The sequence below is a fragment of the Mytilus edulis genome, chromosome 5 (genome assembly GCF_963676685.1).
Source record: "Mytilus edulis chromosome 5, xbMytEdul2.2, whole genome shotgun sequence".
Lineage (NCBI taxonomy): Eukaryota > Metazoa > Mollusca > Bivalvia > Mytilida > Mytilidae > Mytilus > Mytilus edulis.
The window spans coordinates 81,523,531-81,786,368 of record NC_092348.1 but is presented as its reverse complement, the minus strand read 5'-3'; the positions used below and the strand labels follow the sequence as shown (position 1 = coordinate 81,786,368).

At 31.3% G+C, this 262,838-nt stretch overlaps 2 protein-coding genes and 1 long non-coding RNA gene across 53 annotated transcripts; 1 reads left to right on the top strand and 2 right to left on the bottom strand.

Annotated features, from left to right (window-relative positions):
* Nucleotides 1-5,939: 5,939 nt before the first annotated feature.
* On the bottom strand, nucleotides 5,940-34,527 carry LOC139524587 (nicastrin-like). Of its 2 annotated transcripts, XM_071319502.1 has the most exons (16): nucleotides 34,421-34,527; nucleotides 32,537-32,632; nucleotides 31,687-31,810; nucleotides 30,505-30,641; nucleotides 27,052-27,197; nucleotides 26,486-26,740; nucleotides 26,031-26,192; nucleotides 25,429-25,647; nucleotides 23,728-23,897; nucleotides 21,789-21,966; nucleotides 20,364-20,451; nucleotides 19,744-19,892; nucleotides 14,809-14,929; nucleotides 13,987-14,090; nucleotides 11,402-11,516; nucleotides 5,940-9,047 (listed from the first exon to the last, which is right to left on the bottom strand). In XM_071319502.1, exons 1-15 carry the CDS (start codon nucleotides 34,479-34,481, stop codon nucleotides 11,403-11,405), a joined length of 2,124 nt encoding a protein of 707 aa, XP_071175603.1. In that variant the 5' UTR covers nucleotides 34,482-34,527; the 3' UTR covers nucleotides 5,940-9,047; nucleotide 11,402. The 2 variants fall into 2 exon arrangements, with proteins under 2 accessions (XP_071175603.1, XP_071175604.1); XM_071319503.1 differs by lacking the exon at nucleotides 11,402-11,516.
* Nucleotides 34,528-44,939: 10,412 nt separating this feature from the next.
* On the bottom strand, nucleotides 44,940-55,433 carry LOC139524586 (uncharacterized). The gene is made up of 2 exons (XR_011664819.1): nucleotides 55,293-55,433; nucleotides 44,940-45,458 (listed from the first exon to the last, which is right to left on the bottom strand). It is a non-coding gene; the product is annotated as an uncharacterized lncRNA (long non-coding RNA).
* Nucleotides 45,030-171,394, top strand: LOC139524583 (rho guanine nucleotide exchange factor 11-like). Of its 50 annotated transcripts, none has more exons than XM_071319471.1 (40): nucleotides 45,034-45,375; nucleotides 62,004-62,089; nucleotides 65,224-65,325; nucleotides 66,568-66,617; nucleotides 74,573-74,630; nucleotides 105,424-105,545; nucleotides 112,633-112,713; nucleotides 113,354-113,452; nucleotides 118,101-118,163; nucleotides 121,982-122,134; nucleotides 123,421-123,522; nucleotides 124,532-124,600; nucleotides 126,497-126,604; nucleotides 129,261-129,368; nucleotides 130,014-130,182; nucleotides 131,640-131,745; nucleotides 132,333-132,510; nucleotides 135,134-135,239; nucleotides 135,788-135,895; nucleotides 136,416-136,472; nucleotides 139,783-139,881; nucleotides 140,180-140,270; nucleotides 144,470-144,553; nucleotides 149,864-149,932; nucleotides 150,290-150,465; nucleotides 151,057-151,200; nucleotides 152,163-152,242; nucleotides 152,889-153,014; nucleotides 153,617-153,734; nucleotides 154,485-154,666; nucleotides 155,094-155,343; nucleotides 156,522-156,597; nucleotides 157,273-157,362; nucleotides 158,329-158,480; nucleotides 160,098-160,204; nucleotides 160,683-160,779; nucleotides 161,513-161,607; nucleotides 162,872-162,925; nucleotides 165,404-165,632; nucleotides 167,296-171,394. In XM_071319471.1, exons 1-40 carry the CDS (start codon nucleotides 45,359-45,361, stop codon nucleotides 168,123-168,125), a joined length of 5,091 nt encoding a protein of 1,696 aa, XP_071175572.1. In that variant the 5' UTR covers nucleotides 45,034-45,358; the 3' UTR covers nucleotides 168,126-171,394. The 50 variants fall into 50 exon arrangements, with proteins under 50 accessions (XP_071175575.1, XP_071175582.1, XP_071175572.1 ...); XM_071319451.1 differs by lacking the exon at nucleotides 45,034-45,375 and adding an exon at nucleotides 55,587-56,014; XM_071319448.1 differs by lacking the exons at nucleotides 45,034-45,375; nucleotides 124,532-124,600 and adding exons at nucleotides 55,587-56,014; nucleotides 118,544-118,711.
* Nucleotides 171,395-262,838: the final 91,444 nt, after the last annotated feature.

Genomic DNA, 262,838 nt, shown 5'->3' with positions numbered 1-262,838 from the left:
AAATTCTGACACTGAATGTTGAGAAACCATTAATTTTACTGTTTGAATTTATTGATTATGAAATAAACAATGACACTTTAATTGATTTAACTTGCTGAAAATACATTCAAGTTGAAAAAGCAATCATTTGTAAGCAAGTAGCTCTTTATGACTTTTGTAGATTGTTGATCATGATCAGGTTGATGGTCATACTTTATTCATTTGATCTAAATGCAAAAAAACATGCATTTATTTGCATGTATTGCAATCTTTGGTGATATTTTTTTGATATAATCCACCACATTCAAGTATTTCCTGAAAATTTACATGATTAAAAAAGTGTTAAGGTCTACTGTTAGAAAGACATTCTGATGTTAAGACATTTTTTGAAGTTTTAAAGGACTTCAGGTTGTGCTAGTTGGGTTTCAATAATTTGTACATAATTTTACAGTTATTTTATTTCATTCAATAAAGTAATTTATTGTTCACATTTTGTCTATGTATTTATCTCCTTGATTATTTCAAATTCCATTTCAATAGAAAATAAAATGATAGACATTGGTTTATTAGATATTCGAGGAGAACATATTTTATTCATATAAAGATACTGAAAATGAAAAAGAGAGATGATTGACATTTTTGTCTCTCCTGAAAAAGTAGCAGTATACAAGACATAGGTATTCAGTCTGAACAATAAACTTCTGAATCCACAAGCCCAAAGCTCAATTTTACAAAAATTTTAGTTGGATTTTGTTGGCTTGTAAGGGAGAATTTTACAAGCCCCCCAATTATGCAAGCCACAACATGGTGTATCAAATGATTGTATGGTCTATTTGGCAAGTTTCATCTGACCTTGACCTCATTTTCATTGTTCAATGGTTAATGTAAAGTTTTTGGGTTTTGGTCTATTTTTCAGGTACAGTAACAGGTCAACTATATATGATGTATTTAATGATTGCATGGTGTACATGTCAGTCTGGCAGGTATCATCTGACCTTGACCTCATTTTCATGGTTCACTTGTCAATGTTAAGATTTTGTGTTTTGGTCTGTTTTTCAAGCACTATAAGCAATTTGTCAACTATATTTGGTAAATATAATTGAGAATGAAAATGGAGAATATGTCAAAGAGACAACAACCTGACCAAAGAGCAGACAACAGCTGAAGGCCACCAATGGGTTTTCAACAAATTGATGATCGAATGACTGGAATGGGTACATGTAAGTCTGGCAGGTTTCATCTTACCTTTTTCATGGTTCAGTGTCTACTTGAAAAAAAGTTAAGAATTTTTGTAATGTTGATTTCTCTCTTATGAGTAATAGGATAACTATATTTGGTATGTGTGTAGCTTGCAAGGTCCTCATGCCTGTCAGGCAGTTTTCACATGACCTAGACCTCATTTCATGGATCAGTGAACAAGGTTAAGTTTTGATGGTCAAGTCCATATCTCAAATACTATAAGCAATATGTCTAGTATATTCGGTGTATGGAAGGACTAAGGTATACATGTCCAACTGGCAAGTGTCATCTGACCTTGACATCATTTTCATGGTTCAGTGGTTAAAGATAATTTTTTGTGTTTCGAGTATGGAATGATTGTAAGGTATATATGTCTACCTGGCAGGTGTAATCTGACCTTGACCTCATTTTCATGGTTCAGTGGTTAAAAATAATTTTTTGTGATTCAGTATGTTTTTCAAGTACTACATGTATAAGCAACAGGTCTACTATATTTGGTGTATGGAATGGTTGTTAGGTGCATGTATCTGTCTGAATGCAATTATACTAGTCTTGGGCATTGAACCGGTGGGTTATGTCCAAGGTATAGGCCGTAATTATTGAAAAATTGGACAGAAAAGAGGCTTCCTTCTTGTTGCTAAATCCTGTACTATTACAGATTTGTGCAAGAAAGAAATTATAACATAGAATCATACCTGGAAGAAGAAACAAAAGATCCAATGCCATCAGGTCATTAATATTTTTCCCTTGTATATATAAATAAAGAAATTTAGTATGTCACATATGACAAAAACAGATTTTGGAAATGGCGTACCAGGGGATATATGTCCAACTGTCAGGGTTCAATAGACCTTGACCTTATTTGATACATGGCTAATTGATAAACTTTTTGTGGTATCATCAGATTCTCAGTTACTTGAAGTCTTAGGTTCACTATATTTGTGGTCTAGATCCATTGTATGTAAGAAATACTTTCTGCCCGACGGGTTTCATATGACCTTCACATTATTTTCTTGAATTGCTGTCCCTGTAAATATTGTAATAAAAGGAATTTGAACAGAAAGGGGATCTTGACAGGAATAAAAGTGAAGCCTAAAGATTTTTCAGAACAGGGGATATGATTATCTTTGTAGTTTAGAAAGAAGACCTTGTAAAAAATTCAACAAAATGAATGAATAGTATTTGGCAAATAGGAATAATACCAATTTGAATCCTATTATGTCCTTTAAGCTTATTTAATGTACGTTTGTATGTATTTAAACTTTACTACGTTGTTAAGGTAAAAATTTCAAAGAGATGACTTTAACTTTACCATTAATTATGAAAAGTTAGTTGTCTAGTAACTATACACCTGGAAAAAAGTATTGCAACACTTCCATTGAAAACTGTAAAATGACATGACTGTAGAAAGTGAATAATTTGGGTTTCACCAAATACTTGTTTACTTACTACCAGGGCTCCCCTTTCGTGGGAAAAATTTGTTGAGTATATAGGGAATCACTGAAGCATGACTGGAGCGGGCCCCCCTTATGAAAAGTTCTGGATCCGCCACTGTAATATACCTTTCCTTGTCAGTAGAATCTAGAGTTGTAACACAATACATGATACATTGGGCAAAAGATAAGTATCTATTGTAAAGAATTGTAAGATACAGTCACAGTACTTGATAAGTATGTCTAAGTAAGTGACAACTCTATTACGGATCCATTCATTGGATCACCAACTGGTGAAAGTGATACATGGCAGAAAGCACATTTTTTATTCATAACTGACGTCATCTATTTGTTAAAAAAATTACACAAGAAAGTTGTAAATTAATCATTATTTTATTTAGTCCTCATAATATACATTCATACAAGAAATATGTAGCACTTAATAACAAGTAATCATAAATCATAATACTTCTTGACACTTAAATAAACCCTACTCAAATATCTCTATGCAAACCAATCAAACTTGTGGAGACTATTTTTTGTATTAAATTTCAGCAAATTATTACCTTGCCTCAGACAAGACAAACAATAAAAAACATCAAACCAATAGGTATATCTATAGACTTTGGCTTTAAAAAGCTGGTGTCATTGTACAAGTATCTCGAAGATGTAAGAAAGAGCATGTACCTGAAAACGGACCTTAATAATGTACACAAAAAATACCTTTTAAATTCATTTTCAGAAACACTTTGGAAGCAATATTTTTTTTCTCTTGAAGTTATTCATGATTGTGGCCAAGTTTGGTTTTAATTTAGCTAATGTTTTAGATAGCAAGATTTAAACAATTTTATTGACAACAGATGTCACACGTCAAGTGATGGCTTTTTATTGACCAGTGATATTTCATATAAATTTAATATATGGCTGACCAGTAGAACAAGGAAAAAGCATAAAAAGAAATGTATAATGCACTAGCCTCTAATCTATCATTGAAAGTAATTATGTGAAAGCACAGTGATATCTACCTAATAAAGCTGTTTAAGTGTACATCAAAAACTTTACGTTTGGACATAATAGCAAAGTAAATACAACTATATACTTAGGCCAGAACACAGAAAATGTTTTTAAAGCAATAATCAATTACAATTCCTCACATTCATTCTTCTGGTCCCTTATAAGTCAAATTAATAATTAAATGTTTAGCATTTCACTTTATTCTCTTATTTTCCTTCTTTTTTTCACAAAAAATTCATAAGGGTTCCCTGGAACCCAGTGTCTCGCCTACTTTTGCTGTTAATCGCAGACTCAACAAAAATGAGGAAAAACATCAATAAAAATTTCCCTCTCGATACTGTCTTTTGATTGAAAGAAGCTTCCAAGTTTGGTAAAAAATCCAGGATAGTTTATGAATCTAATAAATGTTTTATAAACTTTAACTGCAGACTGTATGTAATGTTAACTGGAAGAAAAACTAAGTCCATACATTTATAAGTAAAATACGGAAAAAGTGAATTTTTGTTTTACAAAATTTACTTCTGAATAATATTTTATGATCAGAAACAAGCTTTTGTCTAAGTTTGGTAGAAATCCAGGATAGTTAAAGAACATTATAAAAATTTTAAAAACTTAAACCACAGAGTGAATGTTTTGTTTCTGGCAAAAAAACTAAGTCCATTTATAAGTAAAATATGGAAAAGTGGAAATTTATTTTTACAAAATTTTCTTCTTGAAACTATCTTATGATCATAAACAAGCTTCTGTCCAAGTTTGGTACAAATCAAGGATAGTTTATGAAAGTTATTAAAATTTTTAAAACTTTAACCACAGAGTGAATGTAATGTTTCCTCGCAGAAAAACTAAGTCCTTTTATAAGTAAAATACGGAAAAGTGGAAATTCATTTTTACAAAATTTTCTTCTTGATACTATCTTATGATCATAAACAAGCTTCTATCCAAGTTTAGTACAAATCAAGGATAGTTTATGAAAGTTATTAAAATTTTAAAAACTTTAACCACAGAGTGAATGTAATGTTTCCTCGCAGAAAAACTAAGTCCATTTATAAGTAAAATACGGAAAAAATGGAATTTTATTTTTACAAAATTTACTTCTGGATACTTTCTTATGATCATAAACAAGCTTCTGTCCACGTTTGGTAGAAATACAGTATAGTTTAAGAAAGTTATTAAAATTTCAAAAACTTTAACCACAGAGTGAATATTTGTGGACGCCGCCGCCGACGACGGAATGTAGGCTCGCTTAGTCTCGCTTTTTCGACTAAAGTCGAAGGCTTGACAATAATAGATATAAGAAGGTGTGGTATTAGAAGATAAACTTGTTGTACAACAATTTGAACATATACATTACATAGGATCAGAATTACAGATTTCTTGAAAGAGAGTAAACTCATGAAGCAAATTATCTATCATTTCCTTATGACCTTATTACTACAAATTAAGTCTTCAGCATACACAATATTACAAATAATTAGTGAAATATAAAATTCTCACACATACCAACAATGATTTCATTAAAAATAAATAACATTGAATTTACATAAATTTCAAATAAATGGAATATAAAAATAATCTCAAGACGTCATGATATATAATCTTTTATAATAAAATTAAAATCATATGTTAATTATGATTACTCTGAATTCGTTTATTTTCGTGGGTCCAATTTTCGTGGATCCAAGAAAACTTACATGTTCGTGGATATTTTATTTCATGGTTTTGCTGAAGTCTACATGCAAGCCTACATAAAATTTGTTTTTCGTTGTACATATAGTTTCAGGGTTTACCATCTTCGCTAGCCAAGGGTTACAATCCACTCCCGCTCTCTTGAAGAGAGCATGAGTGGATCATAACCCTTGGCTAGCAAAGATGATGGTTTACCTGCACTCATGAAATCCACGAAAATTGGTATCCAACGAATAATAAACAAATCCACAGTATTTATTTGTTCTTTACATATGGTTCACTAACATTAAAATGTACACGTTTGGTCAATATTCAATCAATTTTTATCTGCCAGGCAAATACCTACTTTTCTTCATGATCCATGCATAATACAAAAGACGATGATATATTGTACATTAACATGAGACAATAACTCAATTATATACAGTAAAAATAAAAGTCTACTGCAGGGTTGTAATCAACTTGTTTGTAAGCACTGAAGGGTAAAGATTGGCATTTGCTTTCATTTTGCACTGTGACATTGCATTGTATCTTGCATTGTATCAAACAATAGAACACATTTAGACTACATGTTGAATAATTCCCTTCTTTTTGTCAAAATTGTAGTTGACCATGCACTATGGTGTATGTGTTCTCAAATTAAGAAATAGGGGCTGGAAAGTATAGCTAATACGCTAACAAAAGTACAGTTTAATTTCATGCATAATTTACCATCAAAATAAAGGTTGCAGACAGACCTCTATTTTCAAGCAAGTTTTCCAGTTTATGTTTCTTACATCATTCCCAGTATGAACATTTATTTGAATGTTTAAAATAATGTTAACAAAGACTTCAAAATAGACATGTATAATGAATATTTACAACATTAAAACCTTTGTATGAATAATATTTACATCGTGATAAGAGGTTTATATGAAACAAAAAATCTACAACAAAGCATACATTCATGTAGGACTTCATACAAGGTCAGCACAGTAAAACAACATTACAATATACTCAGAATACACTTACAGCCGATTTCATTGAGTGTGTAGGCAAAGGTAATATCTTTGGTTAGCTAGCTTGCTAGCTGAACCGTGAGATCATTATAAGGTAAGGTATACTACCCTCCTTTAAGAGTAGACTAGTCCACAGATAACCAATATATGTCTGTAGGACTAAGCTACTTCGAAAGGAGGGTAGTATACCTTACCTAATAATGACTTCACGGTTCAGCTAGAAAGCTAGCTAACCAAAGATATTACCCTTTCCTACACACTCATTGAAATCGGCTGTAAATTCTAAATACAAACAAGATTGCACAAAGTGTCATTCTTAGCATACCTCCACTCATATTTCAAAGTACTTTAAACTCAGAAGAAGCTATCAGACATCTAAAAAGCATTCACACATTTACACATTACAACTCACCAATGCAAAGCTTCTGATTAAATAGAAAGTCATTCAGCTCAGTACATGTAGTACCTGAGAAAAAATTTCATGGGATTTCTGAACTCCTATATTTCAGACTCTGCACATAATGAATCAAGTTCAACCAACAGAATTTTTATTGGAAAGTTGTCATTTGGATGTGGAAAAATCACAAAAAAATATAAATGCTTTGAATGAAATTAAATTTAAGATAAGAGAAAATGGATTTTTCACTTTTTCTGTAAGGTATACCGAAGTCTCTTGTAGGTCATAAAAGAGTAGGAAAACACCTATTAGGTGTATTTCATACATTTGGTCACTAGTCATATTTCATATGTTAAAAAATATATTCAATACCTTAAATTTAGAAATCAATATCTGTATTTATTTGTGCATTTTTTTATAACATAAAAACAAGAATGCACATGTTGCTGTGCAAAGCATACCCCCACTCATTATACAAAATAGTGCAAAGCAGGAAGTAGGCATCTGACAGATTAGAAAAGTGATTACACATTACAACAATCAATGCTGAGCTGCTGACCAAATATTAATTCATTCTGGTTTAATAGCTTTTGAGATAAGCATGACAAATTATGTGTAGGACCAACAGACCAACAAATAGATAGACTAGCAGCTGGATGGACAGACAAGATGATAGCAATTTAGCCTACTTTTAGAGTGGAGGTATAATAAATGTGATTTATTTACATTTTTAGTATAACATTTATAATGCATGTAAGCAATGAATTATCGTATCTTTTAATTCACACAAATTAAATATCACAGTAATTAATGAACTTACAATATCTTATATTTACATGTAAAACAATAATGGAATAAGAGTAATTTTGTGAAAAAAAGCTTTTCCAAGAAATATCTTATTACAGAAATGAACATCTTAATGTTAGTGTATGGCACTCAACGTCCATTTTGATGATTTTCCACAATAAGCATCTTGTTAATAGCATACTAAGGAACTCCATCTCTAAGACTGGTTAAAAATCTTCCATGAAAAAGATAGTAATCCCTGTTTCTAAATCTTATGACGGTGACACAGCTAATCGTCACAGAGAAGTTCTCCTTTGCAAATAGCAGCATTTCTTCACTTCATCATTTTATTATTCCAAAAATGTGTATATAAATTTGTTCAATAGAATATGATGATGAGAATAGTCTATTTGTCAATTTTGAATTTAGAGATCCATTGTACAAGTTGTTTCCTTTATAGGAGGGGTTTTAATTTTCATTGTCAATGATGAGCAAACAGAAAGAGCAAATTTACATGTGCATAATGTATGTTATTTGTAGCTTTTTTCAAAACTTTATGATTTAAAAAATCTTTAGGTAGCTATGAAAAAATTGGTTTAAAAAAAATGTATTACTTTCAATTGGCATCCTACCATTTTGTTAAAGGAACACTAGCTACACGATCTTTTTTCGTGTTAAATCTTGAGTAAAAGTGCAATAGTGAAATGAAAATTCCTTTTTAACAGGTTCAATTTTGTCAAAATAAGCTAAGAAACACCAATGATGAGTTATTCACTTGCAATAGAATAATTCGAACTAATTGAATCTGTATTCATGCGACTTTCAATTCAACCCCTTACTAGAAATATTTTTATACAGGTATGATTAATAACGTATTTTTTTAGATACGTTATTTGAAATCAAACTGACCTAATAAAAATCCAATTGCATTTGTGTGCTATCATTTATATCAGGATTTATGATCTTCAGCAGTCTTTGGAGGTATACTGGATGCTTTATTAAATGATGTCTAGATAATATTAACACGAAATGCTGATACATATTATTGAGTCCATGAATTGTAAATTGTTTATTTTAGACTTTTTATAATTTGGATATATATTTTAGTATGTTATGGATCAAATTTGAGAATTTGAGTCAAATCAGTGAACAAGATTTTAATTCCCCTTTAAGTTTGGAACAAGTATGCAATTGGTGAAGGAAAAACAACCTGTGAAAAAAATTGTAATTACAGCAAGTTATTGGTAATTGGCATATAGACTATTGATATCATTGTTAGTCAATAACAAGTATGATGATCAGAGATGCTACCTTATGAAAACTACTCTTGTGACAAATATGATTTGATCATATGAATCAATGAAAGACAATGAAATTAAATTTTTAAAAACTGTTATTGTTCTAATATCTCCTTGTCCTCCTCTGCATAAATAAAACATCAGCCTTCTTATTGACAAAGTAGGTCAAGGTCATGAAGACAACAGTTAGGATAAGGCCTACTACCAATGTCACTGTCTGAAAGTAAAAAAGATCAATGGTAAATACAAGCTACATTAAAACACATTATTTAAGGGCAATAACTCCTACAAGGAATCAATTTTGGTCATATTGTGCTGAACATATTTGCCATTTACATTGTCTCTTTATCTCTTTTAGTTTCTAAAAATTTTAATTAAAGGAGAATTAGCAATGTAAATTAGCATCTTCAAAGGACAATTACTTCTTTAATTGGCAATTTATGCCATAGTCACACATTTTTTATTTCATTTATAGTACTGAACATTTTTGCTATTTAAGGTTTTCTATTCCAATCCAAGCTCCTGCAAAAGAGACAGAATCTTGTAAAAATTGTCCCAGGTCATCTGAAAAGACTACATAATTGGTTATAGCTGAAGACATGCATATTTCGTGTGAACTTTTTTTATTTGTATACATATCAAGTTATAATCAGACTAAATTTTAATTTAAAGAATTCATGCAGCCACACAATACAGAGAAGCAATGCTAGATTGATGAAGATTTTAGAACCATAGACAGTTTGTAAGATCATGCAGTTATACATTGTATACTGAGCAACATAATCTGATCAAATCTATTACAAATCATCTGATCAAATCTATTACAAAATAATCTGATCAAATCTTTTACAAATAATCGGATCAAATCTATTACAAATAATCGGATCAAATCTATTACAAATAATCGGATCAAATCTATTACAAATAATCGGATCAAATCTATTACAAATAATCAGATCAAATCTATTACAAATCATCTGATCAAATCTATTACAAATAATCTGATCAAATCTATTACAAATAATCTGATCAAATCTATTACAAATAATCTAATCAAATCTATTACAAACAATCTGATCAAATCTATTACAAATAATCTGATCAAATCTATTACAAATAATCTGATCAAATCTATTGTAAATAATCTGATCAAATCTATTACAAATAATCTGATCAAATCTATTACAAATAATCTGATCAAATCTATTACAAATAATCTGATCAAATCTATTACAAATCATTGTTTAATATTCTATAAAAATAATTTATTCAAAATTCCACTTATTTTTTACTAAAAGAAATTGTTGATGAGAATAAATATGTGCTTAAAGAATAGCGAAACAGATTAGATACAACATCTTAATGAATATTCAACAAAAAATGTGTTATGTTACAAATAATCTACTCTACTGATAAATATATAACTTTATAAACATTAACTTGGTAAACTATTAGATTTAAGAGATAACACATAAATATATAATCGGTAAACAATCAAACACATGTCAGTTCAAGTTTCACTTGTTTAAAACCCTTTCCTCCATAGTGACACCTTTTGACGCCACCCCCTTTACTCCATAATGACGCCTTTTGACGCCTGTGTAGTACCTCAGTTGAAATGCTTTGACAAGAAGGTGTCTGCAGTAGACTTAATAAAATTTGTATCCAATATGAAAAGGAATATCATAGGAATATCCGACTTAAATTTATTTGATGAAATATTTGTTTTTCTCAATGCATTAATACTTGAAAGCATATTTTTCAGAGTTTTATTAAAAAGTCCTATGCGAATCAAGTATTAAAAAAAAAAATTCAATGGAGGAAAGGGTTTTAAAAGATTATTTCCTTTTTTGTTCTTTTCATTTTAAGCTCTTTCATATATACTGTCAACTTATTTTTGAATATACAGTAAAACCTGCAACACATTTCAATTCATTCACAAAAATTAGGGTATATATGTAACCAACCTGATTCCATAATACTTGTGTATTTTTTCATGCAAATTAATAATACTAGCATGCATAAGTGGTAGCTAAACCTGAATGCAAGCTAAATTTAGAACACACCCTAAATACAAATGTTCTAATCCATCCAAGGAAAACTGGAATTTTCTTATTGAATTATGTTTAGTTCTTGTAATTTTTACCCACATCTTTTACTGTAAACCAGCTTTTTTAGCAAGCGATTAATTTCCCCCCACTTTCATGAACAGATAAATAACGTGAAAATAAGTTGTTGTGTAAAACATGGATCTTTTCTTATTAAACTACATCAGGCAAATTAGAAAATAGTCAAATTATATAGCTGCAAAGTGGACTAGAAAGGGTTAAATGTGAAATAAAGTATCCGTGAAAAAATAAGTTGGTTTACAATATACAGCAGAAATAAAAAGTGTGTGGACAATCGTTCAAGCAATGGTCAGTTTAATTTATATTGAATAATTGTTAGATGTTAAAATCATTATTGTTAAATTAGCCTGATTCATTTATGTGCCATAATCTTAAATATATACAAATGGTAAATATTTCAACCAGTTTTCCTTAAATAGATATTGTTAATTACAATGCAGACCTTATGTAGTTTGTGAACTGTTAATACTGAACAAAATGGATGCCTTCAGGTTGATAAAATATGCAGCGACCAAGGAAATTAGGAGGAGGGCCAGTCCTGAACACAACAGGGCTACCTGTCAACAAAATCAATTTCATCTAAGTTACAATTTTGTACAAAAATTTTAAGCATATAAACTATGCTGCAAACATTTATGAATTTTTTATTACATCTAAACAAAAGCTGAATAATATAAATTTCATTTAGAATACTGTAACAATAGACAATTTCAAATTAAAGACTTTTGACTCAGTAATTTATATTTTTTTTGAAAGGTTACCTTCTCTGTGGCAAGACATCATGGTACTTGGACAAACAAGAGAAATGTAAATAAGTAAATTCAAGCTTTTAATCAGTGAAATTTTGAGGGAAAATTAAATGTTTAATGCTTTCTATACATGACTAATCATCAGAAAACAGTAAACTTTTCCCCAAAATTGCACTGATAATATATTTGATTTTACTTCTTTTGGTTGCTCATAATTGACTGAGTAATAGGAAGTTCTACATGGTAACCTGTCGAAAAAATTATGGAGTCAAAAGTAATATGAAAATGGTCTATTGGTATTGAATTTTAACAAGAATTCAAATGATGCAATTAATAAACAGAAGATTAAAAATCACAAATGGGAGTAAAATTTCCAGCTTTTGAAATTAAAAGTGGATCGACTGTAAAATGCATTCAAATTAATCTTTGTATGAGTGACATCTCCTGATACCATACATTCACATAACATTAGTATCAAAGTTATATATTAATCTCCAGATGTTATTGCTTCAAACCCCTTATTTCTTATAAACTAATTGCTACATATCTACCAGTCTAGCGCAATGACAAAGGCTCTGGTTATTATGACATAACTACTACAAGACTAACAGTTATAGAATGTTTTTCTTAGTTGTTTTGTTATGTTATATATATTTTTCACTTTCAGTCATATAGTTTTTTGTAATAAGATGATAAATTATTGTGTGTAAGAATATTAAGATAGCATATATAAAAATAACAAGATACATTTCTGTAAGCCATCTACAAGAAAACGGAGTCTTCCTTCAAAGTAGAAAGACCCTCTCACACAAGGATCCGGAAATTTTTTCACCTAATTTAGGTCATTTTGAGATAACTTAAAAGTTGGTGCTCTTTTTCAAACAAGGATTGTGTGTATGCTCATACAGTCGTACTGGAAGCATCAACGAACTTGTTTAACTGTTGCATTTATTTATTTCATAAATTTCCCTACCATTTTCCTAAATATCGATCTTGAGCAATTAAGGGAATTTAGTTATCAGGAATATAACACTATACTGGAGTGGCAGTTTTATTACAAGAAAAGGATAACAAAAAAATTAAATTCAAAATGGAGATTCAGAAACTCGATCTCAACAAAATGACCGAAATTATTTCTGTAAAAAAATAAAATTTGTCCTAAATCCCAATTACTCATTTAGGACAAAATACTCTCAGTTTAGGACAAGACTGGCATATATGACCATTTCTAGACGCTTGCTCTCACACCTTCAGAAACAAAACAAGTATTCTGATAGGAAGAATTTCAATGAACCTTTTAAGTAGCACACTGGGATAGTAATTGTTTACCCTTAAATGAATGGTTTCAAAATTCTTATAAATAGAAATTTAATATAAATCAAATTCTTGTGAATTCAAAATTAATCAGTAAAAACAAGAAATTCAAACAGTTTGGATATTCTTTTCATTTTTGTCAATAATTTGTATTTTTTTCCAAGACAGTCTAATATTTTTGTGAAAGAATTTTTTTTTTTAAAGAGATTGGTATCATAGCAATTGGTCTTATAGGCAATTTCACCGAATGAAAAAAAAATATGAAAAGGTTACCATCAATAACCCACATTGCATTTGTATAAAGAATCCTATTTATATATATGCTTGAAGTCATTTCATTATTAAAAACAGTCTACCTGGGTATTTGATGAAATGAACATGTAAATAGGGAAACAGAGATGTGACAACAAGTATAAGGATTCAGTGGTGATAAGTTTATAAAATAATAGAAGTGTGCTTACAGATTTCTCTGTGTATTAAATATATCACTTTGCCCTTGTGCATGTGTATTCAGAGAAAATTTATATTTTAATGGTTGGTCAATATTGAAACACAATTATAATAGAAGCCCTTAAAATGAAACTGTAAAATTAAGTGCACATTTCTTGCAAATAGAAAAGTAATTAACATACAAACATGTAAATTTTACATGTACAACATTTTCTAATGCACTCAATCCTGTATTCAAGGATGTAAAGTTTTGCAATCAACCAATAAGAATTGATGTTCAAAAGATATAAGCATCAAAATAACTAACAGTGAATGCAAAGGTGAACACTTTGGACATTCTGTGTTCCAAACATCAAAAGCAAACATGAGCCTTATTTTCATTCTATTAGTGCAGCAAGTTTGGAAGAGTCACTTTTCAGATTTCAGGTAGTAACTGTAATTCAAACTAAGACAGACTGGTGTTTAGTGCAAGATACAAAACCTAATCTCTTTATTCTAATTATTTAGTACATACTTCTAAATGTTTACTAGGGACTAAGAAAATTCTCATTTGTATGGAATCAGTCTGCCAGCTGCTCTCTGTCCAGGCTGAGTATTCATCTATATTCCAATTATAATCTACAAAATAACAAAACACAATAAATTATAAAAGAAATTTGTTGAATATCTTTTTTTATACTGCATATTTATCAATAATAGTGATATAATATTAATCTATTAGAGTACATTTACCTTACCTATCGTTGTCTGCATATAAAAGCTATCGAGAGCCAAAACTTGCCAAAGAGTTATCTCCCATATGTGCATGTAGGAATTCTTCCACTTTAGATTATTTAATTAAAGCCCATAACACTGACCAACTCTTCATTTACAGAGTTTGAGTCTATTTTGACGTATTGCAATGGTTAGCTTATGCCCCCTTTAAGATAAGCTTCTACTTCAAGTAATTCTAAATCTTAACATCATAAATAATCATTGAAAATGAAGTCAAGGTCAGATGAACCCTGCCAAACAGACATGTACCCCTTAAAGGTCATTCAATACATAAAATAAAGTTTAATACTCCATTGCTTACAGCATTTATAATCTGACCTTGACCATGAAAACTTTAATTTGATCACTGGTCTATGAAACGAGGCCAAGATCACATGAAACTCTTAGATGTATTCTTTTGAAAAACTGTATGTTTCAATAATGAATCTTGCATGATTTTGATGTTCCTATAGAAAATATAGACTTTTCATTTTTTTTATTTTGCCTTTCATAGACTTTGAGGAAGTAAGGGTATCTCTAGTTGTGAGCTTTGTACATGATATGTCTGGTTTAAAATAAATACCATCTTGATCAAACAGAGGAGATTGAGCTAAGGTGTACACTGCTGTACTTCTGCTACAGAATCCTTGTCTCTTGTCTGTTGTTGTATTCTTCTCTCCCTGCATCCACATATACTGGTTAACCTGTAAAACAAATATAGCCAATGAGGAATTGTTATTTAAGTCACTTGATCATACTACCGGTAATATTGGTTAAACTGTACAACAAATATAGGTTACAATAAACCATTAGATTTTATGGGCACCACAGCCATTTTATGAGCATAACATGGTGTTAGAATTAAGAGTATGAATAATCCTGATTGGTCGATATTTGTTCACGTTATTTTTTATTATTAGAGACTTTGTGCACTCTGCTTTATACAAAAGGCAAAATGAATTGTTTTCCTTAGCCCCTACAGAACTGATATGACTTTTCGGCGCTAGAACGAGACACATATTTTTAAGTGCAAAATTGATAGGCATGGGACATAAGTACAAATTACACTAAGAAAAGAAACACTAACCTATATTTAATTTTGGACCAAAAAATACTGTCCTAATAACTTTTGTTTAATTCTAGCCAGGTTTCGTTAAAAAAATCAACTTTCTAAAGTCTGTATCTCGAAAAAGACTACCGTTGTCACCTATGGGGAAGTTAATTGTTCAATCTATAACCAATGAGGAATTTTTATTTAAGTCACATGACCATACTTCCAGTAATATTGGTTAACCTGTAAAACATATATAACCAATGAGGAATTGTTATTAAAGTCACATGATCATACTTCTGGTAATATTGGTTAACATGTAAAACTAATATAGCCAATGAGGAATTATCATTTAAGTCACATGATCATACATCCAGTTAAATTGGTTAACATGTATAACTAATATAGCCAATGAGGAATTGTTATTTATGTCACATGATCATTCTTCCAGTAATACTGGCTCTCATATTTGTTTTCTACTTTTCAATACTAAGTTTACTAAGTTCAAATGTTCTGTTATTTCTATGTGATTCATATATATATGCCCAGTGTTCTCCCCAGGCCATTTTAGCACAGCGCTTTTCAGCGCTATTGCAATTCCCCACTGTCCTATTGCACTGATCGCAGCGCTATCCAACGCAACCGCATCGCTATATTTTTTTTCCGTATTTTTCAAATTTTTCAAATTTCCCGCTTATTTTTAACTTTGAATCACATGATCGACTGGTTTACGATTTTTGAATGAATGTATTAAAGTAACTCTGCGGGACCAGTCTAATAAATTTTACAAGATGGCGTCATTGAAGGATCAAAATAAACAAAGATTTCAATATTGACATCTATTTTTTTTAATTCAAAGAAAATATAGAGGCATATATGAATGAAATGAGATGAAATGAATTGACCGCATTTCCCGACGTCACTCACAAACTTGTTTTACGAACTTTGAACTAACGATGATTTTAAAAACGATCAAACACAGGGCCAGGGATTTGTTACAAATTATTTGCCGGGTTTACTATCCATACAAACCCCGTAAATGAGCAAGTCTTTTAAGTATTAATTATCCCTTATTCGAACTGATAATTGTTTAGTCAGAAATTCTACCATTTGATAACAATTTGAGAGGATATGATTAGAAAAACAAACCCAAAGCTCATACGACTTGAGAAATTTTACTTTCTCGATGTCCAGCTTGATGAGGCCATTTAAATATTATAAAACGCTTAGGTCATAAAAATGAGAAATCTTTATGCTAAAAAATGTCAATTCCTGTCAAACGTTGTAAAGTTAGCAGTACACTGCTACAGTTGGTTACAAAACCAAACAGAAGCTGACAATGACTTTATTGAATATTGTTGGTCCTACATGTTCTGCAACATTACCTGATGGTGCTAAGAAATCTTGGCACAGGCAGTCTGGTGTAGATCCATCATGGAAAAAGACTTCTGCTTCAGTTTTATACATAGATAGTATGAGGATTTAATATATTATGATTTTACAATGGAGAAAAAAAGACTCTTCTTCTATATCCAGACAATAACATTAACAAACAAAGCCTCATTAAGGGGTACACTGTAACTTCCATGAGCATGACAAGCACATCATAACAAGAGGAAACATCAACAGCATGATACATGTATAATAAAAACACATAACAAAGCAATTACAAACAAACTGCGCGCCGCGCTAAAGTTGGTTTCCTAAAGTTACTGAGAATTGTCGAAAATTACGCGCTTACCACAGCGCTATCCAAAAATCCTAGGGATAACACTGTATGCCATCTATAGAATGAATGAAGTAGCCTCCATATTTTTGTGGCGCACCACAAGCAAACAAAGCTATAAAGAGGGATGATTTATCAAAAGTACAGAACAATCTCGCTCTCACTTTGTTACAAATTTATTTCTTAAAAAATGATTGATTCATATCAGATAAGAAACTCTGCTAGTAAATGGTCAAAGAGATCAATGAATAAATTTATAAAAGATTTGTATGTTTTTTTAATTTGAGTTCATTCATATGTTTAAGAGTTTAGTATGACTTCTACTTTCACTGAACTAGTACACAATTTTGTTAAGGAGCAAGCTGAGGTCCACTTCCAGGTGCGTGATTTCTTTGCTGTGTTGAATACCAATTGAATGCCTTTGTTTGTTTTTTTACTCTTTGGTAGGGTTGTTGTCTCTTTGACACATTCCCCATTTCCATTCTACCTTTTTACCTTTAACAGGAAAAGTGTAAAACAGGTAAAATACAAAAAGGGGAGTAATGTCTTTACAAGATATTGCTACGTCTTTGATTTACCAAAGAAAAGTTGATGCATGATTTTGACTTGGGCTATTTATAGAAATGTATCTTGTATAACTAAGGCCACACCAATTTGATTCCTTGTTCGACGGACCCGCCCGCACCTATTTTTTTCAAAACAGAATTTTTTTACTTTTTTTATATTCCCGCTTCCCGCATCCGGAAATGTAATCATGTCCATTTCCCGCACCGTTTTTTTTGTTGTAAATATTATAAAAATATCAACATTTGTTTTTAAAATCACAGTCTAACCTGTATATAACGATGTTAAACATAAAAGCACCCCACCACACTTTGTAGATAACTGTGAGAATATTTGTTTCAGCATGAATAAAATTGAGAATGGAAATGGGGAATGTGCCAAAGAGACAACAACCCGACTATAGAAAAAAACAGCAGCAGAAGGTCACCAACAGGTCTTCAATGTAGCGAGAAATTCCCACACCCGGAGGCGTCCTTCAACTGGCCCCTAAACAAATATATACTAGTTCAGTGATAATGAACGCCATACTAATTTCCAAATTGTACACAAGAAACTAAAATTAAAATAATACAAGACTAACAAAGGCCAGAGGCTCCTGACTTGAGACAGGCGCAAAAATGCGGCGGGGTTAAACATGTTTGTGAGATCTCAACCCTCCCCCTATACCTCTAGCCAATGTAGAAAAGTAAACGCATAACAATACGCACATTAAAATTCAGTTCAAGAGAAGTCCGAGTCTGATGTCAGAAGATGCAACCAAAGAAAATAAACAAAATGACAATAATACATAAATAACAACAGACTACTAACAGTTAACTGACATGCCAGCTCCAGACTTCAATTAAACTGACTGAAAGATTATGATTTCATCATATGAACATCAGGCACAATCCTTCCCGCTAGGGGTTTAGTATCATACCATCATAACATATATGAGAAGAACATAACCCGTGTCATGCCAACAACTGGTTTTTGAATAAATGTGAAACCTATTTATCCAAAGCGGGAGTGCTCCGATATAAATTTATAACCGCGGAAATAACTGTAAAGAACAAAAAATTGGTTACTTTCCCCCTTACTGATATTCCCTATCAAAAATGTTCGTTGTTAGAATAAAGTACAAAGAACTTCTGAAGGATTTGCCTTCAACTGCAATTATATTGTATGCTGGCGAAACAAAACTATCCATAGCTGTTGCATGTTTATGCACCTGTCCTGATTGATTGAGGGGCCTGTCGTTCAGCAGTTATCGTTTGTTGATGTTGTTCATTGGTATTTTCCCGTTTGGATATACATGATATATAAATTAGATCGTTGGTTTTCCTCTTCGAATTGTGTACGCTAATAATTTTGGGGTCCTTTATAGCCTGCTGTTTGGTCTGTATCAAAGCCCTGTGTAAAAGGCCATACTTTGACCTGTGTTTGTTATTATCATGTTGAGAACAACCCTCCCTCAGACAAGGGGTCATTTTACTGATGTAGAAAAGAAAATAGAAATACCAAGGATTTGTATAGTTCTTCTATACAAAACCTTTAAAAACTTAGAATTTTGTACTCAAAAAGAGGAGAGTTACATCATATTTTAAACAACTTTTTCTAAAAAAGGGGTCCACTTTTTTTGAATAATATTAAACTGTTAAATTAAATGTGTTAACATGGTTAAAGTCCAGGAATATTACAAAATTCTTGAACATGTTTTGACAATTTAATACCAGATAGATATATAGTTCTTTGAGAAAATATGAGCCCTTTTGTACAAACAAATATATTATAACTTATATTGATCCCTCATAAAACATGTAAAAGGGATATTTATAACATTAAGGGGTTGTCCCCAAAGTTAAACTGATTATGACATGGATGGAGAATTGTCTCATTGTCAGTCACACATACATAGACCAGATTTAATTATTTCTTGGTGAACAGGGAAAAAATACTTCAGAAATTAAAGAAATGTTAAAGTACAAGTGATAAATCAAGCTTTAATATTGTCAAAACCTACTATGTTATGTTTACAAAAAAAAAATATAATCGCTCGCCTTTACTTTTTAAGCTTCGCCTCAAAAATTTGCAAATTAAATATTTTTTTATTAAAATTTTCAAATCGCTCGCTCGCCCCAAATTTTGGAGTCCAAAAATCCGTAGAACAAGAAATTAAATTGGTGTGGCCTAACTACCTTGTTGTTTCCAGATTGTTTACAGTTGGCTTTTGTATTGTTGACTCTATCTCCAATAAAGTAACTCAGCAGTCTCTTGGTTAAATAGGTCACCTGGTTATTAGTACTTGTAACACTTACATAGAATGGGTAAGGGAGACTACTCTCATCTGAAATGAAAAATGCATAATGTAATTGACACAAATATATAAATGACAAAACAGAAAAACAGGATAACTGAATAAACCTATAAATGAAAAATAAGATGCTTCTCCTTTGTGTGAGAGTTGATTTCTTTAAAGAAAGTTTGTGACCTACTGAATAAGACTTATTACAGGGTTTGTACTTACCTGAGCAACAAGACGAGTGCTACATATGAGACAGGATTAACTGCACCTGAAATAATCTCCCTTTTTTATGAGGATCTTGTTGCTTAGTCTATAGTTTACTATGTTATGTTATGTTTTTGTGAATTGTTGATTGTTTATGTTTTTACTGTTTTTGATTTTTGTTTTTTTACTTATGACTTTGAGTATCACTTTGGTATCTTTCGCCTCTCATAAAGAAATGACCCCAATCCATCATTAAAACAAGGCCCCATTCTATGTGAAGAAAATGCTGCAATTGTTAACATTACCTACCCAGATTTTTGTTATCAGTATCATCTAAAACTCTTCTGAACATTTCACACTGTCTTGATATCAGATAACAAAACAACAAGTCATTCACCTAAAAATACAATAACATCATAAAAAATCTCTTGTTATCAGATAACAAAACAACAAGTCATTCACCGAAAAATGCAATAACATCATTAAAATATCTTGTTATCAGATAACAAAACAACAAGTCGTTCACCTAAAAATACAAGAACATTATTAAAATCTCTTGTTATCAGATAACAAAACAACAAGTCATTCACCTAAAAATACAAGAACATTATTAAAATATCTTGTTATCAGATAACAAAACAACAAGTCATTCACCTAAAACTACAATGACATTATTAAAATCTCTGGTTATCAGATAACAAAACAACAAGTCATTCACCTAAAAATACAATGACATTATTAAAATCTCTTGTTATCAGATAACAAAACCAGAAGTCGTTGACCTAAAAATACAAGAACATTATTAAAATCTATGGTTATCAGATAACAAAAAAACAAGTCATTCACCTAAAAATACAGATAACATCATTAAAATCTCTGGTTATCAGATAACAAAACAATAAGTCATTCACCTAAAAATACAATAACATCATTAAAATCTCTTGTTATCAGATAACAAATTAACAAGTCATTCACCTAAAAATACAATAACATCATTAAAATCTCTGGTTATCAGATAACAAAACAACAAGTCATTCACCTAAAAATACAATAACATCATTAAAATCTCTTGTTATCAGATAACAAAAACAACAAGTCACTCACCTAAAAATACAATAACATCATTAAAATCATCTAATTTTTCAGAAAATAATACCACATAACATTCACTTACAAATACAATCAAATAGTTAAGTCTTCTCACCCCCATTGAAATTCACCCCTGTTGATAACTAAAATCAATAAATAGACCTGATAAATCTATTCTTTATGAATTGAACGTGACAGCAACTGGTCAAGTCACTGGTCACTGGCGGATCTAGAAATTTCATAAGTGGGGGCCCACCGACTGCCTAAGAGGGGGCCCGCTCCAGTCATGCTTCAGTGATTCCCTATATAAGCAACCAAAAAAACCCAGGCCCCCTGCCTCCTCCTAAATCCGCCTTTGCAAGTGTTTATTTATCAACAATTCTAATCCATATTATTTAATTATGAATGGAGATCATATAAGTTAGTAGCCTTCTTCTGTATTTAATTGTAGGGCACTGCTAATGATAACTGAATGGCTGTTGTGGTCATTGACAGTACCTCCCACTGTAAAGGTTGGATTGTGAAAATCACATTTACTTTACAGACCTAAATGACAAACTTTAAATTTATTGACAAAAAGTTCTAGCAAATATTCATGTAATATCCACTAGATCACATGCATAATTTTTTTTACAATAAACTTACTATAGATTCAGAACTTGTCATATCCTGAGGAGCATCCTTCCTTGTAGACAAGGTATATAAGGTCCTTGCTAACATGGTAGATATCCTGGTTAAGTTCTTGGCTTGCTCTGTGATTATATTTGAGTCGTTGGTATTTGCTTCTATTGCTTTGGCGATGTCAAATCTACTGTTGTAATATCTACAAATGAAAATTATATGATAAAATAGAATAATGCAATAAAATATTATTTGTATACCATATCTTTACTTTGTAAACAAAGCAGAGTTTTATCAATATAAATTAGATCTAAAATCAGGGTTTAAGCTAGGATTTTGAGGGCTTTAGTCACTTTTGCGCGCTATTAAAATCAACCTTATTTTGTGTAAAAGCAATGGACCAATTCATCATGATGTATATTACTAGCTTCATCTTTTGACTTAGTCAGATTTTAAGGGATTGAGGCACCAGCATGATTGGCAGTTATTGTATGATTTGACTGTATTGGTCATTATTATGAAAGATTCGGACATGGAATCCAGAAATTTAGTTCACAATTTCTCTTCAGTTTGTTCCAGGGGTCATCCTGATCAACAACAGTTGCATGGATTCTATATTTTTTAAACAAGGAATCACAGCAGAAATTAATTTGCAATGATTATTTCACTGCATAATCATTATCCTTATAAAACATCTAAGTCGATATTTGGAAATGATTTCTATCAAGTTGGAGATGTATAAAATCCTTTTTAGAACGATTATAATGACTGAAAGGAGGTTATAAACAAATCTACAATAGATCACGTTTACTACTTTCGGGTTTAAAATGAACGAAAACGGGGTGACACGTGGATAATAAATATAAAACGAGTCCGGATTCATCAGGAAATTATAATTTTTCGATTTAAATTCCTTACGTAAGAGATATATATTTGTCTCTCTCGTTTAATTGATTCTAAATGATTTCGTATTTTACGTTTTTAATGTCTATAAATAGTCAAAGGAATACTTTCACGCATGCGTAGAACACAATACAGGAAGCACCTGTTTAACATTTCTCGTGAACTTTTTGAATAAACACATTAAAGTTCTTTATATTAAATGGAAATTGCCGAAAGTTAAATTGATGAAAATTTAAATAAAATATGACGAAAATGCCTTCGAATGACAAATCTACGACAAACTAACTTCAGATTGTGATCGTTTGGGAAATATTGAAATTCAAATGCGAATTTACTGTCCGGGTTGTTACATTTTTGATTTTAAAATGAAGAAATTATTCTCCTGGTTGTTGAACTGCCGACCGACTAATTTTCCTGGGGAAATAATTATGATGGTCATTCAATTATGGGGTTAATTTATAAATTACGGATAAGTGACCCATCTGATGGCGATAAGCGGATTAGTTGTAATCACAACTTGTAACACCTGTTGAAAATGTTAATTACCTGGAGGTCATAAACTTGTCAAAAACATGAAGACAGGTAGATTTATAGTTTTTATTGCGAAATTTTTTTTACACTTTCAAAATTAAAGTGACGAAATTGATTTGAAATACTTTCAATGAAAAAACCCTTTCGTAAAATACGAAAGTGACGAGCGCTAGCAAAATCACTGTCTAAAATATATAATGAAATCAACGTAAAATTCAATTATAAATTGGATGTCATAAATATGATTTCCATTGTTATTTAAAAACAAGTAATGGAAGATGGAAGGGTATATGGAGGGCACATAGTATGGAATTTTTCATGATTTCCTCCACACTTTCTATGAATCCTTCGTTAATTTTTCTTACTAATTTCCTGCACTTAAAATAAAGTTTGTTTTATGCTAATGCAGGATATCTCAAAAATAATCTAAAAATTTTACTTGACCTAAACATGAAAAGTTGTCTCACTTACATCACATCTTTTTATTTATATAAAATATTTGCCATAGAAATGAACCATATGTACTTACTTATTAGTATAACTGTGTTGGTGGTCACTGAAAACAACTGCTGGAATCTTGTCCTTTCTAAGGAACCTCTGTACAGAGGCTGGAGGTAGTGGCTGGGACTTACTGTTCTCTCCTATACCTAAACTCATATTGTTAGCCACATTCTTTATCAGTTGTATCATCTTGTCAATCTGTAATGGTAGTATTGTAATGATAGGTTTTTACTTGAATCATATTATTACATGGTATATAAGACTTTCTCTCAATGTTTTGATTTGAAAAATTTAAAGTAAGATCACCATCAATCAGTACAGTACTTTTTGTTCATTTTTTCATGTGTAATTGTTTCTTTATTTTCCATTCAGACCCTCAGTTCACTCTTTCAGTACCAAGCATAGAGTTAGTTGTTTTTAATTGTTTAACAACAGACTTTGAAGGTTGGTTTTCTTGTTGTACAACAGAGTACTAAAAATATGAATATAAACATTTTTGTTGTTCTAACAGTTTTCTCGAAATTAAATACAATCATCTTCATTTCTCTTAATCTTTAAAATTACTGTACTCATGCTTTCCGTAATTACATATTGAAGGGAAAGTTACAAGAATTCTGATCATCATAGAAACATTTTAAAATCATGTGAATACTCAAAATATATTGTATTGTTTTGTATGAATTGTTCTTTAAAGGGGCACTAGCTACGATATATATAAAAAAAATAAAGTATGATTTTTTTTAGATCAATCATTAATCAAATTGGAATAATGAAATAATAATTTGCTTTTAGCAATCAATTTCCTTTAATTTTGTTGAAATAAGCGATTAAACATAATTTTTGACTGATTCACTTGCAAGTGAAAACGTCATCATCATTCTAACCGGTATTCATGTGAACTTCAAGTTAACCCCTACCTAGAGATTGACAACGCATGCATTGTACGTGTACTGGTTATTTAAAGAAAAAGAATGTCAACAATGAAAGTGAAACTACGGTAAATCATTTGATTACTAATTCGATGCACATAAAATCATTCTTATATGGTTAAAAACAATGAGAAACATCTATTTTTAATCTATAAAATAAAATCAAACAGACCTATAAAAATGCAATTGCACGTGTTGGTTTAATCTATTCGTATCTTTATTTTTGTTTACATCGCTTATATGGTCATCTGAGGTCAAATCGATAGTTAATTAGATGGCGTCTGGACTAAAATACACACGAAACGAACCTATATAGTATCTACCCCATGCTCTGTAAACTGTTTATTTTAGACTTTTGATAGTTTGGATAAATGTTTTACATTGTTATAAACCACATATGAGAATTTGAGTCAAATCGGTTACAATGAATTTGACAGCTAGTGCCCCTTTAAATATTCTAAAGATATATATGTTTACATTAGAAAACTTAACTGTGTCTCATTTATTTACCATAGTTTTTCAAGCAATAAATCTGTTGAAACTTAAACTATAGTTAAATCCTGTTGTAAATAAGTTATTTTGATGCAAAAAATTATGAACTAAACTATTGAAACCATTGCGGGAAATGAAACGAAAATTTCCGACAAATGGTGAGATTTAAATTGACTTCAACTATACAGTATAGACACTTGGTTCCTGGTTTTAGTTTCTTAAGTTCTTAACTACTGATATACCAGTATGATTTATATAGAAGATATGGGAAAAGTAGAGAAAAATACTTAAAATTAAGCTATGGTTACCTCTTGAGATGTTTGTGTATTATTTTGACTGAGAGGATCTGTATGGAGCCAGACTTTACCATCATCTCGATATCCAAGCTGGTTGACCTCTACAAAGTGTGATATATGACTAAAGTTGACCAAGTGTAAAGTAGATTTTCCTGTCTCCTCAACCATAGGAAAAACATTACGTTGCATGTCATAAACTGTTCTAGATGATCCAATGTAATCAAAGGCTTCCTAAAATATATAAACTCAATTTTACAAGCTCAATACACAAGTGTTCCAATGAAATCAAAGGCTTCCCAAAATATATAATCTCAATCTTACAAGCTTTTATAGTTTACTTTTTACATTGTACACATATTCTATTTTCAGAAAATCTGAAATGTCATTATGTTTGGTTTGATTTAACATTTTCCCACGGAAGACAGTATCATAAATAGAACACAGCTTTTAGTGAATATGTCTTGTACTGAAGTGTTAAACAAAGTTAAAATGTTAAATTTGTAAAACCAAAAGTCAGCATTGCATTATATTTGTTGTCTATTCAAAGGGAAAATATCATAATTTCGAATTGCTTCGTAACTATTCAAATAACTTTGTAAATATAATATACTTACACCTTGAAAGAAAGCAAAAAGGATGTCTCTGGTATCATTATTATTGATGATGTCATCTTTGTATTTAGATAGAGCTTCTGCAGCTGCTAGCAATCCCACAATTCCAGTTACATGGTTGTCTGCACTTGGGTAGATATTTTCAAACATAGAAAATGAATCAAGCTGGAAAAAATAATTAAGAACTAAATATTTAAAGAGTAGCAGGTGTCCCCACATTGATATACTGAAATTACCAAATTCTATATATTTTGTACTTTGCAGCTGAGGATAAAAATGAAACTTCAGTAAAATTTGCAAATTATGATGACATAACTGCGACATCATCATTAGCAATTTCACTTGTAAACTTGGGTAAAACTTAATTTTGAGAGAGTTTAAGATTTTTTTTAAATCTTTTTGGGATTGATGAATAACACTTTTAGTTTTGGATTTATTAAATCATGAAAAAAGCTCACCCTTGCAGCAGCCACTATAACAGATTTGTTAGGGTAAACCTCCTGGTTCGGAACAGCTTTTATTGTAGCTATGACATTATGGTCTCCCAGAGGATCACAGTAGGTGTCAGGGTTGAGATTGGTAGGGACTTGTGTTCTACGGTAACAGGTTTTAGCATCTTTAGCACCAGACATTGTATCTTTCAGCTGTACAGCACACAGAGGATATTCTCTGACAGAACCATCTGGTAAAGGTTTGTTATACTTCTCATAACACTGGAAATAAAAATGGTAAAAATATGTACCTGAATTTATCATATGATATACTTAATTTCTGTAAGAGTTAAAGTTTTCCTTTGAGAATTTGATGTTTGAAGTAAATCTGTGGTAATCTTTGATAAATTTATTATGATAAACTTTTTTTCTGAACTTGATAAAGAGCTTGTATAGACACTGGTCTATTGTTTCATATCATTTGTTGACCTCACAATGTCTTTTTTATTTTATTTTGGTTGTTTAGTCTCATTGATGTATGCTCACAAAGAAAGGAAACTTGTCAATTTATATGTCATAACCTTTTAACTTACATCCTGTATGAGAATGTCCACCTCAGTCTGGTTAATGACCACAAAGATAGGGAACTTGTCAAAGTCCTCAAACATCATACCATGGCCTACAGGATTCCAGGTTACATTCTGACAGTTTCCATAATTTTTATCCTCATGGTATAAACCTGAAATAATATATATATATTGACATACTTATATAATTATCATTCATTGGAAGAGAAATAAAGATAATTAAAGTAGAGTTTTTTATGTACAGTAATTTGAGAAAACGGTCCAGAATTTATGGACCATTACCACAAAAAATGAAAGCATTTTTGACTGACATTTTTTTTTTTTATGCAATTAAAATTCTGAAGAAAACAGATTAAATGCTTATATGTTCTTTTCTATCCTTACAGGTTAAATATGACCCTACTGTCAAGTTTTTAAAAATTAACAAAACCATAAGCAACAATTTTTGAACTTCTACTTATGACGTAAAAATTGTGCAAAAGAAAACAAGAAATTGCAAGCATTGCCCTACAAATTATAGCCAACTTTTTTTTTTTAAATAATGATGAAAAATTCCATGCTAATTTCATATAATAATCAAAATCCATCAAATTAGAAGCAACTGCCAAACAGATCAGAAAATTATTTACTTGGTACAATTCATAAAACAAAGTAACTGGTAAAATCATTATCATTTCTAAATACTGAAGTCACAAATAAAATTCATGCTTAGGTAAAATAACTATTCAAAGTATCACTAAAGAGGAAGAACTTGCCAGGCAGATTTAAAATTGCTTATTAGACCTGTGCAAACTCATCTTAATAAAGTTCCAGCCCACTAACCTAAGTATTCCTTAACACTGAAGCAGAGTTATATCTAATGAATAAATTCCTTGTTCAGTGGGTATGATAAAAAAAAATTGAAGTATAAAAAAAACTGCAAGTGAATGCCTATCAGATCTGATTGATGGTTGCTTAATTAAAACAACCAGTAGCAAATATTTCATGCATGTGCAGGATGACTGTCCGATCTGAAAATCACATCACGTATATTTCATCTTAAAGTTCAGGACTGAATATCTACACGTTCCATAACTAAAAAAAAGCTGAATGAATATTGATGTACAAGGCGATTGCAGTTTTTAACTCACTCAATGAAATGAGGTATAACTATCACTACAAAATAAAAAGTAGGTCATACACAACAAAATTTTACAGAATATTTCCCTATAAGAAGAAAAAGAAGATATCCAATATTCCCAATAAAACACAATGAAGTCTTATGAAATGAACATGTTGCTGTATATCATATATTTTTTAAGTTTATTGTTTTATATTTGTTATAATGGGCCTATATACTGGTAGATTGTTGTGCAGTATAGGTTTTGCTTTTTGTTGAAGGCAAAATAGCGAACTATAGTTGTTAACCCTATATCTCTTGGTCTCTTGTCGCTTGGTGGCAGAGTGGTCTAAGTTGTTACTACTGTAATCACTTGCAAGTCAACACTGAGGTTGTGAGTTCGAACCCAGCTCGTGTGGGTGCATTCAACTCCAATCTTAATTGACTAGGATTGTCAGTTTTCCTATCGAAGGTCTGTGTTTTTCTCCGTGCACTCCAGCTTCCTCCACCAAAAATAACTGGCCGCCCAAAAGTGGTGTTAAAACACCACAAATCAATCTTTGTCTCTTGTGGATAGTTGTCTCATGGGCAATTTATTTGGAGGGAATCTTGTCAATGTCTACTATGTACAGTACAGCAGTACCTTGATCTCAATGTGTATTTTGTGACAGTAAATTGGAAATATTTATGAATTTATCTATGGACTTTATTAATTACTTCGTAATAAAAATACTGGTAAATTCTGTAACCATGGACATTTTAAACTACCGTATATTTTCGAATTTAAAGCGCATCGTTTTATAAGCCGCACGGCCGTTTTTTGGGGGGAAGATTGTTTTTGTCCTTACATAAAACGCACCTGAATATTAAGCGCACACTGAAGAAAACGTATATTTATTCTACTGACCTGATAGTGTCATGAATATTTTCTCCTTTTGTAACTCACACCGTAATTTGTTTCATTTCTATTTTCAGATTGGTGAGAAAGTTGAGAGTATTTTTGAATATATTTATTTGTGTCATATTAAAATAAAAAATCGTAATAAAATAATTATACTTTTCTCATTGTTTTAATTATGCCAGTTTCGTTTGATGTTTTTTGTCAACAATGGCCATGTGTTGACAGCTTGGGTGTCCATTGAACCTTGTTGTTTTGATTAAAATTAGTATGGTATTGATTGCTTGTTTATTGTTTGAATTGGCATTAAGGATTTAAATTAATCTTAAAAATGTATGCATGAAAGGTCACCCAAGCCATAAAACTGCCATTGTTTACCTTGATTATGACCTATAGACTTACCTGTACCCACGTGTGAAAACTGTTCACCCAAAAGTCAAGATTTTTTTTTAATTAAATCAATCTTAAGAATTTTATTGTTGTCTATAAAATAAAAGTTGAAGTTTTGAACGTAACAAACATTTTTCAATTTTAATTTGGATGAATACAAGAAACAAAACAATTTACTTTTTGCAAGTCATTGTTTAAATGAAAGTGTTATGAGCAATGACAAGGGGGATTAAAAGAAGACGGCAATAAATAAATGTTTTAACAGATTAAATTATAAAAATTAGTATTCTTTTTTTTTTAGTTAAACATCCAATAATATTTCGTAAAGATATTTCGTTTTGAAACACAATAAAACGACAAACAGTTACTCTTCAGTATTTTATCCTGTTTGGTACCTCTTCTCAAACACGATTATCTCTCTTTGTTTATGAAGCACTTTAAAGTGTCGATTTAAGCACATGCATCACCATCGTCATTTAAAGAAACTTGTAATATTGGCAAGACACACAATCACTTTCTTTATTATTTCATTAGAAAATTTTATATTAAAACACATTAAATCAACTAACAACTACATATTTATGATAAATACACAATTAATATCCTGTATGGACACAGTTATCTTTCTTTGTTTACGAAATGAACACTAAACACATGGTTATCGACTTCCTGTAAACCAACAATGATTGAATGAAATAAAAACAAACGATTTAGTTAATATATTTATTTATTCATAACAAAATATGCAACATTAACAATTTATCAAGTCACTGCAAGCACTTGACAATCTGACTGTCTCCAGAAAACAAATCCAGATATTTTTTTCTTTCACCGTCGTCCTGAAAACAGAAAATAATACTTACATAACACGCACCCGAGTATAACACGCAGGGACAAAGACAGAGAAAAAAACCTGCGGCTTATTTAACGATTTATACGGTAGTAATTTGTATCTGCCTGGACACCTTTAACCAGGACTGATTAATCTCTTGCATTTTTACCTACCATACCTATGTGTTATACTGCTGTGTTAAGTACAATACTACCTGGATCTTAATGAGTTTTTACCTACCATATCTATCATTAGGACAGGAACTGTCAGGAGAGAATCCCTCTGGTGGGAATGGTGTCAATGTTTCATTCTGCAGAACATGTATAACAATTATACCGTTTACCTTCCCTGAGCTCTTTAACTTTTTTACAAAATCTCTGTAATAAAATAATTCATTATATATAATTTTATTTATGCTTATGCAAATTGTTACTGTTAAATGAATGTAAAAATTCAAAGGTTGCTTTTCTAATGATAACAAGAAAATAATAATACCACACATGCAAATATATGTTATGAAGTCAGGATGGTTGGCCAGGTTTTTCCTTGTTTTTTGAAGGAAGTAAATTATGCAGATTATACAAATACAAATATTTGTTCCTTTTTTTCTTAAACCATTAGAAATTAATCAATTTCTGTTTGATTCAGACATAGATCTCCATTATGGCATAGATATATATTGTTGCTGAATAAAAAGCCATTTTTTAACATTTTAAAGTTAATGCCACTGTTAGACTATAAACACATATAGTCACTTAAAAAAAATAACCAACATTGTATACACCAGCTATATGGAATTTACATTTTCATAAGGTCACAGTGAGCAGTTCATATACCATATAGCATGAGCACTATTAAATTGGCAAAAATAAGCAAAAATGTTCACCCCGCAAAAATAAACCCCTATTCAGTATTTCCACTCAACCAAGTTTTTTACTATTTTCTGAAAATGTTTAATAAAGAAAGTACAAATGCTTAAATATCTTGCCTTCATCACTTATTACATGAAAAAATAAACTGTTGATAAGGCCTTAAAGTAGTTGTCAAACTGATATGTTCTGGAAATGATGCAACTTTATAGAGAATATCATTGATCTTTCACAAGTAGTTTTTATTGAACTAACTTAATACATGTATAAGCAGAAAACCTAACAATTGTTGATGTTGTCACAGACGTCGCAGCAGAAAAAAGCAACAATTTTGTCTTGTCATCAATGATTTTTGTCCAAAGCAAGACAATTTTGTTTGGTTTTAAAGCAGTCACTGAATCTTGAAAATGAGGTCAAGAACAATCAACATATAACAAACAGATAATTTAGAACATAAGGTATCTATATAAAAGATATGAAGTACATGTATACTGGTCTTCTACGTTTTGATCTAGCACTGCCACTGGGTTAGCAATTTATGTCTGGAACTTACAATTTGAACTGTAGAGAATTAAGTAGCACAATGTATGGTTTATTAGGGCCTTTCTTCAGTAGCCATTCTGTATCATTATCACCAGTGATGTGATATAAAATGCCAACATTCCCCTTGGTTTCAGCTGAAAAAGAAACAAAACATAAAGAAATCTAATACAAAGAAAATAAAAGAAATACATGTAGTTAAACGTGATTTATCTATAATTTAGGATACATAAAATCGCCATATGGTCTTGATGGTAAGATAAAGTGAACTGTTTGAAAGTTTTATAGGTTCCACATAGGACCACAGATTTACTCCACATGTTGCAGTTCCAATTTTTTTTCAATCCCTTCTACTTTTACCTGTTTGGAATTTTTGTAATACAGTACTTGCCATAGGTGACACAGAACTAGTTTAGTTTAAACATATTTATTTATAGTGGATTGGGAAACAAGTTTTGCAACTTATATTAATCCCTTTCTACTTTGGGGGTACGAGTGCTGCCTTGTAGTGGCATTAGCCAAACTCTTTTTCGAAAATCTACAAGGGTGTCTTTTACGTGCAAGAGATATGGCTCTCTCCTTACACGGGTCAGCCATTTATCATCCCCTTCCGACGAACTATCAGAACTAGCTTACCCTTAAAAAGCACCCTAGCTCACATCTAGTTTGTGTTGCTCAATCTTTAGTTTTCAGTGTCAGTAGCATTTTGTCCCTTTCTTTATTGTGTTCTTGACTCTTTGACTTATATTTTTGTATTATTTTTTTCACTAATATACATGTATCGAACAATTCATTTATTGTCTTTTAATAAAAGCTCTTCATGTAATATTTCCCCCTACTGGTAATGAAAAAAGTTAACTTACATGAACATCCAATCTGATGTGTTCCATTCATGCGTCTAAAACATGCTTTTCCCTGGATTTCAATATAAGTCTTGTTACTTATTCTGAGACTATGCACTGAAAAACAATAAAAATAAAATGAAAATACACCATAAAACACAATAACATCAAATTGCACCAATTGCATTCATAACCATTGTAATAATAAATAACTGATACATGTAACTGTTCATTAGTTGGTCATTAAATGTCATAAAGGATTTCCATTACAAAAAAAATCTGACAAACAAATATTTTATAATGCAAATTAGCCTACATGTATATGTAATATGGGGACGAAGTCCCTAATTACGGTAGAAAAATCATTAAAAAAAAAAAAAAAAAAAAAAATCGGGAAAATTTCCAGAATTTTTCATTCTACTAATGAACTCAAAATCGTTTACTTTTTTTTTCAGATCTACTTCCTGTTCCGGTTTTCTCCGCTTTTGCGCAGATAACTGTCTTGTTTGCATGAGACTTTGAAAAAATTTATATTTATCAGTCTAGTAAAATATAAGATTGGATCTCAATACAAATTCAATTTTAATAATTGTTTGATATGAAAAAACGTTACCTGATGAAAGCGTTTCTTTTGTTTACATCGAATATGACGTCATAACTTAAAGAACGTCACAGTTAATTCCCTAACAACAGAATCAAAATCGGGAATGTTACGTACAGTATTTCGGTTTCTTTTATCAACGTGATTGAATTAAAAAAATAATACATACAGACTTCTTCCCCATTCACAGGTTATGCCTGCCTCATATTATAAATCATATTCCTTTTTTGGGTTAAATTTGAATGATCATACATGTACACTGTATATACATGAATGTTCAATTTGAAAGATATATATTTTTTTTTAAAACAAGGCATGAAAACAAACAGTCTGAATATATTTTATGGTAATTGTTAAAGGTACTTCATGTAGTTGAATTTAAGTCAAACAGGTTTATAATTGTATATTATAAGTTAACTTGCTTCTGAAAAAAAATGGCTTGTCATGTAGAATATTAATCAGCCCTTTCATTTTCTCCTTTTTAACATTCGCCCAGAGTATTTTATTTTATTATTGTGTTCTACACAAATGATAATTCGTGGAGATCAATCACCTTATATACAAGTAAGCATTCACATTGTACGATATACATATCACCTGTCATTAAAAATTTATTCTTATCAAAAACCACTATACATTTAAAAGAAGTAGGTCCAGATCAATGATAATTTACATGTATTTTCTTTCATAAACTAACTATTTATTCACATTTACTTAATGAACTGTGACTCATGCCGAGAAAAACCAACAGACCTTCAGCTTACCAACTCTGAGGGCGAATTGAACCTGGGTAAACAGTCTAGAACGAACATGTTTTTTTGGGCGATTTGACCTGCACATGTACATTTAGTTAACCTAGAGGAGAGGACATCATTGTAACACCTATGAATATAGGATGCTGCAGATTGCAGGGCTGTCAAATGTCAGGCAATAAACACGAGGCTTGCACACTTTCATGTCCCTTTGGCACCATTTTCGTTTGATTTATGGACATTTTTTTTCCTCTTTGATCTTCACAATTTTTACCAAATCTCAGACTTTTGCTTCATGAAAACTATGTTTAGAGTTCATACAAAAAAGAGTTCATCTATCAATCTTTCGGATTAACTTTCTCACAGTTCTATGAATTTACTTCCGGATATTCATGTAGATTATCATTATGACACATACAAATGAATGATATTTTTTGGTAACCGGTTTAATTTCAAAGATAAATAAATGTCGGCAAGGGTTTTGAAGCTTAGAATAAGTTGCTTCTTCATTCAAAATTGAAGATACAACTGAATATGTCATTCATCCTATACCTAATGAAGTGAAAGCTGACAAAATAACTGTAATGTAAATGAAAACATTTCCCACTTCCATTGCATTCAAGATCAACTTCCGGTTTAAAAGGGGAGGCTACTTTACATCTTTCACAACTACATTTTATCAAGAGGCCAACTGTATCAGGATCTATCAGGAGTGGGTCTTTTCACCACCGAACACCCAAAAAAAAAACCAGCAACCACTAAGACAATCAGTGATTTTATACAATAAAACGATAAAATCAATCAAATTACGTATAATTGAACAATTTTTTTAAATTTTTATTTTTTTCGGATTACATTGTGTGTGAAGAATCATTTGACATCTATTGCCTCAGACTTTTATACTAATATATTAAATATTTAAATTTTGTTCATGATTTTAACATTGTCTCTTTTCTTATTATTGGTAAAACTATTTTATAAAAGAAGAAGTAAAATGAAGAAAACAAATATTTGAGGTGTCCAGTGGTCAGTGGACGTTTGAGTTAATATTATAAACTCTCTTTGTCTGTTCGATGTTGATATTTGGTCTCTTAATCTTAAAATTTGTAGAATTGATAACTCAGTTAAATATTATATATAGGTCACATTTACAACAACAAAAAGAGGATGTAAAAATTAATTTTTGAGTTGTTCGGTGTTGTTCTGTGGTGAAAAGACCTACCGCTGTACTATGATCAGTGCAGTGATATTTGCGGCGAGCGGAAAAACAGAAGAGTAAATCTCAGATTGATTTGGAGTAAAAAGAAACTATTTTATTAAAACACAAATGTTTCATAAATCAAATAATTTATTATAAATCAAATAATGTGGTTATTAAAACACAAATGTTTCATAAATCAAATAATTTATTATAAATCAAATAATGTGGTTTTCAAACTTTGCTTTATACATTGCCATTGTAAGCTTGAAGTGAGATATAAGTGAGTGTAAAAAAAACGTTATGTTTTTTTTTCGGTTCAGTCATTTATGAAAGTCAAAAATTGAAACCATATTTCGCACTTTACAGCTAGTTTATTTAAATTTTATCAAAATAAGGCTTAGAAACCGCATCCAACTGATGAATATTCATTTGTAAGTGAATAATTCGACCTCATCCAGTAAACTCAGATAGTTTGCCGATGACACTATCATCTTCAAAACCATCAAATCTCAAAGTGACTTAATGCACTACACTTAGATTTAGATGCAGCTACTAGGTTGGAGCAAGCTTGTCGCTGCACGGTTGAACTTGATGGCTTCCCATTTAGAGACAAATGCACAGTCCTTTTGTAAGCGTAATTTTATTCTACCGTGTTCTTATTCCGGGTAACTGTTTTTCACTAGAGAGTATTTGATGTTAATAGTGTGAAAGCGTTGATCTCGATATCGTTGTTTTGTTTATATTAGACCCGTTAATTGTTTACATAAATTGACAGATTAAAATTAGAATAGTTTTCAAGGAACCAATTTGATTAATAAATATTGACATAGAAGATATGATTTTGAATTGAAGTCTACCAAAACGCAAATGCACAGAAAACTTCGGTGATCTAGTATATATATAAATTATAACTAGTGACAATCTAAAGCATATGGTTTAATGGATTTGATTATCAAAATTATCAAAATTTAATTCGTAAATAAAGTATTATATTTTGTTATCATGTTTTCAAAGTGAAAACAAAAAGACTTCGTTCAAAGTAACTAGTAACATTCCGTGGATGAAAAAAAACAAGTTCACTTTATCATTATTTTTTACGTAAATCATCTATGCAGGTTTTAGTTAATTCAAATACCCCCTCCAAATACCAAACCCCATTTTTTTCATATATTTTCCCTTAAAAGAACTCTCTTTAGAATCATATCAAGAGTGGTGGATTCATTACACTGGACCCGGATCAAAAACCCTAGTGAATTTTTGTTAGTGGATAGATTAGCAAACATGCACTAGGAATTTTCATCATCCAGATAACCGCGGTTACACTTACAGTCCACAGGCACTTGTCTCAGAATTTGTTTTCCTATAAAGGTATATAGGGGAAATAAATTCTGAGACGAGTGCCTGCGTTACAGTATCACAAAAAAACAACAGTTTAAACATTCATGTATCCTCCTTAATAACAAACTTGAACTGGTCTCTTCAGCAAAATATCTGGGCATTACACTAGTTTACCAGCAAACATACAAACAACGTCGTTGCTAAAGGCAACAAATATTTGTGCTTCCGAAAAGAAACTGTTAAAAAGTCGAAGTTAAACAAGTTAAAAACATCATGTCAGAACATCAAAACTCAGGCATATCTGGTGCTATAGTTCGACCAAAACTGGAATATTCATTTTCAGTATGGGACCATCGCTGTGCACACAGGCCTACATACTCAATAAACTGGAAAGAAGACTGTGCAAAAGATTGATAATGTTCTACAAAATAGTAAATCAAAACGTATAGCAATCCCATCTGCTATTTTTATACCATCAGATAGTTTCATAGTTTCATAGTTTATTAAAGAAAACTCAGCCGCAGAAGACTGCGTAACAGGAGCATATTATGCACAATATAGATCACAACATATTTCATAATACATACAGTATACATTTTTAAATTATACATCTTCAGAGATAAATCTTTGTTTATTGCAGTTTTAAATCAGACAAGCATCTTTTCTACCTTTTGAATAAAAATTGACAGCTTAGACAGCACATTATTATTACAATATTTAAGCATGCCCAGTACTTTTTTAACATTTGGATATTTTAAATAATATGGAGGTATGAACTTCCCCCTTAAATCTTTAACTTTATAATTGGTACATATACATATATAGTGGTACACATCCCCAAGACCAGCTTTACAAAGTGGGCAAATTCTCTCATTTCGTGGTATATTTCTCCATCTTCCTGTTTCAATGGGAAACTTTGTATTACATACCCTTAATTTACATATATTTACTCTATGACCCCGCCTTAATTTAGTAGAACCCTTTCAGACACCTTTCAACCAATCTATCGCATTAATTAAAGGGACACTAGCTACGAGATATATATATATAAAAAAAAATGATATTTTTTGTTCAATCATCAATGAAAGTGAAATAGTGAATTAATATATCACTTTTAGCAGCCAGTATGGTTCAATTTCGTCAAAATAAGCTAAAAACATTAATGATAAATTATCCACTTGCAAGCGTATAATTCAACCTCATTGCGTCCGTATTTATTTGAACTTCAATTTAATCCCTTAGCTAGAGATGGATTCCGCAGGCTTTGTGCGTGTTTAATTATTTAAAGGAAAAGAATGTCAACATTGAAAGTGAAACAAACTGAAGGTAAATCATTTGACTACCTAGAAAAATCCAAATGTGCGAGTCTACTTTAGATTTTATTTTTTCTTTATCATTTGCATGACCAAAATATTTGTTATCACCAAAAACAGAACTCCTCACTTGCATATGTTCTGTTTTGACTTTCACCCGGTTACTTTTTTCTGATCAATCCATACGACTCAACACAGGCACATAAGTGAAGTGAAGACAAGTGAATAAAAGGAGAGTTACTTTTACAAAACTTTGAATTTTCCGAAAAACTATAAGGATTTTCTTATCCCAGGAATAGATTACCTTAGCCGTATTTGGCACAACTTTTGGGAATTTTGAGTCCTCAATTCTCTTCAACTTTGTACTTGTTTGGCTATATAACTATTTTGATCTGAGCGTCACTGATGAGTCTTATGTAGACCGTAAACGAATGTCTGACGTATTAAATTATAATCCTGGTACCTTTGATGCCTAATTAGAGTCTTTTGTTTTCATTGTTGGGTTTTTAAACTTTTTTGTCTTTCACGGCTGGTAATCTACACACGCAGAACATTTGGTTCTGCAATGAAAACCGTGAGAGGATTTTCCGGTTGTGCTTAAGTGGAGTAATTGTCACCGCTTCAAAAGGTATGTACATTTCTAAATCTCAATTTTCTTATTCAACTGATCAAAATATTGAAAATCGGAGAATGCTATGCTGTGGTGAATACTTTAACGAAGAGATACATGTATCATTTACTGTTGTACGTAGAGTTGAACTCCTACAAAATCAGTTGTCCCACGAGAAATTGCCTAAAAAAGTGACATTTCAATTTTGAATGGTTCTATTTACAGACCTAAAAGTTCAAATTTAGTATTTTTTTCGGGCAATGGGTATGAATGTTGCTTTTGGCGGCGTGTGCGCTGTCCGGTGTTCATAGACGTCTTTATAATTCCAAAAACAACATTTTTCCATGAAGTCATGCGTGAGGGGATCGGTTCGGATTGAGGACATCGTGAATGCGTGAGGGGAGGTGAAAGTCATATCTTTATATTCAAGCTATGAGTCGTTGAAACTTACCTAAATTTGGCTATATTGTTCATGAAAAAACACATATGGGAGTGTGCTTAAAAAAGTTTATGAGATTGGATTTTGAAATAATTGTAGGAACCTAGGTGTAATAATATGTTTCACGAAGAATAAAGTTAAAAAATGTTGTCAACGATTTTGTTTTCTTGCTACAAGTAAAAACTAGATCGATTATTTGCCCACATCTGCAAATATGGAGACAGATTTGCAATTCAATAGTTAGACTTTATTCATATAAAGAATATTTGGTGATTTATTGTATAAATCAAAATAAACAATATCAAATTTTGTGTTTTTAGAATCATCTGTATATCTGCCTGTGTTGTTTCGAACATTTCGTGATTTTGGGCGAACAGATTTCGTCTAATAGGTGTCGAAGTTTTCATCGGCGATATAATTTTCTTAGATATATGTGGTGATCTCTGTGACGTATATTTGACGACAGGACTACTCACAGGGGGTTTAGTTCGCTTCGAGGGCGGGGATAACTTGTATCTCCATGGTTTTTTGTAGAGAGTCAATTTCAGTCCTCTTTTCCTTTTTCCTTTGAATAATGGCATTTTCTGAAATTGAACAAACAATTAATAGTTTGATTTCATTAAATCAGTGATCAGTTAACATCTATTAAAGTATAAGGATAAATCTGTGCTTTTTAATCAGCATTGATTTGATAACATTTATTGAGTCAACAAAAGTCACAAAGCCAAATATTAAAAAAAATGTTTGTACTTCCCCTCACGCATTCACGATGTCCTCAATCAGAACCGATCCCCTCACGCATGACTTCATGGAAAAATGTTGTTTTTGGAATTATAAAGACGTCTATGAACACCGGACAGCGCACACGCCGCCAAAAGCAACATTCATACCCATTGCCCGAAAAAAATACTAAATTTGAACTTTTAGGTCTGTAAATAGAACCATTCAAAATTGAAATGTCACTTTTTTAGGCAATTTCTCGTGGGACAACTGATTTTGTAGGAGTTCAACTCTACGTACAACAGTAAATGATACATGTATCTCTTCGTTAAAGTATTCACCACAGCATAGCATTCTCCGATTTTCAATATTTTGATCAGTTGAATAAGAAAATTGAGATTTAGAAATGTACATACCTTTTGAAGCGGTGACAATTACTCCACTCACAGTGTCAAGCACAACCGGAAAATCCTCTCACGGTTTTCATTGCAGAACCAAATGTTCTGCGTGTGTAGATTACCAGCCGTGTCTTTATGATTTTATTTTTTGCCGTGGCGTTGTCAGTATTTCTTCAACTTATCCATGTCATTTTGGTGTCTTTCCCTTACACATTTATAGTACCATAGGCGTAGCTTGATCTCTGATTCTACTTAGGCAGGTAGTTTTTTGGCATCAGCCCTTTCTAACCTATTGATATTTTACAAATTGAATACATGTAGTGTGCTTTGCATTTTTTAAACAGGAGGAGCGTACTAAAACTGTTACAGATGTTTAATGTGGAAAATCGTTATATATGGGGCATCATTATGACATATATATATCAATTACTGTTCAGTCCAATTTATCATATGGATAAGAGCAAGAACACGAAGAGGTTAAATTAGAAAGAAATATATACACACACCCAAAAACGAATAAATAAATAATTCGAAAAACAAATATGTAGAAACAGGTCCAAAGCACTGAGCGAAGGTCTGATATCTTTATACTGGCCTCTCAAAAATACCTCCAATTTTAATTGAATTTTATTTTGAGACTTCGTGGAACTTTTATGAGCGTTTTTTCAGATTTCATTATTTTATTAGCGACGGTATTCAACCAACAACTGTGATTCCCTTGGCTAAAGAGCCCCTGTATAGTAACGATCACAGTTTGACCATGCTTTGAAGGTATTTGCCGTCATTTATTTTCTTGTTAAGATAGTGGTCGTCCTGTGGCATGAGAGATACATTGTCGTTTGTTGATGTGATTCATAAGTGTTTCTCGTTTCTCGTTTTTTTTATATAGATCATTAGACCGTTGGTTTTCCTGTTTGAATGGTTTTACAATAGCCATTTTTGAAACCCTTTATAGCTTGCCGTTCAAGGCTCCATGTTGAAGACCGTACTTTGACCTTTCATGATTTACTTTTACAAATTGTGACTTGGATGGAGAGTTGTCTCATTTGCACTCATGCACACCTTCTTATATCAATATATCACCAGTTCTATATTATTATTAGACTGAGAAATAAGAACATTCATCCTACAACAGTTGCCCCCTTTTCTTGATAAACTTACCGTAACACATCTTAAAATGATATATTTTTCTTATGTAATTTACTTCATTATGTTCCTTTGATCTTGCCGACTGATTGTTCCTTTCTCAGCGAAACCGAGTGATATGAAAATAATCGCTAGAAACTAAGGGGCTTGTGGCGTTGCTAATGAAATTGACATGAAATTGACAACGTCGTCATAGGTAAAATAACGATTAACAAATTATAATTAGTCATCTCAACTCGATTGCTTTTCTCACTTTCGCCGTGGCAGCTCATGCGAGAAAATCAATCTCGTTGAGATGATCAAATGCGAGAACATCAATCTCGCTGAGATGATCAAATGCGAGAAAATCAATCTCGTTGAGATGATCAACGACAATCTATAAATATTATATATAATTAATCAGTTTTAATCAAATATAATCATATCATACTTTATTGAATGATTATGTAGTTGACTTTTGCATCATGTTTAAAAAATTAAGATTGCAACTATTCTGCTCGTTGTGGGCGCCGTGATTTTCAAATAATAAAGTTAATGTTTTTTCTTCTTCGGCAGTTTTCACGAAGAACTTTTACTTTATCTTTAATAGTATAAAAATAAGGAGAAGTGTAATGATGTCTTTAGTGAGTATTTTCCAATGTTTGACTTTTCGTCCGTTGTTTTTTTTGCCATGTCATTGCCGAATTTAATCGTCTTATTATACGAGTTTGAATGTCCATTGGTATCTCCCGCCATTTTTTTAAAATAATTTCCCCTTAACCAATCTAAAAGAACAGAAAACCCGTTACCGGTACCAACAGAAGTTCATTAATAACCCATAGTAATGGAATACTGATACTAATAGTATTAAACCAAATTTACTGAAAGCAACCTCATGGATGAATGAAATATTTCATTAACAAAAGTATTAAAGGCAAACCCCCCTTTTTTGGGACGATTAATGCATTTGAATGGGGACATGTGTTTTTTTTAAATGGCTGGATCCGCCCCTGAAAGGAAACAAAGAGCAGCAGAACTTCAATGTAGAAAAACAAAAAATTCGTAAGGGTTCCGCGGAACCCAGTGTCTCGCCTACGTTTGCTGTAAATCGCATGCTCAACAAAAACAAGGGAAATCAATAAAAAATATTCCTCTCGATACTATCTTTTGATTGTAAGAAGCTTCTGTCCAAGTTTGGTAAAAATCCAGGATAGTTTATGAATCTAATAAATGTTTTAAAAACTTTAACAGCAGACTGTATGTAATGTTTACTAGAAGAAAAACTAAGTCCATTTATAAATAAAATACAGATACACAGGAACAAAATTTTAACAAAATTTCCTTCTAGATACAAGCTTCTGTCCAAGTTTGGTACAAATAAAAAATAGTATAAGAAAGTTATAAACATCCTAAACCTTTAACCACAGACAGAGTGAATGTGTTTTCCTGGCAGAAAATCTAAGTCCATTTAAAAGTAAAATACGGAAAAAATGGATTACTTTTTTTTTTACAAAATTTACTTCAGGATACTATCTTATAATCGTAAAGAAGCAACTGTCCAAGTTTGGTACAAACCCAGGATAGTTTAAGAAAGTTATTTAAATTTTAAAAACTTTAAGGCAGAAAAACTAATTCCATTTATAAGTAAAATACGAAAAAATAGAATTTTATTTTTACAAAATTTACTTCTGGATACTATCTTATGATCATAAACAAGCTTCTGTCATTGTTTGGTAGAAATCCAGTATAGTTTAAGAAAGTTATTAAAATTTCCAAAACTTTAACCACAGAGTGAATATTTGTGGACACCGCCGACGACGACGCCGACGGAATGTAGGATCGCTATGTCTCGCTTTTTCGACTAAAGTCAAAAAGGCTCGACAAAAAGGCATTCTTGTCTTACTTCGAGCTATAGATACAGGCGCGGATCCAGGGGGGGGGGGTGTTCCGGGGGTTGTAACCCCCCTTTTTTTGGACGATCAATGCATTTGAATGGGGACATGTAGTTAGAACCCCCCCCCCCCCCCCCTTGTCCTGGGTTAGAAACCCCCCTTTTTAAAATGGCTGGATCCTCCCCTGAGATATTAAGCCGTTTCAGCACATGTTCAACCCTCAAAATATAACCTGAGACTACTATAACTAGTCTCAGATATAACTATAAGATTAGTTAATTTTTTTTTATTATGTTTATGATATATACTAGTATGCGCCTGTTGTAAAACTTTCACTGATTCAGTTTAGTTATACAAATTTTATGTTAAGTGAAATTCGAGACATCACGGTCATAAAAGATCATAATCAAGAAATGGAATATTAACGATATGAAAGACTGAACTGAGTCGTCCCATTTATCAATCTTATTAAAAACCGATCTCTCATCGCTCCTGTTTCTGATATGTCGCGTGGGAGATCTAACGAAACCCGCTTTGAGGCCACATGTGAGTGACCTCGTAGGTGTGTCTTTTTCGACCAATGAAATTGAGTCTTCCACGATCTTGGAAGTTTAACGTAAGGCAAAGGGATGTAACTCATTTTATTTACGACGAAATTGTCAGTCAAAATAATTCATAAACTTTTTTGATTGGCTTATTAATAGGTCGTCAACTCATTTGCATATCTTTATAAATTCATAACTTTTAGTTCACTCACATGTGACCTCAAAGCCGGTTTCGTTAGATCTCCCACGCGACATATCAGAAACAGGAGCGATGAGAGATCGGTTTTTAATTAGATTGCCCATTTATCAGTATGTTAGCGGGATATTATTGTGAAGATTACCATGATAAATAGGCTACAATTAAAAACAAATTCTTCAGAGAACAATTGAAGGTCTTTCCACCTCGATAATAAGAATGAAATTTAAAAAACGATGATTGAAAATGTCACTCCGTGTTGATGTTGTGTGTTAAATCAAACTGATATAAAAAAAAATAATATTAATAGGTTTATGCAGAAGACTTAATTGTTTTATAATGAACCAGAAAGATATTTTAGCAAAGGTCAAAATCTAGAACGTAAAATTGACCTTGACCTCAATTTTGTGGTCGTAGGTCGGTGATCTCAAATCAAAAGACCCCAGGTCAATCACTTGTATGGTTGTGGAGAAATACTGATTTCAAATACATAAGGGGAGAAAACTCCTATAAGGGTTAACCAAAACACTTCGACTGAAATAGGTTGAAGTTGCGCTTAATATGATCCCTTATTGCAAACAGTAATTTAGCAAACACATCATATCATTAACTGTAACAGTTTCTTTTAGATAACGATGACAAGCAAAATTCAAAATTTATAACATGACCTTGACCTCAATTTCTAGGTCATAGGTCAGTGATCACAAATCGGAAGACCCGAGGTCAATCACTTGTATGGTTATGGAGAAATACTGATTTCAAATACAAAAGGGGAGAAAACTCCTATATGGGTTAACCAAACTTGACTCTTCAACTTTTAAAAATAGGTTGAAGTTGCGCCTTTTTGTAAACAGTTATTCAGTTATTTGGCAAACACATCATATCATTTACTGTCACAATTTTTTTTTAGAATAACCACAGGCACTCGTCTCAGAATTTATTTCCCCTATATACCTTTATATATTTTTGAGACAAGTGCCTGTGATGTGAAAGGCAATAGTTATATTTTATATTTTATTCTTGAGAAAAAAAAAATATTCTTCGGATTTTTTTTGCTTTAATCATTATTCATACTTGTCAATAAACATTGACACTCCAATACTCCTCAAAGATAAAAAATAAATATTAAGCAAACAAAAAAATAAACAAAATGTTTTCTTTTCCATTTTGTGCGAAACTGTTATTGTAGTTCTCAAATACCAATAATCATAAATCAGTCCGCGAAAGCCATGTTGATTTTGTGTTTTAACTCGCAACATATTAAAATATCATAATTGTTTTAATGATTGAACTATTTTTCAACAAATAACATATATTTATTTGAATTCATACGTTTAAAACCTGGAAAATGTGAAATCTTCTATGCGAACTTTTTTTACGCGTACTTCAAACAGGTACCTGTTGTGTTGTAAGGCTCAAAAGAAGAAGTGAAAATCTCAAGCTTCTCAGCGATAATCGAAGTTTTTAACACGTTATCCCAAGAATTTGGCGTTTAATGAAACATCGCAAATCTTATAAACATCAAACATTCAATCTGTATGATTTGACATTATGTGCAATTAAATTACAAACACACAATTATTGGCAAACGTCTTACTCTACAGTATCTTGCAAAATCCTTGGATTAACATCCTCAGCATCCAGAATATTGGTGAAGATTGGTGCAAGTTAAAGGTCATCGATACAGTCTTGATGCTGTAACAGCTTCAGAGCATGTCCTTTTCAGACAGGTTTGTCATTGTGAAAACTTTTATTTGTACATTCATGAAGCGGGTACTTCAGGTAGACCGTACACAGCAGGAAGTTAGGGGTTCTAAAAAAGTAAACACACCTTCATTTCAGGTAAAATTGAGAATACTTATAATCAGTTATCTTATGTCTTGTGTTTTCTTGACAGAAAAATAAAGATCTACAGTATCTTTCTAAATCCTTCGAGTAAAAGGTAGAGACCAATGTTCTAATACAAAAATAAAGTATACATTGGTATTTCCTAATTAGACTTAATACAAAATAGGACATTTTAGAATACAGTTTCATACCAAATACCATCAAAGACTGGAACCAATTACCACATGATCAGGGCTTTCCATTGAAGCCGGTAGCCGGCGGAAATCCGCCGTTTGCGGTGGCTTCAAGTGCCGGCTACTTCACTGACAAAAATATAATTCAAAAAGAAAATAATATCTTTTTCAAATGTTTACAGGCAGCCGAGAGACGTATTTTCGCAAAGTCGCGGTCACGATAGATCACGATAAACAAGGATGAAAAGTCAGTGTTTACCTTGGGCTAAATATAGTTCACATGAATTCAGGTCACTGATTGGTTGTCTATTTAAAGTCAGAATGCTTCGTTTCTTTTCAAAGATAACAAGAGAGACGTTCCGGTGGTCATTGAATGATAACAATAGAGACGTTCCGAGGGTCATTAACTCGTTGGCTTTTTTTACTTTTAAAACGTGAAGACAGTCAGATAGGATGACAATCTTATGTTATGCAATTGTCAAATTAAAGAAAGTGTAGTAGATCATATTGTTCAGAATCTGGAAAACAGTATCTTTTGAAGTTCATTTTTCAAAGCCCACGTGGTGTACAGAGAATCAAGGTCAAAAACGAAAGTAGAATATTGTCGACTCGACCTCAAATAAATAACATTTCCAAATGATTTATGTATCCGACTTATTGAACAGTTTACAAAAAAAGAGAAAATCAGAGGATATATCAATTTTCTGTCAATGCTTGAAAAATAATTGTATGATTTTAGTTACGCGTACCAGTCTTTAGAGAGAAAAGGGGGGTCATTTGTTTACAAATGCACGTAGTTCTGCAAAATAAATCGATCAAGATTTTTAACAAACCGGATTATTATATAAATAAATCTCTTTAAAAAGTAAATGAATTTTAAGCATAAATAAATGAAAATAAAAAACTATAACATAAAAAAAAAAAAATTCTTTGAGACTTTTTTTTTCTTTAATTTCATACATAAAAAATGGTCATTTGAAAGATGAAATTAGGTGCCAGGAGATTGCGAGAATGCAGGATTTTGCTCTATTTATGGCAGAGCTTCTGGGGGCCTTGAGCGGCCCCCAGACCCCCTGCCGTAAGGCACCAAGCTTACAGCTTGGTGGACGTCCGGCTTCGCCGAACGCATGTTACAGCCGCCTATAATTTTAATTCAGCCTTCTACTTCAATTTCAATGGAAAGCCCTGCATGATATTTTCATCAAGATTCAGACAGTAAAAGAAGGTAAAACCTTTAGCGAAATTGTAAGGGGGGCCCACTTGAGTAAAATACTTGATGCACACATAGTGTATTAATATCCTTGGATGTATCACTATATTCCTATCTGTATCATATGAAGATCAAGATTATACTAATAGTACATTTTGCAGTAATAATCCTGGTTGTTTTGCACACTGTCACTGATTTGTTTTGCTCAAATTTTCATTATCACCTGGCTCTTTCAAGCTGATGTTTTTAAGATTTACTTGGTGTAGAATACATACACCTTATCGCTATTCCTGACTGACCAGAGAATCTTTCACGCTTGAACTATTGACATTATACAATAATCACTTTTCCATTTTGGCGTCAGACATTTTTTATTATGATGTCAAAATTGTACGGGAACCTGTGTGATGTCCAGTAATGGCGGACAAATAGCGATAAGGTGTATTGTACAATGTTATACATGTACATGTACTTTGTACAATGACCAAGAATATTTAGATTTTTTAAACCATACATATACAAAATTCAGGTGTCAATTAAAATGAGGGCCCGCTAGGTGCAACAACCCCTCAATATACAAATTAACATTAAATCCTGGATCTGCGTCAGCATACAGATTGATTCTTTAATCTTTAATTATCCTCTCTATCAACTTTGGTTGATCTAGGGGCACAAGAAGTGCTACACACATATGGCACCTGTCATGATGCTCATCATGGTAAAGACAAATTGAGTTGGTAAATAAGAACAGGATAATAAAACATTTCCATGGTCATCTACAGAGATGGGCAAAAAGTATTTCGCTCACAATGGCAAGTGGCTGACTTAGGGTGCAGATTCTGGGGGTTGGAACCCCTTCTAGTTTAGAGACGATCAATTCATTTGAATGTTGACATACAATGTATGGCTGGAATGTTGACATATCGTAACATGTTCATAAGGGTTTGAAGGATCTAAATATACGGTGCAGGAAATGCTTACCCTTCCGGAGCACCTGATTTCACTCCCAGTTTTAGTGGAGTTCGTGTTATTTTTTATTTCTTATTTATAACTGTTGATGTAAATGTCTTTTGGTTTTGTGAGTCTTTGTTTACTCATTGGTTTTGATTGTTATTGTCCTCTTACCATGCAGGATTAATGCTATTTGTGCATCTTTAGACTGCTTTACCTAGACCAGTTTCACTCTAACATAAAAACTATTGTTGTTAATGTGTTCACTGGGCACTCTACATGCAGACTACAGTTAGATACAACTTGCACCATCCCTTGGTGTGTCTGGTCAAGAAATAGGATGAAAATGATCAAAATTGATGGTTTTTGCTCCTGATGACCAACTTTGGATCAAACTAATTCCCATCCATCCACAACCTGCTCACCCAAACAAGCTCCTCTACACACATTGTATAATTAATATGGATAAGGTAAAATTATTAGTTTTGAAAATGATGAGAGCTCTAGATGAAGATATCTACAATTTCAATATCAAACATGGTGGAGCATAGTCAAACCTCACTAAATCAAATTTTTCTCTTATTTATTTGTGCATCTGTAGCCAAGTGGTCTGAGTAGTAGTTCTACTACTGTAATCATTAGCCAGTCAACACTGAGGTTGTTAGCAAACTCCTGCTAGTGTGGGTGCACTTCACTCTAATCTTTATTGACTAGGATTGTCAGTTTTCCTATCGAAGGGTTTTCTTCTGACACTCCAGCTTCCTCCACCAATAAAATCTGGAGGCCAAGATATAGCCCTTAGTGGGGCTTATAAGTGGCTTTAAAACACCAACAATAAATCAATCAATCTCCTATTTCTTGCTTATTGTACTCAGACCAAACCCCTCTCTGGCCGGTTCAATTTTGAAGAATAAAACTGAGGACTATACAAGTTCGAATTCAGTTCTTATTAATTAAAATTTAAATATATAAACAGTTGACTCAATCAAGGAATTATTGCCCTTAAAATATGAATTTTTACACATTTGTTTTTCTAAGGAATCTATAGCAGATAGGAAAATCTGTAAACAGAAAAAAAAAAGAACAGCAAATTAAGACCAACTAAACACTGACATGCCAAAATTAGCATTTGACTCTTGATAAAAGTTATTTCCCTTGAACATGGAAATATTTTTAGTTACACTTTTATCTCCTGATTTAAGGCAATATTGTAAACAAACAAGTCACAAGATAGGAAATATGTGTTTGAATTTCTTCATAGATCGATGATCAAGTTTAAGTTTTTCTCCACTGTACATGTTAGCAGGGGGTCAACTTTATTTGTTGTATGGAATGATTGCATGGTGAAAATATTTGTCTGATTGGTTCATCTGACCTGGACCCAATTTTCACAGTTCACAGGTCAATGTTTTGATATTTTTTGCGGTTTGGTCTCTTTTCATCTTCATTGGTTTAAAGTGAAGTTTTATTGGTTAACCGTTAGGTTTGTTTCTTTGATACTTAACATAAATTACACAGTCCTACAGCATTGGCTTGCTTTCGAACCTCTAAAATTCTTCTCTATAATATAATTAGCCAACAGAATCCAACATAAAATTTCTTAAAATTGAGCTTCTGGCTTGTGGACTCCAAAGTTAAGACATGGACAGTACAGCAGCTTGAATTTTCAGTGTGTGCACCCTATTTATAGTTAATTGATGTTGGTGTTAAAGAAAGAAATAAAAGACACTTGATTTTTGTACTGATCTTGACATTTGAAATGATTTTTGTCTAATTTGTTTTGCAATGTGGATTATGAAATATGATACACATAAAATGTAATTACATTCACTGACAAGTGTTGTGTAAACAAGATTGAATTGTCTCCCTTCAGCCAAAATAAATCCATATTAAACACAATAAGTTGTAGAAAGGCAGAAAATATTATTTTAAATCTTTTTGATATCAAATTGATTACACTAGCAACTTATAAATAAAAAAGCCCCCTTGTCAAACCTCTTCCAGTGTAATCTTTTCATCTAGTTTTTCATGGTAGGTAAAACAATACAGGGGTGGAATCAGATTACAAACAATCAACAGATTGAAAAGATTGTCTGCCAATTAGTGCTTGAAACTTTAAACAAATTCCATTTTACACCCTCTTCTTTGTTTTTCTGTATATTTTGCAGATTTTTATATTTCTGTACATTCGTGTACATGTATGTTTATATTTCCTATTCACTAACACAGTCCTGCAGTGAATGAAACTGAGTAAACTGGGTCATATTTTGAATTAGAATGAAAACTATTAATAAAGAGAATATGATCCAGTATTGTTGCTTGGAATTATTTAGGTCATAATTAAGTATAGTCTGCAGTTTATGATGACCTTCAGATGTCATTGAAATAAATACACATCTTGGTTATGTAATATTATTGTTGTTGTAAATCATGATTTGGTTCTTATTTACATTGTAAACTTGGATTGTACAAAAATATGAGTTTAAAGCTTATTGATTTTTGTTTATGTAACAAAGGGGCTGCTGGCTCAGCCGCTAAGCCTTGTTACGGGGTCATAATTTTATGCGAAAAATCATTAGAAAAACGTTTAAACCAATAACAGGAACTGGTTGTTGCAGTTATCAAAGATCAAACAGATTCACTTTTGTTTTCATTTAATTCCAAGTCCAAGAAATAAACATAGGACAATGTCAATATCAAATGTACGACTCCTAACTGTAACTATCTCGACTCTCTGTTCTTACTCCTAATCCACACTATTTCTATTCTCTACTCTACTACTCTACTACTCTACTACTCTTTTACATTTATTTTCACACACTATTTATACTATTAATCAGACAATACTTCATTTGAAACAATACTCAAATTAATTTGACATTTCATAACACCTAGCAATAAGTAACAGTTTTCACATAATTAATATAAAAGATAATTATAATTCCTCATATAATCTCATTAACACATATTCTCCTATATGCTTAATTCTCTCACATTAATTCTCAATCTGTCACAAATCCTTAAATATCAAATGTCCCTAATTAACTCACATTTTGTTTTGACATGTAAATTATTAAATTTGTAAAAACAGTATTTCTGTAAAAGTCCAATTTTTGAATAAAATAATCAATTAAAATATAAGTCCAAATTAGCCTTATGACATATGGCTCCTCCTCCACTAAACACGTCCTCGTGTTCATAAAAGTTAGTAAAATCTTCCTCCATGTTCTTTTCTATCATGTCTATTGTTTCGCCGATGGTTAAAATGTCCTTGATGATACTCATCTTGTTGTTGAGTCCATCGTTGTGGTTGTGGATTCCAATGTTGTGGTTGTTGATTCCATTGTTGCGGTTGTTGAATCAACTTTTGCTGGTTTTGGAGCTGTTGTTGCTGGTACCGTTTTATCATTAAATCTTGTTGTTCATTTTTCTTTTTCAATTGCTCTATTTCTTCTTTCAAATTTTTCAGTGATTCTGTATATTGCTGGCCTATTGTTCTTTGCAATTGCTCATAATCAAATGCTAAATTCACATACTTTGGATGGTTTGCAACAATTTCCTCATAGTCTTCATCAAATTTACACTTAACTAAGTGATGCTGTCTTCTTTCCTAATTGCACGCTTCCATGATCCTCAAATTTTCACTTTTTAAAAATTCATTCCTCCAATGCAGGTTAAACATATCTAGATCTTCTGGTGTGGCTTTAAACTTTTCTAATTCCTCTTGTAATTCCTTAATTTGTATAACATGTGAATCTAAACTTGTCTTGATTGATTTTAGCTCTTCTTTCAGATCACTTATTTCTTCATCTTTCTTGCTATGTTGAAATTTAAATTTTCCACTGTTAATATTTTTCTCTTTTAATTTTTCTTTAATTCTTTTCAATTCGACTTTAACTGAATATGTTGTGTCCAAAGCACTTACAAAAGCTGTATTTCTGGTGTTTGTAAATGGTAATTCCAGCATTTGTCGTTTTCTGTCAAAATGTTCATTGAATCTGGATCGGTCCCTGTCTGCTCTCTTCTTACTTTTCACTTTGATGTCATTACACTTCTGATGTCCTTTTACTTCCACTGATGGTTTATGAATGTTACACATTCTTGCATAATGTCCCTTTTCTCCACATTTATAACAATTTTTGAAAGTAGCAAAACATAATCTGCTATGCCCAATTCCACATTTACCACATACTGGTCTTTGACTTCGAAAGTTCGATAATCTCCATTGTGGTCTTAAATTAAATTCCATATTGTCAGTTGTTGCTTTTAAAGGGGAAACACTCACTTGTTGCAGTAAAAGGTATCTGGTATCTTTGTTGAGATGATAAGTCAACTTGCCCGGGTCCTCCACCATATCTGTCACCAAGGTTCCTCCAGAGCACTGTTTGATAAGGGGGAGCTAACTCGTTTGTGCTTGAACCAAGGGACAGGGGGTCAGTCTATCGCTAGACTTAATGTTCTGATAGGCATAGCTAAAACGCAAGGAAGGTTTTCATAATTTAATTACTGTAACAATTTAAACGAATGATGATAACAAATCAATAAGTAAACAATTCCAAATAATAATAGTAATCTAATTAAAGTACAAAGTATCAATTCAAAATATCAATTTCCAAAGTAAAAACTATTTCTCCTTAAAATGTAAAATATAAAATAAATGCCAAAATTACTAAATCATAAAATATACTTAATCTCAAATTCAAAATGTAAAGTCTTAAAATAAAAGATTCTCAAAAGTATTTCCAAAGTTAAATTATGAGTCCGAGATAAATTTTGTCTCACACTACACAGTCAACTGGTAGACTGGTAGACAGTCTTATAGGGCCAGTATAATGACATGAGTAGTGTGAGGTCACGCTTCCGAAACACTGACTGTTATCTTAAAAATTATCAAAAATAAAAGGTGAGTCAAAAATACATTTTTGTCTAAACACTACAAAGTCAACTAGTAGACTGATCGACAGTCTTATAGATCCAGTATAATAGACTAGTAGTGAAAGGTTAGGTTTCCGAAAGGTGACTGATTTTCCTAAATTTCACAACGCTATTTATATTAAAACCAAATATAAATCAATATGACTCGACATGTAAATATTACTCTCATTAACAAAAAATAGACATTAATTAACAAAGCCTAATCCTATAATGTTTTGATAAAAACATAAACTTTCCAAGTGACATATGCTAATTACAATTAATATTTCAAAATAAGTGCTTTGAGCAAACTGTGACATTTCGAGTACTAATGCCACAGCATGTGTTTGAAGCTTTGCGTTCTTTCTTTCCTCCTTGCTTTCTTTTTTTTCATTGGAAAATCTTTTGCATACAAACTACTACAATAAACCCCTGTCCCCAGGAGTGCTCAGTCTGTCCCATGACATGTTTATAGCATTTAACTCAGGAAAATACAAATCAGATCTTCATGAAATTTTGTTTCATGCTTGAAGTGAGTATGCATTACTTTTATTGCATTTTTAATTGGTCTGTGCATCCCTTGTGCATCCTTCCGTCTGCACAGTTTCAGGTTAAAGTGTTTTGGTTAAAACTTTTGGTCAAGTTAGTTTTTGATGAAGTTGAAGTCCATTCAGTTTAAATTTAGTACACATGTTCCTAGGACTTATGATATGATCTTTCTAATGTTAATGCCAAATTAGAATTTGTACCCATTGTCATGGTCCACTTAACAAAGAAAAAGATAGTGGAGTAGGGCATCCATGTACTATGGATCCAGACACATTCTTGTTAGTTTTCTCCCTCAACAAATAATTGTAAACTAAATCATGGCATGTATGAAATTACACTACATTTTTCCAAGGAACTAAATATTAAGTCCTTGCAATTGTGTATTTTAAAATACATCAAGTAAAATTTAGAGAACAAGGCTTTCGAAAAAAAATGGCTACAAAATGAATGTAAGGAATTTGGAATATAATAGTTGGGAATTCTGATTGACTTTCACTGACATAAGACTCTCCTGTGCTTGTATTTCGATGTAAAATTAAGACCAAGGTAGGCAGTATTTGACGCTGGGTCAATAAGACAGTGTTGAAAATTGTTTGTCATGGAGGCATATGTGTGAAGCTAAACAATGAAGGCAACATCCCAGCATGTACCAGTGTCAGATCCAGGAGAAGGGTTCTGGGGTTGGAACCCCCCTTTTTTTGGACGATGAATGCATTTGAAGGGGGACATATGGTTAGAACCTTTTTCCTGGGTTGGGAACCCCCTTAAAAATGGATAGATCCTCCCCTGCATACTGTGCATATTCTGCAGTATGTTGTAAGTCAGATTTATGAATATCACTAACCACCTCTTGGGTAAATGTCCTGTAATAAATAATGATAATAATAAAAAACAAGGACATAATATAAGCTGTGGTTTGCTGTTAAACTGACATAAAACCCCTATGAAAACCAAAATTATGATGTATAATTAAATTTTTGTTGTCATATTGGTCATACAGTATTGAGCAATAAATTGGTAATAACCAGTTACAAATGTACCTTTCTCAATTGAAGCATGATACCTAGGCTATTGAATTATTTAATTTTAGAAAGGATTTGTAACACAACATTGAATTTTAATTTAAGGAAAGCAGCACAACATTTTATACAGGAATGTGTTTACGTCATTTTTTTATGGCCTATTTTTCAATCTTAGTAACTCTACCTATAAATGATATTTTACAAGCAATACATGTATCTGCAATGCACATTATTATAATAGCCTCATTTCATAAAAAAACATTCATTTCATTAAAATGAATTAACCATTTTCAACTGATTTTTCAATTACTTCACCCCATTGGATGTTATTCATCAAAGACATTTTACACCTTTAACATTGGATAAAGTTAAGGTTAAATGTCAGATCAGGTCATTGGACATATTCTCTATGCTTGACTGATGAAATGTAACATTACATCTGTATTAAACTATATTCGGTAAAAACTGAAATATCCTATTTTTCTTCATATTTTGTCGAGAAATAGAAAACACCTGAAGGCTACAAATTTTTACACAAGATATATTTATGTCAGGTGACATTGTTTCTCAATGTGACAGTCCTCTTGTGTATTTGTTTTTATGTCAGTCATTCACAGGCAATATTGATTTCGATTATTATTATTGGATTAGTCAATATACCTTTGTAAAACGGATTAAAATATGTGTAATCAACAATTTGATATTACAATATATTTGTGACTAGGATGATAGATCATGATAAGTATATGTAACAATAAACCATCAGTTAATGATGTTGTTAGGTCTAGTGGATGTTGAACGCTTTTTCCAGAGGATTATCAATTATTGAGGAAACTTGTATCCAATTTGAATTTGAAATTTGCTGAAAACCAATCATATTGCGACTAGAAAATAATTACATAAAACATGTAATCAAGTGCATGATGATTGCATATGATAAACTATAAGATTTAATGTGTACACCTTTCTAATTAGTTTACCTGATGTATGATAAACAGTAGAGGTCAGAGGTCAATATTAATCTCAGCATGGAATAGAGGATGTGAAATTTTGAAGGTCAATTGTTGTTGAATATTCATCTACATGTAGTTAATTGAAGATTCAATCATACATCACAGCTGTTACATCAAAAGAAGATGCATCTGTCCTCCATTAAATAAGAAGGAATCTATTTTGCAACAAGTGCCTGAATGTTTCTATTCTAGTTGATTGATGTGATATTCTAGACGTACAGAATGTGTGCTGAACCATCGTTCATGTGTTTGTTTTTAGCTTCTTTTCACCTTGTATATCTTGTGTAGTTCTGTTCAGATTTTTTATGTGTATTTTCATATCAGTTATAATATGCATTTCCTGAAGGAAATTATTCTAAGTAATGTTTGAATGGTTTTATAGTGTGGCGTTAAAAGGAATACAATTTTGAAGATAAATATTGCAATTGCTTGACAGTATTTTGAAATTACGTTAAAATGTCTCTTAAAAAAGGAATGAAAAAGAAATGGCGGTCTATGGATGTACTTTTCCGTTCAGGATCAAAAGAAAATTTGAGTGGATTGTTACGAGGATCTAGGGAAAATCTTAGTTCTATAAGTGGATCACGGGAGAAAATAGATAAAATAGGTCGTCCAAGTTCTATAGAAAAATTAACGGATTTAGATTACAACCATAACAGTCCAAGAAGTAATAGAAGCTTTAAGTTCAGGTTGGTAAATAAATCACTGGTGCTTGGGGGAAGTCCTTATGATATAGGTCATTCTCCTTGTAGTAGATTGACTTCATAGGTGTATAGTGCAGGGTGAAGCCAGAATGACGTCAGACATTAGCAAAGAAACACGACATATACATGTATAATGTACAATAATGTTACCATGAATATTTGACAAAACTCATAAAAACTTTTAAGAAAATTTACTATTGACAGCACCCAATTACAAAATATGTTTATAAAGTTTTAAAGATAAAAAATTGATTTTTTTTGAGGGAAGGAATATTTCAGTTAAAGTTTCCTTTTTTGACCGTCAATATTGGTTCACCCATATTGAGTAAAAGTTGAACCAGTCCAATGACTAAGCAGTATTTTCTAGGAATTGTTGACTTTGTTATAGTTTGTAATCAATCACTTTAAAGATGAACATGCATGTACTAATGTTACAGAAGCCTGTCTTTTATCATTAGATCCTTCAAATGTCTTTTCTTAAATGTGCAGTTTAACTTCTTGTCTCAGGCCATAAAGAAGAATAGGTTTGCTTGCCCAAACGCTACCTACCCAGAAAAAAGCTGCCTACTCAAATTCTTTTATTGTCCTGATTTGAAGAAGTTTTTTTTTAATCAGATAGGCATGAAGACTAATAAACATCCGATACTTCAATTTCTCTTTTTGAAAAAAAAAAGAAAATGCCTACCTACCTACCCACTGTCTCAACCTTATGGGTAGGGTTTGGGCAAACCAAAATATTTTTAATTGTGGCCTCATTCATGTTATTTAGGTCTATACAAAATGTATGTATCTTATATATATATTTTTTTGTAGTATTTTTTTTTAGTATGAGTACATGTTGACAATGAATTCAAATTTTGTTGTGGTTGGGTTTTATGGTTGGGTGTGCGGGAGGGGGTGATAATTTTCTAAAAAATAATATTTGGAGTAGTGAACTAGTCTATATCCGCAGATTTCCGTGTAATGATTATTGATTTCGTGGGGAATAGTGCATACTTCACAAATTTGAACTGGACCTGACATTTGTTGAATTGTGCTAAAATTGTAACATCCATTTGACAGTTTATGATTTTTTTAAAAAACTTTTTTAAGGAAATACATGTATGTTAAAGTCGTCTGGTACAAACTTATCATCTTTACAAGCAATAATCATTCTTAGATTTGTATGAGTTTAAGAATTCTTTAAATGTTTTATTTCTTATAGGTATTTTCTATATTTAATTTAGGGCCTCAGTCACTGGCCAAGTGGTCATAGTACATGTAGTCTAACTACTATAACATTAAGGTTGTGAGTTTAAATCCAGCACCTGTCAGGTGTGTCTTAATTGACTTGTATTGTCAGTTTTTCTACCTAAGCTTTTGGACTTCAACTTCCCCAAAACTGGACAGAACGACATACTCTGAAAAATAGATATCCTCACAGAGACTAACAACGCATGGTTTAGATACATGTAGCCCAAGTTATCATTTTGTACTTTTACCTGTACACACCTACATGTAGATATTCTTAGAAATATCCTTTTGGTTTTTCCAAAATTGATAGCCTTTTTTCAGTTGACCACTATTTGTTTTGAGATTTACCGTATCAATATCTTATCAGCTGTTACAATATATCCCTAAACATCTTTATCAGCAGTTGCAACCTTGTTGCCATGGTATTTTGACTTAAACATAATAAAATATGCATTTAATATGCATTTTCTGGCATTACATAATTTTTAACTTGTAGAGTAAATACCTATGACAACAACCCAGCAAATTAAATTAGCAAGAAAGAGAAAAATCTGAAATGTTTATATATATTAAATACTTACATGTTTTACCTATATATTTTCAATCTTGCTAATAGTACTGATAAGTTAGATGTACTTTAAAAGTATCTGTAACCAGATATTGATCTGCCTAGGTATTTATGTGAATTAAAATGTAAATAAAAGGAAATACCTCTGATAATTAGCATTAGACAGCAGTTTGGTCTGTTTTGATTAATTTTTTCGTTGAATTGACATTCTGTTGTTACTTTTATGTTCTTACTTTTACCATTTTGATTATATTAATACATGCAATTTATTATAATATTCATACCATTTTACATAATTATTTTACTATCATTTCAACATGTCTATCAATAGATTTTAAGTAGTGATTACAAGCTGTCTTAAGGAGTTAGCAAATGACTAGTTATTGCATACTAGATATATATAAGTAGTTGACAGTTGGATGGTGGAAGCAAGGGGAGATCCCTTTATACTTCCTGGAACTTTGCAAGGCCTGTTGCCAACAATTTAGTAGTGGACAAGCGCCTGGTATACCAGTTAATCCTATCACGGCTGCTTCTTAGTAACCTTCAATTCAAAGGGGCCTCGGTTGCTGAGTTGTGTATGTAGTAACTACTGTAATCACTAGCCATTCAATGGAGGTTGTGGGTTCAAACCCAGCTCGTGCGGATGCACTCAACTCCCAATATTAATTGATTAAGATTGTCATTTCTTCTATCGAAGGTCAGTGGTTTTCTCTGGGCAGTGACTCTGTCTTCCTCCACCATTAAAAACTGCCCTCAAGGAAAAAGCCCCAAAGCTTTGCTTAAAAGTGACGTAGAAAATGAAATGAAATATACAATTCAAAGACAATACTGGTATATATTTATGGAACTCGTATATACAACTGCTACATGTCAATTGAATCAATTAGAAAATATTTAGAATGTTTCTTAGAGTACAAAACATGTTAAAGGTGCAATAAGACAAAAAATAAAATATGTTTGAAACATTTTTAAGGGGAATATTGAACCAGTATTTAGCTATGATCACAAGATTGGTTTGGTCTAAATAACTTAAAAAACATTTCTTGTGTATAATTTACTTGCAGGATGTGTGGGATGTACAAATTTGTGCCACATCCTTAAATCTGATTGATGCATATAATATCCTGTAGAGAAAGTGCCATGAACTCTGTACACTATTAATCTTTGCAACAACTCTTTGAGGGGTCTGTGGTTAATGTTTGCAATACCAATTTTCTGTCCCTTTTTAAGTTACCCTCATTTTCCTGTGGTAGTCCAAATTCTTCCCTCCAGACCACTGGATGAAAGGCAACCATCCATCAATCCAATGATCACAAAACAAATGTTAGCTGGAAAATTTTGTATAGGGCAGTAGCATGAAGGCCGATTTCTGTGACCCGCTTAAAAACCAGTCATATGCTAGTTATGTGTTATGTAACTGATTTACATTTGATTAATATGTTGTTATCTATATATAAAATAACATCAAACAGAACTTAGAAAATGGACCTTACGCTGTTGCACAAGTGCTAATAAATATTTATCTGTCTGTTTATATTTATTATTATGAAGTGATTGCATAACAATCAACAGTTTTTCTGGGTTATTTTCTGGGTCATATTCGTTTATTCATATTAGAGTAGATGCATGGTGTCCAGTTAATAATACACATGAAATTCTATAAGGATTCCATATATAGTGTAATTTTTGTTCCATGGAATTTTGTAGTTTTAAATAACATTTTAAATACATATAAACATGATATGTATAAAATCAAATTTTAAAGTTGAATAAGTTTCAGTGGGCTTAAATTTGGCAGCTAAAATGTTCCTTCAAACATTTCGGAGAAATATATTAGTGAACTTGTAGACATTTATTCAAATGATTTATGCAGAAACAACATATGCACTCAGACAAACAAGATGATATATATATACATGTATAATATATCTAAAGAGAGAAAGTAAAATATTACAGATTTTGAACATGGTAATTGAAAGTGTACAATGTATATATAAATGTCATGTGTGAATCATTCTTTTGATAAATGGAAAGTGACAGTATGTCTCACTGTCAGAAAATGTGTATTGTGTTCATAATCAATTTCCTGGATGTGCTTATCTACACATTTCAAAATAATAATTGATAAATGTAGGTCAGAAAAAATACCCTGAATTATCACATTTAACATAATTTTCACAGAAGGCAATACACATTTTGTTTTCATCCAGCCAACAGAAAAGTGGGGGGAGAGCATTATGTTTTGCAGTCTATTTATTCAGAATTAAGTTTTAGTTTAAGGTAGTTTACTATGAACATGATGAAGTATTGGTTATATTAACTTCAAACTTAGTAAGAACAAAGTTTTTCAATCATAAGCCAAATTGGGGTTTTCACCCAATTTTTGATTCTCACTTAACATGGAAATTTGTCCAGTTAAAGTTTTTTTGTGGTCACATCAACTAAAGTTAGAGCACTTGTTTATTGTCCCCTGCCCAACGATTTGTGGGTGGCATAGAAATTACTGGGTGAACTTCAGGTCTTATTAGCTCACTCATGTGTACAATTGTTGTCTATCCACGTCCACTTGTATTTTTGTCCATCTGATGAGTTAAGCCTTTTTCAACTGATTTTTATAGTTCGTTCTTATGTTGTACTGTTATACCACTGTCCCAGGTTAGGGGAGGGTTGGGATCCCGCTAAAATGTTTAGCCCCGCCACATTATTAATGTATGTGCCTGTCCCAAGTCAGGAGCCTGTAATTCAGTGGTTGTCGTTTGTTTATATGTTACATATTTGTTTTTCGTTCATTTTTTTTACAAAAATAAGGCCGTTAGTTTTCTCGTTTTAATTGTTTACATTGTCTTATCGGGGCCTTTTATAGCTGACTATGCTGTATGGGCTTTGCTTATTGTTGAAGACCGTACGGTGACCTATAGTTAAAGTCTGTGTCATTTTGGTCTTTTGTGGATAGTTGTCTCATTGTCAATCATACCACATCTTCTTTTTTATATTATTTATATGAAACTTAGTTATACCATAGGTTTAAAAATTTATATTAGCATCTTGGGAGTTAAAAAATCAATGTGGATCAATTATTTTAAAAAGAGTTATGGCCCTTTGAAATATTGATTTTATAGAAAATTGGAGTGTTACAATGTGTTAGCACTCTCATGTGTACAATTCTTGCCAGATTTTTATGAAATTAATATTGTATGTACATGTATATCAGTTAATATCATCAATGACACCTAACAAATTCCCTAATCATCAAGCCATGTTTTCGACACTTGAAAATAAGTGCTGATAAAATTATTACAGTTTCAAGCCCATTAAAATGGAGCACATTGCATTTGCGCTTAGATATTTATAAAAAGATTTTAAAGAACAAAAAACTTGAATTGGTATGTACATGTATGAGAGAGACATATGTTGAATTATGAAAATTCAAGGAATAAAGACTTACTCATTAGTTGTTCTGTGCATCGTCACCCAATGGTTTCAACCTAATTTGACAAAGGTTACCATTTGCTCACTCTTCAGTGTATTTTCTGATGTTTGGTTTCTGATTTGATACATTTAGAGTGCATTTGTTTCTAACCCGAAATTTTGTTATCGATGACTATCGTTTAGTAAACGTTAAGCTGCTAGAAACAAATACATCGTTTAATAAACTTCATCGACCCCACGTAGTCGGACAGAAATAGATTACACTCACGCACTGTAAACAAACAGGTAAAAGTGTGGGAAATAAATAACCAGGACTTTGCGAAACAACACGTGCTCGTTATTATTTAAACGACAGATGCAGAAACAAATTTATCGTTTACACGTCTCAACGATAAACGATCAACGACTACGCGACTATTTTGCGCGTACATCCTTTATGTGAACGATGTCAACGTTGACCAAAAAATGTAAGAAACAAATGGATTAAACGACTACGCGCGTAATCGTTTACATCGTTTAGGTTAGAAACAAATGCGCTCTTAGTGTGACAAATTTACTGCCTAACCCAATAGTCTTGCTTTAAATTTTATGCTGAGCAACAGCTTGCCCTGTTTTGCCTTAGACAAGTATAATTAGAAAAATTCTACGAAATGTACTATTATCATATATTTTATTGTAAGTAAAATGTCTTCTTTAGAAAAGGATATAATTATTTACCCTTGATTTTATTGTATATTTCAGACTTGGTAGTCTAAGTAATGTAAAAGAAGACCCAGGATCACAGAAAAGGGATGAAGGTGGAGGCAGTGACAAAGACCTTAGTAATGGTTGGTATCAAAATAAAATGGGACTAGATTTATAAAAGGTCCAGACTTGGGAAGAAATTATTATTTGAGTTAATTGATAGATCTATGAGGGTCTTCATGGGGAAACCTTTATAACGATTAACAGTAAAAATTCTTGCCAAATAAAGTAAACAGTAATTTTTGGTGCATGACAATAAAATGTACAATTCTTTTAGACAATAATTTTGACGAATCATGATCTATTTTTCTCTTCAAAAGTAACGGTATTGAAAATAATATGAGACCTCTGAAGAATCACTTTAAGGATATATTGAAGAATCATAGTACAAAAAAATGTAACATGTTAACCAATTTGAAGCTAAAATGAAAATGACCATTTGACACCTGACAGTAAAGGGTATTTCTACCCTCATCTATTGTTAGTAAGTTGAATCTTGTATGATTGTAATGGAATATAGCAAATTCAACACAAACAGTGTAAGGGTCACTATCCTTGTTGTCATGAGTATGCTTGATATCATTGCATTTTGCCAACACAAATCTTCATTGGTTTTGTTTCAATCATACGCTGGTTGAGAAAACTATATTGGTATACCAATGTCCTTCTGCCCATCAACCAATAAATCAAATTTTATTTCCTCAATGTTAATGTAATTTTATAACTCAATATTCGATTTTACAAAAGGCAGCTGCTTTTTGATTTTGAACATTGTTGGCGTTGTCCTTTCAGAGTTTAGGGATTTCAACTGTTTAAATTAAGGTAATTTTTCACATGTCTGAAAATAACTAAATGACTTGATTGGTTTGTTTGATTTCCTTGAAGGTTTATATTTTTGTTCAGATTGAAGCTCCAGTTATTTTTTCAACTTTCTGGTTGGGTGTTTCTGAATGAGAGTTACAAGACATTATATTACATTGTTATACAATGATTCATCTTGAATATTTTTTCTTGTGCTAAACTTGCACATTTGGATGAAAGGAGATGCGAAGTATGTATATTTGTATATGTCTATGTGATAGGAACACAATGACACTAATAACTTAACAGACTGTTCTACACAAAAAGATCATGTCACCTCTTATTTATGATCACACAGATTTCATGGTTTGCCCATTGTCAAAGAGGAGTTATCAAAGTGTTTTTCTAGATTGGAGTTTATTATTAAGCGAACACATGTGACAGGTACAAGATGTGTTTTATAACATACTGTGGATCATTTATATTTGTGGATACAAGTTTTCGTGGATTTACCCCTGATTTAGGAAAATTTGCATGTTCGTGGGTATTTAATTTCGTGGTTTTGCCAAAATTCTGCATACAATCCTACAGAAAATTTGTTATTCGTTGAACATTTAACTTCCTGATTCACCTGTAGCATAGATGCCAACCATTACGATTTTTGCGTAGTTTTTCCGATTTTGCTATAAAAACTACGCTGTTACGGTCAAAGTCGAATAGTTACGGATTACCAATCATTGCCGTTCAATTTTGTAAAACGCGGATTTGTATCATTACTTTTCCGTCCTGGTCCGGTATTTAGAAAACGCCAATGTAATGCTTCCGGTTTCTCGGGAGTTATCAACCTATTGTTGAGTAACTAACTGACTTCCGAAGATTCAAACTTGCATTTTATGAAGGAGCTTTCCCCCTTTCTCTACTTCTCCTTGACAAAACGAAAATGTACGAGTCGAGAACATCTGAACAATTAATGAATGGAATACATACTACAGACAACATGTTAAACGACAAATTTTAGTGCACATCACTTTGCAACCACTCGTCAGTAATTTTTATTGGTAAATGCACGTTTATAAATGATTACTGAAAACTTTTCAAAAATACGGAAAATTTGATAGTTTGTTACTGATTGTGTCAAAAGGGGGTTGGCATCTATGCTGTAGCTTACCCACGAAATCCACTAAAAGTGGTATCCTACGAATAATAATGAAGCCCCAGTAGAAACTCCAAAATTACAAATTTAAGTAGTTTGAAATTAAGTGTTTAGGGGCCAGCATTAAGACCTGTTGGTGACCTTCTGCTGTTGTTTTTTCTATGTCACCGGTTGTTGTCTCTTTGACACATTCCCCATTTCCATTCTCAATTTTATTTTTGTACAAATTTTTGTTAACAACAAAATTTTAATGTTCTGATGTGTGCCTTGGTGATATGAATCTCAGATCATAAACAGTCTATGTTACACTGATTGTTTAACTTGGCAGCACACAAAAGCATGCTGATTACAGTACCTAAACCACAAAGTTACAGGAGAATTATTATAGGTGTAATTATTATTGTTAATCAGGGATAATTATCTAAGTCGTTACTGGCAGGTGATTGTCTTTGTATAAATGTAGTTACTAGAACTTCATTGTACAAACAAGAGGGATCTTCTTGATGATTACAAGAAGGATCATTTGCAAAACTTGTAAAGTGATGTAGACTTGAGATAATGGGTTAAATTTTTGTTTCGTTCCTTGAATCATGAACAAAAGTTTCATAAAAGATATTCAGTATATATTTTTTCCAAGAGGTATCCATATGTTGGATAATTGTACATGAAGGTATTGCTTATGAAAGAAGTGGGTACAAATGCTATACATGATTAAAAGTTAGTACAATAATTTATAACCTGTTCAGGACATTCATTTGGGTTTTCTCATTTGATAGATCACTACAGGCGGTTGTGTAATTTAGAAGTACTATGGATTCATTTATTTTCGTTGGTACTAATTTTTGTGAATTGAGGAAAACTTGCATTTTTGTTGATGTTTGATTTCGTGGTTTTCCAAAATTGTGCATATAACCATACAGCAAATTTTTAATTTGTTGAACATTAAAATTCCTGGTTTTCTTGTTCTGACCAAATCTACGAAAAATTGGTATACAACAAATAATAATGAATCCACAGTATTTATAATAAAATATTGTTGGTACAGAAATTTTCGAGCATATGGCAATGTAGTCAAAACAGCACCACTTATTAAATTATGCATTAATAAATTTTTAAAGTGATAATTAACAGAAAATCAGGTTAATAGAACAGTAAAGTATGTGTGAAACTGTAAATAGTGATAACAAGTAAAGAATACGCTTGAGGTTGACTCTTTTATAACTATATATCAGTCTCATAACTACAAATACATATTTGTTTCAGGTGGTTATATACAGAGGTGTGTTATAATACAGCGTGACGATAAAGGATATGGTCTGACAGTTAGGGGAGATAACCCTGTCTATGTGGAATCTGTTAAAGCAGGTAAGTTAAAAAAATATTTTTGCATAATTCAAAAATTAAAGTTGTAATTCTGACACTGTTCCTATGCTTTTTGCTGTACCTGTACTGATTTGGTGTCATAGATGGATTCCCTATATCTTCCTTTTTTTATTACACTTGTTATGGGACCCAATTTACATCTTGGTCTCCATATTATCACTGAAAATGGACGTCAAATGGCAAATAATTCATACATGTACAGGAGGAACACTTAGGAGATAACTGTATTGTATTTTAAGCTCTGACAGCATCAATTGGGGATTTGATGGTCACAAATTAAGTTAAGACTATTGAAAAAGCTGACTTCTACAGCAGAATGTGGTTTCCAATTGAAAATGTTTACAGAATAATAAAAAAGCAAACAACTGCTTAAATATTCTTTGAACTGAGATAATTATTTTATTATAAAAGATTCTAACAGTTAGCCTTACAGTTTGATATTTTATTCCCTGTATGTGAAATTATTGATCCATTCGAATAAGAATGAATTGCCTCCCCTTGAATGTAGACTTATAAGTTATAACAAATTGTGGTGCACCTCTAACTTGGCAAACATCAAGGAATTTATAAAAAAAAAAACCCAAGTTTTATGTAAATGAGATTTTCTTCATGTTATACAATAGAAGATACTACAATGCAAAAGTAAGCAATGTATAATTTAAAAATCAAATAAGGAAAGGTTGAAATACTTACATATCACAGACATGTATATTTATAAAATGTTAGTTCATTATTCTGTCATAGGGCAATACATGAATTACATAATATGGTAAAATATAAAGGTGTTTTTCAGTCAGGCATGAATGTGCATCAAAACAACAATTTATAATCATTATTAAACATGTATGTCTTCTTATTTTTAATTGTTTCGTTCAGGTGTGGTTCAAAAATATTGAAATTTATCTTTCCAGTTTTACTTGTAATTAAATAATACTTATAACTGTTGTGTGTCTTTACCCTCATTGTACTGATGAAAAACACCTGTAAACTCAAGTCATCAAAAAGAGTGTATAAACATATTTCTTGCAACTTGTTTTATAAACTTCCCTAGGCTTATATCCTGTACTTTAAAGTATTAAAAGCTTTAGTTTGAACATCACAGGATAAAAAATATTGCTGTTAGTTTGTAAACTTCATTTTGCTATACATGTATATGTTACAAAATATTACAAATTTTGTGTCTCATTTATTCAAAGATAAATTAAAACGTCTGTTTATTTACAGATGGCGCTGCTGCAAGAGCTGGGGTTCAACAAGGGGACAGAATTGTGAAGGTTTGTGTACATTGGATTATTATTTTTTTTGCTTTGCGTCCAATGGCTAATAGTTGTGCATAGTAACTAAGGATGACAAGAACAAAAAATGAACAACAATTTCATAAGAGAAACAAACTTGATCTAGTTCCTGGCTTGGTACAGACACTTATTTATTGTGAAATATAATGTAATTTTGAGAAGCAAAACATTGTAGTTGCTGGTACAAATAAACAAAGGTTAGGGGGGTTGTATGGAAAGGCTTGTCAGTGATTTAGACATCAACACAAACGTAGAATCTGTTATTGTTGTCTGTTGAAAGTTCAGTTGAGAACTTTATTTTTTTTTAATTGGAGGACTTGCAAATGAATATTCACTTTGAGAGGTGACCATTCATTGAGGTTTAAAATGAATAGGTTTTACTTCAACAGGAAAACAAGATGGTGACTTGACAAGAAAGGGATTTGGTTTATATAAGTCATGATTTAAACAGGTTTGATTGTACTTTATTTGATTGAGACATGTTAAATTTCATTGGAAATTGTTCAATAAAACCAACAGTGTACAGTACCATATACATAGATACAAGAAGATGTGGCATGAGTGCCAATGAGACAACTCTCCATCCAAGTCACAATTTGTAAAAGTAAACCATGTATTATTTATGTTTATAACAAATTATATTGTAGTCAACATGGTTACACTTTATTAAGTGTTTTACAAATACTGGTCAAAAGTGAAATCATTCCTGTATCTGAGGAATCGTTCAGTCGTAATTCCGGAAGGAATTAATTTCTGATCAAACTAATCCACCACCCAAATTGCACAACTGTTATATATAATAAATCATTATCAGAAAGTGATTGTTGTTGTTTGGATAACAGTTATCTTTTTTCAATCACATGATAATATTTACAATTAATGATATAAACAACTGTGTAAGATTGATCAGAGATCTCATTGGTTGTTGTTGTTTAGGGGAGTGGTCAGACATGCTCATGCTGCAACATAAGATAAAAGAACTTGACGAATTTATAGAATGATCATGATCATAAACATATCTTACATTAAAGTTTAAACAAAAACCTGGATGCATGTCAGATATTTTGTTTTAAAGAATTTAATCTCTGTTTTCCATCGATATCAGTTCACATAAGAAGCAAGATTTCATGTCCAGTTTTACTCCCACATGCATGCGTTGCTCTCGAAATGGAATAACAGTCTTATACTTAAATCTTGTATGAGGACATACTGATATAAGGAATATTTTTTTTTATGAGTAAATCTACAGTACTGCAGGTGTTGAGTTTATGCAGGTTTCACTGTATTGTATTAGATCAGCCTCTCTCATCAGATCGTTATAACATCTGTGAATTTGAAGTGATTGGCTTCCATTCAACAACTGCAATAAACTGTCAGTTCTGGGTTAATTTTCTCACCTGGTCTGGTTAATTCATTTTCATGTAAATCTTTCAAATTTTCTGTTTTGTTTCAGTAGCACTTGCTGATGAATTGTTCACAAAAAAATCAGAAATATCCTTTACAATCCTTTGTAAGGTAGTTTATTCTTTATCAAAACTTAAAACTTAGTCAATTAATTCAAGGAAACATGCTACCCAGTTCTACATAAACCTTTTACTTTTTTGCCAATTGAATTTGCAGAGCATAAGATTTCGTTTAATTACCACCGACATGCAGACGCAGTGACATGATCATGTAGCACTAAATGTGACATTATTCTTACTACAAATAAGTTCAAACTTATTTCCGGGCCATTTTTATAACATTCATCAATTTCTACGTTAAAAAATAGGTTAACCTGTTTGTGAATTGATGACAACGTTTAACAAGTGCAATTGTCCTTTGAAATCAGCTCACATTCCGTTAAATTTCATACCATGCGCATGCAAGAAACAAAAAATATTTTTCATCCTAAAGTATTCAAAAAGTACAAGTTTTTATACGACCGCAAATTTTGAAAAAATTTTCGTCGTATATTGCTATCACGTTGGCGTCGGCGTCGTCGTCGTCGTCGTCGTCGTCGTCGTCCGGCGTCCGAATACTTTTAGTTTTCGCACTCTAACTTTAGTAAAAGTGAATGGAAATCTATGAAATTTTAACACAAGGTTTATGACCACAAAAGGAAGGTTGGTATTGATTTTGGGAGTTTTGGTCCCAACATTTTAGGAATTAGGGGCCAAAAAGGGCCCAAATAAGCATTTTCTTGGTTTTCGCACTCTAACTTTAGTTTAAGTTAATAGAAATCTATGAAATTTTGACACAAGGTTTATGACCACAAAAGAACGGTTGGGATTGATTTTGGGAGTTTTGGTCTCAACAGTTTAGGAATTAGGGGCCAAAAAAGGGCCCAAATAAGCATTATTCTTGGTTTTCGCACAATAACATTAGTTTAAGTAAATAGAAATCAATGAAATTTAAACACAATGTTAATGACTACAAAAGGAAGGTTGGTATTGATTTTGGGAGTTTAGGTCCCAACAGTTTAGGAATTAGGGGCCAAAAAGGGACCCAAATAAGCATTTTTCTTGGTTTTCGCACCATAACGTTAGTACAAAAATGTATAAGTAAATAGAAATCTATGAAATTTAAACACAAGGTTTATGACCATAAAAGAAAGGTTGGGTTTGATTTTGGGAGTTTTGGTCCCAACATAATAAGGGGCCCAAAGGGTCCAAAATTAAACTTTTGTTTGATTTCATCAAAATTGAATAATTGGGGTTCTTTGATATGCTGAATCTAACTGTCATGACTGTGTATGTAGATTCTTAACTTTTGGTCCCGTTTTCAAATTGGTCTACATTAAGGTCCAAAGGGTCAAAAATTAAACTTAGTTTGATTTTGACAAAAAATGAATCAGTTAGGTTCTTTGATATGCTGAATCTAAAAATGTACTTAGATTCTTGATTATTGGCCCAGTTTTCAAGTTGGTCCAAATCAGGGTCCAAAATTAAACTTTGTTTGATTTCATCAAAAATTGAATAAATGGGGTTCTTTGATATACCAAATCTAACTGTGTATGTAGATTCTTCATTTTTGGTCCTGTTTTCAAATTGGTCTACACTAAAGTCCAAAGGGTCCAAAATTAAACTTAGTCTGATTTTAACAAAAATTGAAATCTTGAAGTTCTTTGATATGCTGAATCCAAAAATGTACTTAGATTTTTTATTATGGGCCCAGTTTTCAAGTTGGTCCAAATCAGGATCTAAAATTATTATATTAAGTATTGTGCAATAGCAAGTCTTTTCAATTGCACAGTATTGCGCAATGGCAAGAAATATCTAATTGCACAATATTGTGAAATATCAAATTTTTTTTTAATTAGAGTTATCTTTCTTTGTCCAGAATAGTAAGCAAGAAATATCTAATTGCAAAATATTGTGCAATAGCAAGATTTTTTTTTAATTGGAGTTATCTTTCTTTGTCCAGAATCAACTTAAATCTTTGTTATATACAATATACAATGTATATTCACTTTTTACTATCAACTGATAAATTAAAATAATCTTTACCATTCAGTGATAACAAGCAGTTTTTTTACATCTTAATATTTTATGATGTATTTAAATGAGTAGTTATTGTTGCAAACTCCATTAGAAATTTTAATTGAGATTAGTTTTGGAATAAGGGAAAGGGGGATGTGATTAAAAAAATTGGGTTCAATTTTTCTCATTTGAAATTTCATAAATAAAAAAGAAAATTTCTTCAAACATTTTTTTGAGAGGATTAATATTCAACAGCATAGTGAATTGCTCTAAAAGAAACAAAAATTTTAAGTTCATTAGAACACATTCATTCTGTGTCAGAAACCTATGCTGTGTCAACTATTTAATCACAATCCAAATTTAGGCCAGACTTTTTTTATTATCTGTTTAACGAGATCCGCCGACTCCACCTTTCCCGATTTTAGAATAAAAATAAAAGTAGTGCTTCTTACTTTTATTATTATTTTTCCCGCCGACTGTTACGAAATCCTCAGAAAAAAATAAAATGTGTTGTTAACGATACTTGCTTTCAGTCAATTTCGTTATCGGTAATATTTAATTTTTACCAAGTCAATGAAACAGCAATTTTCATTTAAAAGTAAAGAAATTCAAGGCATAAACGATATATTTTCTTCTAAAAGATTTTTAAGCTGGTGGCATGCTTTTCATACTTGTTACACGAGAGCGTACATCAAATCATTCTAACTTTTGGCAAAATCAGTTATTACTTCATCAGAACTTGATGAAATTAGCCTAAAGTAAACTTGTCATCCATGTATTGCATTAGAAACGTCATATTCCTTTCCAAATAGCGTATCAAACATCGTTTATTTTTGTAAATTTTTCTTCGTCCGACATTTAAATTTGTAGAACTACGGATCGGAATCGGGATTTCATCGGAAACGGACCCGCTATGACCGAAATCCGGATTCTTGCGATAATGACTACAGACGCATGAATGGCACTGCTGACAGACAAAAAATGATCCCAAAGGGGAAAATTACGCATTCCACACGCTTTAACATACTTTTGGTTAGATCTTCTTGATTAATGTATATATTTCCATGTATAAGCATTGTTTCAATTTATAGGTTATACTTTAGAGAACAGCCCGGATTTTCCCTGATATTCAACATTGAAACCATGTAATTAATTGTTTATACAAGCAATTAAATGATTAGGTTAAGTGCTTCTCTCACAGTTGGTGTCCACTGATGTTATCAAATGAACACAGATGGTCAGCTGGTCAAGATTATTCAATTTCCATATCCTCTACACTGAATACATTTTATATTCTTGTCTACAAAATATTCTTATATTGTTATTGTTTTACTTTTCTACATTGGCTAGAGGTATAGGGGGAGGGTTGAGATCTCATAAACATGTTTAACCCCGCCGCAATTTTGCGCCTGTCCCAAGTCAGGAGCCTCTGGCCTTTGTTAGTCTTGTATGATTTTAAATTTTAGTTTCTTGTGTATAATTCGGAGTTTAGTATGACGTCCATTATCACTGTACTATTATGCATATTTTAGGGGCCAGCTGAAGGACACCTACGGGTGCAGGAATTCTCGCTACATTGAAGACCCATTGGTTGCCTTCGGCTGTTGTTTGCTCTATGGTCGGGTGGTTGTCGCTTTGACATATTCACCATTTCCTTTCTCAATTTTATTATAGTCAAGACATTTTTTTATCGAAAAAAATCAAATTTTTGCAATGTTTTCATCAAAAATTCAATAAAAAAATATTTAAATTTAATTTTTCTTTAGGATTTCTGCAGCTAATTGGAATAGCTATGATGAATATTTTAAATTTAATTGATATGTTTTAATAAAACATGTCAATGTTACAATAATATTATCAATCAGCTCCAGGACCAATCCAGTCTATCTTATTGTCATCCTTCGTAATTAATTCCATTTTTCATGTGCATGAAGCTGGTATATTCAGTGAAGGATACTTATTTCTTGTTAAAAAAAGTTGTTATGGAATACATTTTTTTAGCATTTATGTAAAGATTTTTTTTTAAATTCCCACTTGCAAGCTTGTAGTGTATTTATTGTGTGTGTATTTTTTTAATTGAAATCATTATCTGGTCCGTGTATCTAATACTATTTTAAAGGAGGTGTTTCAGTAATGGTCACGTAGACCTAGACCTATCCTCATCAGGCATCCCTAACCTATATGTAGTACTTCAAAATGGTTCGACTTTGGCTTCACTTATTGGGACTATATTGCTATATTGAAATCAATCCGGTCCAGGACCAATCCATATATGCTTACTGTATATATATTCTGCATTTGAAGGTTAAAATATTACCTAATTCTATTCACCCCCCCCCCCCTATTTTCCACTGAATAGAGGGGCAATATGTATATAAACCGCTTTTACTGGTATATCTCACTGAAAAGAGTGAGATCAAACGCTTCAAATAAGAGAAAATAAGTTGAAATATGAAATAAAATTGAGAATGAAAATGGGGAATGTGTCAAAGAGACAACCCGACAAAAGAGCAGAAAAACGGATGAAGGCCACCAATGGATCTTCAACACAGCGAAAAAATCCAGCACTTGGAGACGCTTTAAAATGAAAACTAACCACAAGAATGTGTCCACAGTACAGGGGTGCCCCGCTAACACTACCATTTTCTATGTTCATTGGACCATAAAATTGGGGTAAAATTCGAATTTGGCATCAAAATTAGAACGATCATATCATAGGGAACATGTGTACTAAGTTTCAAATTGATCGGACTCCAACTTCATCAAAAACTATCTTGACCTAAAACTTTAACCTGAAGCGGGACGAACGGTCGAACGAGCGCATAGACCAGAAAACATAAAGTCCCTCTACTATCGCAGGTGGGGCATAACATTAATAAACAGCTGCACCATGATTGTAGTGCATGGTACGCCTTACAGTTTTCAAGAATACAGTTCAATAACTTCTCAATGTCAAATCAGAAATTTAGGAAAAAAGGGGGGTTATCTCAATAGATATAATAACAAAGTTTAATAAAAACTGGTCAATGCACTTTAAGGTTATTGTCTGAAAACTGGAGAATCACCCCTTTTTATGAATAAAATCCCATAACTCAGAAATGTGAAATATAAAATTTATAAAAAGCAAAAGGGAGCTTAAATAAATAGATATAAACAATTCACCAAAGTTTCATGAGAACTGCTGAAAGCATTTTTGAGCTTTTGACCAAATACTAGAAAATCATCCTTTTTTAATGAATAAACTCCATGACTCAAAAATGTAAAATCTGAAATTCATAAAAAAACCGAAAGGGAGCTCATGTCAATAGATATTAACAATTCATCAAATTTTTGGTTGTCAAAATCTTATGAAGAATATTCATACATAGATAATGTAACATGTAGTAGAAATATTTATTTTTCAAGTAAAGACAGAAAATGTCAAAATGCTGACTTTCTTATCAGATAAGCTATGCTAACATCTGTGGTCAGTTTATAGGGAAGAGTGATATATAAATTACAAGGACTTCAAACTGTGAAGGTAATCAGTTGTGAAATTTGAGATTCCCTCAAATCTGAGGGCATTCTTCGGGCTGTACTATAAAGTAGTTAAAGTTGCTTAACTCTGGGACTATTACACCAGAGACATATACACATGTGTATATATATATGTCTCTGCATACACTAAGAGGTTCCTGACTGGGTGACTGGTATATACATATATAGTGTATATGCAGCGAGGTTGATATATTTGAGTGGTGCCATGGATCTATATTAGTGGAAATACAGAATCAAAACATAGTTTTTATGTTTATATTAATGTCATTAATAGAAGGGTTAACCAGAGACATATATATATAAACTGTATGTATTTATATTTCTCTGGGTTAATATACTGTTCTGTTCCCACTTCATTGTTCTTGTATTTTGATAAATTCAAAAAAAAAAAAAAAAAAAAAAAAAGTCACTTGTAATGGTTTTATTTTTATTTTTAGTGACGACTGGACCAATTTTGCACTTTTTTTTTTATTTTTATTTCGCCCCCTCGACCCTAATTTTTTTCAAATTTTCTCGTTAAACAGATAAAATAAAAAGTCTGGCCTTAGAGCTGAATCCAGCTTGAATGTTGTGTCCATACTTGCCCTAACCGTTCAGGGTTCAACCTCTGCGGTCGTATAAAGCTACGCCCTGCGGAGCATCTGGTTAATTTTTCATGTGTTTTAAAATTTCCCCCCAAAAAAAATTGGCCAAAAAGGGGTCTTAATGTTCCTACTCCTTTTTGTTATCTTTTTAAGGTACAGGAGAAGTATATGACAAAGTTGAACATCTCCCTGTGGAATAAATTACAGTGAATATTTATAGAAATTGCTTGTCACAGATATAGTTTTTTGGAAAAACCTGCTTCCTTGTACATGTCTGTTTTAAGAACTTTGTTATTATATTTTGGCAAGAGAAGAGTGATTTTTTTATTATGACTGACAATTTCTATTTTAGGTGAATGGGACACTTGTGACAAACTCCAATCATATAGATGTGGTGAAGCTGATTAAATGTAAGTTCACAAAATTGTTTATTTTCAGCAAGTTTGGAAGCAAATTTAATCTTACTTTCTGTGTTTTGAAATAGCAAATGTATTTTATTACCAGTGATAGTGTATTAATGCATAATTTATATATAAACAGGTGCAGGTAAGTTTTAGTGAAAACAATGATGACCTTGGCATTGTCTCTTAATATGTTGGCTGTATACTGTTTGTCTAGTTAAACTCATAAGGATATTGTTGACGGTCTTGGATGTGGGTAAATCTCAACATTTAACTTCAATTTGACCAGTGTGAGCTTAAGGGATAAACTTTTAATTTTGTGAAAGGTGAGCAGTGATGGAATTTAAAGAAGTAGAAACCAGGTGCTGAACATAAACAAGGATGCAGAAAAATTGGAATAAAATTATTTGTCTTTAATCATAAATGCTACCTGAACATAATCAAGCATAAATAGGTAGGTATTCAGGCTAATAAGACTGACTGCATTGCTACCATGATTTCTGTAGATTCCATTTACAACGTTTACTTGGGGTGTTGGTTAACATGATTGACTGTATATCATGTATAACCTAGCATTAAAGAGTTGAGGCTATCCTGATTTACTGTAAATTGTGTGTCTAACAGTCTGTGCAAAACTGTTTTGGGGTTTGTTTGACAGAAATGAACTTTGGTGTTTTTCTACACAATTTTCAAATAAAAAAAATTGAAAATTTCAATTAGACTGAATGACTTTTGTCTGACATTTTGTTGGTTAGACAGAGTTTGGGATACACTGGTCTATTAGTCTAATAACATTTAAGGTTTCATATATATAAAACATAACAAGCCAAACTTGATATTACCATGGAAGTACAATGGTATGTTAGTTTGTAAGTAAATGATCACCTCTATAACTCATCCATTACTTTCTAGAATACTGTTGGCATCGTTGAAGCTTCAGCAAAAATAATAGAATTGTATTAGAGAAAGAAGATGTATAGTTATTAGCCTTATAATTCAAGCAGTACATTTTTAGTGTTAGCTGAAAATCCACTCTGCCAAAGAATCAAGGCCATATCACTTGTTCAATAGTCTATAATTCATCTGTTTACTCATTTTGGCTCTCCTCTGTGAAAACCACTTTCTGTATGTGTCCTTCAGGTATGAAGCAAACAAGGTAGGGAGATATGAAAGTTGAAGTTAGAAAATGGCAATGAGATGTAACATTTTGATCTCATTCTTCCTTTGACCTTTGCAGTAAATTATTCTTAGATTTCGGTTCATTTAATGGTTAATGTAAGGTTAGGTTTAAACCAAAAGTGTTTTACAATCTATTTTATAAGGTATAGTCCATCTGAAATAAAAGGTATATTTGTTAGTTCATGGCATAAAATAACATAAAGAGAAGCGATTAATTGGGATTTGCAGAATGAAGACTCTTAGGCTTTCATGAACTCATTCATCATCAATGTTTCGGACTCCCTGGCATTTCATAAAATTTGCAAAAAACATGCAATGAGATGACTGCTGACTAAAGCCTGACTTTGTAACAGATACCAATCTGGGGTTGATAGCTAAGTAGGTTGTGGTCAACATGGAGGTTGGTAGATAGGCAGGAACCTACAAGTATAAAAAATGGACAATATCAGTTTATTTGACCTTGAGAGTTGAACATTGTAACTATATTTCTTTGTCTTCATATGGTTTCTAGTACAAATTTAGTAGGAGTAGTGCTAGTCTACAAAATTGACTGACAGTGTATTAGAAGTCAAAGTCTTGCTTGGAATCATTTATGGCAGACCATATCAGCCAAAATGTCTGAATTTAAATGACCAGATTGTCCTATTTGGTCATATAATACCTATAATACCTGTTTTGGTAATATATCTTCCAACGGATGCATTTAAAATTTTGGACTTCCAGCTGTCAACCCAGCTCTGTAAGACTAATATAGGGCAGCAAAAAAAAGTAATTATGGCCATATGGGAAAACGATTGGCTGTTTAAATCACGAATATAGTTCTGATCAGCCACAAGTTCATTTGTTAATTGTTCTATTTACAGATATAGATCAGTATTTTATTGAATAGAGACCGTATTTTTTGTACATACATGGTAAATACTTTGAACAAAGCTGGTTGAAATAGTCTCTTGTGTGTACCGATTCCTATTTTGGCTCTAATTTGGCATAACAAATTTAAATCTCCCGAAGAATATTGAGCATCACTGAACATTTAACTGGTATGAATTAATGTTTATTCACTTTACAGGCATTATTGATGTGTACTGTGCTTTGATTGAAGGGATCTTCGGACATAAAACTCTTGATCTATTGCTGGAATATTGATGGATTATTTGAAATAGTATTTTCATACTACCAACGAACAATTTATAAATTGAGATGAATTGATAACAACTTTTTCTACACTAAACAATATGATGAGTTATACAGATACATATTCTTTCGTCTTCGATGGATGTGTTTATCTGATATACACACAGTAGAAGCTATATCTCATGTGATTTATAGTGTTGTGTAATTGTGTTTGATCTATAGATGGGCCCTTATGTAATCATTCTGTTAAACCTATTTTACAACTGCATTTAAACTTGAGAAATCTTTTCATCCTTGTAGTTTATGATTTCGAAGTCAGCTGTTCAAAAGTAGGGCAGGTTTTAATGTTTGTATATAAAGTTTTCACAGTATAGTTGAGTTATGTCTGGGGATGTTAGCTCTGGAATAAAGATGCTCAAATCTTTGTGAAATTTGTATTATTTATAATCAAGAAATAGTTATGTCAGGTGTTATTTTGCAGAAAAGAATTATTTTATAACAAAGTTTCTACAGTTTCTATATTTTGCATAAGAAGCATATAGCCATTGCTTTGTTTGTCCTTCCTTCCATTAATGTTCATCCATAGTCCTACTGTGGGTCTGTTGGTCTATCTTTCCTTCCGTTAATGTTCATCCATAGTCCTACTGTGGGTCTGTTGGTCTATCTTTCCTTCCGTTAATGTTCATCCATAGTCCTACTGTGGGTCTGTTGGTCTGTCCTTCCTTCCGCTAATGTGCATCCATAGTCCTACTGTGGGTCTGTTGGTCTGTCTTTCCTTCTGTTAATGTTCATCCATAGTCCTACTGTGGGTCTGTTGGTCTGTCCTTCCTTCCGTTAATGTTCATCCATAGTCCTACTGTGGGTCTGTTGGTCTGTCTTTCCTTCTGTTAATGTTCATCCATAGTCCTACTGTGGGTCTGTTGGTCTGTCCTTCCTTCCGTTAATGTTCATCCATAGTCCTACTGTGGGTCTGTTGGTCTGTCTTTCCTTCTGTTAATGTTCATCCATAGTCCTACTGTGGGTCTGTTGGTCTGTCCTTCCCTCCAACAGTCTGAAAGAAATGAAGGGTCTGGTGATGGTAACTTTAATTTTCTTTACTTGATTTGTTTGAAATTTATACAGATGAAAGACACAAGGAAGAAACAAAAGCAAATGTTCTTTGAAGTAAAAAGGTTGAAGTGCAGGGTTCCTCAGTTTCAAAAGTAGTAATAATGGATAAACATTAGTTTCCATGACATTGTCTTCCTACACATGGCATATTAGCCAGGACAAGGAAAACTCCTGTAAATTTGTTTAAAATGCATGCTCCAAAAAGTTTTTCTGCACTTTGGGCTCTGGGGATAGTATTTATGAGACAGCATCTGCTCACAGTGCCAAATATTCACTTGTTGGTTTTGTGATTGCTGTGCTCTGATTTGTATAGTACAACTGACCAATACATTAGAAACGAGAACACCATGTAATTTTCAGAAAGGAAATTACCCTTGTCACCCTTTCTTTAAATCAAAGTTGATTTGATTTTCCATGCTTCTATTATGAACTTGAAAGCTTTCCTAAGGTCAACATAAACATTGATTTCAGGATTTTAGATCAGTATGTAATTTTATGTCACTTATGCCTAAATGTCACCCAACAAAAAACTTAATGAAAATCCTATCAATTTGTTAATAAAAAGGGATCATCTTATTCATTGGGAACTCCAAACTGTTAATAGTGTCTTTATATGATTGGAAACAAACTAATAACAAACACTATTTTATTGTTATAGAAAACATGTAATTAGAGGTACAATATCAGAAAACATTGACAAAAACATTTCTAACAATTGGAACATCAGGTGTAATTCTCATTACCCATCATGCACTAATTGACACAGTGGTGGTGCTTGTCTATTGCCAAACTGCAGCAGTAAAAATAAGTTCAATTATTTTCTACTTGGATGTTGTTTAGATGCCAGCTTCCGCTGATTAAAGTCAACTTTTTGTATAAAATGGATTTATAAACAGTTCAATATGGAGTGTAAGTCATATTATTTTTTTTTTATCATTTTTGGAACACTATACATTTGCTGATTTAATTAGATAATCATATAAATTTTAATTTTTATCTTTTTTGGATCCACAGTACTGCAATTTATTATTGGACCTGGCATACAAGAATTCTTTCAAAATAAAAACTGAAGAAATTTAAGTTTAAATTTCCTAATTTGTATGAGTATAACAAGATTTATTATTCAAAACTCAAAATTTAAAGAAATACTGGAAAATAGAAAAAAAGGTATATAAATGAATAAAGAAGCTTAAGATTCATTGAAGTCAGAAGGAATGTATTCTTAGGTTTTGTTTATGTTGATTTCCTTAGATATGTTAACTGAATGAGTTTGAAAAATGACTATTATGTACACAAAAATATACCCTAATGGTGTATATGTAAAAGTTATTGTCTAATAAGATGGATGATTTTTGGGTTGTTTTGGTAAATACATTTAGATGATGCCAATAATGAATTTAACATCTATTGCGTTATGACGTTCGAAGGGGTATATTTTTGTAAAATAATCAGCCATTTTCTCTAGCTGTGCCAGTTGTTTGTATCAATGTTGAATTCCTGGTTACAAGCATATCACTTTGATCACTTGTGTTAGTCTTGTGACTACCCTAATGAGACACTTGGTCAATACAGGATGCTTCATACTTTGTATGTACTGATGCCTCATTTTATGAAATTTTTGTCTGTCATGTGTCCATTGTCCATGTATCCATGACCTCAATAGCACTGTTCTGTGACTGATTGAATTTTTTTTTGTGATGTAAATTTCAAACTTATTACAAGTAATAATATAACAATAGTTGGTATATATATGGGTTCCTTGTAAGGTTTACTTGTCTGTCAGACAGGGTTCACCTCAGCTTGGCCTTATTTAATGGATTAGTGATCAAGGTTTAAGTTTATGTGGCCAAGTCCATATCTCAGCTACTATATGATCAACTCTATTTGATGTATGGAATGATTGTAAGGTGTTTAAGACTGTTTGGTAGAGTTCATCATCTTTGTTCATCTGATCTTGACCTCATTTTCATGGTTCATTAGTATAATTTTAAAGTTTTCAGTGAGTGCACTTTTATCTTGACCTTTTGTGACAATTGCAATCTTTAGTAATACTTGATTTTATGTTATTTCTGGGCATTTGTAGTTTGCCTTGCAGTATGGCTTTTGGTGATTGTTGAAGGGCTTAAGGCAACCTATAGGTGCTAATATCTTTGTTATTTGGTCTCTGGTGGAAATTTGTCTCATTGGCATTATAACTTTTGTTGCCTTTAGACCTATGATGGTTATTCATAGTGTTGTCAGAACTTCAGATGTTATGGCTTTTAGTTTAAACATATTTATTAATAGTGGATTGGGAAACCAGTTATTGTAACTTATATTTATCCCTTTCCACTTTGCGGGTGCGAGTGCTTCCTTGTAACAGCATAAGCCTGCTTATTTTTGAAAATCTACAAGGGTGCCTTTAACGTGCAAGAGATATGGCTCTCTCTTAACACGGGTCAGCAATTTATTGTCCCCTACGGACAGTCTATCATTGTTTCTCAAGACCATACTCGCAAATGGTGTCAAAGGAGTTATGGCTTTTATCTAGGTTGCCCACAGTAAGAATTCATATTGAAATTTCCTTAAAAAAATATCCTATTTTAAAAAGATAGATTTGTCCAAAAGTTGGAACTTTGGTGTCTAGGAATACTGGAAAATTACATAAGATAAATAAGGAAGAATATCTTTCACACAGTTAAACATCACATGCTTAATTTTAAAAAGAACCATGCATAATAAACATCACATGCTTCAGTTAAAAGGACCATGCATAATAAGATGGTTTAAAATTCAAATTAAATTTTGACATGCTTGATGAACAGTTATTTTACTACTATTCATGTACCTTTTTAAAAGCTGTATAATTTTTTCCCTATTATTAAAGAATTTTTAAAATGAAAAAGATATGAATTTTATTTATAGGTCTGAGTATTTTATTCAGTCTATATCAAATGGTTCTTGTATCAATGGGGCTCCTAAGGGATTGAAAGAAAAATTTCTTTGATAAAGATAAGGAAAAATAAATTTAAAAGTTTTAATTTTATTTTGTTTAGTAGGTCAGTGTATTGCTTAAATTTTAATCTTTCAATTGAAGTAAACAGATTATATAGTTGTTTTGAAGACATAGTTTCACCAGGTAAGAAGGCAAACACCTTTGAGATTTGTTACCTGTATGTGTTTTGCATTTGTACAAAATAACATTCTGTGACGAAAAATGATAGATTAATTTTTTTTATTATCTCCTGCTTGTTGACAAGAGAAGAGGTAAATATCTAATAGAAATTTACAATTTGAACATACATGTATTAAAAAACACTTTTGCTTAGTTTTATCATCTATCTTAATATGAAATCATAAATTAACAGGTGCTCTAATTATGTCTTGTAAATAGGATTTAATGTCTTGTGGGTCAGTGCATGTGCATTTATATGACCTTGTCAATTAAACACAGAGGACTGAACTACTTGTCACTGTCAGTGTTGTCATTTAAATTGTTTATCATTTAAAAATGAACTTTACTTGAATATGCATGCCAAAATATATATACATAAAGTATAAACATAAAGGTATAAGGGTTGAATGTCAGCGAGTCAGTACAACTATATCCAAAAGGTTACCTTTGATAAATTCAAAATTAAAATGAAAATTCACAAGACCAAAAGTTTCGAACACCAATTCAAAATCCTTATATAATCAATGTAACTTTACAACGTTCTTAACCATTACCATTTGGGGACCGTAATATTATACTGGTACCAAAAAACACTTTGTTTTGGCTCCAATGGCGCTCTATACATTTGTAGGTCAATGTTATGCCATTTATTTCAAAGTGTATACATGTTTCCTCAATCTTACACTATTTATTTTCATGTTTCTCAGTTTTAATGTTCTTTTTGTGCTCAAATACAAACTTCAAAAATTGAAATCAGTTGAAATTGTTTTTTTTTGTGGATAGGTTTGGACCCTTCAAGGTCTAACACAAAGTTCTGAGGCCTACAACTTTTGCAAATAGTGTAAACCCGAGTTTATATTACTACTGATTGTGTTAATTATTGAAATTCCCATAGGCAAAGACTAATTCCAGTTGCTGGTCCAGTTTAAGACAAAAATCAGAAAAAAAACAAATGCTTTTTGTACCTGAGGACCAACTTTGGGGCAAATTTAAACTTGCATAGTGAAAAATTAGTAAAATAATAACAAACTGTCATGGATTCTTTTGGTTCTCAAATTGAATAAAAATACAATTATTGCTAAAAAAAATAACCCAAAACCGTTTTTTCAATGGAGGACAAATTTAATTATTTGTTTGTAGTGTTGAAGGACAAAGTTATCAGACCCTCTTGTCTAGTACTTTGACATGATATGATTTGTCATTGTATGTTAAAACTTTATACAAGTAATTTGTACTTATGAATACATAAAAAACAATAAATAAAAAGAAAGTTTTATGTAATAAAATTGAGAATGGAAATGGGGAATGTGTCAAAGAGACAACAACCCGACCACAGAGCAGACAACAGCAGAAGGTCACCAACAGGTCTTCAATGGTTGTTTCTGATGACTTTTGGCAATATTATGATTTTCTATGATCATTTTGAGAAAAAGTATAGCATAATGCTTTGCTAGGTCTTGTCTTGAAATATAAGAATATGTATTAGAATCACAAGTGTATTTCCTCATGAAAGAATCTACTTCTTAATTGATTGATTGATTGATTGATTGATTGATTGATTTCTGCTTTATCCATTGGCACATTTCCACATGTTTAGGAAAGTTATTTGCATAAATGTAGGACTGTGATTAACCTTATGACAGAGATTGAGTTTTAAGAATGGAATCACATCTTTTAATAATTAAACTGGATTTGCAAAACAAATAGGAAAATACCCAAAACCATAATGTATGAAGCAAGGTAGATAGCATAATGATTAGAAGAAAAAAAGAAAACATAGAAAACATAAAACTGAAGATTGTCCTGAGGTTCAAAGTAAAAAAAAGTGATATTTGAATTCCTGGTTTGATAACCCTTATTTGTCATGGAAAAGTGCTTGTGAGGAACTTTTCATTTAAATAAAAATATATATATGCATTAAATATTTCATAAACAAATGATTATTCTAAGCCCTTCAGCATTCTTCATGTACAAGTATTAAACAATACTTTCAGCTGCCAATACTACAACTCTCACATCAGTACAACAAAGTACTCCATTGATCAATACTTTTTATTGTTGTCCATCTGCTGGATTACTATCGATTTGTTTAGCTGGACAACTTGTTTATTTCTGTTTTACGATATAATTTTGATTAAAATCCCTTTTCAATTAGAACTATGGCAACAATTATATTCCTGTAAACCACATGGTTTGGTTAATTCGTCTGTTTAGAGAAGTTTTGACTTAGTCTTACAGCATTGTGTGCATGGTATAGTTCATTTATTTACCATGTTACATGTAGAAAAGTCATTCACCCATGCACCCATGAGGGCGTTAGCAATTATGTCTAAGAAAAAAAGATAAGTTAAGAGTATATACAATTACATTTAATGACATCTTGGTGCAAATTGGTTTAATTGCAATATTGTACAATATAACTTCTCTCTGACTTCTTTGAATCGCAGACATCTTGTGTATCATAATTTGTTGTCACAATAGACTGTATTAGTAAAGAGGTACTTCTAAAATATATGCTACACTTCTAATAAAACAGTCAGTGTTTAGCCTCAGTTTGGTCAGAATCATGCAATCAAGTGTGAGATGTAAAAGAAATTCTGCACTTTGAACATTCTAAGAACTTGTAATGGGTTTACAAAGCACTTTGAGTGGTCATTTTGATAAATCAAACCTGTTTTTATGTGTAGATACTTAGTTTTGGTGAAAGGAAACTGTAACCATTAGACTTGTAATAATAGTGAAAATTAGTATTTTTTATTGTTTTTGACAGCATGACTTCCAAAACAGTCATATATTCTGGACAAATTAAATATGTCAGGACATGGTCCATCTTGCCATTTTAACATAATTCACTAAAAAAAATTGAAGTTTTTGTGATCTTTTTTACCCGACCTTTTGCTAACAGCAAGACATTTCAGGCAAACAGACCCGTTCTATAAGTCTATGTTTTTCCAACATTGATCCAATTCCATTCCAATTTTTGGTAACTGATTGTCTAAAGTCTAAAAATGGTATTGCAAAGGCCCCCCCCCCCCAAAAAAAAAAAAAAAAATTAATGATTACAGTTCAGGTTTTTCCTGTCAAGTACAGGGGCTTCTTTCCTTAAAATTGTAATGACAAAATGGAAGAAAAACTTTTCATCAGTTAAAAAAAAAGAATTGTCTACATCTCAAATCAAGTATATTAAACAAGTTTCCTTGCAATTAAAACATTGAAGAATATGCTTCTTCAAATTTGGCAAAAAGCCTAATCGCTATTGGAATGAAAACACCCTTTACTGCAAAAGCAATAAAATCGTCAAATTAGAAAATAACAGCTATCATCAAACTTACCTGATGTTTACACCTATAAATAGATAATCTTTTACCTGTAATATACTGTAGAATATTTACTGTTCCCTTGAATGGTACTGATATTAGGCTAAAAAGAGATAGTTTATTTTATCAAAGTTCAAATATTGACTTGCCTCTCCAATAACAAACCCTATCAAATTTCACCTATCCATAGATTAGGGAAGATATTAGTAAGAAGTTCATACCTTCACTTCCCCTAAGACTGGAACTACAGGTGACAGGTATACTAGTTTGGGAAATTATTTGGGACTTCTTTAGAATTACACAAGATTGCCCAGTAATCTTTGTACCATAACAGTGAAAATTATTCTTACTTCAAAGTGGGCAGTAACCATTTGTGGATACTTTTACAGAACCAGTCTAAATAAGGTTTGAATATAAAAAAATATGTGCCATGTTTTGCAATTAGGGTGTGTTGTCAGTTGTGAAAACTTAAAGGAAATGTACATGTATCATGAAAAGTTCATGAACATGCAAGACTTGGAAAAGAAAGATAGACATGTAAATATGCATTATGCATTAATTGTTTATGACCTAATGAATGTGACCTTTAAAATCAATTTTTAATTGTACTTAATTACATTTTGACCCAAAATGATAGGAAAAAATATTAATTGTCATTTTAACAGGAAACAGACAGTTTTTTTCCAGTTTTTTCAAGAATATTTTCAGAAATGCTTGTCTAAATTTTAAGGCGTAAACATGTGGATATGAATGTTTGTTGTATTTATCTTGTATAGTACAGTTTGTATTGTGTGTGTACTGATAGCAGATTGATAACTTGGTCAATAACAAGTCAGTAGGTGGTACAAGGGACTAGGTACATAGTAGATTGTATAATAAAATTCCTTTTCATTAAAGAATACATTAACTTTTTTGCTTTGAAATATAAAAATTGACAATCCAACATGGAAGAACTTTTAAATCAGCATGGACAATATAAAAAAAAAGTAGATGTGGTATGATTGCCAATGAGACTATCCAACAAATAAGTTTCAGCTCAATAATTTGTGTTTTGACTTCATTTATAAACATATATTTGTTTGTTAAGTGAGCCATGAATTCTTTATAAGTTATCAATACATACATCAACCCAAACACATTATAAATAATAATAAATAAGCTTACTACAGTCAAATCTGTATGTAAAGGTCACTATCAGATTCAGAAAGAAACTCACATTATAAGAGAGATGACCTTTGAATAGAAGTTCAAAAAACAATGTTATTACTCCAATGGGACAAGAAGAGGGTGGTCTGACAATACAAATTCACGCTTAAAAGAGGTTGCCATTAAAGCAGGTTTGGTCAGTAATAGTACGTTCTGTTTATTTCCATCTGTTTAGTAGTTCAAAACATTTTCTATAAAATAGTAATAAGTTGGATGATATTAAGTTCCCTCCCTTGTTCTCTTACAATGCATTCTCTACATTTAATGTACCAAGTTACTTTGACATTATTACTGTTGCTGTGGTCTGGTTGTAGCATGTTTTGTGTAGCTGACGGGTCAAACTAAATATATGAAAATTGGACTAGATCATAATTGAAGAAGTGATGATATGTATTACTGATTTTCTTAGGAATCAAGTTTAGGAAATCACAAAAGAGGTACAGAGACTTGATTGTTTGTTAAGGTTTAGAAATATGTACAATGTAGTTCATAAATTTATTGCAAAATTAAAGTGTCATCTTGTCTCTGCTGTTTATCTGAGTAATATTATTATTTGTAAAGCTCTTCAGAAAGAGCAGTTAAATTATAATGTATACATTTAAGTAAATAATCAATTATATTTAAACATCCGGTTTGAACTGAAATATTTGAATTGCCTAAGTATAATATAGACCCAGATTCTTTTTGAATTTCTCTTATTTTATATTTAGAATTCATGATAATTTTAAATAACAGGTTGATAAATGATATCTTCAAATGACAATATAAGATCCTAGTCAAACTTCTTCTGAACTTTTAGTTTTTATACGACCGCAAAATTTGAAAAATTTTTCGTCGTATATTGCTATCACGTTGGCGTCGGCGTCGTCGTCGTCGTCGTCGTCGTCGTCTGGCGTCCGAATACTTTTAGTTTTCGCACTCTAACTTTAGTAAAAGTGAATGGAAATCTATGAAATTTTAACACAAGGTTTATGACCACAAAAGGAAGGTTGGTATTGATTTTGGGAGTTTTGGTCCCAACATTTTAGGAATTAGGGGCCAAAAAGGGCCCAAATAAGCATTTTCTTGGTTTTCGCACTATAACTTTAGTTTAAGTTAATAGAAATCTATGAAATTTTGACACAAGGTTTATGACCACAAAAGAACGGTTGGGATTGATTTTGGGAGTTTAGGTTTCAACAGTTTAGGAATTAGGGGCCAAAAAAGGGCCCAAATAAGCATTATTCTTGGTTTTCGCACAATAACTTTAGTTTAAGTAAATAGAAATCAATGAAATTTAAACACAATGTAAATGACTACAAAAGGAAGGTTGGTATTGATTTTGGGAGTTTAGGTCCCAACAGTTTAGGAATTAGGGGCCAAAAAGGGACTCAAATAAGCATTTTTCTTGGTTTTCGCACCATAACGTTAGTATAAGTAAATAGAAATCTATGAAATTTAAACACAAGGTTTATGACCATAAAAGGAAGGTTGGTATTGATTTTGGGAGTTTTGGTCCCAACAGAATAAGGGGCCCAAAGGGTCCAAAATTAAACTTTGTTTGATTTCATCAAAATTGAATAATTGGGGTTCTTTGATATGCCGAATCTAACTGTCATGACTGTGTATGTAGATTCTTAACTTTTGGTCCCGTTTTCAAATTGGTCTACATTAAGGTCCAAAGGGTCCAAAATTAAACTTAGTTTGATTTTGACAAAAAATGAATCAGTTAGGTTCTTTGATATGCTGAATCTAAAAATGTACTTAGATTCTTGATTATTGGCCCAGTTTTCAAGTTGGTCCAAATCGGGGTCCAAAATTAAACTTGTTTGATTTCATCAAAAATTGAATAAATGGGGTTCTTTGATATACCAAATCTAACTGTGTATGTAGATTCTTCATTTTTGGTCCTGTTTTCAAATTGGTCTACACTAAAGTCCAAAGGGTCCAAAATTAAACTTAGTCTGATTTCAACAAAAATTGAAATCTTGGGGTTCTTTGATATGCTGAATCCAAAAATGTACTTAGATTTTTTATTTTGGGCCCAGTTTTCAAGTTGGTCCAAATCAGGATCTAAAATTATTATATTAAGTGTTGTGCAAAAGCAAGTCTTTTCAATTGCACAGTATTGCGCAATGGCAAGAAATATCTAATTGCACAATATTGTGAAATAGCAAATTTTTTTTTAATTAGAGTTATCTTTCTTTGTCCAGAATAGTAAGCAAGAAATATCTAATTGCAAAATATTGTGCAATAGCAAGATTTTTTTTTAATTGGAGTTATCTTTCTTTGTCCAGAATCAACTTAAATCTTTGTTATATACAATATACAATGTATATTCACTTTTTACTACCAACTGATAAATTATAATAAATAACATTCAGTGATAACAAGCAGTTTTTTTTACATCTTAATATTTTATGATGTATTTAAATGAGTAGTTATTGTTGCAAACTCCATTAGAAATTTTAATTGAGATTAGTTTTGGAATAAGGGAAAGGAGGATGTGATTAAAAAAATTGGGTTCAATTTTTCTCATTTGAAATTTCATAAATAAAAAAGAAAATTTCTTCAAACATTTTTATGCCCCACCTACGATAGTAGAGGGGCATTATGTTTTCTGGTCTGTGCGTCCGTCCGTCTGTCCGTCCGTTCGTCGGTCCGTCCGTCCCTCTGTCCCGCTTCAGGTTAAAGTTTTTGGTCAAGGTAGTTTTTGATGAAATTTAAGTCCAATCCACTTCAAACTTAGTACACATGTCCCCTATGATATGATCTTTCTAATTTTAATGCCAAATTAGAGTTTTTACCCCAATTTCACGGTCCACTGAACATGGAAAATGATAGTGCGAGTGGGGCATTCGTGTACTGAGGACACATTCTTGTTTTGAGAGGATTAATATTCAACAGCATAGTGAATTGCTCTAAGAGAAAACAAAAATGTTAAGTTCATTAGAACACATTCATTCTGTGTCAGAAACCTATGCTGTGTCAACTATTTAATCACAATCCAAATTTAGAGCTGAATCAAGCTTGAATGTTGTGTCCATACTTGCCCCAACCGTTCAGGGTTCAACCTCTGCGGTCGTATAAAGCTACGCCCTGCGGAGCATCTGGTTGAAGCATGAATTATTCAAAACTAAGCCAAAGATATTTAGTATATAGCCCAACAGAAGCAATGATCAGATGTCTCCCAAAGGGCCAAAGTAGAATGAATCCTGTAGGGTATTCATTGTGGCTGTATTGGATGTTGAAATGTGTCTTGATTACTAAGGCACTTTTTTCAATTGCTACCAATATGACATTGTTGCTACATATATTGTGCTGATCCGGTGATACAATGTACAGCAAACGCTAACCAATCAACATCTCACATTGGGCCTAATCATTATACTGTTTGGGTTTTCATGGAACCCACCTTATTGAAACACATTGAGCACACATTTACCAACATTGCCCAGGGGCTCAATTAGCATTGTAGTACCATGCCATGGTGCTATTTGAATAGATTTTATAACTACATGCATTGTAAATTTAGTGCCATAATTTGATGGGGAAAAATGCTATTTTTAAATGACATGGTGTTAAATTTTCAAATTATGGGGAGAAAAACTGACTGATTTAGAAGAAAACTGACTGATTTAAACAGTTTGAAGCATGGGTGATTATATTACAGTGAACCTTGTCAATATATTGTAATTTTTGACAAGTTATTATAGATAACACCTGTATAAAAGGTGTGCACTTCCTCAAAAGGGTGGAGACCATATTAGATGAGTAAGATCAGGACAAAAGGCCTACATATGATATATATACATATGATAGTTATAAACATTACACATGATAGTCTAACTATTGTACTTCAGTGAGGCGGATAATTTTAACTTTTAAACTTTAAATGGAAACCCTAAATAGATATGAGTGGTCAGATTTACAACTTTAATGATGAGAAAAGTTAGAAAAACTTTCAAGGATTTGTCCATCTTTTTGATGTGGTTAAACTCTGATAAATCAGGATTTTTGCTTTTGTTGAAAATGTTCCCTATTATCATTATTTACCAATTTGGCGAGTATTGGGACTTCCTCATTACCGTGTTTTATTCCCGCCCCTCCCTCATTACTCAATGTTACATCACATATGTATAATATATATCAGCCTCTAATTGAAGGCTTTGTTTATGTTTTTAATCAGTAATGTGTTTTTCTTATGTCTTATTATCTATTGCCTGTATAGACAAGTACAGAAGAAAAATGAACCAAGGTTAATTTTGCAATTGAGACTTTTTGCCATGTTAGTATGTTAGTACCAATTGTACTTAGTTAAAGATTTTAATCTACCAATAATATCATGCTACACATTGAGGCATTCAATTTTGAATTTTATGCATGTATATTAATATGTTATTTCAAGTTGAGGTTGATTTTTGTCCTATGTAACAGTTGATCCATTATACAGAACTCCTTCCATTGGTAGAATTTGTCCAAGTTTAATCTTGCTTTTCTCCCTTGTTGTCATATGCAATTTATTTGCCATGATGAGACAAGAGGTCAATTGTTTGAAACAGTCTGTTCATGGATTCCCAAGAAACTTCATTAAGAATAAATTAGGGTTTTGACTCCTTTTGTCAAGTTCAATTTTGAAAAATAATCAGATTTGATACGATTCAACAAAATCTTAAGTGTTAATAAGATTTATTGAAATTAGAGTTGATATGATTTAGTTGAATTCTTATATCAATATTCTTGTAAAGTTGTTAGGGGGAAAATATAGCACACTAAGATATTTGCTGAAGCCTTCAAACTTTGAAATTATATTCATTGGTGGTACACTTAGGTGTTAAACCCATCAGTAGCTACCAAAAACGGTAATCAATAAGGCATAAAAATGCTTAATTTCTAGAGAATATTCAAGGTCAAAAAGAAGATATATGGAAACGTGTGACCTGATTTGTCTTTTCTGAGTAGGTCACTAACCTCTGTAGATTTCTTTGAGAGTTTTACCCTGAGGTAGTTCTTCTTGCCAATTTACAAATGACATAAAATTATGGAGGCTTATACAACTTATACACACCTAATAATATAGTTCACGTTTATTATTTTTCCTGACAAAGAGTGGTGTAAAAAGGGGGAGGGGGTATCTGCACGGAAGAATGCAAAATAAAATTGCCATTTCACGATGAACGAACAATTAAAAATGTCTTGCTCGTGGATCTTTTTACCGATTTCACGAAACACAGTGAATGAAGAACCTTTTTCACAGCTGCACGTGAAATAAAAATGGCAAAACAAAATGCACGAAAATTACCCTTTACAACCCTCGTCAAATGTTTCTCCTATCATTCTGATCATGATAGATTGAGCAGACGGTCCAATTGGAAAAGACAATTTGATACATCCATCAATATTATTTCTTACTGGAAATTTCATTTTATATCATGTACAAAACAAAACTTTCAATTTTTAACTTTGCTGTCCAAAGTACCTGTTTCAAAGAAAAACTTACTGGAAATTTCATTTTGTATCCAGCATGAAACATGACATTCATATTTTATCTTTGCTGTCCAAAGTACCAGTTGACCTGAGATAATTGCCTGTATAAATTTACCTGTAATGACAAAAAGGTCAGGTGTTTCATGATACCTAATGACAAAGATATTGACATAGTAGAAACAAAACAAATAACCACTTTATAGACATCTTTTATGTTCTCTACTTATGTAAAGTGTACTGATCTATTAACAGCCCTTCACTTACTTTCTTCTATTGTTCAACTCCGTTCTGGGAGGTTATTAGCTAAAAAAAAAAAACCAGTCAATATCCAGATGTACATTTACAATAGATTTTAATCTGCATCAAATGAAAACAGAGGTGAAAGGCAGGATTATGTAGGTTTGTAAAGTTGAACATTCTGTTAAAAGTTTGTATGTGTGTGCACACAGAAAGCATGGTAATAAAACACTCAGTTCTAATTGACCAGTAAATTGACTCTTGAGAAAGACTGGTTAAAACCTTTTTCTTTGAACTGGCAGGTATCAGCTGTTATAATTATCCTCAAGGGAAACACTATATTGGTCATTTTACTGGTATAAGTCTGGTAGATATTTCCAAGGAAAATTAAATGGACTTCAGTCAGAATAGAATAGTGTGATTTTAGTGTGGTGAAGTCTAGCATTCACATGGTGTTGATCCACAAAAGAAGACCAGTTGATATCTGGAGCCATTTAAATACCTTTCTGACCAAAGAAGCTATTATCATTACAGTTGTATATCAGTTTATATGCCAAGTTCTCAAGTAGTTCTTATCTGATGCAAACAAGTCTAATACTAGTGTTACATTGAATTTAGGATCATCTCGGGTTTTATCTTACAATTAACTTGAAATGATCAGGTGTAACTCACTTTACTTTTAATGCCAGTAGCCATACAGTGTTTTAATGTTACGCACTATTGATTTGCACTGTTCTACCAGTTCGATACATGATCTTAGTGAAGTGTTGTGTCCAATTCTGATATAAAAAGAAATTTACAATTATTGATTCCATATTGGAGGCCTGTGTATAAAACCTGTTGCCGTGTTACGGGATTAAAATATGTGTAATAGTTATCAAATACAATTTTATTGGGAAAAAATACACTACTTAATATTTTAACTTGAAACACACAATGGATGCATAGAGATGGAGACTGATTAAAATTGAGATATTTTCTTAAGATTATGAGCGTTTGTTTAAAACATTGCATTGAAACCTATCGCAGTTAATTGAACAGTTCGGATAGAATTTACTGTTGAATATGGAGAATCTGTTGATGAAATATTTATTATGTGTTAAAATGTAGAGTTCCAATACTTGTTCAGGGAAAGTTGGATATTTTATGGATTAATTTAAACGTTTGTAGTGTTGAGTATGAATTGAATTATTTCCAATATTTGAGAGGAAAACGAAAGTTATTGTGATATATTTGTGTGTAAGTGAGGAGTACACATGTTTGTTACATAACTTGGTATTGTCTTTGACATGACATGATGTATTATATCTTTGTTAGAGTGGGACGCAAATCATATCTCTGTTAGATATGGATGTTCAAAGAAACATTCCAAAACAAATATTCAAGTGTTTTCAATTTGTGACTGGACATAATGTAAGACTGCACACCAACTTGGTTTGAGAATTACTGTCAGCTTCAGACATTGTATCTTCGCAATATTGTATGTGAATATTTTCAGAGGTTTTATTTAAGTACTAAAACAGTTTTGACTTTTCGACATAGCCATATGCTATCTTTAAAAATGAAGTGAAGAGTAAAATTTCAATACTAAGAAACAATACAGGATATATATTGAAGTGATTATTGATAATCATATTTGTCCATAATTTGTTGGCGATATCTATAAAAATTAATTACTGATTCATTGTTATATCATGTGCAGATCAGGGGGAATAACTGTAATAATTCAGGAAAAGTCATCATATTTTGGAGAAAAATGATTATATAATGAGAAGAACTGTGTATTTCTGGTAGCTCTGGATAATGTGGAAACCATAACTAAAGGGAGATAATTTTGGCCATTATCGTGTGATTCTTTGAGATTTAATTTAATTATGTAGAGAAAAAGTGCACGTTTTTAATGCTTTAATTGTGGAATTTTGATCTAAATTTTTGCTGGCTCAACAAGTATGTTTCTATGTGAATATTATAGAAGAATTTAAGTGGAAAAAATGTGTTAAGAAGTGGAAATTATGATTTGATATTTGTATTGATAACACTATGCAGTCAAAACAAAAGCTTCGTAGGAAATCTAGTTTGTTTGGAGAGAAAACAAAGGGTAAGTCTACATGTGATGGATGTACATGATTAACACATCAAATTAACACACAACCTTCATTTTATACACTCTATGTGTGATATGTGTGTGTTTGATGAATGGTGTGTATTATCTTCACCATGGGTTTGATTAATAAATAGTGTATTAATAATTAATCCTTCCTAGGAATTGACTCAGTATATACATGATATATTGTTGATAGTGTTCATGTCTGACCTTTCGTGACCCTCATGTGTGTTTATTGTTGTATGATGTGTAGTATTTTCTTCTTAAAGGCATTGGTTTAATTAGTAAATGGAATATTTAATTCTACCAAGGAATTGGCTAAGTCAATTGTTGATATCTGTCTGATCTAGTAATGTGTTCATGTCTGACCTTTCTTGACCCTTGTGTGTGTGTGTTTGTTGTTGTATGGTGTGTAGTATCTTATTGTTTTATTAGTAAATGAAATATTTAATTCTACACAGGAATTGGCTTAGTATATTGATTGTATCATGTGTTAATGTCTGACCCTCTGTGACCTTTGTCCTTGACATTTACAGGCTTGTTTTTTTTATGTTGAAAAATGACCATTGCCTATTTACTACACTCTTTAAGACAGCTTTCATCTACTACATTGTCACAATAGTCAGTTCTGTTCATATGAAAATTGGAAGTTAAATACCCGACTTGATTTCAATCAATGGTACCGAACAATTATGGTCCAAGCAAAACAAAAGAATAGATATGTCATGTATGTGGATGTATAATCACTAACAGTAGGTTCAGACCCTCATCATTGTTTTGGTTGTCTGTTGGTGTTAAACACCACCCTCAAGTAGCCTGAGGCCAGTTTGTATAGATAGAGGCAGAAGGTGAATTGGGAGAGAACCACAGACACTTGGCAGGAAACCAGGCAATCATTGTCAATTAAGATAGAGTTGAACTCATAACCTCAGGTCACCGTACTGTATTAATCTGGCAAATCTTGTAATGTTGCATAATTCTTACACCTTACATATCATTACATGGAACTTGAGGATTATTATGAATATTAACACAAATTTGTACAGTATCTACCAGAAATTCTTATTTGACAATTCTTGTTTTAAAGGGACATAAATCCTATTTAATTACTTTCAAATATTTCATTATCATAATTTAAAATTATCTTTTTTTTTTATTAAAAACAAAGACATCTCTCCTTGTTGTTATAACAGACACTGATAAAGGGACAGCTTAATCCATGATCTTGTTAAGTAAACAGTAAAAGAAATCCTTGGTTGGACCCTCTAACTACAAAGAAAAATTATCTGTTGAAGAAATCACACCATGATTAATTCAATTGTTTCCCCTGCACCAAGAAAACAATCTTATATTTATTCAATTAATTTTATTTTTTAAAGATCATCATGATAAAAATAGCAAAATTTCATTTATCAATTAAGTCATGTGAAAAAATTAAAGAAACAGGATAATGTATATGTATTAGATGAATAAGTGAATAAGTAATAATCTTTGGGGTTCCCTAAGGGAGAAAATAATTGACGTGTTACCTGTTTAACAAATATGTCATTTATACCTGTGCATAAAATCTGTACAGGAAGTTGTTAAATCCTCCCTGATATCCTGACTAGTAAGTGATAGGGATGAAAGATGTGTATCTCATAGGCTATTATTACAACAATTGAATATAATCTTCCTAAGAAGGTAAGGGGTTGGGGTGTAACCAAATTATATATAGCCCTGCCCTGCAGAGACTATTGTTCAGTTTGTAAACAAACACTTGATTCATATTTAAAAAAAACTTATCATTTGTGTTTTTTTTAATGAATATTTAATACGTGTTGATTAATAAGAAGAGACATTTTCTTGGAATACCAAAATTTGACCCTGTAAATGAGTAAGAATTAAATATCTGGACAAAAGGACAGGGGGATGTCATTTAATTTCTCTCTATTCAGACTAGTGAGAAGATATAATATTGTTGAATATTGTCTTCAGGTCAAGTTGTATTATCAACATAATTGATAATTATTGGTGTTCAGGGCATTTGATACAACACCTTCAAATTTTCTTTAAAAATGAGTAATTCCTGGTATAGTATAAACATTTGTACACTATTATGAAGTTGGCACATACATGTACCTAAGTGAATGTTTACCAATACTACATTGGACAAAGTACCATATGACAGTTTGTGTAGTATCTGAGAATCAGTATGACTGATCATGCTGAATGGCCCATTAACCAATGCTTGGAGCCGATGTGACAAGAATTATTTGATATAATAGTCAAAGGGTTCAATAAAATAACACCAGAAGTATCATTCTGAAATACACAAAATACCTGAAAACATAAGGAGCATCTGAGATGATTTTTTGGTCGTGGTCTGTGTTGCTCAGTCCTCAGTCTTCAGTTTTCTATGTTCTGCTTTGAAGAGACAATTCAAACAAGCATGAACAATATTAGGATCTTGAATTTCCAAACAACTGTCAATAGACATGAAAGAGATTTCTTGAACATATATATATATATGGAAGTGTTTAACGACCTTGACTGGCTTTTCAGCCCTTGCACGGTCAGCGTGTTACCGGAAGGCGTTTGGTGAGCTTTATCATATTTTGATGCCGTGGGTCAGGAACAGGTAGTAGAGAACGCCATATGTAGGCCGCCATCTTGGTTTTGGTGAGTTGTTTTTCTTTTGTTGACTATTTTGATGTTTCTTTTACTTCACAATGGCTGCTTTCAGCGCCAGTTTGGTCAGCTTGGCAGCCCGTTAACATAGATGAAGGAGGACTGGTAGATAAGTCTCGGACGTAGTATTATAGATGACAGGAAGCGTTATCAGGACCAAAGGTGTGAGGAAGTGAAATGAAGGTCAATCACCCAACACCTAGGATACAGCCCTCGGACGTTAGTCGGTATAACACTCCCCCATGATACAATGGGTTTTGGAGTGCATGTTAATGCGGGTACGGCTTCTACTACGTCTACTGTACGGCTTGGATTGGTTTCTGTCATCTGAAGTAGTAAGTCATTGATCATCTAACTGTAAACCCTCATCAAAGATAGCTGGTAAAGGAGAGCTGGCCCAGCACATCTGTTCAGCTGTAATGACTGAGACATGACTGGTCAATGTAATGCATTGAATGGATTGGATTGATTGATTGAACATGTTGAAAGCAAGCAAGGGCTGATCCAGCCATTTTCCAAAAAAAAAAAGGAAAGGGGTCCAACCATATGTCCCCATTCAAATGGAGTGATCGTAAAAAAGAAAGAAGGGCTTCCAACCTCTGGCCCCCTCCCCCTGGATCCACCACTGACAAGTGTAAATCATAGAAACTAAAAAGTGTACCATACTCCCAAGGTTAAGTTTTAGAGCTAAAAATAAGTTATTGACAAAAACAAATGGATGATGACAATAACTAAGATTCAGTGAGATTTTGAACAAGGTCTTAAATAGATTGATAAATACTGGGGGAGTGTTTGTAATGAATAAACTATCAGTCAGCGTTTGTGAGGAATATTTTCTAATGTATATACTATTACTATCAACTGTTTTTGAGATGACTATACTATCAGGGGGTGTTTATTCATGTCTTGATACTAGTAATCCTCTCATGGTATACACTTATCTATAAGTCCTGATAGTTATATAATTTGATAGTATTTTTATCTCTGACTGATAGTATAATTATACTTAAAACAAGGTATCAGACAACAATGCTGAGAAAAAACAACAATGAAGCTACTAGCAGAATACCCTACTTTATTATACTAATGGTTAAGGACATCCATTGTGAAAAGTCACACTTGATAAGTCTTATATACTTTGACTGCATATAATTTTACCACATTATATGTACATTTTGCCGTCCTTAGTTCATTTGGTTGTTAATATAAAAAAGAAGATGTGGTATGATTGCCAATGAAACTACTCTCCACAAGAGACCGAATGACACATAAATTAACAACTATGGGTCACTTTATGGCCTTCAATAATGAGCAAAGCCCATACCGCTTAGTTATTAAAGGCCCTGAAATGACAACCCATTGATGGTCTTGATGGCTTAGTTTGTAGTTTATCTACAGACGGTCATAACTTCTTTGCCTGTTAGCACTAATATGTTGCAGGTATGTTACTCTAATGTTTATTGACAAGGATAATGGAATGTCATTTTCCTAAACAAGGGACCCTATGGTCTCTCTGGGTACCACACATCTTCCTTCCCAAATAAAAATTGGCTGCCATAATAGCCAAGAGTGAAGAAGGAGGCATTAAATTCTAACTGTCAATCAATCCATACCTTTTGAAACAATAATGTTTTTTATACTGATCATGATATTAAGAAATTGATGTATAACAAATCTTTTATTGACCCCATTTTTATAACGGTTATAAATGGCAGAGAATGAGGAACTTTGAAAAGATCCTCAAACTGTATCTATTGAACAACCTTCGACACAACCTAATCTGTTTGATAAGCAATTATATATTCTTATGACCAACACCCTAGTGAATTACTGACAAAGAATGACCTTAGACATGAACCAGATGCTAGCCTAGCACCTTGACTTGTTCAATAAAACAATGTAATAATTTCTATAGAAAATCTTCTATCAGATACAGGATATGCCATGTATATAACAAAAACAATGTTTACACTGCATAAAACCTTGAATACAAGCCAAATCCTGCTCACTTATCAACTTGTATCATCTTCTAAATATTCTCTGGCTTAAAGAATGGTGTGGATTTACAGTTTTCTTCTGTCTTTTGCTTCATACACTAAGCTTAAGATATGTTGTTGATGGATACAATTATCAGCTTAATATACGTTTGTTTATGATAGACCATGATTAGACAGATGATATATTGTCAATGGACATTGGTCGATTGGGGTAGCCACATTCAAGTTTAAACACTACCATATTCTATAGGTGTTTGTCCCCAGTTATTAGCCTGTATTTCAGTGGTTGTTTTTTGTGGCTGTATATAATATTTTTTTTTTCGTTTATTGTTTTGAACATAAATCCGTCTTAAGTTTTCTCTTTGAAAGTTGTCTCATTAGCAATCATACCACATCTTCTACCTTTTTAGCTCACCTGGCCCGAAGGGCCAAGTGAGCTTTTCTCATCACTTGGCGTCCGTCGTCCGTCGTCGTCCGTCTTCGTCGTCCGTCTTCGTCGTCCGTCGTCGTTAACTATTACAAAAATCTTCTCCTCTGAAACTACTGGGCCAAATTTAACCAAACTTGGCCACAATCATTATTGGGGTATCTAGTTTAAAAATGTGTGGCGTGACCCAGCCAACCGACCAAGATGGCCGCCATGGCTAAAAATAGAACATAGGGGTAAAATGCAGTTTTTGGCTTATAACTCAAAAACCAAAGCATTTAGAGCAAATCTGACATGGGTAAAATTGTTTATCAGGTCTAGATCTATCTGCCCTGAAATTTTCAGATGAATCTGACAACCCGTTGTTAGGTTGCTGCCCCTGAATTGGTAATTTTAAGGAAATTTTGCTGTTTTTGCTTATTATCTTGAATATTATTATAGATAGAGATAAACTGTATACAGCAATAATGTTCAGCAAAGTAAGATTTACAAATAAGTCAACATGACCAAAATGTTCAATTGACCCCCTAAGGAGGTATTGTCCTTTATAGTCAATTTTTAACAATTTTCATAAAATTTGTAAATTTTTACTAACATTTTCAACTGAAACTACTGGGCCAAGTTCATTATAGATAGAGATAATTGTAAGCAGCAAGAATGTTCAGTAAAGTAAGATTTACAAACACATCACCATCACCAAAACTCAATTTTGTCATGAATCCATCTGATTCCTTTAATATTCACATAGACCAAGGTTAGCGACACAGGCTCTTTAGAGCCTCTAGTTTGTGTATATATCAATCCAATGTCAATAATCAGCCTCCTACATGTAGACAAACAAATGTTTTATTAATCATCACTTCTCTCCATATCTTTTCATAAAGCTTTTGCACCATGATTGCTAGGAGATAAACATTCAGGCACATTATTCTTATGCCATGTATACAGAACTGTACTATAAACTGTGCATCTAGGTTTTATGCTAAAGTCAGACTGCAAGCTCTTTTCACAAAAATTTTACAAATCAAATTTGTAATAATTATACTGGAATTTGTATGACTTGCAAGTACTTTTTACTGTATGATTTTTTTGTGAAATGTATAGAAAAATGAGGATATCTTCCTGCTGATATAAACCGATTATAAGAAACTCTTTGAACCCAACCAAATATCTGTATTTTTATGCTTTCAATTATATTTTTTGAAGTGGATATGGTAATATAGAGATGAATTGAATAATTGTTGTGATTGGAAAGTACATACTTGATCAGGCTCTGGAGGAAATGATTAACCATAAAGAAAAGTGCAGTTGTTTGATGGGTTATATGATGGGATGACTGTGAGATGAACATACAAACATCTACAGTACAATCATACTTACCAAAAATATAATTTATAGTGATAGTAATATTTACACCAGGTCATATAGCACCCCCAAAAAAGGACGAATACAGGTTTTGAGATCAGAAAGTAGACAGCCCTTTCCACTGCTATTGTCTGACTACTTGAAAGTAATGACAATGCTTTTAAATAACCTGCATATCTTCGAGTAGGTACTTAACTGTGCTTTTTGCACTACCACGGAAAATTTGGGATACTACATTATCAATAATAGATTTAATCAGGAAGTGAAATTACATTTTCAGAAAATGAACAGGGTTTGTTATCTGAAATTTGAAGATCACCTCAAAGGGTCTAGCGGGACATAAATATTTGGTTAGGGAAATATTTATAACTGTCTTACAGTGGGAGACTTAGCAAGCTATAAACAATTTTCCCACAATTTTCTTCTATAAATACCTGTACCACCTGTGGGCACCTCATGAATATGCTCTTTGTTTTCCAAGAGTTCCATTTCCATTTTGTTTTTTTTTGTCTGTTTTTTTATTGACTCTTTTTGAATTAACCTTGGAGTTCTTGGAGTTTTTGTTACTACTTTGTTATCGACTCGGCTTATACCTGTATTCAATGTTATCAATATCAAAACATTCTATTTTATAGGTCGAATAAACTTCCTTGTTGACAATGACCTAGTTTCGCTCTCTATGGAATGTTCAGACAATGGTGTCCGTTTTCTAAATGAACTATAACGGACTACTTTTCCTTTAACTACTGTTGTAGGCCAAAAGGTTGATTATGATTATACTGTATATTTTCACACAGTTTGTGGGTACTTGGAATTTGTTTCCTGTTTCGTGATCACAATAGAAAAAAAAAGTAACAGAAATTATGAATAGTAACGAAAATTTTGACATCCCTCGTTTAAGAAGGACTAGACCAATTAAAAGGAAAAGACCATCTATATTGGACATGGACTGTAAGTTAAATCAATCATTTTATTTCGATGGTATTGTATGATCTATCAGACTTTTGTTTTACTTTGATCTTTAATGGCCCATGTTAGTATATGGTGTTGTAATCCATTATGGGGAAAACCCAAGCTGATTTCTGTACTGAGTGATTTATTTACTCTCAGATTTTTATAACATCTGCAACAGCTTGATGAATTTAGCTTATTTCTAATGCACACACATGCAGTTGTTAAAAACACAATGTTTCACACTTTATACCAGATTTTGTCCTTCTCAGTGTTAATTGATTCCTATGTTACTTCCTCACCTAAACTTGTTAAAGTTTTCCTGGGTCAACGCCTAATTGCAGGTGACTTTCACATCCTTTAACAATGACACAAAATCTAGCTAAACCTGCCTGAGTGGGATTGCAACTTAACTTTTTATATAAAATAGATATATACATGATAGATATATACATGATACTAAACCCCTAACGGGAAGGATTGTGCCTGATGTTCATATGATGAAATCATAATCTTTCAGTCAGTTTAATTGAAGTCTGGAGCTGGCATGTCTGTTAACTGCTAGTAGTCTGTTGTTATTTATGTATTATTGTCATTTTGTTTATTTTCTTTGGTTACATCTTCTGACATCCGACTCGGACTTCTCTTAAACTGAATTTTAATGTGCGTATTTTTATGCGTTTACTTTTCTACATTGGCTAGAGGTATAGGGGGAGGGTTGAGATCTCACAAACATGTTTAACCCCGCCGCATTTTTGCGCCTGTCCCAAGTCAGGAGCCTCTGGCCTTTGTTAGTCTTGTATTATTTTAATTTTAGTTTCTTGTGTACAATTTGGAAATTAGTATGGCGTTCATTATCACTGAACTAGTATATATTTGTTTAGGGGCCAGCTTAAGGACGCCTCCGGGTGCGGAAATTTTTCGCTACATTGAAGACCTGTTGGTGACCTTCTGCTGTTGTTTTTCTCAATGGTGTGGGTGTTGTCTCTTTGGCACATTCCCCATTTCAATTCTCAATTTTATGTAGTTTGATGTTCATGCTGCAGCAAATGTTGATCTCAGAAAACTAAATGCTTTCAAAATTTCATTCTAAGAAAGCTCCAAATGTTTCTCTGACAATTTCATGCTATATAAAAAAAAACTCCCAAGTTCCTCTTGGAAAATGTTTAGTTCTTCTGCTGATTATGAATAACATATATTTTGTTGTTCTAAAATTAAAATCACAATAAATATCCTTATATCCTTTTCTGATGCTTTACACATCATGTTGTACATGTATCTGGAATGTCTCAACTACTGACATTTGAAATCATTGGCTTGTTTCTATAACATGTATAATGTACCTGATATATGTAATGCTGCATTTGAAGAACACACTGATGCAGTTGGTTGTTTTTAACTTAGCTACATAGGCACCTAAATCCCTGATACAGGTTGGTTTTTACCCACACAACTGAAGCACTTGCATCAGGTCAACTACTTTTAGGAAGGGCCTAGCAGTATTCCGTTCTAGCTTAAATATGTCAGACCGTCATGTTTTATAAATGATGGTGAAAATACTGAATTGAATTTTTTTTAACCCTGTTTCGTATACATTTGCATATGTATCTGTATATATCACTCTTTATACTTTTAACAACACATGTGAAGTATATATTTGAAATCTCACCAGAAAAAAGATACCAAATGATAATATAAAAAATCTGTTGTTTAAAAATATCATATCATTTCTAAAATAAAAGTTCTAATTTTACTTAATGACTTTAACATAGTTTTATTCTAAAAATAAAGAAAATGTTTTGCAATGTCTGTCAGACATAAATGACTTTAAACTTTATTGAGATAAAAGAAGAATTGAATGGCACCTACTGTCTGATTATGTAATTGTGAGACTTCCTATGAGGTAAATTGTTTTCAAGTCAAATTGAGCTGCACGGTTGATGGATGAGAATATTTAAAACAAACCATAACAACAAATACCAGTAGTGAAGTTCTGTTTTTCCACTAACCATCAATGTTTATGTGTATTGGATTTCCATTGACCATCACCAATTCTTTCCATTGAATTTTCTGTGACCATCACCAATTCTTTCCATTGGATTTTCAGTGACCATCACCAATTCTTTCCATTGGAATTTCTGTGACCATCACCAATTCTTTCCATTGGATTTTCCATTGACCATCACCAATTCTTTCCATTGGATTTTCTGTGACCATCACCAATTCTTTCCATTGGATTTTCTGAGACCATCACCAATTCTTTCCATTGGATTTTCTGTGACCATCACCAATTCTTTCCATTGGATTTTCTGTGACCATCACCAATTCTTTCCATTGGATTTTCTGTGACCATCATCAATTCTTTCCATTGGATTTTCTGAGACCATCACCAATTCTTTCCATTGGATTTTCTGTGACCATCATTAATTCTTTCCATTGGATTTTCTGTGACCATCACCAATTCTTTCCATTGAATTTTGATTGACCATTATCAATTCTTTCCATGGATTTCCATTGACCATCACCAATTCTTTCCATTGGATTTTCTGTGACCATCACCAATTCTTTCCATTGGATTTTCTGTGACCATCACCAATTCTTTCCATTGGATTTTGATTGACCATTATCAATTCTTTCCATGGATTTCCATTGACCATCACCAATTCTTTTCATTGTAAACAAAACAAGTACTCCTTACCAATTTTACAAATGAATAGAGAAAAGTTTCAGACCCTAACTATAGAGTTCCTAAGGTCAATTAGACATCAAGAACTCTAGTACAATCATATGTTTTGTGAGATTGCTGTAGCTAACATTATAATGCAGCTTGCTGTGTTCCATTCATTAAAAAGTCATTTGCATTTAATTAGGGTGGACACCACATCTGTATCATCACTTGTTTATATATATTGATCATAATAATTAACTTTTTTTTTTTTTTTTTTTTGCATTATGCTATTTGTTATGTTCATATGCATTCACCCTCTTTACAAAATGAGAGGTATTAATGTTGATGTCTTAAATAAATACCTTACTAACAAAAATGTGCAGCCCACCATCAGTTTAAGTTGACCAACAGATTTCAAAATAAAGACTATTTATCTGTGGCATGATGTTGTTAAAAAGCTATTTTTTGGGGCCCTTTGAAGCTTGCTGTTCGGTGTGAGTCATAACTCTGTGTTGAAGACTGTACTTTGACCTATAATGGTTTACTCTTACAAATTGTGACTTGGATAGAGAGGTATCTCATTGGCACTCATACCAAATCTTCTTATAATTATTGTTTTTCAGCTATGTGGGTTATTTGACTCTTGACTTGATTTAATATTGCTGCTATCTTCTAATGGTGTTGGATGTCAACCGTTCTGTTCAATTTGACTGAAAAGGGTTGGAGGTAGACTAAAATACTTAGAATACTTGTGTACAATACATCACCAGTATTTGAAATCTAATTCTAAGAAGAGACATTAATTAATTTCTAGAGACTGTCAGCATTATTGTTGACAATATATTTTATGTTACAATAAAACTACTTTTCCTGGAAGTGAAGTCCAGTTCATCCAGTGTAGCACTGGATATTTTCCAATAGTGTCTAGATGTTCCCATACAAACAATGTAGAGCTGTAGTCATACTTCATACATGATAAGGCTGAGGAGCACTTGTGTACTTGTTATACTCATTTATACATGTACAAGATATGCTTCAGAATGTTTGAATTGAAGATGCAAGTTTCTCAAAAGATCATTTTATTGGTAACTTTTATAGGGTATTATTATAATTAAGATTGAAATGTTGTGATAATCATAATGAATATTATTAGTGTCTATTGTTAAAGGCTGTATAATTGCCTTCTTGTTTTCTTTTGATTGTTTTTGTCATTGGGTTTCCGTCTTGTCGACATAGACCTATATTGTCTTTAATATATATATAACTGTGTCAAGGCTATTGAAACATAATTCACTTTGAGGGGACTTTAATGTTTTATATGCATCTTAAATTTGTTTGAACATCTAACATGCATTATATAAACCACTGAAATCATTGATAATACAAGATTAGTCTAATGTGTTGACTTTATCTTTTATGTGGTCACAGAGCTGAGGGAATGTCTGAACCATAAACTGATCTATTATCTGTATTAGCTTTGAGTAATATGTACTATTAACTTAGAAAGTTCACATGACATCCTGGTCAAATTTCCCAAATACACTTTTTTTGGTAAATCCAAAAGCATTATTGGTTGAGTTTAATGGAAGTTTTGTGATGGCATGTTTGTACGCATTGTCTGACATCTTCTTAACAAGTTCACCATGCAATACAAAGGATTATGTACTTTCTAAAGATTATACTGTAAATTCTATTTCAGATTTTTATAACAGATAAAACAGATCTAAATATACTCTGTCACAATCTAATTTTAGTTGTAAAGTGATTTGATAAGCTTCCAAATTGTTGAGATTAAGTGTTTCATTCTTCTTTTTCAGCTGGTTCTTTTGTGGCCTTAACCTTACTAAATAAACCAGCATCAGGAGGGGGAGCAGTACAAGCTAGTGATCAACCACCAGGAGGTGTCACACGGAGAGTAACAGCACCACTTCCTGTTGATGTATGTATCATTGATGAAACAGAAAATAGAAGTTGATGTATTTTGGTCTCTTCCTTATTTGAATTCCAAGAAGATATTACATAAAAACCAAAGTTACTCACAAGAAATTATATTTATGTTCTCCTATATCTAACTGTTAGAATAAGCATACTTTTGGTCAGATCTTTGAATACATCTTAAAAAAAGCTTGCAAAAGCCTTAGTAGTTGATTTTAAGTCTGATCTGTGTGTTTAGAGTAAACATCACATTGATCATAGTACTAACTTTATATAGGAGTCCATGATCGATTTTTAGTTATATAAGTGTCTTCAACTTTCTAGAGGGGTTCATAGAAAGATATAAGTGTTGGAAGAAAACAGCCCCCACTCTGCATGTTAATGAGTCTTAATAGCCCTTTTATTAATTTTTATACGACCGCAAATTTTGAAAAAATTTTCGTCGTATATTGCTATCACGTTGGCGTCGGCGTCGTCATCGTCGTCGTCGTCGTCGTCGTCGTCGTCGTCGTCCGGCGTCCGAATACTTTTAGTTTTCGCACTCTAACTTTAGTAAAAGTGAATAGAAATCTATGAAATTTTAACACAAGGTTTATGACCATAAAAGGAAGGTTGGTATTGATTTTGGGAGTTTTGGTCCCAACATTTTAGGAATAAGGGGCCAGAAAGGGCCCAAATAAGCATTTTCTTGGTTTTCGCACCATAACTTTAGTTTAAGTTAATAGAAATCTATGAAATTTTGACACAAGGTTTATGACCACAAAAGAAAGATTGGGATTGATTTTAGGAGTTTTGGTTTCAATAGTTTAGGAATAAGGGGCCAATAAAGGGCCCAAATAAGCATTTTTCTTGGTTTTTGCACAATAACCTTAGGTTAAGTAAATGGAAATCTATGAAATTTAAACACAATGTTTATGACCACAAAAGGAAGGTTGGTATTGATTTTGGGAGTTTAGGACCCAACAGATTAGGAATTAGGGGCCAAAAAGGGACCCAAATAAGCATTTTTCTTGGTTTTCGCACTATAATGTTAGTATAAGTAAATACAAATCTATGAAATTTAAACACAAGGCTTATGACCATAAAAGGAAGGTTGGTATTGATTTTGGGAGTTTTGGTCCCAACAGTTTAGGAAAAAGGGGCCCAAAGGGTCCAAAATTAAACTTTGTTTGATTTCATCAAAATTGAATAATTGGGGTTCTTTGATATGCCGAATCTAACTGTATATGTAGATTCTCAACTTTTGGTCCCGTTTTCAAATTGGTCTACATTAAGGTCCAAAGGGTCCAAAATTAAACTTAGTTTGATTTTGACAAAAAATGAATCGGTTGGGTTCTTTGATATGTTGAATCTAAAAATGTACTTAGATTCTTGATTATTGAAGTTTTTTTGGTCCAGTTTTCAAATTGGTCTACATTAAGGTCCAAAGGGTCCAAAATTAAACTTTGTTTGATTTCATCAAAAATTGAATCCTTGGGGTTCTTTGATATGCCAAATCTAACTGTGTATGTAGATTCTTCATTTTTGGTCCTGTTTTCAAATTTCAAATTCTACATTAAAGTCCAAAGGGTCCAAAATTAAACTAAGTTTGATTTTAACAAAAATTGAATTCTTGGGCCTCTTTGATATGCTGAATCTAAACATGTACTTAGATTTTTGATTATGGGCCCAGTTTTCAAGTTGGTCCAAATCAGGATCTAAAATTATTATATTAAGTATTGTGCAATAGCAAGTCTTTTCAATTGCACAGTATTGTGCAATGGCAAGAAATATCTAATTGCACAATATTGTGAAATAGCAAATTTTTTTTTAATTAGAGTTATCTTTCTTTGTCCAGAATAGTAAGCAAGAAATATCCTATTTGTGCAATAGCAAGAATTTTTTTTAATTGGAGTTATCTTTCTTTGTCCAGAATCAACTTAAATCTTTGTTATATACAATATACAATGTATATACACTTTTTACTACCAACTGATAAATTTAAATAATCTTTACCATTCAGTGATAACAAGCAGTTTTTTTACATCTTAATATTTTATGATGTATTTAAATGAGTAGTTATTGTTGCAAACTCCATTAGAAATTTGAATTGATATCAGTTTTGAAAAAGGGAAACGGGGATGTGAAAAAAAAGGGGGGGGGGTTAAATTCTTCTCATTTCAGATTTCATAAATAAAAAGAAAATTTCTTCAAACATTTTTTTGAGAGGATTAATACTCAACAGCATAGTGATTTGCTCAAAGGCAAAAAAAACCTTTTAAGTTCATTAGACCACATTCATTCTGTGTCAGAAACCTATGCTGTGTCAACTATTTAATTTTAGATTTAAAAAGTTTGAAGAAGAAATCTTTAATTGATTTGTAAAATCTTGGCATTTGTTTTGTGTAAAAAAAACCCATGTAATGTCAAAAATTTGATCACAATCCAAATTCAGAGCTGTATCATGCTTGAATGTTTTGTCCATACTTGCCCCAACTGTTCAGGGTTCGACCTCTGCGGTCGTATAAAGCTGCGCCCTGCGGAGCACCTGGTTATAGAGGGGTCCATAGAATTATATATATGAGTGTTTGAAAAACACCCCACAATGCATGTTAATGAGCCTTTAGCACTAGTATTGATAGTCTATAGGTGTCTATAAAATGATGTACCCCGGTTTATAAGTGTTAGGAGAATTCCACAAACTCTGCATGTTAGGGGTCGATAAATGACCTTTTGTAGATGCATGTTTAAGAGCATTTGAGCCAATGATATTAATGTCCATCCTGGAGGGGTCTAAAGATGAACAGTTGTAAAACAAGATATCTGGTTTGAAAAAGAAAAAGAAAATTCCAGTGGCAGTTAATTTATGTGCCCCTTTTCTTCTCAATAACAAAAGTAATATAAATCAACTTTAATGAAATTTTACCAATATTTTCATCAAAATGCCCTTTTTACACAGAATGAATATAGCAGCTACAAAGATTCACATAAAACAAAATCTAAATGCACTTTATAAAAATGAACTGTGCTTCATCAACATGCAATTGTGTGCCAGTACAAAACATATGAAATCTATTTTAGTTCTGTTATCATGTATTTAATCAAGAAAATAAGGTTGTTGAATTCAAGCAATGTGCTGCTGTTATTTCAATAATATAAAGAGAATAGTTAGTAGTGCATGTTATGTAATACAATTTATGTATTGTTGCACACACACATATACATACACAACAACCTCAGAGACGATAATTATGATTCATATTAATATGATTTTTTTCTGTCAATTTCTTTTTAACTGTTTAGCATATGACATTTAAAGATTTATACAATATATTTATAAACCTGTTTTATCGAAAACTAGTCTGTTTACATCGTTGTGAAATTTACTTCAATTCAAAAGATGGATTGAATTTCAACATAAAAAATATATTAGTGATTTTGTTCATGTTGTTAGATTTATAAGATAAAAATACACCTACTGAGGATAAGCTGATTTTTATGACAGCATCGTGTCTCAAGTTTTAAAAGTTTAAAAATTGACAATAAGGTGATGACATTGTTTATTTAGGAAAATAAAAGTGTACTGTGAACTTAGATTTCTAACTTCTAAAAAATGAACTTAAATCATTTCATTTCATTTATGCCACTGGAAAACTAATTGTGTTTTGAATAAAATTAGTAATCTTGTTTTACTGATCATATAGGTTTAATGTATATTCCAGAAATAAGAGAGAGGGGGGGGGGGGGGTTGTTGTTATTTCATTCAGACACTACTATTGGTGTTCTTCATCTTCCTAAAGGAGAAAGTTGAAGAGTTCAAATATTATAACAAAACTAACAAATATAGGTTTAATACTTTTGTTCATCAAAATTTCATTACAAAAAGTTGAGTAAATGCACATTTTAAATAGTAAACAAGCAGATAAAGATGTAACTTGAATTTTAATGAATAATTTCAGTGTTTTATAGTATTTAAATGTTTAAAATTTTCAAATTCCCACAGAATTTTCCCAAGGTAAGAAGATAACCTGCTTCCAACCTGTCTTAAACTTGATGTCTAGGGGCAATACACCAAAAAGATAAACATGTATATAGGTTTAAATTAGTACATGGGACAGATACCTGCAGTATTATCACAAAATATGTAAACAAATTATGTACCGTATATATATGCACTTTATTTGGCTGGTGTATTGCCTTTAGATGCAAGGCATAAATAAAACAAACTTTGACAGTTCTTGAATTTAACAGGGCATACATTCTGGTGAGGTCTCTGTTGTTCAGATTCAATTGTTATCTGAAACTGTAGCACTGCAATACTTATTTCCAAGATATTTACAGTTCTTCATTATGTTATACAGACCTGCATGAATAAGAAATAGTTAACTTTCAGAACTGCATGTACGAATTAACGAAGACTAATTTCTTAAGTTACCTTTTGTTCATTGTTTTCTAATTTCGCTCTTAACCAGTATCAACTCTTAATTTATAATTTTTTGTTATTCACCACTTTATAGAAGTTACTTTTTCCATTGGCTAATATACTGGTCACATGACTCTCTGTGTCTTTCATATGTCAGAATTAAAAGCATTTAACTATATAAACTCTCATGCAAACATCATAGATAAAGCAAGCAATTGTTGGTTAAAATAAAGTCTGAATGTTTATGGCAATAATGTTGGCTATAGTAAATTATAAATAGAAAAATGATGTTTGTATATGCAAGGGCAATCCAGTTTTTACTGCAAACTTTAGCAATTGGTAAGTGATTTATTGAGAATATAAAAGTTTTAAGAAAGAAATCTTTCAGGTTTTGTGGAATTTATACGTTACTGTTTTTCATATGGCTTGTTGCTTTCAAATTTGCACACAGTGCTGAAATCTTTCTAGAACTTATCAAGTTTCCATTAAAATGACATCAATCTTTTTGGTTAATGTAGTTTAAAATCCTTTCAGATCACGTTGTCATATGGCTAATTGTTTTCCAAAAATATATAGGGCCAGTTTGTGAAAGTATTTCTTGAAGACTTGACTTTAATAGATTATATCACCTTATATGACCATTGTCCAAGGACAAATGTAATGGACCTTCACTTATTCTACTGTTATCCAAATTTATTCCGAATCTGATTATTCATGTACTAAGAATTGACATTTTGATGTGTTTGTGGTCTTTGTGGTCTAATACATTTACATACTCTCTTCACTTTGAGATGACATCTACAAGAAGTTAAGTCTGGATGCCTGGAAAATCTTAATATGGATTGGGCCGATTTTCTCTGACACTCAACGGAATGATTGAATTATGTGACACTTGATTTCGGTTGTAATTAGATTGATAAAACACATTAACTTATAGAGTACAAAGTCAGCAGTTAATTCTCTGTTAATAAATCTAATCTTTCAAGTGTTAACATTTTCCAAGTGAAATGTTATTGTTGCTTTTGCTTATGTTAATACTATTAAATACAATAAAACTGAATATAATGTAAAATCAGTAAACTCTTATAACAACAGCAGCTAATGCTTAATAATGGAAAGCTGGGTGCTTAAAGTATAAGCTAAAATGATATTCAGAGACAGAAGTTTGTGATAGCTTAAGTTCCTTGTTGACAGGAATAAATATATGAATCTTTCATTACTAATTGGAAACTTTATAAACTTGAATTACTTGTTCACAGGAAATTATAAATACCTAAAATGTTGATTTAGTATCTGATAACTTAAGTTGTTGTTTGATTTTTACACTTGATATAAATAAGGAGTGTGGTATGATTGCAATGAGACGACTACTTTTCAGAGTCCAAATGACGTCAATGTTAGCTACTATATGTCTTATGACCTTCAACAATAAGCAAAATTTGAAGCATACAATCAGTTATATGTGAAATTATTCAAACCAATGGGCTTTTTGATGACAAGGGCAAATAACAATTTAATCATGTTTAAAATAGCAGCTAAAATAATAGATAAAGGGACTCTTGCAGTGAGACACAACCTAACAGTACAATTCTATAAACCAGAAATGCGTTGAGAGATTAAATGCTGCTGAAAGCAAAGGACTATTCTGATAAACATCTATTCACATTCTGTAAAAAAAGTTACTGTGTATACCAGACATTGTAACAAAATGTTCATATCATTGTTAATTAATAATCGGTAGAAATCTGACATGGTTTATACATGTTTTGATCTTATTTATCAACAGACTTACACATTTATCTACGTCACAGTATGGTTGGTCAAAGAAAAGACATCTTATACTTTCTATTTTTATTCGCACACAATAATTCCTATTTCCATATCAGTATTTCATCTTATTCAAAGTATCAAGTTGGTAATAATACCATTATTAAAGCTACTGTGGAATACATGGTGTATATTCTGGGAATTTATTTTTATTTGATTAGTATTCCGTTCATTGTTTTAACTTGGACATATGAATTATACATTCCAGATTCTAACATTATATATTTACAGTAGGTTTTCATTTTACATTGCACAATACAGGTCTTTCTATTGGGTTAATTACATGTCACATGATGTTATTAAATGGCTTTCATATTGCATGAAAGCTGGTTACTGTTGTGATTTGAATAAAAGGAGATGCGGGGTATACACCAATAAGACTAAGAACCCAATGACAGAAAACACTAATGGCATCTATATAAAAAATTTAACTGATTTAATAATATTTATTTTTTAAAATGATTTTTCATAATATTTATTTGTTTACCTATAAAGAAATATGTTAACATATGGATATTAAAAAATGATAATTGATTACCTATTAATAAAAATACATATTATATGTCATAAAATTAAGCTTCATTTTGTAGTAGCACATGTTCATTATTTATGCAGTTATATACATCAAGATGAGTCTTGGCACAGATTAATGTGAACCATTAAGAAAGGAAGTTTTACATATTTTTTTTTTGGTGACGATTCATATTGACGGCATGCTACATGGACTGGTAACCATCTGTGCAATACAATGTCAACAGAGAAAAAACTTTCCATCATTGATCATTATCTTTTACAAATTTTGAGTTTATTTGTAAACAATTTTATGAATATTATTGATTTATAAATTTTGTTCTTCTTTCAGGACCGTAAATCCAAAGAATTAGCCTTATCTAAATTATCAGAGTTAAAGAGATATTATGACTTGGCTTTAGAAGATCTACAGGTAGTATTAGCAGTTTATTTGGTATTTCTACATCATAATTTAAGTAGTTTGCTACATGTTTTTCTTCGACAGTAAGGTATAGAAAAAGAATCGATAGAATACACTAGACCAATACGTTTCAGTCTTGAACCATACTTTAGATTAATCCATCAGTCTGTCTGTCTGTCTGTCTGTCTGTCCATCCCATCAATATTTTTTGTCTCATCTTTCTCAGGAACTATTTTACAAGGATTTCTGAAATTTGGTTTCAGGATTTATATGAGTCAGCTATACCGTTTGATGTGTTTTCAGATTCATCAGGCAACAACTTTCTGTTTGCGGAACACTTACATCATTTTACCTGTGACATACAAGTTGAGAATTTTTGCTACATTTTTCTCATGAATTACATGACCATGATTTCTGAAATTTGGTTTCAAGGTTTATTTAAGTCTGCTTTACCGTGTGATTTGTTTTCAGATTCATCACTCAAGCAACTTCCTCTTTACCATCAAGTATTTTGGCAGGGGTATCATCAGTGAGCAGTAGCTCACAATTTCACTTGTTTTATTTTAAAAAGATATTTTTGTGTTTTATATTTTGCACTTGCAGACAAGTTTGTGATTGTCGTTTAAATGTTTTGTGTTTTTTTTATCTACAGCAAATTAAAAAAGAATATAACAGAAATCCATCAGCCAAATTAGGATCACAGATAGTAGACAAAGAAAAGACCGTCAAGAAATTAGAAGAGCAGTTAAAGGTTCTTACTCCTTCTGTTACTTCTCTGTCCCATGTAAGTCCGTTCTCATAGAGGGCATGACTCGCATGGTGAGATACCCTTCCTACTACATAGTGCTTATGTTTGTGGTAGAAAAACATAAAACAATCTCCAAAATAGAGGCAATGGTCGTTGTAGTTATAGATAAATCTGAAGACCATGGAGTTGGATATCATGAAAAAAAGATGAAATAATGATGCAGTTGAAAGCAATCAGCCTACAGGATGAGTGAAAAAGTTCATGCTAAAGATAATCTTTCCAAAACTAGAAGAAATCGACATTTGTACATCTACTGAATCTCTGACATCAAGGATTTTAAAATTATTGAATCAAGTTTTCATTTATCTGGAATTAAGTGACAATATTCTGTATAAAGTATGGTATAGGAATACAGGAGAAAAAAATACTTGGCCAAGGAGATTATTGCCTCTATTTTGGAGATCTAGTTAAAAGAAAATATATTATAATAAGAATAGTGTTGATGGAAATTCCTCATCAATTAAAAAAAAAAGCTTTGGTTAAACCAAAAATTCAGCACTATGCAGTAATTGGCTGCAAATCGCAGTATTCAGTGACTGAACATAGTTTACTGTCACAAGTAACCTAACATATATACATTCACCTTTACACAATGCATGGCTTCTATTTGGAAAAAATGGAAGATATTGAATAAAACAGTTACTGTGTATTCATTATTATTTGTTGGACACTAATTTTTGTGGGTACAGGTGACCCACAAATTTAAATGTTCAACAAATTTCTAATGTCAAATAGGCTTGTATGCAGATATTGGTACAACCCAAAAAATCAAGTATCCGTGAAATTGCAAGTTTTTCTGAATCCACGAAAATTGATACCCAAGAAAATAAATGAATCCACAGTATTCTTTGTTTTATAAATGTATATGTCGTGTACAAATTTCAATTTTGTACAGGTTATAACATGTATAAAAATATTGTACATGTTATAAATTGTACAATGCCAAAATACAAGTTATAACATGTACAAAATATTGCTTAAAAATGAATTTAACCTGTACAAAATTTTAAAATAATAATGTTGTAATAAATCATATTTTCATTTTCAAATTTTGTACAAGTTAAAACCAATTTTAAGCAATATTTTGTACATGTTTAACATGTATGAGGTACTTTTGTACATGTTATAACTTGTATTTTTGCATTGCACACATTATTACATGTACAAAAAATTTGTACATGTTATAGATAACCTGTACAGAATTGCAACTTGTACACAACATATATATGGTATTTATGAAACCTGTGATATATAGGTAGCATAATCTTTCCCATATAAATATCCATGTCCACATTTAGAGGATGCATGTTCACCAAACCACTACTGTTTTTACCTTTGGTTTAAGATTTACAATAGATTGATCATGCAAATTTATATTTGAACTATTTTTATATTTTTTTTAATGTATTTTGATAGTTGAATAGGGTTTCATAATTACTGAGTTCATTATGCTACCACAAACACTTCTTAAATTCTGGTGAAGTCTTACAAAGTTCAGCTATTCAGATAACTTGCATGGCTGTAAAAGTTAAATTTATAGTAAATGCTCTTGGGATTTCAATTTGCTAATGCATTATTGGAAATATTTTCAAAAGTGTACAACAAAGCATTGTGATTGGTTAAAATCATCTAAAACAATTGAAAAAGAACCATTGACATGACTTTATTTTTATTTTGGGGTATGAACAGTGTAAACTTCCTAAAGACCTTTAGATTCTAAAACGGTCATTTCATTCCCTGTAAAATCTCTAGAATATCGGAAAAACTATGGACTTGTAAAACAATAGGGGAACTATACCTTTTTTCAATCAAAATTGCAAATTTTTAGACATGTAGATATAAACCTCATGCATGAATACCACACTCTGTCCAGACTTTCCAGATTTATAGTATTCACACTCAAACCCATAATTTATAAATCCCTTTGGCTCCAAAATTATATTTTAAATGGTTAAGAAAACATAGTTGTAATTTTATATATGTAAAATGTTCAAGCTTTAGAAACTAGAATTAAAGTAAGTCTTAAAAAAAGAGGGATTAGGTATAACAAAGTATTGCCAATGAGACAACTCTCCACCAGAGACAAATGACAATCAAGTTTACAGCTATAAGTCACTGTACAGCCTCTTCAACAATGGGCAAAATCAAAAAAATAATTATAAGAAAGAAAGAAGACACAAACTTTAGATTTGAAAGTAAGAGAAACATACTTTTATAAGGTTTAAGAGGGCAGAATGATATTTTGTTGAAGTACTTAAGAAAAATCATGTACCGTGCATATATATCCATATACATTTTTTTGTTTTTATACGACCGCAAAATTTGAAAAAATTTTCGTCGTATATTGCTATCACGTTGGCGTCGTCGTCGTCGTCGTCCGAATACTTTTAGTTTTCGCACTCTAACTTTAGTAAAAGTGAATAGAAATCTATGAAATTTTAACACAAGGTTTATGACCACAAAAGGAAGGTTGGGATTGATTTTGGGAGTTTTAGTCCCAACAATTTAGGAATTAGGGGCCAAAAAGGGCCCAAATAAGCATTTTCTTGGTTTTCGCACTATAACTTTAGTTTAAGTAAATAGAAATCTATGAAATTTTGACACAAGGTTTATGACCACTAAAGAAAGGTTGGGATTGATTTTGGGAGTTTTGGTTCCAACAGTTTAGGAATTAGGGGCCAAAAAAGGGCCCAAATAAGCATTATTCTTGGTTTTCGCACAATAACTTTAGTTTAAGTAAATAGAAATCAATGAAATTTAAACACAAGGTTTATGACCACAAAAGGAAGGTCGGTATTGATTTTGGGAGTTTAGGTCCCAACAGTTTAGGAATTAGGGGCCAAAAAGGGACCCAAATAAGCATTTTTCTTGGTTTTCGCACCATAACTTTAGTATAAGTAAATAGAAATCTATGAAATTTAAACACAAGGTTTATGACCATAAAAGGAAGGTTGGTATTGATTTTGGGAGTTTTGGTCCCAACAGTTTAGGAATAAAGGGCCCAAAGGGTCCAGATTTAAACTTTGTTTGATTTTATCAAAAATTGAATAATTGGGGTTCTTTGATATGCCGAATCTAACTGTGTATGTAGATTCTTAATTTTTGGTCCCGTTTTCAAATTGGTCTACATTAAGGTCCAAAGGGTCCAAAATTAAACTTAGTTTGATTTTAACAAAAATTGAATCCTTGGGGTTCTTTGATATGCTGAATCTAAAAATGTACTTAGATTTTTTATTATTGGCCCAGTTTTCAAGTTGGTCCAAATCGGGGTCCAAAATTAAACTTTGTTTGATTTCATCAAAAATTGAATAATTGGGGTTCTTTGATATGCCAAATCTAACTGTGTATGTAGATTCTTAATTTTTGGTCCCGTTTTCAAATTGGTTTACATTAACGTCCAAAGGGTCCAAAATTAAACTAAGTTTGATTTTAACAAAAATTAAATTCTTGGGCTTATTTGATATGCTTTATCTAAATATGTACTTTGATTTTTGATTATGGGCCCAGTTTTCAAGTTGGTCCAAATCAGGATTCCATATCAAGTATTGTGCAATAGCAAGAAATTTTCAATTGCACAGTATTGCACAATAGCAAGAAATATCTAATTGCACAATATTGTGCAATAGCAATTAATTTTCAATTGGAGTTATCTTTCTTTGTATAGAATAGTAGTTGATAATATATGTTGGAAATTTACCAGACATGACTATGATGTCATTTTCTATTTTTATTTGCCAATAACTTTATGTAAATAACTTCATTGGAAATTTGCCAATATAAAATGTTGCTGATGAAGCTTTTTTCCTTATCTTATCTAAAATGTTTTTAGATAAAGTATGTTGGACATTTGCCAGACATGACTATGATGTCATTTTCTATTTTTATTTGCCAATAACTTTATGTAAATAACTTCATTGGAAATTTGCCAATATAAAATGTTGCTGATGAAGTTTTTTTTATTGTTTTATACAATAAACAATGTATATTCACTTTTACTACCAACCAATCTTTACCATTCAGTGATAACAAGCACTTTATTTTACATTTTAATATCTTATGATGTATTTAAAAGAGTAGTTATTGTTGCAAACTCCATTAGAAATTTGAATTGATATCAGTTTTGGAAAAAGGGAAACGGGGATGTGAAAAAAAGGGGGGGGAGTTTAAATTTTTCTCATTTCAGATTTCATAAATAAAAAGAAAATTTCTTCAAACATTTTTTTGAGAGGATTAATATTCAACAGTATAGTGAATTGCTCAAAGGCAAAAAAAAAACTTTTAAGTTCATTAGACCACATTCATTCTGTGTCAGAAACCTATGCTGTGTCAACTATTTAATTTTAGATTTAAAAAGTTTGAAGAAATCTTTAATTGATTTGTAAAATCTTGACATTTGTTTTGTGTAAAAAAAAACATATAATGTCAAAAATTTCATCACAATCCAAATTCAGAGCTGTATCACACTTGAATGTTTTGTCCATACTTGCCCCAACTGTTCAGGGTTCGACCTCTGCGGTCGTATAAAGCTGCGCCCTGCGGAGCACCTGGTTGTATTTGACTTTGAACAATGAAAACATTTTTTTTGTTTTAGGTTCAGCATTCAGATTCGGCCCCAGAGTTAGGCCAGCTTGATCCACAGCCAGTCAGTTCATGGGTAAATATCCAAAATATTTTGTTCCTTTTTCAATGATTAAATCTATTTATTGTATGGTTTATAGGTTTTCACATGCTTTATATATTTGCCATTAGTGTTTTTTTTTTTGTCTTTCAAATTAAATTTGTTATTTATTAAACAATTTATTTTAATCTGTTTAACCCTTTCTTCCGTTTTATGAACTTTTATCATCTTTATCTTTTTTGTTGATAGTAAAGATGATATTTAGAGTCATGAGGGACTTATCCTTATTAAGATTGTACTTATTTTAATGACAGCAATGAAATGAAACTTTTATTTTTTAAGTACATTTGATATAATTTAATCCTGATTTAATGTTGTACAAAAAACCTGTTGAATTAACATTGTTTATCCCATAGCTACCTAGTGGACCCCTTCATGTTAAACAAAGGTCCACGCCAGCTTCTTTTAACAATAAGCCAAATCTTGGAGTATCAAGATCAATGTCCGATGCTGGCACTCGCAGAGCGAAACTACAATTACCACGCCATCACTATAGCATCAAATCAGCTGATATAAGCCCGGAGGTAATCTCCCCCTGTCTTGCTCACTAGTTTATTGCACTAACTCCGTGACAGATCCAGTCAGTTCCATTAGCACAATACATTTTTAAGTCGATTTCTACATAAATTTTTCAAAAAGTGTTAAAATATTATTTTTTCCAAAATTTGAGTTTGAGGCCAAACCTGAAAATATATTTGTATTCAATAAAAGATGATATGTTTTGCTCTCTGATATTTTGTTAAAAATGATTTTGTTTTTGATGTTTTATTGAATTGATATGATTTTTAAAAGATGAAGATTAAGACTCACTTGAGTCATACTTCAGTTACACCATGGTAGAACTATTCTGGCCTAATAAAGAGTATAAACTATTCAAAAATGTGGTGATGAAGTACCCATCCTTTAAACCTGCCCTTGCACACAACTTTCTGTTGCATGCACATCCTATAAATAAAGTATAAAAAATAAAAATAAAGAAAAAACAACCAAAAAACATCTTAGAAATGTATTGTCTGATTAAAGGGAATCAAATATGAGACATAAAATTTCGTACTCTTCATCAGTTCTTTTTGTGACATAATATCTATGGCTTTCCTATTGAAGTGGTTACAAGAAACCTTCAAGCTTACTGGCCTCAAAATTAGTTTTCACATCTATATGGCTTTAACTCTTCTTTTAAGATACTTTGTAGTGGTCCTACTACCTTTCACTGGCCTATGCAGGCAGAATTCTGTTATACGTGTTGAACACTTATGTCTATGAAGCTATATTTATAACTTTTAGTAATATTCTCAGTAAATAACTGCTGTCAAGATATTCAAATATAACAGCTTTATAAGAATGCAACAAAGAGTATGTTATTAGTATTTTATACACAACCATCTAATTCTTTAATCAAGGGATGAACAACCTGTCAAATTTGCCTTTTTAGAATCTAAAGGACTATGGGTAATATCATTGTTCGTACACCAAAATGAAAATAACATTACATCATTGATTGAAATGCTATTGTTTATTACATTTTAATCAATCACAACATTTTGGTGTACGCTTTTGGAAATATCACCCAGAATTCATTAGATTCTGAAACATCCAATTCCTGGGTATCTGCTAAATACAAATAAGAATTCTGGATCTGTCACACTCGTTAATTGCACGGCATACATCATCGACAACAAACTAGATTTAACCACGACTTAAAACCAGTTTAGTTTCTTTGAAAATATTTTGTTTACATCATTGAGATATTTTGAGGAACATGAAATTTGAGAGTTATTTTCTGTTTATTGAAGAGTTATTTTCTGTTTATTTAAGAGTTATTTTCTGTTCATTTGAGAGTTTAGTTGCCATAACAAATGCAGGATGCTTTTCTTTTAATTTGAAAACATATTTCATCAATTATTGAATTTTGAAAAGCATGAGGAAATATTTTGTAGAAAGCATGTTAAACAAATGAGCATATATATTCTAAAGTATTTTAATGCATTAGCAATAAAAAAAAAGCTAATTAATATTTGAAAATTACATAACTGGATGTAGATGTGTCCTCAATTAAGATTCCAAAATTGAACTTTTGACATTGAAAGGCAACTTTTTTCACATGTTACTACTGTTGCCTTTATTTAAGCTTTTTTTTTATGATTTAAAAAAAAGAAATATTTTTTACATATTCATATAAATATGTAAGCCCCTTCATTTATACACTGATCACCGTTTTACTTGAATATTGCTTAGAAAATTAAGAATTGATAGCAGATTTTCCTGGTATTAAAGTCTGAGTGAATTGTTCAAATTAGTGTAATGAGATGTTTCATTAGTTTCAAGTTTCCTGGAATATTTTATTTTTCAAGAGGAACTTGGGACTGCAAAGCTATATGTGTTATTTTCTGAATAAAATAAGGATTTGCCTATCAAGAAGTATGTTTATTAACCTTTCATTGAAATCAAAACCAATACTTAATTATACATATATATTTACCAATATACAGAGCTTATTAAGTTACTCTATGTACCAATAAAGAACTAATTAAATGAATATACGTACTAATGTACAGAGCTACTTGAATGATAAATAATATACCTATATCTGATTGTCTGTAGCGATACATGATGCCCTTTGTAGCCAAAAGGAGGTATGCTGTTAGAAGGGATAGTAGACCTATTAATTACATTGTAAGAGGTTGAAAACTTAATATTGTTTTAAGACCTAATGATGGTACTGGGAAAATGTTCTTTAATTAATGTCACAATGTTTTTTTTCATTCATGCACAGTGTTTATTAAAATAATTGAAACATTCACATAAAAAGTTATTGAATTTTAAATGCATGGACTGACTAAAATATTCCTAATGTTCTATACATAGTTAAGATAAGATTTGGTCTGGCATATCATTGTGTCTTTCTGCATTTCATGTTAGGATATTGAATGCTCCCTTGGAAAAAGTTATTATACCAAAGATACTGGATAAGTCATTGTTACTTATAAATAATATTGTGATTGATAATGTTATTTTTTTCTCCCAATTCTTCTCTCTGTTATAATGGTAAATTTATTTTTCAAAAGTTACCATTTTAAGAGAAATTTTTATATCTTTTAAACATTTTAATGGGTGTATTGCACAAAAATCCAACAAATATAATTGTTTGTATTTTATGTACAAAATAAAAATGTAGTACATTGACTACCACACACATTTCTGCTATTTTATATTTCCTTGTTTTTCATGGGAAAGGAAAAGCATTTTGTCATTCTATAGATTTGATAACATTTATATCTATTCAATCAGTAAGTAGAATAAAGTTTGATTTCAGTATCCTCCAAGTTGGTGGGTGTATTGATATGATCAATTATTGAGATCAGAGTATATAAAAGTTTTTCATCCCCCAGTTTTAATGACTGAATTATAAATTACTACTGTATTTACATAATAACTGTTATGCTGGGTTTTAGTTTTCAGGTAAATTGGAATAATGAGTTAATGCTGAATTTATGAATCTTATGTTAATATTGAATTTTAAAATTTAAAGTGTTTTAGGAACTTGACTTTTTGCATTGGAAAAAAAAAGAAGATTTATTTAAATATTATGAAGTATGAAATCTGATATATATTTCAAACAGTTGAATTTGTACCAAATGCCAAGATATTCTTTTCCACTGACCACAGAGAGATATTTGAGAATGAGACAGAAGACACCAAGTATTTACTGTAATTTTCACCAAATAACTCTTCAAATTTTTACTTGCTTTAAAAGTTTATGATATTAGTGACTCATTGAATTATATTTTTTTCAGCCTACAACCATTTTAGACGGTGGTAATACTTCAGAATCTCCTACAATAAGTCCAAGTTCATCTCCCACACCGATTCATGCACGAAACTTAACTATCCAAAGTGAAGACAACGATTCGGTTTCCTCTGGTACCACTAAAGATTCAGGTTATGATGTAAGTAGCTTATCAAAAATCTATCATATAATAAGGAGACAGCAGCCAAACAACTAGAGGTCACAAAAATAAACATATGGAGGTCATCATTATAGCCGTACTGGCTCAAGCGAGAAATAATAGCCTTTGTATGAGGTCGATACGAGGATATATTCACCTCATAAAAAGTCTGCAATCATTATTAATTCAGCGTTGCTGGATCTATACAATCACTCTGTTTTGGAGATGGTGCAGAATACTAAGTTGAAGACATATCATGAAACTAATTATGTGTTTAAATGACTTTCAAAAACTTTCTACACCGTTTCAAACATCACCTGCAAACTTCTAACATGTTATTTGCCTTTAAATTGAGAAAAGATTGGTCAAACAACCCTTTTACTTTGGATATACACTTGCATATAAGGCAGAAAAAACTGCACGAAAATAACCCTTTACCATGCTCATCTATAGGCAAGTGAGAGTTGGTATGATTATCAACTGTCATGATTTTCAGATAATTACACCCAAAGGTACACCCAAAGGTGTAAGTATTACTTGCAAACAATCCTAGGCTTAATTCAGTGTCATTATCTGGCATATTAGTTGCAATAATCAGAAATTTGGTTGAAAATTGCACCACTCTTACCTGATCATTTTCTGCAATTCAATATTTGTTTTTTCTCCATTTATAACCCATTATATTTGCATCATTATCGCAATTTTGTGCATTTTTCCTTTGATCTTTTTTTGTGATAATTTTTCATATCATGCTTCTTGCTTGATATGAAAAATTATTCCTAGAAACTAAGATGGCATATGGCGTTGCTAAATGATAACATCGTCATTGGCAAAATAGCGATAAACAGATTATCATTGGTCATCTCAACTTGATTCCTTTCTCACTTTCGCTGTACCAGCTCAGGCGAGAAAAACAATCTCTTTGAGATGATCAACAATAATCTATAAATATTGCAATATTCCCTACCTTTTGATAATAACATAGACATTTTACAGATCGATAGGAAGTGAAAAGAGAAAAAAAGATATTGAAAATGTTTGGTCAGAAAGAATATCAGACTAGCTATGAACATGTTTGGATCACAACATCGAGGATGCCTTGATATTATAATTGTCAATAAAAGTGGATTTAGAAAAAAAGATCATTTTATTGGTTTTGACTATTACATCGCAAAATATTGAGGGTTTAAGATTTCTATTTTTATATATTTTAAAAATAACACTGCAATATCAATTTATACTGTTTTAAGAAAATACAAGTGATCATGTGACACATATTTTTGCAGGAATGCACTCAAGCTGGTTCTTTAGGAGGTAGTGGTAAAGCCCAACAAGACATTATAGCCATGGAGGACGATGAATTTTCTGATGAGGAGCCATCAGGCACAGTAAGTCTAGCTTGCTTGTACAAAAATAGCTGTCAATATTCAGAAAATCTATAAAAAAAAAATCAGTTTTACATTCTTAACAATATCCTCTGCAGTTTACAGCCAATTATATTTGTTGGCGGAACGGGTCAGTATCAAAAGAAAGAAAAGGGAAATTTATTGGAAATGTACAGTGAATTATAACTGCTTTCAAGCTTTAAAATGCTTGTGCAATAACTGTGTGATAATATATTTCAGACCATTAATTATTGCACAGATTTTCCTAGCACTTCACAACTTTGTTAAACTGCTTTATGACAATTAATCTACCTTGTGAAATTATATTCAAATTCGTTCAAGTAGTAGTCAATGGCAGAAGAAAAAAAGAAAATTAAAATGTTGTAGAAATTGATGAAAGATGAGATACGACCAAAAAATCAGCTAAAGTTTTCGTTAAGAGATTTAAAATATAACTTCTGTTACTGTGAAATACTTTTCACATATGATTGCCATAATTACACATAGATTTCAGATCTTAACCAAGTCACATATAGTTCAATTTTCTATATTGGAAGTTTTTTTGTGGATTTACCTTTTTTAGGAACACTCAAGAGTAAGAATAGTGAAGTCTCTAAGTTTTATAAGACATTTTAGAACTACAGAACTGAAACAATAGCCCAAATTGTTTTCAACTATGTCTGAGAGTTGGAACTTTTGTTCCTGCAAAAAGCAATGAACAGATTTTTGTGTGTATAGTTCAACAAAAAACACATTTTTCTTTTGTTCGAAGACCAGTTCTGAAAAAATAATTATGGCCTTACCAAAACGTTAATTATGATGATGCTAAGATAAGTTATTTGTCTAATTTAGTCATGTTTAATATTACATGGATAATGTAATTACATTTTTGTTTACTTCTTTGAACTAATATAGAATTAATTTTTATTGAATCTTTTAACTGGCTTTTACTTTTAAAATAATTGAAAGCTTATAAAAATTGATTTGACAACTGCTTTGGTGATGGTTTCAGTATATGGAAAGACGGAAATCATCGAACTCTAACGCCTCTCATTTCCTGACACGGTTACAGAATTTAGAGGTTTTATTTTTTACTTTGTAGCACTAACAACCTCCTATAACTACCTCTCTAAATAACTCCTGAGTGATTGTCTAAATGAAAGAAAAAAAGGGGGAGGCAGGTTGATCTTAAGATATCTAATCAGAGCTAAATCCAAAAATGCCACCTCTTATAATATTTTATTTGTTAATGTTCTGAATATACATGTTAACCATGTTGTCAGCAATGTTCAAGGTCTTATTCATAACAAACAGTTATTTCAGGTAATTGCTAGTTAACACAATGTTTGATAGATATAGGAAGATGTGATATGAGTGCCAATGAGACAACTCTCTCATCCAAGTCACAATTTGTAAAAGTAAACCATTATAGGTCAAAGTACGGTCTTCAACACAGAGCCTTGGCTCACACAGAACAGCCAGTTATAAAGAGCCCCACAAATTACTAGTGTAACCATCCTTAGGGGTAAACCAATGGTCTAATCCATATAAAAAATGAGAAACAAGAACCACATCATTGAACGAAAACCACTGATTGAGTGAACATCAGGTTTCTGACTTGGGACAGGTGCATTTTTGATTGATTCAACAATGATTTTGACTACATGTAACTCCTTGTTTCAATTCCTTCACTTTCAAATTATTTTCTAGACCTTTAGATCTATCATGTCTTATATAATGTCATAATTTGAGTGGTCATTGTTTTATTTCGACATCAAACTAAAAAATTGCTTTGTACTACAAGACCCCTAAAACAGTCACTTGGGTAGTTAGTTTGCAGCATTTTTGCCTGAATAAAAGGGTCATAGGTCACCTATATACTCATATAACTAGATTGAACGATTTGTATATAAACAATACATTTTTTTTTATATCTATGAAGACATTTTGTTTAAAAAAAAATGATGAACAAAAAATTTATTAATAGCTTTTGTTCTAATAAATAGTAAATGCACCCAGTTTAGATGCTTTGATATATATTTTTATTGCTTATTTTAGTTTTTCCAACCTTCATTTCCACAGCTTTAAAAGTGCTCTGTCAACCCTTTCCAAATACTTTATTTTCATTTCAAAATACAAGTTAATAAAAGAAAAAGGACGTGTATAAGTGTATTAACTGGAAGGTGTTTAATACATCTTTTGCATGGTAACCTAACTTTTAATAAAGAAATAATGAGTGAAAATTTATGCCATCTTTAAAAAATTATAATTTATAATATGATTGTTTAATGTATAATATTTTTATGGTCAGAGAATATCCTTTAGAATGATAATTATACTGCATGCTGTCATGACTAAATTATTTTCCCAATACACATATGTACCAATAAAGAAATACTGTTTTTCTTCAAGCATTTAGGTATTGGTTTATTAAGATTAAATACTTTCAATTAGAATATACTGTTCTGGGTGATGGGGTCAGCTTTCTTATGCTTTAATATGTCCTTGCACACAAGGATTTGAAAATTATACATATATATGCATACATGGAAGATCCAATGATTTCCCATGCATTTAGAATGTTTAAAGTATTCATTGTTTTTTGTCTTTTTATCTTTGAGTCAGTAAACCTGAAAAGAAATTCCGATGATAATTAAAATAGAAAAAGTTTTGTTTGTGGATTATATAATGTAAGAAAAAGATCAGATTTCAAGATTTTAAAATTTATAATCAGAAAATAAAACAATATAATGGAAGGTAATGCGTTCATTGAAATAAATCATTCATGTTATATTTGATAAGCAAAGTTGTCTACATTTTTAGAATTTACATACATCATTTTTGAACAATTTACTTTATGGGAAATGTTTGGTTGTACATTGACAATATGATCACCGTCACATCAATCAGACATCTATCATCCAATTATATAAGTGTCATGTTTAAATGTATTTCACCGAACTTTGTTTTGTTCTAGGTTAACAATGGTGCTTTTAGCAGTCTAAAGCTGCTTGAGAGTAGACCTCCCCACCTGGCTGTCTTTCTAAATTATGTTATGACGCAGAGTGAAGACCCATCAAGCCTGGTAAGTCCAGGTTCTGACCGTGCGAGGGCTGTATAACCAGTCACGGTCGTTAAAAACTTCCATCATCAAGTCCAGGTCTTAGGTTTTAGAAAAGTCAAAATCATTACCATGAAGTTAGAATTTACTGCTATCATAGATATAAGAAGATGGGGTATGAGTACCAATGAAACTATTCATCTAAGTCACAATTTGTAAAAATAAACTATTATAGGTCAAAGTACAGTCTTCAACAGGGAGCCTTGGCTCACACTGAACAGCAAGCTATAAAGGGCCCCCAAATTTTTTAGTGTAAAACCATTAAAACAGGAAAACCAATGGCTATGCAAATCATGCACAATTTTATGAATTGACCAAATTGGTTCTAAAAAAGTCTTTTGAAATTATAATTTATGTGAATGCATCATATTTCAATGCAAATTATTTCAACCTCTCTCTTGTTCATGGTCCATTGACTTTGATAATTGTGCTTAGTTCATATGTTAAAAGTTTTGTGATTCAAGTTTCAACAGTTGCATTACACTATCAAAATGACATCTGTGTCAATAGTTTTTATACGACCGCAAATTTTGAAAAAATTTTCGTCGTATATTGCTATCACGTTGGCGTCGGCGTCGGCGTCGTCGTCGTCGTCGTCGTCGTCGTCCGGCGTCCGAATACTTTTAGTTTTCGCACTCTAACTTTAGTAAAAGTGAATGGAAATCTATGAAATTTTAACACAAGGTTTATGACCACAAAAGGAAGGTTGGTATTGATTTTGGGAGTTTTGGTCCCAACATTTTAGGAATTAGGGGCCAAAAAGGGCCCAAATAAGCATTTTCTTGGTTTTCGCACTATAACTTTAGTTTAAGTTAATAGAAATCTATGAAATTTTGACACAAGGTTTATGACCACAAAAGAACGGTTGGGATTGATTTTGGGAGTTTTGGTCTCAACAGTTTAGGAATTAGGGGCAAAAAAAGGGCCCAAATAAGCATTATTCTTGGTTTTCGCACAATAACATTAGTTTAAGTAAATAGAAATCAATGAAATTTAAACACAATGTTAATGACTACAAAAGGAAGGTTGGTATTGATTTTGGGAGTTTAGGTCCCAACAGTTTAGGAATTAGGGGCCAAAAAGGGACCCAAATAAGCATTTTTCTTGGTTTTCGCACCATAACGTTAGTATAAGTAAATAGAAATCTATGAAATTTAAACACAAGGTTTATGACCATAAAAGAAAGGTTGGGTTTGATTTTGGGAGTTTTGGTCCCAACATAATAAGGGGCCCAAAGGGTCCAAAATTAAACTTTTGTTTGATTTCATCAAAATTGAATAATTGGGGTTCTTTGATATGCTGAATCTAACTGTCATGACTGTGTATGTAGATTCTTAACTTTTGGTCCCGTTTTCAAATTGGTCTACATTAAGGTCCAAAGGGTCCAAAATTAAACTTAGTTTGATTTTGACAAAAAATGAATCAGTTAGGTTCTTTGATATGCTGAATCTAAAAATGTACTTAGATTCTTGATTATTGGCCCAGTTTTCAAGTTGGTCCAAATCGGGGTCCAAAATTAAACTTTGTTTGATTTCATCAAAAATTGAATAAATGGGGTTCTTTGATATACCAAATCTAACTGTGTATGTAGATTCTTCATTTTTGGTCCTGTTTTCAAATAGGTCTACACTAAAGTCCAAAGGGTCCAAAATTAAACTTAGTCTGATTTTAACAAAAATTGAAATCTTGAAGTTCTTTGATATGCTGAATTCAAAAATGTACTTAGATTTTTTATTATGGGCCCAGTTTTCAAGTTGGTCCAAATCAGGATCTAAAATTATTATATTAAGTATTGTGCAATAGCAAGTCTTTTCAATTGCACAGTATTGCGCAATGGCAAGAAATATCTAATTGCACAATATTGTGAAATATCAAAAAAAAATTTAATTAGAGTTATCTTTCTTTGTCCAGAATAGTAAGCAAGAAATATCTAATTGCAAAATATTGTGCAATAGCAAGATTTTTTTTTAATTGGAGTTATCTTTCTTTGTCCAGAATCAACTTAAATCTTTGTTATATACAATATACAATGTATATTCACTTTTTACTACCAACTGATAAATTAAAATAATCTTTACCATTCAGTGATAACAAGCAGTTTTTTTACATCTTAATATTTTATGATGTATTTAAATGAGTAGTTATTGTTGCAAACTCCATTAGAAATTTTAATTGAGATTAGTTTTGGAATAAGGGAAAGGGGGATGTGATTAAAAAAATTGGGTTCAATTTTTCTCATTTGAAATTTCATAAATAAAAAAGAAAATTTCTTCAAACATTTTTTTGAGAGGATTAATATTCAACAGCATAGTGAATTGCTCTAAGAGAAACAAAAATTTTAAGTTCATTAGAACACATTCATTCTGTGTCAGAAACCTATGCTGTGTCAACTATTTAATCACAATCCAAATTTAGAGCTGAATCCAGCTTTAATGTTGTGTCCATACTTGCCCTAACCGTTCAGGGTTCAACCTCTGCGGTCGTATAAAGCTACGCCCTGCGGAGCATCTGGTTTGCATTTTTATTACACAAGTTTGTCTTATGTTAAGTTACACACTTTTTATCATTTTTTGAATTACACGTTTTGTCGTATGGTTAACTACACATGTTTGTATTACAGTTATTTTACATAGTGTCTGGTTACTATCGGACTACTCCTGGTACATGTAAAGAATTAAAGAAATGGGCCTTTGAAATTTATTCCACGTTTCTTGTGGCAGCAGGATCGGTAAGTACACGGAACTGCAACGGTAACATCAATATTTAGTCAACATATTTTGGTGATCAGATTTTACCACAGGAATCTTTGTATACATTTATTATTGCGATTTTGTCAATTTAGACAAAATGCGATTTTAATGTTTGCCATATTGGGGGAAAATCCTGTTTAGTTCATATAAAAAATTTCAAAATGCGAGTTGGAATTATTGCAATTATAACCCTGTTGCATTTTTCACAATAAGAAAAACATTTCAATGATTTCTGAATTTACAGTTATCCTGATTTTTTTTCACAAAAAAAAAAAGATACGTAACAAATGTAACAATGTCTTTTATTTTACAAATAATAAAAAGATCAGTGGCAAAAGGCTCAACTCATCAGATTAAGATGAGGCATTACATTTTGTTCTACAATAGAAAAGTAGAATTGGTACCAATGTTCATACATTAAGGAAAAATTCGTGCAATTTGATTCTGTGCTTTAGTAATAAGCCTTTAGTCAGTTTAAACTTTGTTGAATATTTTAATTTTTGGTTTCCCTGAACCCCTCTAAAAAAAGATGCAAAAAATTGTTACCAAAAATAATGATGACAAATCTACAGTATATTATTTTTCCTTATTTTAAATATTCTGATTATATGTTCTGATTTCAGCCTTTAAAACTGAATGTGGATGAAAGTATAAGTGTAGAAATAGACAATGTATTAGTGTATAGAAATGATAAAGAGGATATATTACGGAGAGTGTTCGATCATGCACGAGCTAGCGTACAGACAGAATTACAAAATATGCTTCATGAATTTTGTTCCAAAAAAGAAATAGGTAAGTTAATTACTAAGGATTGGAGGTTGAATTATTACCATTTATCTATTAAAATCATTAAGGGCTATTCCATTGAATTGTATGTGGGAGGGTAGGTAGGGACTACTTTTTAAGATAATTTTGCATAATGGTAATAGACACATACATGACTCGCATTCAATAATTTGACTTTCCCTTCCTACTCTCCTAAACAGGTTGGGGATAACCCATCAAATGGGGAACTATTCCTCAAATGAGTAACAATCCCTCATTTGAGTAATCATTTCATAGTGCTAAAAACAATATTTTCTTAAAATTGGTCTTTTGAGTTAAAATGGCATAAATTTAAAGAAAATAGAACAACATCTTACAAAGAACTATATTTATATTATGGATTTTAAAAAAGTTAGTAGCCTTGAAAATAGTCAAATTTTCTAAGTTTTTATAGGCTTGTATCTTCTCAGTAAATAAAGATAGGGATAATCATCTTTTGGAAAATTTGCTGCATTTTTCATGAATATGTGCCATTTTAAGAAAAAAGACTCAGTTAAGAAAATTTTGTTTTTTAGCACTACCAAATGATTACTCAAATAGGGATTGTTACTCATTTGGGGAACAGTTCCCCATTTGGTGGGTTGTCCCCAATCTGCTAAATACATTTTAATGGAATATCCGTAACAAAGTTTCACTTCATATGTTTTGCATATATAAGATAAGACAAAGTTCATATAAAATATATTGTGAACTATTTATGAATTTAAAGAAAAGCTCTCATATAAGATACAAGCAAAACAAATCTTTACACACATGGTCCCTCATATACAATACAAACAACAATTAATTTTAACATGTGTAGGCCCTCATATAGAATACAAGCAAATCAAATCTTTACTCCTTTAAAAACTTTAAACAAAATATTCCTAAAAACAAAACAGCCAAAAACAAAGGTCAGCTTTGCATGTTGGAGTTGCAACCTTAGCTCAAGTTTTAATGAATATTTTATAATCTGAATTTTTGAAATTAGATATACTTTAAGCCTTGCAGTATTACATCCATATTATTATCAACATCCACCTACTCCATCTTTATAGATGTGTTTGCAGAATTCAATGTGTGGTATATATTTTATAATTTGTTATGCCCCACCTACGATAGTAGAGGGGCATTATGTTTTCTGGTCTGTGCCTCCGTTCGTCTGTGTGTCTGTTCGCTTCAGGTTAAAGTTTTTGGTCAAGGTAGTTTTTGAAGAAGATGAAGTCTAATCAACTTGAAACTTAGTACACATGTTCCCTATGATATGATCTTTCTAATTTTAATTCCAAATTAAAGTTTTGACCCTTATTTCACGGTCCACTGAACATAGAAAATGATAGTGCGAGTGGGGCATCCGTGACACATTCTTGTTGATGTATACTTCGCACCTCTCATTATACAATGTATATATATATAATGATTAAAATGTATTTTGATGTTTTTAGGGTTTGGTAATATGTATGGTATTCATGAGTTAAAGGACATAATGAAGAAAAATGAAGAAATAGCCGTTGTAGAAAAATATGTAATGCCTCATCTAGATAGGTGCTTGTAAGTACTTAGATAAAACAAACAGAGTAGTATTGATCTTAAAATGCTTGTATACCAATGATATGGAATATCAAAACATTGTGTAAGAATAACTGAAAATAGATGAAAGTAAAAAAAATGTGAATTTATAAAACAAAACAAAAATTATCTGTAAAGTCAAATTTATATCAGCTATTGGATATTATCATCTTCTTTCAAATTACAGTTTAGGTGTCCGTCTCTTTATCCTGATAAATCACTTTACAGAAACCTCAGATTACATTTATTTACTTTGTTCTAATCTTAATCAACTCACTCTACAGAACCCACCTATCACATTAATGTTACTCTTTTCATAGATTCATACATGTATGAATTAAAATGTTTCATATATGAAAAAAGAAGATGTGGTATGATTGCCAATGAGACAACTCTCTACAAGAGACCAAAATGACGCAGAAATTGACAACTATAGGTAACTGTACGGCCTTCACCAGTGAGCAAAGCCCATACCAAATAGTCAGCTATAAAAGGCCCTGAACAGACAATGTAAAACAATTCAAATGAGAAAACCAATGTTTATGTCAATTTTTCTTACCATTTTGCAGCAAGGGAGATGGTGGAGAAGATACAATAAAATCAGAACGAGAATTAGCAATGGGCTGGGCCCTCAATACATTCCTACGTAATGTTGGTGTTAATAGACACAACTCATCCATGGACAGAGTCCAGAGTTTTATAGCCAAAGATAAACGATTATTAAAGATAGGACAACAAAAGAAAAAGGTAAACAAAATTTGAATGAAAAATAAGATATATTTATATAATGTTGTCAATATTGCTGAGTAAAAAAGTAATATTTTTGATCTGAAGTAAAAGGTAGGCTAGATAATTGGATTTGAGAGATCTACTAGAGAGTAAAAGCTATCAGAAAACTCTTTAAATTAGAGATCTGAATAGTATTCTTTTGTATAGAGATTTGTTTGTGAATTTAAAGGTAATTTTTTTAGGTAATTTACCTGATATAAAAATGTGATAAAAGAGGCTGACCAAACTAAATTGAGAATCAAAGTCAAAGAGATCTGACAAAATCATGGTAAAATAACAAAAAAATATGAGAAGACAAATAATAGTTAAAAATATAAGATAATAACTAAAGACTGATGCTCTGGAAGAGTAAGTAGATCCTGTGCTTGATGTGGCACCCATGTATATAAGGGGGAAAATTATCTATTTGTTAAGTCAGAGCCAATCTCTTTTCATAAATTATCACTAAATATAAGATGTTGAACTAATAACATCATTTGGCTAAAGATTAGACAAATTGGACACAAATTCCCATAGTTCCTGACTGGTTAGCTATATTGCAAACTTATCTCTTCTTGTTTATTATATGAGCGAGAGAAATAGTTAATAGACTCTGATAATAATGATAATAAATTCTTTATTTAAAGAAAGTCAGCACAGTAAGTAGTACTAACTTATCATCGATGAGGACCTCATATACAATAAAAGCATAAACAAATCTTTTCACATATACATAGGCCAGCATATTCAATACAACCACGAGCAAATCTTTTCACATATAGGCCCTCAAATGTTTTCAAATATACAATAACTGTATACCAATTTAGAGTTACAATCTTTTTTTTATGATTAAATATAAGGAATCGGCTAACTTAGCACATATTTACAACATTTAATACTACATTCTTTACCATGTACTTTAAAATAACTATGCATGGTTGGCTGACCATAGTCAAAGCCCTTACACTAGATTTTATAGTCGATGCCTTTCCGTCACAGTTCTCGAAAACTTTGTATTCCCTTAGTTCTCCTTGATGAAAATCTGCTGGTTCTCACTACTCTTTCTATTGCAAAATGCACAAATTGTATTGGTCCTTTGTAAAATGTTGGCAGCCAGGACCTCTCGACCTCCACTTTTTGAGAATCTGTTGACTAACCATTACTTAGAATATTACTCATATAACTCATGATTGGTTTTTGCTCAGAAATGATTTCATAGTTTGTTTGAATACATATAATTTATAATGCACAATTTCGTATGGAGACATTTTGGTTATGGCCTAGTCTTAATGGTGCTTAGAATTCTTGTATTTTGGGAAATTAGACAACACAACAATATGATGAAATGGTAGGGATGATTTAAGTTTCCCAAGTCTTCATGTGAATGTTAGTGATATCCTTGATTGTATCAAGCAACTGGTTGGTATTTTATGCTAAAAAATCCCACAATATTATTAAGTATAAAGTGGCAAAAAGTTAAAACCTTCTTTTATGGACTAAGGGAAATAACTCAATCACAATATTGCCAAAATATGTTCTTTGCTTAATACAATGCTAAGTTTACTGTGCAAATTGAATTCAAAACCCACTCATTGCTTTGATTGAGTGAGCAGTCAAAGTTGAAATTTGTCCTCTACTGTTATTTAAAAAAAATAATGGGATAAATTGTAAAATTTGAAAAAAAGAAAGAAAAAAAACTGTCATGAAAGTGCTTTATATGTTTATCATATAAATTCTAGAACATATCTATTTGTTTGCTTTCTCAGAAATAAACTGGCTTGCTATTTGAAATTATGATAAAGGTTGCATGTTTTTATAGACACATGAATGGTAGACATATTTTTAGGAAAATAAATCATGTGTAAAGGACTATGTGGATTTTTTCCATTTTTGAGAAAAATATGCAGCATCGATTAACATTTTTAAGATTTCAGTTTAACAAGCTTCTAATGCAGTTATCTCAATAACTAATGAAAATAAAAAATTATATATTTGCATGTATAATTTATATGACATATTTTAACAGATAATTTTTTAAATGTATGATTAAGGTTAAGAAATAACTTTTAATCAGAATGGTTACCTGTGTAAACAAACAATTGATTTTTGGGCTTTTCATAAGAAAAAAGTAAAATCACAAAAATACTGAACTGAAAATTCAAAGATTAATCTCTGTGATATGAGTTTATCTTTGATTCTCTTGTCATTGGTTTTTCCCATGATGTATACAATGAGATAACAAAGATAACAACAGTTTACAACTTGTTAAGATATAAAGCTTGATATACTGTAGACAAAGACTTCCTTTTGCCCTATAGCTGTTTTTAGTGATTTGTAAGTTTACTGTGAATTCAGAAATTATTGTGATGGATGTGTTTATTATTGCAAAATTGCAATAGGGTAATAATCGCAATAATTTAAAATCGCATTTAGAAATGTTTTGTAAGAATTAAACAGGATTTTTTCTTAATGTCCCCCAAAAATTAAAAAAATTAAAATAAAATAACAAAATCACATTAATTTGTGAATTTACAGTATAATAGTGTTTCATTGATGTAAACCTTACGTTTCTTTTGATTTCTTTTTTTCTATTTTTTTACAGGTGCAGCAGCACCAGTTTCAGTTACAGCATTATTATAAAGTAGAAAAATGTATTCACTGTGATAAAGTTATTTGGGGAGTTGGTTACCAAGCATATCAGTGCCAAAGTAGGTCACCGTAGTCCAACTATATATTGTTATTGTTATTTATTTTCTAATGATGCTCCTACATTATATATTCTTTTATGATCTTCAACTAGGACTTTTATATGACATGATCAGGCATGTTCACTGTTTTCCAAACTGTTCTAGATTGAGGCTGAAGAAAATGGACATTTTTATAATTGAATCAACACCACTGAAGAATCAAGAACAACTGAGTCTCACCATAATGCAAAAAAAAAGACCAATGATCAGGAATGAATTAACAAAAATTATCAGATGTGTCAAGGATTTTATAACCATGTTGTCTATAATGGTATAGAAAAATTATTTCAAAACAAACAGTAAAATCAAATCCATTGTGGCATGTAAGAATACCATTAGCAAAAGAGTCTCAATAACATTTCTCAAATAAAACATTAATTTAAACAAATATGTAAGTATGTCATGTGGACAAAATGGCGAGGAATTGTTTTAAGCATCAAATTTAATATGAGGTGGAACGATGTATATTTAATTGGACATAAAAGTGTGTTTTTTTTGTACTTTTTCAGCATGTGACTTGAGTGTACATAAAGCTTGCATAGATGAATTGGATGAACCTTGTAGGAAACAAAGAGGGAAAAGTAAATTTCGTAACTTCCGGCCAACATCTACTGCAGGTAAAACAACTCTTGTCAACTTTAAATGTGCTTTAACAATAACCTTTGCCCTTGTATACTAAAAAAAACCTGTTGTAAACAAAGGGAAAGGTTATCTCTTTTTGAAAAGTGAGAAAAAATATGTAAATATGAATAAACAGAACTATTGCTTTGCATGGTTGAAGCTGTTCTTATAGGCAAATCAGTTATCACAAAGTTATATTGCACCAAAAGTAGTTTTAGTAAGACCTTCAAGATTAGATGAGAAACTATAGGATATTAGTGAGTTTGGATAATTAGATAGAACATTTAGGATGGATATAAATTGCTTCTAGGTTCAATTCTATATATGAAATTTATAGCTGTTAGACACAAAACCGTCCAATCAATTTTCATACCATTTACGTATTTCTGCCATATTCCTTACAACATAACACTGATTATTCCTTTGTATCCTTTTAAAATTTTTACATTATCATCATGTGCAAAACTTATTAATTCTGACCAAACCAGGTTTAACCATTTGTTGACATTATTTTAGGTGGAAATGCTTTAGGTGGGGTCGTTAAAATGGTCATACCAGATTTATTGACAACAGGTATTAAAAACGTAGTCACTAAAACTCTAGTCATCTACAGTGTAGTTGTCTTCTGCCACATAAAAACTGTTGCTGGTTTTTTATTGTAGATTTGTTCGCTAATTTTATGTGCAAGGGTATAAGGTCAATTCAATACATAAAGTTTAATTTTTGTTTAATCACTTCTTTTGCTACAGTTTATTCCAAAAACTTCATTTTGATTGTACATTCTGTAATATTTAAGGAATAGTTTTTCTATTCAAAAGTTTTTGTAAAAAATATTCTGGTCATAACAAATTTTTCATATAAAAAAAAAGAGAAAACGTCAATTCCTAAAGTTTGAATTCTGAAATATTCAAAATCATACATTGGAATAGAGGTTGCAACAGAATGTGCTCTCAGTCAATACATTTTTTAAATACAGAGGGAAGCATGTAGTTATGAATTATAGCCAGAGCTTTGTGTGTCTTAGAATATATTTTAACTCCATAGAAATATTAGAGAGAAAAGTTAAGGTGTAATACTAGAGTTATAGTGATATGGATATGGTTTTTGCATATGCCATTTTAATTAAAACTAACATTCTTCCCAGTTATATAGCATAGACATGTATCTATAAGGGTCACAACACTCAATCACAAGTGTTATTGACCAGTTATGACAGGATAGATATTGCATATCAGTGAAAAAAAATATCTCCTGTCCAATGTATATTGATATGTATTTCCCCACCCATGATAAGCAAATTAACAGTACTATAAGAATGCAGAGTCCTATTATATTCTTCATGCTTTAATATAATTTTATCCATAACTAACTACATTTTCAGAATTGTATGAACTATGGGTGATTTCTTTGTTTTAAACAAAAGGAAAATAATATTAAGCTTCTGTTGATAAACCATAGATTGGGCAAGACATTCATAATATTGTTTAATTAGAATACCCAAAGTTCATCCAATTCTGAATAATGAGTTACACAAATATGAATGAAAGTCACTTCTCTGACTGCACCACTCAACATAATTCATTTTTTATAAAAATATATAATCAAACCATTGTCTTTTTTTTTTTTATAGAAGTGGATATAAGCTAACCAAAAGCTAAACATAGCTTTGTAGATTTTGAGTAGATCTTAGACCAATTAATTGTTGTTTGTTTCAGAATACTCTCCCTTCTCCTCCAAAAACAGATATCAACACCAGTTCTGTAAGGAAAACATACCAATTAGCTTTACACCGTATAATCACTTAGTTGATTTGTTCTTATCCCTGACAGACACATTGTAGTAATTCATTAATACTCCATGTATGTACTGTCTTTGACATAACCAGTGTATAACAATGTATAAAGTAGTTATTCCTTTTTAAAACTGACTCTAGCACATCTTTTGTTTATACTATTTTTCTTTTTTTGCAAAAATTATATAGAATATTTGCCAAAATTATATAGAATTTTGGAGTGTTTTGAAAATCTCGATTTTCTTCAGATTTGTTGAAAGATTTTGTTATGATCAAGAAGCACTTAGGAACATTTATACGAAATAATGTTCTGAATCAAATGATTTCCCTGTTAGATGGAAAAAAATCTTATCGCCTATGGAAACATGGAGTGTTTTTGATGCTATGAAACTGTGGTATAAATCTGTATTCAAAACATTTTGGTGAAAGTTTCACTTAAAATTGCTTAGCTTGATTTTTTCCACAATATATATCATTGATTTTCTAAAAAAAAACACCACCAAAGGCACTAAGTTAAGAACAGAAGAATACTTTTAATATGAGATGTAGTAGTTTGCCAAAGATGATAAAGCCAATCTTGGAACTTGTTAAACCAGAGTCTTAGGTGTTCCTTTGTAAAAAGGTGTCCTGGTTTGTAACATTGATCACCAAAGCCTTAGCAAAAGCAAAAGTTATGTATAGGTTGACCAATCCTTTGACCCATGACATCTTGAAAATTGTTAATTGATTTATTCTAATTTTTCAACAGGCCTAAAAGGTAAAGATATGAAGGGGGAGGAGCAATCTGAATGTAAATGCTTTATTCAAAATAATGCTGATGCAATTCTGCTAAAAAAATAAATTAACTTGCCATAATAGACTTTCTGACATGTGTCACTTGACTACTATCAATATTAATATTTCTGCTAAAAAAACAAACTTGCTTCAGATTGCCTTAAACTTTCTGACAATTGGTCACTCAGCCACTATCAATATTAATATTTTAATAACTCTAGGGGGCATTAGAATAACACTTGTGTATTCATATGTATGGTCCTCCATACATTCATTGGAATTTTACTAAGTTCTGAAGTTTTATTCATTTCTCAAAGACAGTTAATGGTATATAAAGGATATCTATTAATTCTATTATACAGTAAAACATTAATCAACAACAATACAAGTTTTACTGACTACCATTTAATTGATGTATATTACTGCTGGTTAAACATTGATTCTGTTTGATTATCATCTAGGTCTCTTACATTGGTCTAGATATCCATCTATCTGTATATCTGACTTTATTTCAGTGAAAAAGTTCTATTAATATTGTGAACCATTTTTTTGGCATTCTAGCATATGTGTTCATCCCCTGCTTGCCCAACTTCAGTTATACATTAAGGTAGTGATGGTAGCATTTCCCAACATTTCGAATAGTTCAGGGCATCTGTGTCTGACAATCCTAATGTATCTATTTATGCTTTATCCATATTTGCTTTTACTAAAACTTGGTTGATGGTCTATGTTGCAATTATATAAAAGTTGATGATTTGTTTCAGTATAACAAGTCATTTATGACCTAATTTTCCTTTTCAGAATCTAAAGGACTATGGGTAATCTCATTGTTTGTACACCAAAATGAAAATAACCTTACATCATTGGTTAAATTTCCATTCTTTTTAGAATGTTTTAAACCAATCACAACATTTGGTTTACACTTTTGAAAATATTGCCCAAAATGCATAAAAATCTGAAACAGTGAATTACTTGTGGACATTTAAATAGAAATATTTATGAATTTTGTTATTTTATATAATTTTAAGGTTAAATTACTATATTATAATTAATAGCTAACAGATTTTCTACTTAATGATTTAGAACTGTGCATGTTACAAATAAGTGTGAAATTGTGGACCCGCAGAAAAAAAATATATTATCTAGTTTCCAATGTAAAAAAAAGTTGTAAATCATAATGACTAAACCATTTTGCCTCATGGTGAGTATGAGATGTGTGGTCAGATTTTTAGGTTGTCAAAACAAGATGATATTAAAACTTGTATATAACTGCTTCAGCTTAAATGTTTTTTATACCATGTTGTTTTTTACTTTCAGCCTATCCACCCCCAGCCGATAAAACAGATACATTATCGCCTAGTCCTAACCAGAATACATCTTTTAATATAGAACCACCTAATGATGAGGATAAACCAGGTAACAACAGACTATCAATAGTCTGGTAACTTATCCAATAATATGTCTTAAACAAAGATGACCTTCAATTTGTATTGAATGTGTAACATTTTCTAAAAGAACTAAGTGTATTTTTTTTAATTTAAATACATGGCATATCATGTGGTTTGTGTGATTTAAAGAATTGAGTGAATTTAAATATACGATGAATTTAACCACCTGACTTCATTTCTGAAGGTACAAAAACTGGATTTTCGGTTTTAGTCTCTGATAATCATGTTTAGATTTTGATTAACAAATGTTGAGCCTTCTTTTTCAGAACATTCGGTAAATCGATTGGTTCAAAACTTTGAAGATTTACAGGGTGATAAACGACGAAGTCCAGGCCTAGAGCCCACTGAACCTCAAAAGTATGTAATAGGGAAGAATCCACCTAAACGAAAGTAGGTAACAGGGTTGCTGTTATGTTTGGTACATGTGTTTTAATAGTGTTCGATGTTATCCTTGGTGTCGACATGGACCTGTTTTATGTTTTAGTTTAAAAAAAACCCAAAAAAACCCACATTTTTTGGTGTTTATTTGAACCTAGAATGAAACGAAGATCATATTTTAATTTTTGAGATATTTCCAGCATATGAATTATAAATATGCAAACATTTTACTTTAAAAAATTAATAAGTTCCTTTACAAAATTGTTTGTACAGAATTTACACTGATTTGTTGATTGCTGGTAATTTCTAAATACCAGACTTAAAATATTAAGATTTGAATAAACTTAAAAAATTTTGAATAGCGCCTAAAAAAAAAAATAAAACAATAAAACATGACGGACCAAGGAATTGTTAATAAACTTACTTTGTTTCAGATGCATTCTCTTTATTTTATCCCACCATTATAGCTTTGTTATTTTATAGAAATATTATTTATATTATTTTCATGATGGTGTAGACACAATGTTTCTAAAGGAATTTAATACATTGTTGGACCACATTTTAATACCTGAAGCATGGATAGACTAGATTGAAAATTAAAATTAAAATGTAATCATATGTTGGAATATTTTTTCTCTTTTCAAAATTAATTTACAAGAAAGTATTTTGTATAAGCTTAATTAATGTTTTGTGTTAATTGTGAATGTAATCAATTCTATTGATTAAAGAATAGGCAATTTTAGGAGGAACTTGCATCTAGTTTTGTTTTGGATAAAAAGTTGCAATCCTAAAGAAATGTCGATTAGCTTTAATTACTTGCCAACTAAATTTTGTTGCTAATGTGTTTTCTTTTGGTTTTAAGGAAAATTGTTTAGATACTGATCAAATTTGATTATTAAGGCAAAAAATACTGAAGAGATCAGTGAAAATAAATTGAACATAAAACAATGAAAAATGAATATATATTTGCAAATAGGAACATAAATAAAGATATGTCCATTACTAATAAGGAAAGGTTCTATCTATGGATAGTTAAAAAGGTTACTTGTAATGGTTATGTCAAAGAAAATACAGACATATTCTGAGAGTAATTACAGGGAGGCTCATCATTCATCTAAAACAAATGCAACCACTGAATCACTGACAGAAATTAAATGATAAATGAAAGCTCTACTACCAGATTAATGGTGGAATAAAAAACTATGTCCCAAACTTTATAACTGGGTTCAAATGTCCAAGAAATATGGGGGATTAAGAAAATAGAACTCAAATTAAGTGTATTTCCGGGTTTTAATGTTGTAGATCTATCTTTGAAAAGAAGCTAGGTCTAAACTTAGTATTATTGGGTTGAAATGTTTCAGAAAAGGTGGTGTTAGAAACTATGGCCAAAACTTTGATATATTGGGTTTAGATATTAAAAAAATTGTACATTACATTATTTCTGTATAAAGTTAAAGACCTGCAATAATGTACCTTATCTATATCTTCTATGCTGGTTCCCTGTGCATTAAAGGAGTTGCGGTAAAGGTTTATCATGATGCTCCTGTACATTAAGTGTGGTACACTTCATACAACTATGGCATTACATATTGTTATTTGAACCTATGTCATTTTCTGTTTTCAGTTCAGGTTTAAGCCGGTCCCAATCTTTCCTCTATGTCAAAAACAACATGTAAGCAACAAACAGACAGCATTGTTAAAGTAGTTCAGACAAATAATACTGCATAAAATCAACATATGCATGATTAAATTACTACTTTTAACTGTGTGGGTTTCTTCAGATTATGCATTCCATTAATATATACATTTCAAAAGTTAATATTCGTATAAATTTCTTTTTTCTCTTTCTATAATTTTTTTTTTTAGTAAAAATAGTTATGAAATTTTCAATAGTTTATCAGAACTGTAAACTGATTGCTTGACTGTTAGCTGATGAAGGGAACTAATCAAGATCTTCATCTTATAATGGCCAGCCCATTCGGTTATCCTTGCTTTCTAAAATTTCTTTTTTGTTTGAAATGTTTACATGTTGAACTTATGTGTTTGCTGGATAAAACATGGAATTCATTTGAGAACAACCTGTGTTGAGCAAGCTATTGGCTGTTTTGGTGAAATTTTTAGAATATTCTCCAGTTATTCATATTTTAAAAAGACTATCAAATAATGACCTTTAATAGTTGCATTGAGAAAATTTCTTTGTCTTCTATTTTTTTTTACAAATAGTCCATTTCTGTAGCAATTTTTGCAGTAATACAAACATTGCAAAAACTTCTGAACATATACTATAGTAGTCTGTAATTGATGAAGTGGATAGAAAATGACAGATATTTCATGATTAAATAAGATAATACCTTGACCGAAGTTTGTTGATGGTGGGATAAAATAATGTAAATGAATGGATATGAAATAATGTTTTTTTTTGTATTTAAACTATTGATATCAAAGCAGGAATTTGTATTTTATAAAACATGAAATAGAAATTATATAAGCAACCCTGTTAGCTAATATATGTAAAAATATAAGCATGTTTCATGAAAAGCATGGATATATTCATATACAATACTTTATTTAATATATACTTAATTTGAGTGTGTATATTTATATCTGAATGACAGTGAATATTATTTATAGGAGTGTGAATTTACTTAAGTACATATATATTTATATGCAGGCTATAATACAGCAAGCACAATATGCTAAATATGAAAATATGAGTGTTTCCTCCGTTACCCTGTTTTGATTCGTGATTTCTGTACAGCATTGAAGCTAACATGTTACAATCCAGTTATATTTTGCAGCCATTATTATTTTTCCCGCCTTTTCTGTTGACTGAAAGAGCATTTTTGTTTTTTTGTTAGTCCGCCCTGTCTGATCTTCCCAAACAATTACTAATATTACGGCTTTGTTCATGCCGTCTAATAAAGAAATCCCTTACAATACTGCTGATAGCTTTTGCTTTTGAAATTAGCTTCAATCACTTTGCTCTTATAGAAGATTTCTTATATATTTTATAAGTTAAAATCTTTTTTTTGCAAGTTTTTACAATGATATTAGAAACAGGCATTGCTTAGAATCAGTTACTTCCCTTACTTTGATATTGAATGTTTGGTTTGCATGTTTTGTGCATGTCAAGAACTTAATGCATGTTTAAGATTATTATGTTTCAGTTATTAATTTGTTCTTTTCCGAAGGTTTACAATTTAATTTTTAAGAACATAAACTAAATAAGACAAAAAATATAGTTTAATGAAACAGCAAAAATGTGTAGAAATTTTGCTATTTTGAAGGAAAAAAAAACCACTAAATATAAATATAAGATTGGCTCAATTGAAACAATCATTATTTTTAAGATATGAAAGGACAGAAAATTCCTCAAAAAATCTGGTACAACAATGGCTGCTGTATGGAGGAAACCCTTTATTTTTTTTTTTTTTTTTTAACTTTTATACCCATAAATCAGAGTAATTTTAGGGGAAAATGTGTTAGTTTGCAAATGTATGATAATGTAAGAGTGATGTTTAATGCTGTATTGCTTTGCATAACAAATGAAATATATGCATTGGTGCTGAAGCCTTGACTAACATGCATAGCTGAATTTAAACAATACTTTGAGTTTTATTAAGATTCATATGAGATTAACTGTAAATTTGAAGACCTGTTTATGTTATAAAACACTTCCTTTGAATTTTAGATCTTAAAGTGATAATTCATTCTTTGAATTCAAGATTTTTTCTATTGAGAATATCATAATGATTTTAAATTGTTAATTTGTATTTACTTGAATTTCATTACACTTATCATTCTTATTCAATAGAGTAGACACATTTGATTTCCTTCTTTTCCTCCAAATTTTTTTTTTTAACATTCTGTGCTTATAAAAACAAATGGTACTTTTATATCAATAGATGTGATCTGTGATTTTCAAACCTTTGAGTCTTACACATGATTTTATTGATATTAAAACATTCAGATGCTTTATAAAATGACTGAGAGAACTCAAGTGAGCAGAAAAAATGGCACAATGTTTACCAATCACATAAAGGGAGCTGTTTTGGTAGCTTTGCAAACTACCAAAGAGCCTTTGATGCACTTTATACTAATTTACATGCTATCTGTGCTTAGGCTACATGTTGTAAGGGATTTTTATATGCTAACCAAACTTTAATCTAATGCTATAGGAAAGGATCAGACCTGGGAAGATCAGAAAGTATGAAAAGTCGTGGCGATTCTAAAGGTGATCGGCCGGCCAGACGGGCCAAAAGGTAACCACATTTTGACGTGAAATGGCATGTTCTAATTTTAGTTGATGTTTTTTTAACCAACTTATTTGTGTTTTTTGGTTTGTATCACAGTTTGCATGGTTAAGGGAGACTCACAATTGGAGAAAAAAGGTATTATGTCCGATGAATTTTAAAGCACTGTTTTATAGCATTTGTATGATTAAGGAGGCATGTAACTTTCTGAAATATAGCAGTCACGCTTCAATGCAAAGCATGTCTTTGTCAAAAGGGATTTCTTGTCATTCTTTAAAGCAAGTAGCAATATCCCAAAATAGTTTAATATGTTATTAAGTGTAATATTTAGGACAAGGTATTCCCAACACTCTATAAGTCCAATATTAATTCAAACCATAAAAGTAAGAGTTATGAATAGTGAAATCCTTTAGAATTGACACTATAAAGTATAACTGCACCAAAACTATAAGAGCTTTATGCTAAAAAGCTTATTTCGCCCTATATGCAGTTTTTTCTTAGAGATCAGCAAATTGTTATAGTATTTGCATGAATCTCTTTCCCACTAAGTAAATCAGGTAGATTTTTAGAATTTATTTGCTATTAGTACAACAATCTAGTAGATTCCTAAGTACTTTATGTATTTCAACCAAAACACTTCATTGTTTAGTTTTCTATTGACTGCACTGTTATTTTATTGGTTTCTACATGAAATCCTGAGTATATAATTAAAAAATCAAGATAGCAAAACATGAGTAAAGGATAGATTTTGGTAGGTAAAATATAAAGTAACTAACAGAGGTGATAAGCTAACAACTAATTGACTGGGTGGAAAATTAATTTAAATTAATTGAATTATTGCGATGTTTACAAGGTTATAATCACCAAAATTTAAACTATCATTTTGAAATTTTTTATGTGAATTAAACAGGATTTTTTTTTCAATATCCCAAAAATTAAAATCGCTTTTTAATCTAAAATGACAAAATCGCATAATAATAAAACACAATTTCTGAATTTACAGTAGTGAAATAAATTAATATCAAAATAGGCCCCTTCACAGTTAGTTTGGCCATATTATACATGGTGCAGATTTTCATAATGATGGTAAAAATCAAGGGTCCGGAAACGGTCATATATGCCAGTCTTGACCTAAACTGAAAGTATTTTGTCCTAAATGAGTAATTGGGATTTAGGACAAATTTTATTTTTTTACAGAAACAATTTCGGTCATTTAATGTCATTTCGTTGAGATCGAGTTTCTAACATTGTCTAAATCTCCATTTTGAACTTATTTTTTGTTTGTTATCCTTTTCCTGTTATAAAACTGCCACTCCAGTAAAGTGTTATAATCCTGAGGGCCCTCCTAATAACTAAAGTAATGCCTCGGGGAAATATTGGCTAATGATCGCTTATCTCTTTACCTGTGTTTTTAATTAAATTTTCTATTGATCACAAGCTCAGAACTAATATTTTAAAGAAATTAAAAGTTCATAACTGTCTGCATTATTTAATTACTTTTCTCAGCTTAGACAATTGTCAATTCTGATTTAAAATTAAATTAAAATTAAATTAATTTACGTAGAACAAAATATTGTTTCACTACAAACACACGTGCTTTGTTTACTAATACGCATGCTTGAAATGCTCTTCCGAAAATTAGACACTAAATCGTAAATTCAAAATGATTTCATGCTAAATTAAACAAGTCCAACTATTATAATTAATATTCAAACACTATTAAAGGTAAAACAGTTAAAAAGCCGACGATTTCCTGTGAATTTGATAAACAAATCTAATCCCGGAAATGAGTCCGGAATTGGTCGTTTTACTATTGTCGTAAAACATCCAGTTATAATTTTGTCTTCAAAATGGAAAGAAACGTAAGCGAAGTTTGAGAAATTTATAGTTTTGAGTCATTAAAATCATTTCATTTTTAAACTGTTGCCTTCCTTTTATTGCTCAAGATCGATTTTAAGGGAAATGGTAGGGAAATTTCTGAAGTAAATGCGATGCAACAGTTAAACAAGTTCGTTGATGCTACGAGTATGACTGTATGAGCCACAGGCACTTGTTTCTATCCATAGGAAGGTCGACTATCCATATAAATTGAAGTATATGGATAGTCGACCTTCCTATGGATAGAAACAAGTGCCTGTGGTATGAGCATACACACAATCTTTGTTTGAAAAAGGGCACCAACTTTTAAGTTATCCGAAAATGACCGAAATTAGGTGAAAAAATTTCCGGATCCTTGGTAAAAATGGTTTGAAAAATGCAGGAAAACATCATTAAAACAGAGCAGTTGCTTGGAAACATGAATAGGAATTCCCATACTTTCATACTATTTTCACCTCTTTCAAGAAAATCTGCCCCCTATTCAATATGGTCGAACTGGTCGTGAAGTAGCCTTTTATTTAATAAATTTGTAAACAACTTACTGAGGCAGTGAATAGAAATCTAGATTGCAGCCAAAAGTGTTTTGTTTGAAAATAAATCTCGCAGTTGGTAGGTGGCTAACTTATATGTATTAATTATTCAGAAAGCTCTCGGCAGGGTAAGTGTAATGACTCTGGTGATGTTCTATACAGCTTGTGTATAGTTAGACACATGTACTGATAATAAGGGATAGAAATGAACACGGTAGTCTCAATATTAAACATATTCGTACACAGTACTGCCTGTGAAATAAAAAAATAATTTTTGCAGCATTTTGCTGTCAAGATTTACTATAGGTATGTTGAATGCAGCCTGGGGTAAATTGAAAGACTAAATGGCCTTTTGATTGACCAAGAAGTCGAATGGGACTTTAGGTTTGTACTCCATCTGTCTGTTTGTCCATCTGTCAGTCCAGCAAATCAGATATTTGGTATATAGTTGAATCATGTCCAGATACAGATCTAGTTCAAATTTTGTTCCGTTCTGATGATTTTGTGTAGAGTTATGGTCCTTTTTTATGCCCCACCTACGATAGTAGAGGGGCATTATGTTTTCTGGTCTGTGCGTCCGTTCGGCCGTCCGTGTGTCCGTCCGTCCGTGCGTCCGTCCGTTCGTCTGTTCGTCCGTTCGTTCGTTCATCCGTCTGTCCCGCTTCAGGTTAAAGTTTTTGGTCGAGGTAGTTTTTGATGAAGTTGAAGTCCAATAGACTTCAAACTTGTACACATGTTCCCTATGATATGATCTTTCTAATTTTAATGCCAAATTAGAGATTTTACCCCAATTTCACGGTCCACTGAACATAGAAAATGATAGTGCGAGTGGGGCATTCGTGTACTGAGGACACATTCTTGTTATCTTAGAAAATTCACTCAAATAATCAGTTTTCGGCACTTTTTTTGTCATGCTTGAAGGTTTTGAATTGATAATTGGTATATAGTTTTCATCAAGACAAGATATGGATCAAGATAGCATGTTGTTCCAGTATAATGAATTTTAAACTGGTAGGGGAATATATATTGCCATGCAATACTCCCAGAAGGCCTGTTTGTTTGAAAGTTACATCAGAGATCAGAAGCAATGTCACATTTTTAGAGCCTTAGTTCTTTAAAAAAAAAAAAGACTCCATGACAATAATTTCATACTGGTATCTTGTTCACTCCATAGCTCTCATTAAGGAACTTGATGGAATGACAACTGTTGGTTATGCTTTCATAACTTGACATTCCTGATACACACAGCGTAAGGCATTTAATAGCTACAGACCACTTGATCTTAGGTCCTTATGACGTATAATAATATCCTTAAGACCTTAGAGCTATGGGGTCTGCAAATTGTCAATAAATATCTTAAGGACCTAAGAGCTTTGGTTCTGCAGCTAGGCTTCAAACAGTTTACACTGAATTTTCAAAGCTATGGATTTTGAATTTTGTGTGTGATAAGTTGAGCAGAAAGATAATCTTAGGTGATGATTATGTGTGATTGTCAGACTACCTGTTCATTTCTTCCCCTGAACTGATATCAAAGTGATCATTTAGTTTGCTTTCTGGTCTGTTCTTTTAAAAATATCTTTTATGATTATTACTGCATTTTATTTCATGTATGTATTACGTTTTGTTTGCTTTCTATCTGAATGAGAGGTTTATAATATAAGCGAAAACAACTTTTATAAGTTTTCAAATCTGTGTTTTGTATGATAGAGACACATTACAAGATGCTCATATAATCCTGTAATCTCCTTAAATAATTTAATTAGACCCTTCCAAGATATTTGAAAGCATTTTCAGTGTTATATGATGGGATTAATTTTTTAAAACAAAGTTTTAAAACAGAAAGAATTAATAACCACTCATCATTAAGCACTGAGAATGTCAAAGTTATATATTGGCAGGGTCTAAAGCATGGTACTAATACATTATCCTCCCTTTTATAACACCCTCCCTTTAAAGCCTGGGTACCTGGTATTGTCTTTGACAGGTAGCAATTTTTTTTTTTTTTTTTCAGAACCTTTTTTTTTTAAATTCTGGTGAATTTATCAAAAGCAAACACTACTTATACGCTGTAATATAATGTAAAAAAAAAAACCAATTAGAATCTTAAATTTACATAATTTTCAATGTTTTATTGAAAATCTTGAAATCTTAAGATTATTTGTTTAGTAAAACTGTTGACATTTTCCCTAATTGTGTAGATTTTTAGAATGTATATGGTAAATTTTCCTCAGAATTTTTATTTATTTGTTTGTTGAGGCAAATTTTTGTGTTAACTTTCTTTATTGGAACTCTGTCAAGGAACAGAATCCTCTGTCTGAATATCTATATTCGTATATTTTAACACAATTCCCATTTAGTCACCTTTTCATTTCATTCGCATGTGCAGGAAAAGTATTAATTTTATATAAGTCTTTAAGTATCTAAGTCTTTCAATGTTGTTAAAACCATAGAAGCAGTCTGCACCATAAGCTACTAGTCTAACGTCCTAGACTTGGAAAAAAAACTTTATTCTGACTAGTAAGTTTTGGCAAAATTTTGTTAAGATACATCAGAAAAATATTGGAATATGGGTCTTAGGGCTTGCAGAAAAGATTTTGGTGCAGACTGTAAAGGAACCATTAAATATTGTGGAATAGGGATATGAGAAAGTAAAGGGATATTAATTTACTTTTTTTTTAAATTATTTTTTCCTCAGATAAAAAAAACTTTACCACGAGATTCCTAAAATTTTTGTTACAAACTTTTCTTTGAAAAATGTTTAGATACTCACCGTTGAACAGTTGGATACTGGACATTTTTTTGGGGAAGTCCCTGAATCCTATTTATATCTCATCTCATACCAAAGTGTGTTATCCAAGGATATGCATGAAATGGTGATGAAACTTTATTAATTGAATTTATGTAATTGTAGTGATGTTGATGTGGACGAGAATCTTACCCGAGTTTTGAATTCTGGAAGTTCGTCTACGTCCAGCTTAAAGTAAGTGCAATGGAATTAACAAGTCATTGTTTTGCCAAGGACTCTTTTGCCATCTTGAGTGATCTAATCTTCTAAAATAGTTCAAGAAAACTGGAAAAAGACATTATTTATATATTTTTATGTTGATAAAAATCCATGATTTATTGCTACATAGGTCAATAATTCACCTGACTAAAAATATTTTTCAGAAAAATTGTCAAAAGTAGTGACCAACATTTAAATGCATTTTCTTGATTACCAGTTATTGGCCATTTCTATATTTTCCAATATTGATATAAGTTTGTAGTTTAGAGGAAGATACATCAGTAATTTTCTTGATTCAAAATCTTAAACGATATGATTTCTTTTATAACACAGGAGTGCAGAAAGTCCCAGTAATTCAGTAGAAGCTGTGAACAACATCCCACAAAGTGTAGAGAATGATTCTGATTTCGAGGTAGAATCAGAGTTACCTCCCCTGAAGGAAGTGCTATCAGAGGAAGTATATAGAAAACTTAAACCAAAGGAAAGAAAGAGACAAGAAGTCATAAATGGTACATTTATTATATTAAAGGAAAAGAAAGGATATTCAGTTTCTGTTCATGACACAAAATCAGTAAACGCACAACAAAAACATAAAAGCAAAGAATCAGAGCTTTTATTGCAGTTCTTCATCTCAAAGTCACAGTGTGGCCTTCAACAAGGAACAAAAGAATTATCTATTTCCTGCAAGACAGCCCCTAAGACACATTTGATTTTTTTTATTTGATCGTCACTGATGAGTCCTTTGTAGAGGAAAATACAAAATTTCAATCCTGGTATCTATATGAAAAGTTTTTAAGCCAATTTTTTGAAAATTGACGCTCACACCACAACAGTGAATAGAAGAACAAAGCCATGAAGGATTATCAGTAAAATAAGTCTGGCGAGAAATCAAACATTGTATTCTAATATATAAAGCTAAATCTTAGATTGGTTGATTATCTTTAAGCATTTTCGATTTTAACTGTTTCATTTATAGTTCTTTTCACATGTTCTGAAACAACTAAGAGAAAGTGTTGTGTCTATAAGGAGTTACATCAGAAAACTGTTTAACAGTGTATTGTATTTCCTTTTGTTTACATATAATTATTTTCTATTTTCAGAATTATTTTACACAGAAAAGACACATGTTAAGAATTTGAAGATTTTAGAGATGTTGTTTTATAAGCCTATGATTAATGACAATGTCAATGAAAATTTGACCAAGGCCTTGTTTCCAAATATTGAAGATATTCTCAAATTACACAGTAAGTTTGAATAGAATATATTTGTTTTAGAAAGTATACAACATTTCTTTCACGTTCATCTTGATGTTTTATAAGTCAATGAAAGCTTTATGAGTTTAAAGGTGAGAATTAGTTTTTATCCAATTTTAAAATAAGAAACATATATACGATAATACTAAATACTGTAAATTCAGAAATATTGCTTGAATTTATTATTGCGATTTTGTTATTTTAGACAAAAACAGGATTTTTCTCAATATTGCAAAAATTAAAATCGTGTTTTTGTCTAAATTTTAATTTTTGCGATATTGAGAAAAATCCTGTTTTGTTCATATTAAAAATTTTGTAAAGTTATTACAAGCAAAAAAGAGATAAGCATTTCCAATTTGATAGAATCATCTTAAGTAGAGCAGCAGATTAAATGGTTGGGAAAATATTTTAAAAGACACATTTTGGTACACAACTGCTTCTGTTATCTGCTGGTAGTGTGCTCCCTCAAGTGGAGAAGGTTGTTGGGTAGTTCCAAGGCCAGGACAAACACAAAGATTTGAAAAATGGTATTTGCAAATGGCATTTAGGAGTAATAGTAAAAGCTGTTCAACACCAAGTCAAAATAATGTGTCTGGGTAAGGAAGATATCCTCAACACAGAGTCAAAATAATGTGTCTGGGTAAGGAAGATATCCTCAACACAGAGTCAAAATAATGTGTCTGGGTAAGGAAGATATCCTCAACACAGAGTCAAAATAATGTGTCTGGGTAAGGAAGATATCCTCAACACAGAGTCAAAATAATGTGTCTGGGTAAGGAAGATATCCTCAACACAGAGTCAAAATAATGTGTCTGGGTAAGGAAGATATCCTCAAAATATCAAATACACTCAAAAATACAATTTTTATACGTTAACCCACAAAAAAACAATACCACAAAAATTCAATAAATCCATAGTATATTCTGAGTCTTCTACATTATTCTTTATTTAAGCTTCATTAAATGATGAAATGAAGAGGAAGAGAAAAGAAAATCCAGTAGTTGGAGATGTAGCAGATATTTTAGTGAAGAGGGTAAGGTTTGATCAAGTGGTTTCATATACTAGTATCACACAAATTTATACAACTTCTTGATGGGAAGTTTTAATGCCATGATTGCTGATGAGATATCTTTTAAAGCTGCTTTAATATTTTAACTTTTTCTGATTTTTGTTGTTGTACCACATCAGATCAGCACTATTAAATTTTAAGTACAAAATTTAATTTCAAACTATGTTGTGTAAATTGTCACTATGAGCTGCAGTTACAATATATGTACATTTAAAAAAAGTTCTAATAGGAATAATCAAAACAACAAATTAAGAAATTATTGAATACAAATCATATCTTTATTTATGAAACAATGTAAAATATTATACTGTCGGCTGAAATCCACAAGAAAATGAGTTACTGTACAAAGGAAAAACACAATTTTATTATAATCATAAAAAAACAATTACATAAAGATACATTGACATCAGACCAGAATAACGATACCCAACACATTTCCACTAGGATTTATTTTAGCCTTACCAAGCAAAGCAAGAGTTGCGTGCCTGGGTCTGTCATACTTCCTGTATTTGTTTGAGTTGAAATATGGATAAATCGAAATATTTCTATGGTCGGACTGACTTCGAGATAATTAGAGTCGACTGTATAGTATAAATCCTTTTCTTTTCAGTTTGATGCGGAGGAAGGGGAAGCATTCCGTAATGGCTGTGCCATATATTGTCGTAACCAGTCACATGCTTTAGAATCATTACGATCTCGGCAGAAGAAAGATTCTAGATTATCAAGTTTTCTTGCTGTGAGTATAACAAACCTTTGTATTATCTGTTCATTGCACAGTAAAACCTGCATTATCAGGTTCTTTAACTCTTGCATATGAAAATGTATAATTGACAAGAGTTTTAATTTGATGACTTTGATATTTGTTTATTTGAGGATTATCAAAACTATTATTCTGGTTTTTATCTTTCGAACATGCATGACATATTTGGCACTGTACGTTAAGCAACCAACAATCAATCAGTATTTGGGTTTACAAAATAATGCTGATGACAATTTTAGTAGGAAATTTGAAATTTTATGCTTTTTGGAAAATTTTTGCATTGAGTTTGTATCAGGGAAAACAATACAGCCTGCTCAGATAGTCATGGCGCAAAATGATGTTACACTTGTCTAGAAAGTTACATAAATTTTGCAAGTTGCAGGAATCTAATATATGTTTTAAAATTATAAATGATGTCATTGTTAAAATCATCATTTAAAATTTGGAGTTATCTTCCTTTGTCTAGAATAGCTGTTAAATCAACTACAACCAATGCAATAATTAATTTTACTTCCCACTGATAAATTGAAGCAATCTTTACAGTTTAGTGCTTACAAACACTTTCATTTTTATTATAGGCTGCTGAGAGTAGTAATTTAATGCGACGTCTCCAGTTAAAAGATCTCATTCCTACTCAAATGATGCGTCTAACTAAGTATCCATTATTGATAGAAAGCCTTATGAAATATACAAGTGGTAGGTATTTCCTTACTAAGTATCCATTATTGATAGAAAGCCTTATGAAATATGCAAGTGGTAGGTATTTCCTAACTTAAGTATCCATTATTGATAGAAAGCCTTATGAAATATACAAGTGGTAGGTTATTCTACTGTTGTATTCATTACTGGTACTTATTAGGGTGGTCAAAGAATCAATTATAAACCAAACTGTACAGATATGACAACATTATTTGTAGAGTTTCTTCTTTTCAAAGTAATAAATCAATAGAAAGAAATATTTAAGTGTTTGCTCCTACTGCATTTGTACTGTACTAGATAGTATAGAATATTGTTCAAAAAAGAGCAGATATTTAGGTCTCAAAGGAACTTCTGCAAGGAGGAACAATTAAACATCAACTAGACCAAGTCTATACCCATATATATGTATGAGAAAGTAAGTAAGTAAGAAAACAATAAGCATAAAATTCAATTGGTATCAGAAAATTGAGAACTGATGATGCTCCACACAAAGCAAAAAAAAAGTGCAATCTGAATTTAAAAAAAAAAAATATACACGAGATTCATGTGCAAAATCTTGAAAACCATTAGAGCTAATTTCCTAATGCTTGTAGATTAAAACTTTGGTAGGCTTGTTTGCTTTATTTGCTCAGAGCTGTATAACTTTTAAATACAGATTGAATTGACAATTTAGTGACCCTTTTGGTCTCATCAAATACATAGCTGTGTTATCAATTTATTAATTGTAAATTTAAATGTTTGTTGCAGCCCAATCAGAAGAACATACTAAATTAGAGAGAGCATTACAATGTAGTAAACATATCTTAGAATATGTTAATCAAGCTGTTAAAGAATATGAAAATCATTATAAATTAGAACATTTACAACGCAAAGTGGAGAAAAAGTTAGATGGTCTTTCAACTGATGAGTTTGATTATAAAAAAATGAAGGTAAGTACAGTGGTAATAGGAATTACAGAATAATTGTTAAAAAAAATGTTCATAAGACAGAAGAATTAGTATTTGTATTTTTGAATTTCTGATATATGTATATTGAAAATTTTCAGAGTTGCACATATAAGCCATGATTTATTTTTCACATTATTTCCAGTTGGTTTACAGTATTTTAAAGATATTATGAGAATGATGAAGTAATGCACAACTATTCAAACTTCACACTTTTCATTTAAGTCCCTGATCACGAATAACTTGGTGCTGTTCATAGAATATATATTTTCAATATCTCACAAATAAGAAACTTTTTGTGGATTTTAGCACTAAAATTAAATCATTTAAAATCTATTATCTGGTTAAAAGCAGAAATTTATTATAGCAATCTGATATAAAAAATTAAACTTGTCATTATTTTATTTTTCAGGAATTAGATTTAACGAAACATAAATTAGTGTATGATGGAGTTTTGACGTGGAATATAAACCAAAGAAAAACTGTTGATGTTCATGTTGTTTTGTTAGAGGATGTATTAGTGTTATTACAAAAACAGGATGAAAAATTAGTGTTAAAATTTCAAAGTACTCAGCTTGTGGCGGGGAAGGACGATAGTAAATACATGTTTAGTCCGTTGTTAGAATTAAGTTCTGTTTTGGCAGCTAACAGTAAAGCAACAGGTATGTAAAGAGGAGTTTGTTTACCTGTATAAATACAAAAGTGTCATTTATGTATGAAAAGACAATGAAATCTTAAGATATCTGCTCGACTACGCCAATTCCCTTCAGAATCTAATGCATTCTGGGTAATATTTTCAAAAGTGTACACCAAAATGTTGTGATTAGTTTAAAAAGTTCTAAACAATGGAAATTCAACCAATGACGTAATATTATTTTCATTTTGGTGTACGAACAATGAGATTACCCATAGTCCTTTAGATTCTGAAAAGGAAAATTGAGCTATATTTTGTTGATATCATCACATTTTTTTATTCAGCCATGTTGGATCTATGTGAACACTCTGAATTTGTGCATCTCTCATATTTCACAAAAAATCATCAGAAGAATTTTGTCAATGATTTCTTATCTTGATATCTTCGTTAATATCAGTATACTATATAGCTCACTTGAAGAGTGATTCGGGTTCCTATAGCCTGTAGTTTGGAATGAACTTTGGTCAACTATGGAATTGTTCAAAATTTAACTACAAAACATTAAATCAAAACGAAAATTAAAGTTCAATGTGAAGGTTTCTATTGTGTAATTATGAAAATGTCTAGAATTTTGTGTTCTTATACTTAAATATGTCATACTAGTACAGAAACAGGAATACGTGCAGTGTCTATGTTAAACTTTCAACAATTATCACATGAGTAATATGTTGTGATCAATATATTTCACAGCTAAAATAAGTGCTGACTCTATGGATTTTATGTAAATGACAAGGTGTAAATCATGAGCAGGTGCTTGCTGGGAATATTAAAGTTATATAGGGAAACCAACCCCTGAAGTTGAAATTGTGCTGTAGGATAGTAATGAATAGTACTGTTATAGTTTTAATAAAAGTTTTGATATAGGGGGATGTCTAAATTTATAGGTGTAAACTAACTTTTTATTTTAACGAAATTCATTAGATATACTTGAGACTAAACTTTTGTAACCAGAAATATATATAACAAAAATTTCCATTCATAGACGCTTTCAGCTAATGTTCCTTCCAAAAGAAATAAATACAGATTGTTAACATAGTACACACGTACCTGGTAATTTTTGTCACAATGAAATCATCACTAAAAATGTAATAGTTTATCAAAAAATCATCTGATTGTATTTTCAAATGTATATTGTATATGTTTCAGATAAAAAAGCCTTTTTTGTTGTGGCTAAATCACAGATTTATGAGTTATCAGCTCATACTGGAGAAGAACAAAAAAAGTAAGTTACTCAATGATCTAGCATAAATATCTTTGTAACTACACATCTAGTGTACAAACAATCCTAATGTTCATCTAAACATCCAACTACCAATCAATAATTTATGATGATATTAGAGCTAATTTCCTAATGCTTGTAGAGTAAACCTTTGGTTGGGTTGCTTGCTTTGTTTGTTCAAACGTTTACCCAAGCTTTGTTATTAAGTTTGACATCTTCAAACAATATATAAGCATAGGTAAACTTGTATATATTATATTTAAATTTGATAGAACATTATCCCAATTACAATTGTACAAGATACAAACAAAACGAGCAAGCTAACCAGAGACTTGCTCTAAATACATAGGAAATTAGCTAAAGGTTAAAAGTTTTGGCAAGGAAGCAACTTGTGGTAGACCAAGAAAAACTAAGCAGCGGAAGAATAAAAAGAAGGGGACACAAGTGAAGTTAACCTCTTTTTCCTCTCTGACAAAATCAACACAATAGAAGGTATTTTTTATTCTTATTTACCTGAAACAAAAATCTGCTATCAGTAATAATACCTAGAAGTGATTGAGTTGTTAAAATGTGATTACAATTCAAGTTAGTGACCCTGCAGGTTCAAATAGATACCATTTTCAATCAGATGTCGTCGTTGTGTGCATGAATAACTCTCTTTTTGATTTCTCCTTTCAGGTGGATAAAATTGATCAAAGAGTCTGCAGATTCACATAAGAGAAATAAATCAGCTGCTAATCAACTCAGACCTTCTACAAGTCCTGGCAGGTAAGATAACCCCTGACAAGTCATAGAAGGTTTTATTGTTGTTGGTGAAATATGTAGCATCACTTGTATAGCATAATGGCATAATGTGGTAAAAATATAAATTAAAACCCCTGTGAATTATTGTTTTCTTTAACAGATTCATACATTTTGAGAAAATAGCACCTATAATACAACATTAATTTTGAATCTTTTGGGTTTTTTTTTGGGGGGGGGGGAGAAAGACTCCATGAAATGCAATTAAGGATGTTTGCTTGTCATGTTTTGGAATTTTTGTCAGATTTTCTGAATCCTCTGGTTTTATTCATTTGAATGCCTTAAAAAAATTGCCCATGGACCCCCATTTTTCTTTTTACAAATCTTTGACATTTTCCCGCCAAACTTCCAATGGCTAATATCTTGAAAATAAGCACATTGACCCTTAAAATTTTTTTTGCTTTTTTGATTCCTCAATTAATCCCCTATTAAAATATACAAGTGTTATGGAAAGCTATTTATTTTGAAACTGAGCAACAAACTTCCTTAAAACCCTATGGTTCTGACTGGATATCTAAATCTTCCAAGTTTATCAACACTTCTGAGAAACACAAAATAAAGTGCATTGATTATAATATTATAAACATTCTAACCATGAACATTTCCAAAAAAAATATTTATGAATCTATGCTCAGATATTCACAGTTACACAATGGTTTTATACTTTTCAAGAAAATTACACACCTGTGAAAGATGCAGGAATCGAATACCTGTTCTAGAAATATGTTAAAGTAATCTTGAAAATTGGAGTTATCTTCCTTCATATAGTGCAATGTATAATTTTACTTCCCATTGATAAATTAAAGCAATCTTTACTTCCTCCAGTGCTTACAAGCCTTTTGGTTTTTGGTGGTATGTACAATTATTGTTAAATTGTAAAAGAGGGGCAACAGATACAATAGGGACATACAAACTGTATCTGTTTATTTGTAGACTTGAGGAGAACAAGGAACCCACAAGGATCTTTTCTTCTGATATGGTGGCTCAAGCAGATGAAACTCAGGAACCTGAACTAGAACAACCTGATAAATTAATCATTTCCAGTCCTGTTACTTCTGTAGCGGAACCAGTTCTCACACCATTAGGTACCAGTAATATTATTTAATGCTGATTTAACTTTGAGACTGAAATATTGTAAAGAAGATGATGAAAGCCTACAGAGGGAGGGAGTAAATTAAAAAAATTATCTTTCTACAAAATTTTCTCAATAAGATTAGCTAAATTTTTTCTTGCTGGTTGAGATAAAACTGAGAGAAGCAAGCAAGCTGTATTACTTAGAAAGTACAAATGTCTAATCATAAGTAACTCAAACATTTTAAAAACACAGTTTTCCACCCTTTAAAAAAATAAAAAAATAATTGTGTTTATCCTGCAAAGAGCCAATATTTTACTATAGCTTATTTTTATATGGAAGACAACTCTCCTATAGATGTTTTGTGGTTCTGGCATGCAGTTGATGTTTCTCAGTCCAAAATTCATGTCAAAGATTAAAATCTACAGTTCTTTTCAAATGTCAGAAAATATAAGTAATGTACGCTCTATTTGATGTCATAATACTGAATATTCAGAAAGGAAAACAATACTAACATTTCATACATCAGCATGCTTTAGAAGCAAGCCATTTGTGAGAATTTGATAATCCGTTTATGTTATGATGTTAAAGTAAATGTAGATGTATAAAGTAGAAATTTAGTATAACTGACCTGTAGAGAAGTGTCTTTAACACATATAAACCTATATCTGAAATTATGTGAGATTTTACATTTTCCAGCAAAAATTTAGGTTAGTTCTGAATTGATAACTCACAATTTCGTTGTTCCTATAGCTCTGCCTTTTGATACACAGATAATTTAACACAGGTGATTTTCGCTCCCATGGACAATCATGTGAAATTATGTAATACATGTACCTAAAAAAAAAAGTGGAATTATTTTTGATTTTCTTTGAAATACTGAATCCACAAGAGATTCATGTATGGAATTTAAGCCTCCATCAATCAACTGATCATAAAAATAATGTGAGTGAAATTTGCCTGTGTAATCATAGTATTAAACTTCTTTTTAAAGATAGATATGTTATATTTAAAGCATTATCTTTGGCTAGATATTTTTCTAGAGCCATACTTAATGTTGAAACATAATAGATAAATATATCTATCTATAGATAGGAGGTGTTTGTTTTTCGTTCAACTACTTCCTGTTCTGTTAATATTGTCATTTTGTAAGATACCATTCCGTCACATTTCGTTTTAAAATTATTATTTTTTTTACCAAATGTCCTCAATTTACAAATTTGTATTTGCAGGAACAAATATAAATATTATTAAATGCAATTTTGAACCTTTTAAAAAAAATTTGACAACAAATCATTTAAATTAAACAAAAATGCCATGATAATGAGATGAATTCATAACGAACATTGATATTTTTCAATCCGTGCAGTAACTAGCTTATTTGGAATTTTCAAAGTAGCATCAAATTTTTACAAAATTGCTATTAGGTTATATGCAGATTTTAACAAAATCACGAAATTACATATCCACGAAAAGGCAAGTTTTCCTTAAACCATGAAAAGTGGTAACCACAAAAATTAATTAATCGGGTGAAGTAGTTGAAAGAAATACAAGCCAACGATTCATTAAGAGCATGTTGATTTCCTATCCCCTGCATGATATGTTACATGCTTGTTTTTAACCTGTCTAGAACGAGCAAGGAGGTTGGATGAAGCTGTTAAAGAAAACTTGGAAGAAAAACGAAGACTGACGGCACAAATTATTAATGATGTTGATGAAAGGGATCGTCTAGAACAGGTCAGTCTTGGTCAGAACTTATATTTTCTTAAAGAATTGTTTTCAACAATATTTTTTAAGATCAGAATACACTTTTGAAAACATAATGTTCAACATTATCCAACATTTTCTATTTTTATCTACAATTAATTGTCTCAAGTGAGGTTTAAGAGACTTTATGTGGTCTCTGAATATTACAGAAATGACCTGGTTACTCCATCGTGATTTACATTTACTAGATACAACAATTTCATTGTATAAAATGGCAATATCATAAGAAATGAGTAACCAATATATTTAGAATATATGGGTAATACATGTAGTATAAAATAGGAATTTGAACAGGTCAAGTATGAGTTGTTTGTTCCATAATAAATAAAATTTAAAGTTATATTTTGTTTTTAAAATGAAGCAAAGAAAACTTAAGAAATTGATCAATAATAAAATTCATGATGTTTTGTGTCATAATGGATAAGTTTAAATATTTTATTTTCAACAGATACCTATGTCTCCTGAAACAGAATCGTTACACAACACCATCCAGGAATCCATGGAGGAATGCTCCAGTTTTATAATTGAAATTTGTGATAGAGAATGTATGTTGTCACTACTAACATTATCAGAAAAGTTAACCTGGTCATGGCACCAACATATTTATATAAAAACCATTGAAGAACAGGCTAATTCATTTGAGTACTACATATTTTGATATGATTATGATTATTAACTTCTTTTATTATTGACATATTGAACATTATTCCTTCATAATAGATTTATTACAACTTCCAATTGGAATAATTTTATTGAAATTTACAGTTGATACGTTCACCTGTTTTTATGCCCCACATACGATAGTAGAGGGGCATTATGTTTTCTGGTCTATACGTCCGTTCGTCTGTCTGTCTGTTTGTGCGTCCGTTCGTCCCGCTTCAGGTTAAAGTTGTAGGGCAAGGTAGTTTTTGATGAAGTTGAAGTCCAATCAACTTGAAACTTAGTACACATGTTCCTTATGATATGAGCTTTCTAATTTTAATGCCAAAATAAGAGTTTTGACCCCAATTTCACGGTCCACTGAACATAAATATGATAGTGCGAGTGGGGCATCCGTGTACTGGGGACACATTCTTGTTTAAACATCAGTCAATTGAATATTACATAAAAATCAACTGCATGAATATTGCACTGAACAAAGCATGGTGTGTGTTGATAAGCATGATCTTAACAAAACACTAACTCAAAAATTCTTTCTGATAAATTCTTACTTGACATGATGGTGAAGCTTGGGTAATTGATATATAATTGTTTAATGACTGGTCTTGATATTTTCAGCAGGTCTAATGCAAGAGAACATACAGATGCCTATACCCATGGACAAACTGAAGGAAATGGCTAATAGAATGAACCAGATACTCACAAATCTGTTGGTAAGAAATTGCATCATCATATGTAATCGTTTCATTGGATCAAAAACTTGTTAGGTGTAATCATGGTTTGACTTCCTTACTTTCTTAGTGGTAAAATTTGGATGTAAAAAAACAAGTCCAAACAAAGACTGATTTCATGTTGAAACTAATTTCCATGTAGAAATGAAATTAACTAATTTCTTGTTTAAGTAAAAGTTTGTATCTAGAATATGTTTACAAAGTAAGATAGGAGTATAGTAAATATAGAATTGTGCCTAACAAGTTTATAATGAAATGGTATCACAATCATTTTAGCTGTTGCAATATTGAGTAGCTTTAAATGTTCTTTGTAAAAATTGTCTGATATGATATGTCAAAGTGTTAAAATATGTTGTACTGGTGGTTTAGATATAATGAGTTATGAAATATGTTAAGGAAAAATTTAAGAGGACCAAAAATATTTTTGATATTTTAAAAATTTATATAGACTGAATGCAGAGTGTTTTTTTTTTTTTTTAATGAAAGTTAGTGAAAAGTTACTTATTTAGATCAACTTTAGAAATGATACATGCAATTACACAGAAACCATTTTTTAGGAAATTTTACTTTTTTTTGAAAATCTGAAATTATTTAATTGTTTAAGGTCAACTGTCACTACAAATCTAATTAGCTCAACATTTTATAGCTTAAATTATGTGTATTGTCTGAGCCTAACATTGCTATAATAGCTCCTCACACAAATGTTACTTGTTATTTAACTGGTTTGCTTCATGGATGCTCAAGCTATGACTAAGAAATACCATGGGTTATTTTGTCATTTTTCCTTTTTTGAAAAAAATATCCCAGGAAATGAGATTTTTTATAAAATGAAAATGTTAATCTCATTCTTCTAATTAAAAATCCTGCACCTGAATTCAACATGTCTTGTTCATTTAAAAACAAGGTTTCAAAAATATGAGAGGGCTAGGACCTGTGGAAAGTGTTGAATAAAGACCTTTCATACTTTAATGTAGAAGTATGTTGGATTTTACAAAATATATTGCTTGGGTGAATTAAAAAAGATAAAAAAAAAGTTATGAAAAAATAGCGCCTGTTTCAAAGAGAAATGTTAAACAAAGGGTTAATTAAGAAAGGGAATAAATTATAAATCTTACTAAGAACCTGAAGGAGGACTCTTCAATTTTATGTCTGTAGTTGATTGTATATTGACAGTATACAAAGTCATTTTCATAATTTGTAAAGTCAAGAGGAATTTTTTGTCAGATTTACTGTTTTCACTATTCAGGAGAAGACGAGGGCATATCATGCTCTACGGGCAGCTGGACAGAATGAATCGGGCGTGAGTGATCAGCATTCATGAATTTGCGATACTAATTATGATATTTTATATGCAATATTTGAATAAGTTTATATTAACACAATAATATTTGCAACAATGGCTTGCCTATTTTTATTTCATGTTGGCATGCTTATGAAATAATTGGTAAATTTTACGTTGGTCTGGAAAACTGCAGTATATTCAAGAGAGATGTAACTTCATACCATTAAAATTTGCTGTCCTGAAATTTTTTGCTTAGGCAATCGCAGAGCTTGATAAAATGATTTTTGTTGTACTTGACCAATTGGCAATTCCAAGAAAAACAGATAATAGGGCAACAATTATTTTTATGTGGTATTGCTTTCCAGGTAATAGATCTTTAGTTTGATTGATAAGTCACCAAACTATATTTACCATACTAAGTTTATGTTACTTTCTCAAAAAAGGCCTGACATTATCAATAGTGTCTTTGGAGTTGTTTTTTTTTAATATAAAAATATAAATTAATGTTCTTTTTGTTATGAACTTCTGTTCTTGTTCTCAAACTGTTGTCTCATGGCTAAATTTTTTTTAATTTTTTTTTTTATTTATATAATCTTACAATATGTCAGTTTACAAAAGTATCCCCATAAGACAATGTGTCACATGCCATCTTCAGTCATATATGACCTTTGACCTTGATGTCAAATTGTTGATTTTTTTTTATTAAGGAATGTCAAAGGGAAGGGACCTTTTCATCTTTTTATATATCTTTTTATAGGCATGTAGATGTATCATATAAAGACAAGGTGTTGTATACCAGTAAGAACTTCATTTGACCTTGACTGTCTTATAATCTTCACCTGGATAGAATTTTTTATCTTGTAACAAGTTATGTTATTTATATTTTTTTCATGTGGATACATCAATATCAACAAAAGGTTGACATCTTACACTTGACCTTTTACGAAAATTATTGTAACATAAAATTTTAGATGTGACCTTCTGGTTAATGTTTTGTTATATTAACTTTTTGATACTTGACTTGCAGGTAATTATATTTTATATCATAAATTTAAATTCTTAACCTTCAGGTAAAATTGTTCAATGAAAATTTATATTTATTTAAAATTTTATAAGGGTATTTTTTTTATGTAGACTTGAATACCCAACTAGTTGAAATCCTTTATAATGATTTTTTTGTACACGAGTGTGTCAGATAAGATTACTTCTATAAATCTTTTCACAATGGGACAATTAGAAAAAGGCAAGAACTATGTGGTTTGTCAATATAAAAAGGAGTATAGAATAAATGTTTATATCAGTAAAATAACACTTGTCTCAGCAGGGAAAATCTTAATTATCTATATTTATGATTATTTAGAACACAAGAAAATCTGCATGCATTTTTTTCCTGGGTGATTGAATTTTGAGGAGTGAAGTTTTTTAATTATTTTTCATTTTCTGAAGTATGAGGTTTATTATTTGGAAAAGATTCTTTTCCTCCCATTTCTGCTTTCTACAGCTACTTTTGAAATAATTCATTTAGTTGCATTGTTATACTCTATAACCATGTCGTTTATTTTTTAACTCTCCCCCTTTTTTTTTTTTAAATATTATATTTATAATTTCTATAGTGTTAGCAAGGATTTGTATAGTATTAATATATGAATCAGGTTTGTTAGTTATTCCACTTGAGTTTTAGAAGTAGATGGTCATTTAAGATGAAAGCTTAACAGCATTCAGTACAGATTTATTTTACATAGAATAGTGTAGATATCACAATTTATTTTCATTTAAAGATTTTTTTAAATAATCCGCATGGAGTTCCATATATATAAAAGGACTTGTAGTAATTAAAATCAGATTAAGTTATCACACAACTTTTGTTTTTTAATCAATTCAGTACATTTTGTCAGGTTTGACAGAAAATATGGTCCTTGTAGTTATCATTCAATTTTATCTCTTTTATGGATGCTTTGAATTGTGTAAATAAAAAGATCAAGGTTATAGTGTATGAATATTTATACTGCCAATTATTCAGAAACGTCAGATCTGGTATGGAGTTTCATAACGAAATAATTTTTTTATTGAAAAACATGCATTGCATTGGAACTCAAGTTATACCTTTTACAGAAAATATACAACTTTTTTTTAGCTTATCCCAATGTAACATGTGACCTTCTTATCACATTCTGCTAGACCTTCATTATCTTTTACAAAACTCTTCATGTCCACCAAACACAGAAATACTGATGCATTGTATCAATTTTATTCAAAACACCCAGGTGAACAATACAGGCTTCTTAGAGCTTCTAGTTTAGAATAGGCAAACATGTAGATATATCCAAGTGCATTCTAGAAAAGTTTTAAGTTATAAATTTTGATCATCTGTTGAAAAAAATCCTGTTGGTTCTAAAGAAAAACATTAGATTAATTTTGGATTTTGTTAAGTGGTCCTTTCTGTCTTTTCTTTTAATTTAATTTTTAATTGATTTTGTTTTTCTACAAAATTTATAGGCAGTAGTTGGAAATCGGGATGAGGAAAGAGAGAGATTAAGAATGGAACTTAAAGCTGCTCAAGATGAACTGAACATGCTGAGGGAAATCCAAAGAAAAGTATCGTCAACATCTCCACCTGATATAGTGGCACCACTAGAAAGTGTCAAGCGTGAAAGACCTCAAAGTTTGGTGTCGGAGACATCAACGTTATCTTCAGATGATGGCACACCACAGCAAAGAGATGAAGGTAATAACGAGAAGCTGGTTTATTAGAGATTAGAGTAATTAGAGAAACTTTGCCATCTAGATTTGTCTATAAAATTGGCTTTACAGAAACTTTGCCAATTAGATTTGTCCCTAAATTTGGCTTTTTGATGTAATGTTCCAAACCATTGTACACAGTCAAAATGTAGAAAAACATGTGCACAAATTTAGAAGGCTTATTTGAGATCAGAATTCTTGAATTCTTGGTTTCAAACTGGACAACTCTTTATCGGAATTCAAAATTGGAATATGAAATTCAATATCTGAAAACACTAATATACGAAAATCTTTACAGTTCTTCTATGAAAGCAAGACAAACAATTGATTAACTTGCTTGCTATATTTGTTTGGATGTTTGTAAACAACAGGTAGGTAGTTTATTTCAGTCTGTTTACTATTTACTGGAATATGATTGGACAATAAACATTAAATTCATTTCATGTCAATTCTTATTGTCCAATCAAATCCCAGTATATATTAAAACAGACAAAACTCCCTCTACCTATTGTTTGCAAACAACCAAGCAAACATAGCAAGCAAGTTGATCAATGTTTTGTTTTGCATGGTTTTATAGAAGAACTGTAAAGTAATTTAGCTATATAGAAGTTATATTGGAACGAATGGAAAACAACTGTCATATTCTTGACTTGGTACAGACATTTCCTGTATAAGATATGCTCATAGCCATAAGTTTGAAAAACTGCTAAAAGAGATATTATTAACTAATTCATGAAAAATTTATTAATTTAGCACTGTTGAATGATTCATATTTATTTGTGGGGTGCAAATTTTATTGATTTAATTTGTATAGACAAACAAAGATTGAAGATGTTCAACACACTATAAATTTATACATATAAATAATACATAGTATTGTTTGCAGAAGTAAGCAAATGCCTGAAAATATATTTTTCTACAAATCCACAAATAGTGGTAATAACGTAAATTAATGAATTCACAGGATTATTTTAAACATCACATCAATTATAATATATTGATACCTCTCTGGTCAGTTTAAAACATTGTATGTCATAACTGTAATGTCATTTTAACTAATAAAATACAAGGGAAACACACTTATAAACATACACATCAAACACACTTATAAACATACACATCAAACTATAATAGCATTATTTCTGAATTTTATTGTAAGGAAAGATGGGTTAAAATTTAAAAAAAAACACACACACAGATATATAAGAATTATATGTAAGTTGCAGTTATGAATTATTTTGTGTCTTTATTTCTTGTCAAAGGTCCTGAATTAATACCTTAGGTTTCATAATCACAAGTAAAGCCTCATTTACTCCATCACAAACTAAAATTAGGACTAAATAGATATAAGAAGATTTGGTATGAGTTCCAATGAGACAATTCTCCATTCTAGTCACAATTTATAAAAGAAAAATTATTATAGGGCAAAGTATGAAGCCTTGGCTCACACCGAACAGCAAGCAAGAAAGTGCCCAAAAAATAACTAGTAGTGTCAAACTATTCCAACGAGAAAACCAATGATCCAATCTATATAAAAAACAAGAAACAAGAAACACGTATAAATCACATCACCACTGAACATCAGGTTCTTGATAAAGAACACAAATATACTTGTTTCAAAGAATAATAATTACAATATTTTGTTTCAGCTGAATCAGATAGTACTGAAGATATCCCAATGATGGAAGAATCCACAGAACTTATTGAACCAGAAGTTGCCATAGCAACTGAAATCCCTCAGTGCATTGACACAAGTGACCTTCAAGAAATTGAACCCTCAGATGAAGAGACAATAGAGGATTTAGATGCTCCTCAAATTCCAGAAAATGATTTACTTCTCGATACTGAAGTGCTGCATATATCTAATGTTCAAACCGAGTCAGAATTAGTTGAAGAAGTTCAAGATTTAGACTCATTATCTAACGACAATAAACAAGATTCTTTAACAGAAGAGGTTAAAATTAAGGACAATACTACAAATGAAAGCTGTGATATTCCTAAAGAATTCCACGACAGTGATCATAAGTCGCTGAATGACGATGTATCGACTGATGTCGATGATACAAATTCTGACAGTGAAACAATATCAAATCAGCCAGATATAGAAACAGAAAGAAAAGAAGAAAGCAAATCTGAACAAACAACTGAAGAAAGTAGTGACAATGATTTTGAAAAAATTGAGAAATCAGAAATACCTAAATCAGATGAATCTGAAAAACATGAAGAAACACAGGATTCAAAATCCGAAAACATTTCAAATGAAACGGAAGAAAGTAAACAACAAATCCAAGAACAAAATGATAAATCTCAGGAAAATAAAACTGTCACTGAAAGTGAAAGTGAAAGTGAAAGTAGACTCAATGGTGAGAGTAGCAAAATATCTGATACAGAAAAGTCAGAAGCTGACAATAATGAAAACATAGAAAAAAGTACTGATGCAAATATTAGTGATAGCCAGACAATAGAACCTTCTTCATAGTCTTATGTCACATGATAGGGTCACATGCTGGTAATGTGTTTTGGTGCTTTTTATATGACACAAACTTTCTGTTGTTTGTCAATACCATTTTAAGCCTTGGTATGATATTTTTCCCCATTTTTCTGTTCTTGCTGAAAATGCTTCATTTAAGCCAAAACTCTTAACTTTAAGTCTGGTTTCCTTAAATTGAACATTTTCTTTGTTTAAACAACACAAATGCAGTTTTATTGACTTAAACTAAAGTTGTCAAAAAGATCTTCAGTACGATGAAATAAAAAAAAATTAAATAAAGAAAAAGCTTGCCATTAAGAATGGTTGAACAAAACGATTGCACCATACAAAATGTTTAATAGTATAACATAGTGCTACAAATCCATTTATTATTATAATATATATTCATTTCGTTTTTGAAAAGTGCTTAACAATTAACATTTGTAGATATTGAATTGGAAAATGTATTAAAAAATTGTCTCTATAATGAGTCTATCAGAAAAATCAGAAATAATACATGAGATCATAAAATGTTTCAACCTTGCTTGACAGTGTTGACAAACAAACAGACAAAATTAAATGAATTATCTCCCTTTTCCCAAAATAATGATTATTCCCCCCTTTTCCAAAATGATGATTATCTCCCTTTTTCCCAAAATAATGATTTATAAACAGAGCTTATGTGTTTCTACTGATGCAATAGTTGATCATGTGATAGATTTTATAAACACACGGATCAATCATACGCATGTCCTCATGAGGGACAGTTTTGTTACTGTTTTATAAAGTTTGAATTTCTGTAGCATGGTCATTATGTTTATCATATGTTTATTTATGTGTTAACAATTTTGACAATTATTTATCCATATGTATATTTGTATCATATGTACAATAGGAATTTCAGACTAGAGACTTTATTGTTATACTGTTTTAAAGTTTCTTAGAATTTACTCACTGTAAGCATTGTATGTGATTTATATGTCAGAGAAACTTTTTTTTATTTCTCTTAACTTTGAACATCAATTGTGAATTAAATTCACTTTAAAAAATAAATAAGTATAAATACCTTTTTTGATGAATAAAGTGCAGCAAATGAAGTTTTTGGGAGACTTGAAAATTTGGTCTGGTTTCTTTTGTTATTTCAAACTGAGAACATATTGATAACTGAAAGGTTACTTATTTTAAAGTTAAACCTAGCTTACCATTGTGATACTGACTTTCCATTTTGCTTTAAAAATATGATATCAGAGGTAGTGTAAAAGACTTTTTGTATCATACATGAAAGTAAACTCATTTTAAGGACTTTATTTTAGAATATGACAATTATAATTAAATAAAACGTTTTGGAGCATGTCCTTTTTGAAATTTTGTATCTTTAGGTTTTTTGTGCGTGATTTTATTAAACCACTGCTAATGATAATGAGTACTGGTAGTTTGTTTTAGACAAGTTGTACTGTATGTGATTATTGTTAATGTCTTTCATTTAAGGCCCAAACTTAGTTGAATGTTTTCTGTTGCAGTAGAACAAAGAACTGGTCTAAAGGTCAGCAAACAAATAATGATGGTTCTTTATGTATAAAGCATTTTGAAACTATTTGAAATTTACCAAAATAAAAATCTTGCAATAGGAAACATATTTTTTAGTGTAATGTTTTTTTTTATATATTCAAAGATTTAACCTAGTTATGGTTGTGTTTTGATTAATGGTATATCAAGTTATAATATTTTGCTACAATTTTTCGTTAATCTCTAACTTTTATTTATTTGTTTCATGGATGATTATTTGCTCGAAATGTCTGTTATATTTTCCTGAGGTTTGAGAAATGGAAAAGTAGTAATCAGAATTAAAAGTTTAAAGGTCAAATTACTTTCAAATATTTACATTTTTACTGGATGAAGAAAAAAAAGATTTTTTTTGGTGGATACCTGTTTTTGTGATTTTAACTAATTTTTCATAAAACATGTTAAAAGTGTATATTTAATTTGTACTTTGTTTAACACATTTAAACATGTAGTACTAAATTCAAACTACCAATCCACAAAAAACAGTATTCCTTGAAAAATTTGAATCAGCAATATATTTAGAATAATCTTTAATAGATCTAATCTTTGAACACCAGTTTTGACTACAAAATTTATGTTATTGAAAATATGTAGCACAGTATATTCTGAAGTTTTCTATTAGTTTTAATTAAATTATTTTTATAACTTTGAAATTTTCAACTATTTGAAAAGGATATATTTTATATATATATTAAAACAAAACAAAGCATTATATCAGATTGAAGCTATTGAGAATACAAATTATTTGGTACATCATGATAGTTTATTGACATGGGAGGCACAACCTCTCAAACTTTTTTTTAAGAGTGAGTTAATCATCCATTAATTGTGCAATATGTGACCAAACTTTATACATCATTATTCTATCATTACATCAACACTACAGGGAACACCTGTTTATAATACACAGGTATTGCATTGGACAGATGGTTTCGTTTCTGATACAGTTTGACTTGTTGTAATTCATTTAATGTTGATTATGAATTACTAAATATGCTGAAATTATGTTGATTTTTTTTATTCATTTAATAGTGCATAGTATGAAAGCTTTGATAATTAACCCTTACCATTAGCCTTGAACAAACAATATAATCTAGTTCTTTATATTATGTTAACTGGAATAGCTCTATACCTTTAGCTAGAATGTATAGTTAAGGCAAAGGTTTCATACTTTAAAAACAAGTACTTAACATCCTTTAACAAAATAAAAAATAAAAATTATATTTCCCCTATATAACGTTGGTTTTACCTTTTTCTTAAAACTATTTCATAAGAGAAATGTTTTTTGAGCTTTTTTCCAGTCAGTATTTTGACTTATTCAAACAGCTTTTTTCCAGTCAGTATTTTGACTTTTTCAAACATTCTTACTTTAATTGATTCTCCAGTCGTTTGATTGGTTAAAGAAATGTTCAAGTGTAAATTTTTGCTGCTGTTAGGTGTTAAAAGTAGGATATGACTAAGTTCTACTCAAATATGACTAAATGTCTTCTCAAATATATATTGAAAGATCTACTCAAATATATGACTAAATGTCTTCTCAAATATATATTGAAAGATCTACTCAAATATATGACTAAAGGTCTTCTCTGATGATGCAAGGTTAAATAATGTATATGATTTGTTAGACGTCTCTCTTTGTACAGTTGTATATAGAAATAATATTATTGTACAGACAAAGAAATAATGGAAAAATAAAATACAAATATTAAGTAAAACAGGCTTTTTATTGATATTTAGAATTATGAAGGAGAAATCCATTGATTAGATATAAGAAGATGTGGTATGAGTGCCAATGAGAAAACTCTCTATATGATCAAAATCACAATTAAAAAGTAAACCAGTATAGATAGATTAAAGTACGGTCTTAAACACTGATCCTTGCCTCACACCGAACATTAAACTGTTTACTGTAGATTGGTTTACGTCTACAGAGTTTTAATTTTCTTGATTTCAATTGCATAAATGTTTGCAAGCTTTTATTTTTGTGCCTTTTTGTAAATAATATTAAGTAGGTGGTCTAGTTTTAGTGTGTATTTCCTGCTTCTCTGTTCAGCATGAGTAATAGTGAAGACAACTGTCACAGGTTTTGGTCATCTCACAGTCAGAATAAGAAGACAGGGTAAGGTGATACATTTTTTGTGAACTGGCACATTAAAAATCTGATTTAGCCTATCTATCTACAGTCTTCTTTTCTATGAAACGATTTATGACTTTTGAACAGAAGTATAATACTGTTGCTTTTATTTAGTCCCTTTTCACAGAACACATTTTTTATTGGAAGCAAAACACGAAAAGGTTGGAATGTATCAAATAACGTGCCAACAAAGCAAAATAGTGCAAACTGCTCCGTGAGTCCTTGACTAAACAATACTTGTAAAAGATTTTAGTCCTAAAGTGCTCCCGTTAACATTAACACATTTGTACTAAAACATGTATATTTAATAAATAGTAATGATAAACCTAGAATTTGATAACAAGTGTACTGTAATAAACAAGAGACAACCTTGAGACTTGTCTGAAAAATATGCAAATTTTAAGTTTGACAAACATCGGACTTATCCATTCATTTGATGTTTTTGTGCTTTTAATTTTGACATTTGCTTAGGGACTGGCCAACTTAAATAATTCCAACTCTTGGTCAGAGCTTCACTCTAGTCATCTTGAAATCTAAGCAGCGAATAATAGATAAAAGAAACTACCAGTACAATATTAGCAATAATGATCAGTATTATACAGTATTAAAGAACGCTCCGTGCCATAAAAAGCAGGCTCGGATCAACAAGTAAAATAACAAAACTACCTAACTCCAAGGAAAATTTTAAACGGTAAGCCCTGTATCAATTGGCAAAATCATAAGCTCAAATACACCAAAAGAATGGATAAAAACTGTCATAATCCTGTCTTGGTAAAAAAATGGTGGATTAAATTTGATATTATAGCTATCAAAACCTCTCACTTGTATGACAGTCGCATATAATTCCATTATGTTGACAACGATGTGTGAACATAACAAACAGACATTATAAGTAAAAATGTCAAAAATATGTTTACAGCAATCAACATGGTGTTAAAATCTTAATCACTATTAAAACAAGCAAATATGCCAACAAAGATACTAGTGATCAAAAGGCATACAGACCAAGCACATTAGCAAAAACAAGAAAAGAATACATTAACCATATCAAAATAAGTCAATGACGTTATGTGTAAGTACCTGAGTACCTGAGTTACCTGAGTTGGTCGATTATAAAGGGAATGACCGAAGCATGAATGGAGCGGGACTCACTTATGAAAACCCGCCACTGCAAAATCTATGTAGCAGCTGCAAGCGCTTGAATACCGAAAAAGTTTGGAAAAATTATCCCATATACAGGTGAAGTTTGTATATTGCTACTAAGGTCCGGAAAATTGATAATTACAAACATTTAATCGTTTCGGTTGTCATAGGTTCGGGTACGGAGATAACCGCTTATTTCAAACTCGAAGTATAAGTCTAAAAATGAGACAGAGAAAGAAGTTCTGATGTTTTCTAAGTCCTCAATGATATATTGATAGAACCCTATCAGAGAATTGACTGTTGATATGAAACACATCAATAATTTTTCTTCAGCAATTTCAACAAACAGTACAGGAAGACTCAATCTTGTTTTTCTGCATTTGAAAGCAGAACATCAAAGGTAAATTCAGGTTTTTTTTTCAGACTATGAATGATCGAATTTGTGTTTATCGATTAAAATACCAGACAACTTATATGTATCTATTAAGTCTAATTTGTCTTTCCTCACGTGTTATTTGCACCTGTTCGACTTTCCCATGCCTTTTTGATTTTCGTTAAGACATTGTTTAATCTAAAGTTATGTTATTTATAAATAAGTTATAAACTGCTATAACAGTACCTATTGCAAAGTTGTTGAAAACATATCAGATAGGTTATGAAAATAAAAATTAATATATGACTTTAAAAAACGTTCTTTTTCTGGATTTGCCATCATTAGAAACGCTAACACCACAAAAATTTAAAGCTAAAAATGGAAAACTATACCTAAACACGCGGATAACTTCAAATCATTATAAACGTTTTTCTGAATTATGCCATCATCAAGAATGTTCACGCTTCAAATATGAAAAGCAAATGTTGTATAACTACTTACGTGGATAACTTTATCACTAATAGGAGTCGAAAGAATAACCAAGTTTATTCAAGGTCAACGTTGCCTGAGTGAGTAGGCACCTACCTTAGTTTTTCTAAATCATCAACGGAAATTTGTTAGATAAAGTATATTATAAATCAAATCAGTAACCGTAGTTTCAAAATTTCAAGAATTTCTTCCACTTCTTATATCGGACGAGGAATGAACTTGTGTTAAAATAAGCATATGGTAATTCCTGCTTTCCTTTTGCTGTGCATAATCTGAAGGCTTTGTCACTTCACAAAAGTTTTACAAAAAAGCATCAAGAATCAACGTTACAGAGCGATACATTTTTTATTATTTTAGTTAAAGGTGTGAGTGTTAAGCAAGTGCAGTTAAAAGAAAATTATAATCACCATCCAAATCGTGTTTTTTTTTTGGAATGTGTCATAAAGTTGAAATAAAATAGTCACCTACTTAAATATTTTTATTGTCTATAGGATGCTATTTCTGAAACTTGCTAATTCAAGAAGGCTGCAATTCTTTTTATATCGACATTGAGTTAGTTATGCTTGCGCTAGACAGTCTATGATTTCGTAAATTATTATTTTCACCTAGTAAATGGAAAATAATAATATTTACTTATTTTCATGAAGTTTTCCTGAATGAAAACAATGAATGTTTATGAGCTGCAATAAAATAACATATAACAGATCATAACAAGTTGTTGTTGAAGGATAGGAAATCTTTTATCTTAGGTAATACAGGACTAAAGTGAATACTATTTAACATTTTCTTTTCTGGACTTCCTCCACTATTTTCGTTTTGAAACATATGTTGTTCTTGCATGAAGATTCGTTTGAACTAAAAAATATTTTTAACAGTGTTTTTGGTTGTTGTTTAGATAACACATGCTTCCTGAATTTTTTATTCCCACAAATATATGATACACTCTCAAATGCGCCAAGCCCAAATAACGTGCCTTCATGGCCTTAACGTGGTCATTTCGCTCACACGTGTACTTATAGTTACATATCGCCTAAGCGTGTCTAATTTCACTTCCCGCAAGTATGTACGCACTATATATTTGCCAAATTACATCTTAAATTTAAGCGCTAAATTGTCCACTGTGAGATCAGTAACGTTGTCTGTCTTCTAATAATATTGCAAAAAAGTAAGATAAGAAAAAAAACCACAAGGAAAATCCAAAACGGAAAGTTAATAATCAGACGGCAACATCAAAAGTTGAAACACATCAAACGAATATATAAAAACTGTCACTTTCCTGACTTGGTACAAGCATTTATTTTCTTATGTAGCAAATGGAAGATTAAAACCTGGTATCATATAACTAGCTAAACCTATCATTTGTTTGACAGTCGCTTATAATTCCATTATATTGACAACAATGTGCGAATTAAGAAAATAGGCAAACATGTCTTTTTTTTAACATATTGTTTTTCAAATATTTAGCTTTGAGCGTTCTTGTTAAATGTCAATTCCAAAAATGGTTTCGAAGGCACGAAATTTATACGTGTAAGGGATATAGCTACGATACTGTTGTCAGGTCATTAAAGATTGCATATTTTAGCGTTATTATTGATTCACTTATAGGGTCTTTGCATCGGAACTAAACACATTTGCTATTAATAAACCAGTTGTTGGCATGACACGGGTTATGTTCTTCTCATATATGTTATGATGGTATGATACTAAACCCCTCACAGGGAGGATTGTGCCTGATATTCATATGATGAAGACATAATTTTTCAATCAGTTTAATTGAAGTCCGGAGCTGGCATGTCAGTTAACTGCTAGTAGTCTGATGTTATTTATGTATTATTGTCATTTTGTTTATTTTCTTTGGTTACATCTTCTGATATCAGACTCGGACTTCTCTTGAACTGAATTTTAATGTGCGTATTGTTATGCGTTTACTTTTCTGCATTGGCTAGAGGTATAGGAGGAAGGTTGAGATCTCACAAACATGTATAACCCCGCCGCATTTTTGCGCCTGTCCCAAGTCAGGAGCCTCTGGCCTTTGTTAGTCTTGTATTATTTTAACTTTTAGTTTCTTGTGTACAATTTGGAGTTTAGTGTGGTGTTCATTATCACTGAACCAGTATATATTTGTTTAGGGGTCAGCTGAAGGACGCCTCTGGATGCGAAAATTTCTCGTTGCATTGAAGACCTGTTGGTGACCTTCTGCTGTTGTCTACTCTATGATCGGGTTGTTGTCTCTTTGGCACATTCCCCATTTCCATTCTCAATTTTGTCTTTTCATTTTTTGTTATTGTTATTACTTGAATATTCAGGTAAAGAACCTGATAATACATTTTCAAATAAAGAATTACAGAAAACATCAATGACTTAACGTTTACAGGGAAAATATTTAAACAGGGATACTTATAAAGATGAAATAGTTCACTTTTACACACAATCACACGGAAAATATATTTGCTGTATTCAGCAGTGGCTTCTGTAGAAAAGGAGGAGGGGTATGATGCGTAGAACGCAGTACTGTACACAATCAAGAATGAGATAACTACATTTAGTTTTTAATCAAACATATATCAAATTAGAATAAAATTGGAAGGATAGCCAATTGATTATCAAAAAGTTTGGTCCATCTCCTGATCATTACAAAAATCATTACTGACACTCACTAGGAGATGCATTTGCAGATATATAGTCCTTCCTTATTTGGAGTTCTCAATTAACAATTTTCATTGTCATTCAGGTGTCTCGAACTTTGACTCCTTCCCTTCAAAAACGAAGAATATTGGCTTATATTTTTAAACAAACAACAACTTTATTCTGCTTTTACAACAAAAATCTGAAATGCGAATGTCTTTTCATAGACAAATACAATCCCTTGTATGCTTATTTGCATTAAATCGCAGATTTGAGAAAATTTGAAATTTACACAGTTAATGAAAGCAAGTCTGATGATCTATTACAGGTATCATCAGCCCAGTAGTCAACACTTCGGTGTTGACATGAATATCAATTATATGGTTTGTTTTTTTTGTTATAAATTTCCTGTAACAAAACTTTGTATTTTTCTAACAACTAAGGATTTTCTTATCCCAGGAATAGATTATCTTAGCCGCATTTGGCACAACTGTTTTTTTTTTATGGAATTTTGGGTCCCCAATGCTCTTCAACTGTGTACTTGTTTGGTTTTATAACTATTTTGATCTGAGCGTCACTTTTATGTAGACAAAACGCGCGTCTAGCGTATTAAACTATAACCCTGGTACCTTTGATAACTATTTGCAGTTACTTGTCTGAATATGTTTTAAACAATGACTCATGTTAAACGCGTCTAGCTTATTAAATTATAATCCTGGTACCTTTGATAACTATTTGCAGTTACTTGTCTGAATATGTTTTAAACAATCATCTAGTCCTTACATTCTGTACCAATGACTGCTATTGAAAATATTTGATATTTCTATGCCTTTCATTTCTATTCTAAAATGCGTAATGGAACGATCGACTATACCATTTCATTAAAAAGCTTTTTCTAATTAAATGTGAATCGTTGATATACATTTCTTGGTTTAGGTCATGCAGAATCTAACTTTGTGAAGAACCCCACTAATTGCGACTCTAAATAGACCGACGATTGATGTTTCAAAACTTGTCGACAGTATATTTGTTGAGTTTTGTTGATTGATAAGTAAACATATGGTCTGTATTACAATAAGTGGTAGTACTAATTGCGAACCCCTTCTTGCCGACTTGCAATGTTATTTTATTTCACTTTCAGATATATTGATGCTGTTTGTCTCTCAGTAACACACATGACAGTGAATGCGTGTATATTATATCTTGTATATCACAGTACATTTTAAAGGAAGGATACCACCAAAAACTTCCTGGATATTGACAACTTTACAATTGCCAGTAAAATGTCAATAATGTTAATAATCAGAATTTTGTCGCGTAGAAAAATAAAAATTTAACTTAACTTAGCAGACATACTGAGTTTGGTGCATAAAAAGAGAAATAAAAAGAATATGAAAGAGGTTATATATCATCAAAAAACATTTGCTTAACTCAAAAACGGTTTTGCGTCGGTGGTGTAGGGATGTTTGCTTAAATCTGATTGTCTATTATATACGATGATATTTCTGAAACTTGTTAAACATGTTAATTCAAGTAGGCAGCAATTTTTGTTTATGCCGCCTTCGAGATATTTATACACACAGAATGAGTTGACTAATTATTTTCGTCTACTTTTGTCATGTAAATTTAAAACCAATATTCTAATGCAATTATGTTGTAACAATTGTTCTGATTGGATGACAGCAAGCGTAAAATTCTCTATCTCCTTGTCTGTAACTAAGGAAGCCGACATTTTGAATTTCGCAATGTATTGACATGTTATTTCTACAATAATAAACACAAAACTCACTTGTTGCGCCTAAAAATCTTCTTTTTATCAAATTTTATTACATTCTGAAGCGGCACAGAAGCCAGAAAACGCACGGTGTTTATGTTTGACGCCGGAAGCATACCTATGACGTCACCTAGTGTAGGGACCAAAGAAGATAACATCTTTTCGCGGAATTTTCTTTAATGAAGGTTTTACACTGAAATGATGATTAAAATTTAATTATGAACTTGTTTTGCATTAGAATAGAGATAACTGTATTGTATTTGAAGCTTTGCGGACGTCCATCGGTAGTTTTACTGTCGCAAATACCCGTTTACCTGTCTCCGCTCCGCGTCGCCAGGTAAACTAAATTTGCGACAGTAAAACTACCGATGGACGTCCTTAAAGCTTCAAATACAATACAGTTATCTCTTAAATCAATTTTGATTTATTTTTGCGAAGTTTAGGTGTTTAAAATCTATTTTCTGGTGTTTACTACTCATTTTATTTATTGCGACCATCACACTTATCAAATATTCCACAGATAATTCGAACAAGAAAAACGAATAAAGCAAATTATCGTAAAAGGTGTACAATGGGAATGAAAGCAAGGCATGTATATTAATTGTAATACAATTAAGAGATAACTGTATTGTATTTGAAGCTTTAAGGACGTCCATCGGTAGTTTTACTGTCGCAAATTTAGTTTACCTGGCGACGCGGAGCGGAGACAGGTAAACGGGTATTTGCGACAGTAAAACTACCGATGGACGTCCGCAAAGCTTCAAATACAATACAGTTATCTCTATTCTAATGCAAAACAAGTTCATAATTAAATTTTAATCATCATTTCAGTGTAAAACCTTCATTAAAGAAAATTCCGCGAAAAGATGTTATCTTCTTTGGTCCCTACACTAGGTGACGTCATAGGTATGCTTTCGGCGTCAAACATAAACACCGTGCGTTTTCTGGCTTCTGTGCTGCTTCAGAATGTAATAAAATTTGATAAAAGGAAGATTTTTAGGCGCAACAAGTGAGTTTTGTGTTTATTATTGTAGAAATAACATATCAATACATTGCGAAATTCAAAATGTCGGCTTCCTTAGTTACAGACAAGGAGATAGAGAATTTTACGCTTGCTGTCATCCAATCAGAACAATTGTTACAACATAATTGCATTAGAATATACTATACCAGGTAATCTTTTATGAGCTGAAAGGAAAGGCTCATTGTTGGAACTAATAATGAAATGCTTTGTAAATCACCAAAACACCTCATCTTATAAATGTAACACTAGACAGGCTGATGCACTGATAGGTCAGGAAAACATAAGTGCAAGTGCTTGAAATTTCATTTATTTGACAGTTAAGAAATTTTAGATTCATGTCAATTTTTGGATAGGTAGGAAATCATTTATGTGAGGCAATTTTAACAAACTTTACTAAAATTGTCCGTTTATAAATTTTGAAATTATTATAAAACTAAGGTTTTCAACTCCCTCAGGCAAAGTTGGCTTAGATGAATTTGACTATTTATTCTATGTATTTTTGACATACAGCTCTTCAACGATTTTCGGTACTTATCCATCTTCGGATTTCAAATGTTTGGCTTTGTGCGTTCCTGATGAAGGTAAATCCAGAAAAGCGCTTCAGACGCAATGAATTATTAAACGTGTTGTTTTCTATATTTTTAAAACAAATTTGAATTTCCTAGTTGTCTGTTCTAGACATTTTCCAATCTGTTTTTTTCAACCAACTTTCCTCTTGAAAAGGGAATGAAAAAGCCATATGCTTAGCTGTTTTCACCAACTATACTAGAGTTTGCATACAAATAATATATGGCGCTCGAATCGAAATAGTTAAACGGCTATATCAAGCACGATATTAACAGCATGACTAGCCACAGAGTAAACAAGACAAAAAATATGCTAAATACGTCGGCTATGACTGTCAATGTCTATGAATAGATTCTTCTAACTGATTCTATTTAACAAAAATGCAATGAACAGAAAATTATCATGTCAATGATATTTCATGTCAGCACGAAATGCTAACTCTTAGCGGTCAATACCAATGGACGAAACACCAACCAATAGTAGATGATAAGCTGCTACTGCGATGATGTCTTTCCCTCATATATCAAAATGACAAGAAGCAAGTCAAATCTTAACGAGCAAGATTTTTTTTCTGATATGAAGGATCAAATAATTTCGATTTTTTTGTTATCTGCCTATCTTACCTCATGGTTGATATTAACCGGGATATTTACCGAACATATAGCATTAGAAGCAGTAAAAAAACCAATCAAGGCCATATCGAGAAGTAAATTTAATCGTTCGATTTGTATTTTTAATTATCCTTACAAGTTATGAAGAATGACAAAGATTTGGACAGTTATACTGATATGGATACAAGAAAGAGAGTTTTAAACATTTTAAAGAGCATATAAACATTTACATTAGTTGAGACTAAATCGAAATCCTGGAACATCTGCAATTATCGGTATTCATTGACCAGCAATCCATCAGCAATGATGCCGACCAAATGGTAGACATCATTTGGACTAACATTTCATCGACAGTTGTGCCGACCTTGTGTGTAGCAAATCAAATAAAATTTTAATCTATATTTATTTGTTTTTTTATGCGATACATATTTTGTTAAATAGGCATTTTACATATCAGATAAAAGTTAATGTGATAGTCACTAATTTTATTCTAGTCATTGCAGTTTATTTAACAGCTGATCGTTTATTTTGAACAATCTTTCTGATTCCACTTGTCGGAATTGAGAACACTAGATTATATATTAATTTAATTTATTTCAAAAGAAAGCCAGTCTTAGATTGTAACACGGCAGTTTTTGTTCTGACTATGCGTTTGGTACTATGTAAGCGTGTATCAATTGTAAATGTATACGGGGAAGCGGAAAATAGTATACAAAATGGGTAATATTCATAAAACATTAACAGCTCAATACGACATAATTTCAATATATTAACTGTTATCTGCACATGCTGATAATTTACCAAGGGACTCTCCGCTTTGAATTCGTTTTTGAAGTTCGGTATTTTTGTTAATTTACTGTTTCATTTTTTAAACAAATATTAATTGATGAATAGAACTTCACATAAGATATCTGTATCCTTTATTACAGAGAAGATAGTAAAAAAAACCAAATTTCAAACTTATGGCACTATTTCGGATTTACATTTGTATAATAACGTACATCGGTATTAACTAAGTGCAATATATGAAGATAACACTGTATAAAACTATCAGAAGTTTTAAACACCTTATCTTTTTTTTTGTTTAAATTGAAATATTTGATTCTGTGTGTGTTTTAGATAACCATGTTCACAGCTATTTAAAGTGTTAAGAAAATATAGGTGCAAATATCATTTATTTTGTTTAAATTTGTTTTACTTTTAAATGGCATTCACAACCTTTGATTATTAAAAGGAAATCAAATTAAGTTTACAATTAAGCAAATCAATATCTGTCGTACAATAACTAAGAACCTAAGGATCCAACTGCATCAGGTAAAGTTGACCTATTTGAATTTGTCCTACGTTTTATGTCCCTGTGTGTTACATCTCACTACGATTCTACGTATGGGTCATTATAAAAAAAACCATGCAAAACCACGTCATTAGGTGTGTTTAAGTCAAAAGACATGAAAATATATCAAAATGTATCAAAATAACACTTGCATATATTAGATATGATTTTTTTGTGATACACCATATACAGTTTACAATATGAAATGTGATAAAAACATCTTTAATGTTTTCTTAAACCCTTGGATATAGCCAGAATCAACTGTTATTTTTTTTTACTATAAATCCTTTCAGACCTGAAATAGGACTATTATTCATATCATTGGTTTTTAGGATTTATAATTTTTTTATTGCATTTTGATACATACAAACATTCTTTAATGATTTTGGAGGTGTATGTTGGTTTTATAATAAAAATTTTCACCAAAAGGAAAAGTTTCTTTTTTAAATGGTGAAACCAAAATACAAATTGGTAGGGTAAGAGTTATCTTTCTCAAGATTTCAGCATTTGCATTAGTTTCTCCTTGAGCAATTATACATGTAAGCATATTATGCAAAAGAAAACAAACATTTATGTTAAACATTTAGTGAAAAATATCTTAAAAGTAAGTAAAAGCTATATCATAAATGAAAATAGTGTCCATGGTGTACCCTTATGAAAATCATTTTTTGAAAAAGTTTCCTGAACTTTGAATTATGAAATATATTAATTATAGAAACATGCACCAGTAACAACATATAATAAGGGGAATGGAGCACGAATTTCGTGACGAATTCTTAAAATACACCTTAAATCATTGGTGTTTCTGTCAATGGTGAGACCATTTTGATAGAAAAAAACAACCATTGACCAGTTTAGTAACACCACTGAATATATCATGACAATCAACATTGTTTGTGTTTCTTTCATGTTTAACAAGCGAAACATCATATTATTTAAGGTAGATTCATGGTATACCGCCATCTTGGATTGTACAATCACAGTACAAAATCCGTCTAGTTATTTGCCCAAATCAGCAAATTTGGAAACAGATTTGCAATTTAATGGTTAGATTGTTTATTTATATAAAGAAAACTTGTTAATTTATTGTATTATATAAAATATTTTAACAAATAACAAACTTTTTGGTTTTAAAAATCATTTTTTTCAAATGAGCCATTTAAGGGGAGATAACTCTTTTAGTACAAAATTTATACTGGGCTAATAGGGAAATTTTTTATTTTTACTTTGGCAAATAAACAAGTTCGGTGACACCATGTTTTCTTTTTATTTTCTTAAAACATATTATGAAACCTATCTTCTCACAATTTATTTCAAAAGTCTGTCTCATAGAACTTTTTTTATACACACTAATGTGTTTTTTCATGAACAAACTAACCAAATTTAGGCAATGTTCAACGACTCATAGCTTGAAAAATAGCACGGTGACCCATACTTTTTATTATATTTTTGAAAAAAGCATAGTAAAATTTTCATTTTGGTAAATTATAAGAAAATTCTGTCTCAAAAAACATTTACTTATGATCTACCTTAATGAAAAACAATACTTATTTAAAGAAAGGCAACAGTAGTATATCGCTGTTCAAAACTCATACATCTATGGACAAAAAACAAAATCGGGGTAACAAACTAAAACTGAGGGAAACGCATTAAATATTAGAGGAGAACAACGACACAACATTAAAATGTAACACACACAGCAACGGACTAATCATTAGACAACATCCGATGAGAATAACCAATATAACATCAAAACCAAATACATGAATTTGGGATAGAAAAGTACCGTGACACGTCTTATAGTAATGTGAATTCACACTCAAAAATAGGAGAAAACAAACGACACAACGGAAACACAACGTAAAAATGTTACAAACACAGAAACGAACTATGATATAACAATGGCCATTTTCCTGACTTGGTACAGGACATTTTAAAGAAAAAAAATGGTGGGTTGAACCTGGTTTTGTGGCATGCCAAACCTCGCACTTTGATGGCATTGTTAAATATAACATTAAAATGACAACATGATAATACAGGACTACAATACAACTAAATAGCAGAACGTATTAGGCATAGAAACACATGAATAATAGATAACAAAAGGCATCAGGTTTAAAATTCATTACGTCAAAAACGCGCCTCGTCCAAACAAGACTTACTAGTGACGCCCAGATATAAAAGTTCGAAAGTAAAAAAAGGGGGGACAAAGTTGTACAGCTCTGAGAATCAAAAGTTGAAAAAGGTTGTGCCAAATACGGCTAGGTTTTTTTTGCTTGTGATAAGAACATCCTTATTATACAGAACAATTTATGCTATTGCAAACAGTAAATTTTATCAAATGAATATAAAAGATTTACATGATCAAACTGACGTTAACTAATTAAAGAAAACAAAACCATAATACATAATGCATTGAAGACCAACACAGAAAATAGACACACCCGACTCAGTGACAAACCAGGCCTGAACGCAAAAAGTCATAACCATGACGTCACATACGAAGTGTTGAAAAGGTACAATATTACGTCATTCAGACATTTGAATTTATGAAACAGCACAAATATGACGTCATATTTGAAAAGTTATTTCTAAAAAAATAAGATAGAAATAGGATTGAAATAAGATTATAATAGAACTAAATACTGATATTACATTTAAACACAATGCACATGGCAAGACTTATCAATAGCAATTAACTATATTATATATATGTCCGGTTTGTATTGAATCTAACTTCAAACATAAAAATCGTATAGATTACGTTGAACAAAATCAAAACTAATAAATGAAGGCGGTGATTAAGTTTCTTTACCATAACACATGAATTTAATAGAAAAGACGTCAAACAATTTGACAAAATCCGATGAAAATTACAAATATAACATCAAACTAAATACATGAATTTGGGATAAATAAGTACTGTAACACGTCTTATAGTAATGCGAATTCACACTCATCAAAACAGTCACAATCGGGAATAAGTCACGTTCGGTAATTAAAAGATTAGACGACGTAATGACAAACCACAATCGACCATGTGGTAAAAATGTCCTTAGCTAGTTTAGTCAAAGACACATCATATGGATCAACTAATTCGTGATGGTGTCCATAAAATTTACGGAGTGTCAATTTTAATCTGTCCTCCTCATAACTTTGTTGAAGCAGTTTCTGTGTAAGGAGCACACTTCTGTATATGAAGTCCGTATAGTGTGAACATGCACGAGAATAACGTATCAATTGTGATATGTAAACACCATACGAAGGGGCAGAGGTTATGTTACAATCCCCTTCCCTTTCCTGAATGTGACCTACCGAATTAGACTATTTACCGGATTTGTTATCACATAAGCAACACGACGGGTGCCGCATGTGGAGCAGGATCTGCTTACCCTTCCGGAGCACCTGAGATTACCCCTAGTTTTTTTTATGGGGTTCGTGTTGTTTATTCTTTAGTTTTCTATGTTGTGTCGTGTGTGCTGTTGTTTGTTTGTCTTTTTCATTTTTAGCCATGGCGTTGTCAGTTTGTTTTAGATTTATGAGTTTGACTGTCCCTTTGGTGTCTTTCGCCCCTCTTTTACTGCTGAGAAATGAGAAATTGATAATTGGGAAGTTGAAATCGTCCCGTTTATCATAGATTTTCGTGTGGAGTCGTCCATCTGCGTCAATATTGAGGAAAAGATCAAGGTATGAAGCAGTCCTTCTAGTATCAGTAGTATCCTTAATTTCAAGTTCGCTGGGATATATGAGATGTAAGTATTGGCTGAAATATGTGTTATTCAATGATAGAACATCATCAATATATCGGAAAGTAAAATTAAAGAATTTCGCAAGGTGTTTTTTTCTTTTTTGTCTTTTAGAAGGTTCTGAATGAATTCTGCTTCATACGAGTACAAAAACAAATCGGCCAGTAGGGATGCACAATTAGTACCCATTGGAATACCGACTGTCTGTTGAAACATATATCCTACAAACTCAACCAATATATTGTCGATCAAAAAGTCCAGCATTTTGATAATATCATCTTCAGTATATTTTCTTGAAGATTCAGTGTACTTCTTGACAAAATATGAATTAGTGAAACCCAAAACCAAAAAATTGTATCTACGATTCCCATTTTTATAGAAAAGGCGCTGTTTTATGAGATGGTGAAGTCGATCTTTCAACTGAGCATGGGGAATAGTAGTGTATAGCGTAAAAAAATCAAAAGTCTTTATGTTGCTGCAAAATTGCAAAGATTGTGATCGAAGATTAAGCAGTAGATCTTTCGAATTTTTGAGAATCCACACCTGGTTAACACCACTGGTAGAATATATCTCATAACAATACTTTTGAAGCCCATCTTTAACTGTAGAAAGAATAGTAGTCAGTACTTTAGAAAGATGTTTAGTCGAACATTTTGAAGAACCAGCTATGTATCGTTCTTTATATGGAGTTTTGTGTAATTAAGGTATCCAGTATAAGGAAGGTAATTTTTCTTCGTTTTCTTTGATGTTGATACCAAAAGAAAGAAGGACAGATTTATAATTTTGTAAAATTTCGTCCTTGGTAAATGATGTTAAAGAATATGTAGGGTTACCAGTAGTTTTATTTATTCCAAGCTCTGTTGTGAGACATTGTAAATAATGTTTTTTTTACATATGAAGACAATATTATTGGAGGCTTTATCTGCTGGAACAACGACGTATTTGTCATGCAAAGAGGATAAAGCATCCACAACATCCGGATTCTTGAAAGGGTTAGTAACTCTTGTACTCATATTACATCGTAGTTTTTGTATGCGCCTCTGAATGCATGATCGAATAGCTTTGATTCATTCAGACAAAGTGTCCAGTTCCGGTTCGTCTGGTTCGCGCTTTACCCATTTTCTTGCATAGTTTTTAACAATGTTTTAACAATATCATGTATTACATATACAAAGTTTTCACAAACTGATGTACGCTGGTAACACCAATGACGCTATTTAGTAACACTATTGACATTTTTAGTTATTGATGCTATGTAATATATAATTTGAAAATATTTAGCCTAAGAATTATTTTTTCATCTTTTTGTTTTGCTTGGTGTTCTTGACTTTGTGTTCAGTACTTAGTAAAATTAAAATTTGATATGTGATGTCAATGGTGATACTTTTGTGTCATTGGAGTTACTGAAGGGTCAGTGGTGTTACTATATAAAAATTTGACATTTTTTAAATTTTTATTCATAAATAAAAGTGTTTTTAGGTCGTATACGAAGGATTAGGTATATTTTTATCATTTAATCTTATACATTTTACATATATTCAGTTTAAGTGTATTTTTTAGTATTTACAAGGGCCAAAATTAGGACAGCTTACTTATCTACGACAATGTATTCTGAAATTTATGTTTGAATAGAATGCACAGCTATTTGAATAATGTCAATAAGTCGTAATTTCAACCTTAACAACAAATTGGAACAGTTGTTTGATGTTAAACAATAATATTTAGTACCTAAATGTGTGTTTTAAATTGGTAACAGCATTGACACGATTCTATCAAAGGATGACCTAAAATTGTAAACATTGAAGGAACTCTTCATTTTTCCCATTGCATATTTCCGAATATCGTTGCTACCATATTATAGAATAGAGGGAAACCTTTGAATGTTTAAAACAATGATCTCATTTTTCACAAATATTACCTTGTCGAAATTTGCACTTTGTTTTAAAATGACCCGTATACCCAAAATCTATGACGTTATAATGTATGTTTTTTTCAGCATTCCTGATGAAGATAAATCTAGCTTAGCAATGGGCCTATCGATACCACAATTGGGTGGGCTTTAAGTACAGACTGGTGTAATTTTCTCAAATGCTCCTATGATAAGTTGCAAACAGTATTAAGAAACCAATGTTTCTGCTAAATCCGGCAAAGTCTTTTTCATCTGTTCCAATGCGGACTGGCTTGAAAAGTCTGTGACTTGCATATCCGAAATTATAGCTGTAAGTTTGTATTGGATTGAATGAGGGTTTGTAACATTGGTTTCAAAACATAAATTGAACAGAGAATGAAGTTTTGAAAGGGGTAATGAATAAAGTTTCGTGCGAATGTGATGAATACCTAACGGTTTTTGTATAAATGGCAGCAAGTCATTAATAGAGACATCATGCAGAGAAGTTAATGTATAATGACGATGACCATGACTGCGTTTTAACCTACGCTTGATTTACTACTGTGGATTAATTTATTTTCGTGGGTATCCATTTTCGTGGATTGCTGAAAACTTGCATATTCGAGGATATTTAATTTCGTGGTTATGTTAATCTCTGTATACAAAGACTATTGAAAATATGTTATTCATTCGTTGAACATTTGAATTCGTTGTTCAGCTGTACCCACGAAACACACGAAAATTGATATCGAACGAATGAACAATGACAAATGTTTGGACGACAGTAATACAAATATGAGTGAAATATGATATAGGCATTGATATTAGTTAAGGATGTACTTAGGTGAGGTAAGGTGAAAAATAATAAATTAAGAATTTAAAATTGATATTATAAGCTGGTAGAGCATCAATTAAGGATAAAGATAAGCTAAAAATATTGTTAGGTCATTATTTGGGTCTCAAAACAAAAAAAAAAGAAAATCAAGAATCTTCTAAAATTTTGATAAATGACCTTTCATGATAGCTCATAAGTCTTATATGAAAAAATAAATGGGTGTTATGGGGCAAAATATTTTACATTGTATTGTATGGAAAAACACCAAGAAGTCCGAACATTTGACACAAATTCCAAAACCTCACCTAAGTACATCATTAAGACTAAAACAAACAAAAACTATTGAATATCTTTATTGACCCATGAGCAGTGTTCACAAGTATAAACATGTACAGAATACTACGTCAATAAAAACAATGAGAATGTCCATAAACACTGACAAAATCTAACATTATGAACCACCGAAACGAGTGAAAAACAGACTATCATATTCATATTCATATTAATAAATATTTTAATAAATGGTTGGTTAAACCTGGTGCCACAGGTAGCTAAACAACTAGCTTGTATTACGGTTGTATAGTACAGGCTTATGTGACAGTTGAAAATAGCAAATGATTTTATTAAGTACAATAAATGAAAAAAAAAACATTTCAATATATGAAGTGTAATTTGCACAAACTGTTATTCTAATTGAGAAACAAATCACAACGTGAACTCTTAAATATGAAGATAACTTATTGTAAAACTATTGTTTCCAAAGGCGCTTATATGTTATTTTGACATTACACATGTTATTTTCTTTAAAAAAAAACTTTCGTTACATTTGAAATATTTCATTCTTAAAAAAATATCGTTCATGTTTGTGTTTTCAATAACCATTTTCACACCTCTGTAAAGTGTTGAGACAATATTAGTGCAAGAAGGTAGAGTTTATATATTTTTACTTTTAAATGTTGTACAACACTTTATAATGCAACAATGAAATCATATGGAGTTTAATATGAAAGTAATTCAATAAGTGTTGTGAAAGTATTAAGAAACTTATGTTCCAACTCCTTCTGACAAAGTTTACCTCTGATGGATTTAGCTTCTGTTTTATGATCCTTGAAAAAAGTTTTCAGTTATAAAGCTCATAACGATTCTACATACGTTTACATCCATGGTTTTCTTATGGAAAAATTTGAACGTTCCCAGTGAAGGCACATCTAGGGCAGAACTTTGCATACACGAAATTCATTGTTTGGTATACTCTTTTCCTAGTGTGAACTGGGTCGATACTACTACTGATGAACTGTTAGTCCCTAAAGTATCATCACCTCAATATCTGTGCTTAGGTATTGATATAGTTCATAACGTAATGATCTACAATTCATCTATGATAAGATACAAAAAAATATTAAAAGAAAGTAAGTTGTAAACTCAAATAAGCAAATGTTGACGAATTTGGCTATTTTCTGTAGGTCCCTTTTCGTCCCAAAGCTCCAAATGCACATACGTATTAGTACTATTCCTGCATCTCTGGCTTGCATTTGTTTATATTCGAACCTTCGGAATAAGGTTATTTCCAGAAAAGCTGATGGTCTGTTGATTGCGAAACAAATCATCAGCTCAGTAGTCCATTCATCAGTACTGACATGATATTTTTATTGCTAAAATCATCTTCGTAAATACATTTAGAAATTATTAAGAAACTAAAGTTTCGACTATCTAAGGCAAGATGACTTTATTTGAATTATGCTATTCTTTTGATCGTGCAGCTCGATTCTGCGTATCTCTATATCTTTGACTTGCAAACATTTATTTTTAAGCTTTCCAGAAAATCGCTTTGATTGCAATTGATTCCGAATCTTGTTAATTCAAGTAGGTAACATTTTGCTACACAAGCCTACACAAGAAATATATTGATTTCTTTCGTACAAAATTGTTATGTCAAGATTTGAACTGCTATTTGTACATACTGATACATCTACAATCTTCTATTATCTTATATTTCAGAGAACATAGGAAGAAAATTAAAATTCTGAACAGATGGCAATATTTCTGATTTACATTACGATGACGTACAGCGTAAAAAAAATGAAGATTACACTTTATAAAGCTTTTTTTGTCTCAAACGTTATACATTTTGACATTTTGTTCCATATGAAGTATAGAAGCACATTTTTTTACTTTTCAAGTATTTGATTCTTAAAACTATCTGATTCATGTTTGCGTTTTCGATAACTATTTTCCCACTCCGTAAAGTGTAAATCATTATAAGTGGTTGAAAGATTTAGTTCATATCTTTTTATATATTTCAAATGGCGTGTAACAACTATGTTAAAAAACAAGTAAATCATACAAAGTTTAAAACCAAAGGAAATCAATTTGTGTTGTGAAATTCTTTAGACACCTAGGTTTAAATTCCTTATGGTAACCATATGATTTTTTGCAAAAATATCAAACTAGTGGTCATGCAGTTGGTAGCAGGACTGTGTAGGTGTTTGTTTATCTCTATGGACGTATGATCATCTAGGTATTGCAACTGTTAGTAAGCATATAAAATTTGTCTAACTCATTCAAATGTTGAAGTTTAGTATCTGCACCATGTATGTCATGTATTACGCTCTTTGTTGTCTGTCTTTGTCTGGGTTTTTACCATAGGAGTCGAGTGTTGATGGTTGGTTGCGATGTTCAACATTTGTGGTAACTTTTGTATTCCTTTTTATGTGCATGTATGTATAACTATTACAATCTTATATATAGATACTTGCACTTGGCAATATTCAATTCCAGTCTGTCAAATATTAAATATTCTTTGGTATTTTAAATTTCGTTATAAAATCAAGTAATTTCACAACTAATTAATAGCAGCACCTTTTATTGAGCAGGTGATTTTTAAGATTATGTAAAAAATTACCATTTTATAAATTAACTTTTAAAATCGAATATATTTAGGATCCTATCATATTTCCTTACACATTGTAGCAATTAATAATACGTGACAAAAATTCATTAAAATACTAGGTTTACAATTTACAGTTTCACACCTAATTACACTTTCACCTTTGTATCTAGGCCTAATAAAAAATGAAGATGTAGAGCATTAAAAGCTAAACACTAAAAAACAATCTTATTAACATAAAAATATAGAGATATAGTATCAATGCGAAATGACAACTAACCACTGACGTGCTAACTGCTTCGTAAAATGGAAGGTAAAAGTCACAAACAGTTTTAGGATGTATGCAAAACCCCTCAAATTGTAAGGAATTATACAGAATCAATGAAAATACTGCCTGTTTAAACAATTCAATTGTCAATAAAAGTTTGAAAATGTAATTTCTAATTTAGAATAAAATGTTTCACTAAATCTTGACTGATATAACAATATGAAACTTGTTTTGACATGATAGTAAAAAATAAAAGACATGCTTATAATTAGTCCAGTCAATCTAACATAAATTTGACCCTAACCCGAAAGTAAAGATTTTTAAGTTTTAATCTTTAGCATTATACCCTAAATATACACAGAAAAAAGTCCCATAAAATCTAACTTGAGGAAGACTAAAAAAAAATCACCTTTAAAAATTCCTGATGGAGATTTGCATTGAAAAGGGAGATAACTCTTGCAAAAAAAGGTAGAAATATCAATAAAAATTGATACAAAATTATTACTTTACCGCTTCTATCCATCAGAATGTATTGATTCTTGATTTTTTTAGCGGTCTGTAGAGTATAACAAACAACTCTAAAGGTGTTTTCATATCTTTTATCAAGCTATAATATAGATTTCGTAATTCATAAGTTGACCATTTATTGAAATTTTCAACATGTCGAGGTAAAGAATCTCAAATTTGATAAAAATAATTCAACATGCATTCTTCTTTTTGTGGTTTAAAGTTAGATAAGTGAGTTGCTGAAAAAATATAATATACAGATATAAACAATACCAAATTTTTACATTATTTTTTCAAAATGGTCACAAAGCTTCAAATTTGCAATTTCTTTAGTGAAAAAGGCACGAAAAAAATAAAACTACCCATAACACTTCGGTTTTGTAAATTTCATCAGCAAAAGATTATACAATTTAGTCAAATACAAACTTATAACCCCATCAAAGTGTCATACCTTCCATAAATTTGTAGAAAAACAACCAAAAACTGACCAAAAAAGACTCATTTTTTGCAAGAGTTATCTCCCCTTCCAATGTTAATTTCCATAGAAAATTAAAAATGCTGATTTTGAGTTTTCCTCAAGTTAGATTTTATGGGACTTTTTTCTGTGTATATAAAGGGCATAATGCTATAGATTAGAACTGAAATATTTTCTGTTGCAATTAGTTTGAGGTTAAATCTTAGTTTGACTGGACTAAATACAAATATTGCCAATTACCGTTGTTAATTTTGCTTGATCCATTTTGGATTATATCTACTGTAACTCAACCATCCTACACCTTCATAAACAGAGGCAATTTTTATCATAGCTTTGTTTTATGCTTGAACAACTGCATTTTTCATTTTGATCTTTCAAACACAGATGAGAGATATATTAATGCCACAGCGTAAGATAAAATGTCCATATTAATAACAATTAGAGTGTTATTGGAAAAATAAATACACTCAACATAGATACGAAGATTAAATTTTGAATTTGCGCCATACGCGCGTTTTGTCTGCATAAGACTCATTAGTGACGCTCGAATAAAAAAAAAGGTCAAAAGGCAAAATAAAAAACAAGGCTGAAGAGCATTGAGGACAAAAAATTCAAAAAAGTTAAGCCAAATAAAACTAAGGTAATCTATCCCTGAAGAAGAAAAACCTTAGTTTTCAAAAAATTCTAAGTTTTGAAAACAGTCAATTTATGATTATGATTATATCAACAATAATTCATGTCAACACCTATTGGACTGGTGATACCTTCGGGTAATAAAAACAATAGCAGTAACAGCGACTCAGATTTGTCTTTTAAATATTTCCCGATTGAAATCATTTAATCTGTACAAAATCCTCAAAGATACCAGCCTTATAATCATAAACGCAAGACTCGAGTTGCTTTTACATAAAATTCTTATGTAAAAGCAGCTTAATTATAGTTATCAAAGGTACCAGGATTAATCTTTAGTACGCCAGACGCGCGTTTCGTCTACATAAGACTCATCAGTGACGAATATATCAAAATATTTATAAAGTCAAACAAGTACAAAGTTGAAGAGCATTGAGGATCCAAAATTCCAAAAAGTTGTGCCAAATACGGCTAAGGTAATCTATGCCTGGGGTTAAAAAATCCTTAGTTTTTCGAAAAATTCAAAGGTTTGTAAACAGGAAATTTATAAAAATAAAACGGTTTTTTATAATTTCAGTGATTTTTGTCAAACCCTTTGTACATTCAGTGATTTTAAAAATACCTTATCAATTTAGTAGTGATGCAATACTTCTGAAACTTCATTCATTTTACGAAATCATTATTTGTAATGTATAGGTCTTATATTTACCAAAATAAGGGAAGTCATAATGTATGCTATATAAGTAAATTTTCAGCTATTTCAGTGAATCAGTTGTCAGATATTAGTAAGTAGTTTGTCACACCATTTAAATTTACGACACGAACAAATACAATCGTCCTTCAAATCTTCCATCGTTCAGTACTGTTCCCACCTTTAAGTTTGTTTATGTGTCTATATGGTTGTAGAAATTGGAAAAAAATGAATAATGAATGAAGTAAACAAATACTATTATTGTCCTTCGCATCTTCCAGTTATAGGGAATCATTCAGTGCTTTTCCTCTCCCATTCTACAGTTTGCCTTGGTCTTTATATGGATGGGATACATTGAAATCATTCTTTTTGTACATTTAAGAAATGAATGTAGATGTGGTGCACACTGAAAAACACGCGTAGCGGGTTATTTTAAAGTGTGCACCACATTTTTTTTTAATATTTTTTCGAATAAACACAAAAAATACGACAGTCATTACTTATAAATTAATTCTAAATTCCATTTAAAGCAGGATTCAATCTTGAAAAAACGTTACATGACAAACTTATGAGACCGGAGGTCACCCCCAGTTTTTGGCGGGGTAAGTGTTGCTTAGTCTTTAGTTTTCTATGTTGTGTCTTGTGTAGTATTATTTGTCTGTTTGTCTTTTTCTAGTTAGCCATAGCGTTGTCAGTTTATTTTTGATCTATGAGTTTGACTGTCCTTTTTGTATCTTTTGCCCCACTTTTATGTCTATGAGCTGATAGACAAAACATTATCAGCCAATCAGTAGACGTGTTACACCCATAATTTAACTATTGAATGATAGAATTGAATAATTCATGACCAGTAGTTTTTCCACATATTAATAGTTATTCAAATTCACTGATTATTTCAATTGCAAACAATATTTTTATTATCAGATTGAGTCGTATATAAAACGACCGTTTTTTGTTTTAGTTTTCTGCGTCTCTATATAAAAATGGAGATGTGGTATGATTGCCAATGAGACAACTCAGCAAAGCCCATACCCCATAGTCAGCTATAAAAAGGCCCCGGAATGATAATGTAAAACAATCCAAACGAGAAAACTAACGGCCTAATTTATGTATAAAAAATGAACGAAAAACAAATATGTAACTCATAAACAAACGACAACATGTAGTGTGCCTTGTATTGTTTGTATTAATTTGGGCTTTTCTCCAAAAAAGGGTAATGAGGGTCCGAATAATTAGGTTGAAGTAAGTGTAATCTATTGCTCTGTCTAAATTTCTGGTAAATGTTTATTCATTTTTCTGTATACATATTTATAACCATTAAACTCGTATTTGTGTACTTTCTCTTCTCCAATATTTTAATTAAATTGTTATTTTGTAGAACAGTTTGTTATAAAATCCAGTGATTTATTTCATTCCTTATTAATAACACCTTTCTTTATCGAGCAGATGTTTTTATGATTTTGTGAAAATCAACCTTTTCATAAGTAAACTTTTAAAATTAAACGGATCCCAGCTACATGCTCTACCATCTATCCTTACACAATGTGATTATTATTAAAACGTTACTAGAGTCATAAAAGATACCAGTTTAACAATCAATAAGCCAGGCGCACGTTTCGCAAACGAAGCTAGGCCTTATCTTAAAATGTACTTGAAGAGCATTAAAAACCAAACATTCGAAAACAAATTGCTTATATAATAATAAGGAGATATGTAAGGGTTGGCAATGGGACAAGTTTCCGCTAAATATCTGCTAAGATGTAGAATAACATTAGTATTTGCGATTTAAAATAATTAACGATTAGTGGAGTAGGTCCAGTAAGACCCCTTTTTGGCCCCAAAATATAGCAGTTTTAGAATTTGTTAAAATGTAAACTTTTAGTTATTTATTGGACAGTAGAATGCTTCTGTTACATAAATATGAGCTGTTTTTGACAATACAATGCACACATATCGGAAACTAGCACCATTAAATACTGCTAAATTACTAAAATCTTCATAATTCTAGTATTTTCGTTAAATTTTAGACGGTTTTTGTGTAAAACGGAAGTGGCCGCATTCATGTTCATCCTTAATGTTGAAATGTAAGTTGTGGTTTTATGATAATACATTACATATATAAAGGTAGAGGATGATCACGGATGCGGCCACTTTCATTTTTGACAAAAACCATCTGAAAAGTGACATTTTTTGGCATATTTGGTAGATTTTTCATATTTGAGTTTGAATCGGATCGTTTTTAATGATTAAATCAGTTAAAATCTTTCACATAAACTAATTGATTCATATGAAATAGACACTTAAGTGTTTAAAAAGTGGTCAAAATCTTTCGTCTGATGAACCTGAAAACTGAGGCCAAAATCGGTCCTTACCGCACCTACTCCTTTACATAAAACTATAACATAAGGGGAATAAAATTATTTCATGTCAGGACCGGCGTGCTGATTACTGGGTTGGTGACAGCCTTAACTACGAAACGCTTACCACTAAGGATCTGGTAGATACACGATGTTATAAAAAAAAAGTTTCAATGAAAAATCATTCTTGTCTGGTATCAATGCAATTTATCACTTCTTATATTAACATATACTGTCTCGATTCTGAGCTGAATTGTAAATAGAACTTTTATAAGAGTTTGCTGTCCATCCCTTAATAGAGAGGCGAAATATATTGAAACTCTTTAGTCGAAAATAAATTTAAAACGGCATGTCAAAACAAGAAAATAAAAAAAGATAATCAACAGTCAACACAACACATCATAGAAAACTAAATACTAAGCAACACATACCACATCAAATTCAAGGTTCTCCAGAACAGAAAATAGATCTTGTACCATCTGTAGCATAATGCGTAAATCGTACTTTTAACTTGCTAATACTGTCAGAGTTCTGTGTTAAAAGCCTATAATTTCAAATAAAATAAGAGAAGTGTGTGTTATTATGACATCGCCTTGCTGGCATAATTTTTTCAATGAATAGAAAATCCAAATTCTTGATGTTCATATTATTTTAAAGCAGTAGTTAATAGTTTATTAAAGTGTCTTTATATAACATTTTACATAATATTATACCACTGATAAAATCATAAAGATATATTAAATTCTAGCATTAAAAGATATATGAGATACTTTTAACTTTAGGTTAATATGGTCGTATTCATGTACTGATTACAGACAACCCTGCGCTCAGGGAAAAAAACTTATTAAGGCATGGCAGGTAATAAATGAGTTCGTTTTAATAGAAAAATAAAAACTTCTGGATTTGGGGATTCTTTTTTTCTGCGGAAAATGTGCAAAAATTAACTAAGTTAGAACCTTTCCCTCGATATTTTCCTATATAAATAATTGCTGTAAATAGTATTGATTGACTGGACAATAGCTATCTGTATATCAGTAGGTGATTTAAACTGTGTAAATGAGTGAAACAAATCAAATGAAACTCATGTCTTTGTTAATTTTACAATGCACAGGTTCGTCTTTACTAATAGTAAATTTTTGGGTGTAGACACCACCATATTTCTTTATTCCTTCTTATGAACCTTAATTATTTTATGGCACCTATATGCCGGCTGTTTAACCTGTCCTTCTCAGTACTAACTGTATGTCAGATTTTTATTTTTTGAGCTATCAGGTTCATGTGGATCCGTTGGCTAAAGTAAACAACAGTCCACATAATTGACTCTGAAGTCAGACATGTTCAATTTGTTCATTCCTGTAGAAACTTCTAAAATAAACATAGTTTGTGTAGATTTTTCAGAACTTCCCCTTGTGTTATTTTCAATGAAAACTATTCATTGGCAGGGACAAAAGATATATGACAAAATAAAAAAATTGTGTAACTTAGTGGACAGTATCAAGTGAAGCTGAGTTATATTTTTGTTGATTTCATCATCTTCTGAAGGACTATGAAAAAGTGTGCAGCAACATTCAGATTTCAAATGTTATTATTATATCTTACATTATTTGGTATTTTTTTTTGGCAAATACGGAATCACGTGTCATAGTTTTAATTTCGATGTTTTCTCAAAAATTGGTAGAAGCTAGAATAACTTTAACAAATTGAAGCCTCCATCAAAAAACCTAATCATTCCCCGATGAATAACCCTAGTTTCACTTCCATGATCACGAGTTAGCTCCCTTTAAGGGCATACGATACAGTTACAGGGGAGGTAATGACGTTGCTAACGTAAAATGTTATTTTCGCGACGTCAAACTGTGACATATCGGGAAAAGATGCATTTTCCGACTGATTTTGTGCATTCAAACTGATTTAATTCGAAAACGAGTGCATGGACCCCCATTTTTTAGACCGACATTTTGTTTTATTTTGCAGGGAGATTATGTGGACCAAATTTTATAAAACTGTAAATAGTACAATTTTTTTAATTTTGATAAATGTACAGCAAAAAATTACTGTGTTTTTTCTCAATTCATGACCATTTGATAAATATGAGTTATTTCTGAACAAAAAAGGCATAAATTTTTAGAATACTTCTAAAATACAGAAATTACAAATTATTTAACAAAAAACAATTTGTGTTTATCTTTTAAAACAAAAAAGTTATGCCTTTCTTTCTAAAAGGAATATACGGCCACAAATCCGAATTTTGAGCAAATATACAAAATGTCGACCTCATTTAACTCAAAAAGTAGCACATGAAGGTATATTTTTTATTACATATTTGATTTAATCAGGTAAAAAATAGCCTATATGCAAATTTTCATCAACTTGTAAATACAGAATCAAAACTGTATCGTATGCCCTTAATGTATGACGTCACTTAACTTCAGATAAGCAAAAATAAATATGGCAATGTTAGAAGTCCATCAAGTGACGAAGAAACAAGACCAAACATTACTTGGTAATTCATCTAGTGTCGACGATATCTCTTATAAACGGCCCTTTTCAGAGCCATCGATCTATATTTTATTGAAAGCGACTTCATTTGTTGTACATCATACGCGAAATGTCAATAGTGACAAACTAATTTTCGAACGTAAGTATTTTTGACAATATGTCACAATATTTTAACTTCATTGTGATTTGTTCGTTCGATATAACAAGTATGTCCCGTTGAGTCGGTGTATATCCATAATTGTTTACCCCAGTAAGCGTATTAGACATGTTGGTCTACATCCAGAAGTTTTATACTGTTAGACATGAAATTTCTTATTCCTTGTTTAAAACTTTATATAAGAAGGTAAAGTTCAAGATGATTGGAAAAACGCCACACTGTCACCAATAAGGTTTAAGATGAGTGGTCAGAATTAAATGATAGTGGTTTTCCACTGAACTCAATTTACCTTGATTTTCACAAGGCATTTAAAACGTGCCGCATCATCGCTTATTTTTGAGTTTTGAAATAAACATTTTTTCTATCCCGGCGTAAGCAATGTGTTCGTGTTACGCTGCGTACACCTAAATAACTTATAAGTATATATTATGCGATTTTCGTGCGATGGAATATTGCGATATGACAATCCAAGATGAGAGGTCAAGGCTTATTTAAGGACCCTGAGATAAAGGTATGAAGGAATAAAAAGCTAAAGCCCTCGTGGAATAACCCTTACTCAGGTTTCAAATATGGTTAAACACAATCTCAAATGGCTATGATTGTATATTTAAACTTGAACATGACTTCCGTAGAAGGCAGAAGAAGCCATATTAAAATGAATAATATTAACATTGTATAGGCTGTTTGAATCTGATTGTGTATTTATTTACTGAACTGTTTGTGAAATCCTTAACTTTTTTCTAAATAGTACTGAATCAAATAGTAGATGAATCAGAATCGGATAACCATACCGATCCGACCAGACAAAAAGTACTAATTCAACCAGGCAAAAGTTACCAATCCGACAAGACAAAAAATACTTATCCAACCAGACAAAAGATACAAATCCGACCAGACAAAAATTACTAATCTAACCAGACAAAAGATACCAATCCGACCAGACAAAAATTACTAATCCAACCAGACAAAAGATACCAATCCGACCAGACAATAATTTTTACCTCAATCAATCCATCAGTTTTCTGTTAACTTGGATCACATTCTGGAACCTTTATAATTTACTGCATGGTATGGATTTTGGTAATGATTGATAATCATTAAGTGACTTGTAGCCTACTGTCATGTCTATTTATATTGGTCTTTGCTGGACAGTTTTCTATTTGGCCATCATACAACTCATCCATATTTTCCCGTCTTTTTGATGTTATAGTCTAAATTTAGTTCGATAAACACTTGAAGTAAAACCTTAATTTTTACAAGAACTTGAACTTTAATTCAAAATTACAAAGACAACCTCAAAATTGATCTCGAATATAGCTAGAATTCAATCTATCTAAATTTTCTATCCTCAATTTTGTTATGTTTTTTCAAACTGAAAAAAAATCAGTCGTCTTATTTTCTTTATCTTCTATTGGAATTTGAGACATACTACGAATCCTCAATTAACCATGGACTTTCGATAACTATACCAGCAGTCATAAGACAATAGTTGTAATGAAACATGGTGTTTGTTACACACTTTTGTTTTTTAAACCTGTTATTCATAAATCAAGACAAGAGCAAAGATAATATGTATTATTTTATTTTTCATTTTATTTGGTTATTTAGAGATGTCATCCATACAATATAATGTCTAGTTTTTGATATGGATGTCTCAGAACGACTCAAACGTCTTTTTGGTTATTTAGAGATGTCATCCGTACAATAGAATGTCTAGTTTTTGATATGGATGTCTCAGAACGACTCGAACGTCTATTTGGTTATTTAGAGATGTCATCCGTACAATAGAATGTCTAGTTTTTGGTATGGATGTTTCAGATCGACTCAAACGTCTATTTGGTTATTTAGAGATGTCATCCGTACAATAGAATGTCTAGTTTTTGGTATGGATGTTTCAGATCGACTCAAACGTCTATTTGGTTATTTAGAGATGTCATCCGTACAATAGAATGTCTAGTTTTTGATATGGATGTCTCAGAACGACTCAAACGTCTATTTGGTTATTTAGAGATGTCATGCGTACAATAGAATGTCTAGTTTTTGATATGGATGTCTCAGAACGACTCAAACGTCTTATACTTCTTTTAAATAAATGTTTGAAACGATGTCTGTATTTTTTGTTGACCGAGAAATACAATAATGGGTTTGTTAAACAATTGGCGAATGTAAGCCACTGGAACACACACCATGACATATACGCACTCGTTGTTTTAAGAAAAAATGGATTCTCTTCACCTATAACAGTTAGTATCTCCATGGGTAACCATGACACAGCAAACGTTGTTACCATAGAAACCAGTATTTTCACACTCTGTAATGAGAAAAACTTGTATCACGAAATATTCTTGAAGCATATTAGTCCAGAAGACACAAACAATTATCACCATGACATTATATTAATATATTCTTAAATAATTCAGGATGCAGAAGCATAATTAATAAAGGTCAATAGCTTTTTTTACGGAAAACTTAGAAAACAGTAAAACTATTAATCCCCTTACTTTAAAAATGGTCATTTTCAAGTTATTTATGTTCATGGTCAATTCCATAATTTTAACATTGGTCATTTTTATGTTATCTCTGTAAGTGCTCAATCTCATCATTTTTACATGGGTTATTTTCAGTTATCTCTGTGAATGCTCACTCTATGTCGGTGTTTTTGAGAATAAAAAACTTCGGAGTTTTCTATTTCGGTGATTTGGAAAACAAATAATAAAGATAAAACTCCGGTCGGTCTTTCATTTGATCAATCCTGACACCCCTCGGTGTGTTCTTCGACAAGAAAAACCTTAAAATATGCATTATCTATAACAGAAACTAAAAATATGTACTAGAATATCGAAGACTGCCGAATAAAGCGAAAAACTAATATCTACTTACCTTTCGTTTAGAAGAAGCTATCTTCTTATCCCTTTTTAAGTCTGCTTCACCCGGAGTTTTCTTAGTTAGTAATGTATAAGCTATATGCGTGTTGCAGATTGTCATGAACATCAGTGGTAGGTAAAAATGAAGGAACATTAAACTGTATGTATAAAGCTTCTTACGAGAAGTCGATGACCAGATTTCTGTACAAATTCCTAAAGAGTTTCCTTTGAACATGACAAATACCACACTAGAGGTTGAAGCTGAAGGTAATGCAATAATTCCTGCTACTATATACGTTAATAACACGATTATCTGAGCTTTTCGTTTACTTAATCTCCGTTTTAATGGTCGGGCGACAATTAAATGTCTGTCTAGTGTTATTGCCGACATATTAAATGACTTTTGTAAGACTAATATCCATTGAATATATTGAATCATTGAGCATGCAAATGATCCAAATGGCCAGCTTCCTATGATAATAGTACTTATCTTAGTGAACGGAACAGAACAAATTATCATTACTATGTCACCGATAGCGATGCTTGTCATGAAGAAGTTACTTATTGTGGTAGATTTACGTTTCACGGAATACTTCAGAACGATGCAAAATACTATATTTCCCAAGAAAGCTACGGTGAATGTCAACACATATATTATTATCATCACTATAACAAAAATATATGGCACTTGGTGATGATCCACCATGCTTAATTCATTTTCATATAAAAACAGTAAGTCAGACAAGTTGTATGAAACATTTGATCCGTTGGGCAAATCCCAGTACAGATCATCCAAATATATGCCATCCATTTAGAGAAGCAACGGTTAACTGATATAATTTAAAAGATGCTGAAGCAACCAAAACTCACACATCAGAATGTGTTACATGTTTAGCACATTTGTGTCAGCTGTTAATTGAGAGTGGGCTAAATAAAGATAGGCACAATTTTATCTGACTGAATTTACACAAATGTTCTTTTTGACAATGAAAAGAATGTTTGCAAAAAGCCTTTATGGTACTAATTTTTTTTCAAACTAGATACACATTTGGACAAGTAATGTCTCTTCAGTGATGCTCGAGGCAAATATAATTGAAAGAACAAACGTTGTAGAATTGATACAACCGAAAGAAGATAAAAAGTAGAGCAATGGTTAATGGTAGTAAACAATAAAGTTTCACGTTACATGTGAAATCTTTCCCTTTCTTATTTGGTTCACATATTACATGTAAAATCTATCCCTTTAGTTGAGTTTTTGGTGCCCAAATAACATGTATCCCCTTTGAACAAAATAATCACATACAGTATAAATCATTTAGCCAATTACCACCCAGGCCTATCATTTACTACGGAATGTTTTTTTTTATTGTGAACATTTGTAATAACTTTATGTTCTAATTCGCCAAGCTTAACCGAACATAAATTATTTAGTCAATAAAACTAAACACATGTATACTATAGGAATGAGCTCTCCTTAGTGAGTAGCACACTTTTTCTTTAACATCAAAACCATTTCATATATTCATATTTCAATATTCATTCAAACGTCCATCTGCATCTAATAATTCATCCAAGAAAATCACACAAGTTTCCTCAATACAACAAAAGTCCGTATCAGGACTCCATCCCACTAAAAATCAAAATCAACAACAATCTACAAAACACAATAAATACATTATTATTACAATTTATCTTGTCACATCATTAAACTGTCTAACTCAAATCTATCAAATGGGTGGGGTGGGTGGGGGATATGTATATAACGAAACGGAAGGTATGCTACTCGGTAAAGGCAGAACGTCGAATAACTGGTTATAAAAATATCTTATATTTATAATAAGATTCTGCACGAGAATCACGATCCTACTCTCGTACAAACGGGTAGGATACCTGCATTGCGACATACAATAGCCAATCAAATCATACAATAACATTAAACCAGGTATGCAACCATGTGCTCATCAACACGTGTTGAACATAAACAAACACAGACATGTACTTCCGATACTATTAATAAATATATGTATTGTATTTTAAGTTCAGCCGCTTGAGAAAGTTATCCACGTACGACGAAAAGTCATGGAAGAATGATGACATTTCTAAGTTTAGGATAATACCTTGTGATAATAATGTGTATTCTTTGGTAGTCTCTTTGAGAATATTTTTTGTGTACATTTCCGAAGGACAAGACCTTTCGAGTTGTAATCTTAATCGATATAAAACTGCTTCTTGATACTACGATGTGCTTACATTTTAATTGGCCATGGAAACAACACAAGCATAGTAAATATTAACATTAAATTCTCCTTGAAACAGAAATACATCACCTTATCTGCCTAGTGTTGCACTATGACTTTTTACTTGCACTTGTTTTGTCCAGGTCCTTATCTGCCTAGTGTTCAAACAAGACTCTTTCACGTACCCTTTTTGTGACCAAAAGTGTTTTACCAGTCCTTCTCCTTTGGTAGAAATTTTAGCAAAGGACAGTATCTCAAAAATGGAAAAAAGTTTTTGTTGTTGGAATATACACGAACCTGGCAAAGTCCACTCTGTTTTTTTGTTAGATGTATTTCTATTTGTACATATATTCATCTAATTTTTATGGTTTGTTCTTGTTTTACTGTTACACCACTGTCTCAGGTTTATGGGAGGGTAGGGATCCCCCTAACATGTTTAACCCCGCCCTATTCTGTATGCATGTTCCTGTCCCAAGTCAAGAGCCTGTAATTCAGTGGTTGTCGTTTGTTGATGTGTTACTTATTTGTTTTTCGTTCATTTTTTGTACACAAAGTAGGACGTTAGTTTTCTCGTTTGAATTGTTTTACATTAGTCATTTTGGGGCTTTTTATAGCTGACTATGCAGTATGGGCTTTGCTCATTGTTGAAGACGGTACGATGAACTGTAGTTGTTAATTTCCGTGTCTTTTTGTCTAGAGTTGTCTCATTAACAATCATACCATATCTATTTTTATATTAAATTGTTTTTATCTTTAAGGATATTTTTACTTTAATTTATAATAGTATATGCTGATGACACAATTATTCTAGCAGAATCACGACAATCAAGAAATGACTTAAATGTTAAATGTGGAAACTATTCATCAATATTAATTATACAAAAGTTTCAATGTGGTAATAAAACTACCAAAAATGGACAATCATTATATTAAATTAATTTGATGAGAAATGATGAAATACAAGTAGATACTTTGGATATTTACAAGCACACTTTCTGTATATGATCGTTAATAAAGAGAAAATTATAATTGTATGTAATGAGACCTTGTGTTACTTAACTCAAGACATTTTCATACGTCATTTCTTCCCAGCTTAGGTGTTCGACAAGAAAGCGGAAACTATTCAAATAACTGTTGCAGCTTCAGCAAGAAAAAGACAAGCTGCTATAGAAGTACCTGTGCAAACTTTACCAGCTACATTGGATTCAAACCAAACGGACACAGTAAATATGCCAGTTCATACAGGATTAACCAAAGGTTATAGCCAGTGTTTCATTCTAGGGAATTTTATTCTGCAACCTCAGTGAACACATTTGGTACCCCGATATATTTTTGAGTATCAGTTAAAAGACACAAACAATAGGTGAACACAGTAATTAAACAGTCAAGATTCTAAAGGGCATCAATTTGTAATGGAACCTCAAACTTTAATTCATTAGTCATCCGAATCAAAATACTAGCATGTACACTGGTATGGTAACACTTTTAATGTTACTAAAAGTATCAGAGAAAAAGTGGAAAATATTGATTTGGGAATTTTGTTGACAAACTACAATACAAAACAGGCGACATAAACTGTAATATTTACAGGGTATGGATTTGTTGTACAAAAAACACAAACAAACAAACAAAGGACATTTGCATTTATTATGTTAATAGTTGTTAATTCGTGTCTAGCTAATCATAGAAAACTAGAGTACATGTCGGCTCGTTTAAGTGTAAATAGAAATATTAACAGTCTAAATTGGAATCTGTATGATGCAAGTTAAGATGCATTAACGGATACATAGCTTTCATTATTGTACCTTGCTGAAGGTAATGGCACAAGTACTTCAGTGGTAATTTCTAATGGTTATAATCCATTGTATGCTTAGGAAATCGGCTTCAATACCAAGATTAATGTTATAATGTATTATGGCAACACCATCTATCCAATCAAATTTGGAAATTATGCCATATCCTGTCGTCGTCTTGAAATTGTCAATGATGGTAGGTTGAGAAAACTTTACGACAAAATATATGATTTAGGCTTCCCAACTGTTAAATTAAGATTTTTATGTAGCAACATTCCAGCAGCGCCTGCATATAGAATATGTATCTCCCTGCTGCTATTCCATAGCTTTCATCTATCGTGATTTCATTGATAGAGGGTTTTTTCTAACAAGGAAGCTATTAATCCCAAAGTGGCGAAAAAATCAATACACTGACAAGTATTGCAAACAAAAGGTCGCCAAAATATCAACAAATAATGAAAAATATTTGCCCAGTTATTTTACTGACAAAGGTAAAAAATGTTTAGTTAAAACGGGTACAATCTGTCAAATTCGTGTTGTGTTTTCCGATTCAACTCAAAATTACAAACTTCGCAAACAAAAACATAAAAAATACATATGAAAATAAAGCACAATCCCTCACTTAAGGGGTTTAGTATCATACTATCATTTATGGGGTTCGTGTTGCTTATTCTTTAGTTTTCTATATTGTGTAATGTGTTCTATTGTTTGTCTGTTTGTCTTCTTTCATTTTCAGCCAGGTGTTGTCGGTTTATTTTCGATTTATGAGTTTGACAGTTCCTCTGGCCTCTTTTTAATATATAGAAGGAATATAACCTGTATCATGCCAACAACTGGTTTTGGAATACATTTGTTTATTTCCGCAAATAGTTATCAAAGGTATCAGGCTTTTAATTTATTACGTCATACGCGCGTTCGTTTACTTAAGACTCACCAGGACGCTCAGATCAAAGTAAATATAAAGCCAAACATTCCGTCTTAAAAAAACAGATCAGTTAATTAAAAGGTAGAAATAAGAAGATATTGTAAAAGAGCTAATTAGACAACTCTCTATGCAATTCACAATGTGTCAAAAGTTAAAACCATTATAGGTCAAAGTGCAGCTTTAACACGGAACATTGGCTCACATCTAACAGCAAGCTATAACGGGTCCAAAAATGACTAGTGTAAAACCATTCAAACAGGAAAACCAACGGTCTAATCTATATTAAAAACAAGAAACCAGATATGCTTTTAAAACCACATCAACAAACGACAACCACTGAGGGTATATATAGTAGGCATACATTTTGACAATTTCTATAAGGTTATGGACAAATACACTTAAATTTCGTTTCAATAAGCATATGTTTCAGCTACACAAATCTGGAATTTGTAGTACGTATAAAATGGACAGTTCTTGTCCATTCGGTTTTGATGTGTTTTGTTATTTGATTTTGCCATGTGATTATAAACTTTCCGATTAGATTTTCCTCTAAGTTCAGTATTTTTGTGATTTTACTTTATACTGTAAGATATATCCGTAGATATGGATATATTAACACCCTGATGTATCCAAGAACATCATGAAGCGAAGGTACTGAAGGGTGTAAAAATATGCATATCATCTCATAAATCGCTAGATTTGAACTAAGACCGGTGATAAATTCAATCACATCTACGTTCACATTCCCGGTTTAATTGAAGCAACGTTCGATTATATGGATTAACTACAACCCGGAGCTGTGGGTTTTGTAACGACGTGCGGTAACCAATCAACATCCTAGATAGCTAATAAACCGGGAATGAAATTATTGTATGCTTGGGTTGTATATAGTTGTAAACATGCTTTAAAAATAATAATTTCTTTTAAAAGAAATTAATATGCGATCACTTTATTCGAAATTGGACAATGAATTTAACATTTGCCAGTCAGGTCAGTTTGTTTTTTGTTCCAAAAGTTTGTTTGTTTAAACCTTAAGTGAGAACTCAAAACAGTAAATATAATTTTATATTCTTATGTCAGTTTAATCTATTTTGCTTTTCGAGTGACACGATCAAATATAAGCTGTTTTTTCTTTATGCTAAAATAGTTATATATGTCAGTTGTTGTAAATATAATTATGTGAGTATTTTGCACTCTATATTGTTTGACATTGTTAAACCATATGTAATGTTTTGCCTCTTGTTTCAGTATATGCCGACAGAGAGATAGATACAGTATTGAAGCTTCAATTAGTCAAGATATATAAGTATTGATATCTTAAAGAACACAAACAGTTTAATCAACAACGTCACAGCCATTGCATACAGCCTGGTGAAATAACAGGTACGGTATAGTATAGCAGAAAGACAATAATGTAAAAAAAACCCAAAACTTCCCTAAAAAGTGGTATGAAAACTTTAAAATTATTGATCATTTAGAAGAATAATACGAAATAGTTTTTTTTAGGATTATAATTTAGTACGCCAGACGCGCGTTTCGTCTACTAAGACTCATAATTGACGCTCATATCAAAATATTTATAATGGCATTTAAACAGAAATATTGAATAACGGGACGACAGCTAGAAGAATACAAAAAAAACCCCGATACAAACAAGAGGATGAAGAAAGAAGATTTAAAGTATCGAAGTCAAACTAGAAAATGTAAAATGTATTTTTTTTTATGAAAATATCTTTTTATAGTATAGTACAGCATGATTGAAATCAACTAGTTAAGTATGATGAGTTTACTCTCTATTGCTATGCAAGTAAGTGTGGATCTTTTTATTAATTATAACATAATTACAAGTGTGTTTCCACCGCATTTAGTCAAATTGTTCATTCTTTTATGGACCTTTTTAAATTACAATGACCGGTATTGAAATGGGACAGAGTTTAGTTCTTAAAAGAATATGTTAACCCAATAACGTGTTTATGAGCTGGCTACAATTCAATAAACTTGTGGGAAATTGTCTCAGTTCATATAGTTATTTTTTATACCCTTTGTGTAAAATGCGGATCTTTGTTAAACTGTTAAATTTGTGCAGAAATTGTGTTGACCTTTGGAGACTAACAATTTGGCATATTATGAAGGCATTTGTAAATATTTGAAGACCGGAGACTGACCTCCAAATTCCATGTGTATTGTGCCGTTATTTTTGTTGGTTCATTAACGTAAAGCTGATATCTCCTGTTCTCTTAGTGGTTTGTTATCCTTTTCAAAATATGATTGTCACGTGTATTTAAACCATATAAATGTCTTTTTCTAATATTTAGTGCTTGTTATACACAATGCAAACTAGATTCCTTTTCATTTTTGTATTTAACATGACAGTTATTTGTTAATAAAAGCAAACCAATGAGATAAAACACATCTCTTAGGGGTTACTTGCCCTTTTCAAAAAATGTTATTAACATGTATGTCAACCCTATAAGAAATACATTTTCCTAATATCAAGTACTTGTTATATACAATGCAAACTACTAGATTCCTTTTCATTTTGATCTTTAACATGACAGTTATTTGTTAATAAAATAAAACCAATTGGATAAAACAAAGTATTTGACACACATTTGTGACATCTGCTCTGTAAAAATGTATGAAAGTTTGATTTCAGTTTTTAAAGCTGTAAAATACATATTGTCCCCCCCCTTTTTTTAAAGTATTTAAATCAAACACAAAAAGCAATCCAGAAGCCTTTGAGTGTTTCAAATGTTAATCATCATTTAGCAAAATGCACTCAGATAGATGCATATTAGCAAGTCAAGTTTTCAATTTATAAACTCGCCAAATTTACAATGCAAAAACTCCAGTTACAAAGGATTAATAAAGTAGAGAAATACTAATGAAACACTAAAATTAACAGCTTATATAAAGGCCCTATCAGCCGCGTACAGTTGATATGCACAAATTCTGACGTATTTGCTTACAATTAAAAGTTATACTTACCTTTTCTATTAAACGAACATAACAACAAACCAATGGCAATGGTAATGGCAAAACCAAAACTTGGTAGAAATAAGTATTTAAAAAAAATAAAGATTATACAAAGGAGGAACCAACAGTTTTGCTTCATTTAATTAAGGACTCAAATTCATGATAAGATAGACGAAAATAAAATCAGATGCTTAGGATCGGAAAACAGCTACTACGCACTAATTCAACTAACAAAATGTATTAAGTCGTATTCAGTTGATAAGATATATCAGGATGTTTCATGATTTCTTTTATAGAGGGTTGCTGCTAACTATGAAGCTATTAAATCAAGTGTTCCAAGTAGAGGAGTTAAAATCATCCCTTCGAAAACTTTATGGACGTCATTACAAGTTTGTTGACCTTTATGGGATATCCGTTTTACAGATGGCAGCGAATATCTTCCTTATGTCATAACCACAATTATATTTTCTTTTTTTTACGAATGTGATCATCCAAATTAGACTAATTATCCGGTTTATACTGATATGAGAAAACTATCTGTCTACCTTTCTGGAGCACCTGAGATCACCCAGTGTAGGTTAGGATTCGTGCTGTTCGGTGGTTAGTTTTCTATGTGTTTTGTATCTTTTTTTCTTTGTCTTAGCCATGTTGTCAATTTAATTTCGACTTATGAGATTGAATGTACCTCTTGTATTTTTCGCCACCTTCTTGTAAGTGGTTTTCGGTAATAAGTTGCGCATTAACATTTTAAATTTTGATAGAATGGTATCTGCTTATGTAATGTGCGATTAACATATTGTCGACACAGCTTCGATAAGTCGTTCTTGGGGATAAGTCGTAAATAGTGATTTTTATACCTTGTACATGTAATATGGAGAGAAATTTTACAACATGGTATAACAATCCGTTTTGAATTTGGAACAACAATGAAGAGGCAGCAGACAAGAATATTAAAAATTAGAAACCCAAAACCCCTCCCAGTAATTTACATTTGTTGTAAGCAACATATTTTGGCTTTAATATTGATTAACTTATAGGGTCTTTGCATCGGAAATAAACACATTTATTCTAAAACCAGTTGTTGGCATGATACGGGTTAGGTTCTTCTCATATATTTTATGATGGTATAATACTAAACCCCTAACGGGATGGATTGTGCTTGATATTCATATGATGAAGACATAATCTTTCAATCAGTTTAATTGAGGTCTGGAGCTGCCATGTGAATCACTGCTAGTAGACCTTTGTTAATTTATAAATCATTGTCATTTTGTTTAGTTTCTTTTACTACCTATTCTGACACCGGACTCGATGAACTGATTTGTACTGTGCGTATTGTTGTGTGTTTGTTTTTTTTACATTTGGTAGAGGTATAGGGGGAGGGTTGATATCTAAAATACATGTTTAAGCCCGCCGCATTTTTGCGCCTGCCTTCAGTCAAGAGCCTCTGACCTTTGTTAGTCTTGTATAATTTTTTATCTTAGTTTCTTTGATATTTTTCGGAGTTAAGTATGACGTCCATTATCACTGAAGTAGTATACATTTTTGTTTAGGGGCCAGTTGAAGCACGCCTCCGGGTGCGAGAATTTCTCGCTGTATTGAAGACCAATTGGTGGTCTTCGGCTTTTATCTGCTCTTTGGTCGGGTTTTTGTCTCTTTGACACATTCCCCATTTCCATTCTCAAGTTTACAATGTATAAGAATATATTATGATTTCAGGTGATGTTTCAGTTGACAATTTCCGATGTAACACCTTTTGTATTTACGCATGTGGACAGGTGAAGAAGACGGATGCTCGCTATCAATTCATAAGATCTACGGTTATGACATTTCAATTGCCTGTGATATTGGGTAACTTCATACATATTGAATCTGTTTGATGTCAATTATATATTATATCTCGACAATATTATGCATACATTTTGCTAAATTAAGGCTATAGATACATACTACCAGATTGTTTTTGAGTTTTGATTATCATCTGGGATATGTATCAGTTACACAATCTTGAATTTGTAATACATAAAATACCGAACTCTGAGGAAAATGCAAAAGAGAAGTCTCTAATCAAATGGCAAAATTAAAAAGCTCAAACTCATCAAACGAATGGATATACGATGACTTTAAGAACTTGCATGCTTGAGTTGTAGATGTAAAAAGTAAACATGCTTTAAAACTAATAGTTTCTTTTAAAGAAACATCATGTGCGATAACTATATTCAAAAATGGCACAGCGGAATTCAACACTCCTCGAGGGATAAGTTTTATTCTTATTTCTAAAATTATTTATGTTTAATTACTTTTGAAGATATATAAATTTCATATAATTTTGCAATCTTAGGTCAGTTAAATCTTTACCCTATGCTGATTTTCGCTCAATACTTTTTACTTATAAGTCGTTGTATTTATGCTCACATGATTGTAAAGCTCAGTTGTACTTTAAGATATTTCAACAAGCACTAATAGATAATCTTTGTGAACATTTTTCAACTCTATTTTGTTTGTCATTGTAGTAGCATAATTTTGTTATATTTTGTCCCTTGTTTCGTCGTATGCTAACAGAGAGATAAATGAAATCTTGAAGATTCACCAAGTTCCGATATTTTGGCATTGTGATCTTCACGAACAGAAACAGATGACCAACACCGTCACAGCCATTGTATACAATCTTGTGAGGTGAAAGATACGGCATAGTTTAAGCAGAAGGACCATAAAGTAAAATAACACGAACAAAATAGGCGGAAACAATAGTCAAAAGTGAAGAGTCATGCAATTTAAAAAAACTATTTAATGTCAAAGAGAGTAACACAAAAATCTGGAAACTTAAGTATTGAATAACCCGATGATACAAAGCAGAAATGCCAAACGACTAAGGAGTGAAAAATAAAGAAAATATAAATTGAACAGAAATCATAATAAAAATTATAAGGTATTTTTCTTTTATTTTTTAGTTATTGTCCATCTACTGGCATGATTTATATAAACATTTATTAAATATGTGCAGTTTTCTCTCACTAACCAGTGAACAGTATTTCATAAGTTTTCAATTTATTGGTGTAGAAGTATGATTTTTATAAACGTTTACTTGTCATTTGGTATGATAATTTTTGGTGTTCATTGTCTATAGCTGATCACTCTTGAGTCATATTTTTAACAAAATCGTATAAATCTCTATTAGAACAGGGATATGTGATATGATTACCAATGGGACATGTCCACAACAGACCAAATGACATGCACGATATCTACCTTGTAGTTCTTGCTTTTGGCTTTTCATATTGTTGTTTTTCAATGTTGCAATCTAGAAATTTAGAACTGGGTCTCCTTATTGTTTCCTAGGAACGTCTATTATACCCATCTGTTGAACATTACAAATACTGTGATAAAATAGTAAATAAATTTTCATATACAATCATAAAACTTTTTTACAGTCTGTGCACTTTAAACCAGTTAGTAAAAGGGGTATTGATACTCTGCCTTATTGAGACCTCTACTAGCATTGGCTATGATCTTATTTCTTTTGCTGTCTTGTCCTTGACTTGACACAGAACAGTACCAATTCCTTTCGGACTTGTATCATTTGGCATTTTAAACTATTACTTTTCAGCAAGATAAGCTTAAATTTAAAGCGACGCAAACCATTACTTCTTCATTGTGGTGTGCTTTTTATCATGTTTTTTTTAATCATAGATTATTGAAAGTTGACCATCAAAACTTTGTTTAATTCAGGAACAACACATTATATTTTCTTTATCAACAAAATATATAATCATCTTGAACGGAATGTGAATAAACAAATCGCATACAAGTGTTAATTTAGAATCATATGTAATTATTGGACGACGAGTGTAAAAATATATGAATTATTCCTGGGGTGAATATGAAAGAATGCATATTTTGTAAAAAAAAAGCTATCAGACAATACTTCATTTAGAGATAGTTGATTGCAGACTAATTTTAAAACAAAACTGGTTAAACAGGTGAAAAATAAGTGAATTGATAATCTTTTTTCATATTTTCTGTGCGATCCCATTTGCTTATTGAATTTTAGCAGTTGCTAAATGATTTGGTATATCTAAGTTGTTCTTTAATAACAAACAGACACTGAGCAAGGAACTAGTAATATAGGGTTATTGCATGAATATTGTTCTCAGTAGGCAAGCTCGTGCAATATATGTTCTACGAGGGACAATATTCCCCAATATTCGTGCAATAACCCTTTTATTGTATAGCAATATAATATTTGAAAGTAAAAATTGGTTTAAACTAAGATTTTGTCGTTGATGACGTCATGAATTTTGAAGATCTATTGCACTAATGCAATATAAGAATTTATTGCACGCTAACTTTTCGTTACTTTTTGTGGAAATATTATATTGCTATGCAATACTAGGGATTACCTTAGTTTTATTTGAGAAACGTATCTGAATGCTCATTAATTTTATATTTATTTGGCCTTTCAAACATTCTTGATTTGATCAACACTTAAGAGTATTTAAAAAAAAAAACCAATTGGGCAGAATTTATCTTTGTTTCAAATAAAAAAAAATCTTGAGTAAAGTTGTATCCTGTCCAGTACTAGTACTATTAATAAATTTCATATGAAATTTCATTGCATATAAGAAGATAACCATAACTGGAAGTTAACCATCAAATGTTCACCTCTTTTATTTTAACTGTGTTCAAGCTTTAGTTACCATGTAACCTCAAGTTTCCAAAATATTCTGTAGAACCCCAAGTAAAAAAACTAATAGGGATTTAAAATACCCGAACTATATGTTTATGACCCAGAACTGTTTTACTGCAATGAAATGTAGGATTAATTACCTACAACTGTCCAATTCAAGGGAATATTTTTTTCGACCTGTTTTTGTATGCAAACGGATGTGACGAACTATGATTTGGTGGTATCGTACCTCTATGTTTCCATGAATTTTTATTGATATGGTCATAATGATAATTAACTGTTGAAAAAACTTAAAATTTTTCGAAATACTAAAAAGTAAAATCACAAAAATACTGAACTTTAATAGAGGAAAATCAATTCGGAAAGTCCATAATCACATGGCAAAATCAAATAACAAAACGCATCAAAAACTAATGGACAAGAACTGTCATATTCCTGACTTGGTACAGACATTTTCAAATGTAGAAAATGGTGGATTAAACCTGGTTTTATAGCGCTAACCCTCTCACTTTGATGACAGTCTCATCAATTTCCGTTATATTTACATTGATGATTCAACTAAACAGACATAATAAATAAAATAGTCAGAATATGGGTAAGGATTTGCTTTCGCATAATGGGTCCTCACTGTTCTTCAATCTTATACTTTTTTTTAATGTTTTGATTCGCGTATCAATTACGAGTCTGTTGCAGACGTGCGTTTGTCGTACACAGTTTAGATCCTGATATGGACTACGAGTGTATTTAAATTCTCTCTTTATGGCTTTACTCTCACACTAGATCTGTGTGGATGGCAATGTTCTCACAAGAAGTCACGTAGATAAGGTCAATACATTCGGAAAAGTATTGTCAAATTACAGTATAGGAGTTCAATAGTTTAATAGCAGTACATTTCTGAAGATTTTGATAAGATAAAATAAATTCCTTTACAGGCAAGTCCCCGTACACTTGTTTCAGATTGAACATAGCTATTCAAGTACATGAGGCATATTCAACTCAAAGAAATATCGATGCAGAATAATGTAAAAACTCAGATCGTGATTCTATTATGCTGTTTTTGTGAAATGTCGTAAACTATTGTATACATTCGTTGTTATTCTGTTGATAACATGTTGAAATGTACTTTCCTATAATTCTGTCCTGAGTTTTCTTGCATTTATTTTTGTTGTATTCCTGACATGTAATAATGTCATGTTAGTGGTATATCTAAAAGAGGGACGAAAGATACCAGAGGGACAGTCAAACTATTGCCATAAAGCGCTAGGTTTGGCTAACCACAAAACCCGGTTCAACCCAACATTCTGTCTTAAAATGTCCTGTACCAAGTTCGGAATATGGCAGTTGTTATCTAATAGTTCGTTGCTAGGTCGTATTTTTGTTGTTTTTCTTTCGATGGCCACCACATATTTGTGTCTGTGTTATTGGGTAAAATGACGTATATCTGACATCTAAAGTATTTGCTATAAAGAAATTCAAACTATAAGATTTCTATTAACTTCAATTTGTGCATATAAAAGTTTTTTTTAAATGAAAGTCAACCGATTAGAAAACACAAATAACTGTTGCATAAAATTTCATTATACTGACAACAATGTGTAAACCAAACAAACAGACACAATTGTTAATAAATATTTGTGCTGAATAAGACATAATATTGTCAATAATGATTTTATGTGCAGTTTTAGACCAAACGTTAATAAATATACTATCAGCTGAGAAAGAATAAGAGTTTTATGTCAAACTAACTAGCATAGCATAAAATGTAACAATGGAATATTTAAAAAAAAATTATACATACTTTATTGAAAACTTTTACATTTGTTAGTTTGATACAGAAAAGACCTGTACCTTATCCCGGCCTTGTTAAACATTAGATTGTATATTTATATATAATCCTTGAAGTTTGGATTTTTGGCAGCAGTATTTTTGTCTTAATATACAACATGAAATACATTTGGCAAAGTTGGTTTTCAATTGTAAATAATTCATACAAATGCAAAACAGATACTAAAGAAGGTACATGCTATTTCAGGCACAAAACAAGAACAAAAAAACAATAAACAAAGTATAACACACATACTGGAATATTTTAATATTTATACATCCATCTCAGTTTAGAAAAACGATTATTCGTCTAAATATTTGTGGAACTACTTGAAATTAAATTAAAAATATCAAAATATGAGTGCTTTTTCATAAATTTGAAATCACTACATATCAGTTTAATATAAGATATCGGATTCAATCCTTTATATATTTGACTATAGAACATACATGCAAACATGCATACAACGGGTAATAATAACAGTATGGGAAACCATACTTGTACCACCCATCGTTTTGCGAGTTCATTCAGTTTAATTATGTACTGACTATCCAAAACAGCATTATGTTGACCTTACCACACGGTTAACAAAATGTAGAGAAATTCAACGGTGATAATGAATTCAAAATGATAGATTTAGTTATATCTTGATATGTTGTCAAATTTAATAAGTTTGATTATTGCCAGCCTAGCGTCCGCATTGTTAAGCTTACATATTGCAGACCTGGCAAAGTTATATATTAAGCACTCATGGTCAATAAATATTTTGTTATCCCGGCCCTATAGGTATAATTTCTCTAGCCTTATAGTGTCGTGCTTCCTCTCTCTATACTTTATGTCATTTTGTTTATTAAAGGAGTAGGTCCGGTAAGGACTCATTTTGGCCTCAAATTTCATTTTCATCTGACGAAAGATTTTGACTACTTTTTAAACACTTAAGTGTCTATTTCACTTGATTCAATTAGTATAAGTGAAAGGTTTTAACTGATTTAGTCATTAAAAACGATCCGATTCAAGCTCAAATATGAAAAATCTCTCAAATATGCCAAAAAACGTCACTTTTAAGATGGTTTTTGTCGAAAATGAAAGTGGCCGCACCCGTGTTCATCCACAACCTTTATATATGTTATGTATTATCATAAAATACAACTTACATTTCAATATTAAGGATGAACACGAATGCGGCCACTTTCGTTTTACAGGGAAACCGTCTAAAATTTAACTAAAATGATAGAATTTTGAAGATTTCAGTAATTTAGCATGACTTAATGGTGCTACAACCCGATATATGTGCATTTTATTGTCAAAAACAGCCCATATTTATGTAGAAGAAGCAATCAACTGTCCAATAAATAACTAAAAGTTTACATTTTAACAATTTTTTAAAACTGTTATATTTTGGGGCCAAAAAGGGGTCTTACCGGACCTACTCTTTTAACTGTCTCGTTTAAACATGTATTGCTACTATTATCTTTTAAGACAGACAGCTAGATACCATAAACATACAATGTATACACAAGCCAGAGTCTGAGCTTGATTTTCTATATGATATAAAAACTTAACTGACGAAAAAAGGTCATTTATTCAAAATCATAAAATGCAAAAAATACATTTTGCGAATAAAACATTTGACACAAAAGTTCATATTTAATATGAAATAATAATACATAATTAATACGAAATTACATCAACTAATATCATTTCATTGAATAAATGACAAAGAATAGCAAAGGTGGGAGAAAAATCTGCCCCATAAATAAACATATATACACATCTACTTCAAAAGATAACATTAAGGGCGGTATGTGGGTGGGAATTTTGAACAAATTGTTTGATAAGAATCACAAGTTAACACATCAAATGCTGATGATAAAAGGAAGTGACAACAATGCACCTACACGTGAACTCGCACTGATCCGCAAGATCATTGACCAATAAGAAAGATAATATCCAATCATGCATTGGTCATAAGTGAAATTTCTCTGCACGTGAAAACATGTTATCTAATTTCAACAATTTATCGTTTAATTAAGTAGGACACTCTGACCCTTTGACCAGACTAGAGACATCATACATTTACAGTATTAATAACTCACTCTTTTATTTAAGTCGGTTAGTAATAACCAATTAAAACAGAATTATCTTCTCTGCTGTCTTAAATTATTTTATTCCGCTTAATTTTCAATTAGCAAATAAAATTGGTTATTTCCCCCCTTTAGATAAACATTTTTCAGACATTTAACAGATTCATTAAAATACAAGGAGATGTGTGAGACAAATGTCCATTAAAGATCAAGGACTAGCATGTGAGCATAGAAAGGAAGCGACCAGACCTTAAAAAAAAGCACTTGAAATATGAGGCTTGTACAATGTCAATGTTTGATACAATAGGTGTTTAATAACAAAATTGAATAAAAGAGGGACGAAAGATACCAAAAGGGACAGTCAAACTCATAAATCTAAAACAAACTGACAACGCAATGGCTAAAAATGAAAAAGACAAACAAACAACAGCACACACGACACAACATAGAAAACTAAAGAATAAACAACACGAACCCCACCAAAAAACTAGGGGTGATCTCAGATGCTCCGGAAGGGTAAGCAGATCCCGCTCCACATGCGTCACCCGTCGTGTTGCTTATGTGATAACAAATCCGGTAAATAGTCTAATTCGGTAGGTCACATTCATGAAAGGGAAGGGGATTGTAGTTACGACGTAAGGAACATATCCGATATCATTTGTGAATAACGGTCAACCAACTCGTGATGGCGTCCGTAAAATTTACGAAGGGATGATTTCAACTTCACCATTTGGAACTCTTGGTTTAATAGCTTCCTTGTGAGAAGCAACCCTCTATCAAGAAAATCATGATAGGAAATGCAAGCACGGGAATATCGTATCAATTGGGAGATATATACCCCGTATGCAGGTGCTGCTGGAATGTTGCTACTTAGAAATGGAAAGTTCACAATTGGAAAGCTGAAATCATCTCTTTTGTCGTAAAGTTTTGTTTTCAACCGACTCTCATTGTCAATTTCTAGATGTAAGTCAAATAAGTGTTTATTTTCTCACTCTTAGTGGGAGTTTTCATATAAACAGAATATTTTTGCAAGGTTATAATTTCATCATTTTATTAGATTTTATTTACCAAGGCAATTTCAAATACATGTTTCTTATTTCTTTCTGATTATATAAAGGCAAGACTTTACATGAGAATAACACTTTGTATTAATTTTGATGGTGCGAAGCGCTGTTACATTATTGCTTAGTTTATCAACGTTTTGGAAAAACAAAAAGAAATTAAATACATTGAGATCGAAATTATATCTATATTCCACTTCTGATTTAATATTTACGTTAGATTCATATTTCATTATAATACGTTATTTGTATTGGCTAAAAGCAATCTCCCGAAATTCTGAAATTAACACACGTATTAAAATGAATTGTAACATCCATGATGAAAACAGGTAAATATAAGAAAAAGTTGATTGTAAACGTGTTTTTATGATCTTAAAGAAATATGCAATCATAAGTATTGAATGCTTCTTTTAGTAATGTCCTAATGTTCACCATGCGTACATTTTTAGAATGAACTGCTTCCGCGTTTCATACAAATGTACTTCGGTCAACGATTTTATACCCCTATGAATTTACAAAAAGAAGCATCTAATTCTTAAATGGAAAATGGTTCAGTCAAATAGTCCAAACAGATGTGTATCTGAACAGTTTGAGTATGAATGATCTGTTTTAAATGTTATGCTGGAATTTTCCTAAGATTAGTGACTACATTTGAAGTAGCATGCAAACTCTAAATCATTAGTCATGTAACTGATTTCTTTGGTATTGGAGATTTTTGGCCATCTATAAATATACAATTTGATAAATTTGGTTCGTCAAAGGCACTTTACATGATTTATCTTCATCAGGAACGCAAAAACCCACAATTTGAAGGCCAAATATCCAAATTGCAAGGAGAAAAAAACAGAATAGCCATTACTGCTTAAGGGCATACTATATAGTTGACGACGTTGCCATCGTAACATGTCCTGTTGTGATATCAAACCATCGATATCGAAAAAAGATTTTTCGACATTATATTATCATAAGCTGGAAAGCGACTACATGGACACATTTTTTTGAAATTGTATTTTCTTTTATTAAATATGAAAATTGCTTGTACCAATTATCAATAAAAAAAGATCCATGAAATGTTTTTCTCATTAGATAAATGTACGACAAAAAATAGCGGTTTCCCTAAAATCATTGATTTTTAATAACTTTTTTATATTATATACGAAGAATTGTTACTCAATTTTAGAGAATACGTATAAAAGGGCAAGCATCCTAGAATGTTTTCCTTTTGAAACAAAAAAATAGGTATACCTTTTACAAGAATAACAATATGCAAACTGTTTGCTAATCTGTCATACCTGTCTTGCAGATGGTCATGTTTTTCTTTGACTGTTAATGGTGTTTTATATTGAAGTTATTGGATGTTTGATGTGTACTGATTGATAATTTAGTCTAAGATGTATCATATTTTATAAGTCGTTTTTGACTTTGAACTAGCTGCCAGTAACTTTGAGTAATCTCAGATCCTTGTCTTTTTGTTATTTGGATTTACCAGCACCATCCACGTCCAATCTGTCTTGTTGTTAAATGTTTTTCAAGGGTTAGGCGGCCGCCTACATGTTTAACCCCGCACATTATGTTTACATGTCCCAAGTCAGGAGTCTGTTATTCAGTGGTTGTAGTTTGTTGCTGTGTTCTTTGTTTTACGTTAATGTTTTTGTACATAAATTAGTTTTTTTCGTTTAAATAGGTTTACAATTTTTATTTCGGGGTCTTTTAGAGCCGACTATGCGGAAATTGATTTTCTCGGTGTTGAGGGCCATACGGTGACCTATTGGTGTTAATTTCTGTGTCATTTAGTATCTTGTGGAGAGTTGTCTCATTGTCAATCATATCCCATCTTCTTTTGTTTTTATCATAAGCCTTCTTTACTCGTCCTAAGATATATAAAAAGGTTATCATTCATTATTATTCATTCTTTTGATGCGTTTGGGTTTTTGATTTTGCCATTTGATTACGAACTTTCCGTTTTGATTTTTTTACCCTGCCGATCCACCAGGTCTTGTTTGTCTTTTATAAGTAAATACGATCCATACTTTTTTTTTAATATTACCTTGATTTTTCTCTTAAAAATCAAATAATAATATAAGAACATCGGTAAACTAGATTGTCTCTGATCTACACCATACGAATCTACAGACATCTTATCCAAAACATATTGGTTTGAAAAAGTTGTCACAATATTATGTTTTAACTGTTAGACCGATTTAATATATTTTACTTTACTAGGCACATTGTTGCATGTTTGTGCACCGGAAATGGAGTACACTGATGTTATACTTAGAAATAGATACATGTTCATCATATATATCAGACTTAAAATCGAACAAAAGACAATTGTTCTTGGAATATAAAAAGTAAAATAACATAAAAAACCGAAAACGGAAAAAATTTCAAACTGGAAAGTCCTTATTTAAATGGCAAAATCAAAAGCGCAAACACATCAAACGAATGGATAATAACTGTCATTTGACAGACTTTGTACCGGCATTACACCTGGTTTTATAGCTAGATAAACATCTCATTTGTATGACAGTTGCATACAATTGAAACTTTGGAATATTTATGTATGGATGTTTCTCTTCTAAAAAAGGAGATGCAAATCTATTTTAAGATTTGTTGACTACTATATGTTATTAATCCTCCTTAAATTATCAACTCTATTTTCCTTTTATTCTGGTGTTATTTGGTTGAATTGTTGGCGGTAGTATTACTCACCAATCAAGTACACTAACGGGAATAAGGTTTGTTTAAATTAAAATGTTTACTGCCAACTATATATTAACACTTTAACACATATCAATGAGTGGTTACTAAACAGTCTGTATATAAGAAAAAAATCAAGAACTTTTGTTTTAATACACTTGTACATGCCAAGTAGTGTTATATATTTATTATGGAACCGAATTATTTATATGATAGCTTTTGGTTTCTCAGTAACGAAACAGAAAATTATACGTATTCATATAATACGACTATTTATGACTTTGGTTCACTGAGAAACAATGCGAATATCCTACCAAATAAACTTGTGGTTCTCGTAGCGGTATTGTACGGTCTTATTTTCGTTATTGGATTAACCGGTAATCTATGCATTTGTTGTTATCTATTATTTTCCAAAAAAGGAAAAACTAAAACTATCGGAAACTTTTTCATGATGACAGTTGCTATCAACGATATGTTAGTGATTATATTTTGCATTCCATTTATCAAGCTTAATAAACTTTTCTCCGACTCTTGGAAATTTGGAACTATTTTCTGTGGAATAGTTGGATATCTCCAGTGGGTACTTATCTTACAAAAATCGTTTAATATTGTTGTTATAATCTGTGATAGACATTATATTGTTGCAAGACCATTAAAGCAAAGGTTATCGAAACGGACATCACAGTTTATCATATTCGGTACATATGTTTTAGCAGCAGCGATTGCCCTACCAACAGCTTTACATACACAGGTAGTAGACGTTTCATTTGGTACAAACTCGTCAAGAATATGTACAGAACTATGGTCTTCGATTGAATCTAAACTTGGGTATACCTATACTTTGATTAGCCTTCATATTGTTATTCCACTCATTCTGATGGTCGTGTCCAGTCTGCACATAGCTTACATCTTATTTACCAGAAAAATTCCAGGTGAAGTTGATAAAAGAAGACAAGAGGTTATAAAATCATCAAAGCACAAAGTAAGTATTTTTGATAACATGTACTGTGTTGACCATTTGATATTTGACATTTTAAGGAATAACAGTTTTGTACTTAAAATTTATCATCAACAGCTATAGATTAAGATTTTGTACGAACACATTAAGTGAATGAACTACCATATCACTAACTTATAATGGAAAATATGAAAACACCTAAACAAAACCACACTGGTACCTGCAATGGTAACAACAAACTCATTAAAGAGGTAGTTTATATATCTACATATAAAACGTAAAAACGTTGCAAACAAACAAACTCACACAGGGTTCGAATAAAAAAGAAATTAAACAGTTTTTAAAAAAAATATTACTTCCCAGTTTATAATGGAAAATATGAAAACACCTAAAAAAACACACTGGTACCTGCAATGGTAACAACAAACTCATTAAAGAGGTAGTTTATATATATTCATATAAAACGTAAAAAACGTTGCAAACAAACAAACTCACGCAGGGTTCGAATAAAAAAGAAATTAAACAGTTTTCAAAAAAAATATTACTTCCCAGTTTGCATGAGTCGTATTTATTTTTTTTACTCAATCTATATACTATTGTTTTATGTACTGTGTTGACCATTTGATATTTGACATTTTAAGGAATAACAGTTTTGTACTTAAAATTTATCATCAACAGCTATAGATTAAGATTTGGTACGAACACATTAAGTGAATGAACTACCATATCACTAACTTATAATGGAAAATATGAAAACACCTAAAAAAACCACACTGGTACCTGCAATGGTAACAACAAACTCATTAAAGAGGTAGTTTATATATCTACATATAAAACGTAAAAACGTTGCAAACAAACAAACTCACACAGGGTTCGAATAAAAAAGAAATTAAACAGTTTTTAAAAAAAATATTACTTCCCAGTTTATAATGGAAAATATGAAAACACCTAAAAAAACACACTGGTACCTGCAATGGTAACAACAAACTCATTAAAGAGGTAATTTATTGTCTTCATATAAAACTTAAAAACGTTGCAAACAAACAAACTCACGCAGGGTTCGAATAAAAAAGAAATTAAACAGTTTTTAAAAAAAATATTACTTCCCAGTTTGTATGAGTGATATTTAATTTTTTTTACTCAATCTATATACTATTGTTTTATTTTAAATTTTTCAGAGCGTAAAAGTTTTGGTTTTTATGGCGATCACATTTGCTGTGTCATGGTTACCTTTGGCAGTACTTACATTTATAGCAGATGTTATGTCTAAAAGCCCAAACATAGAAATTTTATGGATAATATGTGAAATGTTGACATTCATGAACTGCATTACAATCCCGGTGTTGTATTTTTGGACAAACAGACGGTACAGAGAAGTACTTGGCGAGTTTAGTATGAAGATTACAGGATATTATCATATCAAATTATCAGTTGTACATAGCAGTCAAAGCAAGAACTCAAATTGTAGCATAAAATCAAACTCTTCAGTTGAAATGAATAATTTTTTATCAAATATACATTGAATATACAAAAAAATCGTAATTTTTCTACTTATATATACCAAGACACCGTTTATCACTTCTTCTGGTAATGTTCCAATGATAGTTCATTGTTCCTTAAATTTATATACCTGATATCATTCCCGACGCGTTAAGTTCCTATTATAGACCATATGTCTTCAGCCTTATTTTTCTGTATTATATACACCCGGTTTCACTCCAGACACTGCAACTGCAGGCTCATATGATATAACAATTAGGAGAGATGATATGATTACCAATGTGGCAAATATCCAAAACGTTCAAATAAAGTAGATGGAAGCTATTATATTCGACCTCCCACAATGAGAAAAGGGATTCAAAAGGCTCCAAAATGAAAAAAAATATATGAAATAATTCAAGTGGAAGACTCAAGGTTTATTTTATTACAAAACAAAATTATAAAAAATAAATATGAAATATATGCACCAAAAACGAACTAACCACTGAACTACATGCACCTGACTTGGGACAGGTACATACGTAATGTGTCGGGTTTAAATATGTGTGTTGGAGCTCAAGCCTCCCCTGACCTTGAAAAGTGGTGTGACAGCACACTTTCAAAATCAGTTAAAGAAGGCATCACTCATTAGATCGATACAATGCAGAAAATATTAAACATTAAACTCCGTTCGGACGCTGCAGTGTATTTAACCATCCCTCATCCCTAACAAACAAAAAATACACGAAGTACATATTCGAGAGTACTCGCTCTTTAATAGACTGTAGGGATATAACGGACATAAACAACCAAATTTATCATAGTTTATCGACTTTTAAGATAATTGCATGTACTGTTTTATTTGACATCGAACTATTCAGGGTAATATTTCTAAACACATTCAGGTCAGCTACAAAATTTTGAAAACCAAGCACTGAACGCTATTTAATGTGACGACGTTACACACTGTTTACAAAGACTCGATAAAATTGACATGATGATTGAAGTACTTAACGACCTTGACTGACTATACATCACTCGCACGGTCGGTAAAATTGATATGATGATAGAAGTATTTAACGACCTTGACTGACTATACATTCCTCGCACGGTCGGTAAAATTGATATGATGATAAAAGTATTTAACGACCTTGCCTGACTATACATCCCTCGCACGGTCGGTAAAATTGATATGATGATAGAACTATTTAACGACTTTGACTGACTATACATCCATCGCACGGTCGGTAAAATTGATATGATGATAGAAGTATTTAACGACCTTGACTGATTATACATCCCTCGCGCGGTCGGTAAAATTGATATGATGATAGAAGTATTTAACGACCTTGACTGACTATACATCCCTCGCACGGTCGCTAAAGTTGATATGATGATAGAAGTATTTAACGACCTTGACTGACTATACATCCCTCGCACGGTCGGTAAAATTGATATTATGATAGAAGTATTCAACGACCTTGACTGAATATATATATCCCTCGCACGGTCGGTAAAATTGCTATTCACAGTTTGGTACATTATGAATTATAGAGATATGTACCAACATCAACTCAAAAGTGTGGTTCAGTCCGTGTAGTTGATTCATCAAACGTTTCGTGAAAACTTGTGGAAAATATCGAGTTTTAAATGTCAAAATATTATACAATGTTATACAATTGGATGTTTTCATTTAAATAAATCAATAAAAAGAAATAACTGCCAATCATCAGTAGATATCATATAATACAGGGAACTGCAAAATGTTTTCCGTGCTAATCTCTGGCAATCAAAATAATTAAAAGCACCAACAATGAAGTCAGGTCTTGATGGTTGATATGGTATATTGTTCTGTTCAATATTTAAAGAGTAAAATCAATTCGGAAAGTCCATAATCACATGGCAAAATCAAATAACAAAACGCATCAAAAACTGTCATATTCCTGACTTGGTACAGGCATTTTCAAATGTAGAAAATGGTGGATTGAACCTGGTTTTATAGCTAGCTTAACCTCTCACTTGTATGACAGTCGTATCAGATTCCATTATATTGTTACCGATGCGTGAACAAAACAAACAGACACAATACTTAAAAATGTAAACTAGTTTTTGCTATATTTTGCATATATTTTTACAAATATTTAAAAGTTGTTGAATATCTTTAATATGGTCAATTTACTTTCCATCATTTTTTTTACAAGAAAATCCACAAAACACGACCAAAAAACTTAACTTGACCATTGTCTGCTAAACATCTCTTAATTTACAACAAAACTGTAAACCCAGCAATCAACCGCAAACATAAATTGTACAAAATCCATCTTTTTCTTCTTTGATATTAGATAATTAGTACGATTACAATTATCTGTCTTATAACTAATTACATCAACTTCACACAAAATCGTATAAAGAACGATAAATAACTTGGTCATCAAGATGTTCGACTTATCATTTTTCTAAATTATCTTACTAAATCTAAAAAAAGGTATGGTGCAAGTAAAAATTATAAGTTTACAGAGATTGAAGCTTAATTTCTCAAGATAATACACTTACAAAAAAAATGTCTTTGAAGTTATATACAAAAAAACAATTATCTGTTAATGCGTTTTCTGTGCTGTGTGTTCTTGTTTGTCGGTAATGTATTCATGTAGTGTTGTCTTTTTGACGATACTTTTCAACATTGCCAGATAAGCAGGAGGTTTGGCTAGCCATAAATTCTGGTTTGCACCAGTTTTTTTGTCTTAAAATGTCCTGTACCAAAACAGGATTATGGCAGTTGTTATCCATTTCTTTGTAAGTTGACGATTGTTTTTGTTGTACTTCAAATTTTCTGTTGTTTATATCTTATGATTAGCGGTATATTACTTTTGCCTTATGGAAATGTGTTTGAAAAAACTAGTCTATATTGAGTTTAACCTCTTTGTATCTTATTTATATTTTAAAATGTTCTGACACAAGGTTCTAAAAATCTGATAAGGGATATTTTGAAACAAAATAAAATTGTATAAAGGAATTTATCAAAAATAACAAAACTGAAAAACAGAATATCGAAATATCCACAATGTTGAAATATTTTAAAGGTGCAAAATAATGCTTACTTATATAAAAGAGTGGCGAAATATACCAGAGGGACTCACAGCGCCATGGCTAAATTATAGAAAGACAAACAGACAAATAATAGTACAAATAGTATATAAGTAAAGAGTATATAAGTAACACAATTGTGCAGTTTATATGATTTTCTTTTACCAGGCACAGATTACCTTAGCCGTATTTGGCACAACTTTTTGAAATTTTGGATCCTCAATGCTCTTCAACTTTGTACTTGTTTGGCTTCATAAATATTTTGATATGAGCGTCACTGATAAGTTTTATGTAGACGAAACGCGCGTCTGGCGTACTAAATTATAATCCTGGTACCTTTGATAACTATTATAGGATATTAATATATATCATTACCAGTTACAGGTAGATTATTAATATTAAACTACCAAAAATGTCTTTAAGTTACCAAAAACAAAATAGGTGATATTTCACAAGGTATGAATCCATGATGTGCTGCATATAAATCACAAACATATACTCTAAAAAAGGCAGACTACAACATATTAATTATAATAAATATCAAACCTCTATGATAAAATTGAGAATGGAAATGGGGAATGTGCCAAAGAGACAACAACCCGACCAAAGAAAAAAACAACAACAGAAGGTCACCAACAGGTCTTCAATGTAGCGAGAAATTCCCGCACCCGGAGGCGTCCTTCAACTGGCCCCTAAACAAATATATACTAGTTCAGTGATAATGAACGCCATACTAATTTCCAAATTGTACACAAGAAACTAAAATAAAAATAATACAAGACTAACAAAGGCCAGAGGCTCCTGACTTGGGACAGGCGCAAAAATGCGGCGGGGTTAAACATGTTTGTGAGATCTCAACCCTCCCCCTATACCTCTAGCCATTGTAGAAAAGTAAACGCATAACAATACGCACATTAAAATTCAGTTCAAGAGAAGTCCGAGTCTGATGTCAGAAGATGTAACCAAAGAAAATAAACAAAATGACAATAATACATAAATAACAATGATAAAATTACATTTACTCAAAATTATACTTAAATGCATTTCTCAGTTTTAAAAGAGGGACAAAAGATACCAGAGGGACAATCAAACTCATAGATAAAAAATAAACATGACATTGCTAAAAAAGAAAGACAAACAGAAAAACAAATAGTACACAAGACACATAGAAAACGAAAGACTTGACTACATAAGGGTGATTAAACTAGCTTTCAATAAATGTCAAGATAGTTGTTTGTTTGATAATAAGAAGTATTATTGACTAGACATAAAGCCAAGGTTGTAATAATTTTTTGTGACACTGCAAAATGGAAATCGTGAGGTTTTAAACATAACAAACATCAGTTGCAAACACACATCTAGGCATAATACATGATAACAAATATCTAGAATTATAATTGATTCTACTTTTTCATACTTTGTTATCTCTATAAATAAAAAAAAAAAAGTAACAGAACAAAAGAATGAAAACCGTTTTGAAAAATATAAATGAATAACAATATTTGTATTTATGCATTTATCCGTAGATTCTATATCTACAAAGTTAAAATCATGATGTAGAACATGGGTGTTGTATTTTGTTTTAAAAGCCAGACCTTTGAAAATTGATCATGCATAGCTAGATATCAACTTCTTTCAGATATACGAAAATATTCATCATGTATCTAAACACGGGATAATGAACTAAACTAGCATGCTTACTGAAAACAAAAGTAAAGTAGTTGTCTCCAAACTCATGTATGCATATCTAATCAATTGACAGTTCAAATGGAATGTCGAAACTTACCCATTACAATAGTTAGATAAAGTTACAGCTGTTTGTGGAAACAGTAAAAAAACCGCATAAATGCATCACCGATTTACCGGCATTAACTGTGTTTTACAAAAGGTTAAGGTCAATGAACATGAATTTATAATTTAGAAACAAAACTGGACAAAACGTTATCATGTGACTTCACATTTTCCAAAAAGGAATATGAAATTTGTTATCCATTCGTTTTATGTATTCGTGCTTTTAATTTTGCTATTTGATTACGGACTTTTAAGTGCATGCCAGTATGTAATTACATATACATGTACTTTTTATATAACAAAGCACAGTCAAGCAAATGCATGCTACCAGAAGTGTTTTTTTTTTTAACTCCCTTTGAGAAAATGTCCCTGATATAAGTTTGTCTATATTTTTACGCCCCTTTTTACCACAAGTATATAAATACCTAAACACATTAAATTTGCAAACGAAGTGTTTTGAGCTATCCGTGAAGAAGTAAACCCAGATCACTCTTTGAACAAACCAATTGTTAAGTTTTTATTGTACTTTAATATCGCGACATTGTTTTAAAAATATCAATCAAAGAGCACCAATGGTTTCAAATTTTGTATAAACATGAATTTTCTTTTATAAGGCAAGGAACATATTCCCCTACGCATTGAAAAAAACAAAGTAGATGTACAGTAGTTGTCGTTTGTTATGTAATTTATACGTGTTTCTCGTTTTTCGTTTTTTATATAGATTAAACCGTTGGTTTTCCCGTTTGAATGGTTTTACACGTCTAGTAATTTTGGGGCTCTTTATAGCTTGTTGTTCGGAGTGAGCCAAGGCTCCAGGTTTAAGGCCGTACATTGATCTATAATGTTTTACTTTTATTAATTGTTATTTGGATGGAGAGTTGTCTCATTGGCACTCATACCAAATCTTCCTATATCTATTTATTTGGTCTGTAACTTATATAAACGAAATAAAGTGTGATATTTAAAAAATTTAAATCAGAAATCATAATGACCTTATCTGACCAAACTAAACTATAATTTTACAAATTCACAATTTCCGTGGTTTCAAAATTCATTGGATAATGCCAACATTCGTATAACGGGTATAACTCGAAATGCCAGATACCAGAGGGACAGTCAAACTCATTAATCGAAAATAAACTGACAACGCCAGGCTAAAAATGAAAGAAGACAAACAGACAAACAGTGGAACACAAGACACAACATAGAAAACTAAAGAATAAGTCACTGAAAGCGTATCAGATATCGTTAACCCTGTCGACCTATCGGGATCTCGTTCCTTTTGGATTGCATGCGATAACATCAATCAATATAACTTTTATGTGTATTTTCTCAAATTAATAATAAAATATTGACTCGGACTTCTCTTAAACTGAGTTTTACTCTGTGTATTGTTGTGCGTTTGTTTTTTCTACATTGGTTAGAGGTACAGGGGGATGGTTGAGATTTCAAAAACATGTTTAACCCCGCCGCATTTTTCGCCTTTTAGGAGTCTCTGGCCTTTGGTAGTCTGGTATGATTTTTTATTTTAGTTTCTTTTGTATAATTAGGAGTTTAGTATGACGTCCATTATCACTGAACTAGTACACATATTTGTTTAGGGGACAGCTGCATTAAAGACCAATTGGTGGCCTTAGGCTGTTGTCTGCTCTATGCACGGGTTGTAGTCTTTGACACTTTCCCCATTTAAAGACAATTCTACTGTTGCCATGGCAAATATAAAGGTGCTAAACAAACGTGTTTTTCTTTCAAACATTTTGACCAATCATAATTATTTAATCAGTTAGGATATTTATTTAATTATTATCTACTCATAAAAATTGAGTTGAAGCAAAAAAGCCAAATCGTCAAACCTTGACTTTGTATCTTCATTCAAAATGAATTCAGTGCCCTTTTAGAAACTACTACCATGAAGTTTCAACAATCCACATTTGTAAAGATTTGAACTAATATAGCTAAGTATGCAGACGCATATTTCGTCTACAAACTACTCACCAGTAGAAACCTAAACTATGAATAAACAAGCAATAGTAATACACGTTTTAAGCTAAGAAAAGGATGCATTTCGAGTTATACCCCGTAAGTATTAGTCAAAATTTTAAAATTTGGAGAATTGTACTGACTCAAAAACTGTAGAACGTGACGGTGCTGCCTGTGACACGAGTAATCTCCTTAGTCTGTGTGTTCCTTTTACGTGAATATGCAGAGATTATTTCGACGACAAACGGAGTGTATTTTCACCAATATATCATCAAGATCTTTATATGCCAACAACTATCCTTATTTCATCTTATTTCAAAGCATAGACAATAAACTGACATTAATTAACAAAGACATATAAACTAAATGTGTAAGGGTAAAGTACTAAAATTAAAAAAATGTGATGTCCAGAATGTCTTGCGATACACAAAATTATACAAAATAAACAAAAACGAAACAAAATTTCTGTTATAAACTAGGTTGATTTTATTAATGAACTTTAAAGTCAACACATAACGGCGAAGATTTAATTAAAGTCTGACTAAAGTAAGACAACTCAGATGGTACAAAAAACCTTTTCTCTTGCAACAATTACACAAACAGTTATCACATAAGTTTAGAACACAAATCTGGGGGCGGAAATTATCAGTTCAAAAGTAACTTTTGGGTAAATGTTTTGTCTTCAAAGTTAACTGAATACATTTAGAGAAAAAAGTTTGCATTATCGTGTGCAGACCAAAATTGTTTCTGCTATTAAGGAACCGCTAAAGTCCCTGTTATAATGTTTCCTGTACAGAACAGATCTAAAAGAGGGGGCGAAAGATACCAGAAAGACATTCAAATAAACTCATAAAACTCAAAAATAAACTGACAACGCCATGGCTATAAAAATAGACAAACAGACAAATAATAGTACACAAGACACAACATAGAAACTTAAGATTTAGCAATATTATTCAAACAAAAAACTGAAGGTAATCTTTGATACTCCGGAAGGGTTAGCAGATTGTGTCCTTAGAGTATGTCGGCTTTTGATCAGTTTTGAGGACAGGTCTGTTACAAATCTGATCAAATCCACTTATTGATAAGGTATTTTGACATGAGTTGTCCTCAAAATAAATACATTTACAGTATTCTGTTGTAGGTAATCATAATCTTAAAAGTCATTGTCAGTTTACTTAAGTTGCACTGGTAAATCATTAAACTTATGATGAATTTTTGTTTTATTTTATACAATTGATAAAAAAAACTAGTTCAAATTTACTCCGGAATATTTTGCACTTCATTTTTTTTATATTTTAACAGACGTTTATAGTTTTCTAAAAAGCAACACTAATTAAAAATATCATTTGAAACAGTCTGTTGTAATACTAGTGGGCTACAAGACTTTAAAACAATATGAGTTGTCTCACTTTTGCCAGACTTATATAAAACGTTACGTTTTGTTTCAAATATTCATTGATAAATTATAGGTAATAGTTATATCGTTACCTAGGCTGTTGAACATTTAATCACGAGGATATCACCAGTCAGGTAGTCACCACTTCTGTGTTGAGGTTCAATATTATTGCTACGATGTTTACCTGAAAATTATCTGGTTAAAAATGTTGAATTTTCTGAGATACTAAGGTTTTTTAATACCCAGTGAATATATATTGCCTTTTCCATGGCACAACATTTTATAATTTTGAAATTTATATTTGATGTTGTCTTCGAACTGTTTTAAAAAGCCAAATAAAGTATGAATTTGAAGAACATTGAGGAGCAAAAATTTCGAATCGTTTCGCCAAATATAGCTAAGGCAATTTATTCCTGAATTTTAAATCTTTAGTATTTCCAAACATTCAAAGTCTTGTAAACCGTTGATTTATAATTATGACCATATCAATGATAATTCCTGTCACCACATAAAAGCTGACAACTGGGCTGGTGATACCCTCTGGGAATAAAAACTTCACCAGCAGTGGCATCGAGCCAGTGGTTGTAAATAAACTCATCATGGAGAATATAATATCTTTGTTGAATAATTTGAAACATATTTAAAAAAGAGTATAATTATCATAATATATATCTGAATACTTTTTGATAGGTAAAGCAAACTGCTTTTTCAAAGTGAGGAATAGGAATGATCTGTTTGTGTATTTAGCGGTTATAAGCAGAGTACACATTTGGCAAAACACACCTCAATTGTCAAAGCGTACCAATGTAAAAAAAAGGACATAGTTGAACTGTGAAATTATTATTCGTTGAATTTAAGTAGATATCTTGAATACGGATGAATAATGAATTTAAACGATACGGCGGTGAATGCTCTTATGGAATTTGACACAACTGTCATACAAATGACAGGTTGAGCTAGACATAAAACCAGGTTTAATCCACCATTTTCTGCATAGCATAAGAAAGTGTCTGTACAAAGTCAGGAGTATGACAATTGTTATACATTCGTTTGATATGTTTGAGCTTTTGATTTTACCCTTTGATAATGAACTTTTCGTTTTGTTTTTCACTGAGTCAGTATTTTTGTTACTTTACATTTTCGTTACTTAAATATGACTCTTTTTTCTTGTGCATTATAGCAAATATTTGAATATTTTACTGTTGAAAGTTATCACCTTTTTAAACAAACACATTAAAATTATCAATATAATATATTATGTTATCTTTGAAGATTATTTAAGATAACCTTTTTTATTACTTCAGAGACTACAGATGGAAAAGGGTAAACACAACATTATTATTCAGGAATATTTCACATTTTAGTAAATATTACGCATAAATGCCAGTTGGAATTTGCATGACTAACTGTATGATTACAGTAAATGTATATGAGTGTACATGTTGTAACTTGTACAATGCAAATATGCGTTATAACATGTACAAAAGTATATCGTATATGTTATAAAATTAAAAATATTGCTCAAAAATGGTTTTGAATTGTGCAAAATTTGAAAACTAAAGATATGTTTCTGTTATAACAACAATGTCATACGTCAATACATTTTCCTTTTTTTTTTTTTATTGTTCATTCATGTTAGCATATTTTGTCTTTTTTGATTCAATTAATGGGCAGATGGATAATTTTTATGAAGCTTAATAGCTTTAAACCAAATATGTTGTCAAAAATATTATTCAGTATTCTCACTTGGTGAAACATAATTGTGAGTTTTTCGATAGTAAAATTCTTGATGCAAGATGCAAGTGTATAGCCAGAATAGATTTTACAATGAAATCCTTGATATTGGTATATGTAAAAGGAATAAAAAAATATTTTACATTTAATACATTTCCAATAAAGGTTATTGCCACATATTTGACACAATATGTTTTAAGATAGTAATGGATTAACTTTAACACATTATGTTAGACGTATATATAATCCGGTAAGGTCCATATACCAAAGCAATAGAAATTTCTACATTCTATTATATCTGATATCAAATATTAAAAAATCATTTGAGACTTTCCAATCATTAATCAATTTGCAAAGTTCAGACATTAAAGTCATATGAAACGAGTGAGTGGTGAAAAATAATGTTTATCCAATTCTTGAACCAATACATGTATATATCGTAAACTTAGTCTTCTGTGCACGATTTTATAATTTTTTACCTCAAATATATCGTATAATCGTCAATCTTTTTTTTCTCTCTGTCTGTTATGATTTAACAAATATGGCTGCTCATGAAATGCCGTATTATGAAGCCGAAGGTTACCGATTGTCACCTTATAGTAAACAAATAACAAAAAGCATGGGTATTGAGCACGTGTTTAACATGTATAATCAGATAATTGTTTATTTTAACGACAGATCTATGGGTATTGCTATCACGCTCAGGTCACTATGCATACGGAAAATATGTCGGTGAATTCCTTCCAAGCAATATACTATAAGTAAACTTCTTCTAAATGTGGAAAAATTAAAAACAATTCCTCAGAAAAAAGGATATGTACATAAGTTGTATAATGAAAACTATCCATTTAGTTATAAAAAAACATATGCATATTTTTTTTAATTTGAGGTTTCTTATGACTTTAACAGGTAATAAATCTGCCAAATAAAATGTAACAATAAATTTGAGATACAGTTAGTTCGTACTAAACGACAGCTAGCTCTATTTAGGAAAATCAACAGTATTGAACAGTAGACGGGTACCTAGTTCCAAGTATTGAATAAGTTTTAGGTATTTTTAACATATAGCTCTTCAACGATTTTCGGTACTTATACATCTTCGGATTTCAAATGTTTGGCTTTGAGCATTCCTGATGAAGGTAAATCCAGAAAAGCGCATCGGACGCAATAAATTATTAAACGTGTTGTTTTATATTTTTACATCACTGGGTCGATACCTCTGCTGGTGGACTATCAGTCCCCGAGGGTACTATCATCAGCTCAGTAGTCACTGCTTCGGTACTGACATGATTAAACAAACTTTACTAAAATTGTCCGTTTATAAATTTTGAAATTATAATGAAACTAAGGTTTCAACTCCCTCAGGCAAAGTTGGCTTAAGATGAATTTGGCTATTTATTTTAGGTATTTTTAACATATAGCTCTTCAACGATTTTCGGTACTTATACATCTTCGGATTTCAAATGTTTGGCTTTGAGCGTTCCGGATGAAGGTAAATCCAGAAAAGCACTTCGGACGCAATAAATTATTAAACGTGTTTTTTTTATTTTTTTACATCACTGGGTCGATACCTCTGCTGGTGGACTATCAGTCCCCGAGGGTATCATCGGCTCAGTAGTCAGTGCTTCGGTACTGACATGATTAAACAAACTTTACTAAAATTGTCCGTTTATAAATTTTTAAATTATTATGAAACTAAGGTTTCAACTCCCTCAGGCAAAGTTGGCTTTAGATGAATTTGGCTATTTATTTTAGGTATTTTTAACATAAAGCTCTTCAACGATTTTCGGTACTTATACATCTTCGGATTTCAAATGTTTGGCTTTGAGCGTTCCGGATGAAGGTAAATCCAGAAAAGCACTTCGGACGCAATAAATTATTAAACGTGTTTTTTTTATTTTTTTACATCACTGGGTCGATACCTCTGCTGGTGGACTATCAGTCCCCGAGGGTATCATCGGCTCAGTAGTCAGTGCTTCGGTACTGACATGATTAAACAAACTTTACTAAAATTGTCCGTTTATAAATTTTTAAATTATTATGAAACTAAGGTTTCAACTCCCTCAGGCAAAGTTGGCTTTAGATGAATTTGGCTATTTATTTTAGGTATTTTTAACATAAAGCTCTTCAACGATTTTCGGTACTTATACATCTTCGGATTTCAAATGTTTGGCTTTGAGCGTTCCTGATGAAGGTAAATCCAGAAAAGCGCATCGGACGCAATAAAGTATTAAACGTGTTTTTTTTATTTTTTTACATCACTAGGTCGATACCTCTGCTGGTGAACTATCAGTCCCCGAGGGTATCATCAGCTCAGTAGTCAGTGCTTCGGTACTGACATGATTAAACAAACTTTACTAAAATTGTCCGTTTATAAATTTTGAAATTATTATGAAACTAAGGTTTCAACTCCCTCAGGCAAAGTTGGCTTTAGATGAATTTGGCTATTTATTTTAGGTATTTTTAACATATAGCTCTTCAACGATTTTCGGTACTTATACATCTTCGGATTTCAAATGTTTGGCTTTGAGCGTTCCTGATGAAGGTAAATCCAGAAAAGCGCATCGGACGCAATAAAGTATTAAACGTGTTTTTTTTATTTTTTTACATCACTAGGTCGATACCTCTGCTGGTGAACTATCAGTCCCCGAGGGTATCATCAGCTCAGTAGTCAGTGCTTCGGTACTGACATGATTAAACAAACTTTACTAAAATTGTCCGTTTATAAATTTTGAAATTATTATGAAACTAAGGTTTCAACTCCCTCAGGCAAAGTTGGCTTTAGATGAATTTGGCTATTTATTTTAGGTATTTTTAACATATAGCTCTTCAACGATTTTCGGTACTTATACATCTTCGGATTTCAAATGTTTGGCTTTGAGCGTTCCTGATGAAGGTAAATCCAGAAAAGCGCATCGGACGCAATAAATTATTAAACGTGTTGTTTTATATTTTTACATCACTGGGTCGATACCTCTGCTGGTGGACTATCAGTCCCCGAGGGTACTATCATCAGCTCAGTAGTCACTGCTTCGGTACTGACATGATTAAACAAACTTTACTAAAATTGTCCGTTTATAAATTTTGAAATTATAATGAAACTAAGGTTTCAACTCCCTCAGGCAAAGTTGGCTTTAGATGAATTTGGCTATTTATTTTAGGTATTTTTAACATATAGCTCTTCAACGATTTTCGGTACTTATACATCTTCGGATTTCAAATGTTTGGCTTTGCGCGTTCCTGATGAAGGTAAATCCAGAGAAGCGCTTCGGACGCAATAAATTATTAAACGTGTTGTTTTATATTTTTACATCACTAGGTCGATACCTCTGCTGGTGGACTATCAGTCCCCGAGGGTATCATCAGCGCAGTAGTCAGTGCTTCGGTACTGACATGATTAAACAAACTTTACTAAAATTGTCCGTTTATAAATTTTGAAATTATAATGAAACTAAGGTTTCAACTCCCTCAGGCAAAGTTGGCTTTAGATGAATTTGGCTATTTATTTTAGGTATTTTTAACATATAGCTCTTCAACGATTTTCGGTACTTATACATCTTCGGATTTCAAATGTTTGGCTTTGAGTGTTCCTGATGAAGGTAAATCCAGAAAAGCGCTTCGGACGCAATAAATTATTAAACGTGTTGTTTATATTTTTACATCACTGGGTCGATACCTCTGCTGGTTGACTATCAGTCCCCGAGGGTATAATCAGCTCAGTAGTCACTGCTTCGGTACTGGCATGATTAAACAAACTTTACTAAAATTGTCCGTTTATAAATTTTGAAATTATTATGAAACTAAGGTTTCAACTCCCTCAGGCAAAGTTGGCTTTAGATGAATTTGGCTATTTATTTTAGGTATTTTTAACATATAGCTCTTCAACGATTTTCGGTACTTATACATCTTCGGATTTCAAATGTTTGGCTTTGAGCGTTCCTGATGAAGGTAAATCCAGAAAAGCGCTTCGGACGCAATAAATTATTTAACGTGTTGTTTTATATTTTTAGATAAAAGCAACCAATAAATTTATCTTTATATTGATTTTTTTTTATTCCTACCTAATATAATAACAAAGTTATATTTTGCTTATTAAAAAAAGTAAGTCATTTGAGGGCAAATGATATCTTCACCAAAAGTCACATGCATAATTGTGAAAACAATTTTTATACGATGCAGGACAAATATTAGTTTTCTACAGTGTAAAATAAAAATATCATCACCTCTTCGTAGATGACGAAACACTTGCTCATTGGTGTTAATACCAATGAATGTAGAAGATATTTGTTTCAAATAAATCTGTATGTTTATTTTAATGTTTTACTGTCTATGTTTGTGTAGGTTGCTGATTAAATATAACAAAACTATTAAAAACTGTCACACAAGCGGGAGATTTAGTTTTTTTTCTCGAAAATGCATGTAGTTAGGAATATGGAAGTTATTTGTATACTCATTCCCCTGATTGTTATCATTTAATTTTGTCAGCTTTGATAGACTTTCACCTTTAAATCTGACTTGGAGTTCGGTATTTTTGTTCTTCTGTTTTTGGTTTGTGCATACAATTTGACATGAGACTTCATGCCTGATGCACTTTGCAACTTACTAATCAACCTTTTCCAAAAAATAGGAAACACTGTGGCTTTACTGTGAATCGTGTAGAGATTGTATATTATATACGTAAGCGAGCCCTTATTTGTGATATCAGGTGGTGTCTGAAGTTGATTGCATATATTCGTCGTGGTTCTGCGTATTGTATATTATCTCAACTACTGTTAACCAACTTATTTTAGCGAGCGATTCATTTTCGCGACTTTCGCGAGTAGAAAAATAACGCGAATATAAATCGTCGTGAAAAGATAAAACTTGGATCTTTCCGTCTTAAACTACATCATATACATTCGAAAATCGCGAAACTAAATAGCCGCGAAGTGGACTAGGAAGGATAAAACGCGAAATGAAGTAGCCGCGAAATTAAGTTGGTTTACAGTATTACATTATTTGTTTTTGCCTGTCTTTGTGATAAAAGTTCTTGATTGTGTTTGTGCTGTATTTCTGTCACGTAGCGTTATCATTTTAGCGATATTAGTAAAAATTGTCACAAACGGGGGGTATTGCGCGCAATTAAATCAGGTTCAATCCACCAATTTTTCATAAAACGTCATGTGCCAAGTCAGGTATATAGCAGTAATGATCAAATAGTTCTTTTCAATGTATGTTGACGTTTGTTTTTGTTGCACTTTTTTATACTGTTTTTCCTTTGTTTTCTCACATAGTTGATGTATTTCCCTCGATTTGAGTTTGTAACCTGGATTTATCTTCTCTAAATCAATTTATGACTTTTAAACACTGATATACTACTGTGCATTTATATGGAACCAGGTTCAATTCACCTTTTTCTAAATAAGAAAATGACTGTACCAATTTAGCAATATGACAGTTTATATCCATTCATTTAATGCGTTTGAGCTAGCTGTTGAAATTGCCATTTGATTGAGGTATTTTCGTTTTGAACTTTGCTTGGAGTTCAGTATTTTTGTGATTTTACTTTATATATGCACTTGATGATCGTGAAAACAAATAAAACTTTGAGTGTGAAAGAAATAACAGGTTTCTGTAGCGTGAAATGTAATTAATATTATCCTTCATTTTATAGGTATTAGAACTACTTGTTAGTGGATATTACTCCAACAGAGGAAATAATTATTAAATTAGAATTTTCATATAAATATTTTCGTCGACCTTCATCCAAAGGTTAAAATGAATGTATTTGTGAACATTGCCATCAGAATACCTTATGAAAATGACTTTTTTTAGAAGATGGATTTTGACAAATTATAAATGATATTCAACTTCCAAAATATAAAACAATATTGCCATATGAATAATTTTCAAATATTATAAATGTTCGTAAGAATTCAGTATTTTTAATTGGGTAAATTTAATTTATCATAATACAATTCAATTTAAATTTCAATTTATCTAGTTAATAAATTTTTTGGTGAACTTAATTAATTTAACAACGGATAAACGCCAATTTACTATTAACGGCTAGCTTGGGCGTTTTCACATGTAAGCTAAAGCGTACACATACCGATGTTGGTAGCCGAAATATTACATGTACTATGAAGTAATCAAGTAAACATTAATTACATATCAGTTCTCTGTTTTGCCTATGCTCGTCTTAATTTTGTATTTCTACATGTGATAACTATGGAATAAGAATGGATTATAATGTGTTTTTATTTGTTAATTTTCGTCTGAATCACTTGGACATTAATTACTTGCGTATAAGATGATTCAGACGAAAATTTACAAATAAAAGCGAAAAATGGTGATTTGAAAAGTTGAGTTCTCTGATTCTTCGTATTAACAACATGCAGCTAAAAATAAATACTCGTTCTTTTAGAAATATAGATAAGCAGAGATTAGAAGGCATAATATTATATGGAAATTTGGTAACAACAGAGATCGTAGAAGTTGAGCAGTTTTTCTTGCTCTGTTCTGTTTTCCCCAGAGGTTTGACATACGGTTTTTGTTCGAGCGTCACCGCTAAGTCAAGTTAAGACGAAACGAGCGTCTGTCCTACAAAATTGCACACCTGCATGGTATCTTTAATGAGTTTTATGTTTTCAAAGGTGTGATCAATGCAATGTTTAAAAGTGTGATGAATTGTTTGTAGGTATGATAAATGTTTGGAGGTGTGACATATGTTTGACAGCAATCAAGTGTTATTCTTGCTCAAATGGTTATCATAAAATGCTTCTTCACATTAACAGCTGCTGCATTTATTCTACGAGCACTTTACATTGAGTTGTAAGCGTTTTGTTGATCATTATTTCATTATTAATAGCGATGGAACTTGCTGTATAAAATTGACAGCTAAAAAAGCTGTCTTTTGTATAAAAGTAATTAATACTTAAAACTTAAATTTGCTTTTTTTATAAACTTGAATGGTTAAATTTTTACTATAAAACAGTGGCTGGATAGAAACGAATAATCCTATTCGTTTAAGATTAGAGTCAAATTCACGTTCGGAAATCGTACTCTCAAGATTTGATAAAGAACAGGAAAAGAATAAAAAGGAAAAAGTAAATTACCTTTGGCGGGAAATTTTTGAGAAAATAAGGGAATTTTGTTCAAAATTAAATATCCAAAAATTACAAAAATCGGAAACAAGTATAATTTTTGGGGTCATTAATGCAGATGCATCTTATACCCAAATGTTAGATACGGTACTTTTAATCACGAAATGGGTTATCTGGAAAACTAGAAATATTGCAAAATATCAAAAGAAAGGGATAAGTAAATTGGTGATTTTAAATATGATAAAACATGAAATGCAATTTCTGCTCAAATATTTTTAACCGAATACGAAAATCGAAGCCTTTTCTACTATGTGTGACATTTTTTGTATATAAATATATATTTTGCATGGTCAGGTCAGTTCAATGACCTCTTTGATACTGATTGAATAATAATATGTACACTGCTCGCAACTCCCTACATGTAATTTCTGTTGTGTATATATTCATGTATATCATCTAATTGTAATAAGACATGTTGTATCAACAGGTTCATATTATAAACAAATATTTACTCACCATATCTTTGATATTAATCCTTATTGGGAATCAAAATCATTAATCCATTTTTTTATGAATGAACTACACATCCCTTTAACAAATCGCACGTGGTAAATGATCACTCGACCAGAAATTTAATGTAATCGAAATTAACATAACAAAAGACTTGATGTACGATAAAATTAAACTGCTTAATAAATACAGGTAGCCTTTGTGAGAAATAAATGAAGATAAAAAACAAACTTTATTGAAATAATTATATATGGTGAGATGTATAGATATATAGATCGATATTGATTGCAGGTACATGTACATTTGTACAAGGATAGATAATTTTATAAAGCTAGGTTGATGTTAATAATTTATAGTGGGAGTTTTTTTTCTCATTTGCTTTTCCCCGACAAATGAGACTGTAAAAATTGGGGCCCCCTTAGTTGCTTCCCTGGGCAACTGAGGGTTGATGTAACAGGTGATTGTTAATAAAATATGTTTAATATAAAAAAAAAAAAAAAAAAAGAAAAAAAAAATTACCTTCGTTCTGTTTCAAACTATCAAAATAGACAAAATGTAAACTTATTGACTACGTATGAATGAAATAGTAAGTTTATTAATCCCCGATGTGCAACTATTGTCCCGAGGTGTAGCCAAGGGCATGAGTTGTATCCAAGGAGACAATAAACTTACTAGTCCATGAAAATCCAGCCAGTAAGTTTTTTATAAGCTTGAAAGACACAAAGGTATGTCAAAAACTGAACGACACCGCCAACCGAAATTCAATTTTATATTTTAAAGAGACCTCAGACACATATTAATGAAAATTTTCCGATTGTTAATTCCCATTCAACTACCATGCATGCAATTTTAAGTTAAACGCTTAAAAGAAAATAGATTCAGCAAATGAACAACAATTTCGACGAATTTATTTGATCGGTAATTACTTTTGTTTTATTTCAAGGTAGCCGAAAATAATCTTATTTAAAAATTAAATCACAAAAATACCCAGCGCCAAGGAAAATTTAAAATGGAAAGTACATAATTAGATATCAAAAACACATCAATCGAATGGAAAACAACAGTTACTGTCATATTTCAAACTTGGTGCAGGCATTTTACCATGTAGAAAACGGTGGATTAAACCTGGTTTGACATCTAGCTAAACCTCTCACTTGTATGTTTTCTGAATTTACATTAATGAGGAACACTCCAACGAAAGATGCATTAGTAACAGATAGCAAAAGTACCTAAGGGGATACGATACAGTTACAGGAGACAATGACGTTACGAACGTAAAATATTATTCTGTCGACTGAATTTTGTCATTTAAAACGAGTACATGGCCCCATCTTTTTTATTATGACATTGTGTTTGATTACGTAGTTTAATATTATTTGTACCAATTTTTTTTATGAAAAATTATTGAAAAAGACAAATCTACAGCAAAAAATACGTATTTCCCCCTTAAAGCATGATTCTTTGATGAAACTATTTACACACTTTTACAACGAGATTTTACAAATATTTTTCCAAAAATCCGCGTATGTATCCTTTCAAACAAATAGCTAGGTATATCTATCAAAAGCATTTAAATGAAAAAAATACTCGAAGTTTTGAGTAAATGTTTATAATGTTGGCTACATTTATCTCTTGAAGAAGCAAATAAAGGTTAATTTTTCATGACAATGAACTGATTAGGTGAAATATAGACTGTATGTACATTTTCGTAAAGGAATCACCATGGCCTTAAAACGTGACCAATTCTTCTACCAAAGGGACAAACAATACATAGCCATTTCTATTTAGAAGTCAATTTTGACTCTAGGTTTTAAAAGACTTAGATTTATATTTAGTTAAATGTCTTTGTTATGTAACTAGATACTCATGCATGCTGCATGATACGCTTTAATTGAAATGCACCTGCAACTAAATTTTGCTTGATGGCTAGATTATATAATTTTTCAATTGTTTTGTATTTCTAGTTTCTATATTCACGCTTCCATTAGATTTAGTTAAAAAAAAAAAATTGACTCTCATGTACCAAGTTAGTAATTTTTGGTATAGTTGTTGTTTATAGAAAGAATCTTTTTGTAAAATGCGTACATACAAAAGTCGAAATCAATATAATGACTGTTTTCTGCATATGTTTATCAACAATATCAAGCCTTTATTTACAGATTTATCTGATTCTTTCTAATATTAAGTTTACATAGATAAAAAAGAAAAAAAAAGATATAGCTCATTAATCATGTTAATGTATCATTCTAGATATGGTCATAATGTTTAGCGAGCTGTTTGTAGAAAATGTTGTTTATTCAAAATTATGTTGACCATTTCTCTATTTTCCAAACATTTAATCATACTTACTTCCTTCGTCCGATACGTTTTTTAAGGCTGTTTTTGTTCACATATTGTTTGCAATGTGATTTAATTTTATGCAACTGTCATACAAGTGAGAGGTTTAGATGGCTATTAAACCAGGTTTAGAATAATTCCATCATTTTCTTCATAAAGAAATGCCTGCAACAAGTCAGGAATATGACAGTTGTTTTCCATTCGATCGATGTGTTTGAGCTTTAGATTTTGTCACTTGATAAGGGACTTTCCGTTGTAATTTTCTTTGGAGTTCAATATTGTTGTTATCTTTTTTTTATACTTGATATTATTATGACAGTAAATAACTAACGTAACTACAACTTTTGTCATTTATGTTTTTCACTGAAATTTCAAATACTTCTAGTTTAAGCCATATCTTGTACTTTTCATGCTTCTCAAAATTTGGTTTGAAAGAGAAAATCGACTCTCAATAACTAAATGTGTTTTTAGTCCAGGCAATAATTTTCTTGACATTTAGTTTATCTAGTAAAAACCAGTAGAAACTAGATGAAATAAATGTAAGTATGATATGTACTAGTAACTTTTAACTTGACCTAAACAAACTCCATGTAGCCTTTAATTTTTAATTCATATCATATTAACCTTTTTATTATTTTTATCAACGTGTCTAAACTTTGGTTATGACATTTTGTTGAGTCGTGGATTGCAATTAATGTGTGACTTTGTCAAGAAACAATGACATTTGATATCAAGGAATCAGGACTATGTTGCCTGAATATTATGTCAGTGGTGGACCTTCGGGTATTCTGTGGCAATCCTGTTACATATGTATACCGTACGTGCTTTACTGCTGGTGATCGAAACAACGATTACTCATACATTTGTGCTTTTCTGTCTTGTGCTTTTATTTGGTTTTCAACTGAGCTGATTAATCAACCCATTATTAAACTGACTTTTCATTGTGATCTTTATGTTTTTAATAGTTAAGTGTAAGGGGTAATATTTGACATAACTTTTTAAAATAACATCCTTCATACGACGTAATAAAGTCTAGACATTGAAGTGTAACATATATAATAATTCCATCATTTTCTTCATAAAGAAATGCCTGCAACAAGTCAGGAATATGACAGTTGTTTTCCATTCGATCGATGAGTTTGAGCTTTAGATTTTGTCACTTGATAAGGGACTTTCCGTTGTAATTTTCTTTGGAGTTCAATATTGTTGTTATCTTTTTTTTATACTTGATATTATTATGACAGTAAATAACTAACGTAACTACAACTTTTGTCATTTATGTTTTTTACTTAAATTTCAAATACTTCTAGTTTAAGCCATATCTTGTACTTTTCATGCTTCTCAAAACTTTGTTTGAAAGAGAAAATCGACTCTCAATAACTAAATGTGTTTTTAGTCCAGGCAATAATTTTCTTGACATTTAGTTTATCTAGTAAAAACCAGTAGAAACTAGATGAAATAAATGTAAGTATGATATGTACTAGTAACTTTTAACTTGACCTAAACAAACTCCATGTAGCCTTTAATTTTTAATTCATATCATATTAACTTTTTTATTATTTTTATCAACGTGTCTAAACTTTGGTGATGACATTTTGTTGAGTCGTGGATTGCAATGAATGTGTGACTTTGTCAAGAAACAATGACATTTGATATCAAGGAATCAGGACTATGTTGCCTGAATATTATGTCAGTGGTGGACCTTCGGGTATTCTGTGGCAATCCTGTTACATAATTATGTATACCTTACGTGCTTTACTGCTGGTGATCGAAACAACGATTACTCATACATTTGTACTTTTCTGTCTTGTGCTTTTATTTGGTTTTCAACTGAGCTGATTAATCAACCCATTATTAAACTGACTTTTCATTGTGATCTTTATGTTTAATAATTAAGTGTAAGGGGTAATATTTGACATAACTTTTTAAAATAACATCCTTCATACGACGTAATAAAGTCTAGACATTGAAGTGTAACATATGAATATTGTTATTCGAATTTCATCTAGAATCTTAACGGTACTGTTTGAAACGTCTTCTGTTTAATACAACAACTCATAAAAATGCTAAAGAGAGGCAAAAGATACCAAAAAGAATATGCAAACTCATAAGTCGAAATCAGACTAACTTTTATACGTTGTGTTTGATAGAGCGTTGTCTTATTGGCCCTCATATCACATTTATATTAACAATACCATGGCAAATAAGACGAAAAACAGTACATAAAACAAAGAAAACAAAAGACTGAACAACTATGCTGATGTTGAGATCATGTCGTTAACACCAAGATATTAGAATATCCCTAATTCTATTTAAACGTGTTAGTTTGTTTAACAATAGTTTCATGAAGATGCAAGATCAATAGATATTCTATAAACTTTAGTTTTCTTTAAAACATATGGGTGTCAGTTTATTTTCTACAACGGCTAGTAGTATAGGGGGAAGGTTGAAGTCTTCAAAATATGTTGAACCGCGCATCAATGTTGTGCCTGTCCCAAACAAGGAGTATTTGGTCTTTGTTAGTCTTGAATGTTTTTTATATTTCATATATGTTTTGGAGTTCAGAATGACGTCTATTTTTAATGAACTAGTGCACCTTACGTGTCGATTGCCTTAATTGAAATGTTAAAAGTATAAATACAACCATTTCAGAACCCTTCAGAATCAAAAGACAGATAAATCCAACAAATATATTTTGAGATATTAATTGATAAATGTTCAAATAAAGTTACACAATATTTGAATTTGTAATGGATTAAATAAGATAATGCTTTCAACCATTTTTAGGGCGTTCGTGTACTATTTTTAAGATCGCAGAGATTCCACAATTTAAATTCTTTGCTATTGTGCTTTGTCTGCCTTTTTTGTGCATCTTTTTTACATTTTTGTTTGTTTTTATAGTGATTAAGATAATAACACAATTTTGATACCTGTACACGTATTTTTTATACTTCTATCTGCCTTTTTGTGATTCTTTGTTACATATTTCTTTGTTTTTATTGTGATTAAGATTATATAAAACAATTTTGACTGCTTTACTCCTATTTCTGACATTTTTACCTATTATGTCTGTTTGTATTGTTCACACATCGTACGCGTTGTCAATATAATGGAATGTGATGTGACAGTCATACACGTGAGAGGTTCAGAAAGCTATAAAAACAGGTTTAGTCCAACAGTTTCTACATAATAAAATTCCAAGTCAGGAATATGACATTTGTAATCCATTCGTTTGATGTGTTTGAGCTTTTAATTTTGCCGTTTGATTAGGGACTTTCCGTTTTGAATTTTCCTCGTAGTACACTATTGTTGTGATTTTACTTTTTATTCTACTCAAAATATGTTAGATGCCTAGAAAGATTTAACACATCATTAGTATTTACAGGTTTTGAGCAAAAGAAAAAGTGTATCGAAGTTCCCTGTAATTTCGTTATCTGCAGTCCTTTTATAATTTTACAGGAGAAATTCAATGTGTGCTTCTCATCCTTTGAAAAGAATGATCATTGACCACCTTATGGTACACGATATTTCTAGTACAGCATACATATTTTTAACCAGATTTCCCTTTATGGTAAAAGTTATTTCTAGTACAGGATACATATTTTTTACCAGATTTCTCCTTATGGTAAACGTTATTTCTAGTACAGCATAAATATTTTTTTCCAGATTTCTCCTAATGTTAAACGATATTTCTAGTACAGCATACATATTTTTTTTACCAAATTTCTCCTTATGGTAAACGATATTTCTAGTACAGCATACATATTTTTTACCAGATTTCTCCTTACGGTAAACGATATTTCTAGTACAGCATACGTATTTTTTACCAGATTTCTCCTTATGGTAAACGATATTTCTAGTACAGCATACAAATTGTTTACCAGATTTCTCCTAATGGTAAACGATATTTCTAGTACAGCATACGTATTGTTTACCAGATTTCTCCTTATGGTAAACGATATTTCTAGTACAGCATACAAATTGTTTACCAGATTTCTCCTTATGGTAAACGATATTTCTAGTACAGCATACAAATTGTTTACCAGATTTCTTCTTATGGTAAACGATATTTCTAGTACAGCATACATATTTTTTTCAAGATTTTTCCATATGGTTAACGATATTTCTAGTACAGCATACATATTTTTTAACAGATTTTTTCAAATTCTGTTAAGAGACAACAAAATAAAGAACATCAAAATACATATTAACTTTATTATTTGTTTAATATGTTTCATAATAGTGTATGTATGCATACTTTTATAATATAATAATTGTTTATTTTTAGTACTCTAGAAGAATAAGTTCATTGTGAAATATTTATTTTATAGCGCCATCAATACCCTTTTTTGCCGTTGATACCTTCTTTTTGAAATGATAATTTTCTCACACCACAACCATTTCATAATTTTTATTTTTGTGATGTTAACTTTTTATTTGTTCAAGACTGATACATGGATGATAAAAAAAAAACTTGTTTCAGCACATAAATTGATATTGTTTACGGCAGGTTCTGTCCAAAAATGAAAACTTTTGACATATTTACGGACATTAGATTTTTATGAATTTTACTAAATTTCTTCTACAATTCTGTGAGTCATGACAATTTCACGTAAACTATCGACCAAATTAACTTTTTTTCTCTTGTTGATCAGAATAACGAAAGTATTTTTTTTTATTAAAAGCATTGTTCCTCTCTGTTGGATCTGTTAATAAGCATGACGACAGAACGGTTATCACATTTGGTAGTGTGGTGAATCCCCAGATAGATATGTACTTTACCAGGAAAAGATTAAATTAAGCCTTGTGTACTGTATATGTATAGATTTTACCACTGCATCGAGTGTGGTACGATATTTTATTCGATACTGTTTAGACTAAGATTTAAAAAGCGCTGTTCGTCGAGCTTTTTAAATATTTCAGATTTAACTCGAGAGTGGATACATATCGTGTTGCAAAAGATTTTCTTCTGAAATATGTTGATTTTTAGACGATATGCAGACCATTAAAATCCTACTCGAATGACTAGCAGAAAGATGTGATATCGTCAGACATGGTCATATTTGTTTTCATGACGTCACAACAGGAATTTCAGAAGAAAGTAGGAACATTTGACGTTACAATCTAATTTTGACCAATGAGATGAATCGAACCACATGTTTGTCACAGCTAGTAGTCCTTTGTTTTGAGTTTTACTGTGCATATTGTTGTGTGTTTTTTTTTACATTGGCTAGAGGTATAGGGGTAGGGCTGAGGTCTAAAAAACATGTTAAACCCCGCCACATCTTTGCACCTGTCCCTAGTCAGAAGCCTCAGGCCATTGTTAGTCTTGTATGATTTTTAATTTTAGTTTCTTGTGTATATTTCGGAGTTTAGTATTACGTCCCTTACCACTGAACTATAATACAATTTTGTTTAGGGGCCAACTGAAGCACGCCCCCGGGTGTGGGAGGAACAATTTTAGATAAAAAAATAATCAACAGGTAATGGAAAAGATAAATTGAGTAAACATTAACGAAATATATACGTTTGACAGCAAGACAGTGATTGACCTTGATTTAATCTGCGTAAGAATAAAGTGTTTTCCTTATTGGACTTAGTGGCACTCAGACCACATCTTTTTATATCTATTATAAGTGTTTGTAGTAGAATTAGTAACTGCAATTACTCTTATCTAATTATTAACAGTTTCATTTTCTTTGTCTGACCCGGTTTTCAAGAAGTGATTTTTTTATTCGTGGGTATTAAATGATTACAAATAACGTAATGATTAAACAATACAATAAAGTAACAAGTGTTATTAATATAAATATCATTGGGACAATGAATCTAACCAAACCTGAAGTTGATAATGTCTCTCTACTTTCTGTCCTTCGCTTAGTGTAGGTAATTGGTAAACTTGGTTTAAAATTTGAACTGTGATTCAAACATTTTTATTTGTCTTCAAATTGTGTAGGGATGAAAGCAATGAAAACACCAGATTATTTTTGATAATGGAGATGAACTTTAGTGATAATCAAGTACGATAATAGAGACATGATGAATCAGATAAACTCCACGTAACCTTTTTGACTTATTAAAATCAAATTATCATTTCTTCTGTTAATACGTATAACGAAAGTAAGGTTAGTATATACCCTTGGTATATATATACTCCACTAGGAAAAGACTAAATTTGGTATATGAAACAGCCTTGAATATTGTATATTGTATATTCGACAGTTTGACAGTGGTTGACCTTTATATAACAGGTGTATTATAAAGTATTACCATTGGTGAACTTCTATGGATTTGAAAAAAAAATCAATTACTGTGATCACTCTAAGATTGGTATAGTTGCATCTTTGTTTTTTCTCTAAGTGATTTTGAGCATCATAATGAGCCGTTGAGTCAATCTTTATCACATGATTTCTTTCAGTGTAATCTGATATGTTGTGCTCTTAAATCTCTGTAAAGGGTTATTTTTATTGTATATAGATATGATAAGAGGTGGTGTGAGTGCCAATGAGACAACTCTCCATCCAAACTACAGTATATAAAAGTAAACCATTATTGGTCAATGTACGGCCTTCAACACGGAGCCTTGGCTCACACCGAACAACAAGCTATAAAGAGCCCCAAAATTGCAAGTGTAAAACCATTCAAACGGAAAAACCAACGGTCTAATCTATATAAAAAACAAGAAACGAGAAACACGTATAAATTACACAAAAAACGACAACTACTGTACATCAGATTCCTGATTTAGGACAGTTGCAAAAAATTTGCAACGAGATTAAACGTTTTTATGGTAGCAAACCTTCTCCCTTTTTCTGAAACAATATCATAACATCACAACATAGAAAAACACATGTTAAAATATCAATTGGAAGGCTTAACTCAATCAAAAAACGTAAAGTAACACACTATGAACGAATAAATTTGATCTGCGATACTTGAATACAAATGCACAGTATATAAAATATTAGGGACACACATTCAAGGCCAAAAAGAAAGCAAACAAGTCCAAATAAAGCTATGACAAGACACCACCGCGAAATATTTAACCCTTCGAAAATAATCGCTTTTGAAGAAAAAAACCAGTTTTAATAATATATACAGGTAAATGAAAAATAAGCTTTGTCGTTTTAGGTATACTACTTATGTGTATAAAATTCTTCCAATAATTAGGAATACCAAGAAAGTTCTGTCATATAAATACATAATTTAACACTAAATATAAATTGGGGTGAATATCAACAATAAAACTATACAATTAGAGCTAGCTAAACCTTCCTTGTACAGATTTAAGGAGAATAATTTTGATGTGCATACAAATGTAGTACGAAGAAGTGAAAATAAGTAAATATTCCATATAATAAAAACTGGTATATAGACAAGATTCATTATAATATAAAATAACAAAAAAACATTATAAACAGTATCAACAGGTCGAATTAACAAGAAAATTTGATTTGAGAGTTCTCGTAGTTACTGACAGCTAGTTAAAAGCCAAAAATAATTAATAATAAAAAATCTTGCATCAGAGACTGAAATCAACTAAAACACATCCTAGGGTTTTAGTATTTTAACGTCATGAACAGTCAGAGAAGACATGACTTGTCCTATGCCAAAAATAAATGTATCGACAGATAGTAGGATAGTTAGGAGCGACTTCTTTATAGATAAAAATTAACTTGCGTGTGTCTCTATACATTCCGCCTCAAAAGAAGATACAATTTAGTTATGTTTTTATTTGCTAATGACAAAATCGATATTAGTCCCAATGTAAACTATATTCAGAGATCTAATTACACAATATTGGTACAATAACCCTTACTTATAAGCTTGTTTAAAGGTTCGATGAGTTTACAAGGATCACATAGTGATTTCCTCGAATTAAGTACAATATTATCGTAAAATTTAGGATGTGAAATACCAGCCAAATTTACTAATCAAATTTTAGTATCTATGAAAGAATTTAGTAAAAGTTTTAAGTAATTTATAGTATCGAAATCCCTGACACAATAATTTCCCAGTGATGCATTGATTACGTTCGTTAAAATCTATGACATCAGAACACACACGGGCATACGGATCGAGTTGGGATATATATATACACCGTATGATGGAGCCAAAGGCACATCGCCATTTAAAAAGGAAAATTAACAATAGGAAATGAAAAATCGTCTCTTTTGTCGTTAATTTTAGTATGTAGTTTCCCGTTAAAATGCTAAATTTACAAAAGGACAATTGCTGCTGTTATTTAATTAAAGTAAGTTCTTCTGGGTAAATTTCGGAATTATATTTAGAGAACTCTGGATTATTCAACAAAAACATATCGTCCAGATAACGGTAGGTATTTTTGAGTGTATCAACAAAATAATACAGTGATGGGTCTTTACTGAGTTTGGTTATAAGAGAAGATTCATAGCAATATAGAAATAAATCTGCTATTAACGAGACACACTTAGTGCCCATAGGAAGACCTACTACCTGACGATACACTTTATCGCCGAAACGTATATAAATGTTATCTACCAGAAAATTTAAAGCTTCAATCATATCCTCACATTTCCAGTAAGTGTATCTAGTATACTTTCTTGATTCGTTATAGAAAAAGGCTTTGAACGAGTTGCAGCAAATAAAATTACAATGGGATTTTTCGAAAGACCATTCATCAAATACAAAAACTTTTTCTTTATAAGATTGTGTGGAAGTGTACAGAGTAGTAAAATCATAACTGTCAACAGAATTATAAGGACCATCAAAAGTATATATTTTATCTAAGACCTCTAAAGAATTTTTAACACTCCAAAAATAATTAATACCACTATTTTCATAAACTTTATTACAAAAGTCAATAACCAGTTCTTTGAAAGTAGTAAGGGAGGTAGTTAGAAGCACTGATAGATTACTAGTAGAACACTTACTCGATGCGGAGATGAAAGGTAATTTAAATGGTTTTTTTTGTGTAATTTCGGTAACCAGTACATGGTAGGGACTTTCAAATGTTCAGAAGAAGCTTTCAGCTGGTCAGTGGCAGTGGTATGCTTGTTATTGCTTGATTGGACTCTCTGTGTTAAGTACGGACCTGAATGTAGAGGAATTGAGCATTTCATTTTGAAGAACTTCCGTGTAGTATATGCGTCACACCACCACTACATTATTGGCTTGTACTTTATGAATTACTGCACAAATCTAAAAAAAAATAGTAGGTGGTATGTGGTATGATTGTCACTGAGAAAGCTCTCCATCGGTACCTTAAGATCTTGAAGTTAACAACTGTATATGACTGTTTTTCTTTCAAAAATCAGCAAAACTCATTACGCAATTTATAGTAAGGTCCAAACATGAAAAATGTTCAATATTTTCACTGAGAAAACAAACGACTTGATTTGTGTATCAATTGCTGCTTTAATTTTCAGCTTCAAACGAACCCACTGACCTACTTACCATACATATACTGTATCAACTTCACTAGAAATGCACGATGATCTTGAGGTATAGATTCTAGGTACTGATGTCGTTTTATACCATCTTGTTTATAGCGTGTTATATTAATCTTTAATTGTCGTTGTAAATTAATACTTTTACTGTTAATTCTACTTTTGTAATATTCATTTGTCGTAGCTCAGTAAGTGTACAGCCTGTCATTATGTTATTATGCTATTGAAATTTTTTGTATTTTTGTCTTTCGTTTTTGCTTATGTGCTTTGTCTTTATGCCTTAAAGTTTACTTTGCTGACATATTTGTTTGTTTTTATTTTGATTAAGACCAGGGTTTCCCCTGGGTCAATTATTTTTTTCGCCACCTCTTTCGCCAAAACAATATATTTTTCGCCACTTTATTACTTTTTTTCGCCAAGTAACATAAATATATTTTTCGTTTAAAATTTACCTTTTTTTCTAACCCCCCTTCCCTTAAATAAGATTATTTTGTTCCATTGTGTCTATGATTATTCTCTCAAACTTATTTAAGAGTCTACATTTTAATGAATAAACACTAAGCATTTACTTTAAAACAACAGATTTTTTTTTTAACTTAAAAGGGAAAAACATTCATTGTATTTTAAACATTTTTTTCTAAATGAGGGGGCCACTTAACTTTTAATAATAAAGAAGATATAAGTCCTGGAATATAACAAAATTAATGGACATGTTTTGATAATATAATACCAGTATATAGTTCGTAGGGAAAGTTTCTTTAAAAGAAAAATACTGATGTGCCCTTTTGTACTGAGAAGTGGTTTTTACAACAAAACAAAAGCTTTTATCATACGAAATAAATCCCTCATTTCATGTATAGTCATTACATTGAAGGGTTACTCTCATTCGAGGGGTTGTTCTCAACCTTTTAGATAGATTTCGTCATAACGACAGTTTTCTTTTCTTGACCATCGTAAATGATAAAGTTAAGACGTAAAACTATGCTTGAAACACGTGTGTCACTTAAACGACTTTTAAGTAATCTCCCTAATCAATTACCTATATTAAAGTCAAAGGATAAATCGGAGATTTTTCTTGCTTTTAAATATTTTTCGTCACAACAACAGCTTTCTGGAGGGAGACGTCAAAAGTTTGCTTCAAACACGTGCGTCGCAAAGTAGTAAATAAATTCTGTATGCGACATTTAGCAGAAGACATTTAACCATATTATTTTGTCAAACAATTCAATCAACACCTTTATTAATTAGTCCTTTGTTATCGATAGCTATGAAATGCAATCAGCTGATTATTGATTTTCTGTCCAAATCATTTGGCCTTGAGGTCAAGGTGAATTCCGAGTATTGTCTGATCGGGTAAAGTTCGTGAAACTCGAAAAAAGTAAATAAACAAGATGGAGGAAAATGAATCGTTATATATATTTCTTTCGCCAAATTCTTTCGCAAATGACGAATTTTTATCGCCACAATTATTATTTTTTCGCAAATTGCGAAAATGGCGACCGCCAGCGGAAACCTAAATTTAAGACCATAAGCCAATGTTGACTGATGTTTCCCTAATTTATTTTTACATTTTTTACATTTTTGACTATAATGTCTGTTGTTTTGTTCACATATCGTTGTCGCTTTTACGCGACTGTCAAAAACTGAGTGGTTTGGATAGCTACATGTATAAAATCAGGTTTTATGCATCATTTTCTACACAAGGATGCCCGTATTAAGTCGGGAATATGACAGTTGTTATCCATTCGTTTGATGTGTTTGAGCCTTTTATTTTGCCATTTGATTAGGGACTTACTGTTTTGAAGTTTTCAGAAGTTCGGTATTCTTGTCATTTTACTCTTTACAAGATCCTTACTTTCGGACAGGCGCTTACAAGTGTCAGGGACTGTATTGCATTTAGTGTAAATATTTTTTTTTCAAAACTGACATTGTTGAAGGCTTCTATTCCGCTCCTTACTTGGGTCAGTGTGGTCAAAACACTGCATAATGATATACTAAAAAATCTGTGAACTATATACATGTATATATATTTTCTGAATTGAGTTGTCCATGTTTTCAAGCTAATAAAATCTGAATATCGAACTCACTATTTACGCAAATTGGATGTTGATTGTACAAAAAATTAATACCAGCATATTTGACAATAGACTTTTTTTAATATTTTATAATACGTACATAGTTTTGTTTTATTCAACACAGACATGAACAAAAACTGTGTTATTAGAATTAACTGTTAAATTGAAGAAAAAAAACCAAAACAATTATTTTAATAGATTAAGGAATATATAGATATCTCCCTCATGCAAGACTCTGATTTCGTGCCCGAATTTGGCTGTAATTTTTTGTCCATTTAGGTATATAAGCTCTTAATTTATATTGTTATCAAAGATACCAGGATTATAGTTTAGTATATTTTTGAAAATAAAATTGAGAATGGAAATGCGGAATGTGTCAAAGAGACAACAACCCGACCATAGAACAGACAACAGCAGAAGGGCACCAACAGTTCTTCAATGCAGCACACCCTGAGGCATCCTTCAGTTATGTTTTTGAATAGTTATAAACTTACAAATATATTGGCCTCGAGCATCACTGAAGAAACATTTATTTTCAAAATGAGCACTAGACAACTTGGTACCGTTAAGGTTATTGTCAGTAATCCGCCATTTGTATTTTTGTTTGTTTAATTTTTTTTTGTGTGCCGATGCTTTTTATACATGAATATATAGTATGGGTTTTGCTCGTTGAAGAAGATACCTATATGAGATTAATTTTGCTTCATCGGATAATTGTCTTGTTGATGTTATTCATTCTGTATTCCTTTGTGTGAACAGGTTTTCTTTTTTTTATTCAAGGGTGTCTACTGCTTGCAAATATCATAATAAGTCATCAGTTATAATAAAAGAATAAAGTTACAAGTGTTAACCAAATATATAAGAATAATGTTTCCAATCGAACATTATGTTGATAATACCTCATTTCCTGCCTTTGTTAATCCTTTTTTGGTATAACCTTTTGATGTGGCTCGGTATTTACATATCCCCCATTGTGCTATTGTACTATGTTATTTTTTTCGTTTTTTGTCATTCGATGCATGTGCTTTGTCTATATATAAAATTTTGTTTTTCTTTGTTGACATATTTGTTTGTTTCTAAAGTGATTAAGATTAAACCACTATTTTGACTGCTGCATCTCTATTTTTGTCTTTTGTACCTATCATGTCTGTTTGGTTTTTGTACACATTATAGTCAATGTAACGGAATTAAGATTTATGACCCTTTCTGTAGCCATGTGTATTACAAAATGATCAAAGTGCAATAAATATAAAGACCGCAGTGATATACCGCTGATGAAATATCATAAAACGATTGAGAGAAAACAAAAACAACAAAGATAATAGATACAGCCATATTGTACATATATCATAAGAAAACTTCGTTTTATGGAATTTGATATAAAATTTGGAGACAAATAAGTTTTTGTTATAGAACTTAAACATATATTACTCACTTTTTTGTCAATGTTGTTTTGGCGTGCATTGTTTTCAAATGTCCTAAATAACCTTTACATTCCAAAAAGCCTCTAGTCCAATTACTAAAATTAACCACACCCTTGATAGGGTAATTTAATTTGTTCTATATATATATTTACTGCTTTTAGCCAATATCTTAATATATAAACTTTTTTTAGGAAACCATTGCTAGCACTGCATGCAGGAATCTTCTATTCATCAAGCACTGCATTGTCAAATATTACAGCATAAGAGAAACGTCTAATTATGTTCTCTATGAAATTTCCACATGTTTAGCATAGAAAAATCAAAAGGACACATAAAAGTTAAAGAAATATCTGTACCAAGTTAGGAATAGTACAGTTATTGTATTTGTTTGATTTGTTTTAGCTTTTGATTTTGCCATTTAATTGAAAAAAACATTCCTGTTTGAATTTTGCTCTGACGATTACTGAATATTTTCTTTTACCGAATTCGAACATTGTTGAATAAGAACATGTGTCCTAAAACCAATACATGTAACGGACTGTTTGTTTAAACTTAATAAAATCTGAACATAGAATTAACGGTTATCAGTCTGTGGGCTAATAATAACAGAAAAAATAATACAAAAAAAGTAAAATCACAAAAATACCGAACTCCGAGAAATACATTATATTTTGGTCTACAAAAAAACTCATTAGTGACTGTCGACAAAAAAAAGTAAAAAGAGCGAAATAGAATACGAAATTGAAGAGCTTTGAACATCCAAAATTCCGAAATATGTCTTATATATTTATTATATATTGTCCGTTATATGCTTATCGTTTAATAACCAGTGTAACCTTATATTCATATCATGATCTGTCGCAATTATATTAAAAAAGGAGGCTCCGTTATATGCTTATCGTTTAATAACCAGTGTAACCTTATATTCATATCATAATCTGTCGCAATTATATTAAAAAAGGAGGCTCAATTATTGCCTTTTGTTGTGGTTTGGAAAATAAAATAAGAATAGTACAAGTGTTAATTAGAGAAGTTGTCTTGAACTACTAACAGTTTTGATAATATAGTTTTTCCTTCAAATTATTTCAGTCTGGAACAGAATATGATCATTTCAAAACTTGATTACAAGTTATCTTTGGATGTCTGTTTTTTATTAGGTTTTGACCAAGTTTCTCAGTGGCAAATAGAAGAAAATGGTGTTACTAACAATGCAAATCCCAGGTCTTGATGAACATTTTAAATCAACTGTAGAACGAGGAACGAGGAACTGCATATAATTCTTGAAAAAACAAATATATAAGAAACATTTATACTTGTACCAGCGGTGATTTTTAATGAAAGTTTTAAATGAATATTCCCTTGAAAAAATTTAAATGTAAAGCATGTAAAAATCTGTGACAAAGACTTTTTTGCCTATTTTTGTTTCATCATTAATACTACTTTCGTACTAACACACATCGTTGTCAATTTAGAGGAATTTCATGCGACTGTCAAACATAAAACCCACCGTGTTCTACATAATCTATACAAAGTCAGGATGATGACAGTTGGTATCCATTCGTGTGATGTGTTTCAGCGTTTGATTTTGCCATTTGATTAGGGACTTTTCAATTTGAATTTTCCTCGTAGTTCAGTATATTTTTTTACTTTTTCATATTAAGCGTTCAATTTGATTGTACTTTATAAATCATTTAATCGTATTTGATATATAACGAATTAAATAAGATTTTGATTCACTGAGTGGATACATACTCAAGGCCGTACGGTGACCTATATATGTTAATGTTTGTGTCATTTTAGTCTCTTGCGGACAGTTGTCTCATTGGCAATCATACCACATCTTCTTTTTTATATTTATTTAGTTTTTCGCACAGTGAAAATTGTAAACTTATTTTTACTCAATACACACGTTCGTTGAAACCCTTTTAACTTAAACCGCAAATTACAGTGGAAAATTTACATCATCTTAAAATTTTGAGTACAAACTTTTTTTTAATGTAATCATATAATTTAATATAATATTTTTACTGTATACGCGGGGAGTCCAACGAATCAACACTCGAAGCGCTTTATACTTGCAACGTAACGTAAATATAAACAACTATCATACAAGACTTTACTCCATCATAGGAAAACTGTACCCCTCCATGGGAAGGATTGTACCCCTCCACAGAATTCGAAGGGGGCTGTGCTTCACTTTTGTGAGGACTGTACTACTCAATGGAGAAGGCTGTAACCTGTAGACACCCATGGGGACACTCAAAATCAGGATAATCGCACAATCGAACAGTCATAATTTTAAATTGTCAACAATGTGTTAAAAAATCCCGATTTTTTAGCTCCTTTGGTCTGATTTTGCGTGCAAAATTATTGACACCAATCGGGTTATATTTCGACAAAATTGTACATTCGTATGTCAAACTGTTCCCTGTAGTTATCACTTCAGAATACATTGCTTTAACATTTACAGTGGAACTACGATATGGTCATGAAATAGTGGTCCCATACTTGTGACAGAATTGATATATAATACATGGAATGAGTGTAACAAACATTCATAAGCAAGTCTCACCGTATATTCTTGCTTTTATCATTTGGATTTAGGAACTTTTAACAGTGTGGTGTTCGCTGATGGCAAATTTATTCATCTAGTTTAAAGGTTGGATTGACAATTAAAGAGGCGATGGAGGAATTATATGTAGAAAAAATCTGAAGCATATTTCCTAAACGGAACAGCCAATATTACTTTCAATATTTCGTTAGTTATTGAAAAATGTGCAGTTCCATTTACCGTGAGCCTCGTTGTGATAACTTTAAACGCAATAACATTTGTCGTCGGACTTTTAGGAAATATTGGTATTTATAACATTCTCAATGTTCGTAGAAGAAAAAAAAGGTAAAACCATAAGTATCTTGGAGAGCATCTGGCTGCTGCAAAATTGCTTTTCAGGCGATAATTAAAACTGACAGTTTGTTTGTCCTTATAAGGTTGTAAAAATAGAAACGAAGGTACTTCAAAGTTTGTTTTTATCCAGTTAAAAGCTGTTAAAAAGTGTTATCACTTCAGAATACATTGCTTTCACATTTACAGCGGAACTACGATATGGTCATAAAATAGTGTTCCCATACTTGTGCCAGAATTGATATATAACATATGGAATGAGTGTAACATACATTCATAAGCAAGTCTCACTGTATATTTTCGCCTTTATTTTTTGGATTTAGGAACTTGTAACAGTGTGGTGTTCGCTGATAGCAAATTAATTCATCTAGTCTACAGGTTGGATCGACAATCATAGAGGCGATGGAGGAATTATATATAGATTTTAAAGAATCTGAAGCATATTTTCTAAACGGAACAGCAAATTTCACTTTTAACTCTTCGTTAGCTATTGACCAATATGCACTTCCATTTACCGTGAGCCTCGTTGTGATAACTTTATATGCAATAACTTTTGTCGTCGGAATTTTAGGAAATATTGGGATTTATTACATTCTCAATGTTTGTAGAAGAAAAAAAAGTAGAACCATCAGTAATATTTTTATATCTAGTATAGTATTCAATGATATGTTTCTGATCGTGTTTTGCATTCCTTTAACAAATCTTCATATTTTACTTTTTGATTCATGGCCGTTTGGAGCAACTGCATGTCCTTTGTTTAAATACATTCAATGGAGTTTATTTTTACAGAAATCGTTGAGTCTGGTTGTAGTTAGTTGTGATAGATATTACGTAGTTTCTCAACCGTTAAAGAAAAGAATAAGTAAACAAAACGCTCAGTTTGTAATCTTAGCTACGTATGTTTTAGCTGCATGTGTAGCATTACCAATAGCATTCCGGACAAAGTTCGTGGAAGTTTTATATGAAGGACAATTTGTAGGAATTTGTACTGAGATTTGGTCATCGTCTCAATCAAAGACAGTATATACAATTAGTTTACTGTTACTTCATTTCATTATTCCATTGATGATCATGACAGTTTCAAACATTCACATAGTTCATATTCTGTGGACAAAGAAGATTCCCGGAGAGCCAGATGAGAAAAGAGATAGAAGAGTTGCCGGTTCTAAACGGAAGGTTAATAACTTTTATATAACTTATATATGCCAAATTTAAATGTTCCATTCTACGGGGCCTTTTCACTTTTAATATATTTCATTTTACTTATACTATGTGTAAGTGTGTGTTCTACTTTGTTTGTTAATGTTTTGAAGCAAGTTAAGTCAAAAGGAAAAAAAAGTAACTTGTATTTCAAACATGCTGAATCAAAAGCTAAATGGTATCTGTATTTTTTTAGTGTTAATTCAGCATAATGTTTGAATTTGAACTATTTCAATATTCTTTCCAGATATATCTTCTGTTCACATTCGAGATTTACTTAAAAGCTATTTTACAAGTTTCGTTTTATCAATCAAGTTTTTTTCTTCAGTCCATAATCAACTTTTAACTTCTACATCATTAAGTATATGGTGAAGAGTCGAACTACATCTTTCTATTTTATATCAAAACCAATTGATATTTTCATATTCTGATATTTTCATTTTACGTCATTTGGTATATGGTGACGAGTCGTACTATATCTTCCTATTTTTATATCAAAACCATTTGATATTTTGATATTTTGATATTCTAATTTCAACGTCATTTGGTATCTAGAGGAGAGTCGTACCACATCTTCCTATTCTTATATTTTAACCAATTAATATTTTCATATTCTGATATTCTCATTAGAGGTCAGACGTTCCCAATATCTAAAAGGAGTTTGTCTAGTCAAGAACATGCTAAGACCGTAATTTGAACTGTACTGGTTTACTCGTACACATTGTGACTTGGATGGACAGTTGTCTTATTAACACTCATACCACATTTTCTTATATCCATTAACACCACTGACCTCTTCATCAGGATAGCACTCTAGGTTTCAGGGATGGTAGGTCATCCATTATCGTATCACTTATTATTGGTGTTATTGTGTGTTTTATATATAGAATAATACATGGCAAAATTCGTATCGCATGCATATGCTGTATCACCATGAGAAACCAATATCAGTCCTTAGGGCCGAAGGTCTCGAGGGCCGATATTGTTCGAGTGGTGATACAGCATGCGTTGCGAATTTTGCCATGTATTATTCGGTTTATCATATATTTTAACTTTTCAACAGAATCAGATTCACGGAATATCCGGTGTTCTTTTAAATCGTCCAAAAATATAGAGCAAGAAAAAGGAAATTATGATTTTCCTGTATTTTTTCAGCTGACTTTTTTTTATAGACTTCCTTGAGCTAAATATCCACACTGTAATGTCCCCTATAACCTTATTACATTCTCAATATACTGTTCAGACCATGTATTTAAATAATTTACTACGTAAACGATACTGTTTAATCATTTCAACTACATTTTTTAATTTTAAAAAATCAAAAATATATTACAAAGTAACAACATTACTGACAACAAATGGAAGTTTTTAACGACCTTGACTGGCTATACAGCCCTTGCACGGTCGGGACATGACTGATTTAAGGTAGATTCATGGTATACCGCCATCTTGGATTGTACAATCACAGTAAAAAATCGGTCTAGTTATTTGGCTAAATCAGCAAATTTGGAAACAGATTTGCAATGTAATGGTTAGACTGTTTATTAATATATAAAAAAATTTGTTTATTTATTATATTATTCAAAATATTTTAACCAATATCTTTTT

What these genes read in the sequence shown, in the direction of transcription:
- LOC139524587 (XM_071319502.1), bottom strand. Translation starts at nt 34,481, where the DNA reads ATGGAAGTGGGAAATGTTTTCATTTACATTACAGTTATTTTGTCAGCT. An exon ending in TTTTTGCTTTCTTTCAAGGT is followed by an intron (nt 25,648 to 26,030) that starts GTAAGTATATTA and finishes TATATATTTTAG; the next exon opens with GAAGCCTTTGATTACATTGG. An exon ending in TCCCTAGTAAACATTTAGAA is followed by an intron (nt 11,517 to 13,986) that starts GTATGTACTAAA and finishes TTTTGTTGACAG; the next exon opens with GTAGCCCTGTTGTGTTCAGG.
- LOC139524583 (XM_071319447.1), top strand. Translation starts at nt 55,782, where the DNA reads ATGTCTCTTAAAAAAGGAATGAAAAAGAAATGGCGGTCTATGGATGTA. An exon ending in CCAAGCATATCAGTGCCAAA is followed by an intron (nt 135,240 to 135,787) that starts GTAGGTCACCGT and finishes GTACTTTTTCAG; the next exon opens with CATGTGACTTGAGTGTACAT. An exon ending in AGCTAACAGTAAAGCAACAG is followed by an intron (nt 155,344 to 156,521) that starts GTATGTAAAGAG and finishes TATATGTTTCAG; the next exon opens with ATAAAAAAGCCTTTTTTGTT.